This window comes from Anabrus simplex, chromosome 6 (assembly GCF_040414725.1).
Source record: "Anabrus simplex isolate iqAnaSimp1 chromosome 6, ASM4041472v1, whole genome shotgun sequence".
In the NCBI taxonomy this organism is placed as follows: Eukaryota; Metazoa; Arthropoda; class Insecta; order Orthoptera; family Tettigoniidae; genus Anabrus; species Anabrus simplex.
The window spans coordinates 77,743,339-78,031,696 of NC_090270.1; the positions used below are offsets into that span (position 1 = coordinate 77,743,339).

At 39.1% G+C, this 288,358-nt stretch overlaps 2 protein-coding genes across 3 annotated transcripts; both read left to right on the plus strand.

The window, feature by feature from the left end:
• Nucleotides 1-12,347: 12,347 nt before the first annotated feature.
• LOC136875499 (NPC intracellular cholesterol transporter 2 homolog a) lies at nucleotides 12,348-36,532 on the plus strand. Its single transcript, XM_067149047.2, has 4 exons — nucleotides 12,348-12,503; nucleotides 33,121-33,231; nucleotides 33,942-34,120; nucleotides 36,098-36,532. The coding sequence occupies exons 1-4, from the start codon at nucleotides 12,425-12,427 to the stop codon at nucleotides 36,179-36,181; spliced, it is 453 nt and encodes a 150-aa protein (XP_067005148.2). The 5' UTR covers nucleotides 12,348-12,424; the 3' UTR covers nucleotides 36,182-36,532.
• Nucleotides 36,533-55,646: 19,114 nt separating this feature from the next.
• Hrs (Hepatocyte growth factor regulated tyrosine kinase substrate) lies at nucleotides 55,647-213,651 on the plus strand. 2 transcript variants are annotated; one of them, XM_067149827.2, is made up of 15 exons: nucleotides 55,648-55,851; nucleotides 96,511-96,595; nucleotides 97,944-98,019; nucleotides 99,546-99,734; nucleotides 109,961-110,110; nucleotides 118,386-118,510; nucleotides 125,625-125,703; nucleotides 157,084-157,182; nucleotides 161,491-161,574; nucleotides 166,369-166,575; nucleotides 171,755-171,968; nucleotides 174,552-174,736; nucleotides 178,708-178,834; nucleotides 183,461-183,631; nucleotides 212,513-213,651. In XM_067149827.2, the coding sequence occupies exons 1-15, from the start codon at nucleotides 55,818-55,820 to the stop codon at nucleotides 213,022-213,024; spliced, it is 2,337 nt and encodes a 778-aa protein (XP_067005928.2). In that variant the 5' UTR covers nucleotides 55,648-55,817; the 3' UTR covers nucleotides 213,025-213,651. The 2 variants fall into 2 exon arrangements, with proteins under 2 accessions (XP_067005929.2, XP_067005928.2); XM_067149828.2 differs by lacking the exon at nucleotides 161,491-161,574 and having other exon boundaries at nucleotides 55,647-55,851.
• Nucleotides 213,652-288,358: the final 74,707 nt, after the last annotated feature.

A 288,358-nucleotide genomic window follows, 5' to 3' on the forward strand; every position in this document is an offset into this window, starting at 1 on the left:
TAGATTTGTAATTAGTAACTGTGGCCACTCATAACTTGTTGGAATTGTGTGTGTGTTTAAATATGTGTGTGTGCATTTATTAGACCATCCTAAAATAAATTAGAGTAATGAAACGGAGTTTTATATATATTTTTGTTTTTGCTATTTGCTTTATGTCACACCAACACACAGAGGTCTTATGGTGGCGATGAAATAGGAAAGGCCTAGGAATGGGAAGGAAGTGGTCATGGCCTTCAGTAAGGTACAGCCCCAGCATTTGCCTGGTGTGAAAATGGAAAACCATCTTCAGCATTGCCGACAGTGGGGTTCAAACCCACTATCTCCCGGGTCCAAGCTCACAGCTGCACGCCCCTAACCGCACAACCAACTCGCCCGATGGAGTTTTTTATTGGTAACAGTATTTTCATACCTCTCCAGTACTTCTAAAGACCAGTAGCGGTGATTGGGAATAAAAAGCGGGGTGGAAGGTGAAACAAAACAAAATTACGGACAACAAAAAGCACCTGGGTTAGTGTGGGATATAGCAGGTGGGAAGAGGAGGGGGAGGGCAGGGTATATGATGTAAAGAAGAAAATCTACAAAGTGGTAAATTTTTTATGCTCTATGGGCAGATTTCCTATCCCATCGTTGCCATAAGTCCTATCTGTGTCAGTGCAATATAAAGCAAATAGCAGGGGTGCAGTAATATTAGTTTTTGATATACTACACTACAGAATAAAGCTTTCACCAAAGGAACAATATTCATACATATTAAAATTAAACAGAAGTACAGTGTGATTATACAATTAAAAATAATTTAGTAATTGACTACACACTAAGAAACTAACAGGCAATAAAGAGACTGCGTGACGGACGAATGCGCACGACAATCGGTGAATCATACCTCTGTGTCCATGATCTCGGCAAAAAACCTACCCCTGCTACCCTTTCTCACAGCACATGCAAAGTCTCCACTACTTAATGTGGTGCTATGCAAATTGGTTATGAACGACATTTTGTGCTTATTTCTGCTAATAATTAAAGAAAAGAACTAGCTGATAAGATAATGGGGCTTGTACAAATTACTTTTTTAAGAATTTCAATCATTCCTAGTTTCATCTGGCTAAAATGGAATAGAAATGTAATTTTTTTCACCACCCTTAAATGCTGCTACTGCCAAAGACATCAAATTTATCCTTCAATATGTTTTTTGCTTTTTTGTTTTTATAATTGGCTTTACGTTGTAGCGACACAGGTCTTATAGCGACGTTGGGATAGGAAAGGGCTAGGAGTGGGAAGGAAGCAGCCATCCCCAGCATTTACCTGGTGTGAAAATGGGAAACCACGGAAAACCATATTCAGGGCTGTTGATGGTGGGGTTCAAACCCACTATCTCCCGAATACTGGATACTGGCCGCACTTAAGCAACTGCAGCTATTGACCTTGGTCCTTCAATATGCATCACTGCTGGGGGTGTTCTCAGAATTAAACAGAAGTAAGCTATTCCTTCAAGTATCTCTGTAAAGCAGGTCTTTTTTAAGCAAATGTACTTTCTCTTAAAAGGAAGAGGCTTAGTGATGAAAATTTTATGAACCAAATGCTTTAATTTTCATATTTTGTTTGGTGTGTTGATGTCATTGAAAAATGCACCAGAAAATGACTTAACAAAAATTACTGGTAAACTAGCCAGCCCATCGAATGCTCATTAAACAATCCCCATATAATTTTTGAACCAATAAAAATATGTGAACTACAATATTAATAGCAATAATAAAATCTTCTTCTTCTGCTTATTCTACTGCTCTTCCCACACCCGTGGGATTACGGGTGCGAACTGCGTCACACATAGGATTTGGCCCTGTTTAATAGTCGGATGCCCTTCCTGACGCCAATCTTATATGGAAGGATGTAATCACTATTGTGTGTTTCTGTGGTGGGTGGTATTATAATGTGTTGTCTGAATATGAAGAGGAAAGTGTTGGAACAAACAAAAACACCCAGTCCCAGAGCAAGAAGAATTAATCTAATACGATTAAAATCCTCAACCACCGGGCGAGTTGGCCGTGCGCGTAGAGGCGCACGGCTGTGAGCTTGCATCCGGGAGATAGTAGGTTCGAATCCCACTATCGGCAGCCCTGAAGATGGTTTTCCGTGGTTTCCCATTTTCACACCAGGCAAATGCTGGGGCTGTACCTTAATTAAGGCCACGGCCGCTTCCTTCCAACTCCTAGGCCTTTCCCATCCCATCGTCGCCATAAGACCTATCTGTGTCAGTACGACGTAAAGCCCCTAGCAAAAAAAAAAAAAAAAAAAAAAATCCTCAACCCAGCCGGGAATCAAACCCGGGACTCTCTGAACCAAAGGCCTCAACGCTGACCATTCAACCAATGAGTTGGACAGCAATAATAACATTAATAACAAAGTTAAAAGTACAAGTCAAAGTAGCCATTGATATCACCAGAGCAGGATGCAGTGGAATGTTACTGACAAACTAGCCAGCTGGTCTCACACCCATGACAGAGCATTACACCACCTTGCATTGATTATTGGACGAGCAAGGAGAGAGGAAGCACTATTGGAGCACTTAAATTAAGAAAGTTCTTTCATTATTAAAGGGTATAAATAGAATTTAAACATAAATGCTTCTATACCAAGTAGACAAAAGTCATGGGAAGATGCTGAATGTGATGTTAATAACAAGTTGCTCCTCCGCAAGTCCTCAAAACAGCAACAATATGGTGAGGCATCGACTCTACAAAGTGTTGGAATCATTCTGGAGGGATCTGGAAACACGTATCTTTCACTGCTGCCCACAGTATCAACAGCATCCCATAAATGCTCGATTGGATTAAGATCGGGGGATCTGGAGGACCAATCCATGGTCGTAACTTCACAGAGTGCTCCTCCTCCAACCACCTGCATGTCACCACAGAGCGGTGATATGGCGCATTGTCCTGTTGAAACATGGCATCTCCAGCAGGGTACTCTAGGGCCAGAAAAGGATGCAGATGGTCTGAAAGAATGTCCCCATAACATGCACCTGTCAGTGCTGCAACTGGACAGTGGGGCCTAATTGCGACGACGAGAAAGCCGCCCAGACCAGAACCGAGACACCTCCCACTTCGACACAAACTTGCTGACATGCAAGATCCATAGTTTCATGGAGCATACGACACACTTTCACACGTCCATCAGTTCGACACAACTAGAACTGGAATTCATCAGACCATACCACACGCCGCCACTGTTCCAAGGTCCATTGCCAATTTTCGCGGGCCCACGCATGTCATTGAACTCTGTGTCGAGGTGTCAGCAAAGAACACGAGTTGGTCGTCGGCTGGTGAAGCCTATGTGGTGAAGTTGCCTCACTACAGTCCTGGTAGAAATGGTTTCTTACTCCCAACATTCAACTGGGCGGTGATTCGACTCACAGTAGCCCATCGAGCGCCCGCTATGGTTCTGCGAAAGTGACATGATGTATGTTTGTTAAACATCTGTGGTCTTCCCAATCGGCAGTTTACGGAGTTGGTAACATTCTCTCTGCGATATTGAAGATCCACTCTCTACACTGTTGACCTCGGAAACCCGACTTCGCATGTAATCTCCGCAATGCTATAACGCATGCGGCCTACACCAAACATCATCCCATATTCAGAGTAATTTTCTCGTGACATGTTGCCATCTTCGCAACACTGGAGTCTGTGACAGACTGCTCAGTTAGTCCGCAGCTAGCCGCAATGCTCAGGGGTCATACACGGCACATTTTCTATGGGACACCCCTTCCCGTGACTTTTAGCCACTCAGTGTAAACAGTTTTCATCAGTTAAACAAACAAAAAAGTAGTGTGGTTTGATAGAATCTGATAATGTTCTTTCAAACATGAAACATGTTTTCTTAATAGCAGGGTTTTTTACAGGTAGTTTACAGTGTTATCGATTCCAGAAGATCACTAAAAGACCTGGAAGAACCTGCATCAACAAAAAAGTACCAGAAAGACAGTGGCAGATACCACACAACAAAGTTGTGTACAAAGAGTTGGAACCCATTATTGATACTATGAATAAGAGGAGACTGAGATTCTTTGGACACATAATGACAATGCAGTATTCAAGGCTTCTGAAACAACTAGCACAGTATAATCTTGACTCAGAAAGGACCATACAGGATGCAAATGGATCAGATAAATAAGAGAGAATCTGAAGGAAATTGGCCTTGCACCAGAAGACACCACAGATAAGATAAAATTAAACAAAATAATCTAGGACACAAATATCCACTTCACACTCACAAGAAAGAAACTCACAACACGAATATTTTCAACAACAGAAAGGGAACAAAAATCAGAACACACAAAAAAGTACTGGGAGGTCTACAAGGCCCAAACAATTTCTTCAAAGAGACTTAGAAAATGGACTGTCGAAAGTGAATCTATGCAGTCATAAAATTGAAAGAAGTGTTATCATTAGTGTTTGACAGACTGAATAGCTTTAAAGTTACATTAATTTTCATAGCTTTGAAATTGGGCTCATCACACTGGTGTTGCCATTGTCACAAGTCCATTACTCACCCTTCGTCTGTTGCTAGATGTCTACCTTTCAGGAACCAGGAATTAATGTAAGATAAGAGTTGAAAAACACACAGAGGAGTCCCAACCAGCTTGATGAACATCGATGTACTAATGACCTCCATTTCTAGAGGAACTCTTGTTGGTGTGATGATCCTGGATTTATACTGTCAACAACCACAACTGAAAACTTACTGTGGAGGTAGTTTTAGTTTTGAAATAATTAAAATATGTGTTTAGGGACCCCTGGAGTCCAAAAAGTATACTGGAACAAGTTTCGAGCCATTCCAGCTGAAGAAAGCCCTGGCAATACCAGCAATTATAAAACACTAGCAGTTACCCGCAGCTTTGCTCGTGTGGATTTCATAATTTGATAAAAGTAATCATTCCTCGGTACTGTACTAACACATTACCTGAAAAACCCAAAAGTATAAAAACTCACCGAAAAATTGAGCTTTATTTACCCTAGAAACTCTTTGTAAGCAATGTTTGTGATACTGTAAAGTGGAGTAACTTCGGCCATACAGGGTAACTTCGGCTTCTGACGAATAGCAACACTTATTTTCCCCTGCCTCCTATACTGAAAAGGATGAACCACTTGCAACAACTAAAATGCATGTACAATAGAATGCTCTATCAACACTCGGTAGTCCAAAGAACATTGGCGGGCTCATTTTTAAGTCAATCAATTTTTTTCGCAGCCCCGACTATTGTTTTTTTCTGGTAACGGCAGAAAACAAACTGTTCTCTAGCCCCAGCATTCGATTCTCCATTCCAGTGGATTATGGGGTCAAAATGTAAGTATCCCTGGTAACTGATCAACCCAATTTGATGCATTTTATTCAAATAGATTTTTCAGGAAATAGTTTTTTGATAAAAGTTGTCCTCTTCCGGGGTAACTTTGGCCATGCCAAGAATATAAAGGAAAACATTACGCGGCTGCAGGTATTGTAATTACAATCCTGTTTACTTCAAGAATGCTTTAGAAGAGATTAATAAAGCTGCAATAACAATAAACTGGGAAGGAAGGGGAAAGACGATTCCAATTTTCAGTGATAAATAGACAGATATCAGTTGACATTGATGATGCACATTTAAGAACTTGATTGACGGCCCAGATTTTTAAATTTAGAAGACAGTGTATTATGAGAACAGTCTACAAGATTGCTTCTTTTCCAATCTCCTTTTCTCTTCATACAATTGGGCTTTCTGATTCTCGTACCTTTTATTTATTATCTTTTATACCATTACATATATTTATGCAATGCAACATGTAATTTGTAATATCATACAATTCTTGTATGCTTAGGCTAAATAAAATAGTTCCTTCTTGTAGAAAATGTGAATTTAATTGCTATACATCTGTTTCACCACAAATCATTTTAATTTGTTTACGATTGTTGATACTGGGTGTTCTACAGGTTTTTCAAAAACATTCACGGTGGCTAAAGTAACACTACACCAAAGAAAACTTCATTTCTTGAGTTATTTTTATGGCGGCCAGAGTTATCCCAAGATATGGGGTAACTCTGGCCACTCTTTCGATAATCATAATTCATTACTGAATAACAATATTAGAATTGTGTTCATACTGTATTTTAAAATGAAGAACAAACATAGCAGAACTTATATTTTTTCAGAAAATTAGAGGGAATATCTCACTTTTTAATTTTTGAAATATACAAGAAAGTGGCCGAAGTTACTCCGTTTTACGGTACTGCCTTTTGGGGCTAAGGTGACCAAGTGACATAGAACTGTACATGTGAGAAAAAGTCTTCTCTAAACTTGGAAAAAACAAACATGTTTCTTTATTTTTAAAGAAGATTCCGAACACCTATCTCCACAAATGTAACATCTTCAGTTTTTGAGATATAAGTATCCCCATAAAACTCTTACTCATATCCCCCCCCACAAAACAGGCATGAGATTCTTTATGTTTAAAGGAGATTCCAAATACCAATTTTCATGTCTGTAACCTTCAGTTTTTGAGATATAAGTATCCCCATTATAAGACTTAACTTTTTTTTTTCACTTCCTTTCACACTTAAGTGAAATTTTCCAAAAACAAAAAGCACATGTTTCTTTATTAATAAATGATCTTCTAAATACCAATTATCATGACTTTAACATCTTCAGTTTTTGAGATGTCTGTGCCCTCATAAAAGGAATTCAACTCCTTTTCACCCCTGCCTCCAAGTTGATTTTCCTCCCAAAATGTGTGTTTCTTTATTTTTAATGGAGATTCCAAATATCAATTTTCACATCTGTAACAACTTTAGTTTTTATTAGATGTAAGTACCCTCATTCAAATAATTCAATTAATTTTTCCATTCTTTCATGCACCCCCTTAATTGGATTTTCTAAAATCAAAAGAATACGTGTTCCTTTATTTTCAAAGGAGATTCCAAATACCAGTTTTCACGCCTACAACATCTTTCATTTTTCAGATATAAGTATCCTCATACAAATAATTCAACTAATTTTTCAATTCTTTATGTTTAAAGGAGATTCCAAATACCAATTTTCATGTCTGTAACCTTCAGTTTTGGATTTTCCGAAAACAAAATATACATATTTCTTTATTCTTAAAGGAGATTCCAAATACCAATTTTCACATCTGTAACATCTTCAGTGTTTGAGATATCAGTATCCTAATAAAAAGAATTCAACCCCATGTTCAGTCATTTTTACCCCTACCCAAAAGGTTTTTCCAAAAACAAAAAATGCATGTTTCTTTATTTTTAATAGAGATTTAAAATACCAGTACCAATTTTCACTTCTGTAACATGTTAAGTTTTTGAGATATACTGTAGATATGCTCATTTTAAAATTTCATCCCCTTTTAGTTCCCCTAAGTGAATTTTCCAAAAGCAAATCACCTATGTTTTTTTTACTTTTACAGGAGATTCCAAATACCATTTTTTCCATCTGTAACATTTTACATTTCTGAGATATAATATAGATATAGTCTTTCTAAAAATTCATCCCATTTTTCACTCCTGTTTAACCCCCATTATTTGGATTTTCCAAAAAATACAATATGTATTTCTTCATTTTTAAAGGAGATTCCAAATACCAATTTTCAGAACTGTAATATCTTCAGTTTTTAAGATATAAGTATCCTCATTAAAAGCATTCAACCCCTTTTTGCCCCTTTTTCACCCCTCCTAGTGGAATTTTCTGAAAACAAAAAAATATGTTTCTTTATTTTTAAAGGAGATTCTAAATACCAATTTTTACATCTGTAAATATTTGAATCGTGCAGTGGAGTAAGGAACTAAGTCAAAATCGGCCATTTTCATTTTATTGCCTCATTTACCTGACATAACCAAGCCCTATCGTTTGGTAAATGAAAGAAACAAGTCAGCCTTCTCCTTGTGGGAGAAACAGTGGATGGACATCAGGCATATTCTGAAGAAACGCACTTAGTCGATGACTTAGTGCGTTTCTTGACCACTTGCAATTCATGACTTAGTTCCATTCTTGGCCGCACGTTGCATGCGATGTAAGTATAACAGGGGATATTTCAATTTATGGCGTTGGTACAACACTAAACTGATATCCGATCATATTCAATCATTCCCTCTGAAATGGACTCATTACGGAGGGAAAGAACTGCATTACTTAGATGCCCGCTTAACTATTAAAGAAATGCACAAGATGTTTGTCACAAAATACCCGGGGTGTGGAGTCAAGTACAGCTTCTACAGAACTTATTTTGTTGAGAATTATAACTACCGGTTCGGACGACCACAGATCGATGTCTGCAGCAAGTGTGAGGAGTTCACAGCTAAACTTAGGAGTCCACATATTTGTGAATCAGCAAAGCGTGTAGCTCAGGCTGAATATGATGTTCGTAAAAGAAGCAGGAAATTCTACAGGTCATTGAAAGAAGTTGCAACACTGTGCAGAACAAATGACAAAGTGACAGGCCTTGCCTTTGACTTTATGCAAAATCTGCCCCTCCCACACATACCGCTGCAAGAAGTGTTTTACATGAGACAGTTGTGGGTGAATGTGTTTTGTGTTCATGATCTTGCAACGGACAAGTGTGTTGTGTATATGTATCATGAATGCCAAGGAAAGAAGGGTGCGAATGAAGTTGCTTCTTTCCTGAAAGATTGTATAGACGAATTTGTGCCAGAAAATGTTGATCAGTTACAAGTTTTCTCTGATGGTTCTACAGGCCAAAATAAGAACCATACGGTCATAAGACTAATGCTAGGCCTGGCAGCTTCAAATCATTGTAAGGAGATTAGACAGTACTTTCCCGAGAGGGGTCATTCATTCCTACCATGCGACAGGGACTTTGCGGTATTTAAGAAAAACATTTAAAAAGTGGACAGAGTTTATACTATCAAAGAGTATATGACAATTATTGTAAACAGAAAAGCAAATGTTACAGTTAAGTTAGTAGACTCAAGTGCAGTATTTAATTTTGACAAGTGGTGGCCTGAGTTTTTTAAAAAAGTGACTATCAGCTGAAATATTGACAAAGAATACTCCTCGTGCTGGAAAGATTGCATTTTCTCCTTCTTCGTTTAAAGAATACAGATATAGGTCAGAGAAACCAGGAGTTCTTGTAGCACTGCCCTTCATAAACAGCATTGTGAAACATACGTTTCATCTTGGGAAAGGTAACTTTTGCACATTTTCCTTGCAACCAATGGCAGGCAGCATATCCAGAGGGTGGGGTTCCAATAAAAGCTGAGAAGATTAAGGACTTGCGTAAACTGTTGAAATATGTTGCGAATGAGGATGCTTTGGCATTTTATTTTGACATTATTTCGCAGCCAATGAATTCCCCTTAGGTTAGTAGTCTCGGTTGTAATACTGCAGTTATTTGGCACTTCAAGGTCATTTGTGTTTGTTTCCCTGTTTTTTTCTGTTGGATAGACTGTAAACAGTGCTTATGTATTGCATTATGCTATGTTTAATATATAACAAAGGTTGGTATAGTTCGTATGAGAGATTTATTCCCAACCCCCAATTTTTTTCGGTGTTTTTGGAGAAAGGAACTAAGTCAAAAAAGTTCAAACGGTCATAAAATTTATAAATTTTTCTTGAACATTTTCCTGTTACCTCCGTTACATATCTATCACTGATCTAAATATTATATAAAATAATGGGAACTATTCATTGAAGCGTGTTGAAAAAAATCAGTTTTTTTGCTCTCCTGAAAAGTAGCAAAATCTGACTTAGTTCCTTACTCGACTGCACGATTCATTTACATTTCTGAGATATAGATACACTCATTTTTAAAGTGCTCCCCCCTTTTCACCCCTTTGCAATGGAATATCCAAAAATGCTCCCTTAGCAAGCACCTACATTGTAATATAAATGTATCCTCAAAATTTCATTTCTTTATGCCCAGTAGTTTTGGCTCGCCGATGATGTATCAATCAGGACATGTTATTTTATATATATATATTTAGTTAACTACTACTACTACTACTACTACTACTACTACTACTACTACTTCTTTGTATTTCCCATTTCCAGTCTTCTGGGTCAGGTTGTGAATCAAGGACCTCCATAGTTTTCTATCTCTCCACCACTCCCTTCCTTTCTCCAATATTGCTTCTAATTTACTCCTCTCTTCTCTCACTGTATCCATCCACCTCTTTCTGGGCCTTCCCTGTTGCCTTCCTCCTATTATTTTTTTCCATAAATACTCACTTTGTAGCTCTGTCCTCTTCCATTCTCATCATGTACCCATACCATTTCAGCTTACAGGTCTCTATCTTGTCTTGCAGTTTAAGGAATGCAATTTTCTCTCTGATTTCCATGTTTCTGATTTTATCCCTTCATGTCTTCCCAATTATTCCTCTAAGGAATTTCATCTCAGCTACTTGGATTCTGTTTTCATCACATTTTGTTGTTGTCCATTTGCCCACCGCATATGTCAAAATTGGTGTGTAATACATTGAGTACAGAATTTTCTTGTATCTATCTGGGACATACCGGTTACACATTATACCTCTCAAACATTGGTAAAACCCATTGACTTGTTGGATTCTCTTTCCAATTTCTTCATTTATTTTCCCATCTTCTGCAAGTATACTCCTCAAATATTTGAAGCTCTTAACAACTTTTAATTGTCTTCTCTTTACTTCAATATTCCCTCTTCATACTCTATTACCCTTCATCATCACTACTGCCTTACTCTTCTCCACATTTATTTTCATTCCATATCCCTGCTATGGATGGTGTGAAAATATTGCTCATAGGTCGGTTGGTGCATGCATTTCAGTGGGCTTGGCAGACTGATATGTAATAGCAACTTCTGGCTCGGTGAGGAAAGCAACGGGAAACTACCTCACTCCTCATTTCCCTAGTACGCCTCTTCAGTGATGCCTAGGTCATCTATGACAGCTCATGGCAGAACTGTTGAGGATCCAACCAGCCTTCGGGCTGATGACTAAACATACATACATTCCTCTATCTCTCGATTCCATACAGTAACTTGTTCTTGTATTTCCATTTCATCTTCACCCCATATTACTATGTCGTCTGCAAAGAGTAAGGCCACCGGGTGAGTTGGCCGTGGGGTTAGGGGCGCGCAGCTGTGAGCTCGCATCTGGTAGATAGTGGGTTCGAATCCCACTGTAGGCAGCCCTGAAGTTGGTTTTCTGTGGTTTCCCATTTTCACACCAGGAAAATGCTGGGGCTGTTCCTTAATTAAGGCCACGGCCGCTTCCTTCCCTTTCCTAGGCCTTTCTTGTCCCATCATCGCCATAAGACCTATCTGTGTCGATGTGACGTAAAGCAAATAGCAAAAAAAAAAAAAGTAAGGCCTTTGCCTCTTTGCTTCCCATTTTTTTGTTAACTTATATGATATCAATAAAACATTAACATCGACCTTAGTAGTTCCTTAGTAGTTGACACTAAAGAGGAGTGTCAAGTTGGATAATAAAATATTATAAATAAAAATTTTCATTCAATCAATCAATACTGATCTGCATTTAGGGCAGTCGCCCAGGTGGCAGATTCCCTATCTTTTGCTTTCCTAGCCTTTTCCTAAATGATTTCATTTACGTGTTCATGTTGTTTCATTGTTACTAAAGAAAAAGTATTCTACACACAATGTTTTTATGAAAACTCTATAAAATTTTATCATTACCTTTAGATTTTCCCCATCATAAAAAGTGACTCAAGGTGGGACCAAGGGCTCTGAACTTTGGAGCATGGTATGGTGCCCACTGTTCCCCTAGCTAAGTCAGGAATTGCTTCCATTTACATGTGTTAGGTTCCTCACTTTCATCTTTCCTATATGACCTTCCTTGGTCAACTCTTGTTCTTTTCTGACCCCAACGGTATTAGGCTTCCGAGGGTTAGAGAGTCTTTCATTTTTCCACCCTTCATGGCTCTTGTCTTTTTTTGGCCAATACCTTCATGTTTCAAAGTGTTGGACCCCTTCCATGATTACTGTTGATAGAGAGTGGTTGCTCAGTTGTACTTCCTCTTCAAACAATAATCACCACCACCACCACATTTATTTTTTGTTCTTATTATATCTAGTAATTAGACCTTTACATTTTAGATGAAGGTCCATTTTACTTGATAAACTGCCCCTACATCCTTTTTAAACTACTATATGATAGTGAGTGTCAACAGGAAATATATTGTTATATATCAAAATGATAATACAAAAAAGATTGGAACTACCTATCAGTATGGTAATTTCTTTTATCTATGATTAGGCTTGAGTCATCATGGAGAAGGACAAGTTTCACAATACTGACTTGAAGGGCTTATCTCTCTTATTGGCCTGTGGGCACTTTTGTTGGGTCACAGTAGGACATTCAACTCAGGTTTTGCTAGTTCTTCCTCAACATTACCTACACAATAAACATTGAAACTGAGGAAGAAGGGGCATCTATGTACAAAATGCTTATTTTTTATTTGAGTGCTGTTCTATGGTTTGAAATGGTGACAGGGATAGATTATAAGGATTGTGGTAAGTTCATATTTGACAGCTGAACATATTTATTGATCTGACTTTAGCAGTGGTGAAGTTAGGGCTCGTGGCCCTCTCTTACACTTAACCACGTAAATTACAAGACAATACAGACATAAAAGAGATGTACTATTCTATTATAAAATCAAGGATAACAAAGCTAAATAATAGGCTACATATGGACAACATACAATGAAGAATGAAAGCAAAGCTCAACAAAAAAAAAAAAGATAAAAATAAATCCGGAGCATAAAAATAAAAAGGAATGAGAAAAAGTCATAATGAAAAGTTACAAATTGAAAATATAAGCAATGCATAAACAAAACACAGTCTATATACATATAAAATAACTTTTCCTGACTGCCTGACTGCCTGACTCATCATCACTGAGCCAAAACTACTGGACATAAAGAAATGAAATTTTAGGGATACATTCATATTACAATGTAGGTGCTCACTAAGAGAGGATTTTTGGATATTCCATTGATAAGGGGATGAAAAGGTGGGGGTGAATTTTTAAAATGAGTGTACAGGTATCTATATCTCAAAAACTAAACATTTTAAAGACGTGAAAATTGGTATTTGGAATCTCGTTTAAAAATAAAGAAACGCGCAGTTTTTTGTTTTTGGAAGATCCTGTTAAGGGGGTAATTTTTTAAATTTTGTGTGGCTATTTATAGCTGAGTGCAGCCCTTGTAAGGCAGACCCTCTGATGAGGGTGGGTGACATCTGCCATGTGTAGGTAACTGCGTGTTATTGTGGTGGCGGATAGTGTTATGTTAAGGGGGTGAAAAAAGTGGAAAAAGGTGTTGAATAACTTTTATGTGGATACTTATATCTCAAAAACTGAATATGTTACAGTAATGAAAATTGGCATTTGGAATCTCCTTTAAAAATAAAGAAATGCTTTTTTTTTTTTAACTCTACTTAAGGGATGGTGAACAGGAGTGACAAAGGGGGTGAATTTTTAAAATGAGTGTATCTAGAGTATATCTCAAAAACATAACATGTTAAGGATGTGAAAACTGGTATTTGGAAACTCCTGTGAAAGCAAAGGAACACACATAATTTGTTTTCTGAAAATCCACTTAAGGGGAAGTGTTAAAGGGGGTAAATTTTTAAAATGTGCATATATATAAAAAACTTAACATGTTACAGATGTGAAAATTGTACTTTCAATCTCTTTTCAAAATAAAAGTAACACATATTTCTTTGTTTTTGGAAAAAACACTTCAGTGGGGGGAATAAAAGGACTGAAAAAGGGGATGAAGTCTTTTTTGTTGATACTTATATCTCAAAAACTGAAGATGCTACAGACATGAAAATTTGTATTTGGAATCTTCTTTAAAAATAAAGAAACTCATACTTTTTGTTTTTGGAAAATCCACTTAAGGGGGTGGGGTGGGTGAAGAGAAGTGAAGAAACAGTTGAATTCTTCTTATGGGGATACTTAAACATCAAAACGTGAAGATGTTACAGTCATGGAAAGTGGTATTTGGAATCTCCTTTAAAAATAAAGAAACACATATTTTTTGTTTTTGGAAAACCTACTTAAGGACAGGAGCGAACATGACTGACAAAGGGGGTGAATTTTTGAAATGAGTATATCTCAAAAGTGCAACATGTTACAGACGTGAAAATTGATATTTTTAATCTCTTTTAAAAATAAAGTAACACATGCTTTTTCATTTTTGAAAAAATCACTTAAGGGGGTAAAAAGGACTGAAAGAGGGGTTGAGTTATTTTTATTAGGACACTAGTATCTCAAAATCTGAAGATATTACAAATGTGAAAATTGGTATAAGGAATCTCCTTTAAAAATAATGAAATGCGCATTTTTTGTTTTTGTAAAATCCACTTAACGGGGGGTGTAAAAAGGACTGAAATGGGGCTGAATTCATATTATGAGGATACTTATATCTCAAAAACTGATGATGTTACAGACATGAAAATCTGTATTTGGAATCTTCTTTAAAATTAAGAAAACACGTATTCTTTTGTTTTCGAAAAATCCAATTAAGGGTGGGTAAATGATTTGAAAAATGAATTTAATTCTTTGTATGAGTATACATATATCTCAAAAATGAAGGATATTACAGAAGTGAAAATTGGTATTTGGAATCTGCTTTAAAAATAAAGAAATATGCAATTTTTGTTGGGTGGGTGGAATCAACTTAAGGGGGGTGTAAAAGGAGTTGAATTCCTTTTATGAGGATACAAATAAGAAGAGGACTTAAAAACAATACACCCCTAGGGGGTTTTGATTGGGGGATATGGAATGATGACAAAAATATACGTTTATATGAAACTGTTTGAATTACAAAGTTAAAATGTCAAATGACATCCTAGGTGTTAAATAAATTTGAAACAAATTTAACCACTCAGAGAGTTAAATGGGGGTTAAGATCTGAAAACAAATATATTCATTCCGTCCTCCAAAATGGCTTAATTTACGAAGACAAAATCCCGAACAGTGGTAGCTTATATATTTTAAATCATAGGTGTGAAATGGGAAATAATTTTAAACGTTCAACTGCTAAAGTGTTTAATGAGGTTAGCTCCGTAAACTAAATTATTCATCCCTCCAAAACTGTTTGGTGTACAAAGTTGTAATTTTACAAGAAGGGTCTTCTTTTATGTCCTAGGTGTAAAATACTGTATACTTCAAAATATTTCTCCCCTAACGGGTTTAGATGGTAGTTCACACTCAAAACCACAATAGGCCTATCCATTCTTCCAAAACCATTTCAGGCATGAACATAACATTTTTTTAAATTTTTTTTATGAAGGGTGGTCTTCTATATCCTAGATGTTAATAAATATTTCTAAACATTCACCCTTTAAAAAAGTATTCATTCCTCCATTACTGTTCGATGTACAAAATCAGAATTTCACAGGTCGGTCGCTTTTACGTCCTAGATGTTAAATAAGATATGGTTTAAAACATTCAAATATTTCCGTACAGGGTTCAAGTGAGTGTTAGATTATAAAATAAATAATCATTCCCCTAAAACGGTTTGACGTACGAACTGAGGATGTATTTTACAGTCTCAGCTAACAGTGGACTCTCCAAAATGTAAAACTTTGAATAATAACTTCCATTTTAAAGCCATGGCAAAGCACGGATATCTTGCTAGTACATAATAAAGTAACGGAAATACAAGTATGGCCATAGATAGTGATCTATATGTATGAGTTAAAAGCTAAATATTATGTACATTTACTCTATAACAATAAAAATATAATAATAACAACCTAATATTAATTATAAGAACAACAGTGTTCTTCAGCTGCACAATAAAATGCCATTGTTACTAGCCTACCTACCACAATCACACAACCTATCATACACCACCAATCACATGAAACAATCAGCGGTATTCAACAGGTAATCTCTGCATGCCGTTTTAAATTTTGATATTGACCTAAGAGTTCCTGACAGCAGCTGGAAGTGAATTCCAAAATTGTGACCCAGCCACAACGAAGGATCTATTATACATTGAAGTGTGGTTAATGGGAATGGCAAGGGAAGTGCCAGATCTAGTGCTACAATAATGGAATGAGGATAATAAATGGAATTTTGAAGAAATGTTTTCGGGTAGATTTTCCTTCAGAGTTCGATAAATCAACGTAAGTATGTGAAACATCCATCGCCTTTTGGGTTTCAGCCAGGAAAGAGCTGTGTAGTTAGGGATTTTGTGAGCATCATAACTCAAGTTGAAAGCAAATCGAAGACCAGAATTCAATGCTCGTTGAAGTTTCATAGTTTGTTCACGGGTCGCATCAATGAGGACAATGTCGCAATAGTCAAATATTGGTAGTATCAAAGTTTGGAGAAGTTTTAGCCTTACATCTTGTGGCAAAATGTATTATGTCATTTCAGAGGGCAGAGCATTGCGTACATCTTTCTACATGTATTTCTTACATGTGCAGACCAGTCAAGATTTTCAGTCAGGGTCATACCTGGGTTCTTCACTTCCTTACTGAACAGGATTATGGTTGCATTTAATGTCACTGGAGGAATAGTATAATTTGTATACATGACGTTTAATAATTTCTGAGAACCGATTGTAATTGTTTGAGTTTTTTTAAGGTTAAGGAGGAGAGAGTTTTCACTGGCGTATACACTGAGTTGTTGAAAGTTGGAGTTAATATCCCTTATTGCATTCAATATATCTTTTATATTAACATGATAGTAAATTTTGAGGTCATTAGCAAAAAGGTGATATCTATTATACTTTATTTTTAGAGGAGATATCATTAATATACAGGGCAAACAGGAGGGGACCAAGGGCAGAATCCTGTGGAGTTCCAAACTTCCTGACCCACCACAGTGAAGTAATATCGTGAGTTATTACACGTTGCTTATGATCTGTAAGGTAAGAGTGGAAAAATTTTCAAACTTCAGTACCAAAAAATTATTCAAGTTTTTTAACAATATCTGTATATTGATCATGTCAAAAACACTGCTGAAGTCAAGGAGTGTGAGTATAGTCACTCGTCTTTCATCCATTGGTTGTCTGATATTCATAAGTTTGCTACTGAATAGCATAAATGAATAACATTTCCTTTCATACAAAGTATTTTCTCCAAGGCCATACCAGGGGGAGGGGGTGTTATAAAAAATTACTTGACAAATTTAAACAGTGCATACAGGTTATCGAAAATTCAACTCATTAAATTAAAACTCTTATGAAATAAAGACTTTGGAAAATAAAACAATAGAATTTAACCTATAATACTGCACCATCTCTAAAGGTTTTTGTATGAATATAGTTAACAAATTTACTAAAAATATACATACATACAGACATTATCATTATAGACTGTTATGCCTTTCAGCATTCAGTCTGCAAGTCTCTGCGAATTTACTAAACGTCACCACAATCCTCGATTTGCAGCTAGTGTGTTTGCAACTAGTGTTGTGGTCTCATTTAGCTCCATACCTCTTATCTTTAAATCGTTAGAAACCGAGTCTAACCATCGTCGTCTTAGTCTACCTCTACTTCTCTTACCCTCCATAACAGAGTCCATTATTCTCCTAGGTAACCTATCCTCCTCCATTCGCCTCACATGACCCCACCACCGAAGCCGGTTTATGCGTACAGCTTCATCCATCAAGTTCATTCCTAAATTAGCCTTTGGGCCGATGACCTTCGATGTTAGGCCCCTTTAAACAACAACAACAAGCAAATTAGCCTTTATCTTCTAATTCTGAGTACCCTCCTGCCATTGTTCCCACCCGTTTGTACCAGCAATCATTCTTGCTACTTTCATGTCTATTACTTCTGACTTACGGATAAGATATCGTGAGTCCACCCAGCTTTCGCTGCCGTAAAGCAAAGTTGGTCTGAAAACAGACCGATGTAAAGATAGTTTCGTCTGGGAGCTGACTTCCTTCTTACAGAATACTGTTGATCGCAACTGCGAGCTCACTGCATTAGCTTTACGACACCTTCATTCAATCTCACTTACTATATTACCATCCTGGGAGAACACACAACCTAAATACTTGAAATTATCGACCTGTTCTAGCTTTGTATCACCAATCTGACATTCAAGTCTGTTGAATTTCTTACCTACTGACATCAGTTTAGACTTCGAGAGGCTAATTTTCATGCCATACTCCTTGCACCTATTTTCAAGTTCCAATGGCACAATCTGCCATTAAGACCAAGTCGTTAGCATAGGGCAGACTGCTTACTACATATCCACCTAACTGAATTCCTTCCTGCCATTTTACACCTTTCAGCAGATGATCCATGTCAACTATGAACAGCAAAGGTGAAAGATTACAGCCTTGTCTAACCCCTGTAAGTACCCTGAACCAAGAACTCATTCTACCATCAATTCTCACTGAAACCCAATTATCAACATAAATGCCTTTGATTGATTTCAATAATCTACCTTTAATCCCATAGTCCCCCAGTATAGCAAACACCTTTTCCCTCCGTACCCTGTCATATGCTTTCTCTAGATCTCCGAAACATAAACACAACTGCCTATTCCTCTAGTAGCATTTTTCAGTTACCTGGGGCATACTGAAAATCTGATCCTGAGAGCCTCTCTGTGGTCTGAAACCACACTGGTTTTCATTCACTTTCTTCTCAATGACTGATCGCACCCTCCCTTCCACGGTGCCAGTGAATACTTTGCCTGGTATACAAATCAATGAGATACCTCGATAGTTGTTGCAATCCTTCCTGTTCCCTTGCTTATAGATAGGTGCAATTACTGCTTTTGTCCAATCTGAAGGTACCTTACCAACACTTCATGCTAATTTTACTACTCTATGAAGCCATTTTATCCCTGCCTTCCCACTATACTTCACGATTTCAGGTCTAATTTCATCTATTCCTGCTGCTTTATGACAATGGAGTTTATTTACCATCCTTTCCACTTCCTCAAGTGTAATTTCACCAACATCATTTTCCTCCTCCCCATGAGCTTGGCTGTTTGCAACACCACCAGGATGATTTCCTTTTACATTGAGAAGATGTTCAAAATATTCCCTCCACCTCTCCAGTGATTATTCCCTGGGATCTATTATGAGTTCACCTGAATTACTCAAAACACTGTTCATTTCCTTTTTCCCTCCCTTCCTAAGATTCTTTATTACTGTCCAGAAAGGTTTCCCTGCTGCTTGACCTAGCCTTTCCAGGTTATTACCAAAATCTTCCCATGACTTCTTTTTGGATTCAACGACTACTTGTTTCGCTCTGTTTCTTTCATCTACGTACAAATCCCTGTCTGCCTCGGCCCTTGTTTGGAGCCATTTCTGATAAGCCTTCTTTTTACGTTTACAGGCTGCTCTCACTTCATCATTCCACCAAGATGTTCGCCTTTTCCCATCTTTACACACAGTTGTACCTAGGCATTCCCTTGCTGTTTCTACTACAGCATCTCTGTATGCCACCCATTCACTTTCTATATCCTGATCCTGCTTACTGTCCACTGTTTGAAATTTCTCACTAATCATATCCATATACTGTGCCCTATAATGTTTTTGATTCCGGTCAGGCTAATGCCGAATTCGAACCAAGAACATCGTAGTGACCCATACATCCAAGAAAAGATGTATGTACGGCACATGTCTTACCTTACAGGCGTATCCACAATACGCAGCTCAGTAGAACATGAATCAGGGGATCAGGGTATAAAATGAGGGCATAAAAGATAACTTAGGTGGATACGACATGATGCAGGGTAAGAGAAAATCCTACCAAAAAAAATTATCTAATAGAAAACATCGCTGCATTCAAAGTTTTACAATCAGGGATTTATTACATAAAAATACTATTTACAAATATAAGAGCTTTCAAATGTGACTGGGGTAAAGATAAGGTTGAGCTGATGACTACCAGTTCACTGCCTTCACGAAACAGCTTTGCTGTAACAAGCATGATACAATTGTGTAAGTAATGAAATAAAGAGAAAATGGATATCTGCTGAAATACACATCTAACAGTAATTTCCATAAAATTTTACTATGCCTCATACCATCGAACCCCGGTGCAAACAAATATGAACACATAATGTACAGTGATCTGACCCGGTATCGATCCCTGGTCCAATGCAGAGCAAGGCGTTGAATAATCATATACAAGGAAAACAATATCAAAGGAACACCACCACCTTGTCCAAGGGGTCAATATCAAACGGGCAAGTGTTAAAATAAAGCAGAACAAACAGAACTAAAATCTCTCCCTGCGTCAAAACATCAAGGTCGTCCTCTCCCCTCTACACACTCGACAAGCTGCAGACAGCAATATAACCGAGTTTCAAGACTGTGACGTCTGGCACAACCAACCCTCACCAGCAGTGCACTCGACAGGCAGCAGTCCACACAATTTATGAGCTCAGCTGACTGACTTGTAGCTGAGTGCTAAGAAACTTCGCTTTTCAAATACCTCACATAATCTGACTGCTAAAGCGCTCTTTTAAATACACATGGGCTACACGCCCTCATCTCAATATCACCAGCAATACAACAAATCTTATTTCCGCCTTCCATGGGCTCAACCTTGATAATACAAAGGCACAATTCAGTACTCTATAGTCACATAGCCATAATACGGCATCTCAAATGCATCCAATACACTCTCAAACTGTGCTGGGGCTCTCTCATATCAATTCATACAGTCAGCTACATGCATAATGCCCACATCTCAAACATACGGACTCGCTCACCCTGTCAGTAAAGCTAGGTGAGTTACGGGGTAAATCCTGATCTCAACTACACAACCTACGTCTGCAGAGACATATGCCTAAATGCTACATGATAAACAGTGCCTGCCTGTCAGACTTACCTAACATGACCAAGGGAGTTCGACCTGACCCATGAAGATTACACGTACACTAATATAATACTATCGAAATGAAATATAATCACACCAACAAGGAATATACAACCTATCATCTACCCTAATGTACGGGGTTCGAGCTTGAGGCCTAGCTCTTTTATTACCAAGAATTTTCCTACCATAAACTAACCTGTTGGCTGACGGCCCCCCTGTTCCTATCTAAATTTAAATTACATGCTTGAAACAGAATTGGAAAACTCTGACCTTATATGATTGATGACATGACGGAGCGGCCCTTCCTGTGGACCACTGAATTTACCACATCATGACAAACTGTGACGCTTGCAGCAGATACTGGTGAACGACTGGAGCCATTCTATCTTGCGTGAATCCTTCTTGCAGCTCCTTAGATGGTTGGAAGATGTCCCCTTCGATGTCGCGCTGATCAGGTACGCCCACGTTCCTGGATCAATTCCCGATGTCGTGCCGGCTTCAGCTCCCGTTGTGGCTTCCTCGCAATGATTATGTAGAAGCTCGTACTGGCTTGATGCAGGGGTAACTGAAAACAAATTTACTTATTACAGACTGTCCAGACTCGGTGCCTGTTTCCACTAATATTGTGCCTCACACGTTACATTGACCAAGTCTTGTTCTGAATTTTAAACCTGGTACACTATAGTTTCTTCACCACTCTTAGTAACACTGTTATTTTATTCTTTCACTCGGACAACATGTCGTCGTATCAGAACTACCCTGAGCCTACATTTATTCTAGCATTACGTCAGTTACAACTTGACCTCACAGAAATATGAAGCTACTAGTTCATCAGTCTATTATAGGCAGTACCTCATCTCACCACAGCAGATCTACACAGGTAATATCAAGAATTCAGCTGAATATGCAGTTTAATTACTTACGTCCTTGCAGATTCAGTAGTACTAGTTGTATGTGCAGCTCGAAGATAAAACGTTGTTCTAGGTGCCGACTCGCAGCATGACGACTTCGTTCAAGCAGCCTTACGGTCAGAGAATGAGGCTGATGTGCCAGGCGGCCTTGCATTTATAATCAGGTTGGCGTAGCCACGCCGCTTGATCGCGTGTAGGATACGCGCGCCCTCGACTCGAAGTATTCCCGCACAAAGCACGTCAAGTACCCTACTTAACGAATGCATTTATGATTACAGCCATATTGCATATCAAAATTAAGCACAAATTATGCAGGTTGCAATTCTTGTATCAGATCCAATGCATCTCTTTCGTAACCAAAGATATTAATTTAATTCCTTCTTCCCTCCGAAAGTTAGTTTGCCGGGATCCGGGAAGCGTCCCCAATCTTCATTAAGAGGCTTGGCTTGGGACATAACTCCCTTTAATGAGGCTCTGGAAATTTTCATAATGACGCTCTAGCTCTCTTCCCACGAGAACGCTTCTTCTGGAATCTTTTATGAAATAAACTACACGACAATGACTTCCTTGGTGGTCTCAGGTAATCCCAATATCTAATACCAAAATCTCTACTATTGGTCCATGAACTGAATGGTTCAATACGTCTGTCTAATTTCCTTGTCCTGGAGATTCTCTACCCTTATTAGTTTGCAGACAAATTTCACTTTCTCTACCCTAGGCCTAGAGATACTTAGTTCACTACAGATCAGATAGTGGTCTGTATCATAGAAAAATCCGCGAAATACTCGTACATTCCTAACAGATTTCCTGAATTTGAAGTCGGTTAAGATATAGTCTATTATGGATCTGGTACCCCTAGCCTCCCATGTGTAGCGGTGAATAGCCTTATGCTTGAAGAATGTATTCGTAACTGCTAAACCCATACTAGCACACAAGTCCAGCAAACACTTCCCATTCCCATTAGCTTCCATATCTTCCCCACAATTACCAATCACCCTTTCGTATCCTTCATTTCTATTCCCAACTCTCGCATTGAAATCATCCATTAGCACTATTCTATCCTTGCTGTTGACCCTGACCACGATGTCACTCAATGCTTCATAAAACTTGTCAACTTCATCCTCAGCTACACCCTCACACGGTGAATACACGAAGACAATATTCTAGTCCTAATTCCTCCAACTGACAAATCTACCCACATCATTCACTCATTTGCATGCCTAACAGAAACTATGTTGCGTGCAATGGTATTCCTGATAAAGAGCCCTACCCCAGACTCTGCCCTTCCCTTTCTAACACCCGTCAAGTACAGTACACTTTATAATCTCCTATCTCTTCCTCGTTATCTCCCCTTACCCAAATATCACTTACTCCTAGCACATCCAGATGCATCCTCTTTGCTGACTCAGCCAGTTCTACTTTCTTTCTTCTATAAGCCCCATTAATATTGATAGCTCCCCATCGAATTCCATTTCATTCACCAAGTTGTTTCCAAGGAGTCCCTCGCCTGTCAAATGGGAGCGGGACTCCGTTACTCCCATAGGTCCGAGGCTTGCTTAAAATGTTCTGAGCTTGGTAAATTCATGAAGCAGGATGCTATCCTAGTTGCACATAGTCCAAGTGAGGATCTCTCCTCTAACGGGTTATGGACCACTGGTGAATTGTATAGTCCTAGCGCCAGAGCACAAGGAGGGCCATGACTCAAAATATGTCCGAGATGCCCACTCCCATTCCATAGCAACTCGTATCCCGACTCTCAGGACCACTTACTAGGCCACTCAGCCGTTGCCCATGGTTCACGAACTAGGACGTAACTACAGTAACGCGCACCATGAACCATAAAGAAAAATAATAATTTTGTGGAGATTTGCTTGTTTTTACTGTTTTTAATCAATTTTTGACTATCATTCAATTATATGTACTCCAGACCAAGTCATTCTTGTCTAAAATGTTTTTCTTGGGCCTTTTATTAGTGTTTGGTTAGAAATCATTGTAGGTAGGGACCCATCCTCTCAGAAGTGCAGGTCGCCTATAGGACATCATCTCAAAAGAACTGCACCACGCTTCTCTGGAGGCAATATGCCATCATCATTTTTATTATTATTATTATTATTATTATTATTATTATTATTATTATTATTATTATTATTATTATTATTATTATTATTATTATTCAACCAGCCTCTATTAAATATAGAAGATATCCAACCTTCAAAGAATGAAGGAATCAGTAAATGAAAGGGAAGGTTCATGAAGGGGGTGAAAATGAGACTTCCTAGGCCTTGCAAACATAATAACGTCAGTGTGGAAAGAGAAAAAGTGCAGACAGTGGGTGGTCGTATAGGAAAGATGCAACTGAGGAGCCAGACACGAGTATGTGGGAACAATGCCAGGCTCAGCTATGGGAACTGTGGTTGCCAACCCACGCTACCACATTGAGAGCCACAGGTTCCCCTTCCAGTCACATCTTATTATAGATGAAGGATACCGTGGGTGTATTCTACCACCCCCAACCCACAGGGTATTTTATTGCTCTATAGCCTTTGTTTTTGGGGTTCCATCCCCTCCTACCCACTGCTAAAAAATCCTAGGCCCCCAAAAATTATTCCAGGGTATGCCCTTGATTTTCTCTTATTTCTTCTTCTTCCCTTCCCGTTATGGCCTGGTAGGGACCATGTACCAATTTCAGTTCCTTAGCCTTCGATGTTTCTTATTTTTTTTCTTGCCTATATTCCTTCTTCTTTCCACTGTGTTTCTTCTTTCTCTCCTAAAACTACTTAGTACTAGTTTTCTTTACAATTTTGCCTTGGAATCCTTCCATATTTAACACTTTACTTCTAAAAATACCTCTTTCTCTGATTTCTTCTTCTCTTATATTATTTTGTTCCAAGTCTTTCTGCCAACTCCAGATCTCAGTCTACTCAGGGACTTCCAGATTATCCATTCTTCATCGTGGCCAGGAGGTAGAGTTTCAGAAAATCTTATCCAGCCAGGTAGGATGTAGCCCTCCATTATTGCAACCTGGCTTTTTCAGTAGTGGTTCTAAGTTCCTTCGAATTTCTGAGAAAACTCTTCCTTGGCTTTAATTGTTGCAGATGTGGTTCGTGCCCATATAGAGCATGGATCTTTTCCTGTTCCACTGTCTTTCTCTCCTTGTTCGCAGCTATTTCTCTTCAAACAGAAGGAGTTGCTATTCCTGCAAGGTGGTAGAGCCATTCGACTGGAGTGGATTTCAAGCAACCTGTTATAATTCTGCAAGTGTTGTTGAAAGCTATATCCATCTGTCTGGCATATGTTGAATTATACCAAACAGGACACACATACTCTGCCACAGAATAGCATAGTTCCATTGCAGGAGTTCGGATAGTTTCAGGTTGGCTACCCCACTGTGATCCAGCCAGTTTCCTTAAAAGATTGTTCCTGGTGGAGACTTTCGATTTGCAGCTCATGCAGTGCTTCTTGAAAGTAAGAGATCTATCAAGTGTCACTCCTAGATATATTGGAGACTCGCAGTGTTCCAGTTCAACCTCTGACCCTACTATCTTTAACTTGCGAGTAGTCTATCACCTAATTATATCCTCTAATTCCCTTAAATATTACTTAGAGTAAATACTTATAAAATGTCATTCCACGCAGCTAACCATTTGTGCAGTTCTACAGCAAGTAGTGGAGACTCACGCAGCTGCATGTAGAAGTGCAATTATTAGCCAATGGCACGAAAACTTAATTGCGAGTCCATGTGCTGCAGCGAGAGTGAGAGGGAAGGAATGTTCACTTCAAAGTGTTCACATCGGCTCCTGGTGACTATGTTAGGGTACAAGGCTTTATTTCGCTCCAAATAGCTCAGCAGTAGTTAACCCACCCACTACCTTCCTCGGACAGCTAAAAGGACCAATATAGGAATTTTGCACCATATGAACAAAGAACCAGAAATTCTCACTACCATCAAGAGAAGGAAGCTAGAAGCTCAGGGATTTGCATGCATGTGTGCCATCAGATAGTAGTCACACTTTTAGCATACTTGTATATTTTTGCCAAAGTCATGGACAATGAGGTATGATTTGCCCGCCTCCCGCGTGCATTCGTCAGTCTGGCAGTCTGTCAATGTGTCTGTTCAGTTCTATCTAGTGTCCATTACATTGTTACTGTGTAGTCAAATACTAAATGACTTTTTTTTAATGTATAATAATGCCATACTTCTATTTAATTGTAATGTAATTGTTCTTTTGATGAAAGTTTTATTGTATAATATTGAATCATAATCTCAAAAAAACTATTATCACCACAGTTAAGTTGGTAAACTGTCAACCCCTATTTCTCTGTCAAAATTCGCTTAAAGAGCATCAATGTTTTCAATTTTGTTTCCCTCACCCCCCTACATAATCTCTCTCTCTCTCTCTCTCTCTCTCTCTCTCTGCAGAATCCCACTACTTTTTGTTGTCTATAAATATTTCTGTCCTCCCAATTCTAATTCCCAATTGCTGCTACTGGTTTGGGGTGATGAAGCTTACTCTATTCAGAACAGCTATAAACAAACAATAGATCACACTACTGATCGTCAACATTCTGTGAGGACATGGGGCTGACATGTGGTTGAACAGTTACACACAGCTTTTTCTCCATTGGAGGGTTGCTGGGAAGAGTTGCATAGCCTCATGGAATGCAAGAACACAAATTTATGTTTAGGGGAGGTAGAATTACTTGTAGGCAACTATCCCAACATTTATCACAAAGTGAAAAGGAAGAAGTATGACCCTTCTAATAATGAAGATACTGGTAAAAGTGAAGTGCCAAAAGAAAGAAAGAAAGAAAGAAAGAAAGAAAGAAAGAAAGGGAAGGCTAAGTTTTGTGAACATAATATCATTAAGGATGGAGAAGAACAGGAATTGACCAAAGAAGGTCAGATAGGAAAGCATGTCACAAGTAAGTGGAACTAGAGCCAGACTCAGCTAAAGGCTTTGTGGTCCACTACCCATACTCCCAAACTGAGAACCTTTACAGCCCCCTTTAAAATTGTCTCAGACCACATGCATTAAATGACTACATAGTACAAAATTGTAGTGGAGATTATTGTTTTAAGAGAAAGTACAGTTCAACTAGGTGACCATCTTCTCTTAACACTAATCAGAGGTAAAGATTGGAAGAGGTTGGACCTTTCAAAAGAATAAGAATATCAACAAAAGGCCTCATAAACATAGTTCTGGTGAGCCCAGAAGAGAACAAGAGTGGATCAAGGGAGGCCAAATAGGAATGATGAAAATGAGCAGCATAACACTAGTATTATAAGTGTAAGCAATGCTAAAATTAACTAGAGGCCCTGTCTTAGTATACCTATGGTCCCAAGTAGAAACTTAAGAACTTGCTACTGGGTTGCTATAGTAACATCTGGAACATGTAAAACCGGGCAAGTTGGCCGTGCGCTTAGGGGCGCGCAGCAGTGAACTTGCATCTTGGAGATAGTGGGTTCGAACCCCACTGTCGGTAACCTTCAAGATGGTTTTCCATGGTTTCCCATTTTCACACCAGGCAACTGCTGGGGCTGTACCTTAAGGCCAAAGCTGCTTCCAATCAATCAATCAATCAATCAATCAATCAATCAATCAATCAATCAATCAATTGATCAATCGATCAATCAATCAATACCGATCTGCATTTAGGGCAGTCACCCACGTGGCAGATTCCCTATCTGTTGTTTTCATAGCCTTTTCTTAAATGATTGCAAAGAAATTGGAAATTTATTGAACATCTCCCTTGGTAATTTACTCCAATGACTAACTCCACTTCCTACAAACAAATATTTGCCCCAAGTTGTCCTCTTGAATTCCAACTTTATCTTCATATTGTGATCTTTCCTACTTTTAAAGACACCACTCAAACTTATTCGTCTACCGATGTCATTCCACACCATCTCCCCACTGACAGCTAGGAACATACCACTTAGTAGAGCAGCTCGTCTCGTTTCTCCCAAGCCTTTTCAGCCTGAACTTCACAAGCATTTTTGTAACGCTACTCTTTTGTCGGAAATCACCCAGAACAAATCGAGCTGCTTTTCTTTGGATTTTTTCCAGTTCTTGAATCAAGTAATCAGTATCCTGGTGAGGGTCCCATACACTGGAACCATACTTTAGTCGGGGTCTTACCAGAGACTTATATGGCCTTTCCTTTACATCCTTATTACAACCCCTAAATACCCTCATAACCATGTGCAGAGATCTGTACCCATTATTTACAATCATATTGATTAATGGATAAAGCTTACAAATTCTTCTTTCACCAGAATGAATACCATTCCTACCATTCCTATCCTATCTCTACGATACACACTCCAGTTCCGAGAGAAAATTTCTGCATTTCTCAGCCATGATTCAACTCCTATTTCAATATCTGGTGAATATATATCTATTAAATTACTTAATTCTATTCCTTTCTTTACAATACTGGTACTTCCACAGTTGAGCACTAACATTTTTATGTCATCCCTACTTGATTTCCAGTTCCCTGTTCACTTATCACCACTCCCTGTTCCCCTGAATGTACCTCCCTATAACCCTTCTAAACAAATTTCCTAACTTATATGTACCACTGCGGTTTAAGTGAAGGCCATCTGAGCGCAGATCCCTCTCTCCTACTCACCCATTAGGATCTAGAAATCTCACTCCCAGTTTCCCACATACCCACTCCATAATCTCATTTAAATCCCCAATCACCTTCCAGTCAGTATCCCTCCTACACAGAAAGCCCCAGGGGCTCTGAACTATGGAGCGTGGGTTGGCGACCACGGGGCCCTTAGCTGAGTCCTGGCATTGCTTCCACTTACTTGTGCCAGGCTCCTCACTTTCATCTATCCTATCCGACCTCCCTTGGTCAACTCTTGTTCTTTTCAGACCCCGACGCTATTAGGTTTGCGAGGGCTAGGGAGTCTTTCATCTTCACGCCCTTCGTGGCCCTTGTCTTCCTTTGGCCGATATCTTCATTTTTCGAAGTGTCGGACCCCTTCCATTTTTCCCTCTGATTAATGTTATATAGAGGATGGTTGCCTAGTTGTACTTCCTCTTAAAACAATAATCACCACCACCACCACCATCCTACACAGAATTCCACTGATAACAATCTCCGCTTCTTTAAAATTCACCCGTGCTGCATTTACCAGGTCCCACACATCCCAAACTATGATGGTACTTATAGCTGCTTGTCTCACATTGTTAGTACCAACGTGAAACACTCCCGCCTTCTCCTTTCCCTCCTCCTTCTCTTCTACTTTCCTCAACATCTGCCTTAACCGAATTCCTGGATAACACTCTACCCTAGTACCCTTTCCTCCGCACACTTTCCCGACATGTCTAACGATGGAATCTCCCATTACCAGAGCCTCAATCCTACCCACCTCATTTAATATCCCCTCTCCTCCTGGTCAGTCCTATCTTTCCTGAGAGCTGCAGAAGCTACTTCCTCCTTCTTTTCTCCATCCCATGACCCTGTTCCACCTGTCTTTCCATATCCACTACTCCATATTTCCCTTTCCTACCTTTTCCCTTTCTCCTACTTCCACACTTCTCAGCAACAGTTCCCTGTTCCTCATCTTCCCTCGGTTGTTCTACCTGCAGTGACTCGTACCGATTTCTCACAGACACCTGTCCTGAATTCTGATCCTGAGTGGATCCCTTAGCCTGCAATCTCCTTCCCCTTAAATTATTAGACCACCTGTCTTCTACAATTCCCCCCTTTCCTTCCCATCCCTCTTTTCTACTTACTGTATCCTGTACATTGTTTGAGGTAGGCCTACTTTCCTTCCTGTCTTCTGAGAGATTCCTAATTATCTTCCTCAAACTCTCAACCCCTCCCTCATACTCCTTAATGCCTGGTCACACCCACAATTCCTACACTTGCACTCCTTAGCCATTCTTTACTGAATAATGGAAAGAAAAGGAAAAATAAGATAACTTATTCTGTGCAAAATAAAAATGAAAAGAAAGAAATATTGTCTAGGATAGTTCACAAAGATCAAACAACAATAATGTAATTAATATAGGCTACCACTACACTACAATACTACTTAGTTGTACGATTTTTTATTCCTACAACACCCTAACAGGATGAAAATTGCTGTTAATTACTGGAAACAGAGAATAATACACAAGAATTACACAAATTCTAACCTGCAGTTAAGTCTACCCTAATTACTACAACACTCCTAGCCCTTTCCTATCCAGTAGTCACCATAAGACCTATCTGTGTTGGTGCGACATAAAGCAAATAGTAAAAAAAGGAACATGTAAAAGAAAATAATGTAAAATTCATGTGTAAATGGAACTGATGCACACTCTGTATCCTACACATAATTTAACTCTTTTCCTCAGCCTAAACATTTTACTAATTTTTAATAATAATAGACTAATTATAATGAAATACCATGCTGTTAGAAAATATTAATGTTTTGTTGGCTACAGTGAAGAAGAGCTGGACTTATCTTCACCACTTTGATTTCTGTAATAGAAGTACTTATTGGAAATATGGATTTTATTCTATGTTTTTCTTCTGTTGCTTCCATCACTCCAAAGTGAATTCATAAATGAAAACACATGCTCATCCAAAGCATTAGTTCTGGAGAGATGGAGAACACATTCAATTACATTTGAAAAAGCTGACACATTGTTCTCAACAAATTTAAGATATGTACCCACTAATTTTCAACTGTCAAAATATCATTCCCAGCTAAGGAAATTTTTATATACAGTCATTCATACAACAGAAGTGTACATAAAGATATGTTCAATATGTTGCATGAAGCAAAAACTGGCACAAATTTTCAATTATAATGAAATCTGGGACATTTATACATCTTATATCATAACTATACCAACAAAAATATCATGGATGCACTTCATGTTATGTTAAGAATGATGTTACAATCAGATTGGCAGAGAAAATTTTTCTTTTTGAGAAAATTAGGTTACTTTTTACTCCGGTTGAGCGATTTAAATTGACTAGCTTGCCATATTTGCTATGTCAGAAAGCCGACTGCTGCCTGTTGCTTTGCATCAGAGGAGGGAAAGGAAGGGATGAAAAGTGGGAAGTGGAGACAGACACACCACACATCCTGGACAGAGGCCAAAGGTCACTACTACACGATTATGAACTGTGCATCCAAGTAGGAGAGGGGATTATTGAACATCTACTGTAATCAAACCATTGGGTGTATTGCTTCCTTCATTCAGTATTTCATTCCATTTACAATGTTGTGAGGAAAGGAATACACTATTGTGAGGTGGCAATGTTGCACCTTCGAGCATGTTAAATAATAAAGAATGATACTGCGACCAACAGACAAGAGGAGAAACGATCTGGAGAATTTCTTGAATAACAAGTGTGTTTTAATAAAGGATGTTCTTGTACTGTGTGTAGTTACGACTGTTTAATAAACGAACTGTGGATGTTGCATGTAAGAGACAAGGTCAATCCTGTGCGAATTGAATGAGGAAACTTGTGTACACACACAGAGCATTATCTCTGTCTCCATCATACACCCCTCTTCCCCTCCCTCCCTTCTCTTCCTTGAAGCATAGCAGCAGCTTGTGCTCTGGCACAGCAAATACGGTGAGTTTGTCAATTTGACTCACGCACCTGGAAGTAACCAAGTAATCTCATTTTCTCGAAAATAAAATTTTTCTCCACTAATCCGATGGCACCATCATTTAAAGTGATTGCTTCCCTTTTCCATACAATACTATAACTCTAGGTCTGGCATTTTGACCCAATCAACTGCTTCATCCGATGTGCGGTGAATGTCCATTAGCGTTCCTTTGAAAGCTCGAATTACCGAGCTCGATAGCTGCAGTCGCTTAAGTGCGGCCAGTATCCAGTATTCGGGAGATAGTAGGTTCGAACCCCACTATCACCTTCCCTGAAGATGGTTTTCCATGGTTTCCCATTTTCACACCAGGCAAATGCTGGGGCTGTACCTTAATTAAGGCCACGGCCGCTTCCTTCCCACTCCTAGCCCTTCCTTGTCCCATCATCGCCATAAGACCTATCTGTGTCGGTGCGACGTAAAGCAACTAGCAAAAAAAAAAGCTTGAATTGGGCAGTCAGCAACAATGTGGTGGATTGACTGAGAAGAGACACCACAATCACAATCTGCAGAGCTAGTCTAACCCCATTTGCACAACAGATAACCACATCTGCCTTGTCCAGTTCTTATTCGATTGATGATTCACCACTATCGTCTTGGAAGGTCAAATCCTTGTACTCGTTTGGAAGGATTCTCAACTAGATGTTTGTTCACTACTGAAGACTGATCCCACTGGGCTTTCCATGAACTGTTAACATGAAAAGAGCTTCGTTCAAGATCCATTGCTGTATGCCAGGGTGGTTTCCTTAATTTCAGTCGTTGATGTTCAGTGTGCGTAATATCTTGATGGATGGGTAGTTGGGGGTTCTGCTGAATGTTCTTCCAAACCTTTAGGAGAGCTTCTGATCATCTTAGGGCTGGAGGTGGAATATTGCTGAGAACAGGAAGCCATAGTGTGTTCATGCTCTGAATGCAACCCGTGATTATGCGCATTGCCTGATTGAGTTGTACATCGATCTTCTTTGTGTGAACACTATTGATCCAAGAGGGGCAGCAGTATTCAGCAACAGAATATGATAAGGCTATTGCTGTTGATCTTAGACCATGAGTATTGGCTCCCCATGATGTACCAACAAGTTTCTGAAGAATATTATTTCTAGTTTTTACTTTAGCAGCTACATTTGAGAGATGTTGCTTGAAAGTCAAAGTTCTATTAAGTGTTATTCCCAAGTATTTTGGTGTACTGCAGAACGGCAGCCCTGAGGATGATTTTCCGTGGTTTCCCATTTCACACCAGGCAAATGTTGGGGCTGTACCTTAATTTATTAAGGCCAGGGCTGCTCTCTTTCCACTCCTAGCCCTTTCCTGTCCCATCGACGCCATAAGACTATTTGTGTCGGTGCGACATAAAACAACTTATTAAGAAAGAACCTTATTGACAGAATGGTGAAATTAAAACAAAAAAAACAAACAAATTAGTAGTCATATGCAAGAAAGCAGAAGGCATACTCTAATGAGTGGAGTTAACCAGAGCCTGTTCTGTACAAGAGTGAAAACTGTATCAATATCTGTTTAGCTGTTCTTGAAATTTCCCTACGCAAACACAGACCCACTGAAGACTTAATTTTATTAGATATGGGTATATTTTACCCTTTGAAGCTCTTAATAAATGTAGCTAGTTATTTATCACACATTGCAGCTATTCATATCGGTGGGCATTGCAAAATGTTTGTGGTTCATATTCTAACAGAAGCTGAAAGTGATAAGAATGGTAAATAAGGATTATAACATTACATCTGAAATACCATAATAAATTTGACTGGATATATGATGGGTTTCAGGTTCCACAATGGGTACTCTTCTAAATGTTACTGTCTCAAACTGTGATCAGAAAGCAGTCTGTATACTGAAGAGAGGACAGAAGGCAACTATTGATATTTACTTTACTCCAGGTGAGTAATTTCAATTTCCTTGTGATTAAAATCCATTGTTAAATATTACAAAAACATAAAATCATTGATCAGTTGAACAGAAAAATTGTAAATGCATGAGGGTACAAATGAAGAGAACACCTACTGACTTACAATGTAAACACCGATAGATAAAGCAGACATTACAAATGTTCTTACTCTATCCTTCATTTCTTGTAATCCATTTATTCATACTATAAAGGCATTGTTGCTAAAACCACAGAGTTCTGTCTTGACCAGTTTGATTTAGGTCTAAGTAAGAGCAGCAGATCATTCTGGTGGTCAAGATTTTGAAATAGGACTCTTTTGGTCATCCTCTTCCTCTCTTGTCAACAACATTTTCTCATAAGTTATGAATTTCATTATGGTCTGTATTGACAATTGATCACTATCAAAGGGTAGAGAAGCTATACATAAACTGTTACTCATATTACTATTCAACAAGGCATAATTTGCAGATCAAATGGGTCCACTATACTGTACTGTGTAGACAATGAATATCAGCCTCAAAATTGACTTAAGAATACTTGGTTATTATAGGGACATTGACATAGCACAACACCAGCCACAACAGTTTTAATATGTCATTGTAGTTTCAATTTTAAATGTGTAGTCTTCACAACTGCCGATCTTTATATAAGCATCAGGTCTTTGGGTGGCCTTGCTTATAAACATTGTCTTTTTATTTACAGGAGAAAGGGTTGAAAATGTGACTGTAAAAGTCTATGGTATTGTCTCTGGACATCAAGTGCCATTTCCAGACCCATCTATTGTTAATGGCTGTAATGGAAGTGGACTGTCTTGTCCCTTACTGCCTGGTCAACCTCAACACTACACCAGCACACTGCTTGTGAAACGGATATTCCCAAGGGTAAGTAGTTCTCGAATGTAATTTAAAATTAAAACAAAAAAAACACATAACTTTTCAGTATGTTTCTAATGCTAAGGGCAATATTGACCATCATGTTTTTATTTTTCTATGTTGTATTACTTGATTTGTCTCTTCTTTGTTCCTTTCCTTTACTTATGTTAACCCATTGGGTTCCCTTTGTGTTTGTCCTATGTTCCTATTCTATTACACTGTGTATTCATCTTTGTCTTTTTGTCTCTTCCCTTTCCCTGTGTTTATCTGGCTTTCTTTTTATCCTAAATTTCCCACATCAAGACTGAAGTTCTGTCACGATGGCTGTTGAAGCCTGCGTCAGAGGCTGAGAAGTAATGGGTGTAGAAGAAATTTGATTGATGAGAAGAGAGAGCCTGTCTGCTTGAAGACAGCATTGTATGAATTGTAGACATTTTAATAAGAATTTATTGCAGCCAAAGTGGCCATAAAATGTACAATTTGTACAAAATTTAAACTGTAAATATTGATTGTCACTTAGTTTGTGCAGAAGTTTATCACTGATATCTTCCAATTTGTACAAGTCAGGATACGGTATCTTTTGTAGATATTTTCAAATAAAATACACGCTCAGTTGTTATCCAGTTCGTGGAAAGATTGATTTCTGTATCTCTCATGGTGATATCCATGGATTGCCGGCAACACGATTAAGTAGCGGAGCTCCTGGTTCGTGTCCATCTAGGTCTGGTTTATCATTGCCTCCGTCTTGTAAAATTCTTCCCAGATGTCTTCTCCTTTCTTTATTTTTTCATCTATTGTCTTTTTCCAATAGGGAGTATAGTGTAGATCAAATTTATTTCTGAGAGCTTTTGTCAAGAAGGTCTTTCAGGCAAGCACATACACCAGCCTGGATAGAGTGTGTTTGAATACTCCTAGTTTAACCATCAAAAAGATATTTTAATGAATATTGAATTTTCATGACTGCAAAATCAGAAGGTTGTGGATTTGGTTTCCCACTGATGTCCAGTTGGCCTGCTTTGTTCTGTACTTCATATTTCTTTAGTGAATACTATATGCAGGGCTTTCTTCCTGCCAGTACGCTCCGGTATGCATACTGGTAAACTTTAAATTGTAAAAATTGTGGTGAAGATTTGGATTCATTGTTTAAAGGTGTGTCCCCGTATACGTGCTGCCATCATGGCTTGATGTGGAATTATGGCATCTGGAAGTGTCGTGAGATTAAATTTCATCCATAGTTATTGGCTGTATCATAAAGTATATGATACCGATCCGTTTCTACAGCACCACTCTTTAGACTGTACGTGCTTGCTGCTTAAATTTGGAAACTTCCTTTGTGTGACTGTGATCTGCTTCACTTCACTTCCTGTTCACTTAACTTTGTTGCTTTGTGTGCTGTGGTTGCGTCTTTTGTAAATTCTTTACGTTATATTTTTGTTTCCTATGGTCATTATCCAATGCAATGAATTCGAAAATCACTCAGTTGTTCTCTTCCGCTCTGGCAGCTAAGAAATTGAAAATTTGAGACTGAATCAAGTGAATGTAGTGTGCTGAAAATAAGTTTGTAGGAAAATGCTGTGATCGAATCTCTAAAAACTGAATACATGGAGCCGGACAGAAACAATTCTGTTTGGGATGGACTGAGTGAGTACCGGTTAACTTTCTTCCAGAAAAAAAGCACTGATACTATGTACTTAACATGACATAATACATTGCAAGTTTATTCCAATATAAACATTTTCCTTCTCCTTTTGAGTTTTCTTGTCTGTTTGTCCTTATCCCTTCAGATGTTCTTGACCTGATTGGTGCCTCTCCCCCTCCTTGGAAGAGCATCCTGACCTATAAATATCATATTGTGAGTTAGGGTCTGGTGTATGGTTTTCTTTTACATACTGACCACATCCAAAGTTACATAAAATTAATGATCTCGAATCTGGTATCTCAGCACTGTTGATAGTGATACAAAATCCTGTTGATTCTATGTTTCAGTTGCATGTGGGAATAAAATGGATACTGACAGATGAACATCAGCAGTCTATTGTGTGTACTGAATTTCGTTCCAGATTGCAGTAAAATCACCACCAAGCTATGGCTACGGATCCAAACTCTGCATCTGGGAGACAAGTAGGGTTGGAACCTATTGTTGGCTGTTCTGGGCATTATTTTCTGTAGTTTCCCATTTTTGTTTCCAGGCAAATGCCAGAACAGGCCACAGCTGATTCCTTCCACTTCGTTATCCAGTTTCATACTCCATCATTCATTTAATCTTCATTAGCTCCTCAACTGATTTTGACATCAGGAAGAGCATCCAGCAGTAAAAACATGCCATATAACTTCATCTCACCTCTTTCCTAACCCTATATCAGGAAACACGACTACGGGTTAGATCATAAATCATCATAACACCCAAGAAGAACAATTAAATGAATAAAACGGCTAACATTGTAATAATATTATTTAAAGAATATATGACAGCCATTTCTTCATCTTCTCCTCCTCCTCCTCCTTCCCGCATTAATTTCACATCTTTAAATCTCATACCACTATACTTGAAATTATTTTATATTGCTTTTCCCAATTTAGCTGCAGTAGTTACTGCGATGGTACCCTACGAAAGGCCCCAGGGTTCTTAACTTGGGAGTGTGAGTTGGCAACCACAGGGCCCTTAGCTGAGTCCTAGCATTGCTTCCACTTACTTGTACCAGGCCCCTCACTTTCATCTATCCTATCCGACCTGGTTTACGTGGCCGAGGGAGTCTTTCATTTTCATGCCCTTTGCAGCCCTCGTCTCTCTTTGGCCGATATCTTCATTTTTCGAAGTGTTGGACCCCTTTCATTTTTTCCTTCTGATTAGTGTTAATAAAGAATTGTTATACTTCTTCATAAAACAATAATCACCTCCACCTCCACCACCACCACCACCACCACCACCACCACCACCACCACCACCACCACCACCACCACCACCACCACCACCACCTTATGGAAGCTGCTTCCTATCATGTCAGTTGTTGACAGGGACTCAAGACTTTTGGATAATATTTTAATATATGAAATTTCTAGGTGGTGCTAATTGTTATTTTAAGGAAAAGAAGAACAGTGAGTTAATAAACTCCTCTTAACTTCAATAAAAATGGGAAGCAAATCATTCTGACACATTCAAAATTGGGGGCATTGGCTGAATGTATGGCAATAAAAGGAAAGAAAATTGAATGATTCAGCTGGGGTCAGGGGTGGACAAGAATTGATCAAGAGAATGTGGTGGTGGTGATTATTGTTTCAAAGTGAAGTATAACTTGATAAATATCCCCTATTAATTCTAATTAGAAGAGAAAAAGGAAGACATCTACCCCTTGAAGAATGAAGATATTGGTGACAAGGATGAAAAGAGCAATGGAAAAGAAAGTCAGATTGGAGTAGGAATAAGAGCTGATCAAGGAGGATTATGTTGGAAAGTGGGGAGCCTGTCACAAGTAAGTGGAAGCCAAGTCAGACTCAGTTACGGGCTCTGTGATCACCAATCCATCCCCAAAATTGAGAGCGCATGAGGGTTAACTCTATTTGTGTGAATGGAGTATTCTACTGCCCCCAACCACAGCAGAAAATATTAAATACTCCATAGACCTTGCTAACCTAATACTTTCAGGGTCGGAAAAGAAGAAGAGTTGATCAAGGAAGGTTAGGTAGAAAATTAAAAATAGGATCCTGCCACAGGTAAGTGGAAGAAAAAACAGACTCAGTTAAAGGGGATGATTAGTTTGTACCTCAGTTGGTATTGGGTATCAAAGAGGCATTGATAGTTTATATTTTGCAGCATATCACGAATTCTGGTGTTATCAATTAGGAGTATCTGCTGCCACCATCTGTATGACAAGGGAACACTCAATTCAGTGTGTACACTAGCTACCAGGCTAGAACTCCTTGTCATCATCACCATCAAGTTTCCACTCCAGTTTCCCGGGTGTGGTTTACGAGCGCTCTCCACTGCTCCTTCAAGACTTCATCCCAGTTGATTCCTTTGGATGTGATATCTTCCTTCACTTGGTCCAGCAATCCCCTCCTAGGTCTTCCAACAGGTCTCTTTCCAGCAATCTCCGTATGCAACCATTGTTTTGCAATTCTTCTTTCTGTCATACGTTTGATGTGACCAAATCGCAAATGTGCCATACTTATGGTCTTCTTCAGGGACTGATTTATTCCAGCTTGTTCTCTAACTTCTCATTTCTTATTTTGTCTTCCCTAGTCTTTTGAAGCATGCTTCTTAGAAACTTCATTTCTGAAGCCTAAAATCTGCCGTCATCTTTTTTGGTAGTTGGGCATGTTTCCAACCCATAAGTCAATATAGGGACAAAGTATGTTCGAAACAGAGTTTATTTTGATCTTAGTGGCACTTGTTTATTCCAGAGCAGATATCGAACTTGCTGATAGAATTGACTGGATTTCTGAATACTGTTATTTAGTTCAAGCTGTATTCTGCTGTCACTTGATATTATGCATCCAAGGTACTAATATTGGTTTGCTGTTACCAATTGTACACCCTCCAGCATTATATTATCTTTACTTCTCTGTCTATTAACAGACATTGCAGCAGTTTTTGGAACATTTACTATATCATATGAAATGAAATGAAATGAAATGAAATGCCTTTATTTTCCTCCGATCTACAGAACACTGACCTCACTGGCTTTCTACTTGAGTTGCAAACCTGGCTTCGTATTTCCTCCACTGTTGTGCCGGTGTGCAATTTTCCATCTTACGTTTCTTTACTGTTGGCCACTATTTGACTCTGTTATCTCACTATATTCATTATCTTTAGAATCCAGACTACTTATCACATTAACTGAAAGCGTGTTCACTCACCATTAACTTGGACCCTCAGCTTATATACCAACCATCACCACCTATTAACTTTATCCTTAACACCTATCCAATTTACAATCAATTTACAATCACTCTCTTCCTCTTCACTGCACACTTTACCTCCTGTGAATTTAACTATTTAATCACTCTTGTCATAGTTAACGAATACCACACAAACTCCGCTATTCTCATGTATACACCAATTTACTTTCTACTGCAGACTGCCTTTTTTGCTTCTTGTCACTATGCCTTCGTCCAATTTGTTCTTACCCCATATCTCCCTTAGGCTCAAACTTCTCCCTTTCGCTAGGGCACCTCTTGCTTCTTCTTCCTGCCTCCCAGCCGTATTTTCACTCCGTTTGTGTGCTCTTGTCACATCTTGCATTTCCGTCCTCATCAGCTCCTTAATAGCAGCCCTGGTCTCCCTGGTTTCCTTCCTTATTTCCCTCCTCATCTAAGCTGTTACCTCTCTGGCTTCTTCTTCGATCGATTTGAAAATAGCATCTTTCAGGTTAATCTTTTCTTGCTGTGAGCTTAGGTCCAGTGTCTTATTTTCTTTGGTTCTTTCTTTATCTCCAGGTCCGTCTTCACCCACTTTACTGACTCTGGCTTGCCTTTCTTCCACACTCTTCCCAACTATCTGTTCGTCCTTCCTATTCTCTTCCATTTCCTGTAATGACCCTTAATATAGGCTCTTAACCCTTGTATTTTAGCCCTGAATAAATGTTTTTTCAGGGTGATTATATTCTTTACCCCTTCTCTTCCCATGTCTCTTTTAATCCAAATTTTTGTGCTACGTATATTATCTGCACCTCATATCACTACTTCCACCATCAAGGCGGAAAACAACTTCAGTTTTATCGGCCTATCACCCTGTTTTTTACCTATCCTTTCCACATCATCAATATCAACTTCACTAAAGTTAATTTTCATCATTTTCTGAATAACTTCCACAACTTTGTAGGTTGTCAGCACTTTGTCTTCCCCTTTGTCTTCTGGTACTCCATATATAAATAAGCATTTCTTCCTACGTTCTCGGTTGCTATCTTCAATTTCTGCTTTCAGCTTCACCAGGTCTTCCTCCATCTCCTTTATTTTTACCTTTAATGATATCATTTCTCTCTCACTGATTTCCACTTTGTTCGTTGTCTCGTCTGTTTTTCCCTGTATCCAACGCCTCATTTGTTCAAATTCCTTCATTTGTTCTTTCATCATGTTTTTAATCTGCTCAAATGGACATACTTCTTCCACCACTTCTTTCACCACTCTTCTTATGACCTCCATGTCTTCCCAGTTCATGTTACCACTGGAAGTCGGGCCAGGGTTCACTTCCACACCCCCTATGGCTAACTACCATAATCACCACTGCCACCAGTATCATCTCGCCCATCATTCTTGTTTCCACTTTACCTCCTGTTTCCTTTTTCCATCTCCCCTGCCATCTTCCAATAGCTGCATGATATTGGTCCACACCAATCATCTTCCTCTTCCCTCCTCTCTTACTTATCCACTCACTGGTCTCACTCCACACCAGCTCTACCGGCAGCTCAACTCAGCACGACTGTCACCGAACGCTGACTAGGTTAGACTGTTCTATATCATATGCAAAAGCAAATGCTTTAAGATTCATGCTGGTGTTCTGCTTCACTTCTTTTATTATTTCATCCATAATGGTGATGAATAGTAATGGTGAAAGGGCACTGCCTTGTTGCACTCCTCTAGATGTCTGGAACCAATCTGAATATCAATTTCCTACTTGAACACAGCTGTAGCAGTAGCAGTCATCATAAAGCATTTTTATTCTCTGAGTGAGTTCCATAGACACATTATTCTTTTTAAGACACTCCCATATAGTTGTTCTAGGGACACTATCAAATGCTTTTTCGATGTCTAGAAACACAAATGTCGAGTTACGATCTTTCTCGCAGTGCTTTTCTAATATTTTCAGTGTGAATATGAGGTCTATAGTTGATCTATCTTTCCTAAATCATATTGTTCTTCTTGCATTTGGGGTTCAATAATTTTCCTTAATCTTTTCTCAAATACTTTTAAACCATGGGACAGTAAGGTAATCCGTCTATAGTTGCTGCACTTTTTCTGACTTCCTTTCTTGAACAGGTGAACTATAACTCCCTTTTTCCAGTCATCTGGTATTATTTTATCCTTCCATATTGCCCTTATCACCCTGTATATCCATTAAATTCCTTGTGGGCCAGCAGCTTTAATCATGTCTGCACTTAGTTCATCAAAGCCAGGAGCTTGTTTATTGCGCATACTTTTAAGGGGTGATTCTACTTCACTCCAAGTTGGTGGCGTTTCTTCAGATATATTGAATCTGTGCATTAGGACTGGAGTCCTTCTTTATACCATTGTATGAATTCTCAAAGTACAAATTCATAATTTTTCTTATTTCCTTGCCTTCCCTAGTGATGCTTCCATCTGGTTTCTGTAAAGCTGCTATTTGCTCATAATCACTCCTGGTGTTTCTAATAACACTGTAGAGCAATTTGGAATTTGCTTTACTATCTTCCAATTTATTTGTAAAATCAATCCAAGACCTTTGTTTTTCTTGTGCTACAATTCGTTTCACTCACAGTCTACAATCTCTGTACGTCTGTTGTAATTCACTCATTTTTATTTCATCTTTTTTCATCTCCTTTCTGAATTTCTTTATCTCGGGCCTTTCTTGCTTCATTTTTCTTCTGAACTGCACTCTTTACTTCATCATTCCACCAGGCTGTTTTTCTTTCCTTTACCACATATTTCTGCAGCACTTTCAACAAGATGTTCTTTGAATCTGTTCCACTTTGTATTTCCTGTATTTTGTTTTCTACTTTTTTCAGTATTTTGGAGACCACCTTTTTTGTATACATCATTTTGTTTTCTACTTTTTTCAGTACCCAGGTTTTAATTTTTGGTTTCTTGGTTTTCCTTGGTGTGTGGATTTTTACATTTTTGATGATTGTAAGAAGCAGTCTGTGGTCACAATCTAAGCTCTCACTTGGTACAACCTAAACATCACAATTAGTTTGACTAGCTTTTCTGTCAGATATTATGTAATCCATTAAGGATTTGGACTGTCCATCCCAACTATACCTTGTTATTTTGTGAGATAATTGTTTTTGAAACCAGATGTTATTTATTTTTAAGCCATTTCTCACAAAAAAAAAAAATCTAGAAGTTGTTCACCTTCCTGGTTCCTGGTACCAAAACCATGCAGGCTCAACACATTTTCAAACCCATTTGTGCATTCAGATCACCCATCACTAATACATTTTGCATTCCTTCAGTAGCTTCCTCCAGGTCAGATCAAAATTGCTCCTTTTCTTCTTCATCACATCCAGACTGTGGGGCATATACCTGTATGACTGTTAACACCTTATTGAAGGAGACATCCAGTTTGATGATTCTGTCATTCACATATATCACTTCACTTACAGCATCTATATCATCTCTCAATATACATCCAACACCATTCCTATCTTCAGATTTGTTACCCATCAAGTTTATAGGTATCCTCTCCTCAGTTGTTTTACTCCTGTGCCTTTCCATTTTGTCTCACTTATGCCAAGGATGCAAAGTTTCCTCCTTTCCATCAAATCCACCAGTTCTTCACATTTACTTGTCAATGTAAGAATGTTTAGTGTTCCAATCCTGTGTTTGATTTTCTTGATTTGGGATTTCTTTGCATTACATTGTAAAAGGTCATCAGTCTTTTGATCATTATATGTTACATATGTTTGAGAAGATTTGTCAGTCCGGTATTTATTTTTCTCTCCGAGGCTCATTTTATTTTTGAAAGCAATCCAAATTATTTTTCAGCTGGCTTGCTAAGCCTAACACTGGAGAGGAGTTTCTGTTAGGATTTAGCCTTTGGCAGTCCCCTCCCACTTCTACAAGGTAGCAGCATTGGTATCCTCTTCTAATTAACTCCAGAGAGGATGGGTTGTAACATCCGCCATCTTTGCCATTCTGAAGGTTGCCTTCTCTGCCAAAGGTGCCGTTGTGGACTTCACCCATAACCCTGGGCAAGGGCTGCCTCGTCCTCAATCTCCACCGTTCTGAAGTCTATTCCTTCCGCTGAAGATTCTGTTGAGGTCTTCACTCATAACCCTGAGCTGGGACCCTTACCAGATGTTACACATTATTACAAGTTGTCCATTTCATGACCGTATCGATGAGTATAATCAAGAAGTTAGTATAAATAACCACCTAATCGATACTTTATTATTGCCTCAGGTAAAATTGAACATAAATTAACACTTACAGGACATGTTTCGACCACTTAGTGGTCCTCTTCAGCTGTATAAAGAAAGAATTGAGAAGAAAACACATTAGAATTGAGAAGAAGAAACATTAGGACAATAAGCACAAATAATAAAAGTTCTTTGGAGACTCCTTTGTTAAAAAAATGGAGGTCATCAGATCAGGACATCTTGCCTCTCGTTCTTGTTTGGAAAAGATGTTCATTCTGCGCTGTCTAAAGGGTCTGTCTTTGAGCGCGACTTGGTGAAGTAACGATGTGACACAGTCTGACAGTTCATGCAAAGCTCTGGAGAGAAGGGAAGTAGAGTTTTGTCGTTATCTAAAATATCATGTGAGGGAGGAGGGGGATTAGGCTGTGCTTCTGCGATGTCATGTTTGATTATATCTCTTGTTCATCTTGTCTGTTTCATGTCTACCCATTCCAAGTATTTACTAATATTCTCGTATAATTTTTTGCTTGTTGTTTTCGTTAAGATTCTCTTCACCGTTTTCTAATTTATCAAGAACGATGTGGATGTGTCAAATTCACCTTTAATAACCCGAAGATTTACGAAATCACCAACTTATTCAAGAAACACAACACCAAAGTAGCCTTCTCAACCAACAACAACACAAAACATAGGTTCTTTTAAAGCTAATAAACTTAAAGATGACGAATTCCAGGAATCTGGTATTTATAAGCTAACTTGTACTCAGTGTAAAAAAAAAAACTTACGTGGGACAATCTGGAAGGAACTTCTTAATTAAATATCAAGAACACGTCAATGTTGAAAAATACAAAAGATTCTCTGCCATGGGATCCCATATGAAAGAGTCCAACCAAAAATTCACCAATATCAGACAGGACCTTCAAATTATCTGTATGATAAATAAAGGAAATCTAATGAACAACCTGGAAAACATCCACATCGTTCTTGATAAATTAGAAAATGGTGAAGAGAATCTTAACAAAAACAACGAGAAAAAAAATATCTTATACGAGAATATTAGTAAATACTTGGAATGGGTAGACAATGAAACAGACAAGATGAACAAGAGATATAATCAAACACATCGCAGAAGCACAGCCTAATCTCCCTCCTCCCTCACATGATATTTTAGATGACGACAAAACTCTACTTCCCTTCTCTCCAGAGCTTTGCATGAACTGTCAGACTGTGTCACATCGTTACTTCACCAGGTCGCGCTCAAAGACAGACCCTCTAGACAGCGCAGAATGAACATCTTTTCCAAACGAGAACGAGAGGCAAGATGTCCTGATCTGATGACCTCCATTTTTTTTAACAAAGGGGTCTCCAAAGAACTTTTATTATTTGTGCTTATTGTCCTAATGTTTTTCTTCTCAATTCTAATGTGTTTTCTTCTCAATTCTTTCTTTATACAGCTGAAGAGGACCACTAAGTGGTCGAAACATGTCCTGTAAGTGTTAATTTATATTTAATTTTACCTGAGGCAATAATAAAGTATCGATTAGGTGGTTATTTATACTACTTGAGATGTTACACACACGTGCCAGTGTGCTCTGGGACTCACATAGGCAGGGCCGCCACTCCCTGGGCAGGGCTGCCTCTGAAGAGGGTCCCTACCTGCTACCTGCAGGCTAGAACTCCTTGTATGCTACAGTAATTGAAAGGTTCAGCTTAGAAGGCCTTGCTGAGCCATACCCAGTACCATTGTAGTGTAAACAGAGTAGAACTGCAGCATAATGTCAGCCCCCCAGAAAGAACCGCTCAGAAACTTAAGCGTGATAAGTCTCCTTTTTACAGGTGAACTTCACTTGATGAATCTGAGGCTAGAACCTTGGTCTCTTATCAGGATGGAGTCTTAGAAACCTGAAGATCTCTACAGGTGGTAGGATAGAGTTTTGCAAGCAATGCTCCAGTTCAGGGTACATGGTCTAAAGTTGACACAAGTGTTCATTAATGGTTTTCACAGCTGAAAAATGCACCAGAACCTATCTGTTGACTTGGTTAATAGCATGCTGCAGCTGTCACTTGGTAACCACCATTCTTCTAGAGGTTAAATGCACAGCTAATTTGTCTAAATACTATAACAGAACAATATGGGGCCCATCAGAGGTGTGGGGTGTACAGACCTGGAAACGGTGATGCTGATATTGACTTATTTGATAAGATAATCAGTCATGTGCAGAGACAGAGAAAGAAATGTGATTGTAGCTGGTGATCTCAATTTACCAAATGTTAACTGGAAAAGTAATATGAATGACAGAAAGCTTATCAACAAATGGTAAATCTGGGAAGGACAGCAGAATCAGAAAATGTTGGAACCAACTAGAGGGAAGAATATTCTAGATGTGGTACTGATAAAACCAATACAGCTCTGTAGAGAAACTAATGTAGACTGAATACATGGTCACAAAGCAGTTTTTGTCATAGTTAAAAATAAATGCAATAGAAAGAAAGGCTGTAAAAGTAGGAATATTAGGCAGTTCCATATGATTTATAAGGTAAGTATGAGGGAGTTTTTAAAACATAACTAAAATTGGTGGACAGTGGTAAATAAAAATTGTAAACAGCCTATGTGATGGGTTTAAAGCAACTGTTGAGGATTGTGAACACCTTTAAAGGTAGTAAACAATATCATAAAGAGAAATAAAGCAATTAAGGAGTAGTGGGTTAGAAAGAAACAGGGTTAGTAATGGTTGTGGAAGTAAGGAAAATTTGAAGGAACATACCAGGAAATTAAGCTTAACAAAGAAGTCAGCTAAGGATAATGTGATGGAAAACATAACTGACAGTCTTATGAATTTTAGAGTAAAATGGAAAGGTAGGTACTTGAAGCCAGATAGGTTCCTGGAAGGACATTCCAGGGATCATTAATGAACAAGGGAAGTGTTTATCTGCAGACTTACAAAAGGCAGAAGCATTCATTCAGCAGTATGTAAAGATAGTTCGATGTAAGGATAATATCCAGGTATAATAGGCGACTAATACTGGTGAAGTACTGAAATTTACCATAATGATAAAGATATTTACAAAAAGATACAAAATATGAAAGTTTAAAAAAAGCAGCTGGAATTGAAAGATTTCTGGGGATATGCTAAAGGCAATGGGGTTGGGATATAGTACCATATGTGAAGTACTTACCTGATTATTGTTTCCATGAAGAAGCTATATCAAATGAATGGAGAGTTGCTATAGTAGCCCCAGCATACAAAAGAAAGGTTAATAAACATTAAGCAGGCAAGCCAGTCAGTTTGACATGTGTTGCATGTAAGCTCTGGGGGAGCATTCTTTCTAATTATGTTAGATACCGGTATGTTTAAATGATTACTAACTCGTTTGACAGAAGGCAGTTTGGATTTAAGAAACATTATTCCAGGGAGGCTCAATTTGTAGGATTCCAGCAAGATATAGCCATGGGTGCCCATATGACAGTTTGTAGAGGGGGGTCCAGACCTGGGGGTATATAGTAATTTTAATATTTTGGAAGATAAATGGCGATTTGTATTCTGCGGTAGAATAATCCATGGTATCCCCTGCCTGTTGGTGGGGGACGGTACTACCGCTTTTAAGTAATGCTGACTTTTAAATCATTTTCTTGAAAGGAAAACACATGACTACACTAGATTTTTGCCTTCCCTGAGAGCTAGAGGGGGGCCGCGGCCCCACCTTGCCCCCGGGTATGGGCACCCTTGGATATAGCAGATTTTTAAGATTCAGGGGGCCAAATGGATTGTATCGCTATTAACCTATCCAAGGCTTAATAAGGTAAATTATGGGAGGCTACTGATCTGCACGTCTGAAGTTCCTCAGTGGTGGTGGTGGTGATTATTGTTTTAAGAGGAAGTACAACTAGGCAACCATCCTCTATATAACACTAATCAGAAGGAAAAAATTGAAGGGATCCGACACTTCGAAAAATGAAGATATCAGCCAAAGGAAGACAAGGGCCACGAAGGGCGTGAAAATTAAAGACTCTCTAGCCCTCGCAAACCTAATAGCGTCGGGGTCGGAAAAGAACAAGAGTTGACCAAGGGAGGTCGGATAGGATAGATGAAAGTGAGGAGCTTGGCACAAGTAAGTTGAAGAAATACCAGGACTCAGCTGAGGGCCCCATGGTCGCCAAACCACGCTCCAAAGTTCAGAGCCCCTGAGGCCCCTTTTAGTCGCCTCTTACGACAGGCAGAGGATACCGTGGGTGATATTCTACTGCCTCCACCCACAGGGGGGTGAAGTCCCTCAGACAGAAGAATTAACTTAACTAATGAATTATAAAATCCTTCACCTGGTCGGTAATTCAAAACAGGATCACTTGGACCAACGACCAGCATGCTAACCAGTTGGCCAAGGAACCGTGAATGCTGACTTCGGGTAATTATTGGGGGGGGGGGCATGATTAACATGAACACAGGCATGTGAAATGATGAACAACTATTAATGCAAACATTCCAATGGCAGTTCCTCCATGGAACAGAGGGAACAGGCTGTTCCCTTGCTTTGTTTCCAACTGACAATATATTTTATTTTGCAGTATTCAAAACCAAAATAAGCTATAATTTGCGGACTCATTGCTATACAAAATTGAATGATTTCTTTGCCTTTTGGTTTCTGCTCTTGCTGCTCTGTGGCAATGTTTGAGGCGTAGAGTGAGAGTCTGATGGGTGCCAGCCAGCCCAAATGAACACTAGGTTACTCAAATGCAATGGAAGCTGCAGAGCTTGCCTATTCCATCCTGGAGCATTGAAAGTGTAGTGTATGTTGTTTCCTCATGCTTATTTATTTACTAGCTGATGTACCCATGCTTCGCTACGGGATTGGATTCTCAGAGAGACTGACCTTGTGGTTTTCCTAACTGAAGTCAAAATAGGTCATTACAAAAATGTTGGTAGGAAAGTAGCAATTAAAAGCAATGATATCATATAAAATACTCGATCAAATGGAAAAACACACATTTTCTAACTTTTAATGAACAGAACTACACTGCCGATCTAACAGTCCAAAGTTCCAGAGCTGGAATGATCAAAGCCACAGGTAGCCGTGATCCGTGAACACCCTTCGTCTTTTTTCGGCAGGGAGGGGTTGAATAGTGGAGACTCCCAAGGCATAAACTATGCCCTTCTACTAATCTGTTTCCTAGGAGTACCTGATGAGTCAGAAAATCTTAATTCACTACACTGGCGGCGGAAAAATCTATCTGACTTGGAGGCAATTTTTTCCTCCAAGCCAGAGGAGAAACCCACTCTTTGCTGTTAATTTGGAATAAAATGAATGTAGAATTTAATAAAAGTAAATAGGAAGGAGCTTTAATTAAGAAACGATTCTTTTCAGGGTCGAGTTATTTAGTGAATTGTGGTGCTATAATTTGGAATAGGCCTAAATTGTTATTCTATACCTGGCCATACTAATACTACTACAACTACTACTACTACTACTACGTGAGCCTCTGCCTTAGCACACTGCTCATTCAAAACAGCACGTCAGAGTAAGGATCGAATAACTGGAATACTATGATGAACCTGTGTGTTACGTACCAGCTGTATCAGAAAATGTATGAACCAGAGGAATGGCATGCTAAAGAAGAAAGTTTTCTAACTCCCCAGCTATTTCCCGCTAATATTCAGTCAGGCTGTTATACTCGGTACGCAGCAGTAATCGCATCTATCGGAGTTGAGAGGCAGCATGAGAGACAAAGAACATCACATCAAACAATGGTCAATGTAATGTTATTGTTGATCAATGCTGTGCGCTTTTGATATTGTAGGTCTTAACATGTAGTTTTCTTCTGACTCTCAAATACCACTCTTACCATAGTCGGTACTGAAAAAATGAAATGTTGTATGGCTTTTAGTGCCGGGATATCCCAGGATGGGTTCGGCTCGCCAGGTGCAGGTCTTTCTATTTGACGCCCGTAGGCGACCTGCGGGTCGTGATGAGGATGAAATGATGATGGAGACAACACATACACCCAGTCCCCGTGCAGTAGGAATTAACCAATTAGGCCTAAGGTTAAAATCCCCGACCCGGCCGGGAATCGAACCCGGGACCCTCTGAACCCAAGGCCAGTACGCTGACCGTTCAACCAACGAGTCGGACAGTCGGTACTGTAAAACTGATTAAAACATATATGATCGGAAATTGTATTCCCTATAACTTTTGTTATGTAATACTTTTCGATAGCACCAATAACATAGGTATTTAAAAATTACATTTTAGGCGCCTTCCCCTAAACTACAACTTCATCCAGGGTGAATAAATTTGTTTATAGCTTAGACTGTTGTTTCTCATTCCCCGACTCTATATAACGATTTTCATTAAATTCTGTTAACCCATTTTCTCGGTGTTGATATGGACTTACCAACAGAATTACAATTTCACTTATATATATGTTATCACAGTCGGTATGGTAAAAATGTATAAGACATAAATAGTCGGAAATTTAATTCTATATAACTTTGGTTATGTAGTATTTAATGATACGACCATTAATAATTTAAATATTTGAGAATTAAATATTAGGCCTTCCCCTAAACTACCATTTCACTCAGTGTGAATAGAATAATTCATAGCCTAGATTATAATGGCTCATTCTCTGACTACGTATGCCAATTTTCATTGAGACAGGACCACTCATAACGTAAATATTATTAAGAATTACATTTTGGCCTTCCCCTAAACTACCATTTCACTCAGCGTGAATAAAATTATTTATAGCTTAGATTGTAGCAACTTATTTCTCGGCTTTGAATACCATTTTTCATTAAGATAGGACCACTAATAACATAAATATTTGAAAATTAAATTTTAGGCCTTCCCCTAAACTACCATTTCTATCAGCGCAAATAAAATTATTTATGACCTAGATTGTAGCGACTTATTCCCCGACTTTGCATACCGATTTTCATTAAATTCTCTTTAGCCGTTTTCTAGATACATACAGACAGACATTACGGAAAAGTAAAAAGTGCATTTCCTTGTTACTGTGGACATGACCGATACAGAAATACCATTCTTTTCAAATTCTGAGCAATGTACAGACAAAACTCTTATTTTATATATATAGATGTTGTGATATTTCAGAAAGTCGGTAAGCTCGAAAGTATTTTCCTGTGGCAATTAATTGCATGTGAAGCTCTTAATCATTACTGTTAAAATCTGAAGGATTTTCTCTTTCATGGACTTAGACCTGCTGAAATACTGGCAGTGGAACAGGTTGGTCTTGCCTGTTCCTTGTACTCCAATCTACAATGCTATGAGGTGAAAGAGAGCAGTGGTGGGGAGTGTGAATCTGGGAGGTGGCAGCCATCCTGAGTGGACATGAGATTACTCAAATGCACTGGAACCATTTAGCCATTGAATCGGACATCCTCAAGATGAACCACTTTCTTGAAGTGATTGGTAATGTCTTCTAAGTTATCAATTATTTTTCTTTTATTCAGCAATAACTCATGAAACAGATCAGAGTCTACATCATTTTCAGGGAGTTGTTAAGTTTTTTCCTTGTTCGCATCACTCTCAAGTAGAAACTGCTCGAATTCAAGTAAGAACTTGTAAGATGATGTGCCAAGATGGGGAGCTAAACAACTGACACTGGTATCTATGATTGCAGTCCACCTCTGTGGTGTAGTGGTTAGTGTGATTAGCTGCCTCCCCCAGAGGTCCGGGTTTGATTCCCGGCTCTGCCACGAAATTTGAAATGTGGCACTAGGACTGGAATGAGGTCCACTCAGCCTTGGGACACCAACTGAGTAGAGGGCGCTCAATTCCCAGCTTGGCCATCATCAAAGTTTTTCCATGGTTTCCCACTTCTTCTCCAGGCAAATGCCGGGATGGTACGTAACTTAAGGCCATGACCGCTTCCTTTTCTCTTCCTTCCCTATCCATTCTAATCTTCCCATTGCTCACAAGGCTCCTGTTCAGCAGATGAGGCCACCTGGGTGAGGTACTGTTCCTCAAATTAAATAAATACAATTTGTTTTACGTTGCACCGACACAGGCAGGTCTTATGGCGACAATAGAAGAGTAAAGGGTTAGGAGTGGGAAGGAAGCAGCCGTGGTCTTAATTAAGGTACAACTCCAGCATTTGCCTAGTGTGAAAATAGGAAACCATGGTAAACCATCTTCAGGGCTGCCAATAGAGGGGGGGGGGGGCTCGAATCCACTATCTCCCATATGAAAGCTCACAGCTGCACACCCCTAACCACATGGCCAACTCGCTGGTGAATTAAATAAATATTCTATACTTGCAAAGAATGTACACCTGTACCCTTGTTCAACTGAATCAAACTGCTCTGCTGAATTATCTTCAGAATCATCATACCGTTTGGGAATTTTTCTCCTTCTAGTCAGAGTGAATAAACTTCTGCAACTTCAATGGTCGTTCACATATCTCATCACGCACCTTTCTTTTCACACTGTTGGAAATAAATTCTCAATTGATCATATGACATGGTTCGTGATTGTAAGACCCACATAACAGGAACTTACTACCACTGAACATGCCTTGCTCAAATACCTCCACTTCTGACAGCATGGTGTTAACTCACACTTACAAAACTTGTATTTTTCCTATAACTCGCAATTCTGCACCTCTTTTGATTGTACATGAAAAATGTGTTAATTGCACTGATTACTTATATGGAAACCCCAGGGAGTCCAGGTAGCTGTCAGTCAACTCATCGCTCAACCAACGTTTCAGGGGAAGTACCGTACCCCACTCTCTTTCCAAACCAACTGGCGAGAGCTAACTGGGCTCTCTGGGTATAACCTCACCAGTGCAGCAGACCTGAGAGAACCAGACTTTCTTTTTAAATCTTGTTACACTGTAATTCTCGACTCGGAGCTCCAAAGACTACCGAACTCCACGTCTTAAAGCTACTTAACATCTAGGAGGAGAATTTATTGGTGGGGTGGAGGCAGAAAACGCCTTACCACCCTGAAGGAGTCATATTACCGGTACGGTACTTAACCAAGGACGGTCAGGACAGGACAGGACAGGACAGGACAGGACAGGACAGGACAGAAGGGGGAAATCAATAGGATTAACAGTACCTATCATAGGAAAAAAGGAGTTATGTTAGGTCTGTTTCTTCAATGAACAACGTATGTGAAGAATGATGACAGGTACGAAAATTAAAAACTTCCTAGACGTCGCAAATCGAATACGTAGGCCTAGGCTACATACGAATATTAAAAAATCACTGGATGCAATAAGTTCGCACCAAATGTTGCCTACAGGGTGGGAAAGTAGTATTTTCCTATTTGGGCATGCTTCTGACTTTCTGAAGCCAGAACAGGACGATTTCTTGTGCCCTTATTCTGCCACCGTGCGATTATTTTTTCATGAATGCTTTGGACATACCGTACCGGTAATAGAATAGACCCCTTGAGGTTTATACAAGCATTTTGTATTTTGATCCCTAACAAACAAAATGTAATGATGAGCTAAATTTGCCTACCAGTAACTTCAACTTGCAAAGGAGTTTTTTCTTTTCCGTTCTGTATCCTGTACATACAAAGGAACTTAAGTTCATTGACTGAAGGCCTTAATTATTTTTTTTTTAAATCGGAAGTTCATATTATACTAGTTCACCTCACACAGTCACTTGTTAGTAATTTCCATGTGTAATGTATGGATACAGATAAGGCGCACCTTTACGCCCTATTCGGTGGACATTGAAAAAAATAAAAGCATGTCTTTAATGAAGACCAATGACCAACTACAGTCTTGCCATTCTTGCTGTAATTCTATGTTCTACACCGTACTCTGATGTCATATCCGTCGAACGTTCAGCGTTTTTTTTTTTTTTTTTTCGAGGCATTCATTCATTCATTCAATAATAATAATAATAATAATAATAATAATAACATAATAATCCTTTTATGTTCAGAACCTTCTTTTAATTCTTTGCTCAGTTATCTGTCGATAACGTTTTTACTTTACCAACGTCTGCAAATTGTATTTTACAGTGAGAGTTAAGGAATCTATAATAATACCAATTTATAAAGGAAAGGGTGATAAAAGGAAACCAGAGAACTACAGACCAATCAGCCTGACCAGTATAGTTTGTAAAATACTGGAGAGGTTAACATAAAAGTACATCAGAGGGATATGTGATGATAAAAATTGGTTCATGAGGAGCCAGTATGGATTTAGAAAGAAATTTTCTTGTGAGGCACAACTGGTGGGATTTCAGCAGGACATATCAGATCAATTGGATTCAGGAGGCCAATTAGATTGCATAGCCATAGATCTTTCCAAAGCCTTTGATAGAGTGGAACATGGAATATTATTAAAGAAATTGGAGGGAATAGGATTGGACGTAAGGGTTACACGTTGGGTAAAAACATTTCTAAATTCAAGGGTTCAGAAAGTCAAAGTAGGAAATAATGTATCGCAGGAAGAGAAAGTTCGGAAGGGAATTGCACAGGGTAGTATAATCGGTCTGTTACTTTTCTTAATATACGTAAATGATTTAGGGAACAATATAACATCAAAAATAAGATTGTATGCAGATGACATAATTGTTTATAGGGGAATAAATACCATTGAGGATTGTTCAGAAATACAAAGGGACCTTGAGAGTATCCAACAATGGGTTGAAGAGAATAACATGAAGGTTAATGGAGGCAAATCAACTGTTACAACATTTACAAATAGGAGTTTTAAAACTGAATTTGAATATACTTTGGATGGGGTAGTCATCCCAAAAGATGGCAAGTGCAAATACTTAGGTGTAAGATTTGAAAGTAATTTGCACTGGAAGGGTCATGTGGATGACATTGTTGGGAAAGCATACAGATCATTACATGTCATAATGAGGCTACTTAAAGAATGCAACAAAGAATTAAAAGAGAAAAGTTACTTAAGTATGGTTCGTCCATTATTGGAATATACAAACAGTGTTTGGGATCCTCACCAAGAATACCTAATAAAAGAAATAGATAGTGTGCAGAGGAAAGCAGCAAGATTTGTAACAGGGGATTTCATGAGAAACAGTAGTGTATCAGAAATGTTAAAGGAATTAGGGTGGGAAACTTTAAGTAAGAGAAGGGAGAAAACTAGACTTATAGGATTATATAGAGCCTATACAGGAGAAGAAGCATGGGGAGATATCCGTGAGAGGCTTGAGTTGGAAAATAATTATATCGGCAGGACTGACCACAAATATAAAATTAGAAGGAATTTTAGCCAAAGCGATTGGGGTAAATTTTCATTCATTGGGGAGGGTGTGAAGGAGTGGAACAGTTTACCAGGGGTAGTGTTTGATCCTTTTTCAAAATCTGTACAGATATTCAAAAAGAGAATAAACAGCAACAGAGAAAATAAATGAAATGTTAGAGGGCATTCGACCAGTGCAGGTTAATGTAAATAAAAAATGTGTGTGAATAAATTAATTCCATCCCCTGGTCTAAGGAGTTTGAACAGCCAAAGTAGGGGACTGCCTGTAGGGGTGAAGTACAGTGGGGACTTCGAGGGCCCTGGGATCGCTACGGCAGCTGTGAAGGCCCTTCAGGAACTCTGAAAAGTGGTGGTAAAAGGGGTTCTGGTTAAGATGCAGCAGGTCGTTATGCTAGGTATCCAGAATGGGTAAAGAAAAGAAAAAGTAAATAAATGCAATGTAAATTTTAATCTTATACCAGTTGTACAGTATCATTTGAAGTAATTCCACATACTGTATATCAGTTGACTATATTTGTAAGTAGTACAGGAGATATAAGTAGAATTTTGTAAACAATGTAAATTTATTAAGGATGAGCTGTGTGTTTAATAGAAAAAAATGTTAGTGTAAATTATATATTGTATTATAGGAAAATTTTATTCTCTTGTTAATTTAATATTTAGTGCTTGACAATAATGTATTTTAGTGTACCTTTTGCCACCGAGGTAGACACCTCATTTGCAAATAAAGAGATTTTGATTTGATTTTGAAGTTTTATAATGTCGCACACATTGTCACTTGTTAGTGACTTCTACGTGTAATATTACGGGTATAGATCATTGTCTACGATATAATTACATTATAGCGTAGGCAACTGTATAGGTACAGCGCACCCAAACATGCTACTCGACAGGCTTGAGAAAAATAAAAGCATGTCTTTAATGAAGACCAACTACAGTCTTGCCATTCTTGCTGTAATTCTATGTCCTACACCGTACTCTGATGTCATATCCGCCGAATGTTCAGCTTTATTTCAGACATAACAATAATGATAATAATAATCCTTTTATGTTGAGAATCTTCCTTTTTTTTTTTTTTTTTTTTTTTTTTTTGTCAGGTACCTGCCGCAACGTCTGCGCATTGTATTTTACAATAAGAATTTAGTTTCATATGTCGCGAATTTTACGTCTTGAAGATTCGTAACGTTGATTCGTTTTCTAGCCCATAATATTCTTAAATCCTGATCAAATGGACTAGGTCTATTCTACGATACTGCTGTCTATGGCAATTATTGCAATTAACTCAATGAGTTAATGATTGCTCCTCTATTTATACTCTTTGGTTCATGATTGCTATCGGGTGAGTTTGATTAGGCGAATGTGGTGGTGCGTCATTGTCAGCTGTTTGGTGTATCACTTTATGATACCGTAGATTTCGTGAAAGGTAAAACAGCCAGTGAAAATGTTTCGGACTACAACTTTCGATAGACTGTTAGGTGAGTAAGAGAGGTTTTGACCCTGTTTTGGCTATACAGTATACTTGAATTTTGAATTTGGCCTATGTGGTTGAAATGACAGCTCCCATGACCTTTAGCTAGGGAGAAGGAATACATGAATTATTTTAGGTTAGGAAGTATATGTTATCTTAAACGACAACGTGAAATATTCTCGACCAGTGGCATTTCTTCTCTGATGAGCCCAGAACATAGTAAATAGATGCTAATGATTCAAGAAGTGTTGTATAGCAGCATTACGATGTGTTCCGTTCATTTTCGGAACCGATACCATTCTGTTCGGAAACTCTTTTAACATTCAAGCCAACATTTGTAAATTATAGTATTTCTTACGGCTTTAAGATTTAAGATTCCGTACTCCATTGTACGTTCCAAATTGCAATATATTAAGGTGAACATCATGGATGTACGAACTTTAGTAAATTTTGTTCCAACGAAGTCTATATAATTCAAGTTACTGTGGAAGGGTTATGAATGGATAGCCTACGTGTTATAGACTAGGAGGGAACAGAGAGGAACTAGCCACCTCATTGCCAGTAAACTTACCATTACACACCCCAGTAAAAGACCTGTACACTCAGACCAAAATTCTACCTCTCAGCATAATTACAGAGCTTAATTCTGTCATACTAATGTATAAAATAAAAAGAAAAATATTTCACAACACTACTTTAATAACCAATTCAGACAACCACAGATATCAAACTAGACTTGCAGATGATTTGGCCTTGTATCACATCCACACTTCAAAATATGGGAAGAACAGTTGTAAATTATCAGCAATTCAAGCATACAACAAACTTCCTGCTGAGGTAAAAATTGCCCCTACTTTAATAACTTTCAAACAAAAGGCAAAGGAAAATCTATGGAATAGAGTCATCATAGGTCAAATATAAATAGGTAATGTTTAAAACAACCACGCCCCCCCCCCCCCCCCCGCAACGCTTTGTCAATCCTGTTGCATTGTTACTCGCTTGTAGTACTAAATAGTGTAAGTATCTTAGTATAATTGAGGAACTATAGAATGGTATTTTATTTTTTACCCTTTCTGTATTGATGTCTCTACTTTTACTGTTTTAAGTCACCCGATTATATCATTGTGTCAGAGTTTGTAGATCCGCCATTGAATATACAGTATTATTCATTGTACAATTCCTCTGTAGGAGCCGTTGGCTCGTTGGAATTAATTATTGAAATAAATATAACTCTGGCTGAGGATGTTACCTGATCAGTGGCTGCAGGCTAAGCAGGGGCAATGACTAGGTGGTTAACATCCAAGTTTGGATAAGGGACTTGGGGAAGCAAATTGTAACCACAGAATCTCCCTTAATCAAAGCTCATATGTTTTCAGAAACATAATTGATGTACAAGAGATGATCATTTTCTTGGGAGGGATTGCATACATCCATATTTCATTATGAAGGCTTGTGCAGAAGATTTATTTGGTTTATAAGATATTTGATATTGTCTACTGATTGAAATACAGTTGTTCTAATTTTTATCATTCCTTGTTAATCAAGGTTAGTGGTCTTATGTAGGCTTATGTGAAGAAGTAGGAGGAGATTGGTAGCCTACGTACAAGCGGAGTAGATGATTTGCACTATTAGTTAATCATCAAAGTACACTGTTAATTTAGTGCTGATACATTGTTCCCTATCCCTATGTACATTTATAGATATGCAACTTCTCGCACTTCAAAGATTTGTGTTCTACTGGTCTAGAGTTTGGATAGTAGCTTCTTGCCTGGTTGGCATAGGTTTGATTCTTGGTCCTGCCATGAACTTGACAAGCTCTCAGTATCAGGAATACAATTTAGTGGCTACCCTAGCAGTGATTTTCTGAAAGACCCATATATACTTTTTACTATTCCTAGCTCCACACTTTATTACAAATTACACACCAGAACATCCACACAAATTTCATTCGCCATAAGTACATGAGATTGTAGACTATAGCTGGCCCTGTGGTCTAGAGGTAGTGATCCTCTGCCTTACTGGGAGACCCCAGGTTTGATTCCTGGCCAGGTTAGGAATTTTTACCTGTTTTTGAGGGCTGGTCGGAGGTCCACTCAACCCCCGCAGGAACAATTGAGGACACCAAGCTCCAGTGTAGAAAGCCAAGAATAACAACTGAGAGGGTTTTTTATGCTGATTGTGCAACACGTTGAAATCTGCGGGGCTTCAGGCTGAGCAGTGGTCAGCCATCAAGGTTTTAACGCCATGTTGCTCCCAATGATCCAAACTCCTTTTCATGAAATTAGCAACAGTTATGATATACTGTTAATTTTCTGAAGCTGAAAATTCTTGCATAATTGTAATATGTTCTTTAGAACTTGCACATTGAAGATTTGATTTGGAGAATCTTTGTATATATTTCTTGCTGTGGTCTACAAGAAAATCGTACATTTCAACCCTTCTGCTTATTGCATTTAAGTCACAGTCTTTGTTAGGTTGGTTACTTTTAAGTCATTGTTATGAACTCTTATAGTGGGGTGATCCAAACAGTGTCCAAGAATTACCACTCTGTGACTATGCATTAAGGAAGAATATGCTGGCACTAAATCCACTTATTCAGTTGTCTGGTAGTTTGCTTGTATGAAGTCCTCTCCTCAACCCCAGCTATAGGAATTATGTAGCTGTGCATTTACCTTTTCATCTTCTTTCCATTTTCCCTTGGCCTACAATATTTATACTCATTTTCATACTAGGCAGATGCTGGGGCTGTAGCTTAATTAAGGCCACAGCTGCTTCCTTCTCATTCCTAGGCTTCTCCTGTCCCATCGTCGCCATAAGACCTATCTGTGTTGGTGTGACGTAAAGCAAAAAAAAAAAAAACCTTCAATGTTTATATTGATGCTTTCATGCCTCAGAATTCTTCTTCCACTTCTTTTTTCTTGTGCTGTCCCCCTCACATAAGGTTGACGACCATCATGGAGTAATTTTTCCTATTTTGTGTTCACTGTATCAGAGTTGTATTATCGTGGATGTTGAACCACTGTCAGAGGTTCTGCATCCAGGGTAATCTTCTCTGTATATGTCCATGTGTCCCTTTTGCCATATGGGGAAAAACAATGACACTAAAATGTTATTTAATTATGTTGCTAACGTACGTGTTCAAAACGTGTTCCATCACGTGCCACCCATTCTTCATAGCGTTTCTGAAGATTATTAAAAAGGTTATTAAACATATTGATGAAGAATGTTGCTGTAAGGACACTGAAAAAGGATAGCCTATCTTGCATAATTTGAGAATATTTGTAGGTGGGTCATCTGTTTTGAAAACTAATTCTTTCCACATGCCCAATATGTAGGCATCTGGGAGCGTGAGATTCAAGAAGCAGGAAGGGTATGGGAATGGAGAGTTTCACGGGAAATTAGGTGATCTCCAAAGAGGTGTTGCAGAAGGTTAAGTGTCTCCTCTACATTGAGCTGTAGCTCCATCTTGCTGTAGATTCATTGTCGTTGGAGACGTAAATCCTGCACGAATGGGATAATAATGAGGTCTGTTTTTGTATTCTGAACAGCATCCTTGGTAAAATAAGGGCCTGATATTATGGCTGGATACATAACACCTGTTGAAGTCTTCCACGATTCTCATTTGCAGTGACAATTCTTGGGCACCCTGTTGTCCCGTTCTTTCAGTCACCACTGACAATTTAGGACTGTTGCCCACATGGCAGATTCCGTATTGGTTGTTTACCTAGTCTGTTCTTTGGGTAACGTAAGACTGAATTTGTCAGCGACAGCTAACATTCTGTTATTTGATACCTCTTTATTAAATTGCTCCTCATACCTACTGTTTTTTAAAGTGAAACAGACTTGGCCCCTTCTGATGCCCCATTCTGTATGACCAGAAGTAATGTGCTGTGATAAACACATTCTCTGTTGTGAGAACCATAATTCCAGAAACCATCATAACACTGAATTCAGAATATGTCAAACTATTGTACGTAATAAGTACCAGTAAATACTTTGTTACTAGGGAAACGTGGACAGCAGACAGGCAGTAATTTCAGTGTCATTTGTTTTGGTTTATACTGTATCTTCCCTTCTAAGATCATTGTATCAGGCTGTATTTGTCATTTCTGAAAATGTGACCAAATTAGACTGCTGTGCGGTTTGGGTCACTCAGCTATCGGATAGTGGGTTCGAACCCCACTGTCAGCAGCCCTAAAGATGGTTTTCCGTGGTTTCCCAATTTCACACCAGGCAAATACTGGGGCTGTACCTCAAGGCCATGGCTGCTTCCTTCCCACTCCTAGCCCTTTGCTATCCCATTGTCGGTGTTATATAAAGCAGATTGTGTGTAAAAAAAAAAAAACCCACACCCTAATTTCCTTAGGTGAGACAGGGCAGTGCTCCCAGCTGTTGAAATAAATCCTTTTCAAGGGCAGGCGAGGAGGTTGGTTGATGCGAAGAGCCTCTGGAAGAGAGATGTATAACTTTTCACCATTGGTTTCTTTACAGCATATAAGCCGAGTGAAGAAACTTCTTATTTAGGTGTCTAGGGATATTCATTTACTACCATCCTACTTAAATTGATCATGCAGGCTAAAATTGATGGACATAGGGGGTTGCAGTTGAAGGAAACACTCTTGGCTGAGGTACTCATGGGATTGGACAGGACTAGATTCTGGTAGACTTAAGGGACACTGGGACTGAAATTTTGGCAAAATATATGAAAAATATTGATTTTAATTTTTTCCCATATTAATACACCCCTAACCCCTGCGGATCAGATAGCAGTGTTTTTATCCAAATTCCGCTAATTTTAAAGGTCTAGCATAGCTTTTAAATGCCTGGTGTGCAGACCTTTAAACGCCCACTTTTGTTCGACTCACGATCAGCGCACATTATTGGTGTATTCAAGCAGATTTCTGTATTTCATTTCATAGGAATAATTCAAAAAGGCCTTCTACATCTGTTGGTCTGCATTGTGCTGCTTTCTAGTGGAGGAATGTATCAACCACATAGCAAAGAGAATGGGAACATGCTTGCGACAGGTGGTACAGACTTGGAAGCTGAAAGGTGTACAACTTGGTGGTCTTAGAGGTGGTCTTACTAATGCCACGATAACAAAACTTACAAATTATTATAGGAATGCAATAGTACAATTCAGAGGTCATATACTGAAGTTCAATCCTCATCCAAAATATCTAGGCGTTACCTTGGATCGATCTTTGACTTACAGCGAACATGTACGCAAAACATCTGCCAAGATCAAAACCCGCAATAACATCCTGCACAAACTCACAGGAACAAGCTGGGGCCCATCTGCATCCACCCTCCGAACTACAGCACTTGCGTTAGTATACCCAGTAGCCGAATACTGCTGCCCAGTATGGCTCAACAGTGCCCATACAAAGAAGATAGACACTCAGTTAAACGATACAATGAGGGCTATATCAGGAACCATCCAATCCACACCTTTGGAGTGGTTACCAGTTCTTTCAAATATTCCTCCTCCTCATCTCCGAAGACAAATGGCACTGAAGAAAGAATGGGTTAAATGCTGTGACAATCCTCTTCTACCAATACATCAAGACTGCCTACGTGAAGATCTCAGGCTGAAATCTAGGAAACCTTCTTGGTTACTAGGAAAGAGGCTAGTCCAAGATGAATTTCATACTAACACTGCCTGGCGCTATGGGTGGGCAGCTTCAAACCCTGACAGATTAGGTCTAATTTCGGATCCAGTTATGCAACCTCCTGGTTTCAACTTACCCAGAAAAATCTGGTCATCACTTAATCGGATCAGAACTCAACATGGCAGATGCAACTTCTGGAAACACAAGTGGAAGATTACCAGCGATCCTTATTGCGACTGCTCTGATGTGCCTCAGACCGTTCAACATATCGTCACAGAGTGCCCACTCCGAAGATTCAGTGGGACAATAAAGGATATCCACGAGGCCAGTGATGAAGCTGTGAGTTGGCTAAAAAAACTGGACATTCAGCTTTAGCAGCAATGCAGATATTGATGAGCTCAAATGTATAAATATAGTTAATAACCAAATTGTAACAATGTATCCTCATGCCATACGAAATATATATATACTAATATTGCAGATATGAAGAAAATGGTGTATGCCACTCTATGCCACTACATGTCAACTGACAGTAAGCTCCAGCACAGGAAGTGCCCTGAAGGTTCTGAGTCTTGGTGCTTTTACAATCAAGTATCACAGCATGTAAAACCCCACAGAGCCGTGATAAAATGGCTGTAAAACTTTCAGAACCTTTAGTTGTAAAGATTATGCCTGTTTATGAAAGGCTGGCATCAGATGAGATACTATCCAGATGCATCCGGGGTGCTACTCAAAATCAGAATGAGTCTCTGCATTCTGTTATCTGGAGAAAGTGCCCAAAAGAGATTTTTATTTCATGGAGGAGACTTGAAATTGCTGTTTGTAATGCTGTAGCAGAATTCAACATGGGGTGTAGTGCAACAAGGGAGTTGAAATCAGGAATAACACAAACTTCAGTATCTCATGTCACAGCACAAGCACTTAAAAGATGCAGCAATCGCAGGAAGTATGAAAGTCAGCGGTCATCAATGGAGGCGTGGAAGGCATGTCGACGGAAGATGAAACGACCAAAATGAAGGAGGCTGCAAAACAGAAGGTGGCTGTCACCTATGCTGCAGGACAGTCTTTGGTAACCTGGAACCTTGTAAACTATCCATTATTTTAGAAAAAGGCTTTTTTTCTCTGATTCACTTTTTCAGGCATTCAATATGTTACACGCATCATAAATCTTAGGATATTGCTTTCAAAATGTGCATGTATTATCTTCATTGCAATGACTATAAACCTGCGGATCGATTTTAGGATTGCACTTTTGGTCTGGCTGCAAAAAAATTTCAAACTTAAAAAATTGAAGATTTTTTGTAGAATAAAACTAGGATTTGAAAAAAATTTATTTCTTCATGCTCATTAATGCAATTCAAAAATGGATCCATAGGTTTCTTCCAATTGTTTTAGTTCAATAGAATATTACCTAAAAGTTACACTATCTTGATTGGTTTAATGCAGCAGACCTTTATAAATCTTGAATAATTTGCACATGAAAATGTACAAAATAATTAATATATCAAGAACTAATCAACTTACAATGCCCAATTTTCCCAGAGTAGTTTATATTATGACTATTCAGAAGCATATAAAATTTCAAAGCTGTACCTCCATATATATAGAATTTGGAAATTTCAGTCCCAGTGTCCCTTAAGGGGACAGCTGACCATCGTACAGATTTTGCTGTAATTGTGGCCAACCTTCTGTAATGGAGAAGGCACTAGTAGTAGTAGTAGTAGTAGTAGTAGTAGTAGTAGTAGTAGTTAGACTTCGTTTAGGTGTATGTATTAATTTATTACCATTGGCTTACCATTGGCATTGCCATGGTTGGTAATGACATCTACCTATATAAGTATCTTTTATGAATTATGGGAGTGATGCCACATTGAATGATTTTAGCCAAAATGTCCTCTGTTGTATGATATTTTACTGGTTTATTTATTTATTAGTTATATCGTGTCAGAAGCATACATAAGTTTAAAATTAAAGATAAGGAAGAACATAAAACATAATATAAATACTCCAATGGCGAAGAGCCACATTAAACTATGTGAGCCCAAAACCTTGCAACATGAAGTGCATTTGGCTTCGCTTTAACCAGGTCTTCTGTTGTGCAGCTGAATGGGCATGAACTGCATTGCAGCAAATGGGCTGTGGTCTGCTCTTCTCCACATACACACAAGGTACTGTCCACTTCGAAACCCCATTTCTTCTGGTTTACCCTGCACCGCGTAACACCAGAGCGCAGTCTGTTCAGTGCTCTCCAATTCACTCAATCTGTGACATGGCCAGGAGGGAGTTCCTCTTTTGGGGTCATCCATTGACTGATCCTCGTATGTTGACTCCTGACGCGCCATTCTTGAATTCTTGCTTGCTGCGCTGTTCCTGCAAGTGTTTCGGTTACTCTCAAGAAGCTTTTCATAGACTTAAGCCGCTGGCGTGGTGGCTCATATCCAAACAAAGGGTGGGCTTCCGATGTCAACACCTTTCTCTTTTCTTTCTTGGCTGCCACTTCACGGCGAATATCGGGAGGTGCTATCCCTGCAAGGCAATACACTTTTTCCAAAGGTGTAGGTCTCAAACATCCAGTAATAATGCGGCAGATTTCGTTGAGTTCTACATCAACTGCTTTGGTATGGCAAGATTTGTACCACACCGGGCATGCGTATTCAGCTGCGGAATAGCAGAGTGAAAGGGCAGATGTCCTCACTGTGTCTGGTTGTGCTCCCCAAGATGTTCCAGTTAGCTTCCGCACAATATTGTTTCTAGCAGCCACTTTCTGCTTGATGTTCAAACAATGTTTTCTGTATTAAAGTATGAAGGCTTTCACGGCCGGTGTCAATATAATAAAATTCTTCCGGGCTGTTATGCCGTGGTCCACTCCTCTCGCTTCTCCCAGACGTTTCGACTACTGCTGCGGTAGTCATCTTCTGTGGCGTCGTGTAGATACGCTCTTCTGTATCCCGCTGGCGACTGCAAAAGTTGTTTGGGAAGCAGCTGTATTTATATGTAAGTGTGTGGCCTCCAATTGGTTCGCGCTGTGCAAACCGACATCTGATTGACTATCTGAAAGCACGACCTCCGATTGGGTCGCCCCGAGCAGCTTGACGTTTGGTTGGCTATCTGAACACACGACCTCTGATTGGTTCGCGCCGGGCATGGATTCTGACTGGGTCGCTCCGAGAAGACTGTCGTCTGATTGGATCTCGAAGTGCACGACCTCCGATTGGGTCGTGCCGAGCAATGGATCCTCTGGTTGGTTGACTGTAATGTCCCTGATCTTAGTAAACTTCGGCCGTACGTTATATAAAGGGGTGTACCAGGCCTTGCTGAGTTTCAGTCCTTCCTCCTTTCTATTAAAGTTATCTGGATGTTTATGTATTTCGATTGCTTCCCTGTAGAGACGGGCGTGAAAGTGGGATGTTGTGGCCAGTATGTCAGTATCCTCGTAACGGATCTAATGATTTCCGTCAAGCAGTGCATGCTCCGCTACTGCTGATTTGTCGTATTGTCCCAAGCGGCAATTCCTTTTGTGCTCCGTCAGGCGAGTATTGACACTTCTGCCAGTCGTGCCAATATAAACAGCTCCACAGCTGCAAGGTATCCTATAGACCCCAGTAGATGTTAAAGGGTCACGTGGATCTTTGGCAGAACGTAACATGTTCCGTAGCTGTTGGGTCGGATGAAAAATGGTTTTAACTTCGTGACATTCAAGGAGTCTTCCAATACGATCCGTGACGTCCCGTATATACGGCAAATAAGCGATACCTTTCTTCCTGGGTTCTTCTCGCTTACTATTCGCTAGTTGTCTTCTGGGGTGGAGTGCTCTCCTGACCTCTTGTACCGTGTAGCCATTGGTTTGTAAGGCTAGATCAAGATGCCGTAGTTCCTTCTCGATGTACTCTGGTTCACAGACACGAAGGGCGCGATCCACCAAAGTCTTCATCATGGCGCGCTTCTGCCCAGGATGGTGATTCGAATTTTTGTTTAAATATTGGTCTGTGTGTGTTGGTTTTCGGTATACTTGATGCCCTAAGGATCCATCATTCTTCCTCTTCACCAGCACGTCCAGGAAAGCTAATTCTCCATCCTTTTCCTTCTCCACAGTGAATTGTATACGAGGATGAATACTGTTCAGATGTGTAAGAAAACCGTCAAGTGCCTCCTCTCCATGTCCCCATATTACAAAAGTGTCATCAACAAAGCGGAACCAACAGCTGTTTTATTTTAGTTTTATTTGAACATGTACTTACGACGACATTTTTCCAATGGAAACATGAATTTTATGAACAGACAGACGGTGTTGCCATGGGAAGCCCACTTAGCCCTGTTATTGCTAATTTTTATATGGAGTTCTTTGAAGAGGAAGCCCTGCAGACTGCTGTAAATAAACCCAGCTGTTGGTTCCGCTTTGTTGATGACACTTTTGTAATATGGGGACATGGAGAGGAGGCACTTGACGGTTTTCTTACACATCTGAACAGTATTCATCCTCGTATACAATTCACTGTGGAGAAGGAAAAGGATGGAGAATTAGCTTTCCTGGACGTGCTGGTGAAGAGGAAGAATGATGGATCCTTAGGGCATCAAGTATACCGAAAACCAACACACACAGACCGATATTTAAACAAAAATTCGAATCACCATCCTGGGCAGAAGCGCGCCATGATGAAGACTTAGGTGGATCGCGCCCTTCGTGTCTATGAACCAGAGTACATCGAGAAGGAACTACGGCATCTTGATCTAGCCTTACAAACCAATGGCTACACGGTACAAGAGGTCAGGAGAGCACTCCACCCCAGAAGACAACTAGCGAATAGTAAGCGAGAAGAACCCAGGAAGAAAGGTATCGCTTATTTGCCGTATATACGGGACGTCACGGATCGTATTGGAAGGCTCCTTGAACGTCACGAAGTTAAAACCATTTTTCATCCGACCCAACAGCTACGGAACATGTTACGTTCTGCCAAAGATCCACGTGACCCTTTAACATCTACTGGGGTCTATAGGATACCTTGCAGCTGTGGAGCTGTTTATATTGGCACGACTGGCAGAAGTGTCAATACTCGCCTGACGGAGCACAAAAGGAATTGTCGCTTGGGACAATACGACAAATCAGCAGTAGCGGAGCATGCACTGCTTGACGGAAATCATGAGATCCGTTACGAGGATACTGACATACTGGCCACAACATCCCACTTTCACGCCCGTCTCTACAGGGAAGCAATCGAAATACATAAACATCCAGATAACTTTAATAGAAAGGAGGAAGGACTGAAACTCAGCAAGGCCTGGTACACCCCTTTATATAACGTACGGCCGAAGTTTACTAAGATCAGGGACATTACAGTCAACCAACCAGAGGATCCATTGCTCGGCACGACCCAATCGGAGGTCGTGCACTTCGAGATCCAATCAGACGACAGTCTTCTCGGAGCGACCCAGTCAGAATCCATGCCCGGCGCGAACCAATCAGAGGTCGTGTGTTCAGATAGCCAACCAAACGTCAAGCTGCTCGGGGCGACCCAATCGGAGGTCGTGCTTTCAGATAGTCAATCAGATGTCGGTTTGCACAGCGCGAACCAATTGGAGGCCACACACTTACATATAAATACAGCTGCTTCCCAAACAACTTTTGCAGTCGCCAGCGGGATACAGGAGAGCGTATCTACACGACGCCACAGAAGATGACTACCGCAGCAGTAGTCGAAACGTCTGGGAGAAGCGAGAGGAGTGGACCACGGCATAACAGCCCGGAAGAATTTTATTATAATGTTTTCTGTAGGTTAAGGCACGATCCAGAGTGACTCCGAGGTACTTCGGGGTAGGATTGTGTTGTAATGCTATGCCTTGCCAATTGACCTTCATAGTTCGGGAAGCTTCTCTGTTGTTTAGATGAAAAACACAGGTTTGCGTCTTAGTTGGGTTTGGTGTTAGTTGATTCTTCTTGTAATAGCCAGCAAGAGTGTCTAGAGCTGTGGACAATGTTTGTTCAATCGCCTCGAAGTTATCCCCCTGAGATGTGATGACACAGTCATCAGCATAGATGAAACTATTCGTCCCGGTAAACTAAAGATACTATTTAGGGCAAGTTAGTGAGTTAGTAATGGCATTGAACACTTCTGGTCCCCTGCATTTAATATGACTTAAGATTTATAATATTCCACTTCTTAAATTATGTGCTTTTGGAGAACCATTATTGAAGTTGTCCAAAATTGTGGTCTGGTTCCTTGGCTGAATTTTCTGCATCAATTCTGAGGGTCCTGGGTTGAATTCCGGGTTGTGTGGGGGATTTTAGACATACCTGGTTAACTCCTGGGCGACTGGATGTTTGTGACTATTCGAATACACACCTCTTCATATAGTAAATCACAGACTACCAACCGCCTCAGAAACACTCAATAGTGAATACAAAGGATTGGCTTTAGTAAGGGCATCTAGCTGTAAAACAGAGTGAAGTCTGCATGTGTGACACAGTTGGCATCTGTAACCCCACTCGGTTGTAGGAAAAGTGGTAGGAGAAGGTGAAATTAAATTATTGATTAGGAATTTAAATTTTTATTGTGTTTAACTAGTTTACAGTTTGTAATAAATCTCTTATGCTGAGCTTTGGATGATTAATTTGCATCAGAATGAAAGTAAACATGTGATAGAAATTCAATATTGTCCTCCAGTGGTATTATATAACTTAGAATGCGGAACGTATTTCCGCATGTTCTTCTATGAGATATAGGCCGAGCTTGATAGCTGCAGTCACTTAATTGCGGCCAGAATACAGTATTCGGGAGATAGTGGGTTCAAACACCACTGTCGGCAGCCCTGAAAATGGTTTTCCATGGTTTCCCATTTTCACACCAGGCAAAAATGCTGGGGCTGTAGGCCTACCTTAATTAAGGCCACGGCCTCTTCCTTCCCACTACTAGATCCTTCCTATCCCATCGCCGCCATAAAACCTGTCTGTATCGGTGCGACGTAAAGCAACTTGCAAAAAAGAAAAAGGAAAAAAAAAAAGATGCAGAAGTGTTCACTGCCACTGCTGAGGACCCTTTCAACTTTCCAAAAAAAGTAACTCTACGTAAAGTAAAATATCATTCAACCACCAACATTTTCCACCATGGATGGGTGAAGGAACACAGCTGTTGGCTGATGAAAATTCATTATGATGTTGCTCCCAGAATCCATTACAAACTTTGAAAGAATGAACAGTCATATGCAGTGCTTATGAATGACTATCTTATGCACTATTACTATTAACTAGACCAGTGGTCATTAAACTCCCTTTGAGAGGCTCTTTACTAAGCACCCCTGACATGTTAAACCAGTGGCTTTTTGTCTCTAGCCAGGTCATGCGAGGACCAATCTCTCCCACGATTTACCTGAACTGATGGTAACGTTGTGACATAGTCTCTAACGGCAGAATATTAAGTTTCCCTTTAGTTTGTCTCTTTCACTGGCATAAACTCAAGATACATTTTATCAGAAATGTTTGTGTTCCCCCTGTTATTCAATCCACTCTTCATCCTCATCTCTGCCTGTTGTAATATATTTCATTTGCAAAGTTGTTTCCAAGGAGTCCCTCGCCTGTCAAATTTGAAGTGGGACTCCATTACTCCCATAGGTCTGAGGTTTGCTTAAATCATTCTGAACGTGCTTGGTGAAAATTCTGTGAAGCAGGATGCTACCCAACTTATACCTTTCACATAGTCCCAGTGAGAATCTCACCTCTAATGGGTTAAGGACCACCGGTGGAGTGTATAGCCCTAGCCGCCCGAGCACAAGGAGGGCCATGACTCAGATTGGGTGATATGAATAAACCGGAGATATGTCTCTTGTCTCATAAATATGAAGACACGTCTCAGATGTATATGAATAAAAAAAGCTACGTCTCAGCAGTGACCTTTGCTCCTTGAGACACAGCTCGTTAGCGGATTCTCTCAAAGACACATCTCCAAAAGTTTATGAATAAACTGGAGCTAAGTCTCTCTCTGAATGGAGACTGATTTCAGAATTTCTTGAGACTGCCCAGTAGGTGACTCAAGGTGATAGAGATCAGGCTGAAAACATGATGGCGGAGTTTATGATAGTTTTACAACGGAGAAGAAAAATGTATAAGGCACGAAGAGATTCTCTCGAACATGATTGTAAATATCTCTGCCGTTGTGGAATGGTTAACACAACATTTTTTGGAGCCAATACATGAGACAAGATGTGGAGCTCTTACAAATGAGAAAATAAAAATTGTTTTGCGTTACCTAGGTGACCCTGGGCATCAAAGTGGTGTGGCCGAAAATATCGGTGTCGACGAGAGTACAATTTCCTTCAGTTCTGGCAGATATTAGAACAACTAGGTCACATGCAGAAGCCTGGACCAAATTTCCAATAACTATTCAGGCATTAGAAAATGCAAAGGTCCAGTGGCGAGAAGGATATGCATTTTCTAATGCTATAGGAGCAGTTGACTGCACCCATGTGCTAATCAGGAAACCAAACATACATAGAGATGAGTATATTTAACAGAAAAGGGCTTCCCACTATAAATGTGTAAGCTACGTGCAGTGCCATAGAAGAATTCACAATTCTAGACGCCGCCTAGACAGGATCATTCCACGATGCAAGAATATGGAGGAATTCCACTGCATGTGTGCAATAATGACTGGCAATCGAGCAAATGCACTTATTCTGGGTGATGATGGATATGAGATAGCAGCATGGCTCATGACACCTTTTCAGAATGCTAACAGTCTGGAACAGAGAACGCATAATAAGTGCTTTACAAAGGAACGTGTTATAATAAAAAGATGCTTCGGGCAGCTGAAACAATGCTTCCTAATAAAATAAGACTATCCATAGCAAAAGTGCCTTAAGTTGTCATCTGCTGTATTATACTACATAACGTAGCTAAACATCTTCAAGGTGAAGATTTTCAAGTACCTGCTGACGAAGTGCAGAAACGCATTTGAGAGGGAGAGGGGACAGGAAATAAGAAATGTCACTGCACGAGCAATTCATAACAAAAATGATAACGATGATGACGAAGTTAGCCATTAGCGATGGAATTTACATGCACCATAAGGACTAAAATGTTAAAAATCAAACCAGAAATATGTAAAACTGTGCAACATACAATTCTGAACATTTTCTTAGTACTTAATTATAATTATTACATTAATTTAATTATTCTTAATCCATTCCGCATTTGTGAATTTTTCTGTACGTTGACATTTTTTTCCGTTCACAAAATACGAGTAACACATCATAAACAAAACATGGTTATGTTTACGATACGGCTAACAACTCTTCAAGGCTTTCATTATTCACTTTGTCCGGCTCCTTGGTTCAATGGTCAGCGTAGTGCTCTTTGTTTCACGAGGCAACGGGTTTGATTCCCTGTCGGTTCAGAGATTTTAACCTTAAATACCCAACATCCCTGCAACTCACAGAATAACACTGTCCTCCACTACAATAACACGCAGTTTCCCGTACACAGCAGATGACGTCCATCCTCGTCGGAGGGTCTGTCTTGCAAGAGCTGCACCAGGCTAAGAATAGCCACAGGAAATTATTATTATTATTATTATTATTATTATTATTATTATTATTATTATTATTATTATTATTATTATTATTCACATTTTGATATCGGGAAGTATACTTTTTCAAGTCTGAAAATTATCGTTGTCTATCACATGTTAGCCAAATGCTATTGTGTGAATTTGTGAGTATCTTTGGTCCTAGTGTAAGCTATCCAATTTATGTTTACTTGAAATGCCGTAAAATATCCTTTTCCGATTGCACTGTTTTCTAATTTTATTTTAAAAGTACCAACCGGTGGCTTGTGCCCTTGAGAAATGCTGTAGCAGATTCCACAACATTTAACAGATTTGCATAATAACATTATTTGGCCAATGATTGGCTAGCTCTGTGAGTGCTGCTCTTTCTCAACCATCGCACCAAAATGTTATTTGCTCCGAATACTACAAGGGAACCATTTGGTTTGGATCAGACAGATTTCGATGAAACTTCGGTGAATAGTCTATCCACCTGTTTTAAATTTTTTTGGTGATATTCACTTTCATCCAAAGTTTATATTCAGACCAGCAATTTTATTGTATATAAAGTGCAATATTTCAACCATTATGTAAATAATCGATGTGGTACTATATTTATAGTCTCACTGCAATATGTAAACTTGTACATTTCACTATCTATTGATCAGTACCATGATATAATTTTATCTCACATAACATTTCATGCATTTCACCATTTTATATACATGTTATCACATTACACATTTTGCTCATTTGATTAATTTTATCAATTTACGACAAAATATTGTTCCTGGAAATCAGCAAATAAAAAGTGTACCTTATTTAGGCTGATGATTACCCACACAGGGTCGAAACTAGTCCCCTAAGATATTGTAATGTACACATAGGCATTACAATTATTGTGTAGTATTGAGTAGGTGGATTAAAACTTTGTCAATTAAATTGTAGATATTCACTTTATCATAAAGTCAACAACAGGGTTATAATTAACTGCTAAAGAACAGCTGGAAGGTTTGGAGCTGTAATGACATCGCATGTGCACTGTAGAAATGCACCGATAGTTCTGTTTTCAAGTTAAATTAAACAGTACACTTTATAGAATGAACAGATTTTGACCATATGAACAGAATGTCATGCTCATCATTTTACTAACATGCACAGTATACAAATATTTCAAAAAATTAGGTTTTTAATACTTCTTTGTTGTTTACAATTGAAACTATAATATGTAATATGAAATCTTAGTCATCTCTATATAAACTTTTTTTTTTTTTTTTTTTTTTTACAATTTGTTTTACGTCGCACCGACACAGATAGGTCTTACATCGATGATGGGATAGGAAAGGCCTAGGAGTGGGAAGGAAGCAGTCATGGTATAGCCCCAGCATTTCTCTGGTGTGAAAATGGGAAACCACGCAACACCATCTTCAGGGTTGCTGACAGTGGGGTTCGAACCCTTTATCTCCTGGATGCAGACTCACAGCTGTGCGCCCCTAACCGCACGGCCAACATGCCCGGTCATGCTATAAACAGCCTTTTACTTGCAAAGATGAGGAAACATCTGGATTCTTGTTGATAGTCATTCATTTTGTCACACTGTGGGTAGCCTATATAACAATAGCAGGCATGCAGCGGTGTTCTGATATCTTAATTGATCATCCTACCAAGTTTCATTGCAATCGCTGCCATCTATACACCACGGTCCATTTAAAACTGGAACAAAAATTTACTGGGTATAAATACCGGAACGAAAATATTATTTCACGGCAGTATGGCTATAACCATTAAGTTCCGGATGTCTTAGCTGATCGTGATACTAAGTTTCATTGCAATTGATCTGGTCCAACTCAAACAACTTCCTTGTTAGTTCATATTCATTCTTGAATATGGATAGCATTTTGTGTTATTGCTAACTTTTGAAGGTATGCACGTTAGACAGTGTATGCAGCAGAATCTACAAATTATGCAAAAATATATACATAGGTATCGGTAGTATATTATGTGCAGATATACCCCTAACTGTGCACAGGTATGGTAAATAAACTCTTCATATTCGTGAAGAAGGAAGTACGAAACTTGTATTAAACAGTGTTTGAGTGCCTTTCAATGACTGCAGAAAAATATGCATTTGAATGTGGCTCCCAGCCCTAAATACGATGATAAATACAATGTAACTTCTTACACAATATCTTGAAGGAAACTTACAAGAAAAGAAACCTTAAATCAGTTGTTCCAAAGCTGGGGTGCAAGTATACCAAGGGTACGAGCCACTACGTTTATGTAAGACTAGAAAAAATTGGAATAATAACTGTAGTGGTTACTGAATGTTGGTTAGTACGAAAGGCATAGTTTAGATAATAGACTCTCAAGTGAAAAACAATTGAAGAAGAAGAAGAAGAAGAAGAAGAAGAAGAAGAAAAGGCTGTCAACCACTATTCTAAATGAAAAAGTATAGGTGGGTGTTCCATTTCAGTTTCATTTGTTTGTTCTGCTCTTTTCTCTCTTTCATGTAAAATATTTTCTGTATGCAATTGTAAAACCTGTTTTTGCACTGAAATGAGCTCTTCTGTTTTTTTTCCAGAAACCGAGCTCGATAGCTGCAGTCGCTTAAGTGCGGCCAGTATCCAGTATTCGGGAGATAGTAGGTTCGAACCCCACTGTCGGCAGCCCTGAAAATGGTTTTCCGTGGTTTCCCATTTTCACAACAGGCAAATGCTGGGGCTGTACCTCAATTAAGGCCACGGCCGCTTCCTTCCCACTCCTAGCCCTTCCCTGTCCCATCGTCGCCATAAGACCTATCTGTGTCGGTGCGACGTAAAGCAATTAGCAAAAAAATTTTTCCAGAACACATTATCGCTTTTCAATCGTTTTCACTTATAAATCTAACACTTTCATCTGTTTCAACAAAACCACTCTCTGTAGTTCTCCGTTTATTAAGTCACTCGTCAGATGTGTTTCGAATTCTTCTAGTTTCCACTTTTTAGGTCTAGATGGTCCTGCGCGTGTGACATCAGTTGAATTATTCGGCAGTGAAAGATCCTCAGGGGGAACGTCCTCTAAAGGAAGCCCGGGAGACATAACATCACTCGTTCGATGCGCCGTAACCCCAGCATCCGCAGATATCATTTTGGAATAAATGTAATTGAACTATTAATACATGTGCATTCATGAATAATTCTAAAGTTGTTCATTCTTACCTGGTATTTTGGCAATAGTAGTGTTGTATCCGCCTGCATCATCTTTCGGAGCTTTTTCTCCCAAACCTTGGGCACAATAGGCTTACTGCCCGTTCTTTTCAGATCTATTTTTGTTTTGAAGCTACTTTTCATGTTTCTTACTTGTTTTAAAAATTTGAGCATCCGTCAACTCGGTATTTAAAGAGATCATGGCAACGGTCACGTATGCGACTCATTCTTGTGAATTACTTCTGCGCTTTTTGGGAAGTTGAGATTCTGCGAAGATCACAATATCTACAAATCTAGCCTGAAACTCCGCACTTTCTTCCTCCATCACCATCTTTTTGAAGTAAACTAAGTCAGAAGAAACGTAAAGGACGTAGGCAGAGCATGGGACACTTACAATTCTTCTCTTGTTAGGTTGTGTTTGTTTATTACAGCTACGGGGTCGGCTGACAGATACCAGAGCCAGTGTGCGAGACTCATCTCAAGCAGAAGGAGACAAGTCTCATTAGCGGGAAGCAAACTTTATTCATATACATGCCGAGACCTGTTTCGCAGGTGACTTCCGTTTCAATCCTCCTACGAGACTTGTCTCACGAGTTACATCTCATTTTTTTCATATTGCCCATTATGTCTGAGATGCCCACTCCCATTCCATAGCTACTGGTATCCTGACTCTCAGCACCACTTACTAGGCCACTCAGGCATTGCCCATGGCTTGTGAGCTAGGACATGACTACAGTAAACCATCCCACGAATTATTTATAGGCTAATACATTTGTTTATATTAATAGTAAACTCTGCAGCTGGATGAAGAGAAATATGTATGATATTTATTTTCCATGTTCAGTTCAAGTCCTTTTTTTTTTTCCAAAATCTGCAGTTGCATCGGCTTTATCATTGGCTTAAGAGATCTTGAATAGTGCAAGGTTCACCTGCTCCAGACAAGATGTGCGGGATTTTGGATATCACCGCATTCGCAGAGTGCGTTGGATCCTACGGGTAGCAGTCCCCACTTCTGAAGGTTCGTTTTACTTTTGGAGACCCATACTCTCAGTTGTACTTCCTCTTAAAGAAACAAAAATCACCACCACCTCTCTGTCAGTTCATTGCCCTCCATAATGGGTAAGGAAGGTCTTTCCTAGCAGCAAGTTGTTTGATGTACAATATTTTTGGCCTTCTATTAAGAGATGTGGCTGTTTTCTTTGCCTTGGAAGGCTTGTGATCTTGAAAGAAAACTCATCGATCTTAGGCAACTGTTTGATAGGTTGTGTCGTCTTGCTGTAAACTTTGTCTCAGTGATCACTTGTCTTCTTATCTTAGATAGGGCAATTTCAACCAGCAGAAACAATTTGTAAATAAGTGTTGATTTAAGGCACCCAGAGGGGATTTAAAAAAAATGCTATTTGTTCGGGGTGTTGACCTGGAAAGGTCTTCTGCTCTTACTGGCACCATATATTATGAAACTGCGTGTATTTGGAAATTGCGGAAGTGTAAAGTGTTGAATGTGAGGAAGGGAACAATAAGGATGACACAAACACCCAGTCCCCAGGCCAGGGATATTAATCATTTACAATTAAAAACCCCTGACCCGGCCGGGAATCGAAACCGGGGCCGCCAGGTGACAAGCCGGTACATTGCCTCCTACCCGCGGGGCCGGACTACCCAGAGGGGGTACATGCTGTTTCATTGACAGCCACATCAACATGCTTTGTATGAGTTGAAGCCTCTCATAGTGGTGCTGAATGTTCTGCCACTGAAATGCTCAGACCTAGAGTAGTTGCCTATGAAGTACGTGGCTGGGCTCCCCAGTTTGCGTAGGATATTGTTTCTTGTGCAAACATTGCCCATTGTATTAGGGCAGAGTTGCCTGAAAGGTGAAGTGTGAACCAGTGTGGTGCAGAGGTATCTGGGAGTTGGGCAGTGTTGCAGTCTTTCCATGTAATATTGAGCTTCCTTCTCGCTTCCGTATTGTGTCTATGAAATGTACACACATTTCTCTTGCTAGAGTTTGGCTTCAGGCAATGAGACAGGTCTCCAAGCGCTTTTGTTAGAATATATGTGGTAAAAATGCGTGGGGTGGGAGAAATAAAATAAAAACATTAATTAGATGGTACCTTTGTTATTCCATTCACATACTATATTATTTTTCCTTGAAAATACCTAAAAATGTAAAAGGGAAATTTCATATTCATCTGCCTGTAGAATTACACCTTTCTTTAAAACTGCTATTTGTTCATGGTGTCGACCTCTACTTCGACTACTTGCACCATCTGTTATGACCCTGCATGTAATTGTAATTGCGGAAGTTGAATGTGAGGAAAGGAACGTTAAGGACGACACAAACACCCAGACCCCAGGACAGGGATATTAATAATTTACAATTAAAAACCCCTGACCCGGCCGGGATTCGAACCCAGGGCTGCTGGGTGACAGGCGGACGCGTTGCCCCCTACACCGTGGGGCCGGATGGAATTACACCTTACTTTACCTTTAAATGAAGTGTTTTATTATGATAAAAAGAATTTGTGTTAGAATTCCTATAACAGTTCCATTTTACCTTAAATAGAATTAACATTCCCACAGTTTCTCACCATATCTCACATATTTTTGAGCACACACCATCTCCACAATCAAGATTTCTTTTTATAAAGTTGCTTTTCTTCCTCTAGTCTAGGTGGTAAGACCTTTCACTTGCCATTTGTAAAGGTTGTAGACTCTACCCATCTTTGTAGAAAAACAGGTCTAAAATGTCTTATCTGTTGGGGCCTCGACAAAAGCCAAATGATCTCCCACTTTTCGTGTATGGTTTACAAATTGCCCTTCTGAACATACCCATAAGTGTAGAGTCATCAAAAGGGCAGTAATGGGATTGCAGAAGCTGTAAAACCTGGATGTAATGAACTCTGTACCTAGGAGGGGAGGGGGAAATTATGGGGAGGAGTGCAATATCTTTCTCAAGTTTCCAGGTTGTGCTGATTGTTGGTATAAGGGGAAATAAAATAAAATCAGGTGCTTTATTGTATTGGAGGAGAAATAATTCTGGCTGCTTGAAGAATGAGTGTACGAGGTAAAGAACATAAAGGGCTTGAATGGGAGGAAACTGAAAGACTTCTATAGCTTTTGAAATGTAATATTATTGGAGTTGAAAGGAAACGAGAGGAGACCAAGTGAAGTTTGACAGAAAAACTGAAAAATAAGAGCTTAACACAAATAAGTTTTGGTAGTGGTAATTCATTTTTGAAGGGGCAAAACAACAAAATAACCTGCTCTTCTCAACATTAATTGAAAATAAAAGAAGGGTGCTGGGTTCTAGTAGAATGAGAGAAATGAAAGAGAAGGCCATCGAAGACAGGAAATGGAGCTCGATAGCTGCAGTCGCTTAAGTGCGGCCAGTATCCAGTATTCGGGAGATAGTAGGTTCGAACCCCACTGTCGGCAGCCCTGGAGAATGAAATGCTCTCTAGACGGTGCATGCCTGATATTGTCAGGGTCGAATGGGAAGTTGGTTGCAAATGTAAGAGGTGGTCTGGCTTAAAAAATAGTGAAAGCAATACCTGACTGATCTGGAAGCCAAGAATTGTCTCACCATCTTACAATTTTTGTACGTTTAATGATCATGAAAGAAAATCTAGTTTTGAGAGGCTCAAATGTTGAAGCACTGGCTTTCTGTGCCCAGCATGGTGGACTTGATCCCAGCTCAGCCCAGCGGTATTTGAAGGTGCTGGAATAGTAGCATCATGCTGGTAGATTTACTGGCACGTAAAGGAACTCCTATGGGACAAAATTCTGGCATCTCAGCATCTCCAAAAACCATGAAAGTGGGATGTAAAACCAATGACATTATTGGAAAACCAGGTTATTTAGATTGATTATTGCCTATTTAGTATGGGCTGCAGATTTAATATTTAGTACTAGTCTTCATCTAAGCTGACTGGATACAAGGTTTATCTCCATAAGACCTATCTGTGTTGGTGCGATGTAAACCAACTATTACAAGTGATTATTTTCATTTTGACCGTATTGAAAATTCACTTATTAATATAATAAAAATATTCCGGGCTGTTATGCCGTGGTCCACTCCTCTCGCTTCTCCCAGACGTTTCGACTATTGCTGCGGTAGTCGTCTTCTGTGGCGTCGTGTAGATACGTTCTCCTGTATCCCGCTGGCGACTGCAGTAACATTAACAGAAGATGACTACCGCAGCAGTAGTCGAAACGTCTGGGAGAAGCGAGAGGAGTGGACCACGGCATAACAGCCCAGAAGATTTTTATTATATTGACACTGGCCGTGAAAGCCTTCATACTTTAATTACTTATTAATGTTAAACAATTAATTTATTGTACCACCTATTCAATACTAGTTAAGTCTTTATGACTATAACAATGTCATTACATTAAGTTTCAGTATGGTACATGTTTCGCCTGGCACTGCAGGCATCATCAGCCATGAATTCTATCTCCAAGTCAGAGCTCTGAGTGGATGCTATATTAGGATTAATCATAGTAAATATTATTTACGTAACAATTGCAATGGAGTGATATCACTATATAGCATCCACTCAGAGCTCTGACTTGGAGATAGAATTCATGGCTGATGATGCCTGCAATGCCAGGCGAAACATGTACCATACTCAAACTTAATGTAATGACATTGTTATAGTCATAAAGACTTAACCAATAAATTAATTGTTTAACATTAGTAAACCAACTAGGAAAAAAAATTGCAAGCTTTGAAAATTCTTAGAGAAGGGATGAGTTTATTTCTATCGTCGCCATAAGACCTATCTGTGTCGGTGCGACGTAAAACCCCTAGCAAAAAAAAAAAAAGTTTATTTCTCTTTGTTGCTGTTGGAGAAATGAGACAAAGTTTGATTTGCATTTGTAACCATTCCTTCATGCCTTGTCTTATGCTGCACTGCTGTGTGATTTGAGTTTAGATATTTATTTAGTATTATAAAAACTCATAAATGTTTCTTTTCCATTTTTACAGGTATAATTAAACTATAAGGCAGGTAATCATAATTATAGACTCCTTTTAACATCTGTTTATCATCACTATGAAGTTCGCTGTTAAATATTATTGTATTAATAATGAAATGTAGAGTTGTCAGTCCTAAGTGCGGAAACTTTTCAGTCAGATGTCTCATTAAATCAGAATGTCCTTGTTTAATGAGAGAGGATACCAAGGCAATTGAACATTCCAGTTTAATGCTTGATCCACTGGAAAACTTCTATATTTAGAACTAGAGACAGGCAACACTGGAAAGCATTTTGTTGAGGCCTGCTCTTTGCCCAACCACTATTTATCATATTGGTGACATATAGGCTATGTATGTAAATATTGTTTTGTATTATCACTGATTCAAAATATTTGAAGATGCTTGTTGTAAATACCTCTTCTTCCCTTTCTTAATCTTTATAGCTTTCTCGTATCACAGCAACTTTATAATACTTCCCAAATGATAGCCTGCTTGTACTTTTACAGCAGTTATGATAGTAATGGTAGCATTGTTGGCATTTATTATGTTTTCCTCAGCAGATTAAGAAATTCAGGTTTTGGGAGTACTTAAGTTCTCTGTTCCTTTGTTTAACTTTGAGATTGTAAAAGTGTATATTAGCAATAAATATATGATTGAAATGTAGTGAAAGTAAAACAAACAACTAGTTCACATGAAGAGAGGGATCATCCTACACCTATAGGCTACCCAGTACTTCTATTGCAGCATCCAAACCACAATATCTGCAGCTCTCATGGATACTTATCACTGGATGTCTGTCTTTATCATTCTTTATTTCATCATCACTAGGGCTTTTCCTCGATTGTTTATACAATTTGTATTATTGTACCTAGCTGGTGTTGAAGGCTGGTATGCCTATTCTTTCCTGGATGTTATTTAGTTGGCTAAAGTTATGTCTGGATAACTATTGTCTTTCTGTTGTTTCTGAGTGGCTTAGACAGTTGAGGCGCTGGCCTTCTGATCCCAACTTGGCAGGTTCGATCCTGGCTCAGTCTGGTGATATTTGAAGGTGCTCAGATATGTCAGCCTCGTGTCGGTAGATTTACTGGCATGTAAAAGAACACTTGAGAGACTAAATTCTGGCACCTCAGTGTCTCTGAAAACTATAAAAGTAGTTAGTGGGATGTTAAGCCAATAACAGTATTATAGTTTTATGTCTGTTCAGGATCATTTTGTGCTGGCCCTGTGGTGTAGGGGTAGCATGCCTGCCTTTTGCCCGGAGGCCCCAGGTTCGATTCCCAGCCAGCTCAGGGATATATACCTGCATCTGTGGGCTGGTTTGAGGTCCACTCACCCTATGTGATGACAGTTGAGAAGCTATCTGACGGTGAGATGGTGGCCCCGTTCTAGAAAGCCAAGAATAACGGCCAAGAGGATTTGTCGTCCTGAACACACCTCATAATCTCCAGGCCTTTGGGCTGAGCAGCGGTTGCTTGGTAGGCCATGGCCCTTCAAGGCTGTTGAGCCATGGGGTTTGATTTTAGGATAATTTTGTATTAATTGCCTCACTTAAAAACTAGCTCATTTAGTTCTGTAGAAACCCAAATCCTCTCTATTCCTAGCTGGTTTTCTTCTGATTTCTTCACCATTCATCTGAACAGTTCAAGTACTGATACATAACATGATCCATTAGAAATCATGAATTTGTGTACTGCAGTAGTCCTTGTTTAAGATCTTTATTCTTATAGATCTCTGTTCCTCCCGTTTTCCAGTTATAAGTGAGTACTGCACTTAGTGGCAAACGCTACACTTCAATTTCTTTCAAAACTCCACGAACCTACTATGCTGGCATAGCAGGGTGAGAGGTGATACTCCCACGTGGCACATAGGGGAGTCCTAACTGGCTTGCCGGCGGACTTGAGGGAAATAAAATACCTCTCGCGGACCAAACACACCACCTCCTGTGGGTGGGGGATGCTGACGAAGAATACACTCACAGTATACCCTGCCTGTTGTAAGAGGTGACTATAAGGGGCGACCAAGGGATGATTGAATTAGAATCATGAGACTATTTGTAATTAGTACCATCACGCGGGGAATACCATGGGTCGCATTTAGTTGCGCGTAGTACCAGTATGTTAGGTACGCAATAGGTTTGTGATTAGTAGCAACGGTGTGTGAATCAGGGTGAGGGTCTTACAGTACCTGTGATTCATACCCCTATATGAGCGACACCATGGGATGAGAGACACCAAGGTTCTGCCTTGCCTATGCTTAGTTCCCGCTATGTGAGGAATACCACGGGTTAGTGCGAGTGCCTGTGGTTAGTCCACATATGTGAGGAACACCATAGGTTTGCGTTGCCTGTATATAGCGCGGCAATGTACAAAACACCATACGTCTGCGTTACATGTGCACATTACACTACCTGTGAATAGTGCCATAATGTGTGGAATATTGCGAGTCTACGCTACTTTTGATTAGTACCGCAACATGACAAATAGCATGGTTCTACTTTCTTAGCGATAAGTACCATTATGAGGGGCCGATGACCTGGATTTTGGACCCGTTTCGACTACAAGCATAATCGATTCCGCATCGTGCTTGGTCAGTAATACTATTGTTTTGTTCCAGTGATCGCTTTATCCATTCAACAATTCATTCTTTGTCCTTACGCTTTGAATTCTGGTCAGTGGAGGATTTTGGACTTTTTTCATTTCATTTCATCTCATTTCGTACCATTAGGGGCCGATGACCTCGATGTTAGGCCCCTTTAAACAACAGTCATCATCATCATCATAATCATCTTTCAAAACTGAAATTTATTTTAAATTTATGACACTAATCCAATATATTATGATAGAATATTGTGGTACAGTCGCATCTAAGTGTCTGACAATGAAAAGAAAAGACTATTTATTATAAACAAATTGAACAAATTAAGCGAAAGATACACATTTCAAGGAAATATGAGTAAGCTCATAAAAGTAATGCACTTCAATTTTGATGTTACACACTTCACACTTTCACTTCATAGACCTTGAAGACTATCTCGGGACCTCTGTTCGCATCTTCAAAAGCGTGTATTGGCACATCTTGCATCAATGATGGCATTCAACTTTTCAGGCATGCTCCTAATTAATATCCTAATGAGGAATCATCTCCCATTCTTCCAGGAGGGCGTTCCATAGGTCTTATAGAGTCTCTGGATAGTGCTGATGGGCTCTTCTCCCCAGTTGGTCCCAAACGTGCTCAGTAGGATTCACATCAGGGCCAAGCAAGCCAAGCCATAGCACAAATCCCTCTTTCATCCAAGAACTCTTGCACAATTCTCGCAACATGCGGGTATGCATTGTCATGCATTAGTGTAAAATCATTATCACCAATAAATAGAACGAAAGGCACAACATGCTCCAGAAAGATTTCCTCCACATACCGATGTGCGGTAAGGCTCCCATTCTCCACAAAGACCAAATCTGACCTTGCAGCTGTAGTGATCCCTGCCCATACCATCACAGAACCACCCTAAAAAGGCATCCTGAATGAGAATGTGCAAGGGGAATACCTTTCCCTTGGCCTTCTCCAGACTCTCTCTCGTCCATCAGGTGATCGGAGGTCAAATCGTGACTCATCGATGAACAACACTTGATCCCATTGTCCTACTTTCCAGCCAAGATGTTCCCTTGCGAAACGTAGTCGAGCTGTGCGATGCTGTCTGGTGAGTTCTGGACCTGTAGCAGGTATTTTCGACTTAAAGATTGGCTTCTTCCAGTCTTCTTTGAACAGTTTTCTCACTAACATTGACCCCTCAAACTTGGTGGAGTCGATTTCATGCTACAGTGGCGGTGGTGTGATGGTTGCAGAGAACTTCAAGTTGTAAGAAGCGGTCATCTCTCTTCGATGTTGCTCTTCTCGGGCCTGATCCTGGTCTCCTTGCAAAGCCTCCAGTTTCCCTGTAACTTCGTATGGTTCTGGAAATCGTGGAAGGTGTAGTCCTCAACACTTTTGCAACGTCAATGCATGCTGCGACCATCTTCTACCAAAGCAACAGCTTTCGCAGCTTGTTCAGGGTTTAACGGCATGTTTACTCCAGAAAGCTGATTAAGACAACCGCAAAAAGATCCTACAAATACATGTGATTGAAAGGGGAACAGTTAAAGGTACAACAGTAAGCGCTACAAGAGTGGCAATACATTATTGGCTCACATACAGCAATGGGTTTTCCAGGTTTTGCGGGAAGAAAAAATTGAGGCTAGTTCAATAAACAATCAACAACTCATTGTTTGCTCGCAAAGCAACTCCAGTATTCGGGAGATAGTAGGTTCGAACCCCACTATCGGCAGCCTTGAAGATAGTTTTCCGTGGTTTCCCATTTTCACACCAGGCAAATGCTGGGGCTGTACCTTAATTTAGGCCACGGCCGCTTCCTTCCCACTCCTAGCCTTTTCCTGTCCCATAGTCGCCATAAGACCTATCTGTGTCGGTGCGACATAAAGCAACTAGCAAAGCAACTTCAATAACGTAGGGCCTACCCCATCTTAAAAAATAGGTTGTAATGCTTCACTTTGATTAAATAGATAATTACACATCTTTTATTGGGTGTTGCATTTTCGTGCCGCTCAAGCGTAGGTGTGGAATGCCGTATAAGTCCGAAACAGACCTGTTGGATACAGGACACCTTACCTGACTTAACGTTTGCATATATAGTAAAATCCCAATTATTCTTATGTGGGTTACTTATTTCGCTCATTATTCATGCATTCAAAGATATTAAAAATTATTTAAAAATATATGAATAAATATACAGTGGTGAACATTATTTTTTTCTGCATTTGAACTAGGTTTTCCCCAAGTTGAGTTAAGAAATGTAGCTTCTGTTCAGCAATAAAATCCATACCAGGTGACAGTGGAGCACTGTATCTGTTATTGATCTAGTGTCTGCAACAGTTGAACATTTCTGTTGTTCATCAGTCTGTTGTGATTGTAGAAAATTGTTAAAATAGTGCTTTAACAACAAAAAACATTTTTGTAGAACAATAAAGAAAAATTTGAGAAGGGAGAATTGACTGCTAAATTTTTTTTTTTTTTTTACAATTTGTTTTACATCACACCGACACAGATCTTAGGTCTTACGGTGACGATGGGATGGGAAAGGCCTAGGAGTGTGAAGGAAGTGGCCATGGCCTTAATTAAGGTACAGCCCCAGCATTTGCCTGGTGTGTGAAGGTGGGAAACCATGGAAAACCACCTTCAGGGCTGCCGACAGTGCGGTTCGAACCTACTATTTCCCAGATGTAAGCTCACAGCTGCACGCCTCTAACCGCATGGCCAACTTGCCCAGTGATTGCTAAATTATCAGAAGATTATGGAGCATGAGTACTGTGAAAACTGTCTGCAATTTTAAGGGGGAAAAGCTGGAGAATTTTGTGAGGATAGTGATAGTGGTGGACTTTCAAAGCTTAAAAGTTTAGAAAGTCTATGTATGAAGAATTAGATGTCACACTTCTACGACTTAAGTCTGACACACACAAAGGGGGCAGAAGTAGTTTTCTTCACAGATACAGCGTGTACAGAGAAAGTCAAGTTATTTCACGAATTTTCATTGAATTTGGTTATCCGTGTTTTTTGATCTTCCATGTATGTTCTCCCCTATATTAGCCCGAATAACCATGAGTTGTTTGAGTTTTCACCTTCCTACACTGTCACACAATTTCTTGCATCTCCTTTCTACATTATTATTATTGCCCTATAAAATGATGTTAGTGTTAAAATATCCAACTCTGTAACCTACTGCTCTTCCTAATTTCTATCTGTGGTCCAAATAAATTTGCATTTAAAAAACTGAGATCCTCAAACACTTCTCTTGTGGGTTCCCCTTCCTTATTTTGTATTATCCATTCAGAGGAAGTAAGAATATAGCTTAGCAATGTTTGAATTATAAGAGTAATTCAGTGGAAATTCAAGAGAATGTGTTAACCTATACAGTTTCTAGTAATCAGAATATCTCTGTGGATTATTGGTAGAAAGTCTTCCTCTGGATCAGAAGAAACCCATGGTCTCTTGACAGATCTAAAGTACTTAATATCCTAAATTTCTGATTTAAACAATTTAGTTAAATCTACACTTTTAAAACTGGAACAGAAAGCTAAAATATCAATGAATTTATTTGGCCAGGATTGATATATCCATTACAGTGCACACCTCTAACTCAGTTATCCAGCACTTTTCTTAAAGATCTGGACAAAATTATAAGAATTTTGGCTAAAGAAATAATGACTCTACCTGATGATACACCAGACTCAATGTTATAGTCCAAAGAAATTCAGAGGTATGGGACTACTCTGCGCCGAATGGGAGGTAAATATTCAGCACTATAATATCTGCAGTCGCTTACTCCCAATTAGGGACGTACAGCTGCATCACATACGAAAATTTTTCAATTAGCAGAACATTGATAAAGAAAGTTTTCCCTCTAAAACCAATGGAAAGAAGTTGGGAGAGATAACGAGAGATCAATCTTTTCTGTTATGGTGTCATTTGCCTCATGAAGGGATAGTAGTAGTTTTGAACACTGATTACCCGAAAGCAAACTCCTGGATGTCTTGGAATTCACCTTTATTTTCATACGAATACATAAATGCCATAAAAATGTCATGCAGTCTGACCACTGTAAGATCGGTTCCTGGCAGTACTTTCAGCTCAACCCATTGCCGCCAAAACGGTTGCATTGCAACGAGACCGAAATACTTGGTCATGTGCTGGGGTTCTGCAGGAGCACCAAATTACTGTATAACAATCGTCGCTATCAAGTAAGGACATCGGTTGCTCAAGGTCTGAGGCAGCATGGATGGGAGTTGTATGAAGAAGTTCACTGTGTACCAACGACTCAACGAGAAGAGTGGACGTCATAGCCATCAATAAGAGAATAAAGCGATGATGTTTGTTGATATATCTTCATTTCTGCTCATTACTCCGGTGTAGGTTTTCAAATTATACCACAGAAACACCAGCTTCTTCACACACATCCATTTATTATGAGCTGTTGACTACAACTGACTATCACACACACACACACACACACACACACACACACACACACACACACACACACACACACGATGCAAATTCAAACGTTCAAAGAACAAAAGCAAAGAAAGATAAACCACTCCACTCAATTATCTGAGTTACTGACACACAACCTTAATGTTGTATTCCTTAAAACTATATACACATGACATTTTATTTTTGAGTAAACCACACTTCCAACAATGTTAAATCCTACCATTCGCTTCGAGAGGGACTTGCAACAGGCTCGGGATGTTAATTTGGAAAAAAACAAGCAATTTATTTTGCCATGTCTACCATATATATCAGCCAAATATAATATTCCTCTTGGTCAATGGGTTGTCAGAGGCCTCCCGTTTGGACCCAGAATTAGTCTGCTGAAGAACACAGCATTCCTTCAAAATTTAAATGTATGTTAATGTATGTTATTGGTTTTACGGCCTTCTAACTACTTTTACAACTTAGTTGCTATTTGCTTTGCGTCTTACTGACACAGATAGGTGTTATGGCGACGATGGGATAGGAAACTCCTAGGAATTGGAAAGAAGCGGCCGTGGCCTTAATTAAGGTACAGCCAAGTCATGAGAATATCAAGAATTCTTGAGATATTCTGGTGTTAGGCATTCAACATATATGACCATACAATGGCACTTACTCATAATAAGAAAGAAACAATTTGCCTGGAGTGAAAATGGGAAACCACAGAAAACCATCTTCAGGGCTGCCGACAGTGGGGCTTGAACTCACTATCTCCCGATTACTGGATACTGGCTGCACTTAAGCGACTGCAGCTATTGAGCTCAGTACAACTTAGTTGCCAGTTGTTAATGTTTAATTGAAGATTTGTTTGCAAATTGTTTCTTTCTTATTATGAGGAAATGCCATTGTATGGTCATATATGTTGAATGCCTAACACCAGAATATCTCAAGAATTCTTGATATTCTCATGACTTGGAAGTATACCACTCCATGGGTAACTACAGTATATGAAACATGAAATGAATGCATACTTTTTGTTGCCAAAATTCATTGACAGAAAACATATTTATTTAAATGGGCAAAATTCTCAAAAATTTGCAAAAAATTACACACACCATATCAGAAGTGTGTCAAATGCATGTAAATATGGCTTTTTTTAAAAAAATAAACAATTTCTCATTTATTGCTAATAACAAAAACTCATGCCTTTGCCTGTAACTCAGTCAGCTGGTTCAGTCTCCTTGTAGGAGATGGGCATGGACAACAAGACTCTTTCCATAGCCAAACTCTGACCAACACAAGTGAAATTCATGGGGCAAATCCGTAGACCGTTTGAGGTTAAGACTGGTGTTTATCAGGACGATGGACTCTCACCTATTCGTTTCAACAGTGTTATCAGTGATTGGGAAAACAGACCACCCAATAATGGTATTAGGTTGGGCACAATATCTGGTGAGCATTGCCTTGCTTTTGTAGATGATGTAGTCCTAATGGCAGATGACCTCAATGTTGTCTGCCTCCAGGTTGAAACATAAAAAGAAGCTGAAGCTGTTGGTCTCCAGATATCTTTTGAAAAAACTGGAGTAATGATGTCTGACAGTCGTAATACCACTTTATTTCTCAGTACCAAATGTGGTAACCTTAAATGTTACATTCATTTTACCGAGTTCGATAGCTGCAGTCGCTTAAGTGCGGCCAGTATCCAGTAATCGGGAGATAGTGGGTTCGAGCCCCACTGTTGGCAGCCCTGAAGATGGTTTTCCGTGGTTTCCCATTTTCACACCAGGCAAATGCCGGGGCTGTACCTTAAATTAAGGCCACGGCCGCTTCCTTCTACTTCCTAGGCCTTTCCTATCCCATCGTCGCCAAAGACCTATCTGTGTCGGTGCGATGTAAAACAAATAGCAAAAAATAAATTCATTTTAAGTATCTTGGAGAGATCATTTTCTGCAATACATCAGAGAAAGAAACTCTGAAATATCGGGTTAAATGCCTTTGAACCCACTTTTAAGTCCAGATTGAAATGACGGACCAAATAGTATGACTACAGCACAGTAGTATGTCCTGCTGTATATGCTGCTGAATGCTTGGCCCTCACTCACCACGGAGAGATGGAGAGGATCCAAATGAAAGAGGAAATTCCTACGGAAGATCCTTGGCTCACATCAAAATTCTGAGGGCGAATATAACCCGAGGTCAAATGCAGAACTCTCACTTGTTATGAGGAAGTGCCATTGTATGGTCATGTCTTGAAAAGAATTCTTCATATTCTCATGACTTGGAAGTATACCACCCCATGGGTAACTGCAGTATAGGAGGATCTGGCTGGTGTTCCTCATGTAAGTTATGGTCTATCTAGATGGAGCAGTATTGTAAATCCAGAAAGGCTGACAAGCACTAATTGTAGTTCTAAAAAGCCAAAGCAATATGAAAAAAGAAATAATAATAATGTCTTCCATTATTGGGAGAATACGCTAATAATAATAATAATAATAATAAGCTATAAATTAGAAGGGTGCAAAAGATGGTAATGTCTTTCAGGCTGTCATGGAACGTATAAATCCAAGTCTGTATCCATCTAAACAACATTAAAACATTATTGTACGGTGGCCAGAGCACAGTGTCTATATGCGGTGGAAACCATGACGAGAGTAACGGACCCAGTCATTGAAAAAAGGGAAAGGAGATTCCTTAGGAAAATCGTAGATCCAAGAAGTCGCCAGATTCACAACCCATGATCCGATTGAGACCGAATAGAGAACTTCATGAGAAAACTTCATGAGAAAGTTTGGAAGATTGCTATGAGGAAAGACTATCATTTTATGGGCACATTAAGAGGATGAATCCTAAGAGACTGGCATGCAGGATACTTAGTCTGTAAGAAAAATGGAAGGCACAACCTTCATAGTTTAAGGAGGTTCACAAGGACTTGTAAGAAGTGGGGATCTAGGAGGGAGATATACAGGAAAGAACAACCTCTCGGAAGAAAATTGTGGGAATGAAGGATGCACCGGAGAAACTTGTCAAGTCGCGCAACATCTCGGTTGAAGAGCGATAAAGGAGAAGTCAAAGACGTCAGAATGTCTGGAAAGACTTCAAGGAAAAGGGAATAAGTTTGAGAGAGATGATCTGGTGGATTGTGTAAACTTGGTCCATAGATGACAGTAACAAATAAAATTAATCATTTTTAAAAATCAAAATGAAATTCTGTCTGCCTTCCAAAACATCATCACATCTAAACCACTGGGCAGAATTTATTGAAATTTTGCAAAAGATATTCATATTGGTACATTGACTTAAAAATGGCTGATTACGTATGCGTGATGGGTACAAATAGAAGTAGATGACATCACCAGCTGTTGCCCTGCCAGTGAGGGTTACGGTATGCTCTGCTTATAATAATGATGTTGATTGATGATGTACATAAAGTTACATAGGAGTGTGGTTCCTTGGGTGAATGGTAAGTGACCTTTGGTTCAGATGGTCATGTGCTTGATTCCCGAACGGCTTTTTTACCTAACCTCACCGCACCTGACTTTTTTGTGTGGGTGCAGTTGAAGTGTGTGGTGTAAGGGACTCCAGTTGAATTGGGAGAATAACTAGTCACTTGGGTGCTTATAGCTGCTTCCCCCTCTAGGGACACCATGACCTTGACGTTGGTGTGGGGGGCATGTGTGCTTGTTGATCCCAAGGGCTGTGCCAGCTTAGGGTTACCCATGCTGGATTGGCCTCGGTGTAGGGCCAGACTAACAAGGTGTCCCCCGAGTTGCTTGAGAGGTGTTTGTGCTCTTTATTCCTCATCACTATTTCTACCCTTCTATTCTCACCTTCTTAAATGTCATTCCTCTTCCTGTCTGGCCACCCTCTCTGCCTCAGGTAGATTAGGTTAGTACGGAGGTTTTATCCTCCCCCAATCACAAGTTTCGGGTCGTGGCGAGGTGATGCATGGCTACTGGGAGAGTAGTTCCTACCGACCCCCTCTAGATACCGGGCGCCCTCTGCAGTATATAGCCTTGCCTTCGGTACATCTCCTTGACTCTGCTGAAGGTCGACTTAATATTTCTGGAGTACTCATGGGACCAAAGACGGAACCTCTTTCTCTTCCTTCTTTTTCAAAGGGTGGCACCCTACAAAAAACAGTGTCAAAAATGGTAAAAAAAGTAAGCGGTATACTCCAGTTCCTGTAGACTACATAAGTGACGAACATCTTCCTCGATTCCTGGTTGCTTCCAGGGTCTCGATGGTAAAAGTTTCCTTGATGAATGTCCTTTTACGATAAGCAATTCAATTGAAATTGTTGCTGGTGAAGTTGACGAGATGCGCAAGCTCTGAGATGGATCCGTACTTATCAAGACATCTACGGCTGAACAGTCCAGACGACTACTTAAAGCCAAGTTATTTGGAAAGGTAAAGGTGAAAATCGAGAAGCACCAAACCCTTAACTCCTGTAAGGGTGTTATATTCTACAGGGATTTGGTTAAGTCTTCCGATGATACTATGATCCGGTACCTAGCACGTTGGGGTGTAACCGACGTGAAGAGGTTGAAGAGGCGTGTGGGTGATAAGCTACTCGATATGAGTGCTTTCATCCTTACTTTCGATGCTGAGACCGTACCTGAACGAATAAAGGTAGCAATGTATCGTCTGACTGTTCGTCCGTACATTCCAGCACCAATGAGGTGTTATAACTGTCAAAACTTTGGCCACACCTCACTGCGATGTACAGGTATGACGACCTGCAAAATGTGTGGGAAGTGCGAGCATGCTGGGATTGACTGCACACCACCACCTGTTTGCGTCAACTGCCCGGGTGCGCATGCTCCAATCTCCAAGGAGTGCCCCACATTCAAGCAGGAGAAGAAGATCCAGGAGATAAAAATGCTGGATAAGCTATCATATCCAGACGCCCGGAGGAAGTTTAAGTCCATGGCTGCTTCGGAGTTCTCCATCTCCTTCGCTGAAAAGGTCACAAATGTGCGGATCACTCCACAGAGTTTTGTACAGAACACCAGTACTGAAAATGCATCGATAAGTCCAAGCCAGCAACCAAATAAAGTAGCTAAAGAAACTGGAGCTTTAACAGCACAAGTATCGAAAAGTGCGTTATTGCCGATGTTGCCTGGGAAGAGTGCTTCCCAGGAACATTCGGCTGGGAAGTCCTCCCCCAACAGGGCGGGGGGGAAAGACTTTCCCAAATAGGGCTGGAAAATCCAGCCCTCCTTCCAATGCCCAGACCACAAAGGAGGAGAAGGTGAAGCCACAGAGCTCCCTTCAGAAATTGGAGAAAAAGCCTTCTCCAACTCAGTCGGGGGTCACAGGATCTCCAAAGAAATACAGCAAACCATCTGCTGGCTCTCCTCCAAAAAAGACAGAAATGGTGGTTAAGAACGAGAGGCCCCGGCGCCCTCTTGTTCGATCACTTTCTGGAGAACCTGGTTCTCCCAGGAAGAAGGCCCACTGTTCCCGATCAATGAGATCACCGTCCGTGGAGGGTGCAGTCACCACGCCTCCTTCTAAGGAGACAATGGAGACTGAGCCACTCATTGTCGTGGATGGTGATTGTGACAATAACGATACCGACAAAGATGACATAGATGTTGATTCCCACAGGGAATGTGAAATATTTGTCCTGAATGAGTATATAATACCAATATAAATGGTCCGTTATTGGACATTATAAATTTTCCAGCTAACTCATTCTTGGTTGCCAGCGTTTCACCCATGATAATGAGGCAAAGTCTCTTAGTGCATTGGCACTGCCGGTGGCTCCAGTTAGCCTACGCAGTGGCCTCCACGGTATGCACTAGCCAGCGTATTGGTAGGTGTGCTAGGTACCAACTGATGAGCCCACCCTAGCACACGAGGGCGAAACGCTGGCAACCAAGAATGAGTTAGCTGGAAAATTTATAATGTCCAATAACGGACCATTTATATTGGTATTACCGACAAAGATGGCGGAGGAACCTGGCAGGTAATGGACCGAATGAAGGGCAAGAATTTGCTCTGAATTCGAAGCTTTACCTATCCACACAATGGCACTATTGCAGTGGAACTGCAGTAGTTACCACTGTCGCCTAGCTGAGTTACGTCAACTGATATCCGTCTATGCGGCCTCCATAGTCTGTCTACAGGAATCTCGTTTGAGACCTGGACACGACACAACTATGAGAGGATATCGTCTTTATTCGAAAGACAGAGTAGCTGTGGATAGCGCGGCAACTGGGGGCGTTTGTACCCTAGTTCGCTCCGACATCTTCAGCGAAGAAGTACCGCTCTGTACTCAGCTAGATGCAGTTGCAGTTTGCACTCCGTTGCCAGTAATGACAACGGTTTGCAACGTGTACATTCCACCGGATTATAACCTTGAAATTCGTGCACTACAAGATTTGATCACTCAGCTGCCTCCTCCTTTCCTCATGATGGGAGACGTGAACGCCCGTAACATACTATGGGGTTCTCCGTCTTACTGTTCTAGGGGGAGGATGCTTGAGCGAATGATCAACCTGTTTGATCTTTGCGTGCTTAATACAGGGGGACACATTTCAGCAACGCACATGGCACATTCTCACACCTGAATGTCACTTGGTGCAGCCGTGCGCTAGTTCCCCTGCTACGGTGGCAAGTACACTACGACGTCTGTGATAGAATTATCGGGAAGCCGTCACTATCTCTTTTGAATCAAAGACAATCCGAAGTACCCAAGCACTGGTTACTTCGGCAGGCAAATTGGCCAGAATTTTCGAAACGCGCAGCGTTGGCTGATGATATGCTGGAGTCTCTTGATGACCACGCTTCTTCCATTACTACAGGAATTTTGGCTGCTGCGGAGGAAACAATTCCTTCCTCATCCGGTATTCATTGCCGGAAACAGGTCCCATGGTGGACGGATGAAATTGCAGCAGCCATGCGTGATCGCAGACGTTCTTTTAAGCATTATCGTCGGAATCCTACAATGGGCAATCTTATAACTTTTAAGCATCTGCGTGCGAAGGCCCATTTTTTTGATTCATGAAAGTAAGAAAGCTACGTGGGAAAAGTATGTGTCATCCATCATGGCACATACTCCGTCATCACAAGTGTGGACAAAACTCCACCGTATTGTCGGAGTACAGAATGTGCCCTCATTACCCGGAATCTCCATAAATGGAGATATAGTTACGATTCCTTCAGTCATTGCCGACCATATTGCGTCACATTTCACAGATACGCCCAGCTCTAGGAGAAACGACTCATCATTTCTTCCAATTAAGCACAAAGCAGAGGCACACCATCTCTCTTTTGCCTCTAGTGCTTCGCATCCCTACAACGTGCCCTTCACGGAGTGGGAGTTGCGGAGTACACTCGCACTATGCAGAGATACGGCTCCTGGACCGGACAAAGTCCATAATCAAATGCTTGCATTTGAGTGACAGATGTCTCAAGAATATCCTCGCCCTATTCAACAGAATATGGAGTGAGAGAGTGTTTCCATCTCAATGGCGCGAGGGAATTGTGATACCAATTCCCAAGCCAGGTAAAGATCCAAAATTTCTGGATAGGTATAGGTCAATATGCCTTACAAATGGCCTCTGTAAGCTATTTGAAAGGATGGTTAACCGGCATCTTGTGTGGGCCATGGAAAAGGAGGGTCTCTTGTCTAACTACCAGTGTGGTTTTCGCTCTCATCGGTCTGCCAGTGATCATCTGGTCAGACTGGAGAGCGCCATTCAGGAGGCCTTTTTCTGGAAGGAACACCTAGTCGCCGTGTTTTTTGACCTGGAAAAAGCTTATGACACTACCTGGCGATATGGAATTCTCTCCACTCTACACCAGTGGGGATTTCGGGGAAATTTGCCAAATTGAGAACGTCATGTCCCTCCGTCTCTTTCGAGTCTGAGTAGGGAATGCATTTTCTCATTGTTTCGTTTAGGAAAATGGAGTACCTCAGAGATCGGTACTGAGTGTCACGCTGTTTGCAATCGCCATCAACGGCATAGTTGCCACTGCTGGGCCCCGCAGTCGTTCCATCGCTGTATGTAGATGACTTAGCTCTACATTACAGCTCCGGAAGGGTGGTGTTTGCTGAGAGACAGCTACAGCAAGCTATTAACGGAGTCGACAGATGGGCCCTGCAACATAGTTTTCGATTTTCAGCAGTGAAAACCTCAGTTGTACACTTCTGTCGACATTGGCCTGTGCATCCCGAACCAGAGCTCCACTTGCGAAACAGTGTCTTACAAGTGGTTGACACCTGCAGATTCCTGGGTCTTCATTTTGATAAGAGACTTACGTGGCAGCCCCACATCTGTCAGTTGAAGGTTGCCTGCATGAAGAGACTTAACATGCTTAAGTTTCTCAGCGGCACTTCGTGAGGGGCTGACCGTGCGGTACTGCTACGATTTTACACGGCGACGGTCTTCTCCCGAATTTACTATGGAAGTGCGGCTTATGGCTCAGCATCAGAATCTGCGCTGAGCCTTTTAGTCAGTATTCACCATAGTGGAGTAAGGCTGGCAACGGGAGCTTTCCGTACTAGTCCCATTCCCAGCCTACTCGCTGAAGCGGGAGTTCCACCTTTATGGATAAGGAGGCAGCAGATACTCCTTACGTACGCTGCCAAAATTCGTGAAATGCTGCTACATTCAAGCTATCAATGCATCTATCGTACCCAATACCACCAGCGGTGCCAAGACCGGCCGAATGCCACACGGCCGGTTGGGTTTCGGGTTGATAGCTTGTGTCATGATTTGAATATTGATATCGGTGGTTGTCTTGAACGATCTCTTAGCGAGGTACCTCCGTGGTTGGTTCCGCGACCGGATATACGTCTAGATCTGCTCCGTGGACCCAAGGTGAACACGGATTCCTCCGTTTATCGGAGGTATTTCCAGGAATTCGTTCACCAATATCTGGCTGCGAGACATATCTTCACGGATAGTTCTAAAATCGGAGATAATGTTGGTTGCTTTTTCGTCATTGATGATCTTAGCATGAAGATCTTGCTTCCTAAAGTATGTAGCGTGGATACTGCAGAGCTTTACACCATCTTAGAGGCTGTGCAGTTTGTACTGCGTGACGAAAGAAGCTACTTTCTTATGTGTACCGATTCATTAAGCTCTCTGCAGTCTATTAAAACCTGTTTCTCGCAACACCCACTGGTACAACAGATACATGACCTTCTAGCCAGGTTAAGGGATGCTGGCACCAGAATCACTTTCGCATGGCTTCCAAGCCACGTTGGGATTGCGGGAAACAAACTTGCTGATGAAGCTGCAAAGGAAGCTGTATTTTTACCTCCAAGACCAGTCAATGTACCTGCTAAGGATATTTGTTCTCAGCTACGTCGAACCATCTTTGCATCCTGGGAATCGGAGTGGCTAGCTATCCGAACTCCCAACAAGCTGAGAGCAATTAAAAAGACAATTACCGTGTGGCGGTCTTCTTTCCGACCTTCATGAAGAGAGGCCATAGTATTGTGCAGGCTGAGGATAGGTCATTTACGATCCATGCACTCTTATCTCCTAAAGAGGGAAGAACCCCCCCAGTGTGTTCTTGTGGTGCCGACTTCACCGTGGCCCACATCCTCACAGAGTGCGCCGATCTCTCTGGCCTAAGATGGAACCTCGGCCTGCAGGAAACACTCGAACGCATACTAGCCGATGACGCGACTACTGCTGATCTTGTCATCCGCTTTATGTGCGACAGTGGACTTATCAAGGGTATATAAATTACAAGTGTACTGTTACTCAGGGAACGCACGTTCCCTTTTGATTCGTTAGTAATTTTTTCGGCCTAATTGTTTCGTTTTATTTTGTACTGTGTTTCCAAATCCCTTTGTTGAATAAGTAATTTTGTTTTATATTTTAAATTTCTTTTCCACTAATTTGTTCAGAGTGGATGATTACCTCGTTGTACTTCCTCTTAAAACAAAAATCACCACCACACCATCACTTATAGCTGCTTATTATCGAAGCATGTGCCTGGGTTCTTCGAATTTGTAAGACGTCGTTGCAGAGCTTGTATTGTAGCAGGAGGCTGCTATTTTGAAAAGTTTTTATAAAGCGTTACAATAAACCTGAAATGTAATAATTTCGTTCTCAGTCACTTCAATTTCTGGCCTGTGGTTATTTAATAAAATGTATTTGTATTGGTCTTTTCTATCATTCCTAAAAGTTGGAGTTCTGAATTTTGTTACACCCGGTAATATGCTAACAAGATACATAAACTGTAATGTTTAGGAATGTTATCTCAAGACTTATAATTTTACTTCTCTTTTGCATCTTGAAATTTGTATTTATTGTCATTTTGCATACAGTATAGTATTCATGATTAGTTCTTCTCTTTTTTTGCTTTCACAGAAAAAGCAACTAGTAATCTTCGTTTGGAACCTGATTGGCCAACAATTCTTCAGATATGTGATCTTATTCGCCAAGGTGACTGCACGTAAGTATTATTCTCTAGTATGATTTCATTTGAATATACAGTATATAATGTTACTGTCAGAAAAATTGACAATTTCCTAAATTTTGGCTGCTGTTTTTATGGGCACTGCTGAAAGTAGGATATATTGGTGGACTCTTATTTTATCATTTGTGTTGTGGATCATAGTAGTCACTCTTAATGCAATGTTTCTGATCAGCTAAGTAGCACAGATAGTTAGATGCTCACCTCCTGAGCTGAAGATTTCAGGTACTGTTGGTACTGTTGATTGATAGTTAGGGTATTTTTCGTCTGAGAGATCTGTATCTGTAGATATAGTGGCACTTAACACTTTGGCGACTATGAGACCCGCCGGCGGGTCACGCCAACTCTTTACTTCCGGACGGTGAGACTCGCCGGCAGTCTCATGACACATTATATATACTGGAGCTGTATCGTGCGCCGTTCACAGATTATGCTTTCTTCCTTTCTGTTTCGTCTCTACATAAGGCAAACTAACTTTGTATACAGTGGGACATGCAGGGCGTACATAGGAGCTAGGATAATTAAGAAATTATTCAATATGCTTGTTCCATTATTCCAGTCATTTTATGTGAAGAAAATATGTACAAATATAAGAATAGACACACACTTAACATGTTGCTTCACAACACTACGTTTGATCAAAACAAACAATGCTGCATGAAGACCACCAATTTCAGTGAGGTCGCCGGCGGGTCACAGAGTGCGCGCGAACCCCGTGCGTTACTTGTGGACGATGAGACCCACTGGGCGGTCTAAGCACACAGTGCACCCTAACGCCTATAGGCTGTACTTAAGATGTTTAATAGTATGTAATATATCCATTAGAGTTCAAGTAAAGACCGCCACTTTCAGTGAGGTAGCCGGCGGGTCACAGAGTGCGCATGAACCTTGTGCGTTACTTGTGGACGATGAGACCCGCCGGGCGGTTTCAGCACACAGTGCACACAGTGCACCCTAACGCCTATAGGCTCTATTTAAGATGTGTAATAGTATGTAATATATCCATTAGAGTTCAAGTATCTCTGATTTTTCATTTCGTTCCTAATGAATAAACTCGGAAAACAATACGCCGTCGTCAACGTGTTAAAAGAACTTTTTTCTAGGTTAAAATTCTGGCACCCCTGTATCTCCAGTGGTTGTTAAATGCATGTTGAATTACTGTATAATGTTCATTATTGATCCTGGAAAAGTTTTAGTTTAAAATTATTTTTGTGAATTTGAAGACATATTTTTGTATACTGAAAATTCCAAGAAAGAAGTTACATTCTGAATTAAGGTTTAAATTAATGACAGTTATGCATATTAAATTGTATTCTTCTATTTTCAGACCAAAATATGCTCTTGCAGCTATTAAGAAGAAGCTCTTCAGTGCTAACCCACACAGTGCCATGTTTGCTTTACTGGTGAGTAGATTGTAAAAAATAGTAGAATAATAATAAAAATGGCTTATGGCCTCCTTAGAAATCTGGTGCAGGTTTTTCAAGTTGATGCCCATGGGCAATCTATGAGGATGGCGCCCTACCTAGGATGAAATGTAATTTTGAAGACGGATAAATTCCCCGATCTGGCCGGAAATCGTACCAGCATGCTGATCGGTTAGCCATTTGATAGAAATTTATCAGAGGTACTGTGTAAAGAGAGAGATTTACTTAGTTATATAGTGTGGAATGACTGGAATGACACACATCTCTAGTTGATGCAACATAGATATAATGAATTCATAATGCACATAGTCCTTACTCTTCAGTGAAATAATATTCTCTGAAAAAAGTTGTGTGTGAAATAGAGCAGCAGATGAATGTTACCATTTCACCACCTGACAATAGTGTGTTGTGAGGTCCACTCAGTCTATGTGAGAATAACTGAGAAGCCATTTGATGGCAAGATAGTGGGCCCAGTCTAAAAAGCCAAGAATAGTGGCTGAGGGGGTTCATTGTACTGATCCTGCATCACCTTGTAATCTGCACGCTTTTTGGCTGAACTTTGTTCACTTGGTAGACCAAGGCTCATCATGGCTGTAGTGCCATGTTTTTTCTTTTTCTTTTTTTAATATCTTACGTTCTGTTGGCCCCGTTACATGGGGGAAATGTGTTTTCCCCTTTCTTGGTGATCCAAAGTTTGATTCCCAGCCAGTCTGGATTGAGCTGGGAAAGGACTATATAAGGCCATGGTTTCTAACTTGATATTATGTATAAATTTGAAAAGGCTGGTGTGAAAATTTGTCTGAATATGTCATGAATTGCAGCTGCCTTTTAGAATGGATATCCAACGCATACAACCCATAGTGTTTAGCTTAAGAGGATTGTACCTCTTGGACTCTTTTAATCTGCGTCCTCTTTGTCTGCCTCTATTGGCTCACTTCCACTACCTTTATGTTGAGATTAAGCATTTCTTCTTCCTTTAAGGATCACAGCAATTCCATTAACATTTTTATGCCCATTGAATGCATTTCATTTGTACCGTCACTGTATGTATGGCCCCATCAGGTAAGGCTTAATCATCAGTCTATGATAAATTGTAGATGCTTCACTAGGAAGCTATATCATATCTTCAGGAAGGTGGTGGTGATGATGATGCTACTGGGCGAGTTGGCTGTGCGCTTAGGGGCGTGCAGCTGTGAGCTTGCATCCAGGAGATACAGGGTCCGAACCCTACTGTTGGCAGCCCTAAAGATGGTTTTCTGTGGTTTCCCATTTTCACACCAGGCAAATGCTGGAGCTGTACCTTGATTAAGGTCACGGCCGCTTCCTTCCCACTCCGAGGCCTTTCCTATCCCATAGTCGCCATAAAACCTATCTGCATCAGTGCGATATAAAGCCAATAGTAAAAAAATAATTATTTTGCCATTCTTCTTCTGTATGTATGTGTTAATATGTTTAACATTAATTTGGATGTATTAAGTAGTTTGTTTTTATTTGTTACATTTTAGGTGCTGGAATCTTGTGTTAAAAACTGTGGACATTTAATTCATGATGAAATTGGTACTAAGGTGTACATGGAACAGTTGCGCGAACTTGTGAAGACTACCAGCCATGAGAATGTTAAAAACAAAGTCTTGGAATTGATTCAAGCTTGGGCATATGCTTTCCGTAACAGTCCTAAGTATAGAGCTGTTCAGGTATGTAGATTGCATTCATTTGTTTTTTTTTTAAATAAGCCTTATTTAATTTAAAGTTGAGATTTTCTTCATTATTTATCCAATAAATATTGTAATTTTTCATTGTAAGATGATGTCTGGCTCCTTGGCTGAATTATCAATGATGAAGCCTTCGGTTTGGAAGGTCCTGGGTTTGATTCCTGTTTGGGTTGGTGATTTTAGCAGTGTATGGGTAATTCCTCTGTTTCGCAGACTGTATGTTTGTCCTAATACACTCCTCTTCATATGTACACAAAGCACCCCACTCCAATCACTATAAAAAACATGCAATAGTGAATACATCCCTTAATGTGGGTTTGGTTTTGGTAAAGCATCCTGCTGTGAAACATCCCACATATGGAACATATTTTGCACCTGTGACCCTGTTAGGATATGGAAAAACTGGCAGAAAAAAGAAAAAATAATTCATTGTAAGAAAACACGTAAGTTACACAAAGACACGGTGAGTTGGCTGCGTAATTGTTAGATTGTATTTGGGAGATGGTGGTTTGAACTGCTGAAGACTGTTTTCCATGGTTTGCCATTTCCACATCAGGCTGTACCTTAATTTAGTCAACAGATATGCTTCCTTCTCTGTCCTAGGATTTTCCTTATATTGTCATTAAAAACATTAGTGTGCAGTGGTAAAAGAAAAAAAAAGAAGGCAGCACAGAAAGTAACATATGTTTTTAGTCCGAAATTGTCTACCTCCGCTGTGTAATGGTTAGCGCTAATAGCTGCTGTCCTCAGAGGCCTGGGTTTGATTTCTGTTACTGCCAGAAATTCAAGATTGGCAGGAGGGCTAGTACAGTAGAACCTTGATAATTCGAAATCGGTTAATTCAAAATCTCACCTAATTCAAAGCAGCTGTCATTCCTGGAAACATGAGATGTGGTTTAAAAGGTATATCTTACCGGGCGAGTTGGCCGTGTGCGTAGAGGCGCGCGGCTGTGAGCTTGTATCCGGGAGATAGTAGGTTCGAATCCCACTATCGGCAGCCCTGAAAATGGTTTTCCGTGGTTTCCCATTTTCGCACCAGGTAAATGCTGGGGCTGTACCTTAATTAAGGCCACGGCCGCTTCCTTTCAACTCCTAGGCCTTTCCTATCCCATCGTCGCCATAAGACCTATCTGTGTCGGCGCGACGTAAAGCCCCTAGCAAAAAAAAAAAAAGGTATATCCAGCTTACCTTCATTGGGAGTGTGCCTGAAAAGACCTTGAACCCTCGGGATGAAGACAACAATTTACTCTTAAAACGAGAAAATTCCTAGCCTTTTCTTGGGTAGTGTTTTACTCAGTTTAATGGATAATATATGTTCAAAAAACACTGTATTGATTTTTATATTTTAAAAAATATATTCAAGGATATATGTAAAAACAATTACATTTTCTTTCTTACCCAACTTTACAATATAACCATCCATACTACCTGAAAAAATGCTGCTATGAAATAATCTATGCACAGGTTTTCTAATATAACTGACACAGATGGTATAAAAGCTTTGGTAAATTAAAACAAAATATCACAGCAGAGAAAAATGAAATTGAGTTTTGTGAAAACCAGAATAGTGTATCATAGAGCAGAAAATGAAATTGAAAATGTAAAATTGGAAGTTTGGGAAAAAGCAACACAAAGTTAGATATATTTTTTTTCTTTCTCTGCTGAATCTTTACATAAAAGTTTCCAGAACCATATTATGTTTTTACCAAAATTACCAAAATATCAATTTATATGTCAACACTGTTAATTTACATACAACAGATCAAACTATCAACCACTACAGTAACTCACAATACTGAATATGTCCCTCCAAATAGGGCAAGCGTCAGGAAAGGAATTTGGCCATAAAACTGGACTTACCACATTAATGCAGACCCCAGATAATAGATAAAGGCCAGGAAAGACTATCTTAATACATTCACTATAGAATTCCTTATAAACAAATGGGTATTGGTTGGTTTAGGTTGTTTCCTGATTTACATGTGATGTTTACTGTTTTAAGAGAACATAAGATATGGAATATCATCTCCTATGTATGCTATTTAATGAAGTAAACAGCAGAGATCTGCTCTGTCTAAGAATTTACACATTGGCAAAAGAACCATGAATAGCATGAAAATGAAAAACTCCATAGGCATTGCTAATCTAACAGGGTCAGATGAGAAAAAGAGTCGACTGAGGGTCGTTGGGTAAAAAATACAAAAAAGGAGCTTAGAACATAAGTTAGTGTCTATGGACTCTGTGGTCTTTACTCCCCATGCCAAAGTTTTGAGTCACTGGGTACTAATCATCCACACACTGTTGTCCATCATTGAAGGCTTTGACCCATCATGCCATGGTTCTATAAGGCAACACTAAATCCCTGTACTGTCATGACCTGTTGTGGGTAGAAATATAGAGTCCGTCCCGCAATGATTATTACATAATATGTTAGTTTCAGTACTACTATTCTTACCTAGAAATGGTTCTGGAGGAGAGATGTGTTCATTACGCCTTCCAGGCTCCAACCCACCCGCCCCTGGAAGTACCGTAGAAGTCCATAATAGTGAGTACGGCATATAACGAGAACTCCATTATAGCGATAATATATTTCTGTCCCTTCAAAATTCCTATATTAAACTGTGTGTCGTCCTTCGGTTACAGCGAGAGACCTATCACTGACGCATCCATTATTATGAGCGATTAAGCGCGCGCGATTTTTTCCGTTCCCGATATTTATGCACCCCAGCGATTATATTGCTTGCGATCGATTACCTTCGGTATCGTTTCCTCCCTACGTCCACTAGCGAGTTTTCTCGTCGACATTTGAAGGCAATGACGGAGTCGATTAGTAATACCCGTCGACTGCTGTTCCGTAAAGAAAATTCTAAATGAAAGAGGACAATTTCGTAATAAATGCATAAATGATATAGCGTCATGATATCCTATGAATATTTCTCAATATCGCTATATCATTTCAATATATTTCAACCTCACAGAAGGCCAGAGTTCAGACCCAGTTCCATATATTGCGTAGTTAACATGGTTTTCCCATCTCACAGACAAACATTTACCATTACCTCAAACAGAGATATGAGAATGTATATTTAAAATGAAGTGAATCTCCTTTCAGTAAATCGGCACTTAATATCAAACCAAATAAATTAACTTAGCCTAATTACCATTAAAAATACAAAAAAAAATTTCACAGGGGCCTAGCTAGTGTTTAGGAGGGTGGTTTTTCTCGAACCCCGGGCACGACGAACTCTTCACACACAGGTCATACAGCCACTTCTTAATCTAACATGCAATAAACTTTAAAACTTTACATTATAAAAGAGTGCTATTACTATCTGCACATTTAACATATCATCCACAGGCAATATTGAAGATCCTACCATCATATTATCCTGTTTCATATAGAATAATTAATTCAGAAGAAGGCTACTACATTAACTCACCAAAATTAAAAAGTCTCTCCCCCTTTTCCTATCAGTACTCCTGACAACAAATAACCCCAGTACATGCTCATGCAATTAAGACAAATGGGCTAAAATACATGCAATTATCCTTACTTGTTTCCTTCCCAAATAACCTCAAGTAGTTAAATTGAAAGGGGATCCTACTGACCACTCTAAGCAAAACTAATCTGACAATGCAACATTTATAATAATAATAATAATGTTATTTGCTTTACGTCCCACTAACTACTTTTTAAGGTCTTCGGAGACGCCGAGGTGCCGGAATTTAGTCCCGCAGGAGTTCTTTTACGTGCCAGTAAATCTACCGACACGGGGCTGTCGTATTTGAGCACCTTCAAATACCACCGGACTGAGCCAGGATCGAACCTGCCAAGTTGGGGTTAGAAGGCCAGCGCCTTAACCGTCTGAGCCACTCAGCCCGGCGCAACATTTATAAAATTATATTAAGCTTATTCTTACATTCACTATCTATTTACAAAGGGAATATTAGCACTACAAAGTCATAACTGGGTACTCAACAGCTGTTTGGTCCTCCTTGGTTCGAGTCCAGAGGGACCTGCAGGATGCGTCTATTCCATGTCGCCTTGGTGGGAGGTCATGGGTTCCAGATGTCCCTCGATGACTCTTGAAGAAACCATGGTCTTGAGGTCATGAACACTGGAAAGATACTACTCACACAGAGTTTCACAAAGACTCCTTCACACGTCACAGTTAAATTCCTTTATATTGTTATGACTGTGATCTTCCGCAGAATGAAAGTTACATATTTGTTAATCTGATTCCAGTCACAGCTAGGCTACCTCAGTCAGTCCAAGCTAGTACAGAAATCGTGGTTTTCGTCACTGCGATAGTTTAATAATCTGAACTAACATGACATTAAGTTCCTATGTTTTTTTTTTTTAACCCTGCCTCGTATGTCTGTTTCTCTGTACTCAACTACAATGACGCTGTCATTTAGCATGATAACTTAGACCTGTAATTATGTTTATATTTTATTACTCGGACTTCTACTTTCTCACGTGTCTATTCCCACAATTTTCAGTACCGATCCGCAATTCATACAGCACTATCGCTCAATTACAGTTTTCTATTGACAATTCATATGAGAAATTACACAATTTTTGCACTCTCGTTTATATCCACATTTTCTACACAAAGACAAAAGGAAGTCCGACCACAGACCGGCCGTACATTTGCCTCATAGACTCTGTCGACTAACCCCTCCACCCTCAGAGGTGCAAGCATATACAGTCTCACATGTAGTGGGGGGTGAACAGATATGCGGTCCCCACTCCAAATTTGAGATCTCCAGATCCATTAAGTCTATGGAAATCAGCGATGCGGCAGATTGTGTGGCTCGCCAATCACTAGTACTTGATGTAATGCGGAATGCAAAACTATCAGTAGTATAATAATAATTCGGCCTTCTAAATCAAGGGTCCAGCGGAGAATCGCTATTGGCTGTCTGCTTCGTAGCTTGCGTTATGATGCTCCAGCAGCTTATGTAATTCCATTTCATAAATAATATTATATTACTTTATTTTATAATATTGTCAATGACCAAATATTGTTACTGTTACTCCGTGTGCTTCATGTTTAATTTAAGCGTTGTTTTGCCAAAAGTACATCCAAAATCACCTTTTCACGTTGGCTCTACTGTGAGTTGGCATTTGTTTTAAGGGCGGATTCAGCTAAATCTATTTTTCCTCCTTGTCTTCCCTCATCATGCGCTCTCACTTTGGGGGTTTTATTAGCTACAATCCGTGTGAGTTTGGTGTTTTGCTAGCGAAGATGTTATGCAATATGATGAAACTGAGCTTCCATCCTGACAAAGAAGCTCCAAGCATATACACTCCCCACATATTAATTTCGTAATAAGTATTCATAGTGACGTTACGGTCACAGTACCGGGGCGAGTTAATACAAGTATGTGATATTTATGCCTTTTATCAGGTTTTAGCCAGTGAAGTTCTTGATAATAAGGAGTTACGTGCACGTTGTAGCTGAAGTTAAAAATTAATCTAAGGTAACAGTTTCAAACTTGCTGCAGTTTCATCATTTGTTCCTTAGTTGGATCGAGGATTATGTCGCAGTTGAGGATAGGAAGGATTAAAGTCTGGACTAGTTTTTATGGCACATCTAATGGTAAGAGGTCTTTGTTTCTTTTCAATGGATGAAGCGTTGCACAAACCTTCTGACATATGTTTTTCGTGTGTTCCATCCAATTTAAAGTTTATCATTGTTATGACAAGGTAGATGGGAAAGGTAGATGCTGCATACAGGAAAATCAAGGAAACCTTTGGAGAAAGGAAATCTAGGTGTATGAATATTAAGAGCTCAGATGGAAAACCACTCGTAGGGAAAGAATACAAAGCAGAAAGATGGCAGGAGCATATCCAACAGTTGTATCAAGGTAAAGATGTAGATAATTTGGTTCTGGAACATGAAGAGGCTGTTGATGCTGATGAAAAGGGAGACCCAATTTTGAGGTCAGAGTTTGACAGAGCTGTGAGTGACCTCAATAGGAACAAGGCACCTGGAATTGATGACATTCCCTCTGAATTACTGACTGCCTTAGGAGAAACCAGCATGGCAAGGTTATTTCATTTAGTCTGCAAGATGTATGAGACAGGAGAAGTCCCATCCGATTTTCAGCAGAATGTTGTTATACCTATTCCCAAGAAAGCCGGTGCTGACAGGTGTGAAAACTACTGCACCATTAGTTTAGTATCTCATACCTGCAAAATTTTAACACGTATTATTTACAGAAGAATGGAAAAACAAGTTGAAGCTGAGTTGGGAGAAGATCAATTTGGCTTCAGAAGAAATGTAGGAACACGTGAAGCTATCCTGACTTTACGTCTGATCTTAGAGGATCGAATCAAGGACAAGCCCACGTACATGGCATTTGTAGATCTAGAAAAGGCATTCGATAATGTTGATTGGACCAAGCTATTTATGATTCTGAAGATGATAGGGATCAGATACCGAGAACGAAGAATTATCTACAATCTGTATAAAAATCAGTTTGCAGTGATAAGAATCGAGGGCTTTGAAAAAGAAGCAGCAATCCAGAAAGGAGTGAGGCAAGGCTGCAGTTTGTCCCCTCTCCCTTTCAATGTTTACATAGAACAGGCAGTAAAGGAAATGAAAGAGAAATTTGGAAAGGGAATCACAGTCCAAGGAGAGGAAATCAAAACCTTGAGATTTGCCGATGATATTGTTATTTTATCTGAGACTGCAGAAGATCTCGAGAAGTTGCTGAATGGTATGGATGAAGTCTTGGGTAAGGAGTACAAGATGAAAATAAATGAGTCCAAAACAAAAGTAATGGAGTGCAGTCGAACGAAGGCAGGTGATGCAGGAAATATTAGATTAGGAAATGAAGTCTTAAAGGAAGTAGATGAATATTGTTACTTGGGTAGTAAAATAACTAACGATGGCAGAAGTAAGGAGGACATAAAATGCAGACTAGCACAAGCAAGGAAGAGCTTTCTTAAGAAAAGAAATTTGCTCACTTCAAACATTGATATCGGAATTAGAAAGATGTTTTTGAAGACTTTCGTGTGGAGCGTGGCATTGTATGGAAGTGAAACATGGATGATAACTGGCTCAGAAAGAAAGAGAATAGAAGCTTTTGAAATGTGGTGTTACAGAAGAATGCTGAAGGTGAGATGGATAGATCGAATCACGAATGAAGAGATACTGAATCGAATTGGTGAGAGGAGATCGATTTGGCTAAATTTGACGAGAAGAAGAGATAGAATGATAGGGCACATCTTAAGACACCCAGGGCTTGTTCAGTTGGTTTTTGAAGGAAGTGTAGGGGGTAAGAACGGTAGGGGTAGACCAAGATATGAATATGACAAGCAGATTAGAGCAGATGTAGGATGCGATAGTTACGTAGAAATGAAAAGGTTAGCACAGGATTGGGTGGTATGGAGAGCTGCATCAAACCAGTCTATGGATTGATGACTCAAACAACAACAACGACGAGATTTATCACTGTTGTACTGTAATGGGTGATTTTATGCCTTGTTAGCAGAGGGGGAATAAGTGTACTGTCGATCACGCGTAGGAGCTTCTGAATGAGGACAATGATTCAGTGATTGCTTGATGTTTTGATAGGTTTATGACAAGCCTATTTGATTGTGCATATTCACTTCATTGTTTCAAGTCAGTATTTATATCTTACACTGCATATGATAATTTGCTTACTTTGCAGTGGCTATACTGTATATATGTGGTAACTACATAATTTTAGTGTAGATGAGATGTCATTGATGTACCATGAAAAAGAAAAGTAGTGGTCCCAAAACACTACCCCACCGGGCGAGTTAGCCGTGCGCATAGAGGCGCGTGGCTGTGAGCTTGCATCCGGGAGATAGTAGGTTCGAATCCCACTATCGGCAGCCCTGAAGATGGTTTTCTGTGGTTTCCCATTTTCACGCCAGGCAAATGCTGGGGCTGTACCTTAATTAAGGCCATGGCCGATTCCTTCCAACTCCTAGGCCTTTCCTATCCCATCGTCGCCATAAGACCTATCTGTGTCGGTGCGACGTAAAGCCGCTAGCAAAAAAAAAAAACAAAAAAAAAACAACCCACTACCCTGTCGGGTGCCTAGTTTCCTAGGTCGCCATTCTGAACTTTTGTCGCGAGTTATCCGCCGCCATTCAAAGAAATGCATGAAATGAGAAATATTACACTTTTTAAAAATACTGTACTTAAAGCCGAACTCTAAGGGGTCAAGCAGAGAACGGTTATTTAAATATTGCAATTCTTGTTCATACACAAGTCATTCCGAAGCTTTAGGTACAACCGAGAGAATAGAAATGGGGTGATCACCAGAAGGTAGTTAGGCTGGTTTCTTGGGTACTAGAATAATTTGCACACTTCCAGAGAGATGGAAAGGTTCTGGTTTTCAGATAGTAGCTCAATATGTTTTTGACAGTACGAAGAATAGCACCCCGTAATATTATGGATGCAATTTAGGGATCTATGGCTTTAGATTTAGTTGAGTAAAGTATTTTCTTAATTTGGCTGCAAAATACAGCTTGGAAAGTAAAACATGGGTGATTAGGTGATGGGGTAAGTGATTGGTATGCATTTACGTCTGGCTGGTTAATTGGGTTAGGCAGTATTCTATCTTCTGAAAAATATATATTAAGATTGTTGGTGGGGGTACACACAATTGGTTTCATCTGTTGCTGCTGACTTTTGACAATACCCAGTGAACGAAGTTGGTTCCAAGAATGACTTGTGTTTAATTTACCTGAAAGAGAATTTAAGTGTAGTATTATTTTCTATTTCCGATTTCTTAAGACTTGCTTGACTCTGTCCCTAAGTACACAGAACTTTTCAAAGTCACATTCATTGCAAGTTCGTTGGAAACATCCGTCACAGTGAGCCATCCAACTTCTAATTTTGTCATTTAACCACGAGCAGGGAAAGCAACTAACAATTGGAAGTTGTTTGGATTGTGCTTGTCGTAGAGTCTGGTAACAAGGGAATTAAGTCTATCAACTTCAGCATCAGTATAGTAGTAGAATATCATTCTAGGGTAGATTATAGGCATTATAATTCAGGAGATCCAAATTAATGTCTTTTATATTTCTACAAGTACCCAAAGGGAGTAGGATATGTAAATGAGGTCGTGGGTTGAGATTGATGGAATAAGAATTTAGCCAGGATTTAAAACTTTTCGCAGATTGTTAGTTATGATGTGATCGATTAGTGTATGAGATGTCACCAGTGGGTTTTAAAGAAAGAATAGCCAGGTTATAGGAAGATAACACCTCTACTACTTTTTCAGTCTGAGCTGATTTCTTCTGTAGATTGATATTAATGTCACCTACAATAATTGTTGCATGTCCACAAGATCTTTTCCTTAATAATATTAATAATTAGTTGTAGTAGTAGTAGTAGTAGTAGTAGTAGTAGTAATCCTTACAGCTAACCTGATCCATGTTGTTAATGTGCCTGCTTGTGCTGTCACAGCACTTCCTTGGTTTCCTTGATATCAAGCTGTATGGCTTCTGGAGAAGTTGAGGTTGCCCCTCTTTGCACTGTGCATCAAAGAATACAGTGTTTTTGGTTTAAAATTATTTTATTAAATATATGTCTAAATATATATAATTTAAATGTTGATCTGAATTTGAATAGCTGTGAAACAATGAGGTAATATGAATTTGTTTGTTGGTAAAAAGTCTATATTCCAGGTGGTGTTATGTAATGAGTTACACTTACAAAAATGGTTACAGAAATGCATGAAATGAGAAATATTACACTTTTTAAAATTTATTAATTGATTATTTTTGAGTTGGGATGATAATGATGTACGTTCTCATGATTGTAGATCGAGTAAGAGAGACTCAGTTTATAGAAGTGACAATTTTCTTGTTTTATCAACTTTATTTTTATGTGAAATTTATTGATTTTGTACTCTTTGGAATAGACTACCATATTGTTTTTCACTGTGCAGTACTTAGATTTATCTGATCCTTTGCACAGGAAATAGAAAATAGCAAATGAACAGCTTTATAGAAGGTTTTGTAATGCAAGATATTTTTTTAGCCAGGCGGAATTCATAGCACTCATATTTAAAATTTATTTGTGATGGTGTATTTCCTGTAGAATTATCTGAATGTTATGTAATTTTAAAAAATATCTTCTCTTTTTATGGTAGGCGTATATCTTTACTGACACACTAAGCTGTATTCTATAAAAGGTGGATGTCTGTTTTTGCAGGACACTTTGAATATAATGAAAACGGAGGGCTACAAGTTCCCAGTTTTGAAGGAAAGTGATGCCATGTTTTCAGCAGAAGCTGCTCCTGAATGGGCTGATGGAGATGTCTGTCACCGCTGTAGGGTACAGTTTGGTGTTGTACAGCGGAAGGTGAGAAATGTGTCCTTAAAAATGTTTATTCATGTGTTTCTTTGTTGGTTGGTATTTTTGGAGGAGGAATGTAAGGAAGAAGGTGAAGTTGTCTGGTAGTTTGGGATCAGATGTGCAAGTATTGCTTCATGGATTGGTTTTGTGATGTCTTTGGAATAATTTGGTATGTGGACGGATTTCATACCCAATTTTGATGGCAGTTAAGGGCTTAAAATGTTTAAATACGCTGGAGATGAGGCATCTCTATATTTAGAAATTAGTACTTCAATTAATTTTACTCATGGTACTAGTTTTGTTCTGTTCATTTTTTTTAAAGACCTTATGGCTGATGATGGCCTACTATCAATAAAATAAATGTAAGTACAGTACTAATTTTATATTGTATTGATTAGGTGGATGACCTCATTTATCTACAATTTATATTGTCATCAATATGGAACATGAAAATTATAAACTTTAATATATATATAGTTCAAGGTATCCTTGTTACATAAGTGTACCATACACTTATCTGTGTTCTATATACAGTAGAAGTCTGTTATAGCGAGAATTCTTAACAGCGAAACGGATTGTCGTTATATCCGATTTTTTGTAAAAGTTGGTGAAACCCCCATACACATTAAAATCAGTATGAAATGACAGTCAGCTTGCACAAAACTTGCATTTTCGCAGATAATATCCACTCTACGGCTTACTTGTTTGTTATTTTTCGAAATTTGATATTACGTGAAAGTGAATGTTTAATTTCATTCTAAAAAATTATAGTTCCGTATTTCTCCGAATCCTTTTCCTTCGATATATTTATATCAGTCTTAAAAAGTGCTTTGTAAAATCATATGAATGCCTTTCTTATGCAGTACACATTTTAGACTATTTTTAGACGCTGAACATTGGCTTTAGTTATGGCGTATTATTTTTCGGCTGCACAATTATTCTCTATTTCAGTGGGCTTAATAACCATTAACTTATAATTGGCATCATAATATCGAAGAGAACCCGTTGAAAATTTGCCGCAAATACCTATTTCACGTGTCTCTACAAAACGACGATTCATCAGGAAAATATTCTTGCTTACTATAAAACAGTTGCTTTCACTCAGCGTCAAATATAACTGGCTGCTACTACACGCACGTTTCACTTGCCAGCTTCGGCCAACTTCAGCGGCTAGCGATGTATAGGCCTAATCGCGGAAGTTGAAGGTCAACGAACGAGTTTATTGCGCTGCGGTATGGCAATTCCGCCCTTGCGTTTTTTGTGCACATACCTCACAATTTCATCTGCGACGTCTTTGAAGTGGATTGAAATAATAACATTAAGTTATTTATTAGACCACCTAATCAATACAAAATCGTCTTGGATGATTTACATCATTTTGTTAGCTAATAGTGGGACATGTTTCGCCTTCCCTGAAGGCATCATCAGCCATAGTCTTAACCTTAAATTAATAATAAGCGTCTAAATAACATGTAGTAATGAAATGAATTTTTAAAATCTTGAAGAGATTTGAAGTAAAATAACATTAAAAATAACAATGATGGTTTGAAAATACAATGTGATGAGATACAATAGTGGAAGTATTAACAAAATTAACATTAGAAGGCTGCTAAAATAAGTACAATGGATAAAACAACAGATTGTTATACAACAAGTAGTAAGATTGCATAAAAGTAAAGTTGATAGTCATGGCGGTTATTATTAGATGATGGCGAAAAATCTTATATAATCAAAGTAAAGAGGAGAGAATAAAAGTCAAAGTTAGTCGAGAGATCCAAAGTTCATCATGATCTTGAAGATAAAAGATGAAAGTTAGATGCATATGGTGAAGTTGTAGAACACGTTGAGGATATGAAGTAGGTGAATAGAAGTTGAAGAACAGTTTCAAATAGGATCACTATGGACCATCTCAAAATTTGAAGTGATGTTCAAATGTTGTAAATTGTGAGTTTGTAGATATTCTAGTTGAAAAAGCATATAAAAGTGGAATCTGTAAATGGAAGCAAGAAACGTAGAGTTAATTGTGTGAAAAGATATTTGAAAAATATTGAAGTAGAATCGTATGCACTTACCATTTGACGGTGACAAAGATAGCTTGTAATATTATGAGTTAGAAGAATTTGCAACCGTAGACTTCTTGCTACGTGTGTTATAACTGAAGTTTTGTGCTGGAGGGGGATCTGTTTGCGTTGACGTAACTATTGGAGGGGGGCTGCTATTGGTGGGAGGGAAGGAAGAGAGTGTATTACTGCGCGTGTTGTAACGGTGTAAGGCTATTGGAGGGAGCGATGTTCCGGTGGGTGTGGCTATGGGTTTATTGGTTGTATTTGAATTAGAGGTACTAGCGGCGGGGGGAAGGGAGGGGGGTATATTAGCTGTAGGGGAGGTGGGAACTCTAATTGATGTGAGGTTGAAGATTTTTAAGAATTTGTTGGTGAGGGAAGTTGATTCTCGTAATAAAATAAGAATCTGTTCATACAAGGGGCTTTTTTTATCAATAGTGTCATTTAGATTTTTATCTTTATTAAAATGTTGGTCGAGGAAAATAAATAAGTTTTCATATTCTGTCATGAGTTTGCTTTTATCGACTCTTTTTAGGATATGGAGGTCTTGTTCTATTGTGGTGAATTTATGCCCGGTGTCCCTCATATGGTTGGCCATTGCGGAGAATTTGTTGTGTCTTTGGGCATTGTAATGCTCGGCATATCTGGTAGAGAAGCTGCGGCCAGTTTGGCCAACATAAGAAAAATTACATGTAGAGCATTTCAATCTGTATATTCCTGATCCAGAGTAACTATTGTCTGTGATGTTGATAGAGTTGTGGTTGAAGAATAAATTACGATTAGTGTTTTTTGTTGTGTAGGCTATTTTTATTTCGTGCTTCATTAATGAATTGGTTATCGGGTAAATGCTATGGTTAGTGAACGTGAATTTAGCGTATTTTGGTTTGACGGGTTTTAATGGGGTTAAATTGGTAGCTAGTTTCAGTTTGGTTTTATTGATGATTTTATCAATCATACTCGTGTTAAATCCATTGAATTTAGCTATTTCCTTGATGAATAGTAATTCTTTCTTTAAATTAGTAGAGGACATAGGGATCTTTAATGCTCTATATATTAAACTGTGATAAGTGGCTTTTTTATGTGAGTTGGGATGTAAAGAATCATTTTTTATGGTTGTTGGAGAAAAGGTGGGTTTTCTGTATATTTGGAAGTCGAATTTGTTCAATGCTCGTGTGATTTTGATATCTAAGAAGTTCAAAGAGTTATTGAACTCATCTTCTTTAGTGAATTTAATATTATTATCTACATGTATTACATGTAATGTCTTTGAAGTGTCCATGTTATGGACTACTGTATGCTTTTTTTGTGCAGTACGCATTTTTAAGCTATCCTTTTATTCACGCTAATGCTGAATATTGGCTTTAGTTAAGCCTCTGCCGTATTTTCTTTCGGCTGTACGATTATTCTACATTTCCGAGTGTTTAATAACCATTAACTTAAAATTATCATAATATCGATGAGCACCCGTTGAAAATTTGCCGGCAATACCTGTTCCACGTATCTTTACAGTACTTACGATGATCCATCACGAAAATATTCCTGCAATCTATAAAACTTAATTTTACTAATGAGGGAACACATACATGTGTTTCACTCGGATTCGGTTGAAATTTGGTAGGAATATTCGTGGGAGGCAGTAGAATGCTGAGGTGAAAACTGCATGTCCCCAGTGCAAGTTTAAACACCAAATTAGAACAAATAAATAGTCGTAAAATTAGAAGTGCCGCGGAAGTATCTGGGTGTGGCGGAGAGGTAGGGAGGAGCGAAGCAGTGGACGTGAGCAGCTTATAGGCGGGCTACTCGCTCGAGTCGAATGAATGACCACCCACCCCCACCCTCCAGGCCACTCTTCTTTACTACACCGCACTTCGCACGTACCTCGTATCTTCCCTATTAGAAACGTCAAAGCAGATCAAGAGGTGGACATTGATTAGTCGCCCACTGAGACAACGTTCTTACAATGACAGGTAAAATCTGACGTTCTTATAGTCATTTTTATGAATGGTGACTGTATATTTACTTTAACCGTGTATGGTAATAATTTATTTTTTACACGTAGATACAAAAAAACGCCCACTACAGAAGTCATTCAATCCGTGGAATGTAGTAGTGTGCTTTCAGAATTGTTTTGCAGAGTGTGACAAGAAAGACACCCCATTTTCTGAAGATGAAAGGAATTTGGGATTGGAATTATATTGTAAGTAGATCGATGTATTTATATATATTTACTTTTACGAGAAAAACGAAGCGTTCACAGGAATTGCGTTCTTGTCTCCGTTTTACAGGTCTAATTGCCGACAGGGTTTTGGATACCGATATGACAGTGGAACTGGATGGCACGTTCGATATGTCAGATGATGACTTTGATTTCGAGGGAGACAATATTGGAACACCGTTATTTGACCTCGTCTCCAAAAATGTTGCTCCTAACCCTGCATCCACAACAACGGCTGAACGATGCCTAATCCCAATAACTTATAAGAAGGAGGTCATCGAATATTGGCGAAACAAAGGTGGGAAACAGAGGAGCTTCGCATCAGTGAAACACAGGTTTTGTAAATTAAAGTTCTGGCAAGAGCTTTACAGGTGGGAGCAACAACTGTAAAACGGTGGCACAATGGAAGAAAAAAAATAAATTTGTTACGAAGAAGACTTATCAAAAGTTCAAAGAAAGTAGACAACGAAACAAAATTGTTCACGATATAAATATTAAAAAATGGGCTTTGAAGTACGCCCGTCTAGTTAACTAAGACATATTTCGAGCGTCTCATTCCGGGGTAATGAGTTTTAAAAAGAAATTCAAAATTGGATCAAGAAAAATTTGCAAATTTCGTATCTAAAAAGTACCAATTTGAACAAGAAGATACTAATTGTAACGCAACACTGTTTGTTGAAGATGTGTCGCAATTAATAGAAAGTCACGGCCCAGAGTGCGTGTTTAATACTGATCAGTCTGGTTTTCATGATGAGTTCCATTCTGGTAGGACCCATAATGAACGAGGAAAAAAAGTCGTATTAGCGGAAGCACAATCTATGAATTCACTAACTCATAGCTACACAATACAGCCAATATTTTCGGCAGATGGACAACTCCTGCCGAAGTTGCTATTGGTGTTGAAAAAAAAAATGGCAAATTTGGTCTTAATATAGAAAGAAAACTATTTACCACACCAAATGTGTACACTTTGCCTTCAAAGTCTGAAAAACTGACCAAAGAACTTGTACAGAAATGGTTACGGAATGTTTATTGTGAGCTAGTACCAGAGTACATTGTTTTAGTTCTCGATTCCTGGACCGGACAGAAAGAAGAAAATATTTCAAATGCTAAAATTGGGAGTAAGAAAATCATAAATGGTCAAACAATTCCGAAAGGAGCCACTGGACTTTTCCAGCCGTTAGATGTTTTGGGCTTCCGCATTTGGAAGCAATTTATACGTATTTTGTATGATTTAATTTTGTTAAACTCATTAGACATCAAGGTACATTTAAGGAACAACATTTTAAAAGTGCAATCTTTGACGCACAACCAGTTCTCCTCTCCGCATTTTCATAGCATGTGGCAGTACAGGTGGTACAAATGTGGCTATGTTAACAAGAAACCTTCACAATCCATTCGATTATTGTCTCAAAGAAGAGCCTTCCTATAAGCAATGTAATACTTGTGAAAGCGACAGCGCTGTAAGATGTGCATGGTGCACACAGTATCTGTGCCTTGTACACTTTTTTGTAAACAATCACTACTGCACTAATTACGAGAAACAAGAACTCGGGTGTGAATTCTTCAAACCTTATTGGCATCGTTGTTCAAACATCGTCCTTTGCACACTTGTTTCATGAGCTGTTTTCATATTTACGTTTTGCACATCTAATCGGGAAGTTAAGAGGAACGCGCTAACTATTCGCTGCCTGGCTGCTGGGGCAGCTCGACACAGCCCGGTTGGCTCACGTCCGCTGCTTCGCTCCACCCTACCTCTACGCCAAACCCCGATACTCCCGTGGCACTTCTAATTTTACGACTATTTATTTGTTCTATTTTGGCGTTTAAACTTGCGCTGGGGACATGCAGTTTTCACCTTAGCATTCTACTGCCTCCCACGAATATTCCTACCAAATTTCAACCGAATCCGAGTGAAACACATGTATGTGTTCCCTCGTGTCAGGTACAGAGGACACGCTATAACTCTGCACCTGAGTAGCCATGGCCTTTCTAAGAATTCGAAGGCTCGCTTTTTTTATGCCATTCTGCAGATTTGAGAAACGGTTGTGTAGAGAGGCTAATATTATGCCATTCTCTCTTCACTATTTCCCGAAATCCAGCGACGTTACACATAGGCACTGAACAACCGGTTGCCGTGGGCTAGCGATGTATAATAAAGAGACAGTCGTTTATAATCAACAAATTTTTTGTGCGGGTGGGGGGGATGAAAAGTAGTGCCGTGGTCGCTACGGTAGTTGTCAAGGCTGCGGATGCAAGACTACCCTTGATATTTCACATTATATTCTGAGGAAAAAAATTGTCTTGGATTCGGAGGAACATGGTATCACTCCAGAGGCTTCTGTGGCAAGCATTTCCGTTTTCTTCTTCAAACGGTGTCACCTAACCTAACCGTATATGTATCATGAAAACATATTTCAAACGCATGTAGAGAAATGATAACCTCCTCGCTAAAATTGACATGGGAATAGCCATTCCGAAATTTAACTATCCTCTAAAATCAGTTATGTATTCTGCCATATCTAGAGGTGTGTCACATTCTTACTTAATTTCAGTATATAACATTAAAATTAAGAAACCGTTTACTTCAGCCTTTATTTTTAATGGATTAACAACAGCAATCGGCCACATTACTTACGCATTTATTACGAAAATGATTTATCCTGTCATTTCGAATTTCCTTTAGAAAACAGCAGTCAACGGGTATTACTAATAAACTCCAACATCGGCTTAGAATGTCGACGAGAGAGCTCGCAAATGCACATGGCGAGAAAACTGTACCGCACCGAAGATGATCGATCGCATTTTGTGGCAAACATTTCAGTTTTGTTATTCAGACAGCGTGACCTAACTTAACCGTACTATATCTATCCTGAGTACTTGCGTATTTCTAGCGCCAGTAGAAGATACCCTTCTCGCTATAAATTTATATGATAATAGCCTTTCTGAAAGTAAACAGACGCGAGAAAATTGAAACTAACCTCTGAAATCAATGATGCACGCTGCCACATATTGAGGTGTATTCCATCCTTATTGCAGTATTTAGCATTAAAATTAAGCGATCGCTTCCTCAGACTTTATTTTTAACGAGTTAACAACTGTTATCGGACACGTTATTTACGCATTTATTACGCAAAAAGTTCTCTTTCATTTTGAATTTTCTTTACGGAGCAGCAGTTGATAGGTATTACTAATCGACTCCGACATCGCCTTCGAATGTCGACAAGAGAACTGTCTAGTGGACGTAGTGAGGAAACGATTCCGAAGGAGATCGAACGCATGCAACATATTCGCTGGGGTGCATAAATGTCGGGAACGGAAAAAATCGCTCGTAATAACGGATGTGTCAGTGATAGGGGCTCTTGCTGTAACCAAATGATAATACAGTTTAATATATTAATTTTGAAGGGGCCGCAAAAATTGTCGTTATATTGGGGTTCTCGTTATATGCCGTACTCGCTATAACGGACTTCTACTGTATATATATTTATCGATACGGCCACCTGTAGGCCACGTTTACACAATCTTCCTTCTATCACGTAGACTGATACCCTTCTCTTTACACTCCCGCCAAAGATTCTTGAGTCTTCGACTTCTTCTTGCTCGTTGCTCGTTCTTCCACCGAGATGTTCCGTGGCTTCGCATGTTGCTCTTCAGACGCAACCCTCATTCCCGCAAACTTCTTCCTAAATGATGTCCTTTCTTTTATATCCTCCTCCTTGATACCTATTTCTGCCAAGTCATTGTGCACCTGTGTAAGCCATCCCGGTTGTTTTTTCCACTTTTCTTGCAGAAGTAGTATCCTGTTGGCCAGTCTCTATGTTCATTATTAGTCATATTTTTTGTTTGATGAATTGTTATGTATTTGACAAATTTTTCTAGTATTGTGGACTACAGATCCATGTTGTCAAATCTTTACATTTATTATTTGTGATCTCCATGGAAGTTTGAATAAGTTCATTAACAAAATATTAATTTACGTCTTTGTCTTTTTGATCTACAGCACCATTGTCGAGCATGTGGTCAAGTATTTTGCAATCAGTGTTCTTCCAAAAATTCAACAATTCCCAAATTTGGCATTGAAAGGGAAGTGCGAGTATGTGAAGCCTGTTATGAAGCCCTGAATAAGTAAGTAGACATTTTTGTTGTACCTTTATTGTGATTTTATGGGCTATTTAGGTAATTAGCTCTCTTTTAAAAGGACTGCATGTATTGGATTGGGTTTGTCATGACAGGCAGTGAAGTGGAGGGACACAGAGTTAATTATTCTGTATATTTATTACTGAAGGACTGTTGTGTCTTAGAGATAAAGTTCCAAGATATTCAGCAACCATAGTTTACATTTTTGTTATAAACATAACGTCATGGTCTTCAGTCTGTTGGATATTACAAAGTGAAATCCTCCTCTTTTTTTTTTTTTTTTTTTTTTTTTTTTTACTTTAAATAAGTACACATACTGATCAGTATGGGGCCGATGACCTATTTGTTAGGCCCCTTTAAACAAGCATCATCATAAATGAGCAATAAATACCGTATTTACGCGAATAATCCCCGCATATTTAAAAAAAAGTTTGAGGCATGAAATTGGGGTGCAGGTTTTATTTGTGTCAATGCCAACAAGTTCCTGGCTCACCTAGTTTTCGATGCTGAGTCTACAGTTATGCTTTGTGCAACCGTAGATGGACGAAAACTGTCCCCATATGTCATATTTAAATAGAAAACAATTCAGACTTTTAATTCTAAACTGACTTCACTTTTTTTTTTTTAATAGTACCATATTTTACAAGTAATTTAAATTCAAAATTTCTCCACGTCACGATAGAACGTGTCTTCCGGAACGTGCAGGGGTAGCTTTCCGCACTTTCACTCACATTGCTGTGTCTGTAGTGTGTTTCACAGTTGAAAATAGAGTGAAATCGTAATTCTTTTGTATTCAGCGTTTTAAGGAAAGCCACAATATCATGCAGCAGGCAGTACGCGGAAAAGCAGAATCCGCAAAAACTGATGAGGGTTGGCATTTCTGAATTACAAGATGGCTGTTAATTCGAAATCACATAATTGGAAGTCCGATTTCTGTATTACAAAGACTTCAGGAGAAGTGAGTAGCAATACCAGACAATTCTGGATATTATCCGGACTGCCTCTTGTGCCTTAATGGCTGCTTGGCTGTCCGTAAAAATTGAAATGTTCTTATTTCTATAGTTCATTTTCAGATTTTCTTCAAGACATGTGATAGCTATCATTTCATCTTGAGAGACTGTAGTGTGTCTGCCCAGGCTCATCTGGATTGATCTCTTAGGTCTTCCCCCATTGATCCCTCCTCCTGTGCCATCCACAGTCTTTGAGCCATCAGTCCACCACACTATATTTTATTTTTCAGTATTCCATTTGTTGATATCTCAGTCTTCTTTTTTTATTATCTAGGTCTCAAAGAGTTTTTCAAAGTTGTACTTTGGTATCATATGATCAGAAGGCATGTGTAGAACTTCCTCTGTTATTACTCTGTTAATTTTACAGTGTCCTAGATTGGGTCTTTGTGCATTCCAGCACTCTGATTGTGCCAGTGTATATGAACTCATTCCAGCCTGTCCTTTTATGAAATTGCATAGTGATGGGAGGTCTAGTAAAGTATTCAAGGCTTCTGTCGGCGTAGTTCTCATAGCCCTAGTTATGGCTATGCATGCCATTCTCCAGTCTACAGCCGACTTTTCCTTGACTTACGTTCTGCCACCAGACGATTGCAGCATAGGCCATCAACGGTCTAATGATCATTGTATATATCCACATTACCATTGATGGATGGTCTTAGGCCCCATGTCTTCCCAACGGCTCTTTTACATGCATACAGCAAGTTCTTGGCCCGGGTTATGTTCCTTTCTATATGTGGATTCCAGGTTAGATTTTTATCTAACACTACACCTAGGTGCAGTGCCTGTTCATCCATATATACATCTTGCCCAAAGAGCTTCAGTGATCTCTTTCCCTCTAATTTTCTCCTTCTTGTAAAAGGGACCAGAGTTATCTTGTTCGGGTTGACTGATAGTTGTTCTTCCCGACACCATTTCTTCACAAGGTTGAGTGATCTGTGCATGAGATCGTGGATAACACTAATCACCTTACATTGTACCACAGTCACTAGGTCATCTGCGTATCCTTGTGTATAGAAACCCTGTTCGTTGAGCATAGCTATGATTTTGTTCACCACGAGGTTCCACAGCTGAGGTGAAAGAACTTCTCCTTGAGCACAGCCTCGGGTGGCCCTTCGTCTGTCTATCCCCTCCGCGCTGACTCAGCTCGGAGATAGTTCACGTGAAGTGACAGCAGTGTGTTTCTGCCTTAAGGATAGCCTTAAATTTTAATGTGTTGTAAATAAATATCTTTTTAATGTGTTTAACGGAAATATCGACGAGTGTTAGAGCTCACTTTTAACCACACAAAATGAGAATTTGATTTCTCATTTGTCAGTCCATAGTCTGAAAAAGTGCGACGGGAAATTGTGCCCTGAAATTTTCATATGATGCCAAACTAAAAGTAAAAATCATTATTTGACTAAGTGGCGCTAACTTCATGGCCCTGAATCACAACTGATTCAGCGGTTGTCTCAACTAGTCAAGTGGCCCATAGCACAAATCTTGACAAAATGAAAATGATTACATAAAATAAATTTCATTGAAAATGAAAATGAGCGAACTCTTATACGAAAGAATCATCAGACTTTGTATACCTTGCCCTGTGTTGTGATTTCTATTGTCTTACTGTTTAATTAATGAACATCTATCCACTACACACTCCGTCAATACACTTGCATAGTTCTTTTGTGTTAGGAATGTGACAAGCAGAGTTTAGGGTAATTTGCAGCAGATGCTATATTTTAAAATCGTTCTAAGTCATAGACGTGCACTTCTTCACTGGCAAAGAGAACCTAAACCTCCATGTATTAACTAACCAGAATCTCTGTATAATTATGCTCTTTACTTTCGGTCAAGCATGTACTTGGTGACCTAGTACCATACTTCAAACCGATCACCTATTATATCAGGAGGGGCTGCCTGGCCGAGGTGGTAAAGGCGTTTTTGGTTCACCTGGAAGGATGTGGGTTTGATTCCCCGTCAGGAAGTCAAAAAATTTAAGAAACGAGATTTCCACTTCCAAAGGTGAACATGACCCTGAAATCTACTCATCCTACACAAAAAAATGAATACCAGGTTAATTCATGGGTGGGGGGTGGGGCAAAGGTGGCCGGGCGTACAGCTAACCACTCTACCTCATCAAGTGCCGAGGTTACGCATAGCGGAAGGCTTTACCTAACCGTTAGCGTTTCTTTAAACAGGATTGCTTTTATCTTCCTTCCATCTAACATTGATTTAATCCATTTGATGATGGTTTTACTCACCTTGCTCTTTTCCAATACTTTGATCATAGAGTCATAGGTTGAATAGGGAACATGCATGATCCGGGGTTTTAATTAAAAATATGCTAATCTGATTCAAAATTTCGTGCAGAATTCAAAAATGTGATCAGAATGTACAAATAATAACTCCAAACATGATAAAAATCTACGAAAATGTCACGTCACGCAAGTACGCGATCTCATTGGTCTGACGTCATCGTACAGGTTGACTGAATTAGCAGACGAAATAACACATAGTGCGTTGTGAGAAGCAGGATACACTTCGCGTATTTCTACTTTACGTTAGTGTCTAGTATGATTAAATTCGAGGTCTATACATCGGATAATAATCTGAGTGGTATATTTTAGACTTAAAATGAATCCTGCGCAGACAGTGAGGCAGAAAACTTATAAATGGTGTAGAGTTCCGATGTGCAATAGCACATCGCATACCATACCAAACAAATTGTTTATACATGTCCCAAAGACGCTAAAACTAGGGAGAAATGGATTTTGGCGAGCCGGAAAAATGCTGGTGATATATCGGAAAAGTCTACAGTTTATTTTTTTGAAGATCTTAACGTAAGATGAATTTGTTTGAATTTTCAAATCATTTTTCCATGTCAGCTCTTCTAGTGGTAAAACTTTAAATTTTAATGTATGATGCTTTATTTAAATGCTTTAATTACATCTTGGAATATGAAAGTAATAAACAGTGCATTAAATAATGCTGATTATTAAAGTATTCTCCAAACCTAACCTATGTTTTGGGTGATCCATGTCAAGATAATAAATCAAAGGGGTTATGAACCATTTTGACAGCTCTAATTCTACCAATATATCTTGGCATGGGACAGTTATGTATGTCTTTATTGAAGAGCTTAATTGGTAAAGAAATTTAGGCTATATCTAAATAGTCTATAATGTAACAAAGAATAGGCGTGTACATCATGAAAGGAAACAACGTGAATTTAACAAATGTATAACTCTACACAAAACCAATGCTTGTTTGTTGGGGTCTTATAAGTTAACAATGCTCAATTATAATAATTATCATAATATTAATGAAATAAATAACATAATTGCACACAGGTGAAAATAGTGATGTAGGTGTTTAAAATATTATCCAACTTAGCCTAAGTTTTAGGTTATACAAGCAAAGTCAGTAAACCGAAGGGTAAAAATACCGCGCGAGTTGGCCGTGCGGTTAGGAGCGCGCAGCTGTGAGCTCGCATCCGGGAGATATAAGGTTTTGAACCCCACTGCTGGCAGCCCTGAAGATGGTTTTCCGTGGTTTCCCATTTTCACACCAGGCAAATGCTGAGGCTGTACCTAAGGCCACGGCCGCTTTGTTCCCATTCCTAGGCCTTTCCTGTCCCATCGTCGCCATAAGACCTATATGTGACGGTGTGACGTAAAGCAAACAGCAAAAACAAAAACAAAAGTAAAAGTCACAGCACCCAAAGACATTCCTGTATTGAGCGACTAAAATGTCACCAGGACACTTTTCTTTCCTGATATGCTCAGCTTGTTAAAAGCCAAATGTAATTAATGTTATTGGCTTCACGCCCCGCTAACTACTTCTACGATTTTTGGAGACGCCGATGTGCAGGAATTTAGTCCTGCAGGAGTTCTTTTACGTGCCAGTAAATCTACCGACACGAGGCTGACGTATTTGAGCACCTTCAACTACCACCGGACTGAACTGAACCAGGATCGAACCTGCCAAGTTGGGGTCAGAAGGCCAGCACCTCAACCGTCTGAACCACTCAGCCCAATTTGTGAAAACTAGATGAAGTCATATTTATCTTTATCATGTTTAACTTTTTCCCTCCACAAAGATATTTAATTCTCTTTCATGGGCCCCGGAAGTGGGTAGGCCAGTTGCCCCAACCATAAATATACGTATATTTTTTTAGAAATGATAGGTTATAGCCCTATAGTACTATGATCTTTCTTTCTTTCTTTCTTAATCAGTTTATCCTTCAGGGTTGGTTTTCTCTCGGACTCAGCGAGGGATTACCTCGCCCAGGCGGCCTCACCTGTTATGCTCAACAGGGGCCTTGTTGGAGGATGGGAGGATCGGAAGGGATAGACAAGGAAGAGGGAAGGAAACGGCCGTGGCCTTAGGTGCCTGGAGGAGAAGTAGGAAAATACGAAAAACCACTTCGAGGATGGCTGAGGTGGGATTCGAAACCCTTCTACTCAGTTGACCTCCCGAGGCTGAGTAGACCCCGTTCCAGCCCTCGTACTATTTGTTTTCAACTTTCATGGCAGAGCCGGGAATCGAAACTGGGCCTGCGGAAGTGGCACACATTAACCACTACACCACAGAAGCGGACTAGTACTATAATGCTACCTATATGTTTATGTTAGTGCTGAAATCCGATTTCTTACTTTACTAATGCTGAAAGCCCGAAAATGTAATGTTATTCTTTAATAGGGGAATCAGTCCTGAAGGAAATATTGAAAGTGATGTGATATCTATCCAGGTTCGTTGTTATCCTAATACTATGGGTTACAGTACATTGCACATATATAAAAGACGCCACTTACAAACTTGCTTGTTATCCGCTAATTTCTGCGGCCACAAAAGTCACATTTTTCAAGAATGATGACATCTACACATGGTAGACAGTCTGACTGTGCTGTTTTGAACCTTTCTTCTGTCATTTCGAAGTTATTCGCGATCTTGAATAATAAACGATCGGCTTTTAGCAACGGCTGATGCACAACGACTGGTAGAGCTCCATGCGGTACTGGATCGTGACGTCACAGCGCGCCGCTTACGTCAGAGGCCGTTTCACTCGCCTTGCGGAAAGGCACTATTAAATATTTTTTAAATGGTAGAAAACAAGGCAACATACCACAATGTAATACGTTTACGTACTATTTCATTGGTGTACTTTTCAAAAAAAATATTTTTGAAAATGATGCATGTTCCCAATTGCTGAATTGCCCTTCCAGGCTTAGGTATGAATACTGCTTTAGCTTCAGACCATGATTTAGGGTCGTACCCTAAAGCTAGACTAGCTCTGAAGAGGTCCGTCAGGGCATTGACGAGTATTTCCCGTCCTTCCTGTAGGAGTATCGGAAGTATCTCATCTGGCCCCGGAGCCTTTATAGGGTGAAATGTGTCGATTGCCCATTTTACATGGTTGTGTTTTATTATTCCGTTGGCACAGTTCTAGTCTGCTCTCTGAGCTCTGGTCTCTGTTCCAACCGTTTCTTCTTCTGTTATCTCCTCAGCCTCAGGAAAGCGCATCAAGACATCACTACTGTTGTCCACCTCCACAACATAATGACATTATCAACACTCGAACACCATGATACTCTGACATTGACTCCGGTGGGACCCTCCCCCCTTCCCCCCGCTCTGTCTCTCTCTCTCTTTCTGCAGTGAGCCCCTTCCTATATCCCTGGTGATGGAGTACCAGAATCTTCGGGGTGAGTCCTGGGTAGAAATATTCTCTCATTTCTCGTTCCAGAAGGCCATGGAGAAAGAAAAAGCAATGATTGCTTGAACATGTAACAGTATATTATTTTAAAAGTTATGAATGAAGAGTTCTTGGACAACATAAAGAATGATGTACCTGATTTATACATTAACTACTCCTTGAATTTTCTGAAGAGTCATCTCTCTGCTGTTGTCAGAGGTGATACTGGTGTAGCACTTAACAAATATACTACAGAACCACTTTTGGAGCTGGCCCCTCTTTCTAGTTAGATAAACCATTCGTAAGAAAAGACATTATTTCAAAGGGACTTTTGTGTATAGATGTTTGAGGTTAATTACTCAAAATTTTGTCTGCAATTGGATGAATTTTATTTATACTACTTTGGTTTATTTAGGCCTGCATCTGCAACACCGAAACAAGAATCAGATCTACCAGCAGAATATGTTTCCAGTGTACTGTCACAGCAAAGTCAGGTAAGTGTGTTTTCTTTACAGAACTTGCATATATTTTCTTACGATATTGTATGTTTGTCGTCATCATCATCGGTTGATATTCTTGTCTGAATATTTTCTCTCTCTCTCCTGCGATTCCTGTACATTATTTCTGTGTTTTTTAAATTTGCTAATCAGCTAACTAGGAACCACAAATAAGCTTCATTATACATTCTGGCACCTACTCAGTTTCCAATTGATCAAGCAGGTTTTCATTAGCTCACTGTGTCGAGCACAGCATTCATCTGATTGCTTTGCACCAGTTGTCCACTTCACATCCTGCAAAGTCTCAAAAGTCACAATGCTTGTTCTGAAAAGGTCTTGTTTTGCGAGTCATCTGGTTGTCTTTCTCCTTCTTCTAAATAATAATATTTATGCGTGATCAAAAACAATTGTTCCTGATTACTCACAAGAATGTTGGTAAAGCTTAGTTTCAGCTAACAGTCTTGATATTTATGCGCTTTATGCTTAACACTTACCATTACTGACGAGGGTAGAAGTAGGTATATAAGGTAATCATACTTCGACAAAATTTCCATTTTGTTCCTTATTTATTTGGTATTTTGAAGGGAGGATAAGCACTTAACAAATAACTTTCTTGGGATCACTTTTTGCCACTTTGAATAGCTGCTTATATGTGATTATTGCGATGGGAAATGTACAAAAATAAAGTAATTGGCTTTAATTACAGTTACAGTTATAAATTACTTTGGCAGCATGTAATCAGCAAAATTACAATTATGTCATAGAATGCCAGTCTTAACCCATTCGCCTCACATTTAAATACCATAGGAGTTCACTAAGAAATCACATTTAAATACCGCTCTACAGCCGTCATCACACTATTATTTAGAAAATCGTACAAAACCAACCAGTAAATATTCCTTTCTGCAAATTTGCATGCATGATAACAAAGTAATAAACTTACCAATGCTGCTATTTTAGTACGTCTGCTGGGTGTGGTACATCTCAAAACATTCTTCTGAGTGAAGAGCTGCGCCACACTTTTTGCACTGCCAGCAACTTTCGCTTCTTTTACCCTGGCTGTAGCACACAACACACCTTCTTGTGACTTTTGATTTCTTCTCTGTAGGGGGAATACACATGGGAAAGCAGGCCCACGATTTAGCTTGTAATCTGGTTGGGGTGGTGCTCGCTGAAGGTCGACCTCGAACCGAGTACTCCGGTAACTGAACAGTCTCTAGTAGCTGCTGTGCAATGCTAGTTCGGACGTCCGTGTAGCTCGTCTTTCTGCTAGCAACGATCTTGTGATACACACTGAAGGAATTGAAAATGCACATATCTAGGAGGTAAAAGAATATTTTCCTATACCCTTTCACTGTGCGTCGCATGCCGGGAAACAGAGCTGTAACCTGATCCTGAAGGTCAACATCACCCATCCCCATCTGGTATTCAAGGCCACACTTAGGCTTTATCACTTCTTCCCTCGGGGTTTGTCCTCTCTTTCGTCTTGAGTTTGCCTGTCCCTGTCATGTCAGCTGATTTGTGTTCAGTGGTGAGAAAGCAAACATCCTTGTTATCTTTCCACTTCACACACAACATACTGTTGGCAGCCCATGTCTCATACTCTCCACGTTTTAGTTTCATCTTACTGATATCACGAGGCATGTCTTTTCGGTTCTGTCTAACAGTTCCAATTACATTCATCTGCTTGTCGTGTAGCCTTTTGAATAAATCTGGGGAAGAATACCAGTTATCTAAAAATAATGTATGTCCTCGGCCTAACAAGGGTTCACACATGTTGAGAACAACGTTTGTACTTGCTGGCAGACTTGGATCCGTTACATCATCACCCACATAAATTTTGAAAGACAGTAGCCAGAACTTGGTTCACAAATTTTGTAAATTTTTATTCCAAACCTAGAACATTTAGACCTATTACACTGGACATATGAAAGGCGGCCTCTGAATTTCATTAGACTTTCATCTAGAGTAATGTCTTGTAAAGGTAAATATAATTCTGAAAATTTGGAGAAAAAATGTTGTATTATAGGCCTAATCTTTCTTAGTTTGTCATTAATATAGACTTGTTCATCGTCAACAAAATGTAAAAATCGTGAAATTATAATAAATCTTCCCCTGCTCATGGTTTCACGAAAAATAGGAGTGTTTATACACCTGTTTTTACTCCAGTATAACTGTACTCTTGACTTTCGCACTTGTGACATTAGTATAACTAATGCAGAATATGCCCTAATTTCATCGGGTGTAGTCTCAAACCATTTGTCATCGTCTTTCAACTTTTTTCTGGCAGGATTGCTCAACTGTTTTGCTGCATATGAATTTGTCTCGACAGATATTTTGTCAAACAAAGGGTCCAGGTATTCACAAAAAACTGAGAGTTCAGATAGTGGCTGCGTATCAAACTCTTTCATTAAGTTTTCACTAACCCCACTGTATTCACTAAACTTATGTACAAGAGGTTTATTGTCACTTTTTGTCCAGTTCCAGTTAGTCAAGTTAGTCTGTGCCATGGTAGAGCCCATTTCGAAAGACTCGGCACACCATCGTTATTTGTATCACTTTCCGTGTCATCAGAACTATTATACGCATCGCTAGTACTCGAACTAAGGACTTCAGGGTCTATTTCGTCGTTACAAACATCACTGCCTTCAATATCACTCCCTAAAACACTATCTATTAGCTTCCGTATTCCTTCTTCATCAACACCAGCACATCTGCTTTACGCCATGATGGCAACTGACAAGAGCGAATTTATATGGAGAAAGATTTTCTTATCTCATGTTCCGGAAGTGTGTGAGAACCTGGTGAAAGGGAAAAAACCGAAGCCACATGTGTAAACTTCAGCTCAGAATGCATACAAGTGCCGTCTGTGGGTTAGTGACTGAACTACATGGATTGATGTACAGCTGTGCATCGCCGCGAGCAGAGCTAGTCATTTGATTCATATGCCACGAATAACTATGACGAGCTAGGGTCGTCAAATGATGCGATTGGGTTAAGGAAATCTTTTTTTTTTTTTTTTTTCCCTTCGGATGGGGCTGGAATGATATCAGAGTTTCAGTTTTAGTGAAACAAAATGAAATAGCGTATGGCTTTTCGTGCCGGGAATGTCCGAGGACATGTTCGGCTCGCCAGGTGCAGGTCTTTCGATTTGACACCCGTAGGTGACCTGCGCGTCGTGATGATGAAATGATGATGAAGACGACACATACACCCAGCCCCAGTGCCAGTGAAATTAACCAATGATGGTTAAAATTCCCGACCCTGCCGGGAATCGAACCCGGGACCCCTGCGGCCAAAGGCCAGAATGCTAACCATTTAGCCATGGAGCCGGACTCAGTTTTAGTTATTTTTTAGGATAGGAGCATTAAGTGGCTATCATCACTAGGTGAGTCTAAACCATAGTTGGAAAGTAATCACAAGTAATTTAAATTACTTGTGAACAATACTTCCTTAGCAATTCTTACTTGTACATTTACGTCTTGAAATAAAATTTTAATCGATATTTCGTTGCTGCCGGGACAAAACCTCCTATGTGATAATGTTTTTGGAGATATACTGACCTGCAGCACATACATTATGAAGAGCGAGAATGCCTTTACAATATTCGCACATTATTTTACCTTATATGTCAGAACTTTACCGGCCAAAGTTCTAAGCTAAAATATTTCACATAGAAGGTTTTGTCTTGGCAATGACGATATATTGCATGCCTCTGTGGGTCAGTGGTACAGATCCCAAGTTCAAGGGTTTGAATGTAACAGAGGTAGTTGAATTTTTGAAGGGCGTAAAAGGAAGTCCATTCGACACACCATGTCATACGATGTGAGTATGCAAAAAATATCTGGTGACTCATTTGGTATTGAACACTTTGTTGGTCTCAGAGAATACAGAACCATTCTACTGTTAAAAAATACACTGGCGATGGCATAATGTCATTTTCCGTGCACATCTTCGCTTGACAAAATTTACTAACAAATTGAACTGTGGAGCTCAGAGTGGTGGTAATGGTGGTGATTATTGTTTTAAGAGGAAGTAAACTAGGCAACCATCCTCTATATAACACTAATCAGAAGGAAAAATGGAAGGGATCCGACACTTCGAAAAATGAAGATATCGGCCAAAGGAAGAAAAGGGCCACGAAGGGCGTGAAAATGAAAGACTCCCTAGCCCTCGCAAACCTAATAGCGTCGGGGTCAGAAAAGAACAAGAGTTGACCAAGAGAGATAGGATAGATGATAGTGAGAAGCCTGGCACAAGTAAGTGGATGCAATGCCAGGACTCAGCTGAGGACCCCGTGGTCGCCGACCCACGCTCCAAATATCAGAGCCCATGGGGCCCCTTTTAGTCGCCTCTTACGACAGGCAGGGGATACCGTGCATGTTATTCTACTGCCCCCACCCACAGGGGGAGGTGGAGCTCAGACTCCCCGACTCTCTTCTAAAATCACACGCTGGACAACATTAGAATTTTGACACCGGAGATTCGATGGCTTATCGCTAACTACAAGACTCGTGCACTTGAAACATATGGCGCGCGGCATTCGTACGTAACTTCGTGCTCTAAGTGACAAAAAAATGGAATATTCATAAAATCGTAATTTTGCATTGAACATAATATGTATGGATATAAAAATACGTCAAATACCATACTGAGCAAAAGTAACTGATCCCCAACTCAAACAAAAAAATCTCTAAAACTGGTTAAAATTTAACACAACAGAAATGATAATGCCCTTATTACATTATAATCATTCTACTACTGTTAAATCCACTATTGCCGTATAAACACGCAAACATGTAACATTGCTATCCTGGACAATTACCCATTACAACTGAACGTTCATCATACATCACTGACGTTATAACACCGAACAAAGAAAAATGAATAGGGTGACCAAAATGAACCACAGAAATATACATAAATGGTGACATAAAGAAACAAGCATCAGTTATGAAAGATGTAAATCACAGTATCTTATTGTTGTACATTGGATTCCATCTCAGCATATTGCTGGCGTTCTCTTTTATTTTATCCAGTGGCGGCTGGTGGTTTAAAAGTTCAGTGGTGCACAGTTTTTACCAATGATATAATATGATTACAGGCTAATTTTCAAATCTAGATACATCAACAATACCTTTTTATTATTAAAAATAAAACAAACATTTTATATTTCTATTTTCAGGAATATTACTATAACGCATTAACATTTTTTCATTTAAAAACTCTTTTACCATACTGAAATGAAACACTTTGAGGTAGCCTAATTCCGGTATTGAAAAAAATATCCTTTTGTAACGTATCTGGTTTCGAAATTAAACGTCGCGTTGGCCTTCCCATTCGTTTCACCTCGGATTGTTCCTCAGCAGTCCGTTGCGGAAACGGACCAGACATTAAAGATTGCACCGAATTCATAATCTGGCAAAATACCACTAACTGATAAAAACGCACAATAATAAAAACACACATGCTGACACGAATGTTTACACAATGAAATCAATAATCTACTTAGCTTGTACGCACATAACAAAGCTCACGACTATATTGAAAGAAATGGCGGTGTTTATTATCAAATTTAGAGACATTAGTTATATATCCAGCCACGGCCGACTTGATGCGTCGCTCTAGCCAGGACGAATGGCTCCAACTAGCACCTTACCGAGCGCAGCAAGGGATCAAAACAGCCGTGATCCAGCAGATGAACTTTCATCTGGTGTCGCTAGATGACACTCCTGTTCTATAACAATCTCACATTGAGCAGCAACGGTCTCTAGCGACTGCGCTAGTAGTTGGTTACGTAGGAGCACGGCCGATTTGATGCGTCGCTCTAGGTAGCTCCTTAGCGCAGCGAGGGATCCAGTCGGCCGTGGTAGGAGGAGCCAGGTTGATAAACCTCCATTTAAGCAATGTATAAGAAGCCACGCCTATCTTTTCCTCTCCCCGCACACCCCTCTAGCAGTCTAAAAGCACACTTCTAGCAGCCCCACGCACCCCTCGAGCAGCCTAAGTTTCATCCTACCTCAGGTTGACTTCTCGCTGCAAACTTTTCGACTCCTGCAGTGAACATCTAAGAGTAGCGGCTTGTTAAGTACCCTGTAGTCAATATTTGCTCTTTCAAGCTCTTGAAAGGTTTGTCTTGCTGAATAAAAATACAGTAGTTGAGTAATCCAAATGATAAAAGTTTACCTAAAATAAACATAAAATTTTAATGGGGGTAGCGCAAACCTGCAACCTTATGGAGAAACCGCCCCTGATTTTATCTAGCCATTATAACAGTTTTATGGCTCATGGATACATTTCTTTCCCTCAGTGGAATTTTTTTTCTTTGTCATCTTTTGGTTTTACATGTTTCAACCTGAAAATAATGACATAGGAAAAAAAATAACGCACTCATCTGTACAATATTTATCCTGCATGCACGTTACTTTTAATTGCAAGACACACCCGTATCACAACTTTTTTGCAAGATATTGGCATTAAATACAACCGTTTGTTTCCTGTTCATGAATTGGAATTGGATTCCTCATTAGGATTACCGTAGATACTTTGATTATTTTGATTAGACAATCTGATTTAGGGCTGGAATTGCAATAAAGGTTTAAACTGTTGGTGTTAGTAGTGTATTATAAAACTTAAGTTTAACTAGAGATTAATTTTACTACCGCTCATCTACCGTTTAAACTGAAGTTTAAGTATACATAACCTTACAACATGGCAGAACAAATGGATCTCGAAGATATTTTTGAGATGTTTGAAGAAATACTAAGTGATGACGAAGAAGTGGTACGAGTTTTCTGAGCAAGGGGACGTCTCTTTCATGTATGGAATGAAAAATAGTTTTTAAATGGGTTTAGGCTTACAAAACAGACTGTCATAACCCTACTTCAGCAAATTGGTGCTAGAATAAAACATGCAACGAAAGGGTAAGAATGTAAAAAATCACTTTTTTTGACTGTTTGAATGTCAAAAGTGTAAATTTTAGAAAAGAAAGTAACTTCCTTCTATTTCAGAAATCATGTTTTAGAACCCCTCAGTCAGCTATTAATAGCGTTGCGGTTTTATGCCTCCCGTAGTATGTTTATTAAAATGGGAGATTTCGAAGGAATTCATAAGGCCACAGTTTCACGGACTATACAAATATTTCTGTACTAATTGCACAAGCAATTCTATTTCCTTACAAGTAAAATTAGGACATTGTTTATTGCTTTTATCCACCATTTTACCTACAAGAAGTAAACAAAACATTATCGATAGTAATCTTTTCTTGCAAGTCACTGCAAAACATTATCGACAGTCATCTTTTCTTGCAAGTCATTGCTACTAAGATCGTATATTTCCTTCTTCACCTCAGTTTAACTTAGGCTGGCTATTATAAAACTCAACATCGGTTTAAACTCAAGTCACAGTTTAACTCAATCTTCATTTTAAACCCTCATTACAATACCAGCCCTTACGAGTTTATGCGTTTCACACAAAGTCTTCAGCTACTGCGAAAATGGTACCTGATATGACTAACTAATCTCGTACTGACAAAGTTTACCGGCACGAAAAAAGCTTGGGTTATGTACTCACTAGGTTGCTTAGTAGTCTGTACTTCGTGATGCCTTTCAAAGCAGTACAGTTTGTGGCTCCATTTAAGTCTTTCTAAGCACAGTGTACTGTTTGCCCTGTTTGTGCCATTCGTGTACTCATTGTTTTCAAGTATGCAAGGATTTCTCTTTGAGGCTACTCCCCGTTTAGTCTTAGCCATTAATCATTAGAAATATGTAATTTATTGTTACTCGGGACCTATTATAACCAGTCTGTACGTAATTAATCACAATTATCGATAACCGTTGGCAACTGAATACGCCACGCCATGTTGACATCAGCACCAGAACTCCAGGGAATAGCTCTACATATCTGACATTATTTTGTTAAATACATGAAGGTTTAAAGAAAGATAGATGCAGCGGTAATTTATATCCCCCACGAACCTACTACGCTGGCGTAGCAGGGGGAGAGGTGATACTCCCATGTGGCGCGTCCCAGGTGGCAGATAGGGGTTCCTAACCAGCTTGCCAGTGGATTTGAGGGAATAAAATACCTCTCGCGGACCAAACACACTACCCCTTGCGGGTGGGGGATCACATGTAGAATACACCAGCGGTATTCCCTGCCTGTCGTAAGAGGCGACTAAAAGGGGTGACCAAGGGATGATCAAATTAGAACCATGAGACTACTTGTAATTAGTACCATCACACAGGGAACACCATGGGTCACATGTATTTGTGCGTTTTACCACTATGTTAGGTATGCAATAGGTTTGTGATTAGTAGCAACAGTGTGTGAATCAGGATGAGGGTCTTGCAGTACCTGTGATTCGTACCCCTATATGAGTAACACCATGGGAAGAGACACCATGGTTCTGCCTTGCCTATGCTTAGTTCCCACTATGTGAGGAATACCATGGGATAGTTCGGGTCCCTGTGGTTAGTCCACTTATCTGAGGAACGCCGTAGGTTTACATTGCCTTTATAGGTTTGCGTTGCCTGTAAATAGCGCAGCAATGTGCGAAACACCATAGGTTGTGTTATATGTGCTCATTACACTACTTGTGAATAGTACCATAATGTGCGGAATACCTCAAGTCTACGCTCCTTTTGATTAGTACTGCCAAATGGTAAATAGCATGGTTCTACTTTCCTAGCGATAAGTACCGTTACGAGGGGCCAATGACCTGGATTTTGGACCAGTTTCGACTACAAGCATAATCGAGTCAGCAGCATGCTATAGAAGCAGTTCCTTGGTCAGTAATACTATTGTTTTGTGCCAGCTTCTGTGCATCGAGGCACTGTAGGTTGGTTCCACTGATCATTTTAAATTCATATCCATCCATTCATTCTTCGTCCTCACGCTTTGAATTCTGGTCAGTGGAGGATTTTGGACTTTTAATTTGTCATAACATTTCGTCTCATTTCGTACCATTTGAGGCCGATGACCTCGATGTTAGGCCCCTTTAATCAACAAGCATCATCATCATCAACAATTTAGATCCCATGTAATACATATATACAGGGTGGCCCAAAAGTAGGTATACAGTTACGTATACAGCTGTATTTAATCCTGTAGGTTCTCAAAATGTCCACCTTCGGCGTTGATGCATTCATGCAACCTGTCTCCAACACACTCACACACAGTGCGACACAAATCCCGGTTAGTATGAATTTCCTCAAACACATTAGCAACGAAAGTCTTCAACTGTGGTATTGTGATGGGTTTTCTGGAAGAAACCTTATCCTTCACTACTCCCCAGAAGAAGAAATCCATTGGAGTAAAGTCTGGGGAGCATGGTGGCCACTCAATGCTCCCCTGTCGCCCAAACCAATGCTGCAGGAATGTCTCGTCTAGGTACACACGGATTGCGAAAGAAAAATGTGGTGGGGCCCTGTCCTGTTGAATGAACGATTCTGTGAATTTGGGCCATGCTTGCAGTTGTGGCACCACAGTGTTCGTCAACATCTCCAGATAGTTGGGACCATCAACGATTCCATCGAAGAAGACAGGACGCACGACACCATTGCAGGAAATGCCACACCAGACTGTGACACCTGGCTAATTCAATTGCGTAGTCATAATGACATGGGTTTTCATTGGCCCAGTACACACAGTTATGTCTGATGATGTGACCAGACAATTTGAAACAGGCTTCATCTGTCCACATGATGTTCGAAAGCAGGTCTGGTTGTTCAGTCATTTTGATTGCACGTTATCTCTCAGAACTGTAGTTTGTGGTCTGGATTGTCCTCCAGAAAACCATGCAACCATCGGGGGCGTACGGCTTAAGGTGCATCTGGTGCATCAGACGTTGTAATGATGTCCTCGGGATAGCCAGCTCCAAAGACTCGCGTCCCTTTGACTTCTTGGGACTGTTCATGAATGTGAGGGCTACCTTCATCGCATTTTCCTGTGTCTATGTCGTACACAGTCGTCCAGACTTCGGTGCATTAGTGACGGAACTCGTGGCCTCAAACTTGTCTCTGATGCGGTAAATCGTAAGACGTTACGGCACTGGAAAATTAAATTCCTCTTCCCACACCCTGTGTATGGTCTCAGCATTTTCATACTTCCAGTAGGTCTTCAGGATCCACCTTCTTTGCTCCTCGCTCAGATTTCCAGCCATCATGTACGACAGCCCTCTTGGAAACAAAAGAAAGGGCAATAATCAATTGAAATTAAACACCCAAAATTAGACATTAATGAAACGAACTGGGGGGGGTGTGTGTGTGTGTGTGTGTGCGTGTGCGTGTGTGTGTGTGTGTGTCAGGGACAGGTTGCAGGAATGAATCAATGCCGAAGGTGTGTATGTAACTGTATACCTACCTTTTGGCCACCCTGTATATATACAAACGATGCCTGGGTGTAAAAAGGGAGATCTCTGGGACCCATCAACAACTGCTGGCCGCAGTACTACGGAGATCTCCGGACCAGTCGTCAGTGTGTTAATGTGTAGCGTGCATTGCTATCTTAATCTCTATTTGACATAAATAGAGCAACGCTTTTTGGAACTCATAATCTCGCCGACAATTTCATCAATAATCAATGAAATAGGTGCATAAAAACAAGAATTTTCGTAGCCCGTCACCTTCTGTCGGCTGTCACCTATCGTCAGCTGAAGAACTATGAGAATTCGCAGGGCTCATTACTCACATAGCACATCAGACATTTGTAATCACATAGGGCATGTTACCATGGGCACACTATCTTGTACAATGATTTTCAATACCAATATAAATGGTCCGTTACTGGACATTATAAATATTCCTGCTAACTCATTCCTGGTTGCCAGCGTTTTTCCCCCGTGTGCTAGGCTGGCCAACAGCGCGTGCATTGTGTAGCTGTTCTAGGGTTTTCTTTCGTTTGAGATTACACTCTTAATCGAACCTATTCGTTTTCTGTTTGGTAGTGAAGCCTTGTGTAGTTGGTCAGTTACAATTTCTAGTGCTTCATCTATATGTTGTAAGCTGTTCTGCCTTGACAATTTATTTATTTAGCGTATGGCTAGAGATAGAGCATCTATTGTTATAAGATCTTCATGATTGAGAGTTCTTGTATCTATTCTTCTGGAATACTTGTATCTAGTCATTGCTCAAAGTTGAGGTTTGTTATGGACAGTGGAGAATAGATTTTGTTGCAATTGGTATATGTTTTCTTACTGAAGCTGCACCTGTGGTCCACAGTCCTTCTTGATTTTTTGTGACGATTCTATCCCCTTTATAGAAAACAAGATCAGTAGTGCTTGATCCATTGTAGGCAATGTAGGTCTTCTCTTCTCTCTTATTTATTAGATTATAGCCTTCTTCTGTTAGCATTTCGAGCACAAGATTGGATTTTCGAAGTGGTTTATCAACACAACAGTTTAGATCACCTTCTATGATAACGTTGGTGTTATTGTTTGTTTTTGAGGTAGCTGTGGAGAGTTTCTCTACGACGTCCCGTGATGAACTTTCGAGACTAATATAAACGCCAATTATGTAGATGTCAGTTGATTTTACTATTACCATATTTTCCTCTGTGTATGTTTCTTTTAATTTACCAATCGTAGGTTTCAGAAAGCATGAAAGTCCCTATTCTCTTCTGCCTTCAATTGGTTTTGCGAGAGCATGAATTCCGTAGAAGTCTGGAATGTCTATTGGTTGAAGTAGGAAGGTCTCTGTAATTATCAGTGCATCTGCTTGTTTTATCAATTCATGTGGTATCAGTGAAAGTACATTTTTCAGCCCTTCTGCGTTCCATAATATTATCTTGACAGCCTTTGTTTTACTCCAGGGATGCCCCTTCATTTCTTCTCTGTGAGAAACTAAAACGTCTTACTAGTATTCCCTTAGGCCAGAAATGTGGGTCCAAAGTTTCTTCCAAGTGAGTGAAAAGAACACCAATTTTTGAAGGCTTTCTTTTCACCAGGCATCTTCAATTCTTCACACACTATTTGTCCCTCAATTCCATTTTTGATGAGGTACGACTTGACTTTGTCCATTGTGATATTATTCTTTATTTTGCCACGTATAGGCATGCAGTTTTGTCAGCTGCTTGTAAACTGTCCTCACCTTCCTTTATTCCAATTACTGCTTGTGTGCGGTGTTTTTTTCCTCTTTTGGATTGGGTCATGGTCTAGAGTTGATTAGAGTTTTCCATTACGTCATTATCAAGTTCATGAGATTCTTGGGAATTTTTTGGAATTATCACATCCATGCCAGTATGAGAGGTGTTGATTGGTTCAAGTTCACTGATTTGAGATGAACGATTATTTTTGTTGTACGAGGATGTTTGAGTGTTACTCAAACATTCAGGTCATTTAAGAATATCATTTGACATCAAATCGGCGTTTGATTTTGAGTCTTCTATTACAGTTGGGTTTGGTTTTATCGAGGTTTTTCCCAGTTGCTCTCGGATAGTATGTCTAATTATTTCCTGAATATTAGTCATTCTTCATCACATGCTCCCATTTTCTGAGTTAGTTGTAGGATTGTATTTTCCATGGCACCTGTTATTTTTATCTTGGGCATGCATATGTCACATAACCAGGTGAGTTTGCATTTGTCTCTAACTGATCAAACACACCTTTGGTCATACAGCACTTCCAGTCAGACCAAGAATTGCAAATTTCACATTCAACTGAACTATCATTATCGGAAAAGGGTTTATGACATTACACTCTTCCAAATCCTTGGGCTGTTTTTTATCTGACATGGTGTTATTAAAACTTGATATTTCAGTATTTACAGCAGTATATCTTTCAGATGATCTTCTTTGGCAATCAAGATGTCTCCTCACTAACCTTAAATACGTGAGAATTAAGTCTCCAGAATCATCAAAATAGTTTAATCACCTTCAGGATAACACGTTTATATGATCACTATAATAATATGACTAAATATATGCAACTGTATTTATACACTTCACAATATTTCTCTAGTATCTGACACTAATTCAGAGCACTCATTGACACATTAACTATGCCTCCTAAACAATTTTTTTTCTTTTTCTTTCTGAATAGTCTTTGGTCAACTAAAACTATTCAAAATCTATTTTGAAAGCCTTAAGGAAAACACTTCACCTTCTTTTTTTATAGGACTTTCAGAGTAGCCTGTCACATCTCTCTGGTATTTTCCCTTGTTTTATGCATTTGTTGAAACACTTCCTGTAGAATTCAGGCAGAGTTTATTAAATGTTCGTTGTATATTTTATTTGGACCACAAACCTTCTTATATTTTGTTCCTTTGGTAGCATACTCTACTTCAACTGTTAAGTTATGTATTTGCATCTGGGATGAGCTGTAGTAAATATTTAGTATATTATTTACAACAAACTATTTACAGCTATACATATAATATAAAAGGCTATCTTATAAAGAACACATTCATCTTTATATACAGTAGTTTCATTTTTCCTTCCTTTTCTTTTCGTATTAATAGTGAGTGAAAGATATAATTTTCCAAGTAGTACAAAATACAATATTTGCACCTTGCTTTGTAAAATGTTGTGTATGACTTTACTTAACCTGTTTGAAGTTCTTTGTTATTTGTTAATTTCCATGGTACCATCCCTTTCAGAGGGCTTTGACAAAGTTAGTAATAAAACATATGAAATTAAGCCAGTTGGAAAGCATATCAATGAATGACACATATGTCAGTTTGATTTGTCAGTTTGACTGCAAACTCATCCCCAAAATGGGGAAATCTCGTAAAAATCTGGTAAATTACTTTGGTTGGTAAATTAGACATTTTACTAGTTTCATAGTTTTGAAGATAGGTCATATTGAAGTTGGGTTGGGTGGAAGAATATTATCTTCAGAATTAATTCTTATTATTTTTTTTTTTACAGAAGATTCTCTTCCTTTGCTATTCTCACTTTGCTATATTGGTTTAGTGTTGAATCAGGCTTGTCTCTTTCTCAGAGGAATATTAAATGGAACATTCCTGTGTTTAAACAATCTGCTTATCTAAACTGTCATAATCATTGTATTTAGGTTAATTTTTTTGAGTGTAAGTGGGTGACTAATTATTTAATTTGGTGGGTCTTAGTATTAAGGTCTACAAATTTTTAAATACTGGAAAATTTATTACCTGTGTCATATATTGGCATTACCACAATATACAGTCCTTCAGGAACTGGATTGCTGGTGGACACCCCATGTGAAAGGAAACCTCTCTGTATAGGCTACGTTTATTAATTAGTGAAATGGATGGTATTAGTGTTGAGCAATCGGGGGTGATAAAACATAGTAAAACTATGTGAAACGATACCTAGAGCAGCGTGAAGGATGGATCCTTCCTTTATGCTTGCCAGAGACCCACCAACTTGCCCCTAGAAGTATTCTTACTTATATAGAAGAATTAAAACAGATACTGAGTAAAACTTAGGAGACAATTTTCTGTGCTCCTATTGGCTGACTTGGGTCAACTGTGCCAAAGACAAGTTTTCTGTTGTCTCCAATAGAGTTCGTGTAATGTGTGGACTCAGGGCATCCACATTCAGTAAAAATAAGAAAACCATGCAGTTTGAATTTGTCATGTCGTATGCTGGATAGCTTTAACTTTTGTCACATTTTAGCTGGACTCCAGGGGATGCTTTAGGCCTGTTGACCAGTTTGTGTCCTTAATCTGGGAGCTTATGCACCCAGACCCTTTGCTTGGCTCGAGATTAGTGGTCTTGTCTAGTTCATGTCCTAACCTATCCACATCAGTAGTCTTGTCAGGACCAATATTCTAACATATCCAGACCATTGGTCTTCTCTCTTCATAATTCCCTGATGTTGGTAAACATCGTTTATTACTAGAGACGTCGTCCGAGCTGCACCATTCTGGTTCTCTGACTTTTTTTCCACAAATGCTCAATGATAGTTTTAGCGTAAAATATAAGTAGGGGAATTTTTTTAGCATTTCCAAGTTCAAAAAGAGGATTTGTTGCTTTTATTGTAACCTGTGTAGTCAGTGTAACTTCATCTCATGGTGTTTCGATAATGTGCAATGCAATAAGACAAATAGTTTCTCAAAAATTAAGAATACAACTCAGAATATAATGGCTGATGATATAGAGTATGGTTTGGAGCCCATTGCCTAAACTAAATAGCAAATTTATACCTTTCTAATTTTCTTGTTAATAGAAACCACCTTTCCAACTAGGTATTTGTTTGAATTGTGAAGGAAGTTTAAAAAAATATTTAGTGTTACAGTTAATATTTTAAAATATTACATAGCCTACACAAACTATGCCATTATTGTGTAGGTACACAAGAAGTAACTCCTTGAAGATACTGACACATTAAAAAAAAATGAAATCCATCATATATTATGAATTACTGGTAAACTAATGTTGATACAGTGAAAATGAATTGAATTTTCCCTCCCTATCTTTTCAGATCACCAGAAATTGAGGAAAAAGCATTAGTTTCTTGCAGCCTGATTTATTTTTATATGCACATTTTATAATAATTCCAATTAAAATATTTGTGCCTGTTATTACATTGTAGATCATAATTAGATCTCAGTAGTGTTTTATACTCAGTTTGTATGTTATCACAATAGGGTTGTATCACGCAAAACTTGGCCGCTAGGCAGCGTAATGGTAATACCCGCTATGCACTTTCCACTTCTCGATTGTTTTACATGATACTTACATGGAGTATTTCTAAATTTATGATGATCAAAACGAAACTATTACTTTAAATGCATGAAAATGAAATTACCGTATTCCGCTGATATTTTGAAAGAGAGGGGAAATAATATAGGTGCAATGATGATTGCAGATTTGAAAGTGGAATTGAAGGGAAAGGGCAGAAAATTATGTGAAGAGAAGCAACAGTTGACTGAAAGGGAAGGACTAAAAGTAGATTGAATGATTTAAGTGCAAATAGCCTTTTGAAAACATGCGTTTTATATATATTTTATGTTAGAGGTGTACATAAAGCACCATATTGGTACATCTGCAGTATCATAGGCTACATCCAGTACTACTGAATTGAATTTCTCTTCAGCGCACAAGTTTCAAGACCTTGTTTCAAGTCATAACACAGATATACCAAACTAAACCAAACCAAACCCCATGGCACTACAGCCCTTGAAGGGCCTGGGCCTACCAAGCGACCGCTGCTCAGCCCGAAGGCCTGCAGATTACGAGGTGTCGTGTGGTCAGCACGACGAATCCTCTCGGCCGTTATTCTTGGCTTTCTAGACCGGGGCCGCTATCTCACCGTCAGATAGCTCCTCAATTCTAATCACGCAGGCTGAGTGGACCTCGAGCCAGCCCTCAGGTCCAGGTAAAAATCCCTGACCTGGCCGGGAATCGAACCCGGGGCCTCCGGGTAAGAGGCAGGCACGCTACCCCTACACCACGGGGCCGGCACAACACAGATATAAATATTATAAATTTGGAATTGATGGTGCTCCAGTCAAATTATAGGTCACTCTGTGATTCAGGGTACACCTTCGCACACGGTGTTTAGGCTGCTTCCCTACTCCTAAATCTTTTTACTCTTGGGATTATTTCCAAGGGGCTGGTGCCATTCCATGAAAATATTGAAGGTACAGCATTCTCCTTAAGTCTTGGTCTTTCACCTAAAATTATTGAATAATACTGAAAATGAAAATCCTCAGCATTTTCAACCATTTGACCGGGTCAGGAATGGAATGAATGAAGCAAACATCTAGCAGCGAGGATAGGCATTGTGCCAGCTGCCGAAGGCTGTCACACTCCTCTGGGGCAATGATTAATGAAATGAAATTGGAGAGTATTGCTGGAATGAACAATGGCAGGTAAAACTAGAGTACCTGGAGAAAAACCTGTCCTGCCCCCGCTTTGTCCAGCACCAATTTCCCATGAAGTGACCCAGATTTGAACCACAGAACCCAGCGGTGAAAGGTCGGCGCGCTGTTGCATAAACCACGGAGGCTTATTGAATAATAATAGAAACAACAGACGTTATTGTTTTTACGCCCCACCTACTACTTTTATGGATTTCAGATACACCGAGGTGCCAGAATTTTGTCCCACAGGAGTTATTTTACATGCCAGTAAATCCACTGACACGAGGCTGACATATTTGAACACTTTAAAATACCACCGGACTGAGCCAGGATTGAACCTGTCAAGTTGATCTTAGAAGGCCAGCGCTCTATCGTCCGAGCTACTCAGCCCACCCAAAATGATTGAAATAGGTCATATTAACTAATCAGAACATCACTAATTGATTATAAAATTATTTCTTAATTAGAATTATCTCATTCACTCGTTTCAGTAATGACAAAATCTTCAAATGCAAAATGCTTCGAGCAGGCATTGATATTATGTCACACTTTTATTTCTTACGCCCTGTCTACAAAGCACATGCAACCATTTTTTATGGAAGGGCTCCTCTTCAGGAAATTGATGGTATGAATACGATAGACCTTGATTTTGGGACATTGAAATAATACAGTAGTCAGGCAAAACAGTTTTGTTTTCTTTTCTGCCATTGCGATATATTAAATCTTTAACTTCATCAATTAACTAGGAATCTTCCATTAAAAACATAGAGGAACACATGGGGATCGACAAGCGCATGCCATTTACCACTCGTAAGACACCTTTCAGTAGTGTTTCAATACATCCCTATTGTGAAGTTCTAGATGTTCAATAGTGTTGCATATTCTAGGACAGACATGTATCCTATCCTTCATTATTTCCATTAATGGTTATTTTATACCCGGTCTAGAAAGCCAAGAATAACGGCCGAGGGGATTCGTCGTGTTGAACACACGACACCTCGTAATCTGCAGGCCTTCGGGCTGAGCAGCGGTCGCTTGGTAGGCCAAGGTCCTTCAAGGGCTGTAGTGCCATGGGGTATGGTATGGTTATTTTATAATTTAATTTTCTTTGCCACATTTCTTATTATTGTTCAAAACAATTAATTATAATGTCATTTAGTGGTCGTGAACATTTTTGTATTAAGATAATTAAGTTGTCTTTCGTCAAGCAAGTGGCTGCTTAATTTGGTTCACATAGCTATCGCATTGCATTTGGGAGATAGTGTGTTTGAATCCCACTGTTGGCAGCCCTCAAGGTGGTTTTCCGTTGTTTCCCATTTTCACACCAGGCAAATGCTAGGCCACGGTTGTTCCTTTCTCACTCTTAGCCCTTTCTTATCCCATCATTCCCATATAAACTGTCCGTTGGTGCAACATAAAGTAAAATGTATAAACAAATAATTTTTTTAAAAGTTGTCTTTCCACTCTTTAATAGTTTGACAATTGTGTAGAATTCTTTTTTAATTTTGGAATCACTTTCTAGGTTTCTCTACATAACAAAATTATTCTTGTCATCTAACAAATTATTCTTGTCACCCTTTTCTCTTCAACTCTTTTTCTTGTGTATAAACCCTTTAACCATCATGCTTCTCCATTTTATAAACATTCATCTTTATTATTGACTGTTATGCCTTTCAACATCCAGTCTGCAAGCCTATGTGAATTTACTTAATACCTCCACATGTAACTAGCTCTGTGGTCTCATTTAGTTCCATACCTCTTTAAATCATTAGAAACTGAGTCTAACCATCAGCTTGGTCTCCCTCTACTTCCATGACCAAGCCCTTTATCCTCTTAGGTAAGCTATCCTCCTCCATTCACCTCACATGACCCCACCACCAAAACTGGTTTATGCTTACGTCTTCAACCAAGGAGTTCATTCCTAACTTTGCCGTTATCTCCTCATTCTGTGTATCCTCCTGCCATTGTTCCCACCTGTTTTTACCAGCGACTATTCTCGCTACTTTCATGTGTGTTGCTTCTAACTTATAAGTTATCCTGAGTCCACCCAGCTTTCACTCCCATACAGGAAAGTTTGTCTGAAAACAATCATGTTAATGGTTACTAATATACAAAGTAGATTTATGGTAGACTGTGTTGATAGTTTAGAAATTTTGGATTGCTTCATTGAAATTGAAGGTAGACAAGGTCAGCATTCTTTAAATTAGACACATTGCAATTTGTATTGGTCTTTCTTGCAAATAAAATTTTTCATACACTCATTATCCACTACTTTTAGGATTGATAAGGTCGCACAGCTGTGAGCTTGTGTTTGGTAGATGATGGACTCGAATACCACCGTTGGTAGCACTGAAGATGGTTTTCCATGGTTTCCCGATTTTCACACCACACAAATGCTGGGGCTGCACCTTAATTAAGGCCACATCTACTTCCTTCCCAATCCTAGCCCTTTCCCATCCTTCTGTTGCCGAAAACCTTTGATGTGTTGGTGCGACGTTAAAGCAGTAGAAGAAGACTTTTAGGATCTGAAGTAAACTGATTCATTGCCATATAACTTAATTTATTTCTCTGTTGTTTCAAAATAGTGACAAAATTCCTGACATGGGCATCTTTCTTGCACTGTAGGAAACACGTGGATGTAATTATTTTGGTATCATTTGTTTAAGCAGCTCAGGCTACGGATGCTGTATGTAGAAAATTTCGGTGAAGCTTAACTATAATATACATTTAGTCAATGTTTGCTTTACCTTCTTTTTTTTTCTTACCATAAGAGTACTTCACACTTTTTTCTATTGCCTAATAACAAATTATGAAAATATACTCAAACAATTGCTTAACCTCCTTTAGATTTACAAGTAGTGTTGTAAAACTCTTGTTACAAATTTGAGATGCAACCTTTGAATAAGTTTCTCTTGAGAGAATCTATCATTTAGGTGTTATCATTTTTTACTTTCTGAGGATATGCATCCAACCTTGTTATTTAGGTTGAATCCATCTGATGAACAGTGTTCTGAAGTGATTACACGGCAATGACTTTAGTGAATGCAATGTACAAGAATGCTGAAATGACTGCAAAACCTCATCCTCTCCAGTCTCCTTGTGATGAGTAATTCTGTAAGTGTTGTGTCTGTAGTAAAACACAGTTTTTCACTGTTGGCAGGTCATATTAATCTTCTTTTGTAATGGCATAAAAAGCTTGCAATTGTGATGTGGTAGTCTTCATTTATCTTGAGTAAGAAACTGTTAAAAAAATATAGTCATTATTTTCTTTTATGTTTTAAGTTTCTCATTAAGCATTATATTATTCTTTATATTTAAGTTGTAAGGATCATATCTTTATTCAGCTACTCTAACATGATTGATTGCATGTTGGAGGAAATATAACAGTGTAGATTATTGTATTTTACTTAATGGTTCTTTCTTTACAATGATACCAATCTTATTTAAATTTGCTGGGCCGATTGGTTCAGGTGGCAGAGTGCTGGCTTTCTGAGCGTAGGTTGGCGGGTTGGATCCTGACTCAGTCTGATGCTCAAATATGCCTCTCTTAACCGTAACTATTGTAGAAAGTAACATTTCTTATCCTGGGAAATATGAAGATATCACCTAAGAGGAAATTCCCATAACTTGTGGCAAGGTTAACATTGGCCAAGCATGATGGTCCATTGGTATTCGTATCAAAGAACACACAAGAAATATTCATCTTAACCAGCCAGACAATTCAGCAATAGCTGAGCATGCCCCATCATCGGATCATGATGTGTTCCAAGATGTTCAAGTTCTTACCCATACAAAACATGTACAAATCCTAATAATTTCAATAGGGACACTTGCTAACAATTAAGCAGTATGTGGTTGCCAGACATTCAAGATTTATGTAGGTACTTTTCTTCCCTGTCATTATTTCCTTTGGATTTCTCTCTAAATCCATATTCTCCTCATCACTAGATGTTTTACTCTAGGCCGTTATTCTTTCTTAACCTATGTACACCTGTCGCTGTATTAATTCTTACTTATTTTCACTCTTGCGTTTTTGTCGTTCTTCTTTCTGGCCCCTATCCCCCGTCTACTCGCACACGCTTTTTCTTCCTTTCCATCTCTGTTCTATTCTTCTATCCTTTTCAGTCTTTCGTTGCACTTTATTATACATTATTTATTTCTTCTACCATATTCCTCCAGCATCATCTTTGACTCATCTGATGACCTTGCTCTCTTACTTAAAAATGCATGGACGTATTGAATAGAAAACATTGTAATTGGAGCTAAGATGGTGTCGTCACTTTCCACTTGGAAGGCTAGCACACAGTGAGCCACCTGGTGACAAACAAGAGGGTACTTACACTAGACTAATAGCCAAGAATTTTCAAATTTAAATGGTCATTATTAATGGAGTCTTCATCATGGAGACACTTGCTTTCCATTCGGAAGGAACAGGGCAAAGTCTCAGTGAAACATAAATAAGTTTTAATTGTTTCTTTGACACAACAAAAGCCTAAAAGCTAAGTTATGTCCAGGGCCCGAATTTTTATGACCTAAATTTTTTAAAAATGACCTATAAAATTACTGCAAAAATCTCATAAAATGACCCAAAAACTTAAAAAATTATTTAAAAATTTGAGTGAAACTGACAATTACGTCACACAAAAAATGCAAACGGACTACTTTATTGTATGTTGAAATGATTTTGATAGGTACCTAATATAATTTATTATTTGATGAATATGAATTATTTGCACAATACTGGTTATTATTTCATTCTATTGTTTGGCACTCCAAGTTCTGTGCTCTTTCTTCAAGGAAAATAACACTTCATGGTATGTAGAACTTTAAGACTGCAACATCTTAAGAACGAAAAAGAGAGACTTTTGTCATTAGGTACTCGAATTCTTTATCAGATTAGAGATAATAAGAAAAATGTGCACTTAAAATACATGACAGGCTATAAGCTTACCTCACTCCATGTTACAGTAGATGACTGGGACCATTCGTAGATTTTCGCAGGAAAAAGAACGATTGTTGACCAGCACGCTAATGAACTTTGAAAAGCTCCTTTCATTGTCCGTGGATGCTATTGAAGCATACTAGACCTGCACTAAAACACTGGATGTAAGTTGTTCTTCAATGCCAATAATGCTGAAATCTTCACCTGCCAAAATCCGAGAGATGGAGCACAAAACATTAAAACCTGAGTTCTTGTCAAGAACACGTTTCAGTTTGTCTGACACTGTCGCACCAGAATTTCCACGAATGCGTTTTAATTAATCTGTGGCTGTTCTGACTAAATTTTCTAGAGCCACGCCTCTCTCCTAAAGACGTGTAATAATTGACGACAAGGAACTGAAATTTGCTTTGATGCACGATAGTTTTCCCTCCATTTGCATATCCGAAAACAATTCTTGAGCCATCTGAACGGCCATGACATCTTGTATGTCGAAAGAATCTGTTAAGTGCTTCACTATCTGAAAGAGGTCACAATAGTAAATACAGGCATCGATCCATGTACCCCACAGTGTGATGAAAGGCTGCGGTGGTAATAGAATGTCGGGTGCTTGGGATCTGAAAATTTCCCTGCGTGATGGATACTTAGCAAATACCTCCTTAGTTAGGGACACAAGCCTGTCAACTTCAGGGAAATTTGATCTGACGTCTTCGGCCACTCTGTGACAAGCCTAAGATAAGCCGTACAAATACCATTTTTGAGTCAAATGTTTTGATTGCATAGGCAGCTTTAACTGTGTAAGACACTGCATCAATCACAAAGAGCTGATCATCATCATACCTTACACCCTCAGGCCATAGTAGTAGCATCAATTTATCGAAAAGGTAACTTATTGTAGCATGGTTCACGGATGGCAAAATGTCAGTCAGAAGCAAAAATATTTTTTCAGGCCTATCTATTTCTGACGTACCCACGATAACATTGGCAATGCAACGGCCCTCTACATCACTGCTTTCATAGATTGAAACAAATATTTTGTTTCCACAGACTTCTTCTCTCTTTACAATGGCGAAAAATGAGAGTATCCTCCTATTCAATACATCATATATTCCGTCATTAGACGGAGCAAACTCTCATTTTTCGCCATTGTAAAGTGAAAACCGTCAATACGGAATGATTCTAATATCTTGTAATGGAAATGCCATCCAGGCAAAGAAGAAAGCTAACCTTTATTGCAATCTCAAAATAAAGGTCGCCAAAACCAATAATTTGCATCATTTCACTGAAGATGGCTCAAGCAAGCCGAAACATGGTTGAATTTGTTTGCTCCGTCTAATGTTGGAATATATGATGTATTGAATAGGAGGATACTCTCATTTTTCGCCATTGTAAAGTGAAAACCGTCAATACGGAATGATTCTAATATCTTGTAATGGAAATGCCATCCAAGCAAAGAAGAAAGCTAACCTTTATTGCATTCTCAAAATAAAGGTCGCCAAAACCAATAATTCGCATCATTTCACTGAAGATGGCTCAAGCGAGCCGAAACATGGTTGAATTTGTTTGCTCCGTCTAATGACGGAATATATGATGTATTGAATAGGAGGATACTCTCATTTTTCGCCATTGTAAAGTGAAAACCGTCAATACGGAATGATTCTAATATCTTGTAATGGAAATGCCATCCAAGCAAAGAAGAAAGCTAACCTTTATTGCAATCTCAAAATAAAGGTCGCCAAAACCAATAATTCGCATCATTTCACTGAAGATGGCTCAAGCGAGCCGAAACATGTTTGAATTTGTTTGCTCCGTCTAATGACGGAATATATGATGTATTGAATAGGAGGATACTCTCATTTTTCGCCATTGTAAAGTGAAAACCGTCAATGCGGAATGATTTTAATATCTTGTGACTTCTTCTCTGGTATTAGGGGCTGCCTAGCCGAGGTGGTAAAGGCGTGCTCAATTCACCTGGAAGGACGTGAGTTCGATTCCCCGTTAGGAAGTCTTAAAATTTAAGATGCGAGATCGAGGCGGTAAAGGTGTGCTCGGTTAATCCGGAAGGACGTGGGTTTGATTCCCCATAAAGAAGTCTTAAAATTTATGAAACAAGATTTCCACCTCTGAAGGTGCACATGGCCCTGAGGTTCACTCAGCTTATGTCAAAAATGAGTACCAGGTTAATTCCTGGGGGCAAAGGCGGCCGGGCATAGAGCTAACCACTTTACCTTACTTAGTGCTGAGGTTACGGATAGTAGAAGCCTTTACCTTCCACCCCTCCAGGGGCGTTCATGGGCTGTACGGAGATGACTTTGCTTACTTTGCTTTGCTTTTCTCTGATACTCCATAATGTGTCATAATAACATTGGGATACGTAGTTCTTTCTCAGAGTAGACTCATCTGGAATTACACGATCTGTATACCTTTCTAAGAAATCTCTCCATTTAATATTGTTCAATTTCCAGGGTGGAATGTTCGAAGAAACCAAAGCTTCACAAAAGTCTTTACAAAACACAGAGGAAGTACTGCCATCGGGGAATGACTGAGAGTAACAGTTGAGAATAATTTTGTTTGCTACTATTTTGGACTCCACGTATGTGCTTCTCTCGACTGATATGTTGCTGAACGGTAAATCTCCTTTTTCCTGCCGCTTTCACTTCACATATTTTGCAGAAAAGAATTTCACCATCGGTGGTAAAAATATCCTGTTTGTCTGAAACGAACAGTCCTAAATGGCTTTAACTTCAGCATTTTTAATACACTCGAAAAACAATTGCAGTCGATAACACAAATCCACTTGGTACACGTATGGTTGCACTGAGGTACTTAACCAGACTGGCATTACTGGGCCTACTGTTGTCTGTCTTCCTACCCCCTCGATTTCAACATCGCTTCTGGATTAGCTGCAAGCGCAGGTGTGTGTCCTGGAATGTGAATAATCCATGAAATAAGGGTTGAACAAAGTTGTGAAGATTCTTATGTCTTCGTATTCATCCTCGCTTTCAGTTCCGTTAATATCCAGTATTATATGGAAAAAATGAATCGTAAACCATTAATGTGAGAAAAATACTCAAAACGTATAAAATATTCCAACAAATTCCATAAAATGACTTAATAATGATGCAAAAAGCAAGAAAATGGCCTAAAACTAAAATACTTAGAAAAATGATGAAAAATGACTTAAGAAATATGCATTTCTGTAATATGGGGGCCATGAACAGGATTTGTATGTAAGTCAGCATTGTCTGTGGTGAACAATTTAAAAAATGACACAACATCAGAATCTGGGCCCTAGTTATGTCTTATCAATATGGGCTGTGAAAACATTAACAATAATACTAATAACAATAATAATAAAAATACAAGTTTCTTCAAATTTTAAGTGTCTATTTTGGCCCTAGTTTTAACATTTTAAATTCCTATTTAGGTTTCCTAAAACATAATTTTAAATGTCTAAATCCTTTCAGGTTACTTATGACTAGGGTGAGGATTTATAGGCAGTAAAAATTCCTCAAATAGGCAGGCAAATATGCACTAAAAATTGCAAAATAGGCACTAAAAACTAATCAAAATATACCAATGTATGTAGTCAGTAACAATTTGGCTTTAATAAATATTTTTACGAGTCCAGGAAATCCAAAATTACTTGCAGCTTGCGCAAAACTAGTAAACTGATGTGAATAGCTACTCATCCGACCATGCGAGTTCTCTCTCTCTCTCTCCCCTCAAACTACAGCAGAGCACAGGTTTAAGGCCAGCTCTCTCCAAGCAGAATCGGGGGACAGAAAGAACTCTGTTATCCTTTAATCACATTTAAGTGTGTGTCTTTCGTAGCTACCTACAGAGAATGCCTGCTTTCAGCGGCTATCTGGTAAAGAAAACGAACAAAGTAGAGATGAGTGGAAAAATACAATTTAAAAAAATATCTGTCGTTTTAGGCACTTAAAATGCAAATATCTTCAGAATAGGCATTAATGCTCGAAATGGGCATTTATTGGTATGTATTTCCTTCATAAATCTACTGAAACAGTTCTGGGTTGAGGATAAAAATAGGCATCCATGACCACATTGTAGCTTTACTTATGACATAACCTGGATCAGTATCAGTAACTTTTAAACTTGAGTTATTGCAGGCAATAATACACTTGCAGCGAGTATCTACTTCCTCAAAGAAAATCTTGTACATTTGGGCATGGCTTCGGACATTCATTTTGTCTGTCATTTCCTACTGGATTGCAGTAAGTGGAATGATATTTAATGGATGGGTAGCTAATACATCCTCAATTCCTCTCTTAGATTGCAACAAACTTTCGAACATCAATCCACAATTAACGTAATTTTTTCATTCCTCATTGATGTGTGTGTGCATGCGCGCGCATAACTTTTCATGTTTTTAATATGATTTGTCATTCGATCAAAGAAATTCAAATCAATTTAGTATCACTGTTTATGATGAAAAGAAGGATTAGCACAGTTCAAAATATGAAATAATTGTCGTCCGATACACTTGTCGACGAAATTTAAGTTAATGGGGCAACATAGTTTACAAAGTCTGGAACCGTCTCTCTGACACTAAGGTTCATTCTTGCAAAATGAAATGAACACTGTCACTTTGGCGCAGTCTAACGAAAAGAAGCAAATTATGTTACTGAGACACAGTCTTACATAATAATTGAAAACACGGTAAATGCTGTAATGAGTTTTCCATCAATTCAATACTAAGTTGTATTTACAGTATTTACATTACATGGGACTAGTTTCAACCCTACTCGGGGTCATCATCAACATGTTTTCTAGCAGTAAGAGTCTTATGAAAAATAATTTTACAATATGAAGTGTGGTTGAAATGTTGCAAATGAAAATGAAATATAACGTGTGATGTAGGTGAACTTGTGAAAAATTTAGATTTTATAATTCCACCTTTACAATACTGTAATTAATAAAGACAATTACAAAATTTTCACAAGTTGATACTTCGACAATATGGGCTCTAATATGAAATTTATAATGTGCAATGATGTAGGTGAGTAATAATTAATACAAGTACATTATACATGCTAAGAATTCTGGAACAAAAGTACAAATAAGGTGCTCTGTGTTGTTAAAATGTATAGTCATGGAATTCAGTAGGTCCTGGTGATACATAACGGGTGCTATGGCAATAAGAATGAACACAAAGTAAACCGACACACACATAAAAATATACATGTATGTACAACGTCTGAGTAACAAAATGTGTGGTTGATACTCTCTGGAAGAAGAGTCGACTAAACACTGTATCAGCTTAAGCGGATAATTTGGCAGTTGGTGTATTGAGTAACCAAGCCGTGTTGATGGACTGCATGGTTGATTGTTGTGCAGAATGTGAAGTCGCACACTATCAGCCAAACTACACACACCACAGCGCAAGGTCCAATTTGTTTTCCGCTATGAACTGAAAATTCTACCAATTAATATCACCACGCGCAGTGTCTACTTTCTTCTCAACAAGAATTCAAAAACTTCACATTCACTATTAACAACTTGAGGTAAGTTATCACCTCCTATTTCACACAAAATTAGAGTCCTAGGTTTACACCTCTGACACTTAGAAATTTAAACTGGAACTCTTACTTTGTAATACGTGTGTCATCGACACTCAGCCGGACAGGGTAACGACCTCAGAATATAACTTTCCACAGCTGGCCCGTACACTGTGGCAGCTGGAAATACATGAAGACACTGATTGCTGTTAGCTCAGCGGGCTAGTTTTTAAATCTGTAGGCTGGACCATGTGGTTTCAAATTCACGAATCTCTTCTTTTAATTACTTGGCTATCCTTCTACTGATTTTAATTAAATTTGGATCATTTGTGCTAAGGGGCTACACGATAGCGTGCTTAGAATTTTGATAGCACATTCTATTCCTGAGGTATTGAAATATAAGAAAAGGAAAGTTCGATAGTGGCATCACCTGGCCGTGGCTGGCTCTCTGCAGCGAGTGGTTGCATGCCTCGCTGTCACTTCCGCTGCCTGCGCCCACAGCGGTCTTTTCAAACTCTTATAGACAGGTGTTTGCACGAGTTACGTTGGAATACTTTGACGGAGAATGTCATCATGGCATTCCTGTTTCAATGCGCAGCTCAAACGTTGCTGAATCCAAAATAGGTTTGTGACTCTAAGTAAGGTTATTAGTTATTTTTGCATTGAAATGTGAAAACTCACTAAAATGCTCAATCCACAGTGTAAGATCTAACTTCACCTGTTCAGTCTTCAATGTGTTAAAACCAGATCTGTTCTCAAGTTTTCTTCTTAAGTTCTCATATATAGACTGCAGGTCTGCAGCAAGCAAACATGTGACCATCATTTCCAGGACAGGTACTTGAACAATACTTCTCTAATTGTAATAATTATCTCCTTTGCTGAGGAATTAGTATATATGTATGTATGTATGTATGTTTACCTCTTAATCCATTTCCGGATATGGGATTGAGGATGAGGTGAGATTATATTTTATGGCATGTTTTTATGGCTGGATGCCCTTCTTGACACCTTGCTTGAGGAGCTAATAAAGATGAAATGAATGGTAGTGAATGAAATTAGGTAAGGAGATGGAAGCAGTTGGTTGTGGCCTATGGAAAGGAACTGCCGTGGGCCTGAAAGTGTAAATGGGAAACCACAGAAGACCGTTCTCAGGACACCTGACAGTAGGGTTCGAATCCACTAGTCTCCCAAATGCGGAGCTTGGCTCCATAGCCGTAGCACATTAAAACATTTGGTTTTGCTGAAGAATTGGTAAATACCATAAATAGTCTCCAAGTGTTAAGTGGATCATATGTGTGAACATCCTTTCTAGGCCAGGTATCCTGTCATCATTTTCTCCCTTGCGGAGGAATTCCCAATACTTCTGACCAACATAACTTTATTTGGAGAACGGTTTTGTAAGACAAAAATGACCTGAAATCTTTTTGTGGCCTTTTTTTAAAACAAGTGAACTACAATGATGAAATTTAATCAGCTTGATTACTAGGTCTAATATTTTTAATTGATTGATCATGTGGCTGCAATTAATTAATAATTTAAAATCCAATACACTAATAACCACCATCATTATTATTATTATTATTATTATTATTATTATTATTATTATTATTATTATAGTTGTTGTTCTGGGGTATCTGTGGAATGCAGAGGTGAAAGAAGGTGCGGACTTGAATGGGTCTAACTACAATGTCAAGTATTGAATTAAAACTTTAACAAAGGTTATATTTCTTTTGTCATAAAAACAAACGTAACAAATTTCCACACCGAGCTCGATAGCTGCAGTCGCTTAAGTGCGGCCAGTATCCAGTATTCGGGAGATAGTAGGTTCGAACCCCACTATCGGCAGCCCTGAAAATGGTTTTCCGTGGTTTCCCATTTTCACACCAGGCAAATGCTGGGGCTGTACCTTAATTAAGGCCACGGCCGCTTCCTTCCCACTCCTAGCCATTTCCTGCCCCATCATCGCCAAAAGACCTATCTGTGTCGGTGCAACGTAAAGCAACTAGCAAAAAAAAAAAAAAAAAAAATATCCACAAGGGAAAAATAACAATTAGGTACAATGCCAATCTAGGAACCAGATTAGGAAAAATCCAAGATTCAGAACCTTAATACTTTGGGCTTTAAGCCCCTAGTTTTACAATTTTACAAATGGAAGAATTATTTAGTTAAGGGCAGAAATCCCCTAATTTATGGAGCACTTGCTCCCCAAAATACAATTTCTAGCCTTCTAGAGGCACTCTTTACAATTATAAAAGTGGAAAAAGAGCTAATAGGCTCTCATGTCTCCAAGCCTACTCAAGGCAACATCAACTTACAATTACTGGCCTCTCAAGGCACAATTTACAATTTGAAAATAATTTATACAGGGGTATTTAATACCCAATAAATAACTAGCCCAAACACAAAATGAATGGAGGCGAACTGCTTCAAGATAATGAAAACTTAAAAACCTAAAGGGCTCTAGGCCGATGAAACAGGGGCTATTCCCACACTACCGAGGTGACTCATATAGAAATTACTTTTAACATCTTACAGAAGAAAAGTTACAAAACTTAGTCACCTCAATCCATGATGAAGGGGAGCTCGAGAGGGTAATTCACTCTCTATCCCCGATTTACAGTTAAAGAGTTTACGAAGTTTTTACATTAGCCGAAAGATTATTTACATTTTAGAAAAGTTGGTTACATAGTTAATGATTCGGACCTTTCCCTCGGATTAAACTGCTGAGGTAGCAAGAAAGAATAAAGTTACGTGGCCATTACCTTGTAGATGTTCTAGCTGCCGACGAAAGAGGCCGCCCACCTCCTGCTTAACACACACACTCAGAAAGATGAGGATCAATTGGCCAAGAAACGTGAAAAGCCGCAGTTTATAAACCCTCAGGGAAGGTTTGAGATCATTCAAGACTAAACTAGCCACACCCTCTTAATTTTATTGGTTAAATTCAAAGGTAACACTCAAAATTGAACAAGAAGCCTGTGATAGGTGGAAAATTAATTACAGAAATTAGTGATTGGCTAGATTCAAAATTGGCAAAAAGAAAAAGGAAACATTGCCAACCCAAAAATAAGTGAACATCAATCAGTTACAAAACCCTAGAAATACAAAACTTCTTTAAATTATAACTTCTTTCACTTTGCACCAGGGTGCATGATCATAGTTTTTTGGTAGTGTCATCTGTGGAGAAATGTCCAAACTTCTTTATGTATAGCAAACAAAACTAGGAGAAATTTAGTCAGTTTAGGAAACTTCACAACAACAAAATTACTCAATATTTTAGTGGTGACATCTTCTGATTAAAGTTCCAAGTGGTGTAGTTTCAGTTTCACTGTTTTACCAATAGAAGAGTTCATTTAGGCGCTGATTTTGAATGCGTGGCGTTGAGGTGTACCTCCCGGTACAATTATTATTATTATTATTATTATTATTATTATTATTATTATTATTATTATTATTATTATTATTATTATTATTTACTGTGTAATGCTCCAGTAGATTGCTTTTATTTCCCTCTAATGTTTTAATGCAAATGTGAAAAAGTTATCCTTACATCGTTTGTAAGCTTGCACTGTATGTGTGCTAGCTTTGGTCACATAACGTGCAGGCATAGATCTTTTAGAACTTTTTTTTGTTCAATTAAAAGCCATTGCTGATAGTTTCTGTAGAATTTCTTCATACACAATGTGTGTTTCTCTTCTTGGATTACCAGGCGAGTTGGCCGTGTGGTTAGGAGCCCGCAGCTGTGAGCTTGCTTCTGGGAGAAAGTGGGTTCAAACCCCACTGTCGGCAGCCCTGAAGATGGTTTTCCATGGTTTCCCATTTTCACACCAGGCAAACGCTGGGGCTGTACCTTAATTAAGGCCATGGTCACATCCTTCCCACTCCTAGCCCTTCCCTATCCCATTGTCGCCATAAGACCTATCTGTGTCATGCGACGTAAAACAAATTTTAAAAAAATCTCTTCTTGGATTGTCATTCACATTCATTGTTAGTGAATTAATGGATTCTGGATAGTAGAGTATGTGAACTTCTTGCAGATTTTAAGCTTCTGGAAGGTTTCTGTTTGTACTTTTGTATGCCATTCATATTATATTATAATGGTGTTAATTATAGATGCATTTTATTATTTTAGGCACCGCCAAGGAAGACAGAGGAGGAATTGAGAGAGGAAGAAGAACTTCAGCTGGCCCTTGCATTGTCTAAATCGGAGGCTGAGCACAAAGAAAAAGAGGTATGATATGTGTTACGTGAGTTACAGGAACAATACTATCTGGGTTGCAATTAGGAAAACGTGCATATTGATTTTATTTAGTGCTCTTCCTGTTGTGTTAATGAGAGTATTATTGATCTGATTTTTCAGAATGTCTCTTGTGACTGAAAATATTACCTTAAACCAAGATTTATTTCTTACATGCATACATCTTACTTAAAGACTGCTTTGCCGTTCAGCATTCATTCTGCAAGCCTCAGTAAACTAACTGTGCACCTTTACAATCCTCATGCTTACAACAAGCTCCATGGCCTTATTTAGTTCTACACCTCATTATCCTAAAATCATTAACAACGAAGCCTTACCATCATTGCCTTGGTCTCCCTCTACTTCTCTTACACTCCATAACCGAGGTCTAATTTCATCTATTCCTGCTGCTTTATGATAATGGAGTTTATTTACCTTCCTTTCCACTTCCTCAAGCGTAATTTTACCAACATCATTTTCCTCCTCCCCATGAGCTTGGCTGTTCGCAACACCACCGGTAAGATTTCCTTTTACATTGAGAAGATTTTCAAAATATTCCCTCCCCCTGTCCAGTGATTCCCTGGGATCTATTATGAGTTCACCTGAATTACCCAAAACACTGTTCGTTTCCTTTTTCCCTCCCTTCCTAAGATTCATTATTATTAACGTGACAGAGGCTTGTAAATTTAGCTGTCCTGAAAATCGGTCGCTATGCACAGGGGGTCCTACTGTCTCAGATATTTGTATTCCCTTACTAGTTTGATGGTGAGTGTAATACCGGATGTTTTGGAGGAAGAACAGATGTTTGGAGAGGAGCAGCGCATCAAACCTCCTGGTGACGGGTGTGAAACGGTTCATGTTAATGACAGATGAGTATGAGGATAATCTAAATTACCTTGGTAGAAACCTACTTCTGAGTAAATATGAAGGGCAAATTGCTTCAACAAAATATGAAAAATTGGAGGCTAGGTCCAGTGGTAGTCAAAATGTTACTGAAAGTTTACATATAGAACTGAAAATCCAGAAAACCATACGAAAGGAGCTGTCATACGAAAATAAAGAGTCATACGTAACATTGGGCCAGTACCTATGTTTCAGATATCCCTGATAGAAAATTCAAAAGCAATAGTAGGTCAAATTGTAACACAAAAGAAGCAACCCCGTAGTGGACAAGATCACAATCTACATCTCAATTAGTAACTGACTGTTTTCCTGTCTCCTCCTCTACTCCCCCCCCCCCCCCCTCCCAAAATGATGCGCATAATTGTGAAATTCCGCTGGACTTCTTTCTCTGCCAGTGGTTATAGGATATCTTTCCACCTTTCCAAGTGTATACAGCAATGTAAAATGAAAGGCTGAAAGAATTTAGACTTGGAGGGAGTGTAGTCCTACCTCTCATTGATGCAGGTGGAACGGAATCAAAAAGGGGGCATACAATATTCGTTGAGGGCTACTTTATATTCCTGAAATTGGTAAGACATCTGGCTTCAAAGGGAATAAGTGCAACAGGGACAATTCAAGAAAACCAGACAGAGAAGTGCCCCCTTCAAAGATCATACGAGTGCAGGAGTTTTGGTGGTGCGTTGCTGGTGCACTGGAATGACAACAGTGTTGTCACTGCTGGTAAGAACTACAAACAGATGGAGATAAGTGGTGGATCAAGGTGGTCCAGCGTAAAAAGTATGCAGTATATCTGTACTGCAATGAAAGCTGTTGAAGTCCTATAGTGGCATCCGTAGAGTGGATCTGCTTGACCAGTTTGGACTTCACCTGAAATGCTTCTGTGGATATCATAATCAGTAAAGACATAACCATAAATAGAGTTTACAGTATTGTGATAAGTCTTCAGTGGAAATTGAAGATCTGCTTTACAGCATAAATTGGGTAGGGTAATCCAACTCTCTAACACTACCTGAAAACCAAACTCAATGGCGCAACAACCCCTAAGGGCCATGGCCTACCAAGCGACCGCTGCCCAGCCCAAAGGTGTGCAGATTACGAGGTGTCGTGTGGTCAGCAAGACCAATCCTCTCCGCCGTTATTCTTGGCTTTCTAGACTGGGGCCGCTATCTCACCGTCAGATAGCTCCTCAATTGTAATCACGTAGGCTGAGTGGACCTTGAGCCAGCCCTCAGATGCAGGTAAAAATCCCTGACCTGGCCGGGAATCGAACTCGGGACCTATGGATAAGAGGCAGGCACGCCACTCCTACACCGCGCATGCTTCCCCTACACCGCGGGGCTGGCCTAACACTACCTAGCTTGCAATATTATTGTACAATACAATGCTGAGTAACTAGTGTTGTTGTACTGACCTGAGTGCATAGCGTCCAATATATCGGACAGCCTGTGTAAATAAAACTATCACTTGTATGAACTTTCTGATTGTTGGAATGTGTTTCTGCAATTATTAGGAATAGAAATGTGTAAATAAACTTAAATAAATCACAACAAATTAACTTTATTCACTAATGGGTTAAGTATTTAGGTTGTGTGTTCTCCCAGGATGGTAATATAGTAAGTGAGATTGAATTAAGGTGTAGTAAACTAATGCAGTGAGTTTGCAGTTGCGATCAACAGTATTCTGTAAGAAGGAAGTCAGCTCCTGGATGAAACTATCTTTGCATCAGTCTGTTTTCAGACCAACTTTACTTTATGGGAGCAAAAGCTGGGTGGACTCAGGATATTTTATTGATAAGTTAGGAGTAACAGACATGAAAGTAGCGAGAATGATTGCTGGTACAAACATGTGGGAACAATGGCAGGAGGGTACTCGGAATGAGGAGATAAAGGTTAAGTTCGGAATAAACTCGATTGATGAAGCTGTACGCATAAACCGGCTTCGGTTGTGTGGTCATGTGAGGCGAATGGAGGAGTTTAAGTTACCTAGGAGAATAATGGACTCTGTTATGGAAGGTAAGAGAAGTAGAGTGAGACCAAGACGATGATGGTTAGACGCAGTTTCTAACGATTTAAAGATAAGAGGTATAGAACTAAATAAGGCCACATGACTAGTTGCAAATAATGATTGTGGTGACGTTTAGTAAATTCACAGAGGCTTGCAGACTGAGCACTGAAAGGCAGAATGGTCTATAATGATTATGTTTGTATGTAAATCTTCTAACAGCAGATTATTGCATTTAACCATCTAAATAGCATTTAAATAACTCAGGATTAAACTTTTTCAAAAATGGCTTTCATGGCCGCATATCTTGAAATCATGGGACTAGAACCAGCTTTTGGGTGGTTAGACCATGTGCGTTTGCAGACTTTCGCCCAGATGTGCCATTTGGGCTCATCAGATTGATTGGCACGCCCCTGCTAGACTCTGCTTAGCAGTGGCAGTTCAATTCCGTGGTCCTGCCATGTTAGCAAGTAGGGATTGCTAACCTCCTAAAGGAAAAGTGAATTCTCCATTTTCAAAAATACAGTATGTGATTTTAAGATCTGAGGCCGTGGAAGCCATTTTTGAAATTGTATCTTCATGGGGAGTACTTATTTTCGAATACGGAGAATTCACTTCTCCTTTAGCAGGTTAGCAATCCCTACTTGCTAACATGGCGTGACCACACAGTTGTTCTGCCACTGCTAAGCAGTCTTGAAGGGGCGTGCCAATCCAACTGATGAGCCCAAATTGCACGCCTGGGCGAAACTCTACCAACACTCGCGGCCTAACCACCCAAAAGCTGGTTCTGTTCCCATGATTTTTACCCGTGATTTTTAGGATTAAACCTCTGTTTTGGGGTCGACAAAACAGCCCACTCAATTGTACAGTTAAACTTCAGTGTATTTGCGCATTATAGCCAACTGAACATTTAACACAACAAATGATGACTGCTTAATTGAACTCTGAGAAGAAGCATGAGTCATAGAGGCACAGATTTGAAAAGTGTATAGTTTGCAGAGAGCACGGAGGCTAGATAAGAAGGAGAGTCAATGTCATCTCATTGTTTTAGTTTCCAAATTTACCATGCTATCTGCATTCTTTATTTTCGGAAAACTGGAATGTATGTTGCAAACCTGGACAACGGCAATGCCTTGTTACATAAGCAAAAATCTTCTAACATAATTTTACCTTGCGTCTTACGAACAGTGCAGGAATGAGTTGAGGTTATTCTCGTTGATTGTTTCAAGTTTTAGGTTGGTTTATTTTGAGCTGGAAATAACTTTTTCTGTGGATATATTTGAGAACCTCCCCTTGGAGGTTTATGACTCTGTGTCTTCCTGGTAGATTGAAGGATCACTAATAAGCTATACCTAACCAGAGTTCACATGCAGTAGCTGTTTATTTTTTCTTTTGCAGAAAAAACGCTCAACATCTGCAATAATCTCAAATGCTGCTGCAGCTACTCGAGCCAAACAATATTCACCTCCTCCTCCTGCTGTGGTAAGTTCAGCTTGCATTGTTGGTTGTCATGTAATGATCTGCAGTTTGGGTTGATAGTCGCTTATGGATCTTCCTGTTCCAAAATTTTGTTTGCGATATTTTGAAGGTTATCTTGGTTATAAAGGGGACTCTACTGTTAATTGAGGTGAGTGGGATTCACAGACTGTATTTAGATATGTCTGCTGTTGTATCCTCACTAGCCGAAAAGACAAATGACGATATTTAGAACAGTAGCCTCTAATAATATTACAATCGTTGCCATAAGACCTATGTGTCGGTGCGACGTAAAGCCCCTAGCAAAAAAATAAGATTACATTATTGTTTGTTGTAAATGATATTTTTCAATTTCAGATTATATATTAACCTTTTTGTAAGTACCAAACAAGGAATTAAACCATGTGTGCAATAGATGTAGCTCAGCTCATTTTAGTTGATTTTTCTGGATGCATAGTCAGCTCCAGCTTTTGAAATAATTGTGCGAGCAATTGAACTATGAACCACCTATGCCCTGTTTTTCCTATTGGCAAGCGTAACAGTTGTCTCGCTGGTTCACTGTATGGATTTGCCATGACCTGGATGAAAGTAAAGCTTGTGAGTGAGTGCTGGTTGAAAGATGCATGTGCTAGGTGGGTCTGTTCTGTTTTGTGAATTTTATCACTAAGTGTATTATGGCTCGGTATATTTGTTTGCTACTGCAAAATGTGTGTTTATTTATGGTTCATGCATAATAAACCAGCCTGTTAAGTTCAAACACGATTTCAAGAACGATTCCTGGGAGTAAAATTTCTAGGCCATACCAACATCTTTAATACATTTCAGGCTGCAATAAGTGTTCAGGCTAAAAAGCCAGACAGACAGCATATAGTTCCCACTGAAGGAAAATTAGATGACTGGTCATAAAAATCTGTTATCCGTAATGCATCTGCATGAAAGATTACTAAATCTTTGGTAACAGACTTCTTAAAATAGTTTAATGGGGTTAAGAGAGTGTCCACTTCAATACACAATTATCAATGACAATATAACTATATTTTCATTAAAAAATCATTGGCTATATTCTCATTAAAAAATCAATGGGACTAGTTTTGATCTTAAGTATACCGAGCTCGATAGCTGCAGTCGCTTAAGTGTGGCCAGTATTCAGTATTCAATAGATAGTAGGTTCGAACCCCACCGTCGGCAGCCCTGAAGATGGTTTTCCGTGGTTTCCCATTTTCACACCAGGCAAATGCTGGGGCTGTACCTTAATTAAGCCCATGGCCACTTCCTTCCCAATCCCACTCCGTCGCTATAAGACCTATCTGTGTTGGTGCGACGTAAAGCAACTAGCCAAAAAAACAAAAAAAAAATCTTAAGTATGAGGTCATCGTCAGCCATTACATTGAACCAAAATTGGAGCTTTTTTTATGATAAACAATGAAAAGTATAAAACATCTAAAATATGACAAAACAAAACACTTTAAAAGTTCATAAATGTTTGATGGTTCGGTCAGCTTCTGCTTTGAACACTAGCGCTTTGCCACGTCCTGGGAGCCATCTGGTGGTGAATGAACTTACCATTTCCACTTCTGTTATAACGTCTAAATTTAAAGTGTCATTGTTTAAGAAGCCTTTCTTGTGGACAGTCGAGATTTCTTCTGATGACTTGGAGCACAGTTCTCTGCGAAACGTAAAGAATTTCACCTTATTTTCTTGACACGGCATAAGCCCATACAGTATCATTCTTGTCTATAAGTACGGGTCGTGAAAGCATCAATGGCAACGTACAATGTTAATGTTTTGTGTGAAGATAATATTTTATAAAGTTAGATGGCACTTTGTTAATTTGTAGGCATAGAAAAAAACCAGTCATAATCTTGATTGCAGTAACTTATAATAAGTGTTTACAGGAGAAATGTTTAACAATCCTATAAAAGTTGGCTGGGGTGGGGGTGGGGGTGGGGCAGACATCTGTAAATATGAGAAATGTTGAATACAGTGACCTGTGGATGATTGAAGACAGTTATCAATATGGATTGATTGTACTGCAGTACCTGTATCAAAGATTTACAGACTTTTAAAGTGTTTTGTTTCATCATATATTTTAGATGTGCTGTGCTTTTCAGTGGTTCTTTTTTAAATGTTGCCAATTGTGGTTCAGTGTAATGGCTGAGGATGACCACATACGAGGGGCGTTTGAAAAGTCTGTGCAAAAATAAAAACTACTTACGTGTTTGGGGTAAACCTTTTTTATTTTTTGACATAGTCTCCTTTTAGGCTTATACACTTCGTCCAACAATGTTCTAGTTTGTTGATCCCTTCCGAATAATAGGTTTTGTCCATGTCTGCAAAATATCCATTGCAATCACCTCCTCAATAGTCTGAGGAGCCAAGTCTGGAGAATAGGGTGGATGTGAAATGAGGTGGAATCCTATTTCCATTAATTTTGCGACCACAACTGTTGAGGTGTGTGCTGGTGCGTTGTTGTGATGGAAAAGGACTTTCTTGTGGACCAATCGCGGGCGTTTTTCTTGCAGCTCGGTTTTCAAACAGTCCAATAATGATGAATAATATGCACCTGTAATAGTTTTACCCTTTTCCAGATGGTCGATGGGGATTATCCCTTTCTCATGACCAATTATGTACCCGTTCAGTCAAGATGCCCACAGCACTAATCTCACGCACCTTAACTTTTCTGTCATCCATCACCATATCATGGATTTGATCAATGATTTCTGGATTCGTAACCTCCACAGGCCGTGCAGAACGTTCAGCGTCACTTGTGCCCATACGGCTAGTCCGAAAATTTTGAAACCACTTATAAACTGTTCTAATCGAAGGTGCAGAGTCACCATAATGTTTATCAAGTTTCTCTTTAGTCTCCTGAGGCGTTTTGCCTTTCATAAAGTAATGTTTACTCACCACATAAAATTCTTTTTCGTCCATTTCTTGAAAATCACTCTACTTCCTTGATTCACACGAATGCCAGACACAAAAGAAATAGACTAATATGGCTGAAACTTGGTGTGCGTTCATTCAAGAGATGCTACTAACTAAACATGACCTCGATACGCGCCGGTGGTGCCATCTCTCGGACTTTGCACGGACTTTTCAAACCACCTTCGTTCTTACGGTTGAAACTAGTCCCATTAGTTTGTTTAATCAGAATATATGCAGTGATTTTGTGTGTGTGTGTTTTTTTTACATTGCAAGTTATAAATCTCATTCCGTATTGACAGTTGTCACTTTACAAATAAAAGTATTTATAAAATCCTCCTTATCAATACAATTCAACTCGTCTGTTAAATGGAACAAAGTCTATACATGTTTCAGCCTATTCTCAAGGCCATCTTCAGCAGCAGAACAATTATTACATAACACAAACAAATTAAAAATCTTGATGAAGTGAAAAGACAGTGATCATGATTAATGAATTTAAAACATATTGAGGTACAAAGTCCTCTCGTCTGATGGGTCGTTCTTGATTGACAAATAAAACTTGCTGAGTGTTAATATTGTAAACACTGTGCTAGGCAGTGTAGTGAGATCGTCAATACCATGGATTAAAACTTTTGTAACATCTGTAACGAGAAAAGGAATTATGAGTGGATGAAAAGTGAGTCAAAAAAATAATGTAAGGAAAGAAAACTCTAACTTAATTGTAAATAAAAGTTGTTGTCTTGAATGGAAATGACCTTGTCAGTCTCAAGTCACATTGACAACTAAGCTTGTGTGTGGCTTACCGTGTATCTGTGCTGATGCGGTTGGGTGGAGAAATGGTGGGGGGGGGGGGGGGGGGTGAAGGGGGAGGGACATGGTGAGTCACGGGAGGAGGGTTTTGAAGGAAGGGTGGATCTTGTTCTAGAATGTCGGTAGCGAAACTCGTTTTTATTAATAAATTGTTCACAGATAAGCAGGACAAAGGTTTCCAATAATATATTTTTCTTTTCATAGATATCATTTTAGTTGTGCACAACTTTTCAAATGCAGGAGCTTCTTGTATAAATAAGTACATACCATAGATCTTTTATCAGGTTTTAACATAATTATTTGTCAATTTTTTGTGGTATTAACTTTATTTCATAACAACAGTAAATTGGAAAATTTATGTTTTGTGTAGTACTGTAAGATCCTCAAGATGTTTATGTACAAGATAGGTTTTCAGAGTAATTGTCTTCATAAAGTATTGCTTGCCACACTTAGTTCAGAATAAATCTTAGAGCTGAAAAGTAAAATTAAATTAGGCTCCTGTAATATATAAATATATAGAGCTGAAAAGTTTGTTCTGTAACTATGTTTATTGAACGTGACCTGAGCACTTCTGAATTGACAGTAGCACTGATGCCTTCCATATAGGATCACATAACAACCTATCATAATTACATACATTGGTATGTAAACATTGGTGATAATCAAATGCTGTTACAGGAGGGTACTTCAATGGGGTTTTTCTGGATCTAACAACGTAAGTCTGGGACTTGTATAAAACATTGTTCAGTAATGTACAACAGTATTAGACTTTAATCATTTTAATTCAGGCTCTTTCACAATGAAACTGAGAGGATATAGTCATTTTTCAGTCATTCAAAATGACTACAACCAAAATAATTTAGTATAAAATGGATATGTGCTAGGTTTCATGTTTACATTGCATTTTTATTTAATGTTCATTTTGAATGAGCCTTAACCTGTTTGCAGTTGTAAAAAATGACATTAAGAAATTTAAAATGACTGAACGTAGCAAATTTAGCACTGTGGATAATATAAGATCAACTGTGCCTTTCTTATTGTATTGAGCAATATAAATGTTTACAGGATAGTAGTCCTGGTCCACAGGATGAAGATATTGATCCAGAATTAGCCCGATATTTGAATCGCTCCCTTTGGGAAAAACGGCGTCAAGAAGACTCGGCCGACCAAGCTGTACATAGTTCTGAAAGGGATAGAGTTGGTAGCCCATTAAGTCAGCAGCCGTCTGCTCCGACCAATATATCGAGCCCACAAGCCATTGCCAATAAATCTGTAAGTTTATTTAAGTATTATTTATGTTAAATATTGCTCTAAGTGAGGGAGGAATTAATAATTTCAAATTGCAGTTTATTTGGGTAGAAAAAAGATGAAGTTAATCACAGTGATATGTTAATTTAGCTCTTCAACTTGAGATGGTTCCTTAAACCCTTTACTTAAGTATCATCAGTTCTCTAGGTTCCTTCTTATTATGCTGTTCTTGATTGAGTCCAACCATCTTAGTCTTGATCATCTCATGTTTTCCTTCCTTCAATCTTAGCATCAATCATCAACTTTGGGACCCTTCCCTCTTCCATTTGCTGAACATATCCATACCAACTCGGTTCATTTCTCTCCATTCTGTCTGAAAGCTTTTCTACTATGATTTCTTTTCTGACATTTTCATTTCTTGCCCTCTCCTTTGTCTTTCATATCATACTACTAAAACTTGTAATCTCTCTGCTGTGTATTTTGGTATGAGGCAGTAATACATCAGCTCTTTACACTTCCTTGTTCCAAATTAAATTCCTTGCCCTTTGGTAAAATGCATCCTTTTTCTGATCTCCATGTTCTATTCTACAGCAGTTTACTTCCCAAGTACTTGAAGCTTTCCACATTTTCAATATCTTGTCTCTCAACTTTCCCTTCTTTTCCTGCTCGAATTAACACAATTATCTTGCTTTTCTCACTTATTTTCATTCCATAATTGCCAACGTGCCCACTCAGTAAGTCAAGTTGATCTGGAACTCTATTTGCTCCCTACACCACAATGTCATTTGCAAACATCACCTTCAGCTCCTTGCCCCCCATATTTTTCTCTTGTCTGCTTCACAGTCTCATCCTCTACCATTTTATATTTATTTTAGCATGAGCATGTGTGACGCTAACGCTATCTACCTTGAATTAGCCCGTTAACAGAGCAGCTCACAAGGGTCAGAAAGAAACAACATAGACTATTTTAAAACTAAAGAAGAACCAGGATTGAAAATTGTCACCAATATTGTCAAATGAAATGTGTGAAATATGACAGAAATTAAAATATTTTTTCCATTATTAAATGTGGAGAATTTTAACATGTAGAGTACACCTGGTTTAGAATTGTCAGTAAATGTGGTATTGTGGAAATGTTTGTCACTTTATTAAAGTACTTCTTCTTCTTCTGTTTTATGACCGCATAGGATCACTTTAGTCAGTTCATCGTTCAGGTCTCTTTGAAGGGATTGTTTGGGCTTTGCGGTCCTTCCAGTACTTCTTCAGACGCTCCGATCTTCATGCCCTTTCCTCTGTTGAAAATATGCGTGTTGTTTGTTTGTTTGTTTCACATAAGGGTAAAGTTTTGTATTCAGTTTTATCTCATTTGTGGTGTCGTCTGTTGTGAGGCCTATTTCCTTCAGATCCTCTCTTACTTCTCTGATCCATTTACATCCTGTTGTGGTATTTTTTGAGAAGAGATTGTGTTGTACTAGTTGTTTCACATGTCTTGAATCCTGCATTCTCATGTTATGTACAAAGAATCCCTGTCTCCTGTTACACATAGTATTTGTAATGGGTTATAGCTCTTTGTACAGAACTTTGTTAGATATTATCTGCCACTGTCCATCTTTATGTTTTTTTTAAATTTTTTATTATTCAGGTCCTTCCAATCCTCCTTTCAGTTTTCTGAAGTCTGTCAGTCTTTGATTGTTTATTCAGATGAAAAAGTGTTTCCGCTGCATATGTAGCTTCCGATTTTATAACTGTGTTGTAGTGTTTTATTTTTGCATTTTTTTTATTATTACATTTTATGGCCTTCATTGGACTACTCTAGCCAACTTTATACAAAGAATTTTTTAGTTTCCTGTCAGCCCAGTACTTCTTCATTCGCTGGGCTGAGTGGCTCAGTCGGTTAAGGTGCTGGCCTTCTGGCCCCAACTTGGCAGGTTCGATCCTGGCTCAGTCCGGTGGTATTTGAAGGTGCTCAAATACGTCAGCCTCGTGTTGGTAGATTTACTGGCACGTAAAAGAACTCCTGCGGGACTAAATTCCGGCACCTCGGCGTCTCCGAAAACCGTAAAAGAGTAGTTAGTGGGAAGTAAAACAAATAACATTATTATTATTATTATTACTTCTTCATTCTCTCTGATCTTATCTTTCTTTCTTCATCGGAAATCACCCTTCCTATTGTCTGTTTGTTGATTCTGATTTGCAGTCTGGTTTGTTTATCTGCGAGTTTCTTGATTTTGTCGGTTTTGTTTCTTAGGTCTTCCACTGTAATTTGTAGTTCATCCATATCTTCTTTGATTTCTGTAATCCACTTAATGTTGCACTTACTATTCCATAATTTTTCTATTATTCTCCTGATGATCCTGTTCTCTGGTGTCCTGATTAGATGTCCAAAAAGTGAAATGCGTTTCTTTCTGATTGAGCTCATTACTGGTTCTATTTTCTTGTAGACTGTTTCATTAGAAGCTACTCTCCAGTGTCCATCTTTTTGGTATGATTTGTTGATGCATGTTCTAATGATTCTTCTCTCTATCTTGTGTATTTTGTATATTTGTTCAGTGTTAGTTGTTTTGAAGATGGTTTCGCTTGCGTATGTTATTTCTGGTTGAATGACTATTTTGTAATGTTTTAATTTTGTTGCTATTGACAGGCCTTTTTTGTTGTAGGTATTCTTGGTGACATATTGTGCTCTGGTCAGTTTATTTATTCTGTTATGCCATGCTGGCTTTTCATTGAGATCATATATGTTATGATTTCTCCCAGATATTTAAATTTATCTACAATTTTGATTTCTTGGATTCCTATGGCAATTTTGTTTGAGTGGTGGGTCAGTAAACATGATTACTGTCTTTTCAAAAGATATTCCAAGACCAATTTTCTGTGCTATTTCCTGTAGTGATATAACTTGTCTGGTTTCCTGAATATTGTTGGACAAGAGAGCAAGGTCATCGGCAAAACCTAGGCAATTTAAACTTGCATTGTCTTTGGGTCTTCCAGTTCAGATGTTCTTTGGGTTACTCTTGTACAGTTCCCTCATATATTCCAAGGCACAGTTGAACAGCAGTGGTGACAAGCAATCTCCTTGTCTTAAGCCTGTTTTTATGATGAATGGTCAGATAATTCCCCTCTGAACTTGACTTTTGATTTATTGTTGGTTAAGATGAGTTCAATCAATTTGATTAATTTTGGATGGAGCCCGAAATTTCTTAATATTTTCAACATTGAAGGTCTATGGATACAGTCGTAATTTTTTTTAAAGTCCACGAAGGTTATTGCAAGAGGTTTGTTTTGCTTCTTGTAATATGCTATGGATAACTTTAAAATGATGATTTGTTCTGCACAGCTTCTCCAAGGTCTGAAGCCTCCTTGGTATTCACCTAATTCTTCCTCTAGTTGCTCTCTGATCCTCCTGTATAGGATTCTGGAGAAAATCTTGCATGTGCAGTCTAAGAGAGAGATACCTCTGTAATTATCTGGATTGCTTTTATCTCCTTTTTTGTGGAGTGGGTGGATTATGGCTGTGGTCCAATGTTCAGGGAACTTTTCTGTTATCCAGATTTTTGTTAGGGCCTTGTGTAAGGATGTTTGAACTGTATCACTGGCATATTTCTACATTTCTGCGAAAACTTGGTCTTCTCCGCATGCCTTATAATTTTTCAACTCTTTGAGTGCTGTTTCCACCTCTCGGATTGTTGGGATTTATGAGTTCAGGCGGGGTTTTGATGGGCGTGTCTGTATTAATTGCTAAAAGTTCCTGGGGTTCTTCACAATTCAATAGTTTAATGATTGCTTTTGCCATGATTTCGGCATTTTTCTTGTCATTACTCTTCAGTTTGTTCCATTGACTTAAGCCTGATAGCCAACGGAAGGTCACTGGCATACATGAACCTCCATACCTTTGTTTCTGGCAAGTCTGATGTGTACACGTTGAATAAAAAGGGAGCGAGAATTTATCCCTGAGGAAGGTTGTTATTCACTTTTCTTGTTCAGCTGATGTTCCTCAAAACAACTTGGAATATTCTGTCCCTTAGCATGTTTTTTTTTTTACAAGGATGGTAATTGATTTGTAAGGAACTGTACAATGATGTGTGTAGATTAGTCCTAGTCTCCTTACAGTGTCGAGCAGCTGTAAGGTCCACAAATACTGTCAAGGTTTTTAAGCCTTCTTGGAAACTTCTTTCTGTGAAGATAAGAAAAGAAATTTATCAGTGCAGTTACAATGTGGTCTGAAGCCAGGTTGTTCCACAAAGACTTTCTCAAGAACGTTACGTCCTATTCAGTTATACAGATCAAGTGAGTTGGCCTTGTAGTTATTCACGTAGCTGTGAGCTTGAATTTGGGAGATAGTACGTTTGAATCCCATCAGCAGCCCTGAAGATGGTTTTCTGTGGCTTCCCATTTTCACACCAGGCAAATGTTCAGGCTGTACCTTAAAGGTTTTATGTTGCATTAACTACTTTAAAAAATAAGTGTGCGATTTTCAGAGACACTGAGGTGCCAGAATTTTATCCTGCAGGAGGCCGATTTGATAGAATCTGATGATCTTTTAAGAACGTAACATGTCATTCTATTTCTTTCTGTTTTTTCTTCAAGTTTAATACTGTTACCATATGTTTTCTTTTTCAGATTTATTAGTCAAAATTAGTTTCGTTAGACTGAAGAACCTAACAATTACAAATTATTTGAGTCAAAACTGAAAGAGATGACTTCATATATTACAAAGTTTCTCAGATAGACATTGTCCATTCTTCTGATGAGCCTGTCTTGCAGTTGAAGCCTTTTCACAACATATGCAGTGGGTCCAGCATTCACTCCATGATATTCCTAGGACCCAGTGATGGACCTGACAAATCAAAAGCTTTGATTTTGTTCCTGTCTGCTTTGTTAATGGCCTGTGTTTCTGTAGCATATGTGGCGATGGGAAATCTCAGGGCATTGTCCAGATGGAGTTTGGTTTGTTTTGTTGTCATCCTGATTTTCCATATTTTAGTCATCATGACAGTGTGTTTCTATCCATTACTAGCGTTCCTGATTTCTTCTGAACAGCTACCATCAATTGAAATAAGTATTCCCAAGTAGATGAACTTGTTCACTGTTTTGTGTACATTACACATAAAGCCTCCATAGTTCATACTTTTCTTATACAGTACTTTATTTATTAACTAACTAGTCTTTCATACTCAACATTATATCTCTTTCCTCATAATTCCAGCATAAACAACAAAATGGTGAGACGGATAGCCAGATAGAAGATTTTGTATCCACACTGAAGACCCAGGTGGAGATATTTGTGAATCGTATGAAATCTAACTCTAGTCGTGGAAGGAGCATAGCAAATGACAGCTCAGTGCAGACACTCTTCCTGAATATCACAGCAATGCATTCCCAACTTCTGCGGTTTATTCAACAGCAGGATGATAGCAGAGGTGAGTTCTTTGTTGAAATACAGAAGTAAGTTCATAGAAAGAAATGTTTACATTTTATAACTAACAGTGGAAGGAAATCCTGTATAAAATTAGGGATTTACCTTAGAATAAGCATATACTTTATAACTTCCTTGTTAATTAGTACAGTTTCAAATAAAAATTGCTGGAGGACTTCCTTTGCAGTTGTAACTGTTCCACCTCGTCAAAACACTTGGGGAGATGAAAGTTATTAACTTGGGATACATGAATATTAAATAAACTATTTGTGGCTTGCCCGCAAATTGCCACGCAAATAGAAACAATTAACATTCCATGGTTCCCCATTTCTCTATGTAATGTTTGGGCGCCATGGTTACAGTTTTAAATAAAACTGTAAACCAAAATGTATATTTACTAGCATAGAGACTTATACTTAAATGTTATTACAAATAATTGCCGATGGCGGATAAACTTGATATCAAATGATATCGCGTAAAATGATATTATATTAAATTAGTAGGGCTGGAGAAGCCAGGACGGTTACACAGTAAAGAGAAAGAAAGTTGAGCTGCAGTATTTTACACATGCTTGTTTATTACAGTTCTTCTAAAATGCCTTGCTCGTTCTGACGGCTAGTAACAGTATCGTAGATGTTGCTGACAGTTGTTATGGCAATTAGCACACACCTCTGAGTATAAATAATCGTAGATAGTTGTGAGCCCTCCTTGCTTGTGGAAGCAGCTTGAGTGGAGGGTGGCCATTGCTGCTTCATAGAGAAAATTGTTTTTGTGTGCATTTAAAGTTAGTGAAGTAATTCTGTTGCTGTAGTTAGGTTTAAGAGTCTTGCATCTTGTTGTTATTGTTGTTTACCACTCAATTTCAATAGGCATAAAACTCATTATTTATTGAATAATTTCTTTGTAAATGAAGGCTATTCTTTCAAGGTTTTAGAAACTAATCTTGAGCAACTGTTAGTCACTTTACTCTCATCAACGGATTTCTTCTTGGTATTATAGACACGCTCATGATGTTGAAGGAGCAAAAGAAATAACAAATGGATAAACACAATGACAGGTCAGACAAGATGGCTTGTTCTCCCTTGTATTTCATATTAGATTAACTTATTCCGTTCCTTCAATCCTTCTGTGTTTGGCCTGTGTTTGATGTCTTCCACTCCATGCAAAATCATTTTTGCTCTATTTTCCTGTGATTATTATGTTTTCTTCTTCTACATTTATTTTTTACTTCGTGTGTGAAGATCTCTCAAGAATAACCTCCCTTGAGTGCACGTGCCTCCTCACCTAATGATGTTGGGACACCGCTGTGAGCTTGCATCCAGGAGATAGTGGGTTCGAACCTCACTGTTGGCAGCCCTGAAGATGGTTTTCCGTGGTTTCCCATTTTCACACCAGGCAAATGCTGGGGCTGTACCTCAATTAAGGCCATGGCTGCTTCCTTCCCATTCCTAGGCCTTTCCTATCCCATCGTCGCCATAAGACCTATCTGTGTCGGAGCAACGTAAAGCAAGGGGGGAAAAAAAAAAAAAATCTTTATTTTGGGGAGCAAGAATGAGCTTGTCAAGGATTGAGGCGTAGAAGAACCAAGATTGATGAAGAGAGCGCCTGTCTGTGTGAAGACAGCAATGTTTTAAAATGTGGAGTTTGTCTGTTGTTTTCATGTTTATCCTTGTCTTGCCTTTCTGTTACTCCCTCTTCCCACACTGACGTATTACTGTTTGGGGATTGCTCTCATGCAGCCCACCAGAAGCCCTAGAGCTATGTTTTTTTTTAAGGTTCTGCCTCCTCCTGCAGTGTTTAGTCCAAACATTGGTCTGTAGTGCCTTTTTGTGAACTCCGTTCTATGGATAATCTCTTCAGTTCCAAGTAATTACAACTACCTTTGTCCTGCATTATTTAATTTATATTAGATAGTAATGGTCTGCTTTTGTTACTTTCTCCTTCCATACTACTCTTCAGTATCATGTGCAGGAGACTTTATGCTTCAAGATATGTCTGATTCAAATGTCTCTGTGTACATGTGTTTGAAATAAGTACCTTTGGGCTCATACGTAATTTGTTTCTTTCTTGTTGATCAGCTAATAGTGGCATATCTTTATCCGTTTCAAATCAAATTGTGGGATCAGTGATGAAACTTGATCTCATTTACTTATTGATTGCCTGGATGTAAACTCGATTGCTTTCATTTGTTCCAATGCATTGGACTTTCTTGTAGACTACGGAAGTGTGTGATGGCTGTGGCTAACGCTTTCTTGTTCCTGATCATATCATGCCTAGTATTCCTCGGAAGATCTCCATACTGGCAAGAGCCAAGAATGTGTACAAGAGTTTCAATGCCATCCTGATTTCTATCGTAGAAAGCCATTGGAGGGGCTATATTACCCTGCAGTGTAAAAGCTTCTCCCCGTTCTGAACTACTAAGTCCTTGTGTAAAATAAAACTATGATATATCTAAATATATTGGTTAATTTATGCTAATCAGTACTAGATTCCCTGCTCTTCTGCAGTGTCTTAAAATATTCAAGTGTTTGTCACACACGTATGGAATGATGATTTTCTGCCCTTTTGTAATTATTGACTTATACAGTCTACTACGAGGGACTACAAGATAAGTTAACCCAGGTGAAAGATGCTCGTGCTGCTCTTGATGCTCTCCGTGAGGAACACAGAGAGAAACTTCGCCGTCAAGCTGAAGAAGCTGAAAGGATGAGACAGATGCAGATGGCCCACAAACTGGAGATCATGCGAAAGAAGAAGCAAGAGTATTTGCAGGTATGTGCACTAAAGATCTTGTTTACCAAAGTTTTCCAGCAACTTTCTTCAACCAACGACTTGTCATTTAGTGGGAAAACTGGAATGAAAACTCTGTTCTTAAAGTAAGAACAGAACATTCTTTCAGGAATACCTTGCCCAGTTTAGCCTTGTACCTTCTTAAAATTGCTAGAAAAATTGGAAACACACTAATTTAACACAATTTTTAGAAAGAAAAGTACACAGTATTTAGGCAGTGTTTCCAAAATAATTCACAGGATTTTTGAAGGCGTATATAAATATATATTGTTGAAAATGTGTCAGGCTTGCAGTTTTAGAGTAGCGAGCCTGCCTCTTACCTGGAGGCCCTACGTTTGTTTCCTGACCAGATCAGGTTTTTTTACATGGATTTTAGCCTATGTGAGAACATTTGAGGATCCATAGCGGCCCAGGTCCAGCAAGCCAAGAATAATGTCCAAGAGGATTTGTCATGCTGACTATGGGTCACCTTGTGATCTGTTGGCCTTGGGACTGAGCAGCAGTCTCTTGGTAGACCAAAGCCTATTGAGGCTCTAGCACCATTGGGTTTATTTATTAAATTTGGTATTTGTTTTTGTTGAAAATACCTATTGGTATAGATTGAAATTGAATAGTATACATTAGTTTCAGAATAAAATAGATACACTGTATTTACGCGAATAATCCCCACTGCCGAATAATCCCCGCACCCAAATTTCAGGAAGGCTCATTTTGAAGAAAATATTAAATTAACTAAAATTCCTTCCATCAAAAGAGTAACGTAGGCATAAACAAGCATTTCATATCACTTTGCGAAGTCCACGTGGTCTTTATGTAAATATGAACATGTAAATTTATGAATATCTCTGCTTTGCCTGAGATGATATAAATACATTATCACTGCTATGAAATATATTTGTCATGAAAATTAGCAAGTACGTCTACTTACGTGACAGATATTTCATTAATCTGAACTTGCAATAGGCTTGATTCCCCGTAGATCAGAAGATTCGTTATCTCTTGCATCAATAGAATCCTCTCCTAAATTACTTAAGTTTGTCACATTCCATGTCTACAACACTTCTCACACGCGGTCTCTTTTTACTCGGATAGTAACACGACCGGTGGTGGATAATTTTCGTGCAATGTAAACACTTGAAATAGACACACCGGCGAATTCAGATATTAGTTTTGCGATACAGTAAAACCTTGTTAATTCAAAGTCTTTGGAATGCAGAAATTGGACTTCCAATTACTTGATTTTGAATTGAGTGTCAGCTTTTAATTCAGAAAGGCCAACCCTTGCTGTGTCACAGAATATTCTAATACACATTACTACATGCAATTAATATTGCTTCACAGTTTAAAACTTTCAAATGCCATGAAAAAAATAAAACTATTTCCAAAATGTATTCAACAAGGTGCATTTACAGTATTCAAATAATGCCCTTGGATAATTCACTGGCAAACATAACCTCACGCTATGAAAGAAAAAGAATTATTCAAAGGCAAGGCTCCCCTGGCTCCCCTCTGCAAGTGGATTAATTGGATTATTGTACTGTATGCATTTTAAATGCCTTGTACTTGCACGGAAAATATCCGATGCCCTTAAAACATCGTGGCTTATCGAACTTTCCTATGATGAGGGAAGGAAGTAGGAAGTCTCCCACTTCTTTTTCTTCTTTGTATTTGATGGACTTTGCTTGCACGTTACATCCAGCCACCAGTCTTACATATAATAAAAGGGAAGTTTTGTGAATAAATGAGGTTGGGACAAGTTTGAGTGGATTAAGCCTGTAGGATACCTCTCTCTCGCTTCCATTTGCATTGCAACACAGTACAGTACCACAAGTCTGTTTGATGGGATTGGCATTAAAAAAAAGAAGAAAAATGCAGTTTCATTGGCATTAACAATATTGTTCGGTGCGTATGAATTGATTATAATTGAGCCATGCTTTTTCGCCAACTGTTGGCATCGCCAGTTTTCGCGGATTCTGCTTCTCTGCACACTACCTCCTACGTGATATTGTGGCGTTTCTAAAACTCTGAATACAAAAGAATTAAGATTTCACTCGAACTTCAACTATGAAACACTATAGACACACCGAAGTAAGTGAAAGTGCGGAAAGCTACCCCTGCACATTCTGGAAGACACGTTCTATCGTGACGCAGAGAAAATTTGAATTTAAATTACTCTGTAAAATATTATTTTTAAAAAATGTACAGGCAGTTTAGAATTAAAAATCTGAATTGTTTTCCATTTAAATATGACATGGGGACAATTTTCTCCCATCTCCGGGTGCACAAAGCATAACTGTACATTCAGCATCGAAAACTAGGTGAGCCAGGAGCGTGTTGCCAACCTTGGCAAAAATAAAACCCGCACCCCAATTTTGTGCCTCAAAATTAAAAAAAAAATTTAAAAAATATGTGGGGAATATTCGTGTAAGTATGGTATTTATGCTATTTGCTGGATTTACATTTTCCTTGATTTTGTAACAGTTCTTTTTCTATTGAGTTTGGCCCCTTATAACAGTAGTTATGATCTACTGAGAAAGTTTTCCTGTAAGACAAAATGGTGTGTTTTACATTCCTAGCATCAGTCTTCAGTAATAATAATTTAAATAGCACACAAAGTGGTATTGGTTGAAATTTGAAGCCGGTCGTGACCAAAGGACTAACGACGATTCATGAACAATTTCAATTAGTTCAAAGGGCCATTGTAACGAACAGGCACAGTACATCAGGACAATTACAGTATCTGATCTGAAGTGTCTAGACATTATAATAGTAAATTGAAACCTAGATTTTGCTAAAACTTCATTATCCAGTATAAAAGGAAACACCTACCAAGAAAATAAGTAGGTCAGGGGAGTTCAACAACTGTTACTGAGGGTACTTGCATTCCGTTTCAATTACAGCTTACAGTACTTCTTCTTCTTCTTCTTCTTCTTCTTCTTCTTCTTCTTCTTCTTTTCTTCTTCTTCTTCTTCTTCTTCTTCTTGGCAATGTCATTTTAACTGTTATCTTTCATGGTCTTCCAAGCTTTGCCCTTATACTAGTGCATTCCTGTTTGTCGTCTCCGAAGACCGTAAAAGTAGTTAGTGGGACGTAAAGCAAATAACATTAAATTATTAATTCATTCCTGTAGTGGGACGTAAAGCAAATAACATTAAATTATTAATTCATTCCTGTTTGGTGAGCATCCTTTCCCTCTTCAATCCTCCTCCCCTATTTTCAATATGGCCTTTTCTTGGAAACGAGAGGATCGTCCAACTTTCCTTCAAAGAGGAAAGTGATCCCCACTTCTTTTTTCCTTTTTCTTTCCTTGAAAATTAATTGCAAGCCTTTGTCCCGCATTGACTTTCTGAAAAGTTAGTTGCCTCGCTAGAAACTAATTCTGAAGATTTGTGTGGTGTTTTTGATTGATGTTATTGAACTTATTTGTATTCTTTAAAAAAAAAAAATACATATTCTTGTATTTGATAGTGGTAACTTTCATCATACTTTCTTGAGTAACCTTGGGAAACAAACATCCATTAAATCTAGTAACAACAAAACAAAGTTTTAAAATGCCAATCAGTAAGAATACTTTTCAATATATGTGTTCAGAAGTTGTGTGTTATATTATTTCCTTCTTAACACTGATTTGTTTAATAATGATCAGAAATCTGTAATGCAGAATAATTTACAAGATGTAAGCAAGACTGATAATCCTGTTATTTTACCCTTTAAAATAGTGGTCAGCAATTTACAAATAATAACTGCCTTTTACTGCCAGTGCAAGCAAGTTTTATGATCCATCATTCTTTCAGAACTAAAACAATAAATTTTAAAACAGATGAAGTTACCTGGTAGAAAAAACCATCAAAATTATCGAAATTCCCATTTTATGGTGTTGTATAATGATGTTTTTGTTTTTTGAACTTCTTGCATCATCCCTTGTTTTGAAAAAGTAGCTTTCCATATTACAGTACCAACGTCAACTTGCTCTCCAAAGAATACAAGAACAGGAACGTGAAATGCAAATGCGGCAGGAACAACAGAAACAGCAGTACATGATGGGATCCATGCCATACAGTATGCCGTACTTGCCTCCAGGTATGTAATAAATAATCTACTTGAACAGAGCGCTAAGTAATTAGTTAGAACATGCAGAAATGTGTTCGATGGTGGTGATCGAATTAAGGGGAATTGCAATGGGATAAACCAACTCCTAATAAGAATTCTGCTTTGTTTTTATCTTCATTAAGATTGAATTATTAACTTCCTGTAAAAATTACTTTAGTATTTTTGGGGTGATGGTCGTTGGATTCTTTTATCTCTCATGTCGTACAAATAAGTTTAGATGTGCATGTTTTATGAGATTTGTTTCATTTGAAGAGTCTTGGCTGAAAATCTGTTTTATATTTGCTTTGAAATATTCTTCTATGATGCATATGTTCATCAAACATCATCATGGTTACAAGTTAATTTGTAAAATCCTGGTATCATTCATGGACTGCAATAGTGGTACAACTCAAAAAATACGAAAGCAGAATTATTGCAGACACTACCACTGTCTGTAAATTTGTTTCATTATTATAAGCTGCAAACTCCCAAGATAATTCAAGATAATCTGTAAAAAACAAAAAAAAAAAAACACTGCAGCATTAGTGACACATCTCAAAACATCTAGGTCATGGCTTTGGGAAGTGGAATGAGGGAGCAATTTTTTTTTTTTACCACTTGCTTCATGTCGCACCGATACAGACAGGTGTTATGGCGATGATGGGGTAGGAAAGGCCTAGGAGTGGAAAGGAATCTGCTGTGATCTTAAGGTACAGTCCCAGCATTTGCCTGGCGTGAAAATGGGGAAACCACAGAAAACCATCTTCAGGGCTGCTGACAGTGGGGTTCGAACCCACTGTCTCCCGGATGCAAGCTCACAGCTGCGTGTCCCTAATTGCACAGCCGACTAGTCTGGTGAGCAATTCTTAAGTAACATTTTTACTAACTGAACTATCAAGCCGTTTCGTACAGCTTGCTCTTAATTCCATAAATTAAATGTATGATTTCTGCATTTCACTACTAAGGCAATGTTTGTATTCATTATTTCAGAACATGTTTTTTTGAGTTGTACCACTATTGCAGCCTATGAGCGATAAGTGCACAGTTCATTAGAACTTTTTGTTTTAAAGTGGGTTTTTTTTCTTTTTTTTTTTTTTTCAACATTGATGATCCTTTATGTACTTACTTTGAAGACAGAATAATGCTCTGTATTATTAATTTCATAGGTTTTTCATTTATAGCTTTATGTAATCACTTTTATAATTAGGTAAAGCTTTATGGGTAGTTTAGAGATTTAGAATTCTTCTATAATTCATAAGTTACAGGGCTAGGTCTTATATATTGGTTCAGACCTATACTGAGTTTTGTTTCATGTTTTGTAAAACTCATTTCTCTGTACCTAAATGTCTTGCAATACAAGACTACAGTATTTCTCTTCTGTACATTAACAAGAAAAAGGAAGAATTTGTGTTATGGTGTAGAGTTTGTGAAAAATTAGAGTTGAAATCTGTCATGGGTTGGCGTAAAATTCACCTGTGTTTCGGCAAAATATTACTAAAATTTTTGCTCTCCTCAACTTCACGTTTATGTTCATCTCTATCCAAAATTTCACTTTTTTTTTTTTTTTCTTTTTTCTCTGCGATAAAGGATCACACTCTGCGTTATTGCTAACTTTTAATATTTCCTCTTCATACAGTCGAGGTGGCAGAATGTTGTCCAACAGGGGTTCTCTGACGTGCCAGTTAATCTGCCAACATGACACCAACACGTTCAAATACCACGGGACAACTTATCTGTGTTTGTGTGCCATGTTTTTGTCATACTATGAAAAGTTTTAAGTCTTCAGTTATTGACCTTGCAAAAGTAACTCATTGGCACATTGGTGGGATGCAACATATACACAAAGAGATCCCCATGAGCTTAATCAGATTCAACCATGCATTCAGCTTTACATTTAAAAGGGGAAGAATCCGCCTTTCAAGAAGCTGTATTTGATCATCTTGTAGGTCTCGTTCTGTTTAATATTGAGGGCGAATCCTTATCTCACCTGTCTCCCTCCTACTCAAGGTTAGTAGTGGTCGTGCAGAAGGCAGTTGTTAGCGAGCAGTGATATTTCTGAATTCTGAACAGAAGTGAGCCAGAATTGTGGGAAGAGGCTTGCATGAGAACATACGAATAGCTGTGACTCGCATAAATTATATATTAATTCTGGGTGTGCAAAGGACAAGAAAATTAGTATGCTGGTGGGTTAACAAGTTGACATAGTGAACACACAAAGTAGCATAAAGATATTTTGAAGTCTATTTTTGTGCTTGTCGTGTGGTTATATGGGTATTTCAAGAATTCTTAGTACAAATTCCGTGTCAACTGCAAAATAGTAATGCTTTTACACAGAAGGCAGCCATCTTCATTTCTTGAATATTTGTTCCCCACATGCACTCGTGTACTGAATGCCAGGTTCTTCCAGATGTTTCAACTTGTTCAGTAATCATTTTACTTTGTGTAGCTGTTGTTGTTGTTCTGTGTGTGCCAGCATGAGCTGCCATTTCCTCATAACATAAGACTTTCATTGAAAAGCCTTGTGTGTCTCAGTGCAGATATTGTGCTCTCATACACCTGGAAATCAATAGCAGTGGTCTTCGTAGATAATCTGAAGTTCTCATTTGTTCTTATTAATGCTCTTAATGCTTTTTGTACTTGGCTACATGCAACATATCCCTGCTGGATTTTTCCAACTCCTTCCATTCTTAGTGTACGAATGACCTAGGGACTTTAAAGAACCGTGTAATTGCTGTGCTTTTGAAATTCTTCGACGAATGATGATTAATTTTGGTGATGTATGTTTGTCGCAACAGTAACATGACAGCCCTATATTGTAAATGCAATGGTTGCGATCATTTTAGACTTGCATTTTGAGTTTCCTCATCCACCATATTCATCAAAACACCGAGCAAGTGGCTGTGTGGTTTGCGTCGTGTAGCTATCGGCTTACATTCGGGAGATAGTGGGTTCGAACCCCACTGTTGGCAGCCTGAAGATGTTGTTCCTTGGTTTCCCAATTTCACACCAGGCAAAGGCTGTACCTTAACTCAGGTCAGGGTTGCTTCCTTCCCACTCGCAGCGCTATCAAATGGGGGAGGACATTAAGAAAAAAGATGTATGGATTGCAGAATGGGCACTTGAAAGAAATTGTTCAAGATTTATGAATACTGTGGAACGTAGTCTTGTTATATAAACACTTTGGTGTACTTCTGTATTTAAAATTGTTGGCTTTCACATTATTGGTAAAAGGAAAACTGCAGTCTGTTTTCTTTTTAAAGTTGTGCTAGCTTTTGTCTATTTTTATGCTGTTTGTTGTGTAGAGTCATAGAGAGTATGGTTGTCTTCTCTGTCTTGTAGACTTTAGCAAATCTTGGCAAGATGTATTTATTGAGGTTATGTCATATCTGCATTTGTTTTCTTGTCTTCTGGCTTCTTTTTGCCTGATTCATTGTGTTTTAAGAGTTTTAATGTTTTTGCTTAGTTTTTACAGTCTGTAAATTGCTAGGATTGAAATTAGTGTTTTTCTAAACAAACATACAAAATTGATGTCAATCTAAAGAATCACACTGAGGAAGAAGCCTTTGATCCATTCCCTTATAATGACTGGTACAACCATTTTGTGCATTTAAATCAGGAATACTGTACTTCAATTATAGTTTTATTTTTATTGTGATTTCCTAGATTAATATTACATTTACAAGAGGCACTAGTGTACTTGCCATTATCCAATGGTCATTTTCATCTCATTTCTTTATATTAGGGAAATGATGATAATAAAAAATAAGCTAAGTGACTCAGACAGTAGAAGTGCTGGACTTCTAAGGACAAGTTGGCTGGTTCGATTTCAGCTTGGTCCATTGGTATTTGAAGGTGCTTGAAATACGCCAGTGTCGTGTCAGTATAGTTAATGGCACTTAAAAGAACTCTTGCAGAACAAACTTCTGACACTTAGATGTCTCCGAAAGCCATAAAGAGGTAGATGGTGAGATGTAAGACCATGTAAATAATAATGATAATAATAATAATAATAATAATAATAATAATAATAATAAATGAGATGTCTTGTTATCACAAGGAAAAGGAAAGCATTTTTGAATTTCTCCATGATACTAGAAATGATACTGCCTCAGAAACTCTGAGAAGTCATTGAGCAGTTATTATGAGGATTCTATTAATGTGACAGAGGTTAAAATTGCAATCAACTCTCAAGCTTTGAACACACATTCTCTTCCCTTGGGATCACCAACAGACTTAAGTGCATCATAACACTATGGCTTAGGTGTAAGGAAAGAATCTTAAATGAAAATCCAATAATAGTGGTTGTGGTGACATTTTCAGTGAAAAATGTAAGGAAATAATCACATTTAACCATGATTTATCAAGTAAAATAATCGTATGTCGCTGGGTTAAGGTGGACAAAACATGTACATTACTTAGTTGAAATAAAAGTGACAGGTGTTGATTGGGTATGTAATTGTTCAGATTTCTTAATACGCACTTTGTTCTGCGCAATTTTCTCTTAAGAACCATCTAACCATAGAGGAGCTATCCACTGTAGGAAAGCCATGTTGTCAGTCTTTTGATCCTATGATCTCAACTACTTGATGATCTATTTTCTTGATGTTCTATTTTCAGGTCATCCACAGAATTTTCAACCTCCAGGAACAGAGAATGCTGCAGCTCATCCCCAATTTGGTCCAGGTTCCATGATGCCACCTGGAGTACCGGGATCATATGGAACTCTTCCAACAGTAACCTCAGGAGGCCCATCATCATTTCGTGAATACCCTCAGTATAGTATGGCAGGTATGTTGTATCTTATTTAATACTCTTAAAAGAATATGGATTTTATTATCAGCATTAAGTTACCATAACATTCACCAGATGACTCATGATTGTAGAGACAGAAAGATATGAGTTTTAAGTTTGAAACCATTCTTCTGAGGAGAATGGTTGTGGAAAAATGTATACAAATATAATTGCAAATTTGTGTGTACACTCTGTATTTGATTTCTGTACTAGCCTGATTTCCAACCTACTCACTGAATCGGGAGTTCCATCATTATGAAGATGGTGTCAACAGATACTCCTCATGTACACTATCAAAATTTGTGAAATGCCGCAAAATCCTAGATGTCAAATGTCTCTTTAGTACCCAGTATCATCAGAGGTACGAAAACTGCCCAAATGCCTCACGACCAGTTGGGATTTGAATTAACAGCTTGTGTCATGAGGTGGATGTGGCTATTGGTGGTTGTCTTCATTGAACCCCTAGAGGAGGTACTTCCGTGGTGGGATATATGGCTAGATCTACTCCATGGATCTAAGGTCAATATGGATGCCTCTGTTCGTCATAGGTGTTTAGAGAACTTGGTTCACCAGTACCTAGACGCACTACAGGTCTTCATGGACGGGTCAAAGAGAGGAGAAAATGTAGAATGCTTTTTTTCATCTCCGATAATATTGGCACAAAGATCTCACTTCCTAGTGTCTGTAGTGTGTGTACTGCCGAACCCTTTACCACCTTAGAAACTTTGCAGTTTGTACTAGGTTACGAAAGAGGCCAGTTTCTTGTGTGTACTGACCCATTAAATTCTGTTCAAGCTATTGATGTATGTTTCCTGCAACACCCGGTGGTGCTGCAAATTCTTTATCTTCTAGTCAGGTTGTACAATACTAGCACCGAAATTACCTTTGCGTGGTTTTTAAAATCTTTATTGCAACCAAATGGTCAAATAAAAGAATAGAATACATAGCACTATTCACTACAGAAACTTTTCAGAGAGTAGGCTCTCTTTGGGCACTCCAAAGCATGGTAACGGCCACAAAGTCTATTGCACCATCGACATACACAGTCACTATTCGGATCGTGAAAGCGGAGAGTAGCACAAGCCTTGTGGTGAAATCCGTGGACCGCTGCACGGGTCACCGCGTGTCTCAGTTCAAAACAACTTTGTTGCCAGTCAGTTGTAGTCATTGCGTCAGTTGTGTAGAAGTCACTCCATATTTCGGTCTTTTTAAATTTCAAATTACGCAGGAAGTCTTGGTATTCTGTCGTCGATTGCAGGGTCATAGAAAACCGTAGGTCTTCGATGAAAAACAGTTCTCTTGTCAGTTCGTAAACAAGTCTCGAAGGCGTATATTTGGACACACAAAGGATTCGTTTAAGGAAGGTAGCTTTAACCCTTTCTAATTCCTTTAGGTCTTTCTTTTTCAAGAAGGTCCATATTAGTTCTAAACCATAAGTTGCAATTGGAGTAATCTTTAGATGAAACAGTTTCATTGCTGTCTCAATTGATAATTGGTCGATGTGCTCTATATCATTTATTGCTATTATTGCTGCAAGAGATCTTTCTTTCACGTGAGCTGAGAATGTTTTGCCGTTCATTTGGAGAGTTATTCCAAGGTATTTGAAAGAGTTCACAGAATTTAGAAGAGAATCTTCAAAATAGAAACTATCTGCAGCCGCTCGTTTTCCTCCTCTTCTAAAAACCATCACTACTGTTTTCTCTTTGTTAACTTCCAAACCGGCCTCTTCACACCATTTTGACAGTCTATCAAGTGCTGTTTGTGGTTCTTCTCTACAAGACGCGACGATTACCATGTTGTCTGCGTATAGATAGATACTTGTCTGCTCTGTAACGATGGCTTTCGTAATGTCATATGTTGCGACATTAAAGAGTAGTGGACTCAAAGGATCTCCTTGAAGAACTCCTACAGTCTGTAGGATTGGCTTAGACTTTAAGTCGTCATCAATTCTTACATAATTTTCCGATAATATATTTTTTATCAATTTTATGTAACAGTTTTCACCGCAAATCTCTCTTAATTTCTGGAGGATCAATTTCCTACTTGTAGAATTGAATGCTTTGCGAAAGTCAACAAACACCGCATACAATTTTCCTTTCTGTACTTTAAGTGCCTCTTGAATGTCTTCCATCAAACAATGTACTGCCTGCAACGTTGAACGACCTCTTCTGAACCCGAATTGTTCTTCCGGTAATTTGTCATCTAGTAGATCATTCAGACGGTTTGCTAGAGCCTTCGTTAATATTTTCAAAAGTGTACACTTTAAAGCAATTCCTCGGTATGCATCTGGGTTGTTCACATCTCCTTTGCCTTTATACATCACCTTTATGGCCCTTTCACACGATCCACTGCTTGCCACGCCACTCCACTCCACGAGAGGTGTGGTAAAAGGCCGGTAGCGTTCACACGAGACACTTCGTGTGGCGCAACCTCCGTCCACTCTCGTCAACAGCAGGCTGCTGTCGACCGGCCTGAAGTGTCTTCCACACTGGGCGACCGGAAGCTCACTCATCACTGAATCAGATTAGCTCGTTCAGACAGTCAACATATAAATGAGCAACAAGTTCGAAGATTTCGTTTCAAAATGTCGGTTCCATTCATAGATACTGAAAAGTTAATAATAAAAATACAGAAATCGGCCTTGTCAGTGGGATTAACGAACGACAGACTATTCAAATAAAATAAAAGGCTTCAAATGTGGAATGAAGTTCCCCATGAAGGGATTCCACTTTCTGCCGAACTGGACAACTCCAAAGAGAGAGAAGTTGATATCTACAATAATAGGCTATATGTGTTATATGTTAACAATTTTCGATATTACAATAACATGGGTAATTGAAAAATAATTAATCAAAGCTTTTTAGCAGTCTTCATTTCAAAACAACTGCTTCCAATTAAATTACATAATAACATTTTCTTATTCGGACCGAACACGATAGCCGCAGTCGCTTATGTGCCGCCATTATCCAGTATTCGGGAGATAGTGGGTTCGAACCCAACTGTCGGCAGCCCTGAAGATGGTTTTCCGTGGTTTCCCATTTTCAAACCAAGCAAATGCTGGGGCTGTACCTTAAGGCCACGGCCGCTTCCTTCCCACTCCTAGCCCTTTCCTGTCCCATCGTCGCCATAAGACCCATCTGTGTCGGTGCGATATACAGCAACTTGTAAAAAAAAATCTTATTTGTGAGAACTACCAGTCTTATTTACAGAAGGTAGGTGTAGGTAGCAAGGCCATACTGGTAGCTCACTAAATCAGTCGTTCAAACGGTCAACATTGTGTGCGTCACAAGTTTGAAGTTTTTGTTTCAAAATATCGGCGGAATACATTTTCTCATGTTGGTGTCCTGACGCTGTAAACTTGCTTCAAGGATTGACAACAATTAAACAAATTCCCACTCATACGAAAGTAATTAAGGAACATTTTTAGATCATTGGTACGTTCATCTAGAAGAACGATGAGTTCCTCGTTCTAGGCGATATGAATTCAATGGATGGACCCAATTAACCTTAGTACTGTTCTTTCACCTCAACCTTCTTTTCGGAAGAATAAAAATCCCAAGGATAATGTGCGCGTCCATGGACCAGATTCAAACCGAGACGCAAATGTGAGGTGGGGACGAGAAGTTGCCGGTAAGTTGACGGAAGTGGACGGCAAGTGTCTGAGAAGTGGAGTGGAGTGGAGTGGAGTGACGTGGCGTGGCGTGGAAAGCAAGTGGGCCGTGTGAAAGGAGCCTTATAGTTGATTCTCTCCACTTACCTGGAATTTTCCCTTGTCTGAGACATTGATTCAAGAGTTCTGTAATTGAGTCCTTTAGTATGGCCCAGCTGTCTTTAATATGTTCGTAAAATATATTACCAGGTCCCCCTGCTTTACCGTTTTTACTGTTCCGGACGATGTCTTCTAATTCATCTGTCGTAAAAGGTTTGATTGGAGCTCTGTCATTGCCGTCTTCGTCGATCAAGTCTCGCATCTCTTTTGCTTGGAGTAGTGAGGTGAAGTGATCTTCCCAGACTTCCAATGGGATCTGTCTTGTGAATTTCGGCTGCTTCTGCTTCAGAATTGAAAAAGGCTCTTCTTTGGCTTTCTTTAGTATATTTTCCTCAGATATTTTCTGGAACTGTTTCTTTGCTTCTTTAACTACCCTTTTGTATTCTTTTCTTCTTACTGCATATTCTATGAGTCTTTCCTGAGTTTGGCTTTCCATTACTTGATGAAGGGCCCGTAACGTTTCTTTCCTTTTAATGAAGCAAGTTCGGTTAAACCAGGGCTTAGCTTTCCTTTCCTGCAAACTTCTTGGTATAACAGAACCCTTGATGATATCTTCTATAGCTCGAAGGGATCCATTCAGGTCGCCAAGATGTATTATTTCCATAATCGCTTTCACCGAATCAGAGTAAGCCTCCAGTTTGAACAAATCCAGTTTCCGCACTGGTGGTTTCAGGAGGGCGATGATGATAGGTGGATTACATAAAATCAGCTTCATGGTCCGTATCGCACTTCAATAGATTCACAATTAAGTATTTATTTATTTTCCACCTAGTCGATACAATGATTGCTTAAGGCAACTTTTAATGGTCAAAAGTGGTACATGTTTCGTATATTATCAACATCTTCAGCCACATAACACTGTTTAGATGAAAAATATATAAAATTGACAAAGTAATGCTTTAGATGTCAAAACAACAGCAAACTCAAGAAGCCAGCATTCAACTGATAATTCTTCTTTATAACATCTTTTAGTGCACACTGGACTTTTAATACTATACAGCGCACTGAACTTTATTCATAAATAAACAACATAACAACCGCACAGTGCTTCGTCAATTGGAAGAGTAATTATTTTTAATATATTGCTGCTCAATATCCCACATGGTATGTACTTTTAAAAAGACTGTACTTGTGTTTACATTGTTTATTTTTTCTTTGATACTTACGCTTTAATTTACTTCAGGCTGATGATGACCTATTACTAGGTCGAAACTAGTCCCTATGTAATTTAAACTATTTACATTTCGTATTGAAAAGGTGGACCCAAAATAATATATTAATTTACTCTATTGTAATCACAGTTCAATACGGATCTATCATTATGAAACTTATTTCTTTTAATTGACCATCATTAGACAATCAAACTCCCTAAAATACAATATTTTCAGAAAACCTACCCAAACAGCTTCTACTATTCGTCAAGATTCTTCACATCCCCAAATCCATTTGAGCGGCATATAATAGTATGGTTCATCGAGCCTTTACTGTAACAATGCCCGAAAGTTATATTAAAAAAGAATTTAACAATATTCATATGATTGCTAAACGTAATGGATACAGTAGTTTTTTCATTGAAAGTATTATCAATAAATACAGACATTGCCCTTTAACCACTCTGAAAAAAACAAAACCTATCTACCTTCACATTCAGTGAAGATATTTATAAAGTCACTAACGTTTTAAAAAAAAATGTTAAAATAGCCTTTAGAACTATCAGTAATAACGCAACCATCTTACACAACTCAGCTTCTATTAATAAGACTGATTGCTTTTCAAAATCAGGGGTATATAGGATAAAATGCAACAGCTGTAGTTTTACTTATGTTGGACAGACAGGAAGGTCAATATTGTTGAGGTTAAAAAGAGTGGTAGAACATGTCAATGCCCTGAAATACAATAAATTTTCTGCAGTAGGATAAAACATGAACAATTACAATCATAAGTTTACTGACATTAAGTATGATATGGAAATCCTCAAAATTATGAATAAAGGACCCCTCCTTAACATAGCAGAGAACTGCTTTATACATTTGGACCAATATTTTAATCCAAATTACAATCTTAATGACATTTCCAAAAAACCGAATATTCTGTTTAACCTGCTCATTCACATTTTCAGAAACACAAAATCAAATAGTCAAGGTCTGATTTTTCATTCTATTTATAGTACTTTACTTAGGCAATCCTCTGTATTCCCGCATCCCTCAGCCCCCCCTTGATAACCTCCTCCCCCATCCCCCCTCCCCCCTCCCCCCCTCTCTTCTCTTCTCTTCTCTTTCCCTTCCTCTCTCCTCTCTTTCTCCCCGCACCTCCTTCACAATCACTTTGTTTGATCCTCACCCACTCCACTCCACTCTCATTCACACTTCATTTCCAGCTCCGCTGAGCTTGTTACAATGCAAAGTATTTCCCACATGGCATATTTCATTTATGTATATTTTTCTCCCTAACTTAACTCTTTCTGTCTTAGTTGTAATTTATTCAATGTCAACTGTACGGCCCGCATTGAACTGCGAAATCCAACCACCCTTTTTTCCTGTTATGTATTAAGCCTCCATGCGCAACAGTCATCATCCTTCAAGATTCTAAAAACAGAAGAGACTTTCTAACATCATGCTTTGCATCCATATGTACTGAATTTATGAACATCTTGAGAAGACAGTGTGACTTCGGCTCAGTTGATCTTTGAATGGAAAGCAGCATCTTTAAGAGTCAGCCTATATTGATATCCTTGACCAGCAATTTAAGGATCTCTTTCTTAAACAACTTTTTAATGTTGTACGGCGCACTGGATTTTTTATGAATCTCTACCAGAGCCATTTTTTAACGTAGTGCAGCACATCTCTTGAATTCTTATCTTAATATCTTACATAGTATGTACATTTTTAAAGACCTTTGTGTTTTTACATTGTTTAATTTCTTCGATGCATTTGTGTTTGATTTGCTTTAGGCTGATGATGACCTACTGTTAGGTCAAAACTAGTCCCTGAAAGTATATGTAATTTGTATTGAAAAGGTGGACCTGAATAATATATTATTTAAATACTATTGTAATCACAGTTCAATACAGACTAATCATAATGAAATTTATTTCTTGTAATTGGTACATGTTCTGCCTGTCAATAGTAGGCATCATCAGCCACATTTTTACCTTAGGAATCGATCAGATACCTGATTGGAAATTACTTAGGAATACTGCTGAAAAGTAACTATGTAGTATAAAATGGATTAGAGATCATTAAACAACTATTACAATATGAAATGTAGTATACTATTTGCTTAACAGTGTTTGTGTTAATATTTGAATCTAAAAACATGACAATTATTTAAGAATTACAGTAAAACCTCATTAATTCAAAGTCGTTGGGACTCCAAAATCAGACTTCGAATTACGTGATTTTGAATTAACAACCAATTTGCAATTCAGAAGTACCAACCCTTGCTGCATTACAAAATATTCTAAGGCCCATTACTGCATGCATTTAACCTTGATTCACAGTTTATACCTTTCAAATGCCATGAAAAAAGATCTATTTCCAAAATGTATCCAAGAAGGTGCATTTACAGTATTCAAATAGTGCACTTGGATATCTCACTGGCAAACATAACCTCACGCAACGAAAGAAAGAAAAGCACGATGCAAAGACGAGGAGAAGTTTATGCTGGCTCCCATGTGTAAGCGCTTTATTAATTGAATTACTATACTGTATGCATTTTAGATGCCTTATATTTACGTAGAAAGTACCCGATGTCCTTAACCTATTGACTGGGTATTATAGAAGTGCTTGGTGTAACCTGCCCTGTGTATTTTTTTCAGCAGATTTTTGTTACACGGTAGGATATTCAGAAAAGTGATTAATATTACTAATATCATTCATCTGTGATACAAAAAGTAAAATAAAGGCGTTTTAATTAATTAATTTTAATGTTAGAGAAATGTTCAACCATTTTTACATTAACTGCAGGGTCATTTACCTGTTTGGAATTTCCGAGTTTGGCCCATATTTTATAGCTGAAAGTTGAAACAAATAAAAGCAAGGGGTATGTATAAAATTCATACAGTAAAATACCAGTATAACAAAATTTTGGGGACCTCTGAAATTAATTTGTTATACTGAAATTTTGTTATACTGAAATAAGTCAATTCGTAAGAACTCACCTAGTATTATATCCGTTAGTTATTGTTGTTTTTAGGGCCAGAACTACGAGGTCATCTGCCCTGTTATATCAGCTTCAGTATCTATATAACTTCAAAATACCATTATAATAATAAGAGTTACAGTACTGACAGATGTTTTCAGAAAATCTATTTTTACATTGTACCAGCAAGTCTACACACACTGTTCCAGAACATCATTTTTTGAAAAAGTCTGTGATTTTCTTCTGAACAGATCCAGACACAAAAGCTCATTCCAAATAGTCACCAACCACTGCACATGAATTTAAAACAGATTCTGGCACATCACTTCGTGACACGAGAAAATCTTGAAGGCTACGTGCCATGTTCGTTGCCTGCTGCAGAGTCAAGCTCTGTCGATCACAATCATTTTGGGGGTTGTCTTCCTCTTCCTCCTCATCACATGGATCTCTATCATTCATAATATCCTCCACAATTTCCTCATTTGTGATTTCTTTGTGGACTATTACATCACTATCTACATTGATGTAGTCGGTAAGACTTACCGTAGATGGCACATCCAATGTTGTACACAAACGCTTCCAATTCTCCTCGGTTTCTACATCATCGAACACTTCACTTTCTGCGACATCTTCTGTAAAAACCACTCCAGCTTTTCTAAAGCAGTTTGTGATGATGTCTGCATTCAGGGATTTCCATGCAGCATTAAACATCTGCATTGCTTCCAATATATTGATGTTAATGGCTCTATTCATGGCAACGTTGCACAGCATTCGACGGACTACACGAGCTCGGTAATGCCGCTTTACTGCATGAATTATACCCTAATCCAGCGGCTGCAGAATTGAAGTTGTATTTGGAGGCAAAAATAAAACTTTTACATGCTCCAAATGGCGAGGCACACAATTATGAGAAGAGCAATTGTCCAATAATAGAAGAATTCTCCTCTTTTCGGCCTTCATCCGACGTTCCAAGTCCAACAACCACTCTTTGCACAGATGTCATCCATGCCTTAGAATTGTGCCTGTATTCACAGGGCAGATGTGCACCCCCTTGGAGCACCTTGGCTTCCCAAATTTCCCAATTATGAGAGGCTTCAGTTTGTCCGTCCCTGTGGAATTGGTGAACAAAAGAGCCGTGATACGTTCTTTTGAACGTTTGCCCCCGAAACACTTATTTCCCTTAAAATCAAGGGTTCTGTTCGGCATTAGTTTATAAAATAAAGCAGTTTCGTCTGCATTATAAATGTCTGCCGGCGAATATTCTTTCAAGGCATCCTTTAGAGTCTCCAGCCGCCATGAAGAGGCAACTTCCTTCGGGGCATCGTTAGCTTCACCATTTATAATTTTGTGGGATATGCCATATCTCTCCCGGAACCTATGAAGCCAACCAGCACTGCCCATAAACTCAGGTGACCCAAGCGAACGTGCGAAAGATCGCGCACGCTCACATAACAGTGGGCCATTTATTGGAATGTTTTTACTCCGCACCTCCTTGTAGTCGGCTGTCCTGATCTTCTTACGCTGTGGACCTAGGGCATCAGCATCAATGTTTTCCTCTATCTTGCTTTTCTGTTTTAAAAACGTAGAAAGTGTTGACGGGCTAATGCCATACTTCTTCGCTACATCTCCTTTCTTTCCGCCTTTCTCTACTTCCGCAAGTATTTTACGTTTTTCACTCAACGAAAACTGCTGTCGCTTCTGCTTATCCATTTGCGATGATATGTACGGTACCTAGGTACTTATTTATTTAACGAAATGCACACGAATTTTGCAAGTTTAATGATATAATCTTAACAGCAAGAAGAAGTAGTTCTCCAAAAGAGAAAGAGAAAACAAGCAGAAATCCGCCTGGATTTTTATTCATCTGATTGACCGCAGCTGGACCGGTCCAAATAATGACATGAGAAGTCAAAGAGAATGTGAGAAGTGCTTTGAATAGGCTTTGCGAATTAAATACGAAGAAACATGCAATGCATCCGTCGCGTTCATTGGTGCATTACAAACATCGCGATCCTACCCAGCCAATAGTGTGACGTCTTACATTGGTTGATGGGCCAAGCCTATCGGTTGCGCAAAGCGTTGCGTTCATTGGTGGATTGCAAACTTGGCGCTCCTACTCAGCTAATAGAGTGACGTCTTACATTGGATGACAGGCGAAGCATATTTATTTATTTATTTATTTATTTATTTATTTATTTAATAGCGTACAAATGTCCATTAAAAGAAAAAATACATTAATCTTTCACATATTTTAGTGAAGATTTTGTTCTCTTGTTGCACTTGCTGAAATGATAGCGACCGCAATGTTTATCATGTAGGGACGGTTCATGAAAGTCTGATTGCCGGCATAGACTATGGTGAAACTCATGTACCGCCAGCCTATTCAAAGCACTTCTCACGTCATTATTTGGACCGGTCCAGCTGCGGTCAATCATAGCATCAGGTGAATAAAAATTCAGGCTGATTTTTGCTTGTTTGCTCTTTCTCTCTTGGAGAACTACTACTCGCTGCGTATGTGAAAGCTGCATTCTTATTTTAAAATCTTCCCGTAAAAAAGTTTCTTTGGATAATTCATACGCAAATCGTGATGGTGACATCCTGGAGATGCCCAGTATTCGTTTCAGAAATCTGGCCTTTACATTTTCAATAGTTCGAAGGTCGGACACCGTTAGTCTTTCCCAAGTAAGTTCCATACCATATGTGAGGACTGGGCGAACCGTATTGGTTACACAAAATACGCCTTCTCGATCGCGTACGGTACATGTATGGAAAATGGCGATCATATCGTCTGAATAACGAAATAATGTAACAAGAAAAATGTTGGTCATAAAACAGGATGAATTTTGGTTTTAATTTGAGAAAATATGGTCAAACTGGAAAAGAAAAGAGCTCAATTTTAATTCGTTAAACTGAAACTACAAAATTCGTTAAAATGAAATATTTTAACATACAACAAATAGGGAAAAAGGAAGGGACCAAAAAAATTATTCGTTATTCTGAAAATTTTGTTATACTGGTGTTCGTTACAGCGGAATTCTACTGCATCATGCATGTGACATTCTGAACAATTTTTCTTTAACTGCAAGGTCATTTACCTGGTTGAAATTTGAGTATTTTGTTCATATGTTAGCATCTAAAATTAAAACAAATAAAAGAAAGGAATATTTAAGAATTACACATCATGCTAGTGACATTGTGGAAGATTTTACATTAACTTCACGGTCATTTACGTCATTTACCTCACTAGAACTGCAGTGATTTGTCTCAGAGATAATTTTCAAAAAGTAAGGGGTTGCGATACTTTGCCGTTTTGAGAAGTACGTACTGTTTTCTGGCTTATGAACTATCCCCTGCAGCGTTAGAAGTCCGGTTAGAGTTTTTATCTCAGTTGGATTTGTGTCCACCCAATCTCTCGCTCGTGACCGTGGTTTCAAGTTCAGATGGGCTTCTAAAACTGTTTAGCATTCACATTGGTCTGTTTAGCAATAAGTTGAAACATATCATCACCTATGAACCGTTCAAAATATTCCAACACATTGGATTCATATTTGAAGTCCACATTTACATCACTAGCACCAGAGAATACGAATTTCCGACATGAAACACTACACAGCGGGAAAAGTTGAAACTTCGCCCTCATCCAATTCGTCATGTTGTTCACCTTGTTCTTCAGTCTCACTTTCTAAACCACTTTCACTATCAGACTCACCTTCATTTGTATCAAACCACTCATTTTTGAATTTCTGAGAAGATAAATCGTCACAATCTTTCTCTAAGTGTTGAATAATCTCGTCTTCAAGCATTTCGAACTTATGCTTTGAACTAGATGCTGCCATATTTGGCCTACTGCGAACAAGTAGCACCGCACAGTTGTAAAATAAAACACCGCACAGTTGTAAAATAAAAACAAATAAGCTTCAAGAAGCGTGACATGTGGTATTTGCTGTCATCAAGCGGGAAAAACACAATTAAGATGACAATAGTAGACGCGGCAATGTAGCTCCTCATACCCAGGAGATATTCGCGGTAAAAGACGAGTACGTATATATTCATCATGCCCATTACCGTGTAATATTCAGCGTACGAATATGTACGTCATGCCCAGTTAAGAGGTTAAAATCAAACTTTCCTATGACTATCCTTTTCTTGTGTCACGAAGTGATGTGCCAGAATCTGTTTTAAATTCATGTGCAGTGGTTGGTGACTATTTGGAACGATCTTTTGTGTCTGGATCTGTTCAGAAGAAAATCACAGACTTTTTCAAAAAATGATGTTCTGGAACAGTGTGTGTAGACTTGCTGGTACAATGTAAAAATAGATTTTCTGAAAACATCTGTCAGTACTGTAACTCTTATTATTATAATGGTATTTTGAAGTTATATAGATACTGAAGCTGATATAACAGGGCAGATGACCTCGTAGTTCTGGCCCTAAAAACAACAATAACTAACGGATATAATACTAGGTGAGTTCTTACGAATTGACTTATTTCAGTATAACAAAATTTCAGTATAACAAATTGCAACGCACTACAATCAATGACCTCCACCCCCCACACTTGTACGATTCCCTGGCTGGCACTTTCTCCTTTAAAACCATAAGACCGTTTGGGCTCGCATTAAAATTAAGCAATGCAGTTTCATCGGCAATGACAATATTGTTCGGTGCCTATAAATTTATTATATGAGCCACGTTTTTTCGTCAACTGTCGGCATCGCCAGTGTTCATGGATTCTGTTTTCCCACACATTGCCTGTTGCGTGATATTTTACGGCGTTCCTTAAAAGGTAGAATACAAAAGAATTCAGATTTCATTCAACTTGGTAATCATGCAGCGCACTGTAGATCCACCGTAGTGAGTGTAAATGCGGAAAGCTACGGTACCCCTCCACGTTCTGGAACATGCATTCTGTTATGACGTGGATAAATTTCGAGTTGAAATTACTCTGTAACATACTATTATTTTAAAATGTAAAGGCATGTTTCGAATTAAAAGTCTGAATTTCGGGAATGTGGCCGACGTTGTACTTCGAATTACGAATTATCCGTATTTCAAATTAAACAATTTAAATAACATGCGAAACTGTATCTCGTGTTTCCGGGAATGAGACCTTCTTCGAATTAGGTGGGATTTTGAATTAACCGATTTCGAATTATCGAGGTTCTACCGTATGACATAGGTGGTTGACTCATGATTAGAGTTTGTGGTTTATAGCATTTAAAAATCAGAGATTTAGGGTTTTGATTTTCAAATTTAGCATTTTGTAGCATCTATAATTCTCAAATTTAGCGTTTTGTAGCAAATTGGTTAAAAATACGCATAATTTGTGAAATTGCACATACAACAGTTCGGAGTAAAATCATACTGTTTGATCACACACTGCTCGTCATTTAGTCTTGAATACACTGTGGAAAATAAGACAAACATCAACATAAGACTGCAAGCAGTATTAACACACACAGGAATATGCATATTTACAAATTTACAAACTGAATTTCAAAGTGAAAAATACTATTCATTTATCACAGTACAACAGACCTACAAGGAAGAGGAATTTCAATGATGATTGAAGTACAACATGCCAGTTGTTTGAATGATGTCCTTCTTCATTTGCTAGAAAACCTCTCTACATCGACACTGTTCGTAGGGGCCCAAATGCACTGCAGTCCTGCCGAAGCAAAGGAAGGAAACTTTAACCTAAGTGCCATCAACATTTGGAGAGTGTCAGTATTTTTTTTTTTCCTTTCCATTGTAATGCTGCGGCATCTGTTGGTGATATGCCTCGCAACCCTCGACAAACTGATCAACAGTGACACTTCCAAACTATTGCAACGACATAAGTGATTTAGGTTCCAGAGCACTGTTTTGTCCTGCAACTGCAGGATTAAATACATTGCACATTTCATTGAAAAACACGTTACAGTAGTATCTCTGACGTTCATATGCTTCCAGAGCTTAGTTATGCATTTAAGCATACACTGCTTAAATTGCAACTTAATTTCCTCTTTCTTCGTATTGTTTGCCAAATAAACTTGTTCTGCAGTTGGAGTGATTGCCCTGAATAGAACAGCATAGACACATCTGCCGCGGTTGTCCGATGTCTCGTCTGCGATTACTGAAATGGGCTTCCCCTCCAATGCAGCATTCACGTCTGCTCTTGCTGAATATCCGCAACATGGAACATAATCTCTACTAAGGGTATTTCCTTGAGGCAGATCTCCTAATCCTGGGACGTACCTATGGGGCCAATAAAATTTTGTTAATAATAATAATAATAATAATAATAATAATAATAAAGTTTAGAGGTAAAGACAAATATTTAAACGTTTGATGTAGTGCTGGCCTAGTGAATCACTGAGAGAGTTTTGAAGCTTTTCCCTATAAACTTCCATTTATGTACATGAAAACAAGCTATTATTTTACATCCTAGATGATTTAATAAAATATAACATTTTAATATAACATCCACCACGTTTGTTCGGTTGAAAATTTCAGTAACCTAAACTTAAATTCCATGTAGAGTCGTCATATTAGGAAACATGCATCGACATGGTTTTTGGTCGAAAGTTTAAGAGACCTAACCTAAAAATCAACAAGGCTGTATAGCAATCGTAACACTTCAAACTAACCATCCATGTGGTTCTGTTCGGGGAGGGGGGGGGGGGGTTATTGGGGATATAAGCTAGTTTATGAATATTTCACAGTAAGGTAGGCTATACCACTCAAGATGGTGCAGATGTATTTTAAACACAAATATAAATAATGTCCAAAAGTATATCTGAAATCGGCACTTACTCTTCAAGGTAGTCTCGGAAAGCAGGATGATCCAGCTTGTGGATGAGGATATTAGTCTGCAGGCATATGTTCACAGTATCGTCAATGAACATTTGTTTATCACTTTTTGCTCTTTTTGTCATTTTTGTCATTTCTGCTATTGTGGCTTGACGCCACGCTGTTCACATGCTGGTTGGGAAAACAAATCGCTCCTTTAGTTTATGCTTTTGCTGTGTTTATACAAAAGAATTGTCTTCTTCCATTCAACTCTTTGACTGTCAAGTCGGCACATTAATATATTTGTATCGCTTACATAACAATGTTCCGATTTTTAACTCTCGGCACGCTGTTTGATCGTCACTTCACTTCTATCCATGGCTACCAGACAATAAATCGCTACCGTACTTTAAAACAGAACTAAACACCTAAGTCAAGAATAACTGACTATGACCAAGGGTCAATACCAATTGAATGAGCACATATGCTTGAAAGTGTATTAAGCTGTTTGATTGGTTGTTCTTTGCACTGCTCTTTGGCCGTTGAAAGATATTCCACACATTGAAAGATTTAAGACACCGTACTAATTCTTTCCCCCTAAAATTAACAATATATACCTTATTTTTAAGAAAAAATATTTGTTATTAAAAAGAGATGTTTATTTCTCATAAAACTGAGAATTTGCATCTATTTCACATAAATCATATAATTTCGCATTTTGAACCAATTTCGCTTTTTATCGCGAACTCGAAATTGCTAAAATCCAAATGTAGGGGTCATATAAGATGAATGCACATTCACTGACAAAGTTGCAACTTATTTTGCATTTATCGCAAATGCTAAAAACCACAAACTCTACTCATGATATTAAAAGATATTACAATAAAGTTAAAAATCGGAAAGCACATTCCAATTAATTGTCAAGTGGCGTGTTGTTAAAAACTTTAGGAATGTTGAGCATTAAAATCTTTTTGTCTGGTAATAGTCTTTAGTTCTTGAAGTTGATAAGTATTAATTAATTAAATTTTTTTTTCATTTGTGTGCTTGTAAATTTGAAGAATTTTCATATGGCGTGGTTCTTTTTGAGATAATATTAGTTTGAATGCTGGATGCTGTAGGCCATATTAAAGTTTATGTAGACATCATTGGGCCATCTTCCTTGATGTGGTGTTTGTGGGAAGAGTTTGTGATAGGTGTAGCTCTTTGTTGTGGACGTGTTGAAGTAAGCGTACTAGTCTAAAGGGAACATTGTTGTAGTAAAATTTGTTGTCAATCGGTAGGTAGCCAAGTGTGTGATGAAATTCTGTTAATCAGAGGTTATTTTGAAAAATTTAATGAAGAACCATGATTGGAATGAGGGGGGCTAAATAGTGGAAGTTGTACGAAAGGTGTTGACATTTATCCCTTCGACTGCTGAGATGTTAACTTACTATGTTGAGAACTTTAGAGCTACTGGCCGTCGCTGAGCTCTTACTTCACGTGTTGTATTCGTGAAGTTTGGGTGGAGGTGGTTTAGCTTGAGAAGGCGTGGCTAAGGGCTTATTCGTTGTGCGTGTGGGGGAGTTGCCGGTAGCGGGAGGAGGAGAGGGGATTGTTTGTGTGTGTTTTTTTTGTGTTTGTTTTGGATTGATGGGAGTGTTTACTGATTTAGTGTTAAATATTTTATAAAAATAACTATTCTGAAGTGACGATTTTTGTAATAGAATTGGGATCTGTTCGTAAAGAGGACTTTTGTTATCTATTACGTCATGTAAGTTTTTGTCTTAGTTAAATTGTTCGGCTAGGAACATGTATAAGTTTTGATATTCCGTCATGAGCTTACCTTCCTGAGCTTGAATATTTATTGTTAGTTGAATTGACTGAGTTATGATTAAAAAATAAATTTTGATTTGTATTCTGCATAGTGTAAGCAATTTTTACCTCTTTTTTTTTTTTTTTTTTTTTTTTTTAAGGAATGATAATTTGATGAATTTTTGGGTTGGTAAATGCAAATTTTGTGAACTTTGGTTTGTTGGGTTTTATTGGACAAAGATTTGTGGCTAAATTCAGTCTAACTTTATTAATGATTTTGTTGATCTTATCTAAATTGCACCCGTTGAATCTGGCCATTTCTTTTATGAAATCTAATTCTTTTTTAAAATTATTTGGTGAAAGAGGGATTTTAATGCCCTGTATACTGAACTGTAATATGTGGCTTGCTTATGGGAATTTGGATGTAACGATTCGTTTTTTATAGTTATTTGAGTAAATGAAGGCTTGCGGTAAATTTGGAAATCAAGTTTGTCTACAACTCGCATAATTTTGATGTCAAGAAAATTGATTGAATTGTTGTTTTCGGTTTCCTTTGTGAACTGTATATTTTTGTCTAAATTATTTAGAAACGTTAGGATGTTATCACTATTGTTAAGTTGTTTATCGATAATTGCTAATGTTAATATTGTAACTCTCTGTAATTGCTAATGTGCCGTCAACATAACGGAGCCATAAACTAGTCCGTTAATGTTTTTTTACTATTTTTGTTGTATTCTAGGTTGTCCATGTAGACGTCCGTTAAAATGCTGGAGATTGGGTCTCTCATAGCTAAGCTTTCTTGTTTATATATTCTGTTGTTGAAAGTTAAGTAATTATGTAAAAAAAAAAACCTTAATAACTTTATGAATTCATCTATTTCAATTTTGCTTAATGCGCTGTGTTTGGATAGGTTGTTTTTTTATTATAGTGATAGTTTCATTGACAGGTATATTTGAGTACATATTCGTGATTTAAAAAAAAGGAACATAAAACGTGATTTGGTAGTAAATTGAATTTGTTTAATTTTTTGCAAAGTTCGATAGAATTTTTGATGGGATTTATATTGTGAAATATAATATTTTTTTAAGAACTTGTGGAGGAACTGAGAAGTTTTATAATTGGGACTGTTTCTGCTATTGATTATTGGTCTGATTGGGGTTTCTTTTTTTTGGTGTGTATTTTAGGTAACGATCTTGCTGTAGGTAATTTCGGATTCATAGTGATCATTTTCTGATAGTCTTGTTCATTTAGTAGGAATATTGAATTCTTAAGGATGGGATTTAGATTGCGTTATGTTTTTACTATGGGATATTTATTGATTAATGTGATTAATGTCAACGAAATTATCTTCTTCTTCTTCTTCTTCTTCTTCTTCTTCTTCTTCTTCTTCTTCTTCTTCTTCTTCTTCTTCTTCTTCTTCTTCTTCTTCTTCTTCTTCTTCTTCTTCTTCTTCTCTAGCCTATTTCAATCCACTGCTGGATATAGGCCTCTTCCATGTGCTTCCATCGTCTTCGGTCTTGAGCCACTTGGAACCAGCGTGTTCCAGCCAACAGCTTTATGTCGTCGAGCCATCTCTTCAGGGGTCTTCCAATGCCTCTCTTGTGTCCCCATGGTCTCCAGTGAACAATCCTAGAGGTCCACCTGTTGTAGTCTTGTCGAGCTACGTGTCCTACCCATTGCCATTTTAGTCTTGCTACTATCTCTAGGATGTCTGTTACATTAGTTCTTCTCCTGATGTCCTCTGAACGGATCTTATCCCTAAGGCTGATCCCTAGCATCTGTCGCTCCATGGCTCGTTGTGTTCGCTGAAGCTTACGAGCACTTTCCTTCGTCAGAGTCATCGTTTCCAGACCGTAAGTTGTAACTGGCAGCACGCACGTATTATAAACCTTGGTCTTCAGGTTAATTGGAACATCCTTGTTGGTGAGGATGAACCTTAGTTTTCGGAATGCAGTCCAACTCATACCTATTCTGCGAGGAATTTCTGCACGTTGGTTGTCTTTTCCAAGTTTTATCTTGTGTCCAAGATAGATGTACTCATCGACAGCTTCTATATATTGGTTTCCCATTTTAAGTGGTCGACTCTCTGGGCTTAGAATTTTCGTTTTATTAATGTTCATTTCCAAACCAATCTTAGCAGAAGCAGTTTTTAATTCTTGGATCATGCTTTCTAGCTCATCTAGATTTTCACTTATGAGCACAATGTCATCGGCAAAACGCAGGTGGTTCAAATATAACCCGTTGATTTTTATTCCTTTATTATCCCAATGAAGGGTTTTGAATACATCTTCCAAGGCAAGGGTAAACAGCTTTGGAGAGATTGTGTCACCTTGTCGAACTCCTTTGCCAACTGGGATTTTATTGGCGATGAGGTCTTTGTCCACTCTGACTACCATTGTTGCTTGATCATAAATGTTTTCCAGAAGCTTTATATACCTTGAGTTTATCATGGCATTTTGAAGTGCCTTCATGATTGCCCAGATCTCCACTGAGTCAAAAGCTTTTTTATAATCAATGAAGGCCAGATGAATCTTGATGTTGTACTCAGTGGTTTTCTCAAGAAGAAGACGAATAGTCTGGATGTGTTCAACAGTTGAGAAACCTTTACGAAATCCCGCTTGCTCGACAGGTTGATAAAAATCCAGTTCTCTTGTGAGGCGGTTGGTTACAATTTTAGTCAGGAGCTTGTAAAGGTGTGATAACAAACTCACAGGACGATAGTTCTCTAAATTTTCCTTATCACCTTTCTTGAAGAGAAGTACCACTTCAGCATTTTTCCAATTTTCTGGTATTCTTCCAGAGTTAATACACTTGTTCAAACACAGTGCATTAAGCAAAATTGAAATAGATGAATTCATAAAGTTACTAAGTTTTTTTTACATAATAAGTACTTTACTTTCAACAACAAAATAGGTAAACAAGGAGGCTTAGCTATGGGAGACCCAAATCCGGCATTTTAACGGACATTTATGGACAACCTAGAATACAACAAGATAGTAAAAAACATTAACGGACTCAGTTTATGCTTCCGTTATCTTGACGACACATTAGCCATGTGTCTTGGTGGGTATGCTAAGTACCAGCTGATGAGCCCGGCTTGGCACACGGGGGCGAAATGCTGGCAACTGGGAGTGAGTTGGCTGGAACATTTATAATGCCCAATAATGGACCATTTATAATGGTAGACAAACTTGATTTCCAAATTTACCGCAAGCCTTCATTTACTCCAATAACTATAAAAAACGAATTGTTACATCCAAATTCCCATAAGCAAGCCACATATTACAGTTCAGTATACAGGGCATTAAAATCCCTCTTTCACCAAATATTTTAAAAAAGAATTAGATTTTATAAAAGAAATGGCCAGATTCAACGGGTTCAGTTTAGATAAGATCAACAAAATCATTAATAAAGTTAAACTGAAATTAGCCACAAATCTTTGTCCAATAAAACCCAACAAACCAAAGTTCACAAAATTTGCATTTACCAACCCAAAAATTCATCAAATTACCATTCCTTAAAAAAAAAAAAAAAGGTAAAAATTGCTTACACTATGCAGAATACAAACAGGAAGGTAAGCTCATGACGGAATATCAAAACTTATACATGTTCCTAGCCCAACAATTTGACAAAGACAAAAACTTAAATGACGTAATAGATAACAAAAGTCCTCTTTACTAACAGATCTCAATTCAGAATAGTAATTTTTATAAAATATTTAGCACTAAATCAGTAAACACTCCCATCAATTGAACACACACACCACCCCCCTCTCCTCCTCCCGCTACCGGCAACTCCCCCCCCACCACGTGCAACGAATAAGCCTTTAGCCATGCTTTCTCAAGCTCAACCACCTCCACCAAAACTTCACAAATACAACACGTGAAATAAGAGCTTGATGATGACCAGTAGCTCTAAAATTCTCTACATAAGAAGTTAACATCTCAGCGGCCGAAGGGGTAAGTTTCAACACCTTTCATTCAACTTCCAGTATTTAGCCCCCTCATTCCAATTATGATTCTTCATTAAATTTTCAAAATAACTCTTTAATTACAGAATTTCATCACACACTTGGCTATCTACCGGTTGACAATGACTTTTACTAAAACAACGTTTCCTTTCGACTAGTACGCTTACTTCAACACGTCCAACAACAAAGAGCTACACCTATCACAAACTCTTCCCACAAATACCACATCAAGGAAGATGGCTTAATGACGTCTACATAAACTTTAATATGGCCTACGCTCTACGGCATCCAGCATTCAAACTAATATTATCTCAAAAAGAACCACCCTATATGAAAATTCTTCAAATTTACAAGCACATAAATGAAAAAAAATTAATACTTATCAACTTCAAGAACCAAGGACTATTACCAGACAAAAAAATTTTAATGCTCTACATTCCTAAAGTTTTAACAACACGGCATTTGACAATTAATTGGAATGTGCTTTCCGATTTTTAACTTCATTGTAATATCTTTTAATATCATGAGTCAACCACCTATGTCATAAATCTTATATAAATGTCATGTTTTTAGATTCAAATATTAACTCAAACATTGTTAAGCAAATGGTAGACATAGTTACTTTTCAACAATATTCATAAGTCATTTCCAATCGGGTACCTGATCTATTCCTTAGGTAAAAATATGGTTGATGCCTACTATTGATAGGCGAAACATGTACCATCCAATGCATTAACCCTTTCCCGCCCTTAGCGCCCGACTCTTCGCTTTGCCTTCCGGTCCTTAGCGCCCGAAAGCGCCCAGCTGCATTATCTGCACACTTACGCGAACTGTACCATAGTTTTTTTGTTTTCTTCGGCTTTGAAGTGTTTATGAGGCATTTATGAACATGCAGTACGATCTACAAGGCTTAGGAAATGAAAGAAGAGCGATAATCTGTCTTGATGTCGCCTAGGAAATGGTCTTGATCTTCCGTGAGCGCGGGACAGCTGTTTCGTTCGTAAACATGGCGGGATTGAATACTGCGGATATTGAAACTGAGCTGAATATAGGCAACAAAAGTGACACAGAATCGTTTAGTAGGGGTGGAGGTGAATTTTTAGTGAGGGAATAACGTATCAACAAAGATAATTTTAGTGATAACAGTGATATAAGTGAAAACGGGTGTCGAGAATTCGGACCTGATTGTGATGCCGCGGCATTTCAGTTAACACAAATATTTCGTTTCATTACTCCGAATGATTATATGATTGATGTTGAACCTGTCCATAATTTCGAAAGAGTATTACGAGAAATATATTATTTTTGACATGTGTTAGGAGGAGACAAACTATTCAGTGAGATAGCCACTTGCGTATATATATATATATATATATATATATATATATATATATCAATGCAGCATTCAAACAGGCACATTCCGGAAACATGGATACATAATGTGAAGACACTTGCTCAGGGGAAATAGAAGCTGATATACAGTATACATTCCACTTCCAGAATCACGCGGTTATTGGTTTAGAGGGATTCATACAACATGTGAATGTGACAAATAGAGCCTACCTTTGTGTCGAATACCATATTTAGGGGGCGTGGAGGTTTGAACCAACAACCTTATGACTCAGTGAGTATGGAAATGGATGTGATGGTATGTTTTCTAATATTATTGAAAATTTTAATACATTGTGATCAACAGTTTTCATTATATTTAACTTTTTCTGAAACAGTGTGCTCTGCTTCAATTTTTCCTAAATAATAGGTTGAAATCTGGCGATAAGCGGACTGAAAATGTGGGCGGGAAAGGGTTAATTTTATGTTGACAATTTTGATAAGGACAATGTCCTAATTTTTAAGATTGTATTGTATTGAATAGGTGGGTAAACAATAAACACATTTAGTGTTATTTCATATTAATAATATTTACAATATTGTTCAGTGCGTACGAACTGATTATATGAGCCACGCTTTTTCGCCAACTGTCGGCATCGCCTGTGTTTGTGGATTCTTTTTTTCCGCACACTGTCTGCTAGATGATATTCTGGCGTTCCTTAAAACGCTGAATACAAACGAGTTACGATTTCAGTCGAACTTTACAGATATGAAGCACACTGTAGACACACCGAAGTCGGTGAAAGTGCGGAAAGCTACCTCTGCACGTTTCAGAAGATGCATTCTGTCGTGATGCAAAGAAATTTTGAATTTAAATTACTCCGTAAAATACTATTTTTTAAAAATGTACAGGCAGTTTTGAATTAAAAGTCTGAATTTTGGTATTAGGACCTGCGTTGTTACTATACCCGTATTTCGAATTAAACAATTTAAATAACATGCAAAATCATTTAAAGTAATGAACTTCATGGTTGGGTTCCGTATTGAGTTAAAACTTAACTTAAAAATGAGTACAAAATTTTATTGTTCCACCTTCTCAATACTTAAAATCATTGAACGTTTATCAAAACATTACAATATAATAATAACAGGTACTAGTTTCAGTCTGTTTTTTTTTTTTTTGGACCATCATCAGCCTAGCCAAAATTACAAGCAAAAGACATAATCTAAAAATGAAGTGATGTGGATGAACAAGGGGATGGGATGGTGATGGAATGACGTACAAAAGTAAAAACCTTATACATGTGTTACAATAAATATGACCAGAATGTGTTAAAATTAACAGATGAATAAAAGCATTGTGATGTCGTATAAAATCACTTGATGACAAAGTCTTAGGTTGACGGTTGAACTTGTGTTGCACACTTAAATTCGAGTGTAATCTTATGTAAGTTCTTATGTTTCTGGAAGGTTCTAAAAGCGAGTTCCACAATGGCGCAGAGGGAATTGTCCAGTATGACCAGTATAGACTTGACGAATTGAGAAAGCTGGACTCGTTCTATATAGCATGAACGATTGCTGTTTTTTAAAGGTAGTCTCAATTCAGTCAGAACCCAATGAGCCTTGCGCTTTTTGTAGAACAAGCTGCTGGAATGAGTGCAATGGACAGATTCTATCTTTAAAAAACAGCAATCGTTTATGCTACATAGAACGAGTCCAGCTCTCTCAATTCGTCAAGTCTATACTGGTCATATTGGACAATTCCCTCTGCGCCATTGCGGAACTCGCTTTTAGAACCTTCCAGAAACATAAGAACTTACATAAGATTTCACTCGAATTTAAGTGTGCAACACATGTTCAACCGTCAACCTAAGACTTTGTCATCAAGTGATTTTATACGACATCACAGTGCTTTTATTCATCTGTTAATTTTAACATATTTGGTCATATTTATTGTAATACATGTATAAGGTTTTTACTTTTGTATGTCATTCCCTCACCTTCCCATCCCCTTGTTCATCCACATCACTTCTTTTTTAGATTATGTCTTTTGCTTGTAATTTTGGCTAGGCTGATGATGGTCCAAAAAAAATGGACCAAAACTAGTACCTGTTATTATTATATTGTAATGTTTTGATAAACCTTCAATGATTTTAAGTATTGAGAAGGTGGAACAATAAAATTTTGTACTCATTTTTAAGTTACGCAAAATCATACCTCATGTTTCCGGGAAAGAGAGCTTCTTCAAATTAGATGCGATTTTGAATTTATCAATTTTGAATTATCAAGGTTGTACTGTAGTTACATTTTTATTTTCATTTTAGTTTCCAATTAATTTGTTCAGAGAGAATGGTTACCTATTTGTACTTCCTCTTTAAAAAAAAATTTTAAAAAAATACCACCGCATACTTCGTTTATATATCAGATTAGGTATACAAAAGTTGATGTTAGGCTCAGTTTTATTTTTTTTCTGCCTTCTCTGTGTGGCTGGCCCCATGGTGTAGGGGGACATTGCCTGCCTCTTACTCGGAGACTCTGGATTAGATTCCCAACCAAGTCAGGGATTTTTACCTGGATCTGAGGACTGGTTCAAGGTCCACTCAGCCTTGTGACGGGTGAGATGGCGGCCAACCAAATGACACCGCATAATTTGCAGGCCTTGAGGCTGAGCAGCGGTCACTTGGGTAACTATGGCTCTTTTGGGCTATTGCGCCATGGGGTCTGTCTGTCTGTCTGTCTGTCTGTCTGTCTGTCTGTCTGTCTGTCTGTCTGTCTGTCTGTCTGTCTGTCTGTCTGTCTGTCTGTCTGTGATAAAATAGATCAGTATAATTTCTGAAAACACAAAATTTAAGTTAAGAGATAGCCAGGTTGTACAACGAGCTTTATATTATTTAATGAGTATACAGAGGTGTTACTGTATTAATTAGGCTAAAACAGGAAGTGCCAAATTTCTCCGTTAATATTAGCTGTATCAAAAATCTATACATCGTAAAAGGTTAGCAAAATATAATTCCCAATCTTTTATGTTTGTGTACTTGACTATGCAAGGAATAACAGAAGAACTGGTTATTACATATCTACAAAGCCTGCCCGGTGGCCATGATTGTTAGGGCGTCAAGTCTTTACGATTGGATGTAATGGTTTGCTGGTCTGCTCAAGGCTTAACAATCCTATCCGACAGATGAATGAGCACTATGGAGAAGTTTGGAATTGAACCCTGGCTTTTGGCATGCAGTTTAGTGATTAGGAACTGTATATCACCACCTCTCCTACACAGTTGGCCAACAGTCAGATGTTGAATATTTATTCCACCAGTGGGGTTCGAACCAGCACACGTGATCTAATTCGTATAACTTTTTGTAACCAATCTCTGTATATGGACTTACACATTCAAAAGTTACTCCAGGACAGATTTGACCACATTCTGCGGGTGGGAGCAGTAGAATTCATCATTCCTTGCCTGTTGTAAGAGGCAACTAAAATGGGGACCAAGTACTGGCAGTTTTGTAGTGTGGGTTGGCAACCATGGTCCCCTTAGCTGAGCCTGGCATTGTTTCCACTTGTGACAGTTCCTCATTTTCATCCTTCCTATCTGACCTCCCTTGGTCAACTCCTTTTCTCTTTCGACACGTATGACATAGCTTATTGAATCAGAAATGTGAGCACTGCACGTGTTGCCATGGTCCGTTACCCAGATGTGCTGCGAACACTTAAGACTTAGTGGGACGAACAGTGGCATGCATAACTACTGTTAACTATGTGTGTATGTCTGCCCCTTACTCCTGTTTGCTGATTACTGCTAACGGCATTAGAAATAGATATATAGAACTCTCACTTGGAATACTTCAGCAGCAGGACAATTTGTTTGGAGTATTTACAATATGATTTTGCTTTTATCGAGGTAGATACAGTAATTCCCTTCTTATCTCCTTTTTGCAGAAGAAGAATCTGCATTCAAGTAGTGGAATACAAGTTTGGGTATTAAACACAGCACATGGCCTTATCAGCTTTCTAAATCCAAGAATTTCAATGTAATTACATTTAAATCATCCAATTGTAATCCACTCAAAGAATATAGTGCATATCCCCCATAAATTGATAGCACATTATAGATTTGCAGTGGCATTTACTATTTCCTCTCGCTAACAAATCGTATACACTTTCTGATGCATCGGTAAGGTATGTAATGCACTTAATAGAACCATAATCTTTCGTTAGTAAAGTTAGTAAAGTAGATACATTATCGGTTACAAATATTCAGATGCATCTAAAGTGCCTTCAGCAATCACTTTCAAGGATTTAAGCGGTTTTTGAAAAGTGATTGTATTGTAATCATATCGGAGGATGTAAATTAAGTTTCATGTTCCTCTCTATTCCTGTGCAGGAATTGATGAATTTCATTATACTTCATGTCATGACATCGGTGGAAATTCTGTGATTAGTTGGTCTGTTTATATTCTGTTATTCCTTGATTTCCAGTTTTGAAGGACACATTCAAAAATATGTTAAAAAATGGTGTTTCTCAGAGACTGATTCTTCGTGATACTCTGTTTGAGACCCCTTGTGGGTGGCGGGGGTGGAAAGGGTAGAATGCATCCACAGTATCCCCTGTCTGTTGTAAGAGGCAACTAAAGGAGGCAACCTCTAAAGCATGGTTTGAGTCTAGCATTCAAAGTTCATAAACCAGGTTCCTTACTTTTCTCTGTAACTTCCCCTGGTAAATTCTTTTTCTCTTCTGATCGCGATGGTATTAGGTTTGCAATTACGAAGGTGTCTTTTCTTTTCACACCCTTTGTGGTCCTTTCCTTTCTCTTGAGTCGATACCCTCATTCCAAGTGTCGGACCATTTCCATTCTCACCCCTCAACCCAGCCTCAGATTAGTGTTAATATTTGGCCAGTTGTACTACTCCTAAATATTTGTACTGTTCCTGGGTGTAGATGACTTTATAATAGAAGAGTAATCCTTTGAAATAAGGTTTTTGTCTTTCAGGCTCATCAAAGATATTTTCAGCTTCTAGCAAAAGAACATAATATATGCAGCATTAACAAAAATTGTTGGCAGGATCTTAGTTTGTGGACTTCTTGACACCAAAACTGAGCAGTCATTTATACAGAAGAATCGATGTCAAACTTTGTATAACTCATCCCATGGTGTAATCTTTCATTTTGCCAGGCTGAGTGGCTCAAACGGTTGAGGCGCTGGCCTTTTGACCCCAACTTGGCAAGTTTGATCCTGGCTCAGTCCGATGTTGTTTGAAGGTGCTCAAATACGTCAGCCTCGTGTCTGTAGATTTACTGGCATTAAAAGAACTCCTGCGGGACTAAATTCCGGCACCTCGGAGTCTCCGAAAACCGTAAAAGTAGTTAGTGGGACATAAAGCAAATAATGTTATATATTAGTCCTTCATTTTCCGAACACACAGGTTACTAATAATTGTGCATAGTTTTATTACATTGGGAAGGTGACGAGCAGCAATTGGGTAACTTATAGCGAATGTTATTATTTAAACCTAGAAGTGCGCCCTTTTATTTGTGAAGTGTATTCACTAGCATGTGCTGGGCTGGGTAACTCAGATGATAAAGTGCTGCACTTGTAAGCTCAGTTGGCAGGTTCAGTTCCAGGTCAGTCTGGTGTGGGTCTGAAATATATCAGCCTTGGTTGGTAGATTTACTAGCACAGAAAATAATTCCCGAGGGACAAAAGTCTGGCACCTTGACGTCTGCGAAAGTTGTTAGTGGAGTCATTACATCTCTGCAATAATTTGCTGTCTCCCTTTGCCTGTGCTTGTACTTGGGGCTTAGAAATGTTTAGCTATTTTCTTAGAATGCAGTAAATTTTATCGTGGTATGATAGTTGTAGGTAGTTGTTGTAGTCTTAATTAAGGTATAGTCTGGTGTGAAAATGAGAAATGATATAAATTATCTTCACTGGCAAGGCTGAGTGGCTCAGGTTGAGCTCGCTTGATGGGTTCAATCCCATGTCACTGGTGGTATTTCAAGGCCGTCAAATACGACAGCCTTGTGTAAGTAGATTTGCAGTACATAACAAAATAACTGCAGGACAAAAGTTTGACGCCTTGACTTAGCAGGATGTCAAACCAATTATATTATTCAGGTCTGCTGATGGGGCTTAAAACCTACAAACTTAAGATAATATAGGAATTCACTGACATATTGTTTTCTCATTCTAATCATGGTGAACTGTTACCTACTAGCTATTACAGTAAAGTTCTGGTTATTCAGGCTAATGGAGGGAACATACACGAAAAATTGAGAAAAACACAGATAATTTAGTTCAGTGAAAATTACTGAAAACTCTTTATAATTATGTAAACTACCGAGCTTGATAGCTGCAGTCACTTAAGTGCGAAGAATATCCAGTATTCGGGAGATTGTGGGTTTGAACCCCACTGTCGGCAGCTCTGAAGATGGTTTTCCATGGTTTCCCATTTACACACCAGGCAAATGCTGGGGCTGTACCTTAATTAAGGCCACGGCCACTTTCTTCCCATTCCTAGTCTTTTCCTGTCCCATTGTCGCCATAAGACCTATCTGTATCGATGCAACGTAAAGCAACTTGCAAAATTATGTAAACTTTTACATTTTGAAGGTTCTATCACTGTTCTGCACAAAATCCTCCAGCTTTTCTTTTCTGAAAATTGCAAACAGTTTGTGCTCCTAATCCATAATCTGTCTGCAACATAGCAGCTGACTCACCCTTCTCAAATTTTATTTTTCTCTAACTTACAGATTTTTTGCTTGATTGTTTGCATGACGAGATTAAACTGATGACCATACAGACTGATTAACAACAGAAGTTTTCACAGAGGCGCACTAGACTAATAACGAATATGTTACACTTTTGTCGCACAGCATAGTACTTATTGCTGCTATAAAGGAACTTGTATTGGGGAAAGTCTAGTTGGTCAGCAGGAAAAGTAATGTATATTTCAGTATGTTTCTTAAACACATTTTTTTGAGATTGTATGAATAACCCACAAAATGGATCACTTGTGCATGAATAATCAGGAGTTTACTGTACAAACTGTTCTACAGTTTACAGTTGTTTGGGACATGTAATATGAAGTGTTACCAATATTCTTCCAGGAATACCCAGCTCTACTCAAGCAGGACCAGTACCAGGTGGACCTGTGCCTATGCAGGGGCCTCCTGGGTCAATGTCATCTCTGCCCAGGCCCCAGGGTCCAATGCCTGGACCAATGATGGGTCCAATGGGTCCTATGGGACCTCAGGGTCCTATGCCTGGACCAATGATGGGTCCAATGGGACCAATGGGACCACATGGACCTCCAGGACCACTGCCTCCCGGACAAGGACCACAGGGACCACCAATGCCGGGTCCTCCTGGTCAGGCTCCTATGGGCCCTCAGGGACCTATGCAAGGTCCAGGACAGCAAGGGCCTGGGCCACAGTTTTCAGGTTCTGGAGTAGCAGAGGCACAAGTAGTGCCCCCTGGCAGTCCTCAGCAGCAACCGCCATCTCAACAGCAGGTTCCTCCGCAGCAGCAGCAGCAGCAGCAACAACAACAACAACAACAACAACAGCCGCCACCACCATCTTCTAATTCACAGACTGCTGAGCTGATAAGTTTTGATTGAAGTGTTTGAATAACATAAGTATGAAAGTTGGTTATATTTTCGTATCTGCAACTACAACGAATCATTTATGATTTGTAGGTGGTCTGTGTCAGAGTGGATTGGTCTTGATACTGCAGGAGAATTACTCAGCTTTACTGAAATCTTAACTTAGTGTTATTAGCTGTGTCTATATTGTATTATGCTGTATGTAGGACCATTATATCATACCATCTAATGGGAAGGTGAGTGAGATTTTATTGCTATATAAAGTAATTGCAATTTTCTTCATTTCATAGTGTAAAAAAAAAAAAAAAAACTTTTAACATGCAGATGCTAAGGTGCTTTTTATTTAAGTTCTTTAAAATGTGTTACCAGGAATTAGAACTGATGAATCCTACTAAAGGAACTTTAATTTTCTTGGAGTTTTAATGTGACATTTTAACTATAATGGCACTAATTTTCTCTGGAATAGCTGTAGATATTGTGATGAAATGTTTTATACGATTGTAAGTTGTGCAATGAATGATATATCTTTATCATTCTTCCTGGCTGTGGGAGAATTTGGCGAGTGGAATGAATCATTTTAAACCTGTATTGTCTTGTAATTCAAAATCATTCTTAAAAATAAGGGAAGTTTTAAAATTGAAATTAAGATTGTTTTTCTCTGATATATTTAAAGGAAAATATGAGGAAGTTGGAAGTGGAACCTGCTTGCTATTCCTTCCTTTCTCAGATCTTTTAAACATATTACTAAACAAAGCCTCACATTCCTTGGTTTGCGTGATATAGTATATTGTTGTATATAGTGATCCTGAATAGTATATAGTAGAATTTAAGTACTGTATAAATTTTTTAATTGTTCTCGTCATTGCTTTGAGAATAATTGCAATGAATTAAAGCTATTTTATACTTGTTTATATCACATTTTACGTATCCAACTGTTAAGCTAGGTGTGGTACAATATAACATAATAGTAAAGCGATTTTGTTTTGCAGAAGTTAAGATCCTTAGTGCTAGGGTACCTATTACATGGATAAATTGTTCCTTCTCTGACAGCTCTGTTGTAACGTCTCTGTGAAGATTTGTTACAATTCTAATATATTTCTTGTTCTTTGGGTGGAGGAAGATAAGCAACAGTATTCGTCCAGATCAGAGCTCAGTAGAAAATTTTGAAAGAATATCTTGCATTGAGCCCTAGTTCAGTTAAGATCAAGCTTGGTGCACATTCATTTGTTATTGTTATGAGAGATTTTTGTTGTTGATTCATTTTAATGGGCAACCCCTTGAAGTGTGTTGGATAAATTAAAGGTCTATGAAAGACTACCTAGGCTCACAAAATACCATCAGGATTGGAAAAGAACAAAGGTGAACAAGTGAAGTTTAACAGGAAAGTAACACAAGTGGAGTGATCCTAGGCTAGGCTGAGATGTCTCACAAGCTGTGAATGCTTTATTGGTGAGGAAATGCAGATGGTTCTTCAGCTATATGTATGTATTGTTCAGGATATACAGAACATGGCATCCAGTAATCACAGCCTGTGTGATAAAGAAACCAACCAACTAACTCACAGTTTTCTTCCAGAATAAACTTGGACAATAGCATAATATCCCTTGAAAAGCCTTGATAGGAGCTCCCAGACATCATCATCATCATTATCATCATCATCATCCTTTAAACCCATAGGGAACATGAAATATTTGTCCTGAATGAGTAAATTTATACCGTAATAGCAATATAATGGTCCATTATTGGACATTATAAATTTTCCAGCTAACTCATTCTTGGTTGCCTGCATTTCGCCCTCGTGTGCTAAGTTGGGCTCATCAGTTGGTACTTAGCACACCTACCAAGACGCAAGGCTAGTGCATACCGTGGAGGCCACTGCATAGGCTACTTGAGGCCACCAGCAGTGCCAATGCACTATGAGAGACTATGCCTCGCTTCCAAAAATTGATGCCTGCTTGTCCATCAGATGATATAGATGTTGATTCCCATAGGGAACATGAAATATTTGTCCTGAATGAGTAAATTTATAATACCAATATAATGGTCCATTATTGGACATTATAAATTTTCCAGCTAACTCATTCTTGGTTGCATGCGTTTCGCCTGCAGTGGCCTCCATGGTATGCACTAGCCTTGCATCTTGGTAGGTGTGCTAAGTACCAACTGATGAGCCCAACTTAGCACACGAGGGCAAAATGCAGGCAACCAAGAATGAGTTAGCTGGAAAATTTATAATGTCCAATAATGGACCATTATATTGGTATTATAGTCTCCAGTTTCTCGGATGTGGTCCAAGAGCGCTCTCCACATGTCTATGCAAGTACACTTTAAAAATAAAACTTGTTGCAAAACCCTGTTGTTGGTCTCTTGAGTTCATAAAACATAAAGAGCTGTCAAAAATCCAAAGTTCAACTTTTTGTACAAATAGGCCTACAATACTTCTTTTTGTCCTATCATTGTTTGGGGGTAAAAATAGTACAGAGTTTAAACAAAATGGCTACAGAGACACTCTTTTCTGTCCCCAATGGTATTAGAGCATTTGAGGCCTAGGGAGTCTTTAATTTTCACGCCCTTCGTGACCCTTACCTTTCTTTACTAGACCTTCATTTTTTGAAGTGCCAGACCCCTTCCGATTTTCCCCTCTGCTAGTTGTACTTTCTCTTAAAACAACCACCACCTCTTGACTGATAAATTATGGTTTCAAAATTCTGTTACGTTACTTCCCTCCATTTGATTCTGGGTGAAAACTGTGAGTTAGAAGGTTTGTTCCTGTCTTCATTTTAATTGACCTGACCCTCCCCCCCCATGATTAATGGGCAGCATTATTGTACACTCTGTATATAGGTAGTTTGAAAAATTGCTCTGTAAAATCCTTACACTCGGTAGTATTCCATTTTGATATACGGGGCTACAGATTGATCCCATTTGTATCTCGGCATAAACCGCATTTGCCAGCAATATTCAAAAGCATTTTGGGGTCAGCGACCAATTCTCAAGTAATAACTGCCTGAATCTCGCAAATATTTTATTGAACTTTTCAGAGTACATGGTATCAGTTACTTGCTAATTAATTTTTGGGAAGCCTTAATGTCAACAAACCCCCCTAGAATGGATGACAGTGAAAAGTAAATTACAGATGTATTGTTTTGAAGTAAATCTAAATACATTTATGATACGCTTCTTGACTGATTAAAAGAAAGAAAGAAAGAAAGAAAGAAAGAGAAAGAAAGAAAATGTTTACAATCTTAATTTTATTTCAAGTTCTTGTTATTGATTTGTGAATTTCAGGAAACTGTTCTAATTAATTACTAAATAAGCAGAAGGTTATCACCATATAATATCTCAAGTGCAATATATTTATTTTATGAATTCCACTGTATATTTGTTGAGTAAAATATTGCCCAAGGCAGGAGAGCTGAAAATGTGACCATTCTTGAGACTTCATCCTGAATCCTCCTTTTCTGATGTGTTAAAGGGAGTAGAATTTGATTATAACGACATCCAATAGACACTGGATAAATTGTGTTGTTATAAATGGGTGTCATTGTAAAGAAGATTTACAGTATGTCGAGTAGAGTGGGAAATGATATAGAACGAAACCTAGGTTCTTTTTAGATTGTACATATTTCCTTTTAAACCTGACATTGAAATGTAAAATTGAAGTGTGTACTACATCAAATATAATATGAAATTTCATAAAGTAGTTTCAGTTTGTACAGTTAAAACTTGCAACTACCCAGTACTCTCCAATCTTCTTCACTTGGAAATAATAAGTAATTTTTGTCTGTTTCCTCTTGCTTTTCCTATACACACTGCATAACATACGGCCTATATTCATAATTTGTATCACAATTTTACTGCAATCTGCCCTAAGGTTTGGACTGTAGAAGTCGCCAGATAAATTGATGACTCACGTTAGCTTTCTTTTGTTTTCAGTTTTCGTATCACTGTAATGTTTTCTTCCAAAGTAAAAAATGTTTCTTTTTGAGGCTATTCTGTACATCAAAGTGAGGTGTTAAAACATTTACTTTCTTGTTAGAATATGTGAATGGTGAGGACGAAAATGGGGTGAGTAGCTTGCCTGTAGCAATTTTCAAGGGTCAGCAACATAAGGGGAGAGTAAGGAATTTATCTGGATGCAAGCCACACCCACAAAATGTTTAAGTGGCAATACTCTACTTTGGTTCGTAGAGAATTCTACTCCAAACTGATGTTTCATGTATGAAGTACATTCATATAAGTTTGTAATATTAACTAAGGCCAAAAAGCACTTTCTGTTTGAGGAATATGTTGGTACCACAGAATACCTAATGTCAAATGGTAAGGTGAGAAATTTAACCTTACTACTATTAATTCTGAATCAGAAATTATTGTTAATGCAGGCCATTTTTCCAGTGCAAAGATTTGAATCCATTTGCCTTCAAATTTTCCACACATGTGCATTCATATAGCATTTGTAGTTTGTATTATCAATTTGTCTCAGTCTGCCATGTGTCCTCATAGTGCTTTGTTTGGATTGTGGCGCCAAGCTTGAGCTGGACAAACAAACGACGACGTGTGTAACTGGGTAGAAATAGGGTTCCGTCTACAGCCTATCAGCTCTTTCAAGTATGGTATTGGCCATTTTATCACCCAGTGGGATAAACGTCTTACAGTTATGGTGTTCTGCTACACTTTTTAGCAGGTGACCAGTCTTCATTTGACTGCCCCTTGTAGAATACCTGCAAGTTTTAGAAGACTTCACGACTGGAGAATATCTCTAGCATGTGGTAAATGCCAAAATGACAGCCTGTATATGTTGAGACAATCATCAGACCTTGAATGCTGATAACGGAATCTTGTGAAATGCGTCTGTGTATGACATTCTACTCGATTTGCAACTAGCATACTGATCTTTTTCACAGCAATGACAAATTTCTCTTTGCTCTCTGTTTACATGGACTAGCAGATCTAGCGTTTCGTGTTGCATTGAAACTATTTCTATATCCAATTATGGAATAGCTTTGGCTTTAGAATCTGTATCCATCTATTCTAAAGCACCTAATTCCTCCACAAAGTTTCCAAATTTGCTGCAATTGGAGGTGCTGGACAAATGATGATAAAACCAGATTACTTGCCAATTGGAACTAACAGGACACAAGGTTTTGGATACTGTAATCGGTTCTTTTACTCTTGTAGCATTTTAAGTGTTAGACCTTCTTGGACAGTCCCGAGATAATTTCTCTCAAACCAGGTTTTCAAGAGGACTGGCAATCAATTAAACTGGTGTTCCATCGCAACATGGTGTGACGACAATTCTTTTCATTTTTATTACTCACGTGATTATGGTCCTTTGTGATGTGGGTTATGAAATGGTCAAAATAAAGATATAAAAACTAACATAGTGTATCTTTTTACATATGAGGTATTTCATTCTAGATCTGAAATGACCTCTTGATTTTTGAAAAGATGAAAATGGCTAGCTCTAAGCTGTAATGCTGTGGTTTAGGATAGGTATTTCCTTCACCTTGATGAGTGTCTTACAGTAGCCTATTCAAAGCGAGACAAAGAGACAGAATTATAAGAATTCTCAGTGATCCATGTATTTATGTCAAACTGTTTGTCCTTTCTATTGAGCTTGCGGTACAAAGTTTGTAAATTTATGCGAAGTTATGCCGTGCATACTTAAATATTTTAATAAATGATGGCCTAGCAGCAGAAGTAGATGTGTGACATATTTACTCTCATTTCGGGCAATCATTTATGGATTAGTCTTACTGCTGTTCACTGAAGCTTTTTCAACATTTTTTTCTTTTTATCTAATTAAGTTACATTTGCTTTACTTCCTTAAATATTCCAGGATTACTCTTGAATGCTTTTTTTACTGATATGATTATTTATTTTTGTCACTTTCAACACTATATTTAAATGCTGTTGTATTTTTTTTAAAGAGTGAATCCCAAATCTTAATGAAAATTCCATTGTGTAATTGATTTTTATTCATATCAAGTTCATTAGCAGTACATTTTAGTTTAATTCATTCTATTTGGCTGCAGTGTTTTCTGACAAGAGGACTCTCATATTACAGCAAGTACTAAATTGGTGATAGTATCTTGCTCACCCATTCAATCCACTATTACAACACCATCGCCATCACTGAAGTTACCATAATAACAAATATCTTGAATGTTAAGGACTATTGTGAACTGAAGTTTAGGACTTGTAGAAACATAAATTACCGCTAAGAGATCAATAAGCTTTGGTTCTGACAACTTGTAGCACGAGGGATCCATAATGCATGTACAGACAAATAATAAAACATTGTCACATACTTGGAGACGTGAAAAATAAGAAAGTCCAATATGGCTGTGTTCGGCTTTGTACAGTCAGCTGGATGAGTTTTGCAACACAGTCCGTATTTCTCACCCATTGTGTCAGTCGCTCTCACTGTACCCTCTCCCTTCTCTTCAAAACATGCATTTGCATACAGCACTATGAATTTATAAGCACATGGCATGCTCCCACGTAGCTCATTGAGTCAGCTGTAGGCTACAAAATTCATGCCTACCATAACAGCCAAGGTTGATATCCCGACGTGAATTCTCCCCCTGCCAAATTAATATGCTGTGATGACATCAGGTAACGAACACACCAAGTTTGGCTGAGCTAACTTTGATGTTAAATGTTTCACACCATTCTGATATGGTGCATTATTCGTGTGTCTCAAGAGACCAAGTGCATTGTGGCATTTCTCCTAGGGCTGCTCAGAGACGAATGCAGCAGTGGCGGGTGTCAGGGGACATTGGACGTCTACTGGGCACTGGTTTAAAGCGGGTTCCTAGTAGGGAAGAAGAAAACAGCAGGTTAGTTGAATCTTCACAGAAGAACTCGTTCTTAAACTCTGCACTAAGGCAGGCTACCAATTTTCCTGGATGTCCATGCACGGTCCATGAATGAATATGAGAAACTGAACTCCATTGCAGAAATTGTTGAAGCCGATGGGTACTGGACAAGGTGTTAAGTCATGTCTAAAATAGACCTTCTTGGGACTAACATAATCAAAAGCGCAATGCCAGATATTGCAATGAATAGAAATATCAAAGTTTACGATTTTCATATTCTGTATTGATGACAATATAATTATTGTAAAGAAATGAGGTAATCCACGTAATTAATGCCATACAAAATTAGTATTTCAATTTATTTTAATCATGGCACTAGTTTTGGCCTATCCACATTAGACCATCATCAGCCATAAGATCTTAAAACACTTAAAAAAACTAATTGGCCATACATATATCAAAATTAAAACTTGAAAATAGTTCTGATCTAATATTCACTTGGATATAACACAATACTTGAAAATTCGTATGATCTGTTGCATACTTCAATAAATATAAATCACTTTCTTAAATCTATAGATGTTAAATCTATTCTATCTTAATTTTTCACTAGTTGCTCTTAATTTTGTACAAGTTTACAACAAATTATTTATAGATCTTCAAGACAATAGATCAGAACTATTTTCAAGTATTCTGCTATCTATTTTTGTTACATGTATGGCCAATTACATTTTTAAGTGTTTTAAGAGCTTAGTAGTGTACTTGTACTGCTTAGCAACATTCTTATAAATAGGTGAGAGATCTCATCTTGATATGCCTATCACAGACATATTGTTTTGCCTGCCCTTTTCAATAGTTTTATGAATATTTAATGCAGGTACATAACAACTGATTCATTCGTAATTTAGTTTATAACACTTCTTTCCATACAATATTCTCTGTGCTTCGACCATTCAGCCATACCTGGATCTTAACATTTTCAAACAATCTTGCCCGAGATATTGCAACATACAATTGGCCATGAATGAATACTGGTTTGGGTAAGTAGACACCCACTTTTTCCAGAGTTTGTCTCTGTGTTTTATTGATGGTCATACAGAAGGCTAGTAGACTTGATACCTTCCCGTCTGTGCGTACTTCGACTGTTTTCTCCTAGCAGCATGTAGTTATTAGGAACATTCTACAGTCTGCTGTGTATAATTATTTAGAAGCTGGGGAAGATCAGAGAAAGAGTATCTAGCAGAGAATAATAATCTTCCATCATCAGAGGAAGGGTGAACTCTCTGGCTTCACAGGTAGTAATCAAATATGGCAGCTGCAATCACATTAAGAATGAAACTCGCATAGGGTATATTAGAATATTAATGAAAGTATTTGCTGATGAAATGAAATGTCATATGGCTTTTAGTGCCGGGATATCCCAGGACGGGTTCGGCTCGCCAGGTGCAGGTCTTTCTATTTGACGCCTGTAGGTGACCTGCATGTCGTGATGAGGATGAAATGATGATGAAGACAACACATACACCCAACCCCCGTGCCATTGGAATTAACCATATAAGGTTAAAATCCCCGGCCCGGCCGGGAATCGAACCCGGGACCCTCTGAACCTAAGGCCAGTATGCTGACCGATCAGTCAACGAGTCTGACATTTGCTGATGATGTGCTTTTGTGGGGAGAGACAGAAGCTGAAGTTCAGAAGAAACTTAATGAATGGAACAACACATTCAAAAATTTTGGACTGTAGATGAGCAAAACAAAGACAGTGGAAATGACCATCAACAGGCAAGGAACAAGCTCAAATGTATTTCTGGAAGGAGCAAAAATTGAATCAGCTTCCCACTTCAAGTACGTCGGAAGCACAATATTGAAAGACAACACTGTTAGGCAGGAAATACTCGGCAGGACACAGAAAGCATCAAACTTCTACAGTCAAGTCAGGAATCTCCTCTGGGACTGCAAAATACCACAGAAAGCGAAAACAATCGTGTACCACACTTACTTCGTACCAGTCCTCATGTACGGTTTAGAGACATGTACCCTACTAAACAAAGACTTCAGTAGAATCCAAGCAACTGAAATGAGATTCATTAGAACTATGAACCAAACAACCAGAAAGGACGAGATCAGAGATGAAGTAAATAGGAAAGTAGCTGGCATTGAGGTTCCTATTATCAGTGTCATAAAGAAACGCAGACTTCCGTGGTATGGGCACGTAATGAGAATGAACAGAGAAAGACCTGCCAGAAAATATTTCGACCTTGATCTCGTAGGAAGAAGACCACAGGGAAGACCAAGAAAACGTGGGATAGAGACTGTAAGATCAGATGTGGAGGAAAGAGGATATTAATGGGAGGATGTACTGGATCAGAAGATGTATGAAGACAGAAGATGATAGCGAGCGTTTGTACACCACACCCGGGAAACTGGAGTTGGGAAATGATGATGATGATGATGATGATGATGATTAGTCGCTTAGCAACCTGCTAAGTACATACAGAATGTATTGCAGGTGAGGATAAGCCTTCACCTGTCATTATTGCAGTGATCATTTGATGATTTGATTTTATGATTAGTCAAAGTTGGCTGGACATAGAGATCTATCAATGTCTCGTGATTCACCGGCAGGTGATTCTGGAGAGAATAAAACAAAAGTGAAGCAAATCGGTCCAGTAGAATGGACGGATGGATTTGCCAAAGCTGTTTTTAGTTACTTTTTGTAATATATAGATGGCTGATGATGGCCTAATATCAATAGGCCGAAACTAGTACCATGATTAAAATGAACAGACATACACACAAATTTGCTCACGTAGAGTAGGACTTTAATACTGATTTGTACCTTGAGTGACTGGTATGCTTCTTTGGATCTAACTGCCACTTGCATGAACACACTTAATATTGTAAGGCTGTTCTCTACTGTTCATGGCATGTAGCATATTTACACCTTTATGACAGTCCTTTGAAGGACTACTGGTGATAAACTATGCACTCATTACAAGCATTTGGAGTGGGAATGCAAAGACTGTTAGTAAGGTGCAGTTACATAGTAGAGTAATGAAGTCCAATAAGAAATTAATAAAATGCCAGTACTAGTAATCAAACCCAGGATGTGGAGGTTGAGAACAAAGGACCTTATCCCTACACTAACACTGACACGCCATGATGGCTTCTCATAGAGCTTCACTTGCTGGACATGTCTGTCATTTCACATATTTATTAACCATTATGGCATTTTGTTGTCCATTTCATTGTGTATTGACAGTGGCATTTCATCGGAAATGAGTCGTTCAACAGTAAGCAAGTTGCATAATTTTTTGTTGCAGCTGTAACATTTCACCAAAGAACAAAGATACCCGATAAGGAACTTTATATTTTTCATGCGTCAGTTTTTTATTGTTCATCTGTACAGTGAAAACTGTCCTGAGGACCACCCCTGTTAATGACATATTTTTCCAAGAATCTGTTTAAAACCCCATAAAGGATATAAAAGCATAAAGGCTCTAAGGATCACCTAACTTTCTGACCAACAACCAGATTTTTTCTTAGTTCTGACTTCATTAAAATACCATTTTTAGAGTTAAAATGGTGTAGCAATAAGCAAACTGGTAACACGCAATATTGACTACATCCCTCCACATCAGGTTGCCATCAGGAAGGACATCCGACCATAAAACTGGTCCAAATTTACTCCTACCTACCCTAAGAATACTGGGAAAATGGATAGGAAAAAGGAGAAAGAGTCACCAATTTGCTTACTACATGTCCTTTGCCACATTCTTTCTAGAATTAAGAGGAGACAGGACACTACCGTTAGGAGGCTCCGTGGTGCAGGCGGCAGCGTGTCTGCCTCTCACCACTGGGTTCCGTGGTTCAAATCCCAGTCACTCCATGTGAGGTACAGTATGTGCTGCACAAAGCAGAGGTGGAACAGATTTTTCTTCGGGTACTCTGGTTTTTGCTGTCACCTTTCATTCTAGTAAAAATCTCGAATATTTCATCTATCAGCCAGTCATTGCCCCAGAGGAGTGCGGTAGGCTTCGGCAGCCGGCACAGTTCCTATCCTCACTGCTAGATGGGTGCTTCATTCATTCCATTCCCGACCTGGTCGAATGACTGGAATCAGGCTGTGGATTTCAAGTAGAACAGTGCCATTCTCATGTTGTGTAAGATAAGACCTGGATATTCCAGCTGTGCGTGAATAGTGTCCGGGAGGATTATGCGCTCAGGGTTCGCAGTTTAAAGATGACCTGTGTTTGGTTTGGAGGGAAACCTAAGAATTTTAAATAGAAAGATCAATTTGAAAATCACAAGAACGGATTGCTACTCAGTGCCGGACTAAAACACAGGAGGAGACTTCATTCAATAACAGTGTGTTAGTGTTGACATCAGCACATTCAGGATTTGGTGAGACCACGGGTTAATGCACGGAAGGCGTTTTGAACCTTTCATGTAAGAAAGAGTTTCATGTCCTATGCTGGTACGCTTTGTTCCCGTGTGTTTCCCATGTACTGTACAGAGTTGTAGAAAATGAATTCTAACATAGAATAAAGCGTTTACGGACCCATGTCCATATAACATATTTTCTTTTTCTATGTGTGAGGAATGTGTCCTGAATATTTAGCCGTACCTTATTATTACACACTGTACACATATTACAGTATCCTACTTAAATCTACAGTATTTTTTAAAACATCCATCACCACAACACCCCTATAAATTACCATTCTTTCTTGGAATCATCGGTTAATACAGGTTTTAATACCAATATAGTTGGTCTGTTATTGGACATTATAAACTTTCCAGCTGACTCATTCCTGGTTTACCGGGCGAGTTGGCCGTGCGCGTAGAGGCGCGCAGCTGTGAGCTTGCATCCGGGAGATCGTGGGTTCGAGCCCCACGGTCGGCAGCCCTGAAGATGGTTTTCCGTGGTTTCCCATTTTCACACCAGGCAAATGCTGGGGCTGTACCTTAATTAAGGCCACGGCCGCTTCCTTCCAACTCCTAGGCCTTTCCTGTCCCATCGTCGCCATAAGACCTATCTGTGTCGGTGCGACGTAAAGCAACTAGCATTCCTGGTTGCCAGCGTTTCACCCCCGTGTGCTAAGTTAGACTCATCAGTTGGTAAATAGAACACCTACCAAGATGCATGGATAGTGCATACCATAGAGGCCACTGCGTAGGCTACTTGGAGCCACCGGCAGTGCCAATGCACTATGAGAGACTGCCCTCTTGATTATTTGTGATGGTGACTCAATGAAGACAGACTGTCATTTTAAATTTTAGCACAGTGAATTCATCCTCGTTTTTAATTGTGACACACTGGCGGTTTAGATTGAGGTCCACAACCTCGCCTTTATCACTTATTGTTTTTAATTCCGTCACTTTTCTTTGTTTTCATTCTTTTCTTCATTATGTTTTAACTTTTTTTTAGCATCAGTTATGTAAAAAACTTTAACCTTTTTTCACTGAAGATGGCTCAAACGAGTTGAAACATGTATGACTATTATTACTCCATCTAATGATGGAGATGTTTATGCATTGAATAGGAGGACATATTAAATTTCCTTTGTAAAGTGAAAACCATCAGTACAAAATGATTCTAATATTTGTAATATAGGTTTCACTGTATGTCAGTTGTCTACTTACGATGACTTGGATGAGAATAGAATACTCTTTTCTTTCAGTCACGAAAGACCAGCAACCAGAGAGGGAGTATTAATTAGTCATTACTAATACTCACTGTTAGTTGTTTATAATAAAAGGTACTAAAGGTACTCCAACTTACAAAAAGTCTAGGATATCTCCTTATGTACTTACTACTAGTTACATGCATCTTCAGTTCATTTCCAGCCCCTGTGGATAGGGATGGTAGAATACATCCCCAGTATCTCATGCATGACGTACAGTAGTGTAGCCAGGATCGGCCAGTGGAGGGGGATTATATAGTAGTTACAAAATTATGATAGAACACAATGAAGGTGCTTGTGCGTGTGTGGTGTGCCCATGCAGGACTTGTCCTTATAAGGACACTGATACAAATGAATTATGTTATTTAGATTGCAGCACCCTACACAATCTTACATTAAAATACAGAACCAGAACAATATGATCGCGGTCAAAAGTTCTACAGCGAATGGTATGTTCAGTTTACAATCTAAAATCCAACTTTTGAGGCTTCTTAGAAAATAGATTCACCAGGTCTGTTGGTTCTACAGTTATGTCTCTGAATGTTTATTTAGTTTATTGTTAATTGTCAGTTTCTGTTTATTTTTCCTTGGGTGAAATTTCCATTGGATGGGGGGATACTAACCTAAAGTAACCCTCCTCCCCTCTTCGGGTACGTCCCTTATGTTATGAGGCCACTGAAAGGGGGATCCAGAGGCTCTCAATTTGGTAGCATGTGACGGCCACCACTGGACCTCTTGCTGACAACGAAAGTGTTACACCTTTCATACTGAACTCCACCTTGAAACTTGGGTGACATAACTGATGTGTTACAAAAAGACCAAATTCGAAACAAATCAGCTGCCTGTTTCAACTGCAAGGCCCCAAACTAAACCCCTGATTTATGGATATAAATAGTAGGAAAGTGATACGAGTCACTACAGGTTGGATTATACAACTGTCACTGTGGGCAAGTGAGTGACTAGCAGAAAACGCACTCTACACATCTAGTCAGTGAGACGGATGTCCAGCTGCGGCGAATTACCGGCAGGCCACGTAGGATTTTAGCTTTGAACTACATTATCATAGCTCGTGAGATAAGAATGTATGCACAAAAGGTAGGAAATTAAATTTACAACAACTTTTGGTATATGGAGTTTTTAGATACTCATATTTGCATAGATATTTGTTAATGAAAAATATATTAATGCTGAATTTCTGCGTTATTCATGACATGGTAAAATCGTACAAAACAAAAACTCTGAGATGGAATTTTGAAATACGTCTCTTAATGTCAACTTTGGAGTCTTTTTCCCAATAAGTGAATTCATGCCTCATCCCGAGGTAGTGTAGCTCTTTTCAGGCATACCCTCAATGGAGGTGAGCTACATATACCATTTAACCACATACCAGCCCTGTTGACAGTACCGGGAATCGAACTCGGGCCATCGAAGACGGCAGCTAATAGCGCGAATCGTTCCCAGTATTACCACACCACTGTATACTAATTAAATACTCAGCTCGTTGCCCGAATTGTCAGCATCGCGGCTCTTCGGTCAGACGGTCTTCGGCTCGACATCCGGCCGGCTCCGCGATTATAGTTGTCTGGCTTAGGGGCTCTGTGATTTTGTCTCAGAACACACTTGTTCATAGACACGTAACACAGAAAAACATGCGATATCGAATACATCCCTCTACACAGGGTTGCCATCAGGAAGGGCATCCTGCCTTAAAACGGGTCAAAGTCCACGTGGGACACAGTTGGCGCTCATGTAAGAAAATTGGCATAAGAAGACGACGACTGTATACTAATAAAATTATAATTATAGTAGTGCACAATCTGAGTATCCCTCAAGTAGACTACTGAGCTTCATGAAATACTGTCTAGCCCAGTCATTCATAAAAAGTCTGGTCCGCAGGCCCCTGGGGGATCGCGGCGATAATCCAAGGTAAGGGTGAATTCTGCCCGAAGGCAGGTCCGAACCTCCGCAGAGTTGTGCCTGAACCGTAGTTTACGTACGGTAGGGTGGCCAGTTCCTTTCCGCTCCTCCAGTCCCTTACCCCCCATCAACAGCGCGTGGCAACCCATTCAAATCTTGACCACGTCCAATGTTGCTTAACGTCGGAGATCTCACGGTATCCGGTGTTTCGACACAGCTACGGCCGTTGGCATAATCCAAGGGGTCCGCAATAATAATGTTAGTTGTAAATATTTAGAGAGCTATATTTTATTGTGCACATACAATTCACAGGCCTAGATCATTATTCTAAAATTAGGAACCATGTTTTCACTGCTGTATAATTTACATACAGTAGGGCCTATATGGAATTCTTGGTCGTTAAATGGTACAAGTTTTGCATCTTGTGAAGACCTCGTATCATAACTCATTGTCTCTGATCGACTTTTGGGCCCATGACATCCTTATGCTCTACAATTTCTAAAAAGGAAACTCTGCGCTTAATGCCTTTCATGACAACATACATGTGTGTGCGTGTGCGCCTTTTCTGCTGACACACATGAAAATGAAGTACAGAAATCGAACTAATGTAGAGACTGATCTTTGGTTCGGCTGACTACACTTGTAAAACGCTTGGTCTTTGGAAAAAAGCATCATCCCTCCCATTGATCTAACGACCGTACAAAGTTAATTTTCTAAAGTAACTTTTAAGACCCAGGCTGTTGTAATTATTAGCCAAGTATCACTTTGTTTTATAATTTCTATGCACACATGGAGTATCTTTATGTACGTAAATGAAGCTTTCAATTTGAAGGAAAGTAGATATTAGTCTTAAATTATACAAATACAACCAAACATGGTTACATTGCACAATTCTGTTTTTGTTCACTGAATTCTGAATTATGTTCTGTGGCTAGCGGTCCTTGGACATGAATGCGATATGCTTAGGGTGCCTTCGACACACAAAGTTTGCTTTTCCGTGATGTAAAAAGCGGATGAACAAGACTGATAAAATTGAAATGACCTATTTTCGATTATTGTACGCCTAGTCCGAAATAAATACGAAGTATGAGGCGAGAGTTTGACAAAATAATTATAATTAATTGCATTTATGTTGACTGGAGCTCCTTACTTGTTCACAAGTTTCTCGGAGAGATCTGCAGTGAAGCTGCCCAAATTAATAAGCAAAATGTTTGAACATGAATGGTGTGTGTGGTTGCCATTTCAGATAAATTAACATCTTACTCCTTAAATAATGAAAAAATGCTTCCTTTTTTCTGAATATCAGTAATTTTATTCAGACTTAAGTCTTACAGTAATTTCCTTGGAAAATGTACAACATTTATTAACATCAACATGTTACGTGACACAATATACTAACAAACTACATTTTGTCTGGGGTAACGGCCATATAACAGAAAACTCCTCCATCTGGTATCCTCTTGGCTGCAATATAGGCTCGGCCATCTCGGGAACGGTGCATCACAACGGGCGATATAGGGCCAGAGCGAGGCAAGTGAGGGATTAAGTTACTCATCTCGTTTCCCTAGCACAAGTGGTGAGAAATAGGACATCAGTACAAATATCTTATAATGTTTGCAAAGTTTAAAATTAAATATAAAAATTTCCATGGCATTTTTAGCGCAGTGATAGTTATGGTGTCGAATACAATCTACTCAAAACAAGTCCATAGCAACCAGTATTCATTAGACCTGAAGAAATTATATGAATTTTTATTTGCTGAAACACGTAATTTCTTATAATTCATCCCTGTAAAAATATTGTATGGAACGAGTACCGAAAAGTGTGTGTTACGCACTCGATGTCGAGGGCGTAAAACTCGCGTTTCGGTACTTACTACATAAATATCTGGTGTGTTTGTAATGGATGTTCCAGTTTAATGTTTAGGAGACGAAGGGATACTCACACACAAAAGCTTTGGCTGAATCAAAATACGGACTTGTGGGAGTTCAATGCAAAGTTGAGAATTAGGTATGACCATTTTCATGCTCATATTTTATTGTTTGTAATGTAATAATTTTGGAAAGAACCAATAGAAATATTCGAGTGACTAGCGGCGTCTGTTCCTAATAAACCTCTGTGTGCAGGGTTATTCAGCTAAGATGTCCAGCTCAAATAGCTCGAAAACTGTTCAGAATATCGACATTCTGTTTTCACTTTTCAGTAATGATACCAAGGGACTCACAATCGAATTTGGGATACTTTTCCGTGGTCTCGATATCTGGGTTACTAACTGTGATTTTTAAAGGAAACTACATTCAATCGAACAGCTGGCAAATGAAGCACGTCTGAATACATTGTTTTCTCGAGAACTAGTTGTCCCATTTTAAAAATAAGCACAGTGATGAATTTGTGGTATCCGTAAGTTTAAAACTAGGTGTAGAAATCAGTGTAGCTTCATTTAAGAAAAGAGTTAGTACCGTTATCTAAGCGGATATTGACATGCTGGAAAAGTACTGAAAGTTCGATTTTGAGTCCCTTGGTACCATTACTGAAAGTAAAAATAACGTTGATATATTAACGGCTCACGAGTTATTTGAGGTGGACTTCTTAGCTGAATAACTGTATTGTGGTATCAGTCGTAACCCTCTGCGACGAGCGTCATATTGAAGACAATCGAAAACCGTCCCTGTAGCACTGGTTGCATACCCTGCAGTAAGGGCGTACAAAAGCAGCGTTGCGTACAGTCATGTTTAGCATAGGCTAAGCCTTTAAAAATACTGGCACCATAAGATTACAGAAGACTGGTTGGTCGTTTATAAATATTGCGTTTCGTATCTCACTGTAGGTGTCGAACTCTTGTCAGTAGTGGATAGAGAATGGTAGACTGTCCATTTTTGTCACGGTAGTTCTAGAGAGCCGAAATGAACGAATGCAGGTCAAACTAAAGTGGCTAGCCTATAGCAGACAGCACAAACGATTACCCAGATCACAACTGATACTACACAAACCCCATGGTGTAATAACCTGACGTGCCTTGGCCTACCAAGCGACCGCTGCTCAGTCTGAAGGCGTGGAGATTACGAGGTGTCGCATAGTGCGAAGAATCCTCTCGGGTCGTTAGTCTTCGCTTTCTAGACGAGACCGCTATCTCACAGTCGAGTCGGGAATCGAACTTAGGGCCTCAGCGTGAGAGGTCGGCACGCTACCTGTAGACCACGGGGCCGGCGATATTATACCAGGAGTGAAAATATTAACTACAACATACCCTCTTAAATTCAACCTCGAGATGTCCGCCCGCTGTGTGGGAGACGTCACTGAGGTTAGCAACGAAGAGCTTAACGATGATCATATTATTACTACTGTTCTCCAGGGTGATAATAATGAAGACGATAAGGACGATGAAGAAAGAAAAATGAAAAGTTTAATATCTTTGAGGTTCCGCTGAAGTACATCGAAGAGCATCCAGTTACACCTGTGGACATGTTGTAGATAAAGAAATGGAGTATAATATTCTCAAAATCAAGAATGTCTAATTTGAAACAAACGAACGTTAGAGACTTCAAGTGAATTCATTCCCATTAAATAATTTGTATACAGTACAGTAAGTTTTAAAATGTTCTCATACTGTAATTACCAGTAGGCCTGCAGAACTGTACTTCCGTGTTCATTTCATTAAACAACGAAAGAATAGTTTAAGTAGGCTATGTAACTTGACTGTTGTTTTCCTGCTACTGTAAAATTGTTTTTCATTCCGTTTTGTGTTATAGGCCTAGATGTTTTTGTTTGCCCTCGGATTTTCCGACTTTTTGTTTGTTTACTGACCATATCACGGTTCCGTAACTAACGGATATGAGAGGGTTTTTCTCTGCAAGGACAAATTATATTGAGTTGAGATATGGGCACAGATGTGTCTGATCTGACATCCACTACTGATTATTTCATTTCACTTCGTGTCAAAGTTCAGGACTGTAGAACCTTTCGCCTTTCAGTACTCCGAAGGTGTTCATGGCGTAGTAGAAGGAACTGCTTTGATTTCTATATTTTAAAGTTATTTTGTTCACTAAATGTCTGATATGATGAATAGAACTGTATCAGGAATGGGCTAAACTTCCTCTGAACTATTGGCCGGTGACCTTCAATATTGGCTGTAGAGCATAAGTTGAAAGTTGTACCTAACATTTATGGCCATACCTGGAATATTGTATGTTCATGACAGCCGAGTGATACTTAGAGTTTGGCATTGCTTTCATTTCCTGCTCTGTCTGACATTTAGTGGCAATATTTATTTTACTTATGATAGATTTCTCGCTGTTAGATTTCCAGATATATTTCTTTTTTTATTACTCGTGTGTGTTGGAGGTGGAAATCACCCGAAACAATATCCTTGAGAGAGAAAATATACCCTACCAAGTTCGCATCTGCCTATTTGAAGTTATGAAATTCTTCTGATTTTGGTGTTTCTGGGTCTCGCGCGCACGTTAATTTTTCTTATTTTTATTCTATTACCGGATGCGGACTGTGTTGCACGTGTGGATTTGGCCCTGTTTTACGACTGGATGCCCTTCCTGACTCCAAACTTATGTGAAGGGATATAATCACTATTGCGTGTTTCTGTGGTGATTGGTAGTGTGATGTGCTGTCTGAATACGAATGGGATAGTATCGGGACAAACGCAAACACCGTCTCTGAGCCGGAAGAATTAATCAGACATGATTAAAATCCCCGACCCAGCCGGGAATCGAACCCGAGATCCTCTGAACCGGAGGCCTCAACGCTGACCGTTCAGCCAAAGGAGTCGGACCTCATTCTTGTGTTAATAATAATAATTCCGAACGAGTTGGCCGTGCGGTTACGGGTGGGCGGCTGTGAGCTCCCATTTGGGAGATAGTGGGTTCGAACCCCACTGTTCATAGTCCTGAAGATGGTTTTCCGTGGTTTCCCCATTTTCACACCAGGCAAATGCTGGGGTTGTACCTTCATTAAAGCCACGGCCGCTTCCTACTCATAGCCATTTCCTATCCCATCATCGCCGTAAGACCTTTCTGTGTCGGTGCGACGTACACCATTTTATAAAATAATAATATTTGTAACTGTAAGCTTACATTCAGGAGAAGGTGTGTTCCACCCCTACTGTCGGCAGTCCTGAAGACGGTTTCCTTGGTTTCCCATTTTCACACCAAGCTGTACCTTAAGTAAGGCAACTAATTCCTACCCAATCTTACTTCATCCCTCACCAGAATATCAAAACACCCCACCCCACCCCACCTCAAGTTACAGAACAGTAACAGAAATGTCCCATTTGACCGCGGGGCAAGACACACTGTCCATATGTTCCGAAGATGTCCTCAGGGCTTGCATGATCCTGGCGAGACATGGATACCGTCACAGTGGTTGATTCATTCTGCACGGGGAGAGTGATTACTTTGGATCGACTTGGAGTAAATCAGTCGCCTTGATAAGGAATATTGTAATGCACAGTACTCCAAATGTCAACGACCTGTACAAAAAGTACCTAAAAATTACGACACGGTCCAACCCGGAAAAGGAACGTAATAATTTAAGACCGTTCATTTCTGTTTGGTAGGCAGGTAAAAGCTGCAGTATATCGTAGAATCAATTAGCGGAAGTAGCCCAAATATTATGGACAATGGAGAAGATTGAAGACCTACAGTATGCTTTGTCCGTAACCAGATTTTTCAACTGAATCCTACAAATGTGTGTGTTTAGCCTCGTTGGATTTAAGTTAATGTCTTTTAAACTCATCGATCAGTCAACTAACACGTTAAGCATAACACTTTCAAGGCGTTTGAAGCTAAAGCATCATATTCTAATACAATAAGGGGTTCATTGCCAATGAGAATCGAAATCATGAACATCATTATTTTGTCTTTTGAGTACTATGCAGCAAGTGGGATATTCATTAGTTGGGAAATATTTTTAGTGGCCGAACGTTATGCCAAGCAATGTATAAAAATAAGGTGTTATATTTTAATTATCAATGTATCTCTTTATCATGTTGACTGGTCTCAAAGTTACGAGAATGCAAACAAGTTAGAGGAAGGTATGTAATTCACGTTACAGCAAGAGTGACTGATAGTTAAGCGACGCAGTGGTTCATAAATACAATTTATTCTTTTTCTAATGCATTATTCCCCTCCTCCTGCCGATTGATAATGAATGTATGTAGACATTGAGGAGACAAACGTCTAGGAAGTATCTTAAGGAAGATATATACTGTATAGAGGAATGTTACAGTAACGGAAATATAATGCGGGGTCTTTATTTAAAAGTTATGCAAGGTAGGTGCGATGCTAGTCGTACGGTGTTCCAGCCACATGCTGCCGCGGTAGCGGAGTTATCTGCAGCTTCATGTCGGCAGCTGAGCGTGGTGATGAAATTTTAACTCGGGAGACTACTGACAATCGTCCAACCAAGTGGCTGCTTTGTTGTTTCATTATCTTATCCACTGAATACGCTGCTTTCCGCGGGAATTTTCGCTGCGTTAAATATCACTTGCGTTCAGTGTTGGCAACTTAGCGGATTTTCCGCTAATTTTGGTGGAATTAGAAGACTGTCGGCGGAGAAATATATTATTTAGCCTGCTCTGTGTATGGCCCTTGAGGTAGGGGATTCACATAGTTTGCACCCGGCACTAAAATTCCTACAAGTTTTAGCTCGCCGGCTCGCAGACAGGAGGTTAATCCCAGTGAAACTCACAGATCAGGTGAGTGCAGATATATACTTTTATTATTATTATTATTATTATTATTATTATTATTATTATTATTATTATTATTTGAGATCGGATTTCTCGGCGGAATTTTAGCGGATTTTAGTAGTATTTAGCGGATCTTGAAAATGTAAGTTGGCAACACTGAGAGAGACCAAATTACTTTTACTTAAAAGAATACCGTACTGCAAAGGAAACGGCTCCCCATTTGGCACAGACTGTAATGTTAATCCGTTTATTTTAGCTGTGTAATTTTTATATGACTTTTAATACAGTGTTGCTCAGAAAGTGATGTTTACGTTAGGACAACGATTTCATTGTGGGGTGCTATCTGAAATACTCGTTAATTAAGGAGTGCCGGTTTCACGTACTTCCTGCTTTCCGTTTTCCAAATAGGAATATTATAATACATAATAAAGTGAAGGAGTTCCGCACCGCCGAGGTTTTTCTTTAAAAACGAAAATTTGACGAACTGTGTTTACGTAGGAAAAGCTCGATGAAATAGGAACACACTTGGAAATAAGCTCCTCTAAATTTCTGTCGGCTGCTAGATCTCCTAATTTAAATCCATATTCTTATTGGAGTCCGGAAGTTAGGCAAAATGCCCTTTTTTATCTGGGTGGATATATATTGCTTGAACGGAGTGGATAAAATAAATTTATATTATAAGTGAGTAGAATTGTTCCTTGTTAAAAATATATTGACACCAAGTAAATGTACAATGCATATCAACAAATAACCAAAGGCTTTTGGGTGGGAACTGTCTCGTAAGTGGTCTGTCAACTGATGTTATTAAGTTTCACATTTTGCCACTGTATAGTACTTCAAAAAATCAGGAACTACTGAAATGTAATTATTCACAGTGGTCACAGTGGTTGGTGATTGGGCCGCCACTATAGGGCACTTACGAAAAAAAAGGGGGGGGGGATTAAAACTTTCCATAGACAAGATCAATCAATATTGATCTGCATTTAGGGCAGTCGCCCAGGTGACAATCCTCAGTGCTGGCTTCCTCGTCCTTGCAGGAATAATAGGAAAGTATTGTGTATGCTTGATGCAGCCCACGTGTTGAAACTTGTTCGGAAATTGTTAGGAGAAAAGGAAGTTAATCTAGATGGCACAACTTTTTAGTGAAATAGGAATATCTTAGTAAAATTATTTTTAAGAAAAGGAAGGGATTGCTGCAAACAGACTTAGAAAACAGTATATATCATTTAAGTTCCATAAAATGAAAGTAACTTTAGATCCTGCAGCAAATGCTATTATTTTCTGCAAAGACATAGATTTAAAAGAATGTTCTGGTTGTGAATCTACCATTAGGTTTCTTACATTAATCAGTATTACATTTGATCTTCTCAATTCTTGTCAGGCTTTGAGCGAAGGAACTAAATCAGCAAATTCAAAGGAAATTACTACTGCTAATAAAATATTGCAGAATGTGTTAATTATTTGAAGTTCTTAAAGTGTAGTGATGGGATCCGTATTACAAATCAACCAGAAGAATGGGTGTATCTGGCTTAATTTTAAATATGAGGAGTGGGCAGGAGCTTGCTAATTTGTATGTATGGCAGGAAAGTCCAATGTTGATTTTCATGCTGATCCACAGAATGATTCACGATCACCTAGAACTTTATTTTCTAGTGTTAGTAATAGGGGGCACAACAAACAATCCTAATGTACTACATTTTAGAGCAGAATATAGGAAATGCTAGGTTGATGCGATAGAACCTCCTCCACAACGCAATAATTCAAACAGTGGTGACACTGACATTCTTATACCTGATACCATTCATAGCATAAGTTCTGTAGATTACAGAATACATTTAAATGGTCATTAATAATGTTTTCCATACCAGTCACTGACTCCATTGTATTTAATGAGAGTGCAGTGTAGTATATAGCAGGGAGTATTGTACACCAGATGTCATGAAAACTAAAATGCATGAGTTGTCTTGGAAGTCTGCTTGCCCCCAGACATTCCGACAAGACAGGTCTTATTAAAGTGAAAGATGTGAAGGACAATCTCCTCAGTCCACCAGTTGGTGTGGTTTAAGTTACTTTAAATTGGTTGAAACAGCATGAACGCAGAATGAGTAGTTACTGACCAGGCATGTCATTCAAAAGAGTTCAGCTGAAACTTTAAACAGATGTTTTGCATATAGTTGCTCTCAAATTTGTTTGAGAATAATGATCACTTGTTCACACGAACTGAGTCAGACGAGCAACCCCGTTATGTTTCCCTGATAAATACTCTCTGGAAACCATGTTTCAACTGCAGAATTCACCACATATATGAGTCAAGATCTCTGAAAGTGACAGGGAAAATTTCAGGCTAAATCACCAAACTAATATTATTTAAAGGCCAGTAAAACCTATAATTTGTCAGGTATTTACCTCTTCATGTAATTTAAGGTAATTTCTGCATCCACCCTAACTTAGTGTTCATGCGTCAGTTTAAGAATTAAAATGTACGGTATTGTTTATAATGAAAATAAAATGTTGTTTGTGTCATACATTGTATGCAACTTGAGCCTTAGTATTAAAGTTATACTAGAATATGAGAGTGAGAATAGCCCTGGATATTACAAATTATAAATAAAGCACATTCCATAATTAGTTTGTGACGTACCCATTTGGCCCACAGATGTATGACAAATTTATAACGTGGCGGGTCACTTTAATATTAAAATAAATAAATGATATGTCATTGTTTCTCCAGAAGCAGTATCCCAAGGGCGCCAGGCTTCAAGCTTATGGCTTAAAAACAAAAGTAGATAATTAATAATAATAATAATAATGCGTAATGAGACTCAAAAAACTCCCAGGGGTGAGGTGAACGGAACACAAATCATTAAGTACACTAACTTGGAATTTAAGGATCATTAATAATCATTTCATAAAATACAAATTAAAACAGCTATTTATTAAGATGAAAAACGTGACGTAACGGCGTTTTAACGACATCTGAACTTACGGAAGCAAAAGAAAAATTGAATGAAATTAATTTTAAAAATGAACTGTTGCGCGAAGACTTGCAGTAACTTATGCCATAAGCTCACCATATGTAGACTCTGTTGTCTTGAAGCTGATGATATGTGGATCTCGTACCGGCTGCCTTCTCTGTTGTTGGATTCCAGTCCTACTTCTACATTTCCTGTCCTTAACACTTCCTACTGTACTCCTTACATAAGGTCGTAATGAGTCCTAATTTTAAGTGCAAAACCACCATGGGTTATGTTCATGGAGAGAATACATTCGTATTCTTCCGTATTACGGAACAGTAGCGTAGCTAAATTCATAATAAAAGCTCTCCTGCCCTATACTAGTCAAAGCCGGTCTCCCGTTGACTACCTCTCGTCATTGATATAACAAGTCCCAATGAGAGTAACTTTTGAGTAGAATATACTCAGATGCGAAGTGAACTAAGTTAAAATCTTCTCCGATGTGTAGACGTAGAATCGTAGTAAGAGTATCTTCCAAGAGTGAGAATCAGAATGTCCGAATACAAGTGACAATCTGCTCACGAGTAAGAATACGAGTATGAATGTGAAAACGACTGCTAATGCTAATAAGAATCTGAATGTCTTCTCCAGCTCTTGTCGGTGGTATATATCGGTTCAAAAGTCTCCTTCCATCAGCCATATCACATGGTCCAGTAAGATTCGAGGTCTCATCCCTTCTCCGATGTATTGCTGTGAATCCATCACGTTGCTTCATTACGTTCATTCACATAGGCTGAACTTTCCCGCTGAAATAAAGCGTCCCGAAGCGGAGTTTGAAAAGTGGGTGTTAATAATGTATCAACTGTCTCTTCATGAGGTAGAGAGAGGGTAAGGTCTTTCGTAACCTAGATGACGTACTTTTCCTGGAATTGGGCTGAAATTAGCCTGCTGACTCTGGTCACCTCACAACGGCTATTGGAAAATTTACTGCATGTTATAAATATGCATGATGTTGAAATACTTTACCCAATAATTTGTTCGCTCAGAATACGTTATAGTCGCGATACAAAGAAATGAAATGATGATTGAAATGGATGATAAAACCCTATATATATATATACATTAATTTAAAAATGACCTATCAGCGATTAAATAAATACATCTTATCAATTAAATATATAGTTCAATAATTAAAAACATTCAGTGATGTGCCAAACATCACATTCGCCCCTCTGAGCCTGAAACAAGTAGTACTTCGTTGAGGGCTCACACCCACACTTTGCCACTTACGTTTCACTTGTTTTCAAAACCACTGTACATTCATTCATTAATGTATACAACATAACACTATTTTACAAAATTACAACTTGATGATTCCACCTACAACTTAATAACAAATAATATATAACACTCAAAATTTCCATTAAAACACAATATTACAACTTAGCGAGTTTCTGATGTCTCACTTTCTCAAATGTTCGTCATCTCTTGCTGATTTTATGAATCCAGTGTATGCAATACTTGACAATTCAATTTAGATCTGTACAAAATTTACACAAACAAAATGCATCGTATTACTCTTTCAAGTGTTTATACGTTCTTGCTGTATGACTATCACTTCACACACGCTACACATTCACGTGGTTTTAGCCTAGGGTAAAATTATTGCAAGTCTTTATGATGACTTCTTATAGTCTACGGGGAATTTACAAATTTTAAACTGCAATATTAATGATCCTCGTTATATAAAATCAAATACTAGATTACCCATACATGGCATTACATAAAGAGAACAGACGTAACCTTGGTAATGAACTCGTGTCATTCGTATACACACACATTGTGTAGCAAGCAAAACAAAACTTGGGAAACTCCACCTACCAGAGAGCAGTCACTCCACGCTGCGACAGGTGTATATTATACAAGAGATAAGCGTGGCCTGGTTCACTGACCTATATTCCAGCACTATGGAAAATCCACCGGACTCGTAATATATTTATGTAAACTCCGAATGTTGAATGAACCCAATAAAATGCAATCACCGTCAGATAATTTATAAACACAAGGTCCTAGTTTCTTATGTATACGATAATGTCCTTGATATAAAACTCCAGCCATATCATCAATAAAAATCGTGGCGAAATCACCTGTATCATTACCTAATGCAATATTTAATCCTCTAACTAAGGCTGCAGAACTTGTCTTCGTACCGTAGGGAACGCGCTGAAACTGATACAAGCTGTACTTATGACTAAATGCTGTCAGAGGCCTGTCCTCCACTCTCAAAGGAATCTGCCAAAAACTACTTCTTAAATCAACAGATGAAAACCATTTTTTACCCTCAAAGCCCTGAATTAACTCTTCAATAGTCTGTGATTTTAACTGGTCAGTACAAATACGTCTATTCATATCTCTCCCATCAATGCAAAGTCTGACGCTCCCATCACTCTTATGCACAACGATTAAAGAATTTACATACTGGCTATTAGACACTTCAATTATCCCATCAGCTAACATAGCTTGTATCTGATCGTCAACTGCCTTGGCATATTTGTGTGGGATAGCATACCGTGGCCCGCTGAAAGGACTGTCATCCAGCACTGAAAAAGAATGTTCATAAACATGTGTTTTACCGGGTTTCTTAGAAAAAATCTCAGCGTGTTCACATAACACTGCCAACAATTCGTCCCTCTGGACTTCCTCTAATTTACTGTTACTCGCAGCTTCAAATAAGGCATCCTTCTGATCCTCTTTCAACCACAACTGGCATAAATTAAACCCCTCACTGGGTTTCTCCTTATATCTAGAAACCTCAATAACACTCCACATGGCACAAACATTCGTTTTCCTCTGAATTTCATTTCTCAGTTCGAGTTTGACATACTTTTTATCCCACTTCAGATTTACTGTAGCATCATCGTAATCTAACTGAGCCGATTTTAAAGTCAGCCAGTCACATCCCAAGATGAGATCAAATACAAGGTGAGGAATAACCAAACATACCTGTACTGAAATAAAACCCTCTATACAAATCGGCACCGCAACCTGCTTGCATATTTGTTTCGACTTTTTACCAACAGCTGTAATAATGAATGTAGACTTAACAGGCATCTCTTCCATCATAATACCCTGTTTAACTAAAGAGTCATACCATTCTGAACTAATACATGATTTCTGACTTCCAGTATCAATTAACGCGTTAACATACGCCCCCAAACTTCTAATTGAATCACAGGATTAATCACTTCATCACCCGAATCTAAATAATTATTATCTGGTTCACACATAAGATCTTCCTTAACATCTAGGTCATATGGCAATAGTTTCATAACACAATTCCTAACTACTTCCTGGTAAGGCTGGAATTCTGACCCATCATTACAGCCTGCATTTAGTTTAAAGGTTGCGATCGTGTACCTACACTTGGCTCGTTAGTAACTTGTCCTCTGACTTGTTGGGTATTTCCCGTTCTATTTTCAGGTGCGCCACCCCTACCGTTATGCCTTGGCTGAAACTGATTACGATTCTCGTAGTTTGGCTGTCTCCTATTGTCCCTTGGTTCACTATGAGGAACAAAATTATGTGAGTTTCCTGTTCTATGCCCAATGTTTCCTAGTGCGTCAAAGCTCCCTAATAACTGCTCCATTTCCTGAATAGTTTTAATACTTTGCATACACGCTGCTTCGCGTACCCTGTTTGAATTATGTTTGAATCTCCCAAATACTACCCTTTCTCTTTCACCGCTTTGAACGTTTTCGTTCCAGTATTTGTCTGTGAACTTCGTCTTAAATTCCTTCAGACTTTTCATGTTACTTTTATAGACTGAAAACCAGGAACGCGTCTCTCCCACAAAAGCATGATCAATAATGTCGATCGCCTCTTCCCAGTCCATAAACCCTTCCTCAATCCGTTTCCCAAACCATTTTTCTACTATTTTCAGAAATTCTAGTGGGTTAGTTTGTTTCCCATTGAACTTCGGTAATTCGATTTCCTTGCTGTAAATCCCTCCATGACTTTGCCTCTCAGTGTTAACTTGCCTTTCTCTTACTTCTCGTCGTATGCGTGCCTCTGCCATCGCTATGCGGTTCTCTACCTCTTTATCTCTTCTTTCAATTTCATTCACTACAATGTTCTGTTTTTCTTTCAACGTCTTAATTTCTACTGTATTGCCTTCTACCATCGCAAACTTTTCTCTTTGTTCCCTAGTGTTGTCTTCTATTATACACTTAACCGTATCGATCTTGTTTTGTACCTGATCTTTAAATTATTTTATTTCTTCCTTTTGGATCTCAACTTTATTGTTAATACTTGTCACCTGTGTCTCTAACTCCTTTCTAGTGTTGTTGCTTTCTTTTTCCATTAATCCCAACAACTCACTCCTCTGCTCTACAAATTTCTTTTCTGCCTCTTGTTTGTTTTGCTTAGTTGTATCTTTCTGTTCCTCTATCTGCTTGTTAAATCTTTCATTTTGCTTAAATAATTCTTGTAACTGTTTGCTATGTTCGTCCATCCTTTTATTAGCTTCGACCTTGTGTTCATTCAATGCCTTACTTAATTCTCGTTTAGTTTGTTCTACTTCATTTTTAATTTCTGATTTAGTTTGTTCTACTTCATTTTTAATTTCTGATTTAGTTTGTTCTACATCTGTTTTAATTTGTTCCAATTCATTTTTTATTTCAGATTTACTGTTCTCTATCTTACTCAACATTAACTGCATCATTTCAAGTAACTGAGTAATATTACTCTCAATGTTAGGACTAACCTCCGCCTCGCCCCCCATCGTACTATCGTCTGAATCTAACGTAACTTCGTCATTCCTACTCTTATTCCCTTCGCTATCTTCGCTCCTAATATCAGTTTCTTCCTCTACACATTTATCTAACTCTTCCTTAGAATTACTTAAAGTACTACCCTTCAGCTCGTGTCCACTACGCAGCGTCATGTCTTTCTCCTCTTGCTCAGCCATGTTACCCCCAAAATCAAACACACAAGAAAAATATACTGTGGATACACAACAGTTACCCCCAAACTACTGATTTTATCCTTCTATACCAGTACTTAATGATTTACGAGCCCCTCAGTTGTGGCGACAATATGTGACGTACCCATTTGGCCCACAGATGTATGACAAATTTATAACGTGGCGGGTCACTTTAATATTAAAATAAATAAATGATATGTCATTGTTTCTCCAGAAGCAGTATCCCAAGGGCGCCAGGCTTCAAGCTTATGGCTTAAAAACAAAAGTAGATAATTAATAATAATAATAATGCGTAATGAGACTCAAAAAACTCCCAGGGGTGAGGTGAACGGAACACAAATCATTAAGTACACTAACTTGGAATTTAAGGATCATTAATAATCATTTCATAAAATACAAATTAAAACAGCTATTTATTAAGATGAAAAACGTGACGTAACGGCGTTTTAACGACATCTGAACTTACGGAAGCAAAAGAAAAATTGAATGAAATTAATTTTAAAAATGAACTGTTGCGCGAAGACTTGCAGTAACTTATGCCATAAGCTCACCATATGTAGACTCTGTTGTTTTGAAGCTGATGATATGTGGATCTCGTACCGGCTGCCTTCTCTGTTGTTGGATTCCAGTCCTACTTCTACATTTCCTGTCCTTAACACTTCCTACTGTACTCCTTACATAAAGTCGTAATGAGTCCTAATTTTAAGTGCAAAACCACCATGGGTTATGTTCATGGAGAGAATACATTCGTATTCTTCCGTATTACGGAACAGTAGCGTAGCTAAATTCATAATAAAAGCTCTCCTGCCCTATACTAGTCAAAGCCGGTCTCCCGTCGACTACCTCTCGTCATTGAGATAAGTCCCAATGAGAGTAACTTTTGAGTAGAATATACTCAGATGCGAAGTGAACTAAGTTAAAATCTTCTCCGATGTGTAGACGTAGAATCGTAGTAAGAGTATCTTCCAAGAATACGAGTATGAATGTGAAAACGACTGCTAATGCTAATAAGAATCTGAATGTCTTCTCCAGCTCTTGTCGGTGGTATATATCGGTTCAAAAGTCTCCTTCCATCAGCCATATCACATGGTCCAGTAAGATTCGAGGTCTCATCCCTTCTCCGATGTATTGCTGTGAATCCATCACGTTGCTTCATTACGTTCATTCACATAGGCTGAACTTTCCCGCTGAAATAAAGCGTCCCGAAGCGGAGTTTGAAAAGTGGGTGTTAATAATGTATCAACTGTCTCTTCATGAGGTGGAGAGGGTAAGGTCTTTCGTAACCTAGATGACGTACTTTTCCTGGAATTGGGCTGAAATTAGCCTGCTGACTCTGGTCACCTCACAACGGCTATTGGAAAATTTACTGCAGTTATAAATATGCATGATGTTGAAATACTTTACCCAATAATTTGTTCGTTCAGAATACGTTATAGCCGCGATACAAAGAAATGAAATGATGATTGAAATGGATGATAAAACCCTATATATATATATATATATATATATATATATATATATATACATTTAAAAATGACCTATCAGTGATTAAATAAATACATCTTATCAATTAAATATATAGTTCAATAATTAAAAACATTCAGTGATGTCCCAAACATCACAAGTTGTTAAAATAATAATCAATATTTTAAAATGTGGATTCTTTATTATTTTCTCACCGTATTTGTAATGAAGTTAGATTAATAGCGTGCAGGCATTGTGTTGACGAATTAATCAAATTTGCTTCGACTACGCTCTCGACATTACGTTGCCAAGCCCCCTTCGTGCGTGCCTACAAAAACATGGTAGAGGTGCTTTCAAGTTTTTTCTAAGATGGTAGGTCATCCGCCAGTCTATGTAGTATAATATAGGTCGTTGGATTATTGCATGAGGGAGATGTTGAAAGACCCTCGCACAAGAATACTACAGGAGGACATTCGGCAAGTTATATGGAACAAATAACAGGATCAGATTCATGCATTTATGGGTGAGATGCACTTAGGGATTCTGAACAATGAGATATTCCGAAGAGGAAAAGTAGCTTCGGGCAGGTTCTGGTACTCTCCCAATCCCTAAATGGGTCTTTTGCGCTCATTGTATTATAACTGTCATTATGTCATTTTCTGCTAACTGTAACTTTGACAGTAACATGTTCGGATGTTCGAAAATACAAACATATGTCTTAATAAAATAATACACAGCAATGTAACTCCCCCCCCACCCCAACCCACGTTTGCATCCACGCTTGGGACTGGAGGCTTTGTGTTGAATATTTCGCGTAATGCCGGTGCTTTAAAATTTGCAGGAAATAGTTTGTTTCACTTAGTTCCGCGTTCATCATTACCCTGCAAACTATTCGCAATCCGTTTAGGAACTGCCAGTGTTTCCATCTTGAGGAAATTCGCAGAGGACCGAGCGAGTAACTTCGTAGTTTCGGTCACGTAGCTGTCAGATTACATTCGGGAGATAACAGTTTTCGGACTCGACTGTCGGGCAAGTCTTGCAGATGGTTTTCAATTTTCACCCCAGGCAAATGCTGGCGCTATACCTTAATTAAGGATACGGTCGCTTGCTTCCCAGTCCTAGCTCTTTCCTTTCCCATCGTCATCAATCCACATATTTCTTTGCACCGTTACAAATAAATTATATATGGATCGTGGTGCTTGGATAAAAAATATGAGACCGACATTACGTAACGTTATTCTCACGACTTGTATAGAGGATGGTTGCCTAGTTGTACTTCGTCTTAAAACAATAATCACCACCACCGCCACACTCACGGCTCGCAAATAAATGTGCAAAACAAGTCATTTTTGACTACGCTGTCTTAGGTCATTCATGAAAAATGTACAGTTCTCAAAACACGCAGTTCTGCACTTTTTTCATTGTACTCGAACAACATATGTCCCGATTATGCCTCTTCACGGAACGTCACAGTCATTCATCCACATACGACACTGAAGAAAACACCGAATCCGTTCTCCGGAGGGGTAACCTATGACCTCCAATTTTTGGACCAGTTGATGAATATGAAAGGTGACATAAGACCAGAAATTTTTCGACGCATTAAGCTAGGATGGCAGGCGTATGGAAGAAACTCAACTGTCTTCAGATCAACTATGCCAGTAAATCTGAAGAAAATAGTTTATGATCAGTGCATTCTACCTGTGCTGACTTACGGCTGTGAGATCTGGAGAGTGGACACTGAATGCATTTACGAAAGAGAAACTTAGGACAGCGGAGAGAGGCATGGAAAGGTCAATACTGGGTTTTACAGGGAAAGATATGAAGAGAGCAGATGACATAAGATCAATCGCTAAAGTTAATGACATTCTTGAGAGAATAGCCACCTTAAAATGGCAATGGGCTGGACATATTGCTCGAAGGGAAGATGACAGATGGACGAAGCTAGTGTTAGAATGGAGTCCAAGAGATCGGCAAAGGCCTAAATGAAGACCGCCAGACAGATGGGACAAAGACATCAAGAGAATAATAGGTGCTATCTGGCAGAGAACTGCTGGAGACCGTTCTACCTGGAGAGTTCTGCTAAAGACTCACGACTTAAAGGGGCCACATCATGTAATGATAGAATTGGCTGATGATGATGATGATGATGATGATGATGATGATGACAACTCGACCAGTCCTGAGATTTACCAAGTGACTGAAAACCTGTTTACGAGGTACCAGACGTGGTTGATAGCTGAGGGACGTCACTCTAAGCATCTCCTTTACTGCCAAGTAAGTCTTTTTTGTTTGTCTGTTTTTCCAGAAATGGATTATTATGGTTGTTACTGTATTTGACGCCGAGTAGCGCACATACACAGCGCGCATTTTACCGACCACCTGACGAGTGTCAATGCGATAATTTGCCGTGGCGTATGAAATGCTGCTGCACAGTATTGTGAGTGTTTGGTATAGAGGAAGTGGGACTTGGTGCTTGTCCCGTTTTTAGAACTATACTTAATTTACTTGAGAGAAGTAAATTTTTCCTTACTAAGCACTCTGGGAGCGGGGCCAATTCATTTTCTGGTGGTGGTCGTAGAAATATGCCATGCAGAATTCCTCGACGTACCATGATCCTTAAGAGCTGCGCGTACTCATTCCGTGTTTTGGCTGTCTCAAAATTATCACTTGGCATTCCAGCTAACTTTCGTACCCATTCTGACAATCTCACTCGATCTGCAACAAAATTAAATTAAACTGTGTGAACGAGAGGTTATGGAAGCACTAGACTTAATCCATCAGAGAAATGTTCAACACATACCGGTACCACATTATCATTAGTTCAGTTGGTCGGCCCCATTTTAGGCTACAAAGCTGTGATTAGGCTGAATTTTGAAGTTCAAATATATCCTACTAATTTATCTTGCACTTGTTTAGCGAGTTTCTCCTTTTGTTTGTATACAGAATGCATCGCCTAAGAAATTCACCTCAAACAATTCATAGACCGTGAAAAAACTAAAATCTATTTTCACTTTTAGTGATGTGGCTAAGGGGCTCATAATCGAATTTGTAATATTTTACCAGGATGTCAGTATCTGCAGAGATAACGGTATTAACTTTGTTTTTCTGTATCGAAATGCCGTAGTTTCTTCATCTAGCATTAAAATAATGGACATTGTAAATTCAGCGGTGCGATTATTTTCAAAATCCTACTGGCAGTTATGGAGTAAATGGAATTTTTTCAAACGGGATTCTTCATTCGTTAGCTCTGTTAGAATGAGAATACTCGAAATTAACGACAAATATAGGCCAAGCTAATTGTGCAATACTGAAAAAAATGAAAACTGATGAAAAAGGTGGTACACGTAATTGTGGTCAGCTATTTGATTATATGTACATTCTTAACCTGACAATACTCTCGAGGCTTAGCTCAGTTGGGATAGGAAATATGACAAGAGGAATGTGGTTCAAGTGAAAGAAACAATATGGGCCCGATTCAGATATCACCGTCTTCATCTCCCGGGAGAGAATATATTCAATTTTCGAGACTTGGATAGGTAGGTTTTGAACACTAAGGGTGACGGGTTCTTATATCCTGTAAAGAACTCTCAGATCTTTACGGTGATATATTCATCAACGTACGTCAATAAAGAAGAAAGGAAGTGTTATTAAAATTCGGATTTAACCTTACCATAAGGTGAATCAAGTTTCACGGGTCCTTGATTTGCTATCTCTCTGATAGCGTTGCGAAATTCTTCGTTGTCCCGCACAGACATTCTTGAACTCTTCTGCCTTTGGTTCTCCTTTGAAGATAATTACCACTGATGCAGTTTAAGGTTTCAGAAACGTACCGTCGATGATGCTGATGAATCATTACAAGAAGATATGTGTAAAAATATCTATAAATGTTCTGCGAGGTCCTAGTCTGCGCTTTAGGATGTGTTGAGTGAAGTACTTAATATGACGATTTGTTGTCAACTGGTCACTAGCATTTTAGAATTGCTGATTCAAACAACCTGTATGAAATTTAGGAGGTGCAGAACTGTCGCCAGTGCCGCCGCAGAGAAAACAAAAATGATCAACTTCCATAGATCCATTGTACTTAATGTTAGAATTACTGCTAAGCTCGGACGGGCTCGGATCTCTTTGTTTATAGCCGTGTCTGATAGTGGTGCCCTCTCCAAACGTACATTAGTTGAACGCATTATTTGTTGATATGTAGGCCTATATTATTAATATTATTATTACGTACTATTTATTTATTTATTTATTTATTTATTTATTTATTTATTTATTTATTTATTTATTTATTTTATTTATTTATTTATTTACGTAAAGGGTGCCTGAGCCATGGCTCATATAGGTGCAATACATAGCTGATACGCAAGTAGCAGAATTAAGAGATAACAGAGAATCCTAAGTACTCTGATGTTTTTCAAGAGAATAAACAGAAAGTGCGTTAAACCAAATACTTTGGTTAAACTCATTATAAAGGTGCGATCGGTGCGATATACTTACTGTTTACAAGTTGTATAGTTCAGATAACACGGATGTTCATAGCATCTTATGTAAATATTTTACAAATTTGTGCTTAAATACAGAAAATAAAGCAGCCTGTCGAATATATTCCGGAAGTGAGTTATAGACATGTGCCGAGTAGTACCATACGGATTATTTTGTTGCCGTATTGAGTTGAGTTAATTAAGTCAATGTGAACTTAAGTGATACCTCTAGTGTTATACGAATGTCAGAATTTGTCACACATCAAGCATTGGAGTGAACCAAATTATTTCTCAATTTATAGATCATCACAGCTGAAGCTTGCTGACGTAAAGCCTCGAGTGGAAGAATATTACAATGTTTGTAATAGAAAACCTGTTGGCGTCAATGTAGGATAATCTGGATAACTTTCTAAACAAGACGTCCTCTGTTCGAGTTAGCCATCTTGTTGCACGATGCTCCAATAGAACACACATTTTGAACATTCGATGGAAGGCCTAATAAAAATTAATTATTGGTGCCACATGGAAAATGTATACAGTAAACCTACTACTGTACATGGAGCGTGAAGCCGTCTATGTATAGACTGGGACTGATTTTAGAAATACCGAGCTCACTAGCTGCAGTCGCTTAAGTGCGGGCAGTATCCAGTATTCGGGAGATAGTGGGTTCGAACCCCAATGTCGACAGCCCTGACAATGGTTTTACGTGGTTTCCCATTTTCACACCAGGCAAATGCTGGGGCTGTACCTCAATTAAAGCCACGGCCGCTTCCTTCCAACTCCTAGCCCTTTCCTATCCCATCGTCGTCATAAAACGTATCTGTGCCGGTGCGACGTAAAGCAGATATAATAGTAAATATATATTAGAAATATTAACAGGGGATTAAAACAAAAATGAACATTGGTATAAATTACGAGCTACAACATTCTTCTTTATTCTCGTCTTCGGGTTGACTCTTCTGGAACGCAATTACAGTAACATTGTTTTCGATTCTGTGCCATCTGTGTAGTAAGATGTGTTTTTTGAAGATCTTTGTCGATTAAGGACTTCCACGATGTCAAGCTTCTACCATGTCTCCTGGTTTTGTGGGGATAGATGGGACTCTTCGTGTCATATGGTCTTCAGATCTTTAATAATATGTCCAAACCAGCATAAGCGAGATTCGATTACCTTCTCACAAATGGGTTTCACTTTAAAGCTTTAATGTATTAATTCTTTTATTTTATCTTTCCGTGATCCACCACACCTCCATCGTAGCATTTTCGTCTCTGTCACATAGTGCCTGCTCCTGCTGTTTCTTAAGGGGCCAACATTCTGAACCATAGATCAACTTTGGCCTAACAGTTGTCTTGTAAAACCATACCTTCTAATCTGACAAGCATTTATGTTGATCACGAAGTACACTAGTAAGTCTTCAGTGATGTTACTGTCACAAAACAGTATCTCGTAAGTTCATTGATTGGAATACCGTCATTCCCCTGAGGGAGGGAACGGTATAATAACACCTACGGTATCCCCTGCCTGTCATAAGAAGCGGCTAAAAGGCGCCCCAGAGGCTTTGAACTTGGGAGCGTGGGTTGGCGACGACGGGCCCCTTAGCTAAGTCCTGGCATTGCTTCCACTTACTTGTGTCAGGCTCCTCACTTTCATCTAGCGTATCCAACCTCCCTTGGTCAACTTTTGTTCTTTTCAGACCCCGACGGTATTACGTTATGGAGGCCTAGGGAGTCTTTCATTTTCATGCCCTTCGTGGCCCTTGTCTTCCTTTGGCCGATACCTTCATTTTTCGAAGTGTCGGACCCTTCCAATTTTTCTCTCTCATTAGTGTTATATAGAGGATGGTTGCCTAGTTTTACTTCCTCTTAAAACAGTAATCACCACCACTACCTGGAGTACCGTCATTACTGAACTGACAGGAAGTGACGGTATCGGTGGAAATGTTTCAGCACATGTGCTCGGTTTTTGACGTAGACCGATTCTCTATTGTTATGTTGATGTATGCCGACTGGTATGAATTGATAGGGTGGTGAAAGTATCAGCCGTCAGAACATTTCTAGCCATTCTCCGACGTTCTGCAGGGTACGCCTGATTGTTATTCTATTTATGATTTCCTTTTGTAGCATCACAATCTTTGGTGAAGTTCCTTTAACATACCTCAATGGAAAACTAGGCCTATCTCATCCATTATCTTGCTACGGGCAGTAGCAGCGATTAGGAATACGAAGTGGAGGGGCACAAAAATGTGTAGACAACAAAAAGTACCTGGGTCTGTGGGATATAGCGGAGGGGGTGTAGGGGGGGGGGGGGGGAGTTGGTTAGACATCAAAATTTAAAAAAAGGCCATAAAATGTGAAGTTTTTATGCTTTCTGAGCGAATTTCGATAGAGACGTAAAGGTTGACAGTCTACCAACTTATGTGTGCTAATAACAGTACTATACAATAAAACTTTCACGAAAGGAACAATAATTAAACATGTATTACAATTAAATAGAATTACGGCGTGATTATAGAATTAAGAAGTGTTTGACTACACACTAACAATGTAACAGACACATTAGCCGGCATTACACCTTCCGAGTACTCGGCTAATGTGACAAGTACAGTCAGTGCTCGGCCTAATAGCGAGCGAGTGAGTGATATGGGCGAGACAGTGGACAGAAACGTGGCCCAACTGCTCGGCCGAATGAGCACCCCCCACCACCTGTCCACTCAACCCGGCGCTTCACTCGTTCTTCACTTGGTCAGTGTAATCAGTCAAGTCAATTGCGAAGGAGTGTTGTCTAGCGCGCTGTGATTCGATTTCTTCAATGACAATAGCTAAATGGAGTAGTGAAACAATGTTAAAATTCATTCAAGAGTACAAAACACACGAATGTTTATGGGACTTCAAATCTGCTGTGTAGAAAGACAAAAACATCCGTGATGCTGCTTATCACAAGTTCGTAGAAGCTATGAATTTACCTGACTTTGGTGTACCATATGTAAAAAATAAAATTAAAAACTGTTGTTGCTAATGTCATCTTCGATTTCCTCTATTATGGCAGGTATGATCACGTTGCAATAGTGTTTAAAAACTCTCTTCATTTTCCTCATTTTCCTACTTCGCATAACCATGTTCCCGCACCCTTTAAACGTTTCAGTGCACTGACTCGTCCACTGTCTCTTCCTCGTGTAATCACATCTACTTCTCAATTACTCGGCCGAGTAACAAGCGAGTGACTCGGCCGAGTACTCGGTAGGTGTAATTCCGGCCATTGACTGAGTGAGACTGCCAGACTGAAGCGGAGATTTGAATTTTGGCGCGAGACTTGAATGTGTAAACAAAGCCACGTGCTTTTTGACAGCTGTCATCCGCCATCTTTAAACAACAACGCATCGTTAATCTCAGTGCTGCCATCTTTACGGCACTAAACCTCACGGGCAATCTTAGCGCGAGATTTGAATTTGTAAACAAAGCCACGTGCTTTTTGACAGCTGTCATCCACCATCTTTAAACAACAACGCATCGCTAACCTCAGTGCTTCCTTCTTTATGGGCCTAAACCTCAGTGCTGCCATCTTTACGGCACTAAACCTCACGGGCAATATTAGCGCGAGATTTGAATTTGTAAACAAAGCCACGTGCTTTTTTGACAGCTGCCATCCGCTATCTTACATCGCTAACCTCAGTGCTGCCATCTAAACGGTACAAAACCTCAACAACAACGCATCGCTAACCTCAGGCGCGGTGGTGGTGGGAAATTTAAAATCCACGTGCTTTCTTGACAGCTGTCATCCGCCATCTTGCATCGCAAACCTCAATGCTGCCCTCTTTACGGCACTACCTTTGAAATGTGGTGGCAGTAATTTCTACGTGCTTTCTGACAGCTGACAGCGGCCATCTTTAATCACAGAGCATCGTGCTGCCATCTTTAGCTACATACCTTTTAAATGTGGTGCCGGACAATTTAAAAAATTCCACGTGCTTTTTTGACAGCTGTCATCCGCCATCTTTAATCAACAGAGCACCGTGCTGCTATCTTTACGGAACTAAACCTTACGAGCGGGTAATTTAAAAAATTGCACGTGCTTTTTTGACAGCTGTCATCCAACATCTTGCATCACAAACCTCAGTGCTGCTATCTTTAGCTACTACCTTTGAAATGTGGTGGCGGCAATTTCTACGTGCTTAACAAACTTACGCGCTTTTTGAAAGCGGCCATCTTTAATCAACAGAGCATCGTGCTGCCATCTTTAGCTACATACCTTTGAAATGTGGTGGCGGCAATTTGAAATTCTATGTGCTTTTTTGACAAGCCGCCATCTTTAATCAACAGAGCACCGTGCTGCTATCTTTATCGTAGTAGTGGGCAAGTTAAAAAAATTTCCACGTGCAGCTGCGACCATCTTTAATCAACAAAAGATCGTGCTGCTATCTTTAGCTACATCCCTTTAACATGTGGTGGCGGCAATTTGAAATTCTATGTGCTTTTTTGACAAGCTGCCATCTTTAATCAACAGAGCACCGGGCTGCTATCTTTAGCCAAATACCTTTGAAATGTGGTGGCGAGTAATTTGAAAAATTCCGTTAGCTATCATCATTAAACAGTAAACCTTTAATGCATACGCGAACCTAACCTCTCATCTACCATCATGAATGAGACTTTCCTTAGTTTACGACAAGATGCCCTTCCCGACGCAAATTAGCGCTTAGAGGTTACTATATAAGATGGTGGCGGCGGCTGTTACACCCTCCTCCTCCTCCTCCTCTACCTCCCCCTCTGTCAAGGCACAGCTTTATCGAGCATTCATCGCCAAGGCATGAGTGTGCATTGATAACATCATTGTGCATGTTTAGACTTGCGGATTACAAAATAAGTGATCGAAGCATAACAAGACTAAAATCGAACACTGTACTCGATGTTGTTAACTTCAACATGTGATTAGAACATTGATTGATATGTTGAGAACACTAAATAAGTGATCAAGACTAGAATCGAACACTGTACTCGATACAACATGTGTTTAGAACATGCCAAGGAATACCTTTGTTCTAAGAAGATCAGATCGCAAAAGAAGTTATTGAAACATAACAAGACTAGAATCGAACACTGTACTCGATGTCGTTATCTTCAACATGTGATTAGAACATTGATTGGTGTGTTCAGATCACTAAATAAGTGATCAAGACTAGAATCGAACACTGTACTCGATACAACGTGTGTTTAGAACACACCAGGGGATGTTAGCGTTGCAAGATGGCGGATGGCAGCTGTCTAAAAAACACGTGGCTGTCAAGAAAGCACGTGGCTTTGTTTACAAATTCAAATCTCGCGCTAAGATTGCCCGTGAGGTTTAGTGCCGTAAAGATTTCAGCACTGAGGTTTAGGCCCGTCAAGATGGCAGCACTGAGGTTAGCGATGCGTTGTTGTTGTTGAAAGATGGCGGATGACAGCTTTCAAAAAGCACGTGGCTTTGTTTAGAAATTTAAATCTCGCGCCAAAATTCAAATCTCCTGCCAAACTTCAAATTTCCCGCGGGAGGAGGAGGCCTCTGCGGAGGGCCTGAGGGGGAGGTGGCGGCCGAACCATCCATTTATACTACTCAGCTTGTCTTTCCATTCTTCAGTAAATAATACATGTTAAAATTTTGCAGGCGTGAGATACTAAACTAATGGTTCGGTAACATTCGGCCGAAAATCGGATGGCACTTATCCTGTCTCATACATCATACACACTAAACGCAATAACCTTGCCATGCTGGTTTCTCTTAAGGCAGTCAGTAAGTCTCAGGGTATGCCATCATCATCAATTCGCGGTGCCTTTCTACTTAGGTCATTCAAAGCTCTGTTGAATTCTGACCTCAAAATTGGGTCTCCTATGTCATCAGCATCAACAGCCTCTTCTTGTTCGAGAACCATTTCATCTATATCTTCCCCTTGATACAACTGTTTGATATGTTACTGCCATCTTTCTGCCTTATCTTCTTTCCCTAGAAGTGGTTTTCCATCCTGGCTCTTAATATTCATACACCTAGTTTTCGTATCTCCAAAGGTTTCCTTGATTTTCCTGTATGCAGCATCTACTTTCCATAAGACCACAAAACCTTCAACTTCCTTGCACTTTTCTTTCAGTCATTCTTCCTTAGCTGTCCTGCACTTTCTATCTACTTCATTCTTTATTCGGCTGTATTCTTTTCTGCCCTCCTCATTTTTTTGATTCTTGTACTTTCGTCGTCCGTCAGTCAGGTCTAGTATCTCCTGAGTTATCCATTGATTCTTAGTTGATCTTTCCTTTCTTCCTAACTTATCTTCAGCAGCCTTACTGATCTCATTCTTCACGACTATCCATTCTTCCTCTACTGTGTTTCCTTCAGCCTTTCCATTTAGTCCTTGTGTTACATGTTTCTTGAAACAATCCCTTGCACTCTTTTCTTTCAATTTGTCTAGATTCCAGCTCCTTGCGTTCCTTCCTTTCTTCAGTTTCTTCAACTTAAGATGGTATTTCATGACCAACAGGTTGTGGTCAAAGTCCATGTCTGCTCCCTGTAGAGTCTTGCAATCCAACGCCTGGTTTCTGTCCGACTCGTTGGCTGAATGGTCAGCGTACTGGCCTTCGGTTCAGAGGGTGCCGTGTTCGATTCCCGGCCGGGTTGGGGATTTTAACCTTAATTGGTTAATTCCATTGGCTCGGGGGCTGGGTGTTTGTGCTGTCCCCAACATCCCTGCAACCCACACACCACACATAACACTATCCTTCACCACAATAACACGCAGTTACCTACAAATGGTAGATGCCGGCATGCCGCCCACCCTCAACGGAGGGTCTGCCTTACAAGGCCTGCACCCGGCTAGAAATAGCCACACGAAATTATTATACCTGGGTTTTGAATATCTGCCTAATCATAATGAAGTCTGTTTGATACCTTCCAGTGTCTGCAAGTCTCGTCCACGTATACAGCCGTCGTTTGTGTTAGCAACAGTGGTTAGCAAGGACTAAGTTATGATCGGTGCAGAATCCAACCAGCCGGTTTCCTCTTTCATTCCTCTGTTCCAATCCAAATTCTCCTACTGTATTACCTTCTCTTCCTTGGCCTACCACTACATCCCAGTCTCTCATCACAATAAGATTCTCGTCACCTTTGACATATTATATTAAATCTTCTATCACTTCATATCTCCTTTCGGTTTCTTCTTCATCCGTTGAATTAGTAGGCATATAGACCTGCACTATTGTGGTGGGCATTGGCTTGGTGTCTATCTTGATAACAATAATTATTTCACTATGCTGGTCGTAGTAGCTTACCCGCTGCCCTATTTTCTTATTCATTATTAAATCAGCTCCTGCATTTCCTCTGTTTGATTTTATATTGGTAATTCTGTGATCGATTTACCAAAAATCCTGTTCGTCCTGCCAACGTACTTCACTTATACCAACGACATCTAACTTTAGTCTATCCGTTTCCCTTTTCAGATATGGAAATATATCTGACATACGACATTCTTCTTCTTCTTCTTCTCCTCTTCCTGACCTATCCGACATACCACCGCAAAGGGTTAATTAAGGTACAGACCCAGCATTTGCCTGGTGTTAACATGGGAAGCGCCGGGCTGAGTGGCTCAGATGGTAGAGGCGCTGGCCTTCTGAGCCCAATTCGATCCTGGCTCAGTCCGGTGGTATTTGAAGGTGCTCAAATACGTCGGCCTCAAGTCGGTAGATTTGCTAGCACGTAAAAGAATTCCTGCGGGACTAAATTTCGGCACCTCGGCGTCTACGAAAACCGTAAAAGTACTGTAGTTAGTGGGAAGTAAAGCTAATAACATTAATATTTAAAATTGGAAACCGCGGAAAACCATCTTCAGGGCTGCTATCAGTGGTGTTCGAACCAACTATCTCTCGAATGCAAGCTCACACCTACGTGACTCGCTCTATTTAAATTATATTTATTTTCTAGCGATTTGACTGACATTATAATGAATCTGGAGACGACCGAGAGGGGAAATCGGAAATAGCTGCGACAGCCGTTACATCTAATATCGTGATTTCTCTTGACGGCCACCTAGAAGTAAACATCCTGTTACCGTGTCTCATTGTAAGAATACTCGGAAGTGTCTCGAATCGAATCCAAAACTTTCCATTGACGGAATCAAATGGTTGCCAACTAAAATATTCCAGCCGGAGCTATTTCGTTATTGGAAAGGAAGTGTACTAGACAAATACGCTAATTTAAGCGAAGTGTTCTTGCATGAAGGTACGTCATACTCCCATTTTCCCTTTATTTGTATCCAGTCCACACCACGCACGCGCTAACATGAGCTACCTACAAACTGTTACCACTGTTCTTTAGTGTTAGAACAGTTTAGTCAACTCAAGCTGAGCATGACTGCCATTCTAATCGTGACTTACTCGTACATGACTGTAAATTTCTCTTTCGGTGAGTTCATCACTATGACATTTTGCAAGGGAAAGCAGTTGGCGCGCGAACGGCTGAAGATGCACTTGAGTAAAGCCAGTGGCTAGAAAAGAAATGTCAATGGGTATAAAGTGCATGGGCCCCTGTAATACAAAATGAGAAGAAACTTGGGAAGGTCATGTACAGCAAGTTTCACTGCCATTTCAACGAGAGCGAACTGTATGCACGGAGCAGCTTTAATTTCCGAACACGTTTAAGTAAGAACAGATGAAAGTTTGTTTACCAACAGGCTCACGCATACTAATAAATAGCCAAAGGAAGTACATAATTTTACATATTGTTGGGGCCCAATTGGTGCCCATGATCGTTAAAGTGTTAAGTCTATATGGTTTGATCCTCTGTGAGTGGGGGTGGTAGAATATATACCCACCTCTGCCTCTTGTAAGAGGCAACTGAAAAGGGGGATATAAACTTGCGAGCGTGGGTTGACTACTACGGGGCCCTTAGATGAGTCCCTCCTGTGGGTGGGGCGGTACAATAACATCCATGGTATCCCCTGCCTGTCGTAAGAGGCGATTAAAAGGGGCCCCAGGGACTCTGAACTTGGGAGCGTGGGTTGGCGACCACGGATCCCTTATCTGAATCCTGGCATTGCTTCTACTTACTTGTGCTAGGCTCCTCACTTTCATCTACCCTATCCGATCCCGACGGTATTAGAGCACTCGAGGCCTAGGGAGTCTTCCATTTTCACGCCCTTCGTGGCCCTTGTCTTTCTTTGGCCGAAACCTTCATTTTTCGATGTATCGGACCCCTCCCATTTTTTCCTCTGATTCGTGTTAATAGAGGGTGGTTGCCAAGTTGTACTTCCTCTTAAATGTTATCACCACCACCGCCACCACCACTTGGCTTGCTCTCATTCACTTTGCGATGGCAATTGCAGGGGTGTTGTATTGTTATTGCTTTACGTGTTTGTTTTCCGATGATTATGTTTGTTAGTTTATCCTTGTTAGTTAATCAGTGGCTAGGTACACAGGTTTCTTACTTTTCTTCTTGAAATTTACTGTTAACAATAGGCGGTAAAGCAAATATCAATGTGGGTAGTGTTCTATTCTGTATTGTAACATTACTTTCTTATGACTGAATGTTGGATATAAATTATTCCCTGACTGTAATTCGTTATTGTTGATGTAGTTATCAGCAGTTGATGATTTTGTTGTTCATTGCGACATCTCATATTTTCGTTCTTCTGTGTTGCTCTGGTACAAGCCTCGTGTAGTCCCTCACTCTGTGAACCACCAGCAGCTCACTTCTGTAGTGAAGTCATCTACAGTGTTTATTTGTTGCATATGTGTTTTTATGCTTTAAACCAGTGCATACTTGTCTTGTGTTGAGTGAGAGTTGGTTGTATATTGCACATAATTTTCTTACTGTACAGAAGTTGTTACTGAAAATTTTGGTGTTTGAGGTGTGCAGCGATACATCATGGCATAACTTGTACCGATAAAAATATTTGCCATGTGCTTTTTTTTGTGCTTGGTTTTGTTATTTAGCTGCTCTTTCTCAAGCGAATTTTAATTTTAGCACTTTTTTCACGACCACATATAATTTTTACTATTTTTTTTGTGAACGATACGACAGCACAGTAGTACCCCGCGTTGCCTGGAAAAATGTATTAAATGGAATTAAATGCCTCCCTCGCCCCTCGAACCAATAAAAAAATATTATTTTTCTGTTTTCTCCCCCAATTTGCCTTGCACTCCAATGCTGGGTTCTTTTATGTGCCGTAGTTTACCTCTGATTCCGTACAAACCAAAAATAGCCCCTGTGAACACCCCCCTGTAGTTCATAAAAATAATTTCCAGGTTAGTTTCTTCAACTTTCTTTTGAACTTCAATACTGAATTTCACAAGTTTATGTGCCGCCGTTTTCCCTTGATGCTGTTGAACAGATCCGTTCGATATAGCGACCCTGTTGTCATAAGAGCAATACCGTTTTCTTAACAGGGTATGAACTACAGCAACCGTGCAGGCTATGCCTTATGGCTGGTCGCCATCTGAAATTAGCAGTACCGAGCTCGATAGCTGCAGTCGCTTAAGTGCGGCCAGTATCCAGTATTCGGGAGATAGTAGGTTCGAACCCCACTGTCGGCAGCCTTGAAAATGGTTTTCCGTGGTTTCCCATTTTCACACCAGGCAAATGCTGGGGCTGTACCTTAATTAAGGCCACGGCCGCTTCCTTCCCACTCCTAGCCCTTCCCTGTCCCATCGTCGCCATAAGACCTATCTGTGTCGGTGCGACATAAAGCAACTAGCGAAATTAGCAGTCGTTGATTGATGGCCATGACCGGGAGATACATTTATGGTTACATTTTTTAAAATGTTTGTTAAATACTCGGCCTGTATTAAAGAAAGATATGCCGCAGATGGAGGTAACTATGGCAACGCAGCGCAACGCGTAGTTACTGCCTTCGCCGCTCAAATGTTGACTCCAACTCTCATGGGCCCATGTATAGCCTTGTCCTGGCGGAATGCTTAGATGTTCAAATAAAACATGTTGTTTACATGTATTTATGTATTTTACTTGTACCATAATTGTAGAATATAACCACCATAGGTAAATAAATAAATAAATAAATAAATAAATAAATAAATAAATAAATAAATAAATAAATGATCAGGTGGCTGCTCCGAATCACCCAACTATTTTTCAGCAATTAATTACGGTATTATCGCCACCCTTATATGGAGGGATGTATTCACTATTGCGTGGGGCTGAGGTGGTTAATAGTGTAGTATGTAGGGGCCAGAGAAGTGTGCGAAGGCGAGCACAAAAACCCAGTCCTCGAACCAGAAGAATTAATCATACGCAGTTGAAATATTCGATACGACCAGGAGTCGAGCCCGGGGTCGTCTGAATCGCTGGCCAGTTGGGCACCGTGGTCACCACACCTACTTGTAAAGTCGCCTTAAATCATCACCATTTCAATTATTATCATCATGATGTGTCTGTAGCCATAAAACGTACGCGAAAATTAGGTCACATGAGTTAAATACCAGTACTGGTTTTACATGCCTTAAGGGATGAAAGAGAAGGCGTTATGCTTTCTCCACAACAGGCGGTGAAGGTCAACCAAGTTGCTTTGCAAGTGATACGCATTCTTCTCGACAGATAGCGAGAGCAGCCATTTTATGGTAACTTGCAAAATATTGTAACTTGACTGCCTGGGAAGAAATAATGTCATAAAATGGCCAAAATAAGTCGATTTCTGTTAGCACAAGTTGTGTTCGACAACGTAGTATTCAATGTACACGTAAAAGTATACTCTATCTATTGAAATACCCTTGGTTGTTTGAGTATAACTCAGTTTTAAAATTTCGTTGATGGTAAAAATACTTTATGTTATTATGGTCATAGTAGTCTTTGCTTTAATATTATACGAAAGACATGGGGATTTTTGTTTTTTAACTACTCTAAATGAAGAACAGCATATCAGGACACGTTTTGTGTTGTGTGAAGGGGTCAGAGTTGGCCGTGCGGTTAAGGCCGCGCAGCTGCGAGCTTGCATCCGGGAGATAGTGGGTTCGAACTCCACTGTCGCCAGCCCTGAAGATGATTTTTCCCGTGGTTTCCCATTTTCACACCAGGCAAATGCTGTGGCTGTACCTTAATTTAAGCCACGGCCGCTTCCTACTCACTCCCAGCCCTTTCCTATCGCATCGTCGCCATATAACCTATCTGTGTCGGTGCGACGTAAGCCAGCTAGAAAAAAAAGTCAGGTAGAGTTTGATCTAGTGCCCAAAAACTTTAGAGTTACCGTGTCAAGAGAGAAGAAACGTGACGTTAAAACAAATGGAAGACCACAAGAACCCATGATACTCTGATGATGGTTTTTGTGATGGTTTTTGAATTAGCTGTTACTAATTTGACTAAAATAACAGTTAACTAATTTATAATCTTGTTAGAAGAAAATATATTTGATTATTATGATTCTTCTGAATACGTTAGTGACTTATAATTCAGCGTGAGGCTGCGGCAAATGAGTGCAAGTCAGCGTGATATTTTTGACCCAAATAGTATACGTCAGATATTCTTCGTTTCCAAATAATTACAGTACATATAATACCATATTGTTTAATGTGAAGTATCAATTTCCATGTATTAATATGTCAAAATTAGTTTTCTAGAGTTGTTTATTTTATTTTCTATTTGCTTTATGTCGCACCGACAGGAGTGGGAATGAAACGGCTTTGGCCATAACTAAGGTACAGTCCCGGTAAAACCACAAAAAGCCATCTTCAGCGCTGCCGATAGTGAGGTTCGAATCCACTATATCCCGAATGCAAGCTCACAGCTCACACACAGCCAACTCTCTCGGTTTTCTAGAGTTCCTAAAGTTTAACACGCTGTTAGAACACATCGCCTGACCTGAAAAGTTGTACATTTTTATTTACTTTGTTTACTGAACAGTAAAGATATTATAATATGTCTGATTCACTCGCTGAATGGTCAGTGTTGAGACTTTCGGTTCAGAGGGTCAAGGGTTCGATTCTCGGCCCGGTCGGAGACTTTAACCGCGTCTGATTAATTATTTTGGCTCGAGAACTGTGTGTTTGTCCCAACACTATCCTCTCCATATTCGGACAACACACTACCAACAACCACAGAAACACGCAATAGTGATTAAATCCCTCCACATAGGCTTGGCGACAGGAAGGACATCCAGTCGTAAAACAGGGCGAAATACACATGTGTGATACAGTTCGCACCCGCGACTCTCCAGGTGTACGGAATAGCGGTAGTGAAAGAAGAAGAATACGTCTGTACTGTGTGTTAATTATTGCACAGTGTAACATCTACCTGATATCACATGTCTCAAAAATTATTTTCTGTCACAAGAGCTAAAAGCACTGTGAGATGGTGGCTTCGAAACTTCGCAAGTACAAAACGTGATGACAGATTTTAATTACCTGTATCCTCTGACAAGTGCAACCTTTACGAACTAGAGAACCCAATTCCATTGTACGCAGTCCCCTGCCTGTCGTACAAGGCGACTGAAAGGGCACCAAGGGGCTCTCAACTTGGGAGCATGGGTGGGCAACCATGGGGCTCTTAGCTGAGTCCTGACATTGCTTCCACTTATTTGTGTCTGACTCCTCAGTTCATTTATCCTATCCGACCTCCCTTCGTCAATTCTTGTTGTTTTTCGACCCCGACGCTATTAGGTTCCGAGGCCTAGGGAGTCTTTCATTTTCACGCTCTTCGTGGCCCTTGTCTTTCTTTAGCTGATTCCTTCATTTTTCGAAGTTTAGGACCCCTTTCATTTTCTCTATCATTAGCGTTATATAGAGGATGTTGTACTACTTAAAAAAATAATCACTACCACTCACGTTTATTTCCTTTGACGTTACGATCCTCGCTCTGTCCAGTTGTATTTGAAGGTGCTCAAATACTCCGGCCTCTAGTCAGTAGATTTTCTCTCACGTAAAAGAACTACTGACGGACAACATTCCGGCAAATCGATGTATCCGAAATCTGAGGAATTGTTAGTGGGACGTAAAACCAATTTTCTATCCGATCTTCTTAGTCAACTCCTGATTTTTGTTCCTATCCTGACGGAGTCAGGTTTGCAAGGCCTAGGGGCACTTTCATTCCCGTGTCATTCATGACACTTACTTTCTTTAATTGATACCTTCATTCTTCGAAGAAGCAGGCGTGTTCCTCTTTCTTCCCTGATTAGATCTCCCTGTGGATTGGGACGGTAGAATAACACTCACGGTATCTCCTGCCTGTCGTAAGAGTCGACTGGAAGGGGAGCGTGTGTTGGCGACTACGGAGCTCATCCTATAATTACCAAAATTATTGCTACAATAAACAAAAATAAAAAACTTAAGTCCTAGCATTGCTTCCACTTTCTTGTACCAGGCTTCTCAATTTCATCTATCATATCCGACCTCCCTTGGTCAACTCTTGTTCTTTTCCGAACCAGACGGTATTAAGTTGCGAGGCCTATGGAGTCTTTCATTTTCACACCCTTCGTGGCCCTTGTCTTCCTTTGGCCGATAACTTCATTTTTCGTAGTGCCGGATTCCTTCCATTTTTTCTCTCTGGTTAGTGTTAATATAGGACGGTTGCCCAGTTGTACTTCATATTAAAACAATAATCACCACCACCACTTCCTATATAATACCGGGCTGAGTGGCTCAGACGATTGAGGCGCTGACCTTGACTCGAACTTGGCTGGTCCGGACACGGTTCGGTGGTATCTGAAGGTGCTCAAGTACGTCAGCCTCCTGTCGGTAGATTTACTGGCACGTAAAAGAACTCCTGTGGGAGTAATTTCCGGCACCTTGGCGTCTCCGAAAACCGTAAAAATAGTTAATGGGACGTAAATCCGATGTTCTTCTTCTTCTTTTCCCCCTGTGGGTGGGGGCGGTAGAATAACACCCACGGTATCCCCTGCCTGTCGTAAGAGGCGACTAAAAGGGGCCCCAGAGGATCTGAACTTTGGATCGTGGGTTGGCAACCACGGGGCCCTTAGCTGAGTCCTGGCATTGCTTCCACTTACTTGTGCCTGGCTCCTCACTTTCATCTATCCTATCCGACCTCCCTTGGTCAACTCTTGTTCTTTTCCGACCCCGACGCTATTAGGTTTGCGAGGGCTAGGGAGTCTTTCATTTTCATGCCCTTCGTGGCCCTTATCTTTCTTTGGCCGATATCTTCATTTTTCGAAGTGTCGTATCCCTTCCGTTTTTCTCTCTGATTAGTGTTACATAGAGGATGGTTGCCTAGTTGTACTTCCTCTTAAAACAATAATCACCACCACCACCTCTTCTTCTTCTTCTTGTCCGTTTCATCCTCTTTGGGGTACGATAGATCTATCAATGGTTAGTGAGTCGTGTTTTCCTGTCCTCCCAGTGCTTTTTCAACCTTTTAGATCTTGCCTTCCTCTCTTCTTCAGAAATTCTGTGTAGTCGTTTGGGCTTCACCCTGTCCTGAAACCTTTTTATTTTATCTTTTGTTATTTTCTTCGCAGATCCATCTACAAGCATCTCTTCTTGTAATTTGGAATTCTCGTAGGTCCTTCTCAGTTTCCTTATACCAGTTCGGCTTGGTTTTCTTATTACGGAAATAGTCGAAGATTCTTTTAGTTATCCTTTTCGGGTTCATTCTTAAGATGTGGCCATAGAAGTCAATTCTCCTTTTCCTTATTGTGTCGGAAATCCTTTCTGTTTTCCTATACAGGGTTTCGCTGATGATGTGTGAAAGTTCGTTATTATGGAATTTGGGGCCGAATTCTTCGTAGTATTTTCCTTTCCTTTATCTCCAACTTTTCTATTGGACCATATGTAGTTATATACAGTGTTTCTGCAGCATAAAGGGCTTCAGGCTTGACTACTGTATTATAATGCCTGATCTTAGAATTCCAGGAGAGGGGATTTTTTGTTATAGATGTCTTTCGTAAGCTGGAAGACTGTTTCTATTTTGGTTCGTCGAGATTCCATTGCTTTTCTCAAGACCATTCCAACTGATCCATTCACCAAGGTATTTGAAATCCGTGACGATCTCTATTTTTTATTCCCTCACTTTGAAATATTTTGGAGGATTCTTAATGTTGGTTATTATTTTGGTCTTTCCAAAGGCGATTTTGAGACCCATCTTCTCTGCTTGCTACAGCAGTTGGAAGGACTGCTCCTTGGCTTCCTCCCACGTCTCAGCTAATAAGGCCATGTCGTCTGCGAAAGCTAAACATATGATCTTGATAAGAAAGTGACCGAAGTATGAGCGATGCTAGTAATACCATTCCTTATGCAGCCAGTCCCTGTTATGAATGGTGTGAAAATGTCACTCATAGGGTCGGTTGGTACATGCATTTCAGTGGGCTTGGCAGACTGGTATGTAATAGCAACTTTTGGCTCGGTGAGGAAAGCAACGGGAAACTACCTCACTCCTCATTTCCCTAGTATGTCTCTTCAGTGACGCCTAGGCTATCTATGACAGCTGTTGGCGGAACTGTGGAGGATCAAACTAGCCTTCGGGCTGAATACCCAACATACACATACACACCCTTGTTTACCGATCCCAATCGAATTCCACCACTGGTTGTCTTATCCCATTCTCTGACTACCTTCTCCAAGGCACAATTGAACAATATGGGGGACAGTCCGTTACCCTGCGGACACCAGTTTTGATATCAAAAGGAGCCGACAATATTCTTCCATGAATTTGATTTTGGAAAATGTATTAGTGAGAGTTTCCCTAATGAGATTTGTTGTTTTGTTGTCTAGACCGAATTCTTTGAGTACAGAAAGAGGACTTTCCCGGTCTAGTGAGTCATACGCCTTTTGGAAGTCAATAAAGATGATGAGTGATGACGTATGTTTATACCATAGTTTTCTGGTATGCTATGAGATCTTTAAGGTTTAGGATTTGTTCCGGACAGGATCTCCCTTTCTGAATCCCGCTTGATATTCTCCCAGTTGATGATCTAACTTTGGTTCTGTTCTATTAAGTAAGACCATTGAGAATATATGTAATATCCAAAAGTGATATGCCTCTATAGTTGTTGGGTTTCATTTTATCCCCCTTCTTGTGGATTGGGTGGATAAGGGCCATCTTCCATTCTTCTGGAATTCTTTCTTTGACCCAGATTTCTTCAAAAACTTTTTGTAGGGATTATATTCCTTCCTTGTTGGCATTCTTCCAAAGTTCAGCTGTGATCTGGTTTTCTCCCGATGCTTTGTTGTTTTTAAGGCTCGAAATGATCTTTTCTAGTTCTTCGAAGGTTGGCGGCTGTGAGTCGGGATTGGTATTTGTTGGGACGTTAAATGTAATGTTTTCTACTGGCGTTTCACAGTTGAGGAGATTTTCAAAGTAGTCGGTTAGTATCCTGCAGTTATTAGTGTTGTTATGTGCTATATTTCCATTCTTGTCCCGTAATTATAGAGTCGGTGGCTTGTACTTCGTTGTTCTCTGTTTAAATATTTTTGTAGAAACTTCTTGTCTTCTTTTTAGTAAAGTCCTCCTCTATTTGAATAAGCATTTGGTTGTCGTAAGCCATTGTCCTTATAAGAATCCGATAATCACTTCGTTAAACATCTTAAAAGATCGTGCGTCACCACACACGCAGAAATGATCTTCGGAGATTGGTATATGTGTAGAGATGAATTACATTTCTGGTGGCAGTATGTTAAATAGTCGCAACTCCTACCACACCTTTACTTAGAAATATGGAAAGCATCAAGGAAATTCCAGACTAGTGATCCGTAGGCCGCAGACACATTTCTACCATTTAATTTAATTTCACTCTGAGGAAATAAAAACCCCACTCGGTTGTACTTTGCATGATATAAATCTATGCCAATTCAATGGTTCACTAAATACTTCTGAGAAGACCATTGTCATATTTATTAGCAAGGTAGGAGTCGGGGTTTTCCCTGCCTTCAGCTGTTATGACTTCATAAGAAAGTGGATGGAATGCATCAGCCTGATTGGCGACATTCGAACGCTGGAGGGTATATAGAGTTCTGATAAATGGAACTCCCTGTCGTAAGGAAACATTGGAAACATGACTTGACTTACTTTCGTACTCTACTTGTGTGTTGGTTCTGGAAGGGAGTGTTTAATAATAATCGCGGTTCTTGTAACTGAGTATGTATGGTATTACGTTAGTGACCAGAAAAAGCAGGATACTTTTCTGTAACATTTCGATGAAGTGATTTCGTAGGTTCAGTGATATGTATAACCTGTGGGTGGGGGTGGTAGAACAACACCTACGGTATCCCTTGCCTACCGTAAGAGCCGACGAAAAGGGAGCTCAGGGGCTCTTAACTTAGGAGCGTTGGTTGGTGACCACGGGACTCTTAGCTGAGTCCTGGCATTGTTTCCACTTGTGCCAAACTCCTCACTTTCATCTATCCTATCCGACCTCCCTTGGTCAGCTCTTGTTCTTTTCTGACCCCGACGCTATTAGAGCATTCGACGGCTAGGGAGTTTCATTCTCACATCCTTCGTGGCCCTTGTGTCTATATATTCATTTTTCGAAGTGTCGGATCCCTTCTATTATTTCTCTGTAATTGGTGTTAGGCCCTATGTAGAGGATTGTTGTCTAGTTGTACTTCTTCTTTAAACAATAATCACCAGCATCACCACCACTTTCAAGGCGGAAGGCGCCAGGGGTACTTAACTTGGGAGTGTGGATTGGTGACCACGGGACTTTTAGCTGAGTCCTGGCATTGTTTCCACTTGTGCCAAACTCCTCACTTTCATCTATCCTACCCGATCTCCGTTGATCAACTCTTGTTCTTTTCCGACCCCGACGGTATTAGAGCATTCGTGGCCTTGGGAGTCTCATTTTCTCGCCCTTCGTGACCCTTGTCTTTCTTTGGCCGATACCTTCATTTAGCCTTGCAAACGCCCATGTGGATGACAAGTCATGCAAAAGCTCTTCTCTATGGAGCTGCTTTACATACCCCCTTCAAATTAGGGTATTATTGCTGCCACCTCTTATACTTTAGGACGGACCACATGGAAAATGTGGTGCCGCACCATTGGTATGCAAGACAAGTTTAAACATTTCTTAATACCTACAGTAATGATCAGAGTTTTATTTAAACTTTCCACAATCTTCATGTTTGGACCACGACTGGGCGGGGGCAGTAGAATAACACCCACAGCATCCCCTGCCTGTCGTAAAAGGCGACTAAGTTTGACCCCGGGGGCTCTGAATTTGGGAGCGTGGGTTGGCAACCACGGGGGTCTCAGATGAGTCCTGATATTGCTTCCACTTGTGCCAGGCTCTTCACCTTCATCTATCCTATCCGACCTCCCTTGGTCAACTCTTGTTCTTTTTCGATCCCTACCGTTTTACGTACGGAGGCCTAGGAAGTCTCTCATTTCCACGCCCTTCGTCGCCCTTGTCTTTCTTTGGCCGACACCTTCATTTTTCGAAGTGCCGGAACCCTAACTTTTTAAAATATCTGATTAGTGTTGTATATAGGATGGTTGCTTGATTGTATTTCCTATTAAAACAATAAATCAACACCACCACCACTACCACCACCACCACCACCACCACCACCACCGCCGCCGCCGCCGACCTCCTGTCCGACCTCCCTTGGTCACCTCTTGTTCTTTTAGGTTGCTATTAGGTTGCGAAGGCTAGGGAGTCTTTCATTTTCATGCCCCTCGTGTCGTCTGTCTTGTAAATAAAGGGTACATCTCTCTGCACATGGTTATGAGGGTGTTTAGGGGTTGTAATAAGGATTTAAAGGAGAGGGCATTTAAGTCTCTGGTAAGACCCCAAATAGTGTATGGTTCCAGTGTATGGGATCCTCACCAGGATTACTTGATTCAACATCGGGAAAAATCCAAAAAGCAGCTCGATTGTTCTGGGTGATTTCCAACAAAAGAGTAGCGTTACAAAAATGTTGCTAAGTTTTGGCTGGGAAGTCTTGGGAGAAAGGAGACGAGCTGCTTCGTCAAAGTGGTATGTTGCGAGCTGTCAATGGAGAGATGACATGGAATGACATTAGTAGACGAGTACGTTTGAATGGTGTCTTTAAATGTAGGAAAGATCACAATATGAAGATAAAGTTGGAATTCAAGCGGACAAATTGGGTACAATATTCCTTTACAGAAAGGGAAGTTGGGGATTGGAATAACTTACCGGAGATATTCTTTCTTTGTAATATTTTAAGAAAAGTCTAGGAAAACAACGTAAAGGGAATCAGCCACCCGGGTGACTGCGCTAAATGCAGACTAGTAGTGATTGATATATTTGGCTGATAGCTTCATTTAGCCCTGCAAACGCTCATGTGGATGGTCAGTCATGCAAAAACCCTTGCGTTTTAACACCCTCTTAAAACCATTATCACCGTGGTATCTTAATGTCCCATCAAAACAGTTCTAATGCTCATAAATAGTTCGCTGATATGGACTAAAAAATCAATCATCTCCGTATAGGCCATGAAGGCCCTAGAGGGATGGAAGTTAAAGGCTTCCGCCATCCGTAACTTTGGCGCTTGGCGGGGTAGAGTAATTATCTCTACGCCTGCCCGCTTCCCCCCCCCCTGACGACCCCCTCCCCGCAGGAATTAATCTGGTACTCATTTTTGGTGTAGGCTGAGTAAACCTCAGGACCATGTGCACTTCCGGAAGTGGAAATTTCGTTTCTTAAATGTTCCACTTCCTGACGGGGAATCGAACCCACATGTTTTAGGGTGTAACGAGCACACCTTTCCTGCCTCGGCTAGGCAGCCCCTGATATTGAGTACACAAAACTCAAATTCACTGTGCCCATGGAACCGTCCATCAGATGCACCACGTAGGTACAATGCATTATTTTGAAGGATACCTCTTGAAACAATCTCCCTTCTGAAGCCTTGACTTTGCCAGTGAACGATTGAAAGAGTACCCGTTACCTCGATACGTGGATAAAAAAAGGTGTATTGATATTTCGCAAGATGTGAAGCGAGGTGAGGTTCTACGAAGAATGGATGACATAACCTTCCTTATAACAGATCCGGGTTCGACCCAACTTAACAATCCATTGTTACGCAGACTTTGGCCTCCGCGAAGGGCGTTCGGCAGTCACTCCCAGCATCATACCAGTGATGACAGGGACCATTCAGTTTCATGACGACGTGGGCTACTACGTGATCACTTTGAGCAAAGTCTTTTCCTTGAAAAAAATGAGAAATTGCGAGTTTATTTCCTGGAGAGAACCCCCTTGGGGTTGGGTGGTATCCCCTGCCAGTCGTGAGCGGCGACTAAAAGGGGCCCAAGAGGTTCTCAATTTGGGAGCGTGGGTTGGCGACGATGGGACACTTAGTTGAGTTCTGGCATTGTTTCCACTTACTTGTGCCGGGCTCCTCATTTCCATCCATCCTGTCCGACCTCCCTTGTTCTTTTCCGACCCCAACGGCATTAGAACCTTCGAGGCCAAGTGTATCTTTCATTTTCACGCCCTTTGTGGCCCTTGACTTTCTTTTAGCCGATACCTATTTTCATTTTTCGAAGTGTCAGATCCCTTCCATTTTTCTCTCCGATTAGTGTTATATAGAGGATGGTTGCCTAGTTGTACTTCCTCTTAAAACAATAATCACCACCACCACCATCACCTTATGCAAGCCTGACTAGCAGTGCCTTGACGACGATGGCAATGTCTGCAATTTCATTTTGTTACTACACTTGTCTAAGATTTTTACCTAGCCGTGAAATAATTGTTTAACAGAATATTGCTGACAATGGATATTATTTTTTCAATTATTGCTTCATTCAGATGATCACAAAAATCTTTTTTTTTTTAATTTCAAATTCCTATCAAGCTATCATCTGTTACAAATGCAATTTTACCGAGTAGATCTGAATAATACCTTTTTGGTAACTCATTAACATGAAATGTTTTTTTTATAGTCTTTTGAAACTAGAGCATATACAATTCCTGATGATGATGATGATGATGATGGTGTTTGTTGTTTAAAGGGGCCTAACATCTAAGGTCATTGGCATCCCCTGCTTGTCGTAAGAGGCGACTAAAAGGGGCTCTGAACTTTGGGTTGGCGACCATGGGGCCCTTAGCGGAGTCCTGGTACTGCTTCAACTTACTTGTGCCAGGCTCCTCACTTTCATCTATCCTATCCGACCTCCCTTGGTCAACTCTTGTTCTTTTCCGACCCCGACGCCGAGCACTCGACGCCTAGGGAATCTTTCATTTTCACGCCCTTCGTGGCCGTTGTCTTTCTTTGGCTGATACCTTCATTTTTCGAAGTGTCGGGTCCCTTACTCTCTCTGATTAATGTTATAAAGAAGATGGTTGTTTTCCTCTTAAAACGATAATCACCACCACCTTATACAATTCCAAAACTGTGTTTACTCCCAATGCAAAATCAGATGGTAGAGACGGTTTACCTCCATTGTGTTATTAAAGTAAGCATCGTTGTGTTCATCAGTCTTACATTTTTGCGTTCAATCTGAATGGGACATATCCACGGATGTATGAAAACACATTTTTCCATTCTTATCGATATATTTCTCAGTCACTGTATTGAAAATATTCCACACACATAACTGACCTCTTGCTCGGTGACCAGTCTGCATGTGGGACCGAATGAAGATCAGGATTCTTAGGAAATCGAAAACAACTTACGTATCCTTGTAATTTTACTGACTTATCATAGTTGCTTACACAGCCCAGCACTGCAAGTCTATTTGGCATGATTATACAATGTTCTCATTACCACAGACACCATAATGATGGAAATGAAAATCCACAGTCTGGTTTCAGTTGTTCGACCGGGTCAGGGATGGAATGAATGAAGCCCCCATCTAGCGGTGAGGATAGGAATTGTGTCGGCTGCCGAAGCCTGTCGCACTACTTTGGGGGAAATGATTAATGACTGACAGATGAAATGGAATTATATTGGGGATTGTTGCTGGAATGAATGTTGACAGGGAAAACCGAAGTATCCGGAGAAGAACCTGTCCCGCCTCCGCTTTGTCCAGCACAAATCTCACATGGAGTGACCGGGATTTGAAGCACGCTTGAGCCACGGAGGCTCTTATAATAGTTGAAATATCGGTATAAATATACAAGCGTGGAGAGTGATTTTCAAACAATCATACTGCACACTGTTCAGCTGATAGGACGAGGTGTGACAATATCACTAACAGCGCAACCCGGCAAGTCGCTAAGTTACCACTTGTTTTCCTGATCATTAAGAGCAATATATTTCCCGAGTTACCCTTTTTGAGTATAAGGAAGAGGGAGCCCTAAGCAGGTCCTCCTGGGGGTGGGGGCGATAGAATAACACCCACGGTATCCCCTGCCTGTCGTAAGAGGCGACTAAAAGGGGCCCATAGGTTTCTCAACTTGGGAGCGTGGGTTCGCGACTGCAGGGCCCTCAGCTGAGTCCTGACATTGCTTCGACTTACTTGTGTCAGGCTCCTCACTTTCATCTATCCCATCAGACCTTCTTTGGTCAACACTTGTTTTTTTGCGACACCGACGGTATTAGAGCACTCGAGGCCTAGGGAGTATTTTATTTTCACGCCATTCGTGGTCCTTGTCTTTCTTTGGCCGATACCTTTATTTTTCGAAGTGTCGGATTATTTTTATTCTTCCCTCTGATTAGTGTTATATAGAGGATGGTTGCCTAGTTTTATTCATCTTAAAACTATAATCACCTCCACCACCACCGCCATCGCCATTCCAGCCGGGTGGGTAATTCTGCTGAGTGAACCAGCAAAAGCTTCCTAAATAGCCCAACTAAAACGTGCTTTAAAATAAATACAAAATTCGTCAGTGGAAGCTATTAAATATAAATGTGAAATGGCCAAGTAGAAAAGTAGATTTATTTTTACGAGATCAACAGCCCCCCCCCCCCACGATCTCTCTCCTGGCTGGCATGTCAGTGCACTCTATAAAGAACAATAAGCACATGTGGCTCATGTAACACCAGCTGAAAAACTGAATTACATAAATCGAGCAGGAGGCGTAGAATAATTAGGTCAAATATTCAGGTTAAGCAGATGATATTTCTAGACCCATGTTCTCTTATGGTTGATTACCACATATTCTTGCATGAATAATACTTCCTCATTGCCGCTATAAAAATGGTAATGATTTACCTGAGAAGAAGTGACAATAGACTGGCTTGATTAAATCTATCCGGTGAATGAACTCGGATCAGTTCCGTAGTAGCACCGGCGAAAGCTACTGGTCATGTATATGGATGACTAGAGCATGGGTTTCCTTGGATCGTGATTAAATTGCTAGTCAGAGGGAAAATAATTGAAAGGGTTTAACACTTCGAAAAATGAAGATATCGGCCCAAGAAAGACAAGGGCCACGAAGGGCGTGAAAATGAAAAACTCCGTTGGCCGTGCAACCTCATACCGTCGGGGTCGGAAAAAGAACAAGAGTTGACCAAAAGAGGTCGGAAACATGGCACAAATAAGTGGAAGGAATGCCAGGACTCAGCCACGGTCCCCGTGGTTTTCAACCCCTGTGGGTGGAGTGGTAGTATAACATGCACGGTATCCCCAGGCTGTCGTAAGAGGTGACTAAAAGGGGCCCTAAGGGCTCTTAACGTGGGGGTTCGTGGTCACGGGGTCCTTCGCTTAGTCCTAACGTTACTTCCACTTATTTGTGCCAGGCTCCTCACTTTCATTTATCTTATCCGACCTACCATGGGCAACTCTTGTTCTTTTCTGACCCCGACGATATTAAATCATTCGAGGCCTAGGGAGTCTTTTCACGCCCTCCGTAGCTCTTGTCTTTCTTTGGTCGATATCTTCATTTTTTGAAGTTTGGGATGCGTGTCATTTTCCCCCTCTGATTAGTGTTAATAGTGAATCGTTGTCCAGCTGTACTTCCTCTTAAAATAATCCCCATATTGGCAGGTGGTATTTGAAGGTGCTCAAACACGTCAGCCTCGTGTCGGTAGATTTACGGGTACGTAAAAGAACTCCTGTGGGAAAATATCCTGACATCTCGGTGTCTCCAAAAACCGTCAAAAGTAGATAGTTGGACGTAAAAATATTATTATTATTATTATTATTATTATTATCATTATTATTTGCTCGGTGTCTCCAAAAACCGTCAAAAGTAGTTAGTTGGACGTAAAAATATTATTATTATTATTATTATTATTATTATTATTATTATTATTATTATTATTATTATTATTATTTGCTCGGTGTCTCCAAAAACCCTCAAAAGTAGTTAGTTGGACGTAAAATTATTATTATTATTATTATTATTATTATTATTATTATTATTATTATTATTTGCTCGGTGTCTCCAAAAACCCTCAAAAGTAGTTAGTTGGACGTAAAAATATTATTATTATTATTATTATTATTATTATTATTATTATTACTATTATTATTATGACTATTATTATTATTATTTGCTCGGTGTTTCCAAAAACCGTCAAAAGTAGTTAGTTGGACGTAAAAATATTATTATTATTATTATTATTATTATTATTATTATTATTATTATTATTATTATTATTATTATTATTATTATTATTATTATTATTATTATTATTTGCTCGGTGTCTCCAAAAACCCTCAAAAGTAGTTAGTTGGACGTAAAAATATTATTATTATTATTATTATTATTATTATTATTATTATTATGATTATTATTATTATTATTATTATTATTATTATTATTATTATTATTATTATTATTATTATTATTTGCTCGGTGTTTCCAAAAACCGTCAAAAGTAGTTAGTTGGACGTAAAAATATTATTATTAAAACAATAATCACTACCACCACCATCACCACCACTCCGTGGTCATCAACCCATATTCCCAAGTTAAGAGACCCTGGGGCCCACTTAGGGAATGTATTTAGGGTATGTGTTCTCTCAGGATGACGTTTTACTACGTGGAACTGAATCAAGGTGAAGCAAAACTAACGCAACTAGCTCGCAGTTACGATCAACATTATTTTGCGAGAAAGAAGTCAGTTCCCGGACGATATTGTCTCTACATCAGTCTCTTTTCAGGCCTATTCTGCTGTAATGAAAAAACTGGGCAGACTCAGGATATCTCATTCATAAGTTGTAAGGAACGGATATGGAATTAGAGAGAGTGTTTGCTGGCACATACTGGTGGGCACAATGGAAGAAGGTACTCGGAATGAGGGAGAGATAAGGGCTAAGTTACGAATACATTCGATTGATGAAGCTGTGCGCATAAGCCGGAGATGGTGTCATATGGAGAAGGATAGGTTACATAGGACAATAACGGACTCGGCCATGGATGGTTGGGAAAGTAGAGGTAAGCCAAGAGGACGATAGTTAGATTCAGTTTTCAATGATTTAGTGATAAGAGTTGTTGAACTAAACAAGGTCACAGAGATAGTTGCAAATGATAGTGGTGGTGCTCAGTTAATACAGAGAGGCTTTCAGACTAAACGCTGAAAGGCATACTTTAAAAGTGTTTAAAATATCTTGTTACTTATTCTCTAGAGATGATTATATTGTATCGTTTTTATCTCTTTGTAAACTATTTCAACATTCTTTGTAAAATAACATGTTCTTTCTGGAAAGACATCACAATGAATTTTACAGCATTCCGAGATATACTGAACTTGCAATGAGAGTGACAGGTTGCTATGTCAAGCTAATTCGCAACGCACTGGCGCGTAGGTTTAGGCATGCGTTCGTGAGTTGTAGGTTCGAACCTAAAGTTTATATTTTTACACCAGGGAAATGGCAGTGCTTATCTTGCTAATAATAATAATAATAATAATAATAATAATAATAATAATAATAATAATAATAATAATAATAATAATAATTTCTGAGAAAATATCGGACATTATTAGAAAAAAAAAAGACCGTGCGATTAGGGGCGCGTTGCTGTAAGCTTGTATTCCGGAGATAGTGGGTTCGAACTCCACTGTCGGCAGCTCTGAAGATGGTTTTCCGTGGTTTCCCATTTTCAGCTCAGGCACCATGATTAAGTCCATCGCCACTTTCTTCCCACTCCTCGTCCTTTCCTATCCCAGAATGACCATAAAACCTATCTGTTCGATGGCACGTAAAGCCAACAGTAAAAAGAGAAAAAAAGAAAAGGACGATTGATATTTGATGGCTATTTTCAATGAATGGACAATGAAAGACTTAATAAAAATATATTTCACTATGCATCCTCACTAAAAGTCAAGAATAATTGGATAATGGAAATTGAAAGAGATCTTCAAAAAATCAGCGTAACAGATGAAAGTATACGAGACAGTCCTAGCTTTGGAACGTTGGTGAACAAACATCATTTTGCGGAAAAGTCCAAGATGAGAACCACCACAGCATGGACGGAATAGCGGAAGGAAAACTGCAGCGAGAGGATGAAGAGATTCTAGGAAGAGGAAAAAGCAAATTCATCTGCTAAATAAGTTCAGTCACGCTGCTTAGTTGGGCACACCGTTGTAAAAAGATAAATAAAAATATGGTGTCTCTTCGTACATTCATTGTTTGTATCAATTTTGAGGTGGTCGTTAGTATACATGATACGGAGATGATATTAATCACCGGGCTAGATGACCGTGCAGTTAGGGTCGCCCAGCTGTGAGCTTGCATTCGGGAGATAGTGGGTTCGAATCCCACTGTCGGCAACCCTGAAGATGGTTTTCCGTGGTTTCCCCATTTTCACACCAGGCAAATGCTGGGGCTGTACCTTAATTAAGGCCACGATGTGACGTAAAGCAAATAGCAAAAAGAAATCAGTTTTGAAAATTTGTATTTTGTTTTATTGTTTGTTTATTTGTGTATCATTCTGTTTAGATTGACTAAGCGCGAAAATTATAATCCTTTTTCATGAAACTTGTCAATATTGAAGTAGTATTTCAGGCAAAAATGTGAATAAGCGCGAAAATTATAACCCTTTTTCATGAAACTTGCCAATATTGAAGTAGTATTTCAGGCAAAAATGACGTGTCCCTTATTATCTGTAGTTGTATTTTATTTTAAACAAGAAAATTTCAAGATGAAGTCTTTTTATATATTTTTATTTGCTTTACGTCGCGCCGACACAGATAGGTCTTCTGGCGACGATGGGACAGGGAAGGACTAGGAATGGGAAGGAAGCGGCCGTGGCATTAATTAAGGTACAGCATTTTCCTAACGTGAAAATGGGAAATTAGGGAAAACCACCTTCAGGGCTGCCGACAGTGGAGTTCGAACCCACTATCTCCCGGATGCAACCTCACAGCCGCGCGTCCCTAACCGCACAGCCAACTCGCCCGGTGATGAAGGTCTAAAATAACTCTTTCAGTCCTATGATTTCTCTGTAGTTAATGTCTTTTACCTGTCTGGATGGTGCAGTGAAATATCTCCACTTAATCGAGAAGATTAAAATGCATTGATACTTTCGGCCCGTCAACGACGGGTAATTTTTACGAATATTTCTGTATACAGAAATGAAATGACGTCTGTCTCTCTTCCTTCGAAAACCACACTATGTCTAGACTGATGGTCGGAATTTCATGAAATTTTGCTAGTTGCTTTTACGTCGCACCGACACAGATAGGTCTTATGGCGACGATGGGACAGGGAAGGGCTGGGAGGGAAGCAAGCGGCCGTGGCCTTAATTAAGGTACAGCCCCAGCATTTGCCTGGTGTGAAAATGGGAAACCACGGAAAACCATCTTCAGGGCTGCCGACAGTGGGGTTCGAACCTACTATCTCCCGAATACTGGATACTGGCCGCACTTAGGCGACTGCAGCTATCGAGCTCGGTCATGAAATTCTGCAAAAAAAAAAAAAATAAAGAAATTCTGAGAGAGAACTCTCATATGACAAAATATACTTTATTTCAAAATATTGATCAGGAAACATGCCGTACGCTCGGAACCGGTTATAACGATTCCGAATGGACCACCAATTAACGGTCGCTATAGGCGAAGTCGCAGAAACCGGTCTTTATTTTATTTTTATTTTTTTGCTATACATATGATTTCTGTAAGTTTTAGGCTGCACATTTACATGGTTAATTATTTAAAAGTTCAAAAAACATAAGTGAAAGAAGTACTGTAGTTGAAATACGGTAGTTCTGGATTGGGACTGTGAGGAATTTTTCTTCTAATGTTTACCAGTAGCCACTGGTGGTATCTAAAGCTGGGTGTTGCACCAACATTTTCAGTGTCACATTTATATATGAGAAGCTTACAGAAATAACAAGAAACTTTGTTATCATAAAGTAATGAACTACATTCCTATTAAAGATGAAATATACCCGACAATTAAAACTCCGAAATAAGAGTCTAACTACAGTTATTCTTACCTCACTTGAATATAAAATTTTCCTTCCTGTTTTTTAATCGAGGCAAAATGTTGGTAATATAATGGGTGGACCGGTATGGTGTACCGTAGTGGTATGAAAAAAGGAATTACCGTTGCGAGAGAGAGAAAGCAGGAATTAAGTCATCTCCGCAGAGTGGTACAATCTAACGGGGACATTTGGAGTTGTTTAACGATAGGGGTTTGCTGGTCTCGTGCAACACTCAAGGACCGGTACTGACGAGCGTGGTATGTGATGCTTCGTACAGTGAATCGCATAATTATTCGGACAGACATTGATTTATTATATTTTTCTTTGTATTTTGATTTCAGTAATAATAAAGCACCGATGTAAATTAAATACAAGCTTCTGTAAGGAAATTTTGCACAAAAAAAACCACAAAAAAAACTAAAGGTCCATCATTCTTCTAACGAACACTGTCAATGAAAATATAATAATTTAAAAACAAAATCAAAACCAGTATTGCACAAAATTATTCGGACACTTTCCTTTTTTACTTATGATTATATTATAGATTCAGTAAGTGGCGGGCTTTCCTGTCATTCAAATTACTTCCCTGAGTCGACTTGGCATGCTCTTCACTAATTTCCGGCTGTAAACGGAGATATCTTCTGTCACTCTTCTTGAAGTCGGTTTTTTAACTGTTCTCTAGATGTGATTGTTGTTTTTCTTATTTCTTTCTCAAGTTTGTCCTAAAGATTCTCAATCACATTGAAGTTTGGTGATTGAGGGATAAGATGTAGCATTTTGGACAAATAAACAATAACCACATCCTTACATCCCAGGCCATATGCTTTGGGTCGTTATCTTGATAAACCTTAAAATGTTCACCAATCACCATCTTTTCGGCACTCTTTTCCATATTGTCCCTCACTATTCTAAGGTACTGAGAGTGGATCATTTTACCCTCAATAAAAAATAATTCACCAACTCCATTCGCCGACATACAAGTACACCCACACACCATTACATGTCCACCGACATGCTTCACAGTTGTTTTCAGATTTTTGTCTTGAAGCTGAGTATTTGGATGCCGCCAAACATCCTCCCATCAGACTGAAATATGTTAAATTTACTCTCATCAGCAAATATTATAACGTCATTCCACCACTAATTGTTTTCTCTTGCTCTTTGGCAAACGGCATTCTCTTTCTTCGATTTATTTCATTTATGTAGGGCTTGCTTCTTGCAATACGGCCGTGAAAGTTACTTCTTCTGAGCACTCTCCGTATTGTTTTGGGATGAATTTCTTTCCGGTGTCTGTGGCAATCTCCGTAGCGAGTTTTGCAGGCCCTAACCTGGGTTCATTTTTTGTTTTTCTGATGATATAACCCACTTCTCTCACAGAAAAAAGTTCTTGGACGTCCCATATGCGGTAGATGTTCAATCCTATCTTCCTCCCGGAATCTTGTGATAATATCAGAGACTGCACTTTTCTTGATTTGTAACATTTCAACAATTTTACGTCAACTTTTACCTTTAGCATGGTGAAAAATTACTAGCTGCCGCTGTTCGATTGCACTCTCTCTTCCTCTGTGGCCCATTTTCACTTAAGTTGTACACAGCACTCTATCTCACTGAATGTTTACCTTCACACTGTCCGTGGTTCTTCTACACACGATATCTGCACGGCACCTGACTTGTGTCCGAATAATTTTGTTGAAGCACGTTAACTGCGTCCTGAGGTTCTAGGGTTACTGGTTCTCTCCTGTTTTCTGAAAGTATACATTTCAACGCCGTGTTGAATCTGTCAAACTGGGTTCTGTCAGAAACTAGTTTGCGTGTGCAATATTTTCTCTGAACCCTAGGGCCAGTGTGTAGCAAAGGCCATAATTAATGTGTCCGAATAATTATGCGAGTTACTGTACATGCTTACTGTCGTGCAAGAAAGTTTAGACATCCGAGTTTATACGTTAATAAAACATTTATCCTTTGTCCCACATAGAAACAAGCTACACCAAAATTTAGCTTATTTTATTCTACGTTTAATTATGTGGAGTAGAAATTTTTATCATACCCACTTAAAATTTTAACGCAGGTTGAACGAAAAAAGTGCCGGTATTTTGTCCATTTCCAATGAAGCGCACATTTTGAAAATTCATAACTTTAAAAGCATTGGTCTGATCGTTACCAAACTTTAATACCTCTTAAAACAACTTATTGTTGATCTGTATACCAAATTTTTATTTTATATATTTATAAAAAAAGTTGTAAATTTTGTGAAATAACATTTTCTCATTACTGGGTGATCATAGCCGAAAACAATTGGGCTTGTTATGAAGCTCATTAGAATGCCAGGTTAAAATTTAAACTGTTTTTTTCCCTGTATGCATTTGTTGATTTTATGAAAGAAACCTACAACCTGTTTTCCAGTCTTTGACCGGGTCAGGGATGTGATGAATGAATCATATATATGCTATTAGTACGATGGGGTCGCCACTCCCAAAGTGATTTATTAATGACTGATAGATGCCATGAAATGAGAATAGAGAGTGTTGCTGGAATGAATGATGATAGGGAGAACCGGAGTACCCGGAGAAAAACCTGTCCCGCCTCCGCTTTGTCCAGCACAAATCTCACATGGAGTGACCGGGATTTGAACCACGGTATCCAGCGGTGAGAGGCCGACGCGCTGCCGTCTGAGCAACGGAGGCTCTTTTGTTGATTTTATATTGATTTACATTTAATTGGGTGGTTGTGCGAGAGGAAAGCAGCTCACCGGCCGGCGAGAACAATGCACTTGGCCCTAGAATCCCTAGCGACGTTGTCGGGTTGAACATACTGGACTTTTCCTGCTGTACGATAAGTGGATGTTTGTTGTTTTGTCAGTTGTTTAAAACCTTTATTCGCCTAGCGCTCGATATGTCAGCTATAGAATTACGTAGTATATCTTGTATTTCGTCGCAAGTTCCGGCTTACAGTATATGAGGACATCTTCGTTTCGTTAGTGTACTTCGTAGAATTATTTGGAAACTTAGTTTCCTTAGAAGTAGGGAAGAAGTCATTGTTTCTCCAGAATGTCTCATTTCTACGTGAACTTTAGTAAGAGGATACAGATTACGCTGTCGCTATCAACTCCGGTCAGCTGAGCGCGTGGAGCACAGTAGCATCCGCATCCGTTCCATAGCGATATATCGTCGCGCACGTGTAATTCAATACGGTAAAGGTCGAAAACCCCGTTTTCTCTAATTTTTCGGTTTTCGGATACAAGGCTCCCGGGTTCGATTACTGGCCAGGTCATTGAAATTTATCTTCACTCGGGGCTAGGTGATGAGGCTTATTCGAAGTGTATCTTCGCTTCAAGGTATCAGTAGTAATGGTGGGATGCATTCAAATTTTGAAACGTCTTGTATTTAAAGTTCCGGGTGATGGGGTGAAATACCACTTTTCTTCATCTAGCATGTTACATCCGTATTCCACTTTTTCACACCATAACACAACACATTAATTGCGAAGTAGTTCTACATGACTCGAAGCTGATACAGAGCAGTGACTGAGTTCAGTTGGCGCGGCAAATAGATTAACTGGGCAACACCGCTCGGCCGATACGCTGCTTTCTTCTCTCACAATCACTCAGTAAAATATAAATCAATATAAAATCAGCAATTGCATACAGGAAGAGGCCGTTTTAATTTTAGTCTGACATTCTCATGAGCTTCATAACAAGCCGAATTATTTACGACTATGATCCCTAATAAGAAAATGTTGTTTCACAAAATTTACAACAACTTTTTTCAAAACTATCAGATGAAATAAAAATTTGGTATGCAGATCAACAATAAGTTGCTTTAAGACTTGTTAAGGTTTGATAACTATCAGATCAATACTTTTAAAGTTATGAATTTTCAGAGTGAGCGCTCCGTTGGAAATGGACAAGATACCGGCACTTTTTTCGTTCGACCTGCGTTAAAATTTAACTGGTACGATAAAAATTTCTACTACACATGATTAAACGTAGAGTAAAATAAGCTAAATTTTGGTGTAGCTAGCGCTGTACCGCGTCCGGGAAGCCATCTGGTGATGAATAAACGTACCATTTCCACTTCTATTATAATGTCTAAATTCAAACTTCATTGTTGGAGAAGCCTTTCTCGTGGACAGTCGAGATTTTCTTCTGATGACGCAGAGCAAAGTTCTCTGCGAAATGTAAAGAATTTCACCTTATTTTCTCGACACGGCATAAGCCCAAAAGCCTATATCATGTCTAAGTACGAGCCGTGAAAGCATCAATGACAGCAACAATGTAAATTGATCAATAATGTCGCACACAGTCTTGCGTAATCAATTAAATGTTCTCTCCGTCCTTCTAAATTGTTGAAATCGTTGAGTGTGATACGCCGTTCGTTTCCCCATTTTCTAATCACCCATGTTATGTGTGACTTTTCTTCAACACTTTCCTTTTCGACATTTTCACAGCGATGCTTGCTGTGACTGTTTAACAGGCAGACTGATGTGAAATCTACACTCTACTGAAAACAAGAGTTTTCGGCTCGCGAGGTGTAGGCAGGTCTTTTGAGTCGACCTCCGTAGGCGACCTGCGCGTCGTGATGAGAATGAAATGATGGTGAAGACGATACACACACCCAGCCCCCGTGCCAGTGAAATTAACCAATGATGGTTTACATTGTTGTCAACAATCCTCAAATACGTAACCAACAAAATTCAACATTCGACGTTATAGTCGATACATTTCTCCGAAAATGTGATAAAAATACCCCGATTCATAAGATATGTCGTAATAAGTAATGTCGTACTAAGCGATTTTTAAATACCGTACAGTGTTTATATAGGATATGATGATGCTTGTTGTTTTTAAGGGGCCTAACATCGAAGGTCATCGGCCCCTATATAGGATTTAGGTGGGCCGTTGTATCCTAAAAGTCGTCAAAGGCGATGTCGGCAATAAACGGTTTCGACTGTATTATTAGCGAATTCTATAATAGGAAAGTTGTGGGTTCGTTCGTCGGTCAGGAAGTGGACACGTTTAGAAACAAGATCTTCACTTCTAGAGAGGCGGACGGAATAGAAAAGAGATGAAATAAAATGGCATAAATGTCTTTTAGGGCCGGGAGTGTCCGGGGACATGTTCGGCTCGCCATGTGCAGGAAGGTCTTTTGAGTCGACTCCCGTAGGCGACCTGCGCGTCGTGATGAGAATGAAATTATGATAAAGACGACACATACACCCAGCTCCCGTGCCAGTGAAATTAACCAATGATGGTTAAAATTTCAGACCCTGCCGAGAATCGAACTCGGGACCCCTGTGACCAAAGACCAGCACGCTAACCACTTAGCCATGGAGCCGGACTAGAAAAGAGATGATTATCAGGTTAATTTCCGGGACAAAGACGAACTAGAATGGAGCTAACATCTGCATCTTACTGTCGAAGTAGCCGGGCTGAGTGGCTTAGACGGTCAGCCTCGTGTCGGTAGATTTACTGGCACGTAAAAGAACTCCTGCGGAACTAAATTCCGGCACCTCGGTGTCTCCGAAAACCGTAAAAGTAATTAGTGGGACGTAAAGCCAATAACATTATTATTATTAACTGTCGAGGCATCGTTCTCTAATATGACAGCATTAATACATGTACCCAATACATCTTCCTGTGGGCGACTAAAAGGGGCCCCAGGTGCTCTGAACCTGGGAGCGTGTGTTGGCGACCATGGGGCCCTGAGATGAGTCCTGGCATTTCTTCCACTTACTTGTGTCAGGCTCCACACTTCCATCTATCCTATCCGACCTCCTTTGGTCAACTCTTGTTCTTTTCCGACCCCGACGGTATTAAGTTGCGAGGCCCGAGGAGTGTTCCATTTTCACGCCCTTCGTGGCTCTTGTCTTCGTTCGGCCGATACTTCATTTTTAGAATTGTCGAATCCCTTCCATTTTTTCTCTCTGATTAGTGTTAAACAGAAGATGATTGCCTAGTTGTACTTCCTCTTAAAACAATAATCATCACCACCAACAACTTCCCAATACAGCTATATGGGCGAAATGGAACCAGTTCCCATTCTTACCGCTGAGTGCTGCATGGCTGGCACTGAAACACAATTGTTCATTACAACACACGTACATTTTATATTTCTGTTTAGTTATAGGCTATTGCCAATTACTCAATAAACATATTTAAATCACACCTTACACCTTACAGCGAAGAGTGTTTCTCTCGATTTCAGGACACCTGAAGTAAAAAGAATCCTACAACACAGGCACTAAATAGTCGCACGTAGACGCACCAGGATTTTTATGCACACACATGGTTGTGTTTTTAGTACAAAATAATGAATAACTTTCAAAATCCACAGCAGCAAATCAGATGGGTACTGCAGCGTGCTGTTTTCATCTCATTAATCAAGTCCATTAGAACTGATCAACCTTCGTCTTGTCAAAAACATCAAGCAGCTGTCACACTTCGTTTCCGGGAGTGTTTTTCGGATAACAAAACCTGTTATACACAGATATGCTAACTTCATACAGTGGTAGCACATAGCAGAAAGAGAGAACTGTGGGATATTAAATCGTGCCTCAGACCAGTCATGAAGAAGTTATTGTAGGCCTACAATATAGTTTAAACATTAGCTACCGCAGACATAGAAGTATTCCTCGGCCGATACGCTACGTGGTAAAGGGTACCTAGTACACGAAGAAGTCCATGGCCTCGCATTTGACGGTGGGACAAGACGTATCGATATGATCGCCTTGAAACCTGGGAGCAAAAAAGGTTTCATTCTCGACCCGACTGTCAGATTTGAAGCAGATGCACAACAGCCCGCTGACGTCGATGAAGAAAAAAAGATGATATATTCACCAACTATTCTACATTACCTCAATAAGTACAACCTTGAGGACATCGAGGTCATAGGGCTCATGCTGCGTGCAAGGGACACCATTCCTAAACTACTGGGCAACTATTATCCGCACACTTTATCTTGGTGCATTTATGTACGGCGGTTGAGGAAGTAAGGAGGGAGCTGTCCCGGTATCGATAGTGCTGCCTGGTGCTGCCAACTGAATGAAAATGAAATCTGAATTGAATCGAGAATATAATCGATCGATATGAAATTTCTAAACCGTTATCATCTTAAGCCAACAACTATGTCACATAAACATTATATAACATTATAACACATTTCTCGATGCGAATCTTGTTCCTAGCATGAATTCTATACTTTGGCTTTGTTGTGTAAACAACAACAGTACTAGTACATAAAGTGTACGCCAGATGTCGCACGACGATGCTTAAGCGATTCATAGTTTGTGTTTCAAAGGTTGCCAGTACGAATCTCGAAGATCGCCGAGGTCGACCGATTCAGCTCTAGGGTGTAAATGCACCAAGATAAAGTGTGCGGATAATACTTACGACGCTTTGGTGTGCCGAATAAGACCATCGTGAGCTGGGGCATACAAACATTGAAAGCCTCGATAGCAATCTCGAGGCACCACCTCTACGCTCCATCTAATTACATCAATCAACGTAACTTATCTGCTGCTTCTTTGTTTTCTGTATATTATCAATATAATGATTTTTTTTTACTCTGTACTCAATTTATTTTGTTAGTTTAAACATTAGCTACCGTAGGCATAGAAGTATCCCTCGGCAGTAAAGCATACGATGTGCACAAACATTAAAACAGTTCGCGGCCAAAGAAACAAATTATACAAGGTAAACAAAGGCTTTAATTACACCGGCACTCATATCAGTGATCACTGAGCTAGTTTTGTCAAGCAGATGAATGCCAACTTCTCAGCGTTCCAAGCGCCGTGTGTGACCGGGCGAATGGTTACTGGCCTTTGGTTGAAGGGGCCCCGCTTTCGATTCCTGACCGGGCCAGGGCTTTTAACCTTTATTGAATATTTCCACTTTCTCGGGGACTGGGTGTGTGTGTCGTCCTTAAATAGAAAGCGAAAGGAAAACAAGGAATGAATGAAAAAAGAAAACATCAGGAAAAATAAATAAATAAATAAATAAATAAATAAATAAATAAATAAATAAATAAATAAATAAATAAATAAATAAATAAATGAGAATTCGTATTAGCTCACTCTTAGTAGAGGGCGATGGTCGAGGTAACGACCTGTGGAACATTCACTTTCTACTTCACCTTGCTCGATAGCTGCAGTCACTTATATGAAGCCAGTATCCAGTATGTGGAAGATAGTGGGTTTGAACCCCACTGTCGGCAGCCCTGAAAATGGTTTTCCGTGGGTTCCAGTTTTCACACCAGGAAAATGCTGGGACTGTACCTTAATGAAGACCACGGTCGCTTCCTTCCCACTCCTAGCTCTTTCCTGTCCCATAGTCGCCTTAAGACCTGTCAGTGTCTGTGCGACGTAAAGCAACTTGTAAAAAAAACTTTTCTACTTCTCAAAGAACTTCGTAACCTTCATAGAGATGGTTTTAATTTCTGCGTAGACAATACGCTCAGTTTTCAAGAGCTGAACTTCACGACGACAAGCATTACAAACCAGATCTTCATATCCGACTGGGTGCAACTTCATCGCCTGGGAAATTCCACAACCTGTTTCTACGAACATATGGTGATAGCAGTTCTTCGAACCTATGACCTCATGCGTGACTGGATAGAAGAAGTTGAACCTGACACTACTTCCACCTATTATGCCAGATTCCCTCTTACATTTACTTCTGCTCTTCGGTGACGGTGGTGATTGTTGTTTTAAGAGAAGTAGGCCTACAGCTGGGCAACTATCCTCATACTATTCAGAAGACAAAATTGGAAATGTCAGAAACATAAAAATTAAAAAAAAAACACTATAATTTCGCGTGGCTATTGCTAGTCTGATAGAGTCCTTGTCGGCAGACCCTCTGACGAGGGTAGGCAGCATCTGACGTGTTTTCGTGGTCGATGATAGTGTGGTGTATGAGAAGCAGGGAAGTTCGGAACAGTTCAGATATCCAGCCACTGAGCCGAGTAAATCAATCCATTTAATCCTTCCCCTGTTGGTGGGGGCGGTAGAAAAACACCCACGGTATCCTCTGCCTGTCGTAAGAGGTGACTAAAAGGAGCCCCAGGGACTCTCAACTTGGGAGCGTGGGTTAGCGACCACGGGCCCCTTAGCTGAGTCCTGGAATTGCTTCCACTTACTAGTGCCAGGCTTCTTTCATCTACCCTATCCTATTTTCCTTGGTCAACTCGTGTTCTTTTCCGACCCCGACGGTGTTAGGTTTGCGAATCCTAAGGTGCCTTTCATTTTCACGTCCTTCGTGGAACTTGTCTTTCTTTGGCCGATACCTTCAGTTTTAGAACTGTCGGATCCCTTCTATATTTTCTCTCCGATTAGTGTTAATAGAAGATGATTGTCCAGCTGTCTTCCTCTTAAAACAATAATCATCACCACCTCAATCATTTAAGATTAAAATCATCAACCCGGATGGAAATCAAACCCAGAGCCCTCTTAATTGAAGGCAACTAAGTCGATCATTATGCCAAATAGCTGAACATATCAAATAATGATAATGTTATGTGTGATTTCCGATTAAGGAACAGTGCAATGAAAATGTTGCAAGCTTTGGGCTGGACGACTTGGCAGTAAGAAGATGAGCTGCTCGACTAAGCGGTATGTTCCAAGCTGTCAACGGAGAAATAGCGTGCAAGGACATTAGTAGAATAATCTTGAGTGGATTTTTTAACGGTAGGAAAGATATGGAGATAAAGATGGAACTCAAGAGGACAAATTGGGACAAATGTTCATTTATAGGAAGGAACAGTAGCGGCAAATGGGAATTAGAACTAGGGGGGCAAAAATGTAAGACAATAAAACGTACCGGGTTTGTGGTATGTAGCGGAGTGGGGGTGAGGAAGGGGCAGTTTGTAGTATATACATTAAACAAATGTACAAAATGGTGACTTTTTTAATGTTCTCTGAGCGAATTTTGATAGCGAGTTAAAGGTTGACAGTTCACCAACTCAAGTGGGGTAATAATAGTTTTTCTGACTTTTATTCAATACTATACAATAAAACTTGCACCAACGGAAAATTATTACAACTATATAAGTAGAACTACGACGAGATTATCCAATTAAAAACCATTTAGTACTTGACTAAACACTAAGAAACTAACAGACACTAAAGAGACTGCCAGATTGACGAGTGTCCATGACCGCGGTAAAAAAAGAAAAAAAAAGAAAATACCCTGCTACCCTTCCTCAGACCACATGCAATGTCTCCACTATTTGCTATGGCGCTATACAAATCAGTTAGCTGCGACGAACGACGTTTTATACTATTATGGGTAATATTTTTTTATTAATTAAAGAAAATGAAGGAAAGAATGAGCTGACAAGACAACAGAGTTTGTACTAATTGCTTCTTTTAAATAATTCTGCTTCCCCCTCCCCCCTCGCTCCTCTTAATCGTTGCTACTGGGACGAATTAGGAATTCGAATAACTTATCAAGAAAAATGTTCGATATGTTTCCAAGTTCTTTAAAATAATTTGAGATAAACTAGGTAAACAGCTGATAGGGAATATTTCACCCTAAAAGCAGATCAGTGACGATTGATGACGATGAGGTAGTGGAAAAAGAGAAGGACCACGAAGGGCGAGAACATGAAATACTCCCTTGACCACGTGACCTAATACCTTCGGTGTCGGGAATGAACATGAGTTGACGAAGGTAGGTCGGATAGCATAGATGAAAGTGAGGAGCCTGACTCAGGTACCTGTCTATAAGTGAGAGCAATGCCAAGACTCAGAAGCCAACCCACGCTCCCAATTAAAGATTCCCTGCGACCCCTTTTAGTCGCCTCTTTACGACAGGCAGGGTATACCGTGGATGTTATTCTCCCGCCCTCATCCAGAGGGGGAAGATCAGAAAAGTAGAATACTCAGTTAACTCATTAAAAGCTTTTGTATTCTTTCAGGAAACAAAAAGAGGGATAGAGAGAATATAGGACACATGGGGTGAACTCAAAGTGAAAACGTTCAATGGTTAAATGCAGAAAATTAGACTGTGTGTCCGACGAAATCAAGAGAAGAACGTCTACCGCAAAGCTGAACAAGATATGGGGAAACCAGATAGTTACAAGAACACAAAACTGCAACTGGCTCAGTCCTTCATATTCTCCATTGCCGCCTATGCAGTCGGACAGATAAGAGAAAAATGAGAGATTTA

Bases quoted from the DNA above. Each gene is read 5' to 3' on its own strand.
- LOC136875499 (XM_067149047.2), top strand. From the start codon at position 12,425: ATGTACAAAATGCTTATTTTTTATTTGAGTGCTGTTCTATGGTTTGAA. The intron at 12,504-33,120 runs GTAAGTTCATAT...GATGGGTTTCAG, and splicing joins GATAGATTATAAGGATTGTG to GTTCCACAATGGGTACTCTT. The intron at 34,121-36,097 runs GTAAGTAGTTCT...TCTATGTTTCAG, and splicing joins TGAAACGGATATTCCCAAGG to TTGCATGTGGGAATAAAATG.
- Hrs (XM_067149827.2), top strand. From the start codon at position 55,818: ATGTTTCGGACTACAACTTTCGATAGACTGTTAG. The intron at 110,111-118,385 runs GTGAGAAATGTG...TTTGATCTACAG, and splicing joins TTGGTGTTGTACAGCGGAAG to CACCATTGTCGAGCATGTGG. The intron at 178,835-183,460 runs GTATGTAATAAA...TTCTATTTTCAG, and splicing joins TATGCCGTACTTGCCTCCAG to GTCATCCACAGAATTTTCAA.